A 263026-nucleotide genomic window follows, 5' to 3' on the forward strand; every position below is an offset into this window, starting at 1 on the left:
TTTATTAATTCAGTTGAAATTGATAAAATTGAAAATCCTGGAATAACAACAACAATTAAAGGCTTAGCATCATTTTCTAATGATTTATCATTAAATAATGCTGGTTGGCAAATTGTAAATAAAGGTAGTGTTTGTAATAAGAAAGGTTATTTTTCTGTTAGCATTCCATTATGTATATTAATTGGGTTTTTTGATGATTACAAAAATTTCATTTTTAGAATTAATCAAAAATTAGAATTAATAAGATCAAATGATGATACAAATTGTTTAATTATTGATAATAGTTTAAGTGATCATACTTTTTCTATTGATATTAATCAAATTATATGGAGAATGCCTCATGTTAAATTTTCAGTTGAAGTTGATCATGAAATTAATAAAAAAATTTCAAATAATACAAACTTTCAAATGTATTTTAGAAATTGGAGATACTATTGTACTACTGCAATTCCAGCTGTAAAGACTTATACCTGGAATATAACATCATCTAGTGCTAAACCTAGATATTTTCTTATTGCATTTCAAACATCAAGAAATCAGAATAATTATGAAGACAATAGTAAATTTGACCATTGTAATTTAGAAAATGTTGTAGTTAAATTAAATACAAATAGATATCCAAACTATGATATGCAACTATCTATTAATCAAAATAAATTTGATACATTATATAATATGTTTCTAGATTTTAAAAATTCATATTATGGTTCTAGTATAAATAATTTACCAATAGTTAATTGTGATACATTTTTAAAAGAATATCCAATAATATGCATTGATACATCTAAACAGAATGAGGTAATTAAAGAGGCTGCTATTGATATTAAAATTGAATTTAAATGGACAGAAGATTTTCCATCAAATACAGTCATTCACTGTTTAATTATTAGTGATGATAGTTATTCATATAATCCACTAACAAATCAAGTAATGCATGTTTGACTTGTTTTTTTTTTAATTTTTATAAAATTTAAATTAACTAAAAATTAATTGAAATAAATATGTAATTAATTATATTAATAGATTAAAAAAATTTGTCTAAAATTCTAAATTATGGATGGTCATTTAAAAGTTACTAAATTAGATAATAAAATTAAATTAACTATTCAAAATTTTGATACTCATAAACCAATAAAAAGATTAAATGAAATATTTCCGAATATTATTAGAGCAATTATTTGTGGACCAAGTAATTGCGGAAAAACAAATGTATTATTAAATATATTATCAAAGATTTATTATTCTGATATAATAATTTGTTCAAAAACTTGCTATCAAGAAAAATATAAATTTTTAGAAGATATGATAATTCAATTCAATAAATTGTGTGTTAAAAATGATTTGGAATCTAAAGATATAAAATGTTTATCAATTCAATCTCTACCAACACCTGAAAATATTAAACCATATTCTGTAATAATATTTGACGATATCTCTACAGAACAACAAGATAATATTGCCAATTATTTTGCTTATGGTAGACACAATAACATTTCTTGTTTTTATTTATGTCAAACATATTCAAAAATACCTAAACAATTGATAAGAGATAATGCAAACTATATAATTTTATTTAAACAAGATAAGACTAATCTGAAACACATATTTAATGATCATTGTAATGATATTGATTATGATATTTTAAAAAATATGTGTATTCAATGTTGGAAAGAACAGTTTGGATTTTTAGTAATAGATAAAGAACAAGAAACAAATGATGGTAGATATAAAAAAATGTTTGAATTTTTCTTTACAATATAAAAAAATGTTTGAATTTTTGTTTGAATAAGATTTTTATTTTTTATTATTTCCATTTATTTTGGAAATCTTTATATTTTTCATTTTTTTCATCAAAAACTATATCTAATATTTTTCTATATTTATATAATCCATCAATGATGGGCAGCAGATTTACTAATTATGACAACAGTTAATGTTAGAATTAATAGAGGATACAAATATATGCTTAATGTAATTGATACATTTTCTAAATTTGCTTATATAGAACCATTAAAAAAGAAAGATGGAAAAACAACTTCTGAAGCATTTTTAAATATTATTAAAAAAGCAGGTTGTGCACCAAAATTACTTCATACAGATTCTGGTAAAGAATTTTTAAATAAACATTTCCAAGAAGTTTTAGATAAATACAATATTAACATGTATCAAACATTTAGTGAAAAGAAATCATCAATTGTAGAAAGATTTAATAGAACCATTAATGAAAAACTAAAAATACGATTTGAAATTCAGAAAAATACTAATTGGATTGATGTAATTGATAAAATATTATATGAATATAATTACAAAGATGTACATAGAACTATTGGTATGAAACCATGTGAAGTAAATGAAAAAAATGAACAATTAATTTTTGATAATTGTTTTAAAATTAATAGAAACAATTTAGAAAAACCAGTTTTTAAAATTGGAGAAAAAGTAAGAATTCAATCACATAAAAAACAATTTGAAAACAAATATAAAAATAATTGGACTCGAGAAATATTTTATATTAGTAAAATTTATCCATCTAATCCAATAACATATTTAATAAGAGATTTAAATTATGAACCAATATTGGGTAAATTTTATAAATTTGAACTTCAAAGAGTTCAAATTTGAAGTTTCAATTATTTTGCGTCCACCCTCTTCTAACGCTAAATACATACTGCACTTGTAACCATGTTTGACAAAGTCAAACGGTTTCGACAGAGTCGAAACATGTGTTGATGTATAAAAGCTTATCAAATATTATGCTTATCTTGCAGTTTGTGACTCGTATTCAACAGTATTTCATTTTTTTTTTTGGTTTGTGCTTATGCTTATTCTATTTATAGATTGTGAGCAATGTTGATAAGATCAGCATTGCTTGCTTTGCATACTACTCAGCTGTAATTACATTACTTCAGAATATGATGTTTAGATGAGTTGGTTAAGCAGTTGGAATTATAACAATAATTTTGTTGCAAGTTCAAATCTGACTCAAAGACTCTTGTTTTGAGGAGTTCGTCGTTTTTTTTGAAAGGTACTTTAAAAAATAAATGTATCCTTTTTTGTTTTTTTTTTTTTTGAATAGATTACTTTAAATATTTTGTAATAAATATTTAAAATTATCAATCAATAATAATCGACCCAACTCAAAATTTTTAACTTTTTTTTTTATTTTTTTTTGAATAGATTACTTTAAATATTTTGTAATAAATATTTAAAATTATCAATCAATAATAATCGACCCAACTCAAAATTTTTAACTTTTTTTTTTATTTTTTTTTGAATAGATTACTTTAAATATTTTGTAATAAATATTTAAAATTATCAATCAATAATAATCGACCCAACTCAAAATTTTTAACTTTTTTTTTTATTTTTGTTTGAATAGATTACTTTAAATATTTTGTAATAAATATTTAAAATTATCAATCAATAATAATCGACCCAACTCAAAATTTTTAACTTTTTTTTTTATTTTTGTTTGAATAGATTACTTTAAATATTTTGTAATCAATATTTTAACATTTTTTCACTTAATAGACATCGACCCAACACAAAATTTTAACTGTACCAACCTAAATATTGATTACTAGTACATCAAAAATAGATATCTTTAATATCTTAAAAATATTAACTACGAGTAACTATAATTTAGGGGTGGACTAAATCGACCCAATTCAAAATTTTTAACTTTTTTTTTGAGATAATATAAGCTAAAAAAATGAGTTAAATGTTAAAAAATGTTAAAATTTTGAGTAACTGTAAGTTAAAAAAATGAGTTAAATGGTAAAAATGTTAAATTTTTGAGTTAAAATGATAAAAATATTAAAATTTTAATATTTTTGATATTGCGTTGTAGCCCGGAATATACATACTACTCCCACTACCTCCCCCGGAGGCGCGGCCGCCAACCACCATCAGGCCGCAACAACCACAGTGGATTGCACAGCAGGTCCAACGTAGACAAACCCACGCGTCCCTCACCCCCCGGATTACACTGACCTCACCGAGAAGCTTCAAGCTTCTCCAGTTTAACTGCAACGGACTTACGAGTAAGGTCGACGAGATAGTCGACTTTATGAACCGGCACAGTATCAAGATAGCTGCGGTCCAAGAAACAAAGCTGCACGCTAGGTCATCTCTGATCACCAGGGATGGCTATAACGTGCACAGACACGATCGCGAGCGAGACAACGGTGGTGGCCTAGCGTTTATAGTCCACCACACTGTGCAGTATCGTCTTATCGATGAAGGAATCGACCGGAGGGACAGCACCTTAGAATGTCAAGGCATAGCTGTCCGGTCAGGCGATTCCGAGCTCGAAATTTTTAATATATACATACCCCCTGTCACCTGCTGCCCGGCAGGATATCACCCTGATATAGGTGCGCTCATCAGAGGTGAAAACCGATTGGTTGTAGGTGACTTTAATGCGCATCACGATCTTTGGCATTCAAGCCTGCCAAATGATCGTAGGGGACAGCAATTGGCAGAGCAGATAGACGACTCGACATTCAGCACAGTGAACGACGACGCCCCCACCAGGGTAGTGGGCAATTGTAGCAGCTCGCCTGACCTAACAATAGCTAGCGCGGGTCTGATAAATAGCATAACGTGGCGACCTATGCTATCGCTTGCATCAGACCACTTGCCCATTATCGTCTCGATCGAGAGACCTGCCGATTTCGTTTCCGCGAATCACCGGTCCTATTTTAACTTTATAAAAGCTAATTGGGCTGGCTTCACGGAATTCACCGAGGACACCTTCGCCGCTCTTCCCATCCCCACTGATGTGCGCGTCGGCGAACGCGCATTCCGCAAGGTGCTCACAGCTGCTGCGGCTCGCTTCATCCCAGCTGGATGTTATAAGGACATCCGTCCTCACTTCCCAGCAGAAGCAGCCAGTTTAGCAAACGAGCGTGACCACCTACGCCAGGCCGATCCCGGGGATACCCGAATAAGGGATCTCAATTTGGAGATCCGGCAGCTGGTAAATCAACATAAGCGGACTAAATGGGTTGAGCACCTGAAGACTTGTAACCTCACCTCCGGAGTGAGTAAGCTCTGGTCCACCGTTAGGTCCCTGTCGAGCCCGACGAAACACAACGACAAGGTGGCTATCACCTTCAACGGTTGTACTTCGTCGGACCCGAAGAGATGCGCGAGCTATTTTAGCCGGCTGTTTACACTGCATCCTCCGGGCGACAGAACCAAACGTCGTGTTACCAGAAGGCTGCACAAACTGACGAACGACAGTGCGCCACTTACTTTCTCCGGTGATGAGGTTCAGGGGGCCATCAACAAGTCGAAATCATCGAAAGCCATTGGCCCTGACGGACTTAACGCGCTGATGCTGAAGCATCTGGGACCCCTGGGAGTAGGATACCTCACAAGGGTCTTCAATTTGTCTCTGGCCACTCTCATCATCCCTGACAAGTGGAAAGCAGGGAGAGTGGTCCCACTATTGAAACCTGGGAAACCCGCCAACCAAGGGGAGTCTTATCGGCCGATAACTCTCCTTTCCCCAGTAGTGAAGACACTTGAAGGCCTCCTACTTCCACTCTACACGAAACACCTGGCCCCAGCCCCACATCAGCACGGTTTCCGACGAGTGCACAGCACCACCACTGCACTCACCGCCATAAACGCCCAGATAAATCGCGGGCTTAACCAAAACCGCCCCTGCGAGAGGACTGTCCTAGTAGCGTTGGACCTAAAGAAGGCTTTCGATGCAGTCAGCCATTCCACGCTACTAGATGATATTTATCAGTCGACACTCCCGCCAGGGCTGAAGAGGTGGTCCGCGAACTACCTGAGCGGTCGGCACTCGTCAGTGATTTTTCGAGATCAAATGTCAAAGCAGAGGAAGATTAAGCAAGGCGTACCGCAGGGTGGTGTCCTTTCACCCTTGCTTTTTAACTTCTACATCTCGAAGCTCCCCCAACCACCAGCGGGAGTTTCCCTGATCTCATACGCTGACGATTGCACGATAATGGCGTCGGGCAATGACATCGATGGCCTGTGTTCCAAAGTGAACAACTACCTCACCGACCTTTCTCGCTTTTTCACTGCGAGGAATCTCCAACTTTCCCCCAGCAAGTCCACGGCGACCCTTTTCACCACCTGGACAAAGGAGGTCAAGCTGTCCCTTAAGGTAAAAGTCGACGACACACCAATTCCGACTGTGAATAACCCCAAAATTTTGGGTGTAACCTTTGACAGCTTGCTCTCCTTCTCTGCGCACACAACCGCAATTGCCACTAAAGTCCAAAATCGCAACAAGGTCCTCAAATCGCTGGCCGGCAGCACTTGGGGCAAGGACAAAAAACTGTTGCTTTCGACATTTAAGGCAATTGGCCGGCCGGTTCTAAACTATGCTGCGCCTGTCTCGTCGCCTGGAACTAGTGATTCGCAGTGGACAAAGCTACAGACTTGTCAAAATACCGCCATTCGGACAGCGACCGGGTGCCTCCTGATGTCACCCATACAACACCTGCACAACGAGGCACAAATGCTCCCAGTCGCGGAGCACAACAAATTGCTCAGCAAGCAGTTCCTGCTGGGGTGTTACCGCAGGTTTCACCCCTGCAGACACCTGCTTGAGCCTGAGCCGCCTCCCAGGCACGTCAGGAGACACCTCCTCGACTACGCTGACGAACTCCAGGACAAAACTGACCGAGACCTACTGGACCGGACAGTATTCAGACAGTCAATAAACGACATTCACCGGGAGTCCGTTACCACCTTCATGAACTCCCGTCCGGTGAATGCCGTAATCGGAGTCCAACCACCACCCATTGCAGATGAAGAGCTCCAGCTTCCCCGTGAGACTCGTGTAACATTGGCACAATTACGTTCTGGATATTGTAGCAGGTTAAACTCCTACTTATCCAGAATTGACCCCGACATACCAAACACATGTCCGGCATGTGAAGGTACCCCGCACGACACTAACCACCTCTTCACATGCCCCCTTAATCAGACTCATCTAACCCCCCTCTCCCTCTGGACCCAACCCGTCGAAACAGCATGTTTCCTGGGCCTACCCCTAGATGAGCTAGACGAAGACGACAGATGATATACCTACACTGACAGGGCTAACTATGCTGTTAAAACAACAACAACAACAAAGCAAACCTGGCATCTATCATCCTTGCTTATTAACAGATTGCAATAATAGTGACATAACGGCAAAATTGGAATCAATTGCAGCTTTAAAAAATCTTCTATTCTTTGTTCACATAACAGCGGCTTATTTTCACTTTTTTTTAAATATCTCACATTAAAGTATGTCAAAACTTGTTTCATAAAATTTTGTAATTATATGCATAACAATTCTATTAGCGCTCGTCTAAACAATTAGCAGACGTGCTCTCATTTAAAATCAAAATTACTTGTTGCATACCTGTCATACATAAATTTGTATTTACCATTGGATTTAATAAAATTGTTTGACGCTTAGAAATTGCAAAATATACACTCGCATGTAACGCTCAACACAATAACTATCTGCTTTTACCATTTTTTGCTCGGTTTTGAATACTCTGACAGTTTAAAATTCAAACGATGATTACATCCAGTTTCAAAGGCATGTTATTATTAAATACAGGCATGGGAAAGTTTCGGCGTAGAGATCGCTCGATTTTTTTGACATTATTAAAATATATTTATTTGGCCAAACATCATTTGATTCGTAAATTTGCTGTTTTTATTTACTACTAATGCAATTATTTTTCCTTTTTTTTTACTTATTTATGTATTATGTGTGGAAATTAAATCTATGAATAAATACTATCGCAACTTTATGCCTGAGTGTATGCTCACCACGCCAAAGGTTAGATTCGTATAATATACCATATCAAAGCCGGCCTCTTCGATCAATCGCTTAAACTCCTCTTGCTTCGGAAACTGCCTAATACTCTCCACCAGGTACTGATAGGGTTTCCATTGTCCCGCCAAAATTTGTCCCATTGGCGGTATTACTTGAAAGGAATATAGATCGTACAGCCGCTGCATTACATCATTCGTTAGATGGCTGAATTCCAAGCACATAAAACGGCCACCAGGCTGCAAGACACGATATGCCTCACTCAATACCTACAGGGGGAAAAGAAAGTTAATTACTCAATCTATCACTCTATGCCAGTTCAAATACTGTATTGCAGCTGGCACTGCAAATAGCATTCCTCCCCCTGCCTACCTTGTCAATGTGCGTGCAATTGCGTATGCCAAAGGCGATTGTGTAGGCCGTGTAGCTGTTATCGGCAAATGGTAGCTGCTCTGCATCAGCTTTCTGCCAATCCATCGTAAAGTTTGGCAGATTCTTTATGCTGGGCAAATAAAGTTTGGCCCGCTCCTTACCTACGTCTAACATGTGCTGATTTATGTCCGCGATTGTTATATGGCTTGAGCGATTACCTATATTTTTTAGCTTGAGTAGTTGGTTGACATAACGGAAAGCAATGTCTCCTGTGCCGCCTGCCATGTCCAAAAGGCGTGTGCCGTGCAATGGAAACATATGATGCATAAATGTATCCTTCCAAATGCGATGTATCCCAAAGGACATGGCATCATTCATAATATCATAAGAGCTCGCTACATCTTCGAAAACTTTGTGCACTACAACAAGAATACGATTTTTTCCTGCAGTTTTAACAACTAAATCTTTGTAGAGCTCTTACCTTTTTGTTCCTTCTCACTTTCTTTCACCTTTTGGTATCCGAAATGTGTAGTGCGTTCTTCGTTGCTGGTCTGCGTAGAATCAGGTCGGATATTCTTATCCCCGCTAAAATTTGTCGTTGGGCCATCCGCTGCCTTTGTACTTTTTTGACGCACTTGCGTTAAGAATTTCTGGCAGTTTGCGTTAATTGCTCCATATTTTATGGAATTGCATATAAAATTTAATTGAAAGTTCCGCATAATACTCATATTTGTGTTACGTCCACTTTATATAAAACAAAAACAAAATAATGTTTACTTGAGCCTACGTGCATTGAACAGCTGAGCACAGGCGCACACATACAAAAAAAATGTATGACTTATAAATGCGCACAGGGTGTTTTCTATTATCGGTGTCACAAAATTAAGCTAGTGGTAGGACGGTAGGCACGGAAGCTTTTTGGTAATTTTCCGTTCAATTGCAGGGAAATCTTCAAATTAGACAACTTAGCTTATGGCATTAACAATTATTAAATATTATGAGTTTTAGGTGATTTATAACATTACTGAGAAATAATTGCACTCAGGCTTAGAAAATTAAACAAATTAGGGAATAGCGAAATGTTATGCTTGTTGTTCCAATTGTGAAATGCGAAAAAGGTGTCGTTAAAGGAAAAGCAAAGATGATTGGCCGGCTTCATTTCGGCTGGTGTTTTTGGTTTACTTTTTCAGTATTTTCATTTCCAAAAACTAGGAGTAAGTTAGTTCAGTAGTAGACGCAATGACTCCAACGAACCAACATGCGCGTATTCTGTGTTAATTTTTTTCCTATATCATCAACACAATCTCAGTATTTTCGTTAACAAACCACTGTCCCCAGTTACATCAGCCAATCAGCTGATTCTGAGAGTGGGTTAACGGTCGAATCTTAGCCACACCTTCGAAATTATCTTCACCATGAAGAATTGTCAGGCAAGAGACGCCAAAAATACTCGAAGTGGACGATAATAATGGCAATACCATTCCTCAGATGCTAGTGTGAGTATAAAAAAAAAGTATAAAGATTTTTTCATGCTAGTCCTTGTGGCGAAGCGAGGTAAAACCGAGTTATGCAGAAAACGATTGACACGGCAGGTTTTTTGAGAGGAAGTCTAAGTTGCCGATTCACTGATGGGTGTCAACTTAATATAATATATCACCTCTAACCATGCCGAAAAGATTTTTAGAGGTGTGCTCTTTAACTGTTATTCAGCTCTGAGCGAATTTGACAGAATCAGCTGATGGGCTGACGGAACAGGGAATGTGTTTACAAGAAAAAACTGAGATTGTGTTGGTGATATACTAAAAAGATCAACACAATCTTCACTCATGTTGCTTCGTTGCTATCGATGAACGAGTGTGTGATTACGTGTGAAATGAGCGGGGAGAATTCTGCTGCCGAGTACTCTATGGACGTGGCAGCCGGAGTTACTCTCTCAATTTCGTTTTTCACCAAAGCTGAAGGCCAAATTTGTTAAAAATTAAGAAAAAAAGAAATTGTATGTCGGAAAATTATACCAAATAAATTTTAATTAACAATATATAATATTTTGTTTGAATGCTTCCAGCTTTGATTGTGCCTAAAAGTATTTACTAAAAAAAATTTGTTTAATCTTACACTTCGTCCAACGCTGTTCTAGTTGTTCGATCCCTTCCGAATAATAAGATGTGTTCAAGTTTAAAAAATAGCCATTCGTTTGGAATTCTCAAACGACTCTCATAGCTTAAGAGCCAGCAATTTTATTTATTCCGTTCTGCAAATGCGTTAACGAACTTTTATACAACACTTTCATAATTTACGCATTTAATGCATTGTTTAACTGGAGCTAAGCCTTAGCAGGATTTATGGCTCGATGAAAATAAGTTATAATGAAAACAGGTAGACGGCAACGAGCTTTTGAAAGAGTAGATCATTCTAAAGCAGCCCAACAGCGAAAACTGAAAAGAGTTGGCGTTAATTCCCAAGCATTTAACGAGCTTGTACGCGTTGTTAGGATTTCTATATGAAATTAGAGTTGAACTCATTGGCCCTAAAAACTCTGCTTCAAATACATCACAACTTTGCATTGGTTCTCATATTAATATTTGCATTTATTTGTTTATAGTTTGTTTTATTATTGTTTATAAGCAATAATTTCTGATATATGTAGGTATGTATTATATATTAAATTGTAGTTTGTAATTGTAATGTTTATAGTTTAAAATTAAATACATATTACAACAAAAAAAAGTCCATTGATAAGCGTTTTCATTTGTATGAATGATAGAATCATTTTTCTTTGCAAAAAACTTGGCTTTTGCAAATTCACTGCTTCCACGAAGTGAATTTGCGTTAAACATAAGGAGTTTTTATAATAATAATAGTAATAATAAAAGTTACGTTAGGCATCTATTTAAATACGATACTAAAGGCTAAGTAGATGCGCCTGCATACCCTTCGCAAGGGCCACGGCGCACGCGGAAATACACATTTACATATACTCGCACTATTTTATATATAATAATAAGTATGCATTGCAAACAGGATCGTAGAGACGAACATTTTTGCACGCACATGGCTGGATATGCACTGGATGCAGTAGGTTTTATCCGATTTGCAATTTTTCTTTACTTATTTTTTGTTTGTTTTCTATTTGCTTTGCCTACATTTGTACGTAGGCATGTTTTTCTTTAATTTATAATAACATTTACAATGTAGAAGTAATGCCATGTGACGCCCATCACTAAGTGGTTTTGCTGCAGTTGCGCTGACGCCGCATTATAACTAAAAATTACATTCTATTCACTACGCACTAAATGGCTCAGGAAACATAAATAGAAAACATAAATTGGAAAAAAGCTTATTATTTCCTTTTTTATACTTTGATAAATGACTTAAGCCTTTTGCGCTTCATTGGATTGGCCGTGTTTGTGGGTTTTCTCTTCTTTTCCACTTCTTTTTCTGATATCTTTATGATTTTGCCTCCACGTATATGTCTTTGTTAATATTTCGTTCACTACAACTTAGAATTTGATTTCCTCAATTCGCTCTGCATCGGATTTGAGATCTTGCAGCAGCAGCTCGTGACACGATTTCGGTATAAGTGTACCGACAATTTTCTCACCTTCGGTGGTTTTCATTCGTATTACTTGCATTTTGTTGTTGGCATTGCGCATGGCTAACACCTGCTCGACGCGTGTCCAAACAGAAAGCACCGACCCGGCTAGCACATAATACAGACGCTGACGCAGGCCAACCTGAAAAAAAAAGAAGTTTTGAAATTGATTTTGGCACGATTTGATCTTTTTTATTTGGAAATCTTTTCCTTTTTGCATGTAAATAAACACAATTAAGGGTTGCGATCAAACTCTTCGATTGAGTGGTTGAAAAAAATTGAATATTAACTATTTGTACATTTCCATTGGCGACGAAGACCTTCGGCTGAAAATTTAGCTTAAAATTCCATAATAGAAAAACAAAATTTTTTTAAATTCATAGACGGCAAAAGTAAATTGAAAAGAAATAATAAAAAAATGCAAGCCTATGGCGAAAAAAATTGAGACAGCCAGTTATCTGGCTCTCATCGAATTTGGGGCTACGAACCGGTTTGTTTACGAAAAAACTAAGATTGTGTTAGTGATATAAAAAAAAAACACTCAACTCAATATCACTTCGTGGATGTCTGAACAACGCCTGGTTGGATGAGTGTGTGAAATGATCGTACAGAATTCGCCAGCCGAATCCCTCGTGATGTGGCAGCCGAAGTTACCCTCACAATTTTCTTTTTCACCACAGTTATTGGCCAAACCTTGCCAATCTATCACCCTCGATACAAATCACCGTTAAAAAAATGCTTGAAAACCTAACCGCTTTCCTACGCTTCCGCTAACTATTAGTTGACTGTTTCACCACTCACCTCACACTCATTGCCTAAGTTGACGTTGCGACAATTGCCATTCCAGTAGGCGTGCGAACATGTGTTCACCGATGCATCGTATTGCTGCGTCCAGTGCGGTTCTGCCTCCTCGCTGGGCACCTTCTTGTACTTCTTCTCCAGCTCCGTCAACGATTCGTGGCGCACTTGCAGCCCAGTGTTGGGACGATATATCTGGAACATCATATCTTTCTTGCTCATCCCCTTCTCCTTTTTCTTGCTGTTGGATTGCTGTTGCGTTTGTGGCGCTTCAATTTCAACAGCCAAAACAGCAGTGCGTTTACCGTTGCGCACCTGATGCGACACATAGAAGCCCTCATACTCGCTGATCAAATCAGCATATCTGCAAAATGAAAATAGCAATTAAAAAACGTACAACATTTGAGGTTATAAAAAAATTTCAGTTTTTCGAATTGCATTGTATCCTTTGCAGTGGAGTCCGTGGACGCTGCGTTGGCCGGTATACGTTACTACTACTCACTTGTCAATTGCTTCTTGCCAGATCATGCCGCGTTCAACCCGCACCGTATGCAGCTCGGCTGGTGCTTTGCCGGTGGCGTGTTTACGTATGAAGCGGACAAGTTTAATGCGCGTTACATTCTCACCGGCAGCACCCAAATCTGTGCGATTGTGCAGAAAAATATCAATTAGAAAATATTAACACTACAAAACGAGTTGCACTTCAAATCACCTAAGATGCCCAAATCAAAGCGACCACCGCGTTTCGCCTGATTTATTATGGCCGTGAGCGTGTCGGTGAAGTACTTAAATAATCTGTTCTGCAGCTCCACTGGCATGCCGAGTATGCGATTCAAGAATTTCGAAATATTGTTGTACTCCTTGTCTAAACTCAAAACGCCCGGATTTGTTTCACTATTCACTATAATGCCCACGCCCACTAGCGCGCCAGCGATGTCCTTGAAGAAATCGCCCTTGTAGTCGACGGGTGGTGGCACCAGCGGCGATTCATAACCCATAATCGTTTTCATTACGGTCTCTAGGGCCGTGCGTCCGTATTTGTTATCGATATTGAATTGTGATAAGTCGCGGGTCTCGGTGGCCCTACGATCGCCATGTGTTAGCGCGCCAAGCGATTCCAAACGCTTCGCCACAGTCGAGGCGAAACGACGCTCACCTGCCAAATCGGAAATGAGGAATATGTACTCGGGTGCATTCACTTGATTGGAGCGATGCGTGCGACCGAACTGCTGTATAGCGCGATCGGCGGACCAGGGTAGTTCCAGCGTGATGTGTACGCGTCGTCGTTGATTGCGTACGCGGCGATCGCTCTGCAGAGAAATACCGCTGGACGCCGCTTCCGATATGATGGCGACATCTTTTTCACCGGCCATAAAGCGCTGCTTTTCGGTGATGTTGAGTGTCTCCAGCGGTACATCTTGTTCGGAGCGCGACTCATACTGTATGGAACCATCGTCTGACTGCACTACTCTTCCCTTGCGGCCTGTCATCTCTGCGACATTATCGGGGCCGCCTAGCTCATCGATCAGCTGGTCGAGTGTGTTCGGTGGGAGGCGATCGCCAAGGCGTTCAATTTTACGCAACAACTCCTCCTTCATGCTGCAAGCGCGCTCAATAGCGTCTTTGGGCGGTGGACCATAGTTGAGCTTAATGCCATTGACACCTACTTGCGTAACGGTGCCTTTCAATTCTTGCTTCTTCTGCAGCAAATTTTGAATGCGGTCCTGTGTGCTTACCGGACCTAAAGCAAAGTTATTGTACAAAAAATACGAATTAAATTCACACAAATCTCTGCTAACCGCATTTCAACAAACCTTTGCGTTTAGGCGCTACCACATTGGAAGTCGTAATAGCACCATTGCCTGCTGCATTGACGGCGCCAGCTACACCTGTGTTTACACTGTTGTTGCTGGTAGTTGACTCTTTCGGTTTTACCTTCTTCTTGGCCTTTTTCTTCGATCGCGCCACCCAGGGGTCATTATCACTATCCGAACCGCTAAAGAATGGATTGAAATCGGAGGATTCGCAGCTGTCCGAATGTGCGGCTGCATCTGATTCTTCAGACTCGGAATTGGATCTTTTGTAATCACTGTCTTCTGATTCATTCTGGGAATCATCGTCTGAATCATTCCAGGAATTTTTGCGCGATTTCTTTGTACGTGACTCTTGGCGCGATAGCTTACGCTTACTGCCCGCTGTGCTGGATGATGAGGAGCAGGGTTCGTCTTTGATGCTGGCCTCGCGTTTGGCAGTTACCTCTTCAAGTATGCTTTGCAGTGGTGATTTTTTTCTTTCGGAATAACTACCTAGACCGAGTATGCGATTGATTCGATTACGATCGGGTGCGGGAAAGTGCTTCTCCACCAATGATTGAAAAACGCCCCTGGAGGAAAACAAGAACAGTTGCAATACATACTGAGTTCATTTGTTTTTAATTCTTTTGATTTCTCACTTTGCCGTAGACACGAAATCAGTCAGTTCTCCATCATCTCTCTCCAGTTGCTCGAGCGTGCGCGCTTCGCCCGTCGATTGCAGACCAATGACAACGCATTTGCCATATTTAATGGCTTCGCGCGCCACCTGCACCGCATGATTCACCTTCGCCGCGATGCAGAGATATTTGAAGAAACGTTGATGTGAAGACCAAAACTGGCCCCACATCGTCTTCTTCATGCGGCTCTCAGCGTCAATCAGTTCGGCGGCTTCGGTGAATTTCTGCATGGCTTCGACCCACTGTGAATTGGAATAAAATAAAAAATATATTATTACTGTAAATTTCGCACACAACAAACGCACGCATGCGCACTTACCAACTCAACCGATTGATCGTAGACCTTGCGGAACTCTTTGGACAATGCCACCTCCTCAATTTTGAATGTCACACCGTGGAAACTAAGTTGGCGGGCTATGTACATGCCTCGCAGCTTCATATCCATAGCAACAATTTCCATAGCACCAACGCCCCTGCAAATAAAAAGTAATGTTTCAGCTGTTTGAGGGAAAAAATCATTCACTTACCGCTTCTCAACCGCCATAATGAAATCATTAAAGTTCGGGAATGCCGTGCCCTGACCCCACAAGCCCAAGCGCACCATATACGCCATATTCTTGGGCTCCGAAGCTCCTGTAGCCGAAGCATAGACGACGCGCGCCTTTGGCAATTTATTTTGTAGCTCCAAAACCGTTTGGCCAGTTTTGGTGGGTTTGCCCGAACCAACGGGACACAAATTCTTAGCCTTGTGACACTCATCAAAAATTATGAGGCCATCAAAGTCTTCGCCACACCATTGCAGCAGCTGCTTTAAGCGTGATTTATATTTGCCAGTCTTATTGTTAGATTCGCCAATGAGCGCGGAATAAGTGCTAAAGATAACGCCACGCTTGCAGTTATTATTCACATCCGACGAGATCTTGGCATACTTGAACTGGTTGCGCGAGACAAGAATAGGAGTAAACGATTAATGGTAGGCAGTTGCAATAAAATTTCAAGACTTGCTTACTTTATTCAGCGCGTGCACTTCGATTTTGCTCGCGCCGATATCCGACAAATCCCGTTCGGCATCATATTTTAAGTCATTGGATACGGAAATCCAGAGCGCCTTCTTGCGACCCTTCAAATAGTTCTCGTAAATTATACCAGCAATGGTACGACCTTTGCCAACACCAGCGCCATCGCCTGCAGGCAGAGCCAAAAAAATAAGGTACTATATGTAAGTATTGCCGAGCAAAGTAAATAAGTGCGAGCTCACCAATTAGAAAGCCTGCGCGTGTGCCATCTTGCAACATATGATCGTGCGCCTGCGAAGCGTATGTAATTGATTCCAGTTGCAAGGCGCTCAAATAGCCATTGTTAATGGTCTCTGGTGGAATGGAGAGTTTAAAATAAACATCACAGGGCTCGACGGAAGATAGTGAGGCAGTTTCCACCACTGGATCGGGATGCTTTTTACCAAGTTTCACTAAAATTGGGAATAAAAATATTTAAAATATGAATTCAGTCAATTTTGCCACGCGCAACTCACATTTGGCTGGCCAATATTCGGCATAAGTCTCGGCTACGCCCATTTCCTCATAATCGACTTCCTCTTCCTCAGGTGGCGCGGCGGTGACGGTCGCCGGCGCCATCTGCAAAGCAAGTTAAGGAAAAAATTATAATTTTTAATAGCCTGATTTTTAATTAATTTCATTTCTTAGTATTACCTTCATTGGCTGCATGAAGAGCTGCGATAGCAGATGATTTGGTATGCCGCTGGTGAGAAAGGAAGGATTTGCCGCGACCAAAGCTTGGATCTTTTGCATGATCAGTGCATTCGTTTTTGCTGGTGGCGTCGCCGCTGCGCCAGGTGGGCCAGCAACGGCGCCACTCATAGCGTTGGATGCCATACTGGCTGCGGTGGACGGCGCTGAATCGAAGCCAAGGCCCATGCTCACTAGAGAAAGGTGAAATAATGGAGATACGAAAATGGGTGAAAGATGGTGTGCGGACAGGGTGAATAATTAATTTTAGTAGCTAAATAACAGCTTCCTAAAATGTAGGTACTTATATAAAAATTGTGAGATAGTAAAAAGCAAACTATGTTTAAACTTTCGAAAAAAAAATAGTCTAGGGCTTGTTCGAGGTGCAATCACAAGCGCAAAGTAACCGGTTCAATGTAGAATTCTGGCAACTTTGGCAAAAGTATGGCGTTTTAAACTGCAATTACTGGTGCCGTACCTTAGCCATCAGCTGTTCTGATCAACGATATGGGCCTCTCTGTAAACGATTATGGGTGCCGCACCATAACGCCTTAACCATGACCGTAGCCGTATGTATCTATTGAATTTTGGGGGTTTCCCTCGTAACCAAGCAGCTGTGAAATACTTTACATTTGTTTTGATATTTGCGATAAAAATTTGAATATTAGGAATGAACGACGAAAATTTAATTGACTTAGTGGAAAATTATTCGAATTTTCATGACGAAATGCAAATGTTGTCATAAATTCTACTTCAATATCAGCTGTTTATGGTTACGGCATGACTAATCGACAAATGCTGTAATGTTCCGGCTACTGTTATAGTTACGGTACCACTAATTGCAGTTTAAACTGTCAAAAATTCGGTCATTGTTGAATGAATAAATTGTTTTCAAGACTGATTCATTTTCTGCTTTTTCATTTCCAATAGTAAATTGCCGTCAATATCAAAATTATCAAGAAAAATATTTACAATACATTACTTTTTTTACGTAGTCACCTTACCCCGTATATACAAAGCAAGCGCCGAACATCATGAAGTATCAGGTTAACTTTTGCAACAGGGTTGCCAACTTTTATAAGTGCTGCAATTCTGTCGATTTTATTACGAGCCTCGAACAAGCCCATAATTTGGAAATTAAACCAGAACGGGCTGACGTAGGTTTCAAAAGAATTGATGTTGTTTTTTGTTATTAGTAGTGTTAATGGTGAGTTATATTTACTTGTAAAATGTAATGGTGGGTATATTTGAAAATGTTTCATTGTCATTTATTTTATTTTTTCTTAAATTTGCTAATAATTAAAAGAGCACTTTAGTGTAAAAAATAATTGAAAAATATGGAAATTAACCAGAAAATAGAGTTGGCAGGTTTCAGTGGTATTGTTGTTTTTTATTGTTAGCAGTGTAAGTGGTGAGTAATAGTTGGTAAAGTGTGGTGGGGAGTGGGTTTTAAACATTTTTAATTTTTATTTATATTTGTTTGCTATTCATTAAAAAAAGAGCACCTTGGTATTGTGTTGCTTTTGTCTGCAAATGAAAATATGCAAAATATCTATTGCCAATCCGAGCAAAATTCAATTTTTCCAAACAAATTTTATTTTTCAAAAAGCCCATAAAAATACTTTTACGCTACTCATATGGTTCATATTTTTCAAAAAAATAATTTTATCTTCTTTCTATGCATATCTACATATGTATGTATGTGGTAGTACATCTTAACTAGCAGTTGAGGTAGAAAAACGTTGTTTGTTACCAACATTACTCGACTTACTCTGCGCCAATAAAGACGCTGCCATATTCAGATTCGAATTTGTTTGATAGTAATTGCCTCCACCGCCCAATACACCTGCATCACCGGCTGCAGCTGCCAAGGCAGCTGTTTTGGTGGTGAGCGTGGCGCTGGGCAGAGTGGTGAGGCCACCAGCCCCACCGAGGCCAGCACCAGCCGCCAACAGAGCGCTCAAGCCACCGACGCTCCCAAGACCGCCGGGGCCAACGCCGATGCCACTACCACCTCCACCACCGCCGCCATTGGCGCCAGCGCCGCCGGCCACAGCAAAAGCGGCCATATTCATAAGCTGATTGGCGCTGAATGGCAGTGAGGGTAATCCTGGGTAGCCTGCGGCCGCTGCGGCTGCGGCTGCAGCAGCGGCAGCAGAACTGCTTGGATAGGTGGACATTCCGATAGCTTGATATTAGTGAAAATTCGTTCGACAAGTTGATTGATGGATTATTTGATTGAACGTTTGCAAGTTTAGTTGATGATTAGATTAATTGTGATTATAGTTAATTAGTTTGTTAGTTGTTCGGTCGATTGATTAATTAATTGATTGCAGGCGTGTAAGAGAAACAAAAAAACGAAAAAATCCATTATACACTAGTTACACAGAAGAGGTTAGCATAGTTTGAGGGTGTATATTTACAATAATGTAAATTTACAATTATATTGTGATATTACAATATTGCAAAACTACAATATTTCAAAATTACTAAACGATGAAGAACAAATTGTCAGATTCCTAAATAGTAAAATTGTCGCATTGTAAAATATTTATACTATAAAATCATACGCGATGGAGCCAATCACAACTATTGGTACAATTTTTCTATGGTAAAATTACTACATACTTATATAAGTACAGTACTATCTCGATAATCCGGACACGCGGTAGTCCGGTCACATCTATAATCCGGACAACTGCATAATTCGGACAGTTTAACATTTTTTACTCTATAATCCGGACATTTTTCAAATTTGCTTCGCAATATGTACATACATATGTATTTTAATTTTTAATTTGCTTTGTGAGTTTTTCGTAAAATAGCAGTACTTTAACAACAATATATGTATACGAAATGCAACAGCATAAATCACGCGTTGTGTTTATTCTTTAGTGACAAACTGAATTGAGTGGACATTATTATTAGGGGGCGTCCATAAATTACGTGAGATGTTTTAGGGGGGGAGGGGGTCGAGTCAAATCTCATCTAATATTACGTTGGAGAGAGGGGGGTCTCGGCAAATATCACGCAATTTTTTTTCTGATTGAAACAAAAAAATTGTACATGCTTAAGATTTAATCTCAAGCGTAATCGTAGTATGATTAAGATCATTCACTAATTCGTTCGAAAGAAAATAATTTCATTCATACTTCGACGTTATACATTACTACTGTCAAACCACCATATTTGTTTTATACCAAATAGCTCAATTTAATCTGAATTTGCGGTACAGTGTAGCCCGTCGGTTGTTTTCGCGCCACTATGAGCCGAACGCCCTATCACTCAGGTTGACGTTTGACAATTCCGGACTTTAAAGAACATGACGGAAAATCATTTGCTCCATTTCTAATACGCGCACCGATTCAACCGCTGAATGCCTTCATCAGCACGCCTATTGATCTCTATTGCCCAAGTATACGTGATGATTTAGAGAAAATATGCTGCAGTACATGCGGTATTTACTTCGCATCTATCACAAGAGCTGCAGAGCACAGGAGAGCAGCTCACATTGCACCAGCTAAGCAAGCGCGTATGTTCCGCAAAGTGCGACCCTCACGGATTGTCACAAGACGAGCTAATGAGTTACTGTGCGCAAGCGTCAACGGCTTAGAGTGGCTAGATTAGAACGAAGTTGAAGGAGCACATGATTTTACTGAAAATCATATGGACATGTTGGTCCCAATAGTCTCTCTTGAAACCGCGCATGATTCTCCATGAACTGAATTAGAGTAGATATTCTTTTTTTAATCGCAGTAGTTACGATTTAAGTCTTCTATTGTTAAATTTTTATTACACTTATAACTCTCAGCAATATTGATTACTAGTCTTAACTAGTCGTAAATAAAAGCACGAAGCAAATTTTTTTTCTTTTTACAATAACAATCCAACGCGTTTACATAAGAAACCCACATTTTGAAAAATCTCACGTGAGATTGGGGGATGGGGGAGGGGGTTGAATAAAATCTCACGACATCTCACCAGGGGGGGAGGGAGGGTCAGAAAATTGAAAAAAACACCTCACGTAATTTATGGACGCCCCCTTATGAGCAGTGGAAAATTTAATAAAGGGGCTCATAAAACCCTTACTCTTCAGAAAAAATGTGAAATTTTAGATCTCCATGATAAAGGAAAATCATTAAGATGGTTTGAAACAGAATTTGGTGTCAACAAATCTACTGTTTTTGACATAAAAAAGAAACGTGATGCCATTAAAAAATTCGCGACTAAATGTGAAATGAAATAGTACATACTAAATAAAAAAAATGTTTGATTATGTACAGATGTACATATTATTATGTAAGTATGATTGTACTGTATTTAATAAAACTATTTATGTACATACATATATCTGAATTGCGTTATGTTCATTTCAAAAAAAACAACATTTAGTTGAAAAACAAAAATCATCTATAATCCGGGCACCCCCATAATCCGGACGACCCCTAACATTAAGGGTGTCCGGATTATCGAGATAGTACTGTAATGTAGTAAAATTACTATATAATGCAAATGCAGAATTATAGTGCAAAACTACTATATTGTAAAATTACAATCGTGAAAAAATATGAAAAATTAAATAAAGTGTAGTATTACTAAATATACAGTCAACGCCAAAAGAAAGCGTACACCACATGTTGATAAGTTTTGACTATTTATTTATTTATATTTTAATTTCAAGGTTTTGTTTTGAAATATAGTTCATACTACACCAAAAACCATATAAAGTTCGATACTCGAACTTTGTATAAAATTAAAAAAAAAACGGCATAGTTTCAAACTTTTTACGTAGATTTTTAAGAAAATTTTCTAATAAGCAGTTTTATAGATCATTGAATTTTGGTATAATAAAGTGCAAGTTGCAAGTACATCTAAAAACACACTGATTTTTGAGAATTTTTTGTCGTGGTCTTGTGATTTTCCCCCATTTAACGTCTGATCCACATTTTTTATATGGAAGAAAATACGCAACAATTTTTGAACCACTTGAAACTTGCACTCGCATAATTCAATGGTCTATAAAACTGCATACCCGAAATTTGTCTAAAAATTTTGAATTAAAAGTTGCTTTATATGGATTTTGTTGTAGCATGAACTATACTCTTATAAAAAATAATTTAAATTAAAATATAAATGAATAAATATAAATCTTATCAATATATGGTGTATACTTTCCTTTGCCGTTGACTGTATGTTAAAATTACAAAACAGTAAAATAGTCATTGATGTGGGGCCGTTCAAGTATTACGTAAGCACTATGGGAGGGTGGGGGTCTTTGTTTTGCTTATTTTGGATGACTTGGGGGGTAGGGGAGTCTAGATGATGATTACGTCATCAGTAGTTATTTACTTTTTCACACGAATGGCAACCCTCACATTATCTATGCTTGAAAACGAAACGCATTTTCGGGGATCCCCGCAAATATAGGTACACGCATTCGCGATTCGGGGAATTACCGCGCGCTGTTCACTTGTCTAATTTTCTTCTGTTAGTGTATTGTTTTCTTCTGATACAACGCAACTCAACATTTGCGTTACCGTTGATTCCATTAGCCAAAGTTTAACGTTTAAATAAGATGTCGTTTCAAATAGACAAATCCAAGTTATACCAAAAATTGTTTGAAAGTTTTAAAAAATCTCATACAAGTACGAAAGTACAAAATGTACTAAAGTTAGTTAACGAAGTGTGGCGAAATTATAAATTAAAAGCAAAGTCCGACAAGGAACTAGATATCATTGTATCTAAGAGAATTGAAGAAGAATTGCAAGCGGCGACTAAGAATAAATCCAATCTACTGCATTTTTTTCCAAGGTGAGTGACGAAATCATTTTAGGTACCTATGAGTACTAGAAATATTAGAAATTTATGCGAATTTTGCAATTTCCCTCTGGGGGAAGTTGATACACGTAAATGACGGGCTATGGCTTTAAATAATCTTTAAATGCAGTTTTTATTGCATACTTTGTATTTATGTAGCTTAATAAGAGAATCTTTAGCAGAACCAATAGAAAGTTTGTACTTTTAGGCAACGACTACCTGTAAACCTGCAGAAAAAACACAAATTATACAGCCAGCTTCAAATAATAAAAAACAGGAAGAAGAGAAAATAAAACCCGGTAATGAATCACAACAGCAATGTGAAAATAATGAAAATGCAGATAAACAGAGAACACTTTAAGCGACATGATCTCGATGCATTGTTTTTAGCTACCAATGCTCCTGGAAGAAGTGCGTACAACAGAGTAGAGCGCAGAATGGCTCCTCTTAGTCGGGAACTGGCTGGTTTACTATTGCCTCATGACCATTTGGGGTCTCATTTGGATGAACGTGGCGTTACAATTGATGAACATTTAGAAAGATCTAATTTCTAATTTGCAGGAAATGTATTAGCTGAAGTATGGAGTTCAATGGAAATTGATGGCTATAATGTTACTGCAAACATATGTTGGGGCAGGTCACCAAGATGTTCCTGATTTTCCAGACATTAAATGGTATTCAGAACATGTGCGTGAAAGCCAATACTTGCTTCAAATTGTAAAATGTAGAAATACAGAATGCTGTCGTCCAGGAAGTGGCCTATTCAGATTACTAGATAACAGGTTTCTTCCACCTCCTGTAAAAGTAAAACAAACAGTTGATGACTTGGTTTTGGATGAAAGAGGGCAATTTCTTGATCTTCCAGTCAATTTAGCTCTACGCTTAAGTGCTTCACTCAAAGATTTCCAGCAAATGCCCTACGATTATTTTTGTCCGACGGTAAAATTGAGGCTATCAAGTCGAACATGCAAAACGTTTGGTCTTTATCATGCTTCCCTCAAGTCACTAAATCGTCACATCGAGAAGATCCATAAAAAAGCAAACACGCACACTGATAGGAAAGTTAGACCTGTAAGAGTCGCTGCTCGTCGTGCTAATGAACTGATGTGCATTATTCAAAATTTAGAGCACCATGATGTTGAATGGCTCGATGAGAACGACGTAGACATTCCAAAATCGGATGAAAGTGAGCAGATTCACAACACTGAGCAGCAATCCAAGCTATCCAATGTCATCGAAAACTTAGAATCATGGATTCGGGTTTCATGGACTGAAGACTGTTAATTTGAATTTAATATGTGTACCAAAAATTTAAAATAAGTTTGTTATGTTCGTAAGATTATAATATTTTTGTCCCTTACTCTGTGTTGAATACTGCATCAGTAAAATCTAATCTCTATTCTAAATCTATTTTCTTATTTTTAAAATTATAATTATAACATTATAATTATAATATAAAAAAAATACATTTTTTAATTGAAAAATGTTTACGTAAGCATGGGGGGAGCGGGTAAAAGCTTTGCCTTCTTTTGCTGACAAGGGGGATGGGGGCGTCAATAATTCTAATAAATCTGCTTACGTAATACTTGAACGGCCCCTGTTTTCAAATTCCGATGATGTAAAATTGCGATATTGCAAAATAACTTGATTGTAAAATTACTTTATAGCAAAATTATATTACAATATTGCAAAACTATAATACCATGAAAGTACTAATTGTAGTAAGTTTACAATGAGCAAAAATTGCTATATAGTAAGATAGTAATTATACAATAGCAAAATTTCTGCGCGGTAAAATCGTAGCATTGTAGGATTGTTACATTGTGAAATTACTTCGATTGGAACTGGTGATAAAATTAATGTGTGGCGGAATTACTAGTGTAATTACTATGTGATACAATTATTGTAATCTCGCACACTTATAAAATTTAGTAGTTGTAGTTTACGTTTAATTTTTAATTTCGCATTTTACAATAGTGTAACTTTACTATGGTGTAAAACTACTATGGCGAAATTACTCAAAGGTGGAGTAATTCCACGTTTACATAATTCGAATAGTGTAAAATTATTATGTGGCAAAATTACAATATTGCAAAACTACTATGCGTCGGAAGTACTGCTAGTAAATATACCACCCAAATAGTACAATAATATTACTAAATCAGCAAACTGCGATATTGTAAAATTGTTGTAATGCAAATTTACTCTGTTTTAAAGTAAATACACCACCAAACTGTAACTGTAAACACCCGCAATAAGTGTTAACTGCATTTTTGTTGTTGTTGATTTGCATGATTTTTCTCAAATTACTCTACTAAAAATTCATATTCCTCATAACAGCAACAAATCACTCGCACGATGTCTTACCTGCCGGTGCTGCAGCACTCTTCTTCGGCATATTGTTGTTGTTTAACACTGAAATGCCGCCCGTTGTTGTTTTTGTTGTTGCTGTAGTGGTAATGCGGTTTGTACGCGTTTGATTAGATGTTAATAATGAATTATTATTATTGCTAATATTATTGTTGTTGTTGCTGCCGATACTGTTTCCTTTGTGTACGCTGTTTTTAGCGTAAATAACTGCCGTTTGTAGATCACGACCACCGCCTGAAAAAGAAAACGAAACAATTCAAATGCAAATTATTGAATATGATTTTCTTGGAAGTTTGTGCTACAAATTAACAAATGAATAAATTTTATAAAGAAAGTGTAAAAATGGAGGAGTTACGACATCGAAGGTAGACGCATTTTTTATATATATTTTTAAAGCAATTTGTTGCATAATTCTGTTAACGAGACTCAAATCAAAACTTTAAATTATATAGAAAAAACTTTTGGCCATATAAGCTGAAAACTCATTGATCTAAGCCATGAATAGAAAGAGTTAGCAAAATAAAGACCAAACTAGCATTCGTGAGTATGTGAATGATTCTCCCTGCCAATACTCAACTCAGACTTCTCTGGACCAACACATAAGCTTTTCTGAATACTCAAATACCAAAACAACCGATAAATTCCTGAATCGGTGACCTCTTAGCCTACTTCAAGAGTTTTACTTCTTACTGAGGTATTTATTTAAATACATCAACAGATGTATGAAAACCTTTCGTGTGTACTTGAAACCCCCCACTTATACTCAAGGCATATTTGAAAGACCTGGTCCCAAACTAAAAGAACTCTGGGTGAGAAATTAGTGTACCAATGTTGCATATAAAATAAGGGATGGCAGTGATCGGAAAGTCATTCTGGTGGATGCTCAGAAGAGTAACCAGAATATGGCGAAGAGATTTCAGAGGAATGGGCCGGGGTCATGATAGTGATTTTTTTACGAAAAAACTGAGACTGTGCTGGGGATATACGAAAAAAATTAACACAATCTGCACTCATGTTGCTTCGTAGCCATCTGAACGACTGATTGGACAAGTGAAATGAGCGGGTCCCCAGTAACGTTACTCGCTCAATTGCGTTTTTCACCATAGCTGAAGACCAAACCTGGTAATCTATCATCCTTGATACCAGAATGATTCTTTTTTACTTCTTTGATACCAAGATATTATGTGACCTCCATGAGATGCTATTAAAGGAGCAGTCTTCGAGCGATACTTTCGGTTGATACAGTGAAGGACAGAAGTTTCCAGGAGTGCCTAAAGAATTTTTAGTACAAATAATTGGTATGTCATTGGAAAGAACTCGCTGAGAATTACGAGCGAGCTCGATTACAGAATAGCCTCATAGTTATGGAGAATATTATTGAATGTCTGAATCACTGCATAGCATCATTACAAGTAAGATATCTTCTCCATGCCATTCTGGCGGATTTGCATTATCAAATTTTTGACGGATTGAATTAACCCTCCGTTGGGCACCCAGGTGTGGCCAGACTGGCTTTTTTGACGTTGGACGTAAATCCAACATATTTCTATTATAGCTAACGACTGGAGCTTCCACATAATTTTTTACAAAGGATCCTCTAACAGGACGAAAGAACGGAATGTTAAATGATACGCAGGATGCAGTTTCTCATGAGAATTAATGGAATGTAAAGCTTCTGACAAAGTGAATACAACAAAAATCTTTTTTTACTTAATTTCGTTACTTAAAATTTAATTGTTTTATTTTGTTATTTGCTTTCAAAAGTTTTCTTGATTGCATATTGCATGCGGTTTTATGGATTTTAAATCAGATGAACGCAGCTGCAGGAAATTTTGACAATCAGCTGTTAGATATCTTATAGATTCGTCTTAACTTTTTCTGTACTTCTTAAAAAAACCATTCCACTCTTTGTTTCGCTACTCGTCAAGTAAAAACAAACAAAAAATCAAAACGCCAACAACACTTATTTTTACATTCTCTTTTTTTCTAGTTTACTCGCTCCCATCAAATCATATGATTGCCCCCATGAGCTACTTTGTGGTGGCGCACTTATTTACATTTTCATGCCGTCTATTTAGCTTTTTTCTTTCATTCAGCAAACAAACCAAAACCAACACAATCAAATACCGGCATTTTTAGTTGCGTTGGCTCGCATTTGCGCTCTCATTCGTTTCTTTTTTGTTTGTTTTTCTATTTCAGCTTATTTTTTCTATTCGTTGTTTCGCTACTAATAAGGCAACGTTTTGTTGGCTGGTCAGTGTTGTTGGCAGCCGCGTGCGCGCCATAAACGAAGTAGAAATACAAACAAAACTACAGATAGCAAAAAGAGGCGGCAATAATGAGCGAGAAATAAAACTTTGACCTTTTTTGCGAGTACTTTCCGTGCGTTGACTGCTCTTTTTTAAGTGGGTTGCTTTTCTTTTGTGAGTGCATGGGTGTGTGTGTTGCATATCTAAGCAACAAGTTTCAAATACAAAAATCAAAAGAAAATCAAAAATTAAAAAATTTGCTGTTGATAGTGAGGCAAATGAAAATGTGTAAAATTCTTTGTTATGAGGGTTGGCCGCGTTCTCTTACTTATTTTTTTTTTTTTTTTTTTCGCTCTAAAAGCTTTATAGGAACACGTTGCTTTGGTAGCTGGTAGGAAATTGGTTGTAAATGCATACATACATACATATACATGAAAATGTGAATTTCTTAGTGTTTTAAGTATAGAAATTCTTATCGCCTTTTCTGATAACTTCTTTGTCCACAATTATTTTTTTAATTATATATATATTTTTTTATTTCTTCATTTAAGCTATTGAGTGAAAGAAAATACTTTTGAAGTTTCAAAATCTGCTGGCGTAAAGTAAACAAATTAATTATTGAGCTATTTTAATTTTTTATTTTGTATAACCTAAAATTAAATTTAATAGCATTTGATATTGCATCGACAGATCCCCATCGACCCGGATTTATGTCCGTCCGAGATTGTCATTTCAGCAGCAAACCCCCCAAAAAATGTTGATGCTGTTACAACACCGCTGAAATATTTGATAACATGGAAAACAGAGCACTCAGTCGACGATTGATTTCGTTTTTTAAGTCGCGTTAGCCTAGTGTGAACTGTAAGGTTGGGTGTCAATTTCAAGGCTACTCATAGTGACTTTGCTATCGCAGAAACCATTCTCCAAAAACAAGTTGAAATTTCCTATTTGAATATCATAGGCAACTTAACTTTCCCCTTCTTTCTATTCCTATTCATCATATGAATTCAAGTTTGCATTCTGCTTCGTGTTAACGAGCCCTTTTTTGATTACGCCTTGGACACTAAATTCATCAGAGTTATAGCTGACTGATTGACTTCAGCAATTATTTGCAAGCCATGCACTGGACTTTTCGCACACTTTTTCCAAGTAAACTGGGGTCTAAACTCAACCGTTCCTATTAGACCAGATGGGATAAATGTTTGACTAGCGTAAATGGAAGTATAGATTCTTGAGTAATTAATGGTAATTAATAGTAATTAATAAATTGAGTAATTAATGGACTATTTTGGCTCCTTCTGCAAAGATATTTTCAGCAAAATGTGATATTTAAAAAGTGAGAATTTTGACATACAGATATGCGCGCTTTCCCCAACAAATTTTACAATGAACTGCTTATTAAAAAATATTATATTAATATCACACAGGAGACCCGCGCGTGTTTTTTATTTCCTTTGTAGTGTTACTACAGGGTGGGCCATATAGAGTTTGCTTTTTGAACCACCTATTTTTTTGAGAATGGTAACACAAATGACATGTCAAATGGGTTCATGATTTACTAAAAACCTATTTCCTAAGTGGAGAGTCTTTTTCTTCTTTTCTGATGAAGCTCATTTTCAAATCGGTGGCTACGTCAATAAGCAAAATTGTCGGAAAATCCACACGTTACTGTAGAGAAGCAAATGCATCCACAACGAGTCCCTGGTTGGTGCGGTTTTTGGTCTGGCGGCATCATCGGGCCATTTTTGTTCGAAAATGAGCGAGGAGCCGCGGTTACAGTAAATGGCGAGCGTTACCGTGACATGCTCAACGAGTTGTTTCCAAAAATTTAAGAGGATGACATGGACAACATTTGGTTTCAACAGGACGGTGCAACTTGTCACATTGCCAAAGTTACACTCGAACTTTTGGCTACCGTTTTTGAAAACCAAATAATCATCCGAAATTCCGATATCAATTGGCCGCCTCTAACATAATATCGACTAGGTTATCAGCCGAAATTGGCTTCCCCACCCTAGTGCTTAATTCCTCCCTTTCGAACACAAATCGCGGACAGACAAAGAAAACATGTTCTGCGTCTTCTACAGCTGGTGCACAATGAGAACAGTACGGGTCGTCTTCGTGGTTAAACCTATATAGATAGGATTTAAAACACCCATGTCCCGTCAGTATTTGGGTCAGATGATAGTCTAACTGTACATGCTTACGGGTAACCCATTTGGCTATTAAGGGAATCAGACGGTATGTCCAGCGTCCGTTCAGGGACGAACTCCAACTTCCCTGCCATGAACGCAAGCTACGCTCTCTTGCTTCCGTGCGTATTGTCTGTCGTTCTGAAGTAGCTTTGTTTTGGTAAACTTCAGCGTACTCTTTTGCCATTAAATTTATTGGGAGTAGTCCTGCAATAACCATAATGGTGTCTTCTGATACCGTTCGAAACGCGCAGCACACTCTGAGGGCACTCAGTCGATACACTGATTTCATACAACTCACATATGAGATGCAATTAGTATTAAGTAGTCTCCTACGGTTTTGCCTAGGGCCTCTAGTGTTCATCATTATGCGCGTCAGTGCTGTTACTGCCTCTGCCGCTTTGCTGCTTGCGTATGATAGGTGATCTCTGAAGTTCAGCCTATGGTGGATTAATACGCCCAGGTATTTAATGAACGGTTTCGATCCTATGGTATTTTCGCCCACCATTATATTTGCCGACTCCACCTTCTTCCTGCTGCTAATGAGCACTGCTTCCGTCTTATGATCCGCAAGAGTTAGACCATTCTTGCGCAGCCATTCTTTTACCACGCCGACAGCCTGGTTGCAGGTTGCTTCTGCTTGCTGTAGTACTTTAGCTACGACCACAACAGCGATATCGTCAGCAAACCCTATAATTTTGGACCCTGGGGGTAAACTGAGACGTAAGACTCCGTCATACATAATATTCCACAGCAAGGGGCCTAGGTCTAAGCCCCGGTATTATAGCGAAGGGTTCTGTCAGTGAAATAACTGAGTATAATCTTTCGTATATACCTTGGAACCTGGAAGCAATCAAGCGCCATTAGAATCTGGTTCCAGTTCGCGGTATTGAAGGCATTCTTTACGTCTAGCGTTGCCATTAGGCAGTATTCCTTGCTACCGTATAACCACCGAGTTCCTTCGATTGCCTTCTGCGCAATGCTTTTAACCGCAACTACAGCATCTGTGGTTGAGCGAGCCTTGCGGAATCCGAATTGCGAGGATGATAGACCGCCTGCGTCATCAATGGCAGCCTCCAGACAATTAGCGATCAACCGTTCTAGAATTTTACCTGCGGTGTCGAGCATGCAAAGGGGGCGGTAGCCTGTAGGATCTTCCGCTGGTTTAGATCCTTTTGGAATCAGCACCAGTTTCTGTAACTTCCACTGAGTTGGAAATGTGCCTTCTTTTAGACATGTATTGTAGAGATCTACAAAAATGTCGGTATGGCTTCGAATTGCCACTTTTAGTGCCTCATTGGGGACTCCGTCTGGGCCAGGAGCTTTATTGTTTTTGATCCCTTTAGTGATCATCAGGAGCTCATCTTTGTCTGTCAACTGCATATTTTGGTCCCCCTCACAACATTTTTCCAAATCATAGGCTCGGAGAGCATCTTGTGCTGGGAACAATGTTTCAACTACATTACGCAGTGTGGCCGGGCACGTTGTTGGGAGTGGCTTGAAAACTTTCAGTTTTTTCATGACTAGCCTATACCCGAGTCCCCAAGGGTTACTATCGACTTCGTCACATAGTTGGAGGAAACATTGTCGTTTACTCCCTTTAATTGCCTTTTTCAGGGCCTTCCTTTTTTGCTTCTACTGAAGCTGGTTCCCTTGGAAACTGTGCGTGCCCCTAGAACGTTGATAACCTCGCCTTGCTCTGTTGCACTCGCTACGCAATTCCGCAATCTCCGCTGTCCACCAGTAAACGGGTTCACTATTATGCCTGTTAGGCCTTGTTTTAGACATGGCTGCGTCGCATGCTTTTGTTAGGTGCTTCATAGTTTGTGTAGCCTTCTCAGTTGCATCACCAGTGAGTGTTACATCTGCCATCATGACTTCGATTACTTCAGCCTCCATTGAGTCGACCCTGTATCTCGCGTCGTATGTATATGGCACCTTTGATTCGTCATGTTTCTTTATTTCGCAGATTATCGCGAGATGGTCACTCCGGGTGTAATGCTGGCTAACAAACCATTTCGTCGAGCGAGCAAGGTTGGGGCTCATGAAGGTAAGGTCTATTATCGATCCCGTTCCTGCCTTTTGGAATGTCTGCTGGTTCCCTGTGTTCATAAGGACTATTATTATTTTATTATTATTATTATTATTTATTGTTCGACTTTCTTAAAATAAACATTACATTTCATTTTTAATAATTAACATTAGAACGTACGACAGTGACACTAGGTCGTTTGTCGGAAGAAAAAAGAAAAAAAAAAATCTTCTTTTCCTAAGAAATGTGTGATGTCTTCTAATTCATTTAAGTTACATAAAGTGCAATTTAAATCCCTTTGGCTTCCCAAGTATATTAAATCACATCTGGCTTTCATAATCCACATAATTTTTCAGATTCCAGTATTATCGTTTAAATAGCTTCTGGCGTTGTTATGGTCTAATTCCTTATATAATCGGGTGCTTTGGTGTGCCCTTTCCCATAAAGTTCGAGTATTCGAATCATGAAGATTTTCTATTGTTGAAATTATATTTCTATTCCACTCTCTTTTATTTAAAGTGCCCCAGTTACATGTTATATTTAACTTTTGTGCTAGATTACTAATTTCTTCAACCCAAAATATCTGTTTTTCTAAAATCTTTTTTGATAGTATATGAGGCAATCTATTATCATCATATTCAAATAACGTTTTGAATATATATTTTAAGTGAAGCTGCAGTGTATACAAATGAAAACTTGGAACATTTGTCTCTAAGAGAATGCAATAAGATGGCGTATTACTCGGGAGATGAAGTACCCTTTTTAAAAAATAAAGTTGAATTTTGTCTACTTCTTCAAACAACGAGTTTCCCCATACCTGAGCAGCATAACTCTGGATTGCTCTAGTCACCGCTAAAAACAGTTTCCATTTTGCCGACAACTTAATTTTATTTTTACTAAGAAATGTGCACCAAGTTGCATTTATGCTGTTTTTCGCTAGAACATTTCTATTTTCTATATGTTGCTTGAAACTGAGTTTTGATGTTATCTTTACACCCAAGTAATTATATTCTTTCGTTATTGGTATAACTTCGCCGTGAAAAAACCACTTTTCTTTTTCTGCTATTCTACCGCCTCTCCGAAAAATCATTATAGCTGACTTAGATAAGTTCACTTGCATATTCCACTTATCGCAGTATTTTTCTAAGTTGCTTATCATTTTTTGAAGAGCACTAACCTCATCTGCCAATATGACGATATCGTCAGCATATAATAGCAAACGGATATTTAACTCATCTATAAAGAGTCCACCCTCCAAGCAGTCGTGCAGGTCATTCAAGTAAAGAGCAAAGAGCAAAGGTGAAAGCAGGCACCCTTGCTTTACTCCTGACGATATTTTGAATTTTTCACTCATTTCATCTCCTACTTTTACTATCGAACATGTATTTCTGTAATAACTTTCAATAAAGTTTGCCATTTTGGTGGAGATTCCTATTTCATGAAGCTTGTATAGCAATAGTTGTCTAGGGACAGTATCAAAAGCGGCTTTAAAGTCCACAAAAAACGCGTAAACTTTTTTCTTCTCCCTAAACTTAATATGGACTATTGCTGCTGGGTTATATATGTTATCTACAGTTTAATGTCGCTTTCTGAAACCTGCTTGAAATTCTGTTATAATATTTTTATTTTCTACCCAGCTTGTGAGTTGCTCATTTAAAATGCCCATCATTATCTTTGCAACACAATTCATGAATGAGATACCTCTATAATTGGAGGGAGATTTCCTATCGCCTTTTTTAAAGAGCGGATATATCAGACTTGTTTCGAAACATTCAGATACTTGGCCCATATTATATAGCCTATTAAAATCGTTTGCCAACTCAACAAGAAACCGGTCATCGGCATTTTTAAAAAACTCATATGGAACCTTGTCTGAGCCTGGAGCTTTTCCACATTTCGTTTTTTGTAACATCAATCTGATTTCATCTATTGAGATTGGTCTGTCTAGACAATCATCCCTTGCTAAATTTGCCACATATTGTATACATGGTGCACAGCGAGTTGGATTTAATAATGTTTGAAAATAGTGCATGAATATTGCTGGCGATACCTCTAGACAAGATTCTGTAACTGAACACCGAAGGACGTTGACCATCTTCCACCAATCCTTACTGTTATTAACCTCATTTATTCTGAGTTCAAGATTGTCATAGTAATTCTTCTTGCTCTCTTCACACAGTTTCTTGTGTTTTCTAGGTAAACCATTCCGATTTTTTTCTTAATCTTTCTTTATTGCGCCTCTGTGAAGTTGATATTCTAATTATATCAGTTAAATCTTCAAGATCTAGCTCTTTTTTTACATATTTCTTTTTCTGTAGGTTGCTAATAAGTTTCTTGTTATACAATTCTGCTCGTAATTCATCCCAAACAATTTTTGGTAACAAGTTCGTCTTGCATATTGAAGCTGATTTTCTTGCAGGCAATTGCATTTTTAAAATAATAGGCATGTGATCAGACCATGTTTTATTGTCCACTATAAAATCAGACGCATGTTTCAATATGTCCCGAGATATTGCACATATATCATTTACAGATTCACCTATATTACTAACATAAGTAAATTTTCCCTCAACATCACTACTTAACATGCCATTCAACACTATTAGACCATTATTTATACAGAACTCTATGAACTGCCTCCCACCTCTATTGATTTTTTTGTCTCTTGAATTCCTATCTGCTTTTCCTCCTACAATATCATTTAGTAAGATTTCGTCCATATTTACTTGTAAGTCTCCAATTCGTACATTAAGGTCACCGATTACAACACCATTTACAAAATCATTTTGAACAAAACTTTCTTTTACAATTTCAAAATCATGTATCCAGTTATTGCCCTTCAAATATAATGGAATCAAGTTTACAGTTTTTTCAGCCACACAAAATTCGATTACGTCTAAACAGTCTAAACACTTACACGAATATCTGACATCAACATTTTCTAGGTCTTTTTTAATGCCATAAAGGAGTCCACCACTTGCCCGTCCATAATGACTACGTCGTACTGCTGATCTCCAAAACAGAGTAAACCCCTTGAAGAATTTAAAATATTTTTCAAAATTTTCCGTTTCAACATGCGTTTCTAACAAGATAAAAACATCAAACGAACAAATGTAATCAAGAAAATCTTTATATAACGTTTTGTTTGCTAAGCCGTTAATGTTATACGACACAATATTAATATTAGTTAATTGATTACGATTTTCTAAAAGTTCATCACTGCTGGTTATTACATTTAATTTTGCGGTTACTTTAGTACAATTCTTTAGTTTTCTGAATTTATTTTCTCTAACAAAGAGTGATAGGTAATATCAATTTTTGACACGTTTATACCAAAGTACTGAATAAGAATTTTCTCTGCCGGCTGTCCCTCACACATAAGTAATTTATTATTATTGTATGACATCCATTTGCCGTCAATATTCATGCTATCATTCCTTACGAATATCTTATGTGTTCTACTTAAGGTCAAGAGCTTTTGTTTTAACTGCAATAGCACTTTTCTATTTTGTTGCCTTTCAGAGCTAAGGTCCTTTTCAATATAAAAGGACTATGTCTAACATGGCGAAAGTTTCCAAGAGGGCTTGACCTCTTGGACTTGTTCGCGGGCATCCCCAGTTCACAGCCCAAGCGTTAAAATCACCAGCTACGACCACAGGTCTATGGTCTTTAATATCTTGGGCGAGATTCTCTAGGATGCTGGTAGCTTCAGTCAGAGTTAAGCTGGGTGGTAGGTAGCAGCTATAGACGAATGTTTCCCCAATACGCGCTCGTACAAATCCGCGAGCTGCCTTCACGCTCATAAGTCGGGAGCTATTTGTCCCACAGTTCCAGATTGACGACTTGCCAGTAATATCAGAGGCCCAGCCATTGCCTTCTAGGTGTTTATAGGGTTCACTGAGTACAGCAACGTCTATTTTGTGTTCCCGTGTAGACTGCGTGAGTAGGTCTTGTGCGCTTTCGCAGTGGTTAAGGTTTAGTTGTAAGATCTTCATTTCTGTCGTATTTCTTTCAGAGCTCTCTGGTATTCTGGGCACTTACTGCTGGTCATCGCATGTCCTGTGTCACTTACATTTTCTTCTTGCATATTATGCAGTTTGCTGCTTGTGTGCAATTTTTGGCCTGATGATCTTTGTTGCCGCATTTAAAGCAGACGCTAGTGTAGTCAGCTGGGCTTTTGCAACTTCCTGCCACATGCCCATATTCCATACATTTGAAGCATCTTTTTGGTTCTATTTTCTCTCGTATGCGACAAATTACAAGGCCTATTCGAATTTTGTTTGCTTCAAGCAGCTTGGTAGCAGTCTCCGGCGTTACTCTTAGTGGCGCTGTTTATGTGCCTCCATATGCTTTTCGTAGGCCCAGAATCGCTGAGGCAGGTACGTCAAGTTCCTTAACTGTTTTGTACTCACCTAATGTACTTCTTCTTTTGTGGTGATTTCATCAAGGTCTCGGATTTCAACTTGCCGCAGCTCCGTTAGAGCATTGACTTCTACCGCTTCTCCTAAAGCCGCCTTAACATCTTTATGGATTTTCAGGGTGTTTGGGTCAGATGGTTTTGCCAACACCAAAAGTAACTCCCCTTTGGCAGTTTTTTTGACCCCTAGAATGTCATTATTCAGCTCCTTTAGGTTTGGCTCTGACTTAACCCGCTTCAGGATTTCCGCATATGATATGCTGCCAACGCTTTTTACTACTATGGCATCCTCTCGCGGTGGCCTCTGCCGTTTTCGAATTTTCCTTGCATCGTTTCTTTCTTTTCATCTGATTTGGATGTATTTTGTGTTAAATCCTTCGGGGTTTTCTTGGATTTAACCATCTCCCATTTTTCGGTTGCAACATGCTCTGTTCTCAAAGCTTCAACGCGGTTATTTTGTTTCTTTTAGCAGGACTTTTCCTTGCAGCGGCGTTGTCGATAGCCCTTTTTGGCGTAGAATCTATACGCTTAATAAGAGGTGAAGTTTGGGTACATCCCTCTTTGACAGTAGATGGTTCACTATGCGCCGCTCTTATCGCCAGGTTTTCCGGAGTTAGGATAGATCCCTCCAGTTTCTTGTGTTGGTCCGTTATGTACGTGACCAAATCTCGCATTGCCTGGTTTATGTTCCTCTTTGGAAGCTCCATCATTTCGGCTAGTTCTTTGACCTTATCGCCGATGGCTCGATATATTTCTTCGGCCGTCATCGCTTTCGTGAAGCCAAAGTGCTGCATGCACGGTGATGCCGACCTGGTTCTTTCCGTGCCTGGTGGTGAATATGCCAACCTTGAGCTCCGTTGGAACGGGTTTTTGAGCAATTCACCGCTGCCGTTATTGCCATTTGCAATAGTTGTTGTTCCCTCTGATGCTATTTTTGTTAAAACTTCACTTCCTTCCGTGGTTTGTTTTTTTGATTGGTTTGAAGACATTTCTAGTTTTTTGGGCCCCAACTCTTAAGTCGTTATCCATATCCTGATGCGTAGTCACTTGTAAATGATTCCATGGTTATCTTTGCGAGCAGGCAGGCCATGCGAGGGTTGACAAAAGCTCCTTATGAGAGCTTAAGTTCAGAGCCGAATCAGTGTTAACTAGGAATGTTACATCTAGACCTACGCCGACACTTAATGGCGACAAGATATGGAGCGTTCTTAGAGACTTGCCATCATTTTAACGGGCGGGGGCAACTGGATTATTAGCCTGAATGCCGTTTCAGCTAGATATCACTCCGCTTACTAGGGAAACAGAATAATACAGTCGTCAGCTCGTCGCAGTTACTGTAGCTGTAAGAACGTGTGAGTACACACTGAACGTCCCTGACCCGACCCACGGCACAAATTCTTTGTTTGTTTCGATAATTCTTAAGAAAAACGCTATAAAGAGTTAATAAGCAACTCAAAGAAAAGCAAAATAATATAAATAACTTGAAACAAAAAATAATAACAATAACATGCTTGGACGAAAATCATGTTGTGACATAATTCTCAGCAGCTCTCACTACGCAGACGATACCGCGTGTATCCGCTCTAGTCGATTCCCAAGGAAACCAATTCAATGTTTTTAAGTTGACATAGAAATGGCGCCATCAACATGATTTCTGTTGATGTTATTTCCACACAGAGTTTGTTTGTTAAATGAGTGGTGGGCAGTGTTGCCAGATTTTGAAAAAAAAAGAAAATTAAAAAAAGGAAATTTCAAAAAAAAAAAAATAAAAGGAAATTTCCAAAAAGTAAACAGTATTTTTGACAAAACAAAATTATAAACTCCGAAATACAGAGATTTTTTTAGAAAGCTGGGATATTTTAATCTTGTTAAACATAAAAAAACATAATTTATTTAAAACATTAAATATAACATAAACAGTTTCAATTATACTTAATTTTCTAAAGGGGGATTTATAAATGAGATCAAATTTTGTTTTAATAAAATTCAGTTTAATAAATTTTCGTAAATTTTTGATACATTTGATAACTTTTTAATACTTCAAATTCAGTAGAACGCGAAGCATTTTTTTGAAGAAATCTTTTGTTCTTAAATACCAGAGAATGCTGGAATTTCTAATTTATATTTTATTCCAATTAATAATATATTTTTATTGTAATTAAAAAATAATATTAATAATTTAATTAAATTTATTCTGAAATTCCGAAAAAAACACTGTAATTTGGACTATGAGGTAATTTAACAAACTGCGAGCTCCTCATAGAAAACCATTTGCCTTTCGGAGTCGGCTTAAAACTGTAGGTCCCTCCATTTTTGGAGCTCGGCCAAACATCCAATAAAGGGTGTAAGAGCCCTTAATTAATAATTTAAATATATATAAATAAACTCGTGCAAAAAATATAATTCACAGTTAAAACTATGAATCTGGCAACTTTGGTGGTGAGTCAAGTTATAGCACGTGGTCAACCAACAGGTTTTTTTGCACATTTTTATTTTGATTTCGCTTCCTCTTCTTTGCGCGCTTAAGCTACTCCTTCTATGCCACAAAATTTCATTTTAAGTTGCGAAGACGAAAAACACAAAAACTAATAGCTAACAAAAAAAACAGACTGGCATTCACATGGGCGCCACTTGACTGTTAAGAAAAAGAACAAAAAATCTATAAAATTTTGCAAATCAAAATTCACACAAGTTTCGGCGTCAATGGTTTTTTTTTTTTTTTTTTTTTTTTTTTTTTTTTTTTTTTTTTTTTTTTTTTTTTCATGGGCGTTGTGGTAGCGCGCTATCCTCAAGTGGCCCTTTCGAAACCAGGACAAGCCTGTTGTTTCGTCGAAACTCTGCACCCCACGGGACAACTGCCAGGTATTACATCGTGGGGGGGGAAGGGCGAGTTAGTCGCCGCTCCTTCGTCGCATTCTTTCGAGGGTCCTTAGTTTTTTCATGGTCTCTGCTATGACATCGCATGCTGCCGTCCATTTTTCCTTGCTTTGTAGCAAGGATTGCACGAATGTATCTGGGTCGTAGTTTCCTCCAAATATTCGCCGAAGCTTCGATCTAGATCCATAAAAACGCTTACATTCGAAGAATACGTGATGAACGTCTTCTATCGCGTTTACGCCACAGTGATCGCAAGTGGGATCCGATTCATGTTTGAACCGAAAGAGGTATGCTTTGAAGCATCCATGCCCGGTTAAAAATTGCGTCAGATAGAAATCCACTTCTCCGTGTTTTCTTCCAATCCAGCTTCGCAAGTCTGGAATGCAGCGATGTGTCCAGCGGCCCTTCGTTGTGGTATTCCATTTTTGCTGCCAAGTTTGGGTGCTAGTCCCCCGTGCCACGATGCGTTGCGTTTCACTGTCGGCTAACACTGCAGCTTCGTTTGCCAATATATCTATTGGATACATTCCAGCGATAACCAGCGCTGCCTCTTCTGAAACCGTTTTAAAGGCGGAACAGACTCGAAGCGCACATAAACGATACGCCGCCTTTATACCGCGTAAGTAGGAAGGACGTTGCGTAGCCATGTACCAAACAGGGGCACCGTATAGTATTTGGTTCTTCACCACGCCTGCTAGGAGTTGGCGCCGCCGTTGTTTTGGCCCGCGGGCGTTTAGCATTATTCGCGATAATGCTGCTACCGTTACTGATGCGTTTTTGGCCGCATACTCCAGGTGAGTTTTAAAAGATAACCTCCTGTCTATAACTATTCCCAGATATTTAACTTCTGGTGCTGTCGTGATGCTGTGATTGCCCACTTGTATCGTTGCCACCTCTACTTTTTTCCGGCTCGATATGAGAACGGACTCCGTTTTTTGCTCGGCGAGTTGAAGGCCGTTTTGCACCAACCATGAGTTAACGGTCGCTATGGTCCGATTTACTTTTTCGCAGATGTCGCTCAGTCTCTTCGCCGTAATAACTACTGCGATATCGTCCGCAAAGCCGATAATGTTAGCGCCATTGGGTATGTTGAGACGCAAAACACCATCATACATGATGTTCCAGAGCAGTGGTCCAAGGACTGAACCTTGAGGGACCCCGCCTGAAACCTTATAGCTCTTTCTGCCTGCTGCTGTGTCGTAATCCAGTACGCGGTCTTCGAAGTAGCTTCGTATCATTGCTCGCAGGTAAGAGGACACTCCGATCTCGTCCAGTGCGTCCAGTATTTTGGCCCAGTTTGCGGTGTTGAATGCATTTTTTACATCCAAGGTTACTATTAAGCAGTACTCTTTGGCACCTTCGAGCCATCGGGTACCACTTATTGCCTGTTGTGCAATTTTTTTGGCGGTATTCACAGCGTCAACGGTGGACTTTCCTTTTCTGAAGCCAAACTGATTGTCCGATATTCCCCTGACGGAATCGATCTCGTTCTCGAGGCGGTTGTAAATTATCCTCTCCAGTACTTTATCTGCCGAGTCGAGCAGGCAAATTGGTCTGAAGCTAGATGGTTGCATGGGAGGTTTGCCGGGTTTGGGCAGTAGAACCAGCCTTTGTCGCTTCCATATCGATGGGAACGTTCCCTCCGCGAGGCATGTATTAAATAGGCGTACGAAATTCGATGTGGCCTGGGTAAAGGCCAGCTTAAGTACTTGGTTAGGCACCCCGTCTGGGCCAGAAGACTTATTATTTTCGATCCTATTCACTGCTTGAAGGACCTCGTCTGCTGAGATTCTTGGAAACTGGTGTGCGATTGGCTTCGAGGTTAAAGAAACTAACTTCCTTTGTTTGGGGAAAAGTGTGTTTACCACTTCATTTAAGAAAATCGGGCATGTTGGTATGGATTCCTGAGCAGACTTCAGCTTCTTCGTCACCACCTTGTATGCTGTCCCCCAAGGATTGTTTTCAGTATCATCACAGAGCTCAAGGAAGCTTTTACGCTTGCTTTCCTTTATTGCTGTCTCTGGCTTCTAGGAAGTTAGGTCTACCTCTTGCCCGTTGGAAGCTTCTTCTAGCCTTAATGCATTCTTTCCTTCAGAAAAGAAGGAACGTGTTTATTTGTTGTCGTCTTGCGAGACATTGACGCATCGCAGGCTCTACAAATATCGCCCATAATTTTGGTTGCCATGTCGTTCGCGCATCCTGTATACTCGCTTGTTGGCAACATCTCTTTAAATACTCCAGGATCTAAGGTGCCTGTTTTCCATCCTCGCTGCTTCAAACTTAATTGTTGATTTTTAAGTTTGCACTCGTTTAAATCTATGTCGCATATTATTGCTGAGTGATCACTTTGAGTATAACACTCACTAAGCTTCCATTTAGACCCTCTGCAGATGTTAGCGCTGACGAACGTGATGTCTATTACTGAACCAAAACCATTTCAGAAGAAGGTATGTTCCGCGCCGCTGTTCAGTAAAACAATATCCAGGCATGCAAATGCTTCAAGGAGTGCTCTGCCCTTTGGTGTAGTACGCTGTGAGCCCCACTCCATAGCCCATGCATTGAAGTCGCCTGCAATAATATATCGCTGTCTTACCATTGCATCCATGGCGATTTTCCCTACTATCTCCTCAAACTCGTCTAAAGGGGTGCTTGGAGGTATGTAGCAGCTATATATAAATATATCTGAGACCTTGCCGCAGGACCATATTGCAGCCTTTTTGCATGCGTCTTGCGTCCAGTTGGCTGACCTTTCTCTATACGGTTCGCTTAATATGGCTACATCAACCTTGAGTTCTGCAATTGTTTGCGACAAGAGATCTTGTGCGGCTTCACAGTGGTTGAGATTGAGTTGTAGCAATCTCATAACTGTTTTATTTTTTGAAGCGCTTCTTGAAATACCGGGCATTTATTGCCGCCGGTAGCATGATCAGTGCGGTTGGTATGTCTCCTTTCACATAATAGGCACTTTGGAGTATTAGTACATGTTTTTGCTACGTGCCCTTCTCCTCCGCATTTAAAGCACACTCCTTGGAGATCGGTTCCGCTGGTGCAGTTTCTTGATATATGCCCGAATTCTAGGCATTTAAAGCAGCGTCTAGGTTGGATTTTCTGACGAATACGGCAAACTACCCAGCCAATGCGAATTTTACCCATTTCTAATAACTTTTTGGTGGCCTCAGAAGGTAGTGAAACAACTGCCGTTTGCGTACCGCCATACGCCTTCCGTATCGAGCGAATCTGCGAGGGCTCTACGTTGAGGTTGAGGAGCTGGGAGTTTAGTGCTACGCGAACCTCTTCGGGCGTAGCTACTTCATCAACATCATGAATCTCGAGAAGTGATTCTTCTGTTAAAGATTTAACCTCCGCCTTTCCTGAGAGAGCCAGACCCACCGCTGCTTGCAATTTCGCCGTGTTCACGTCAGAAGGCTTAGTCAACTGGAACAGTAGATCGCCATTCGCAGTTTTTCGGATTTTTTGAACCAGCCCGTTCATCCCTTTTAGAGAATCCTCATTTTTGACTGTCCTCAAAATCTCGGCGTAAGAACATTCGCCCGTGCTTCTGACAATGATGGCATCGGGACGAGTAGGTTTACCCCTTGTGCGCTGTCGTTTGTTAACCGTTATCCACGCGCCCTCCGTTGCTTTTTTCCCCTCCATGTTTGCCATAGCTGTCTTTTGTGAGACATTGACAATGGATTTAGGAACCTCATTCTCCTTCCTAGACGGTCCTTTTATTGGTAATGCCTTCCCCGGTGCTCGTACCTGGGTCCGCTTTGTCTCATGCTGTGCAGTTATTCCAAGAGAAGGAGTCGTCTGCGAATACTTCGTATCTTTTGTACGGCGTCAATGGTATGAATTCGTGTTTGTGTAAGTGTGCGTTTGCGTTTGCGTGCGTAATGTTAAAAGGCACTACAGGAAACAGTTGAACTAGCGAAACAAATTTGAGATTTCTCACTCAGCACAGGTACGATTATGCCGATTGGGTGCAGTGACAGCGTAAGAGATCATGGGAGCTACAAACGTGAAGAAAAAAATAAGGGAACGTGAATAGCAACACACCAGTTCAGTGCGAACACATTTCCCAGCAGGGCTTTTGGCAGCGGAAACAAAAAACAAGAGGGGGAGAAATTGCCCCTTCGCACAGCCACTATTCTCAGTGAGTGATAAAACACACTTCCGAGCGTAATCAAAAAACGAAAAAAAAAACGAAAAAAAAAAACAAAAACAAAAGCAAACAATTACGACAGCATTAGTGAGTTAATGCACGTGGTTCTCAAAAATAAACACTGGCGCTTTGCCACCAAAAAGATACTTCCGGCTACATAGAGCCAGAGTGGGCATATAGCAAATTACTATTGGATGATGATAAGTAAAGTTAATAATAAGTAAAAGACCAAGGGAAAGGAATCGAAATAAGTTTAGTAAATTTTCTACAAAAAATTGATTTTTTATACAAAAACACGTGAAAGCGGAAACTTGATTTCAAAAGTAAAGCACTAAATTTTCTATTCACTCAACGCGGGCGAAGCTAATTTGTTACCAAGTGAAATCCACTTCAAAAGTTGACCAAACAGCGGCAGAGACTATCATTAAGACAAAATGAGGAGCACATAAAAAAAAATAATGTAAAGTATGAATTTTTGGGAGGTAAAAGATTAAAAAATTTAATAAAAAAAAACGCAATTGGCAGAAAAATAGATTATTTTTAATCGGTAGATAGATTAAGTATTAATAATAGAAAATTATATGGTCACGACATAATGGGAGCTTTAATGATTGTAAATATGTCACACTAGAACACCAATTATAGACTACTTTTTCAAGATGTTGAGAGCGCATTTGAAGCGCTTGGTTTTCGTAAAGCAAACTTCAAATTCCACAAAAAATAGGCCATAGACCTAATCAAGTAACCTAGAAACCCGGTCTGCAGATTTTATTTCGTTAGATAACTTTATCACTGAACGTTAACCGCAATAAATAGTCGGTTTCCCAGGTGGCATGGCATTTAGCACCGACCTGCTGAGATTCAATGTTTTCGATGACATTTTCTGGCAATTTTGTGCATACAAAATTATTTTAAATTGTTCCACACCCTTTGCCACACATGGTGACAATTTGATACTGTAGTAATACTGAATAAACAGGGCAAGCCATGCCAGCTCAACTGTCGACACACTAAAATTTCGCTACCTTGAAAATAGCTCTTAAAAAACACACTGGGGAATAAAAGCCTTGAAAAAAGATTAACATCTTAAATGAAACATTTCTTTCCATTATAGCTCTTCTGGCCACATTTATAAACACTTATAAAAAGAAACAGGAAAATTAGTTGAGCAAATACAAATTTTTTTGAAAATTACGTCACAAAGCACTGAGTAACAAAAGTTGAAAGAACTATGCGCGTTAAACGAGTTCAGAGTCGGCGAAAGACTCATTAGATTTGTGGGTTAACGCACCATGACCTTTTTGCTTTTATGAAGCTGAAAATAACAACTGTTAATTGAAAAAAAGAAAACAAAAAAATACAGCTAAACGGCCGTTCAACGCAGTAATTACCTCGCCACAATGCGTGATAGGCAATTAGAAGAACTCGAAACCAGTGCCCAGCTTGCAGCGAATGACCCAAAACAGACATAAATTGTTTTAAACTGTTTGTTTTAGTTTAGATAAGAAATCAAACAGATCCAAGAAAAAAGCTTCATTATTCTGATTTTCGTTGCCGCTCAACTATACCGAACATTTGACCAATACAGCCAATCATTAGGATCCAATGAGGCCTATACTGTTCAGAAAGTTGTGAGTTAGCTACAACAGTACAACAAATACATTCTTAGTTTTCCTGCAAGAGAGCAATGGACAACTCGGTAAAAACTTTCTGTAGCGACGACTCCAAGACTGTAATAAACGCCACTTATACTGGATCAACTTAACTGATTTGGTTTTTATGATAACGATTTCTGAATCGAAAATATTTGTAATACAAAGTTGGCGTGCACACAAAATCAGGGTCTGTACACCTTTTTCAAAAATAGTCCAGTAAAGTAAATTGAAGGTGAATTTCGGTGCAAGGTGGAATGAGCTTGATCTTGTGTAGATGCCGCGACACTGCGTTGCGATTCTTTAAAGCGTCCAATGGAGCCGAAGCCAATTTTAGGGGCAAGCATAGCGGAAATAGGCGGGTAAATCAAATTTATCATTAACAAAGCTCATGAGAGCCATTGGCGCGGTACTGACACCTAGGAAACAACCAAGTGTTTCTCGAAAAAAAAAAATATTAACCTATCTTTACTTTATTTTTTATTATCAGAAGTTACGCAAGTTAGTAAAAACGTAAGTGTAAATATTTGTTTAGAAAGAGCCGTGATGACCGGTTAGCTATCTGAAAATATAACCCAATTCTAGCCTAAGATTACAAGTATCTGGTTTCCCAATTTACTCTTTATGAAGAAGATACTCAAATCAAGAATAGGGATATGTCAGATACATACATGACATTTTTGACCCACCTGCGTACCTTTGCACCAAATTTGATTATTTAAAGCCAAACTGAACGTCTAGAATAATTTCTTGAACCTTTTGGACTTGGATTTGAACCAGGAGCTTTTTAGTAAAGTTGCTTTTTAGTTAAACTAAGTAAATTCTTTCAGGACTTATTCCAGAACGCTGACGTGAAAAATCAATGCTAATGCAGCGCCTTCAGGGATTTTACGTTCATGTGGGTAAAAAAGCTAGTTTATTCAGATATTTCGAAAGGAAATTCGCCGAGCTTTGACACAAACTTTCACACAAGAATTTTGAACTTATTTGAACCCAGTGGTGTTGAGACAAGTATAGAATTTAGGTACTTATTATTTTCCGCAGTAAGTGTAATGCTGAAAACAGTGAAGACCGCACGGAATCCCTTACCGCAGTCCCTTACGGTGCACAAAAACTCACCCCCCCGAGAACAACTGCGTTCTTTTAATTACATATTTACACAATACATCGGTTTGTGTGTGTATGTGTTTGGTTGTATCTACACAATGTTGCCATTGATATTTTTGCTTACACACTTTTTCACACATCCGCGTTATCAGTTACAATTTTTCATTGTTTAATAAACCAAAGCCAAAAACCAACAAATGCAAATAGTTCATTTATCTATAGCTAACTTTATTCAACATTATTTTTAAGCTATTTTAACAAAAATTATCATTTTTCTAAGTTTATTTCGTAAATGATTTCGAAATGTACTGCTTGGCAACACTGTGTGGTGAGAGAGCAATCAGCTGGGTCGGTATTACGGTATTTTTTTAACAATCGTGAAATAAAATCTACGGTACTACGATACGGAAGGAAGGAACTTTTCATTTACATTGGGTTCTAATTAGTTTGATCGAAACAGCTGAGTCGGGATTGTGTTTACGGTGTTCACTGTTTTCAGCATAAGTTGTAAGATTTTAAACTAAAACAGGACGAGAAGACAAAACCATACACACAAAAAAGTAGTGAGCAAATGAACTGAGTCATAAAAAAGAGAACAAAAGGAAAAATTAATGCAACTCAATTATACAAACAAGCATTTCTATTCACTAGTCCGAAACATTTATTGAGAGGAATGATGAAAATGCAATAAGAAACAAACAACAATAGTGAACAGACAATAAACTGAGAAAAATGATAAACAAAGCGTAGCGGAATTGCATTACTTCACGCTAATGGGCATAACTGTGCTGATTGTAGAATATACACATGGGCCTACGTTCAATTAACACCCTTGGAATATTCGGAATTTATAACTTTGACAAGGTTCACTGAATTAAATTCGAGTAAAACTGATACCGAAGGGACTTGGTGTTGTTTTTTTTTTTTGCTGGTGAGGAGAAATGGATTTATGCCTACGACATTTTTTTTGAGTCTTTGGAGCACCGCATTCTCCCTCAAATGGCTCCGCCTCACCTTGTAAACAAAATTGAAATTTCCTCCTTCAAAAATTTAAGTTTCTTAAGTGCTGCAAGGAAGGTTTTTAGAAACCTTTAAGTATCGTATTTTTTCAAGTAGGATTGATTACCTGGTTTAGCCAATATACTATGGGGGGGAAAACAAAATTGACGAGCAACTACTAGGCTACCGAATTCTGGCCGCTCATTTCCAACGTACTCACACACTCGTCTAATCAGTCGCTTTTCAGACGCTAACGAAGCAACATGGGCGAAGGTTGTGTTGATTTTTTGCATATATCACCAGCACAAAGCTCAGTTTTTTCATAAGCAAACCGCTGGCATGACCTCGGTGACATCTGATTTTGGCCACACCTTCTGAATTCTTTTCCTCAAATGTCTTGTGCACTATTGCGTACACCTTTGTCAGGTGCTTGCCGGACTTCCCTTCCAATTTTTGACGGGCATCTTGACGTTCTTCCACGAATGAAAAGACCGACAGCTTTACACCGCCTTCGAATGGCAGATATTTTTACGAGGAGTTTTTTCACGGCAGAAATACATTTAGAGGCTTGCTATAACCTGCAGAGAGGTGTCCGCTATTAGAAAATGCTTTTGTCTCATTTGGTGTTTCATACACATACTCGGTTTAGAACCCAAACCCTACCCAATAGTAGTCACGCTCCAGCTCATTCGGCTACGGCGACCTTTTCTAGTTACCAAAATTCAAATTCCCTCTTTGAAGAAGGCATTTTAAGTATTTTGGGATCTTTATATTATTTAAAATTTGCTAAAGAAATTGATGGGCATACCTCAAGTACCTAATTTCAAATGTATAGAGGATTAAGTGAACTGCAGCCGCTGTTTCATGCATGTACTATATTTGTATGGTACTATTTGAGAAGGTTTACTGTGAGGGCAACAAAATTATATTTTGTTAAATAATTTTCTTCATATTTTATTAATCAATTTCGGAGACCGCCATTTGACAACTTAGAGTAATATTCTTTAGGTGCGTAATCTAGAATTCTCTCGATTGAATGGAACGGCGATTTCAATTAATGTGTTGCAGGCGGCGCACATATACAGACGCACACATGCATAAAAACATACAATACATATGTACATAAGTGTTGCTTGTTAATTATGTACAGTTAAATGTATGTATGCAGCCTAGCCTGCCTATTCATGCGTCATACGTACCATAATTCAACTTTGACCCAAGCAATTGGGGATTAAAGTTGCATATCTTGTAAGGCGCAAATAAGTAGACAAATATTCAGCGAATGTTACTCGCCACACAACTACGTATGTACTCGCATATGTGCATGCACACAAAACTGCATTCTATATAGATACATATGAATGTATGTGTATGTATATGTATATGTTATATTGATATTTGAAATGCATATGCAGCTTGGCCGAAGCGAATGTTAGCGTAGATGGGTTGCCTTTGAAATGTAAATAATTAGCAAATGTTTATCCCGTCACTGTATATCAAAGCAATGCGTATACGAATAACCAGTTATGCATACGCACCTACACACTTGCAATATGTGCAATAATTTCGATAATAATTCAAATACAGCGACTTGTTTATCTTGATTATTAATTAGAAGACGAATAGTCGGTGTGCGGCCGTAGCGCGGCGAGCGTGTGGGTTTGGGCGAAGACAAACTTCATTTGCTTCTAGGATAATTATGTGCACATACATGCACGCACACTAACCCAAGGAAATTCAAGGATAGACAGACAAAGACTGGCCAAGCAAACCGCACGGTTGCCAGGCATAAGCAGCGGATCTCACTAAGAAGGCCATGGAAGGCAGCAGGTGCAGGCAGCATAACACCGCAGTCAGTGTGAAAGCGAGGGGGATATATTATATGTCCGTATTTACATAGTCACAGCTACTTGTTTTCCTACACAACATACACTGCCGCACAACATAAACAAGCGAAAGCCCGGAAACCCGTGAGCTTTACGGGCACCAACCAAGAGGTATTTGTTGTTAGGCGGTTGTAGGGCAGTGGCGGTTGGCCAGCGTCTAATGTAAATATTTTTGCTTGCTAAGATGCATAGAAATACCCTGTAGCGACTACTGCAGTGCACAAAGTGTTTTGAAACGGGCCACTACCGAGCGACTGACTCCAACATTTGATAGATCAATGCGGAAGAAATTGAAAAGTTCAAAAAGCTCAGGATATCCGTTTCGAAAAGTTAGTTTTTTTGTGTACTTGTCAAGAAACCTCGCAAAATAACTTCGGAAGTGCAGTAAAATGTGCTAGGATTTCCTTAAGAACAATTTTAAGAAATAATGATAGTCGACCGAAGATGGGATAACATATTAAAACGAGCGTCAGGTAGTCAAAACTTATGACCAATAAAAAACTCGAAATCGAACACCCACCTTCCCCAACCTTTCCTTATAGCCTAAACGCATGTCGAAAAAAGTTCAATAGCTTGAAAGCTTAGCAGCTTGTTCACAATCCACAAAGTAATACTGATTTAAAGTCAATCCTCTAACTTTTTCTAACAAACTAAGACCATGCACGGGAAATGTCGACAGGTTTCTGTATCAGGTTTTGCAGCTCCTTCAATCTCCTACAAAGGAATACTAATTTGAGGTCAAGCCTCTAAAGTTTCTTTCCAACCTAACCCTATTTAGAGGAAAGTTCAATAGTTTCCGGTATCACGAGGGCAATATTTTCAGGAGGTAAAAGTAGTAGGGCCCCCAGAAGAGCGATGTTTTTGACGGTGAGCTCGAACAGTCACTTGTGCCCGTGTCGACGCATTCTCAAGCTAGCACACCATCAAGCGTCTAAAATTAAAATGGTGTAAGACTTGTCTCCAAAGCTAAACATACTCCGCTAGAGAATATTGACTGCAGCATTTCCCGCATTGGCCACAAAGCTGCTTGCACGGCAGTACTGTCACTCAAATGTCAAACCCATTCCTCCGTCAAGTATGGTCTGTCCAAATTTAAGCGCAAGTTACAAGACACCGTCGAACTCAGAAATGGGCACATACCCAAAACTGCGGCAGGAAGAAGGAAAACGGGTTTGACGCATCTTAGCAATTGCATTTTGCATATTGCCATCTTATTGTGCAAATTTGACGCTTTTAGCCTTGCGATTACAACATATTGATAAACAAGCAAATATCTGGTTATTCTCACAAGCGGGCATTCATGAACAGGAGAAACAAGCCACGCCCATCCATACCACCACCGCCATTTTGCCAATGCAATCACATAAGCAAATAACAGCTGCCTACCACTGCTCGCTCAAGATGTTGCAGCGAATTACAAGCACAAGTGCTACATGAAATTTAAGACACCTCACCACCCACCCTCACTTCTACAAAACTATCAGTGCATCGCCAACGCTCCGCACTCAGCCGCGCTCAGCACCTACAAACCTGCACGCCGGTTGTTTCGTCTTCGAAGTAATTGCATTAGGCTTTTGTTATGCAATTAGCATAAGCAGAAGTATAAGCGTGTGTCGACGTACTTATGTGCGTATGAGTTGTTGTAGTTAAGTACACTTATACGAGCGGAAACTTACCAGCGGCCTGCATGCAAGCCACATTCAACCAAAGCACCCACAAACAGAAACGACAATGTCTGAAATTTCACCATCTCACCCAACTCGCTTGTGCCTCGATTACTGTTCTTGCCCTTTCCCTCTGTCCTTGCCATGGCAATATCTGCGGCTGACGCAAATGCATTTGCTGCTGAAGACATTATAAACATAATTATAATTATTTGATATAGCTCACTCTGCCCCCTGCCGATGCACACAAAACGTTCAGCCATCAGCCGTTGGGGCAAGCAAATGTAAGTGGTTTCTGTGCAATGCTACATTCTGAATTCCATATTTGAATAGTTGGTTGTCATGCTGAAACCATGCAAGCGATGCATTATTGACGATTTTTAGTTACCAATTATTACCAAATAAGGCAATGATTGCAACTGGAGAAGTGGAGAGAGCGAAAGAGAGAGAGTATGAGTTTGCAGTGCTGTTGGCGAACGGCGATAAGCTGTGGTCAGTGGGTGGAAGAGTTAAATGTAATGCACACTAATAAGCATACCTCGTAATCGGAAAGAAAACCAGCTTACAATTCGCAAAGCTTTATAATTATCTTTGAGTACTTTTCAGTTCCTCAGCCGAGGAAGATAGTAACTGCCAAAGAGCTTAAGTTAGAACTCCACATTAAATTTCCGCGGCGTTTTATACAGCAGGCAAATCTTACAGCTGAATAAAGCGCTGAACGTCATAGCGTGTGGCACGCTTGGTATAGAGTGTTAGCTTCAGGAATTTGAGAAAGAAGCAACTTGTTGGGGTGCTACGGACTTCCAAAATTGGTGAAACTCCCAACAAACCGGACAAATCCTCAAGGTCGACTTTACGTCCAGTTAACCAATTGTGGACTAGCGCATAAATGGCCCAGTTCCTTAATATACCTAAGATAGAGCTATATAGGTCTTTCTTCTGACTGTCAACCGAAATGTGTTAACCTTCTCCATATTCAAGAAGGTGTGTGGAAGCATCCGGGGACTGGTCGCAGAAATCCTGTACAGATGACTACGCCATGAACCGTGAGTATTCAGTTTATCGTAAGGGGGGTTATGAGTTGCCTAAACCACCTTTGATTATACCCTCCCACTAAGGACTTCGCCTGGCGTAGCCCCATAATTTGGTAACAAGTAATAGCTCTTCGCGTCTCAATTTTTCGTTGATGGTGTGTTGTACCATAACAGTACTCGGGTCATATTATTAACGAGGCCGAGGCCTATCTAGCCAATGCATCCGCTATTTCGTTCCCAGTTGTACAAGTTTTACCACTTCTAATATATTAGAACATCCAGACTCAGTTCATGGGAACTTTGGACTTTCCCAGTTATACTTTGAAGAGTAACATTAATTAAGTTTAGAGCCTAAGATTGCGGGCATACCCCAGCATGTGAAAAGTGATCGCGTTCGTTACTCATAAGACGGCTCACAGTTAAGAAAAGATTATTATACAACCTGTTTTGAGGGATTCGCGCCTCTACCATAACAACAACAAGAGTTTTTTTTCGTATATTAGAAAGCGAACTTTATAAAATCAGTGCAGACTACAGCTGAAATGACTTACAGACCTCGAAGCACCTCTCCTGTAATACGATATAAGGGTCAGATGTAGGCAATTTTGCTTGCGAGTGAAAGGGGAAAATGTGTTTTTTCGCTTAAAAGAGAACAAACCACATATGTATGCATCTCCAGTTCAACGCAGCTCAATCCCAATGACACAAATGTAAATTTGCTTAACAAATCATTAGAAACATAAATGTTGATCACACATCTTTTCGCAAAGAAAGAGCGTAAGTCAAATTCAAGTCACACAAATAAACTAAAGCCTTAAAAAGATTACAAACCAAAAATTTCCTCAATTCTCACAAGTCGACGCACAGCAATGAATATATATACAAAGATATGTGATGTAAGCTGGGAATGCCTAGCACAAGATATCAACTGTCTTGTCACCTATTCTAAAATAATGAAATACTGAAATACTTAAACGATACGCAAATTGGTAAACAGGATATTACACGCAATACAACAACGATTACCAAAGCAAAACAATGGGCAATCCGGGGGCAAACAAGTGTAGCAAATTAAGATAAATTGGAAAACATTTCAAATAAGTGCTTGTACTGTCCACATAAGTGCAAATGAGTGTGTCCATACATGGATATTAACATACAGGCTGAAGGAGCAGCAAAATACTTACGAAAGGACGAGAGTAATGCAACAAATTGCAAGGATTACAAGTGCAAGTCTATTAAGTAAGCAAGGAGTAGGTCATGCTCGTTGCCCAGCTTGCGGAAGAATGCAAGAATGCAGCCGGCAAGGATATGTCGTAAGGAGATGCAAGCAGGCACAAGACAAGCCGACATAGGCTGCAGCCAGGGTGCATACGAATCGACTGACAGTTTAAGAAATTGGTAAAATTTTCTATTCAGACAGACAGCAGTCACTTAGGTCAGCTTAAGTGCTCCAGTAATGCATGGCGCATACATACGTACATATGTGTGCATGTGTACTATATACAAATATTTTTTGTGGCCTAGAATTTGCATTTAAAACGCCTGCAAGTGTTTTATATTTACATTTCTTACAGTTGAGTGGCTTAAGTACATTTTGTGGCCAATTTGGGTAAGGTGTTGGCAGAGTGTTTATGTGTGTGCGTGTGTGAGAAGAAAAGACAATTAAGGGCTAGCTGGAGTAGGTAGTTAATTGCTTTAGGAAATTCCTTCAATGAAAGCGAAAATGAAAGTGTTTTTTGCTTGAGCGTGTGTTTGTTGTATTTCTACACATTTCGTGATAGAGTGTGTGATGTGGACTGGCATAGTGATTGTGGAATGAAAGGAAAAGTGTCGTTGAGTGCAGTTGATATGGTAATTATTTTCCTTAAAGGTATAAAGGAATTAGTTAGTGGTTGGAGAGATTTTAAATTGATGTTTATTTTAACACTTAATTTACTAAGAATATCTGCCGGAGAGCAATTGAAGGAGAGTTTGAATATGTAACGGATTGTGTTTTTACGAATTACTACAGTAAATTGTGGAATAAATGTTTAAGAACTCAAAGGATATTTAAATAAATCTATGGAAGCTGATCATCAAGCGCCAAATAGCTGAACAAATCACGTTCAGAATTTCTGCTTCTCTCCATCTTATAAAATAAAGTCCTAAATTATGTATGTGTGCTAAAACCTATGCACAGAATGCTACGATTCGCACAGAGGTTTTTGTATTTTGAAGCTAGTCTCTCCTGGAAGGACATAAAACGGATAAATTTACAAAAGAGGAATGTCTTTAAGACAAAATATATTTAAAAGCCACACAACTTATGTGCAAACTGTAACAAATCAAAAGTGGCGCAACCGATTACAGTACTTTTTTTTTTTGCTATAAAGTTTTGAAATGTTTACTATCAAACTGTGTTCATCAAACTTATTTATTATTTCCTAATTTAGACGCAACGCGAATTGTTAGAGCATACCAGCGCTAGTCATGCTAAGCAGCGTGTAATAATTTCCTAAAACTAACATACAGATACTGGTTTACACTCCCTTTATGAACCTTACAGTGTTACTGTGAATCTTGTAACTGTGTATCTTTAAGAACTAATAAGCTTCTGCATGTCCACTCCTCACTTAAGAGGAGTCCATCTAAAAAAGGTGATGTCGCTTATTTTTACACAGAACTGAACAGTTTGGGATAAAGTGAGAGAAACCGTTTATTTCTCCTCAGTGTTTTTATAGCTTTTGCGAGATCTTTGAAAAGAGCTCTGGTCATTCTTTGGATCGTCTGTCATCAAGCTTTGCCGTGTTAGAATTTTGTTGACATTGGAAAATAAACGCAACGGTTACCCTCTTCCAAGGAACGAATCCCGCATGACGCACGTATCAATTTTGTTTTGGCGCAGAGCCGTGAAAAGCAATAGTTTGTTAAGCACCGAGATCTTTAACTGTTCAGCTACAAAAAAAATGTATCAACTGAATCAAAAATTTAGAGATAATATCACCGGCAACCATTTATCGAGAGAATAGCATTGTGTTCTTAACAGAAAAATGTGTCCAATTGAAAGTTCAAATCTTGTTTTTCAGTTATATTTTCTATATTCAGAATATTACTATGAATATTATCGGATATGAGATTTCATTTTGCCCAAATAACACTTAAAATCGGATTATTGTATTGTGATCCCAGCTTATCTAAGTAGTACTTGGCAAGTGGCGGACCTCATAGGCATGTTTTCTCAGCAATAGCCTACTTAGTGTTGAACTCAATTGAGCTGGAATCTGTTCTGTTGAGCCGTCTCCTATAAAGATCGAAAACAGTCCTGCGAAAGTTTAGATGCGCAACTCAAATCAGTCGAGAGTTCTTACTGCAGATTAACATCTCTCGAAGCTCTCCGCAAAGCTTCATCCACTAACTTCCGTGAAAACTAATACTTCAGCTGGAGTGTAATTCTGAAGGGAATGTGAGTTTTGGGAATCCGCGCTCAATGCAATTTTTACTGACATATAGCAAGGCTTTTTGTAAGACTTTTAAAAGCAGAATTTACTATCCGCATATTCGAAAGTGATGCCTAATATATTGCAAAAGACAAAATATTCTAGACGAGTACAACTTTAAAATTGGTTAGCTTTTCCGGTTAAGCGTAGTTTGTGCTAGCGCTAATCTTCAATAATGCATCTCTAGAAGATTTGTGCAGCAGTTGGATTCACTGGCCTAGCCCACAATCTGTCTTACATTTCACCTTGATGCACTTCTCTCAACCTTAAAGCAATTATATTTTGAATTCGACAAATTTATTAATCTCAACTTGCTCAAATCAGCCACAAAATCGGAAACTACTTTTGAGGAGCCACCACCGAGTGCACTACAACTAAGTAGCAACGCCCGCCCTACACTCTTAACACACACACTCACACACCTATGAATTCATACAACGCTACCCCCCTCTCCCAACATACCAACAATCACTGAGCAATCAAGATTAAACGCCAAACAAGTGGGAAGGGGTGTTGAGTGAAGACAAACAAGGACGCTTAAAACGAACTAATATGCTAAACTTCCTGGACAAAGGCTGAAGGTTGGCAAAGCGCGAGTCAATAGGTGAGCTATGCACCTTAATTATAATGCAAACGGGGGAACTGGAGCGGTAGCAATAACAAACTAGCTGCAGGTGTGCAAATGTTCCAAATGACAAGCCTACTCAGGCACTTGCAGCGATGCACTTGTGTGTGTCCTTGCATTACGTAATCACAGGTAGAATGTCGAAATTCCACTAATTTCTAATAGCAAATGCAATCAAACAAATATATGCACGCAAGCACACGCCTATACATCCACACGTATGCATATATGTGTAAATAGGCAACCAACTCCATATGAACAGGCTGCTCGGCAGGCTGTGCGTGCGCGTATTGCGGAATTGTGATGAAGAGGAGCAGCAAGGAAGGCGTTCTCCCATTGGTGGAATGAGCAATGCCTTGACCAATAACGATGGCTATAGCAACACCAACAAAGTTAGTTAGCCCGGGATAGCAGTTCGATGGGCATCTGCGTTAATGCAAAACAATACATGCCCACATACGAGTATGTATGTGTGTGTACGCATGCACACAACCATGTAGACACCACCTACAGAAGTCCACCGAATTTGGGTACGAATTGCAAGTGGAAGGCAAAAATATTGATAGCCGAAAGAGTGAGCGAGAGGTGCTAGTTCAAAGCTGGGAGCGTCAAAGGTAGGCAATTGCAATGAACTGAGTATCAGAAGTGCTCGTAAATGCATTTGCAGACCAAGTAATAAATGGAAACTCAGTGACAAAAAACTATAATCCAGAAAGTTGATGGCTTTGTATATTTTATGAGTGTTACATGCGTCCATCCATCTTGCGAGCAAACTACATTTTAATTAACCTTAGTTGGCTGAAGCTCAAAGACACTTAAGCTTAAGTTCAATAGTAATTGGCAGGTATGTCGATCAGTTTCAAGTGTTGGAATACACAAAAATTTCACAAAAGTGAAGGACTCTCCACATTCTCTTGATTGGATAGTCAAAGTACAGAGCGTTTAAAGCTTCCGGCCTTAACGAGCCTAGTCACAGCTCTCATCCTACAGGACCGCAGTGCCGAGTTAGTTTTCAGGTGGATATAGGACGGGCAAGAGGCTGTAAAGCAGTTTGACTGTTTTTTCTGTTTATTTATCCACAGGAACTCTAAGGCGTAGACTTTGATTTTAAGAAATGCGTATATTTTGACTTGAAAGAGTAAGACAAAATTGTGAAGAGTAAACTAAAGCAAATCACCAGCACCTACGACACAGGTCACGACAGTCGGTTCTACCTTAACAACATTTTTCCGAATATTTTTCTTCTCCATAAATTTTTAGTTGGTCCGATCCATAGAAGCCCTCTAGTATTGCTGTGTATTCGCGTACAGGTATCCCCTTTTTTCTCTCACCCTTTCTTCCTTTTTCCTCACACTCGACCACCTTCTGGGTTAGCCTTACCTCTAAACGTAAAGATCTGTTCGATATTTCACCTCACTATGAGCTTTATATACTATTTTTAAACCTTTCTAGGTACTCCAGAGTTTTACTCAGCTCCACCTCTTATTTTGCCCCCCAATTTTCAGAAAAAGAGAGAGAAGCAAATGATAGACAAAACCCCAGTTCAATATTTTAGAATGGCAGATGGCAGAAGAAAGTGGTAGTAGTCTATGGCGAAAATAATTCTGTAATAAAGTTAACCAATAGCACCACAAAATAAGCCACACATTTTTGAAATAAACACATTTAAAATGAACACCCAGCATCCCCGATTAACAGCCGCGTACAATGCGAACCTATTGTATATGGGTAACCAATCGCTCGGCCAGGAATGCATAATGTCAAACTAACACAAAACCTTACCGAAAGGCTGAGCAACTGATGCAAATAAGAGCTGCAACATCAGGCTAACTAACACCCACTGATAATAGAGTGCATGTGGTTGTGTGGACAGGACACAATGGAGGCAACTATTCCGGGCACACAATTTTGACGACACGAAAATATAATACTTATACCTATACAAACGCAGTCAACAGCACGAGCAAAGAGAAAGAATTTCGAGAACGCCACAGCAAGGCACTATGGCTTAAGTATGGAAGAGACAAGTCCTACAGCGGTGCGTAATGACAACCAAATGTGGAAAGGGGCATACGAAAACTTTCGACTTTGAGAGTTTTTGTATTTGCCAGAAAGTTGAGCGCTGTTGCCCCGAAACTAACCATTAAAGTAACCGTTCAACCAACCAGCTGGCATACACAACTTGCTTCCCAACGAATTGAACCACTACCCACAGAATGGTTATAACCTCCCTTATATCTGCCAACAACAACAGCAACTACAACCATATCCTCATACTACATTCATTGCGTTTTAGTGCCCATCTTCGCTTCAATGAAACTGCTATGTGCTATTCATAGCACACTTTTTTGGGAAATACCCTGGAAGTCGGTGTGGGAAATTCATCCTGCCCTGCATTGTTCTCGTTGTTGTTTTCATAGTGATAGGGTTGTTGATGGTGTTGGTGATTAAATTCGAGAATGTAGTTCGCATGAAAATTTTAAATAAAGCTGCTGTGGCTACTGACTACTGGGGCTGCTTTCAATGGGTGGTTGGCGGTTGGTTGCTTGTTGGCATAAATAAGTTAACTGCTTGGGTTTTACAGATAAATATTTGGGTTGATATGTGTGTAGTTGAATTTCTATGTGTGTATGTGCGAGTGTGAATGGGTATATGTGTGCCTGCCCGTGGCAAATGGGTATCTTTGGCGAATTTAAAGAATTTAATTTGGAAATGAAGTGCAGATGAAGGTGGAGAGTCACTTTGGCAGCAATGAAAAGTAAAGTTCTCGCTCGAAATTGTTTCTAACGAGAAGGCAAAGTGGAGGGAAAAGTAACCGACGGCGAGATTTTGCAACTTTTGAAAAAAGAAGAAAATTCAGGCGAGACACATTTTCTAGTGTTTTATGTGGAAGTTGTTCGACGTATACGACTATGTTGCGGGCAGACAGCAGCTTGATAATAGGAGGTCTCAGGTATTCAACTCAGACTGCGTGCATTGTAGATAACTTTGATAGCAGACGCGATAATAAGACCATGAAAACTAAAAACGATCACAAAGATCATGAAAGCTAGCGAGTTTCCAGGTTTTTTTTTCAGTCAGAAAATTCAAATTATCCGCCAATTTGCTGTCAACAAAGACTCACCAGCTGTTTACTCAGAGTCGTCTTCTTCAGGGAAAGGAAGCAAAGGCATCTTACTTGTATGTGTCTCAATCCAGAAACATACCTCTCTGGCAAGTCGAGCAAATATATTGGAAAGCCCCTGCATATCTGTTCAGTCAAATATTATCGGAGGGAATACTTGTAGAAACGAGCGAAATGTATGTAGAGTCTGAGATGCAAAGTAGCTACCCAGCAGTCTATTGTCAGTAAACCTGAACTATTAGGGACCACATACGCTGGCAAAAGAAGTGGGTGTGCAGAAGCAGATGGTGCTTATCGAATTTTTCATAAATCAGTTGAGAATAGCAGGAGTGCGCTTTAAAAATTGAGGTTAATTGCTTGACCAAATTAAGTTGGGTTCGGTAAAATCTATGTGGATAGAAGATAGAAGACTTATACTCCTCCTTTCAAACATAATTGAACATTATGGATAAGACATGGAAAACTCCAGGAACAGGCATATCACTCTAATTGGGATTCTTCTAAAACCGAAGAAGCCAAACACACCAACTGCCTGACTAGTGAAGAAGCATTTTTAATTCGGAGCGACTGCAGGCTCGTACATCGAATTAGAAAGTAGTAATGTGCTTCCACCATATAAAAAACCTATCTATCTAAGTGTTTGGAGAATACTGCTAAGACTGACAGTCCTTAGCGGGATACAAATCCGGGTCGTTCCAGTGACGTACAACGACTGTCATGGAAGCGCTATTGCTTGTAGCTTCAAGCTCATAATTCCTCCAGCATTATGCCAGAACTAAAACCAAGTATTCAAAACTCTTGCTGATTAACTTTGTAGCTACTCACCTGGTACTTCTATTTTATCTGGATCTTCATCGTCATCAAAATCGGAGCAAGAATCATCATCATCTAGATCGACGTCGTCGTTAAAGTCGATGGACTTTTTCAAAGAAGCCTGTAAGGAAAAATAATAGTAAAACAGTTACTTATAAAATATACAGCATTACTACAACAACAACATGACAAATTTGTCGCATTAACCGGTTATCGCCTTAAGGTCTAATAAAAGAGTTTATAAACTCAAAAGTACTGCTTTGCGCTCGATGAACTGAGGCGGGAGAAACTTTTTGGTTACTTGTTTAGCAGAAAAAGCAGATGATGCAATTAAGGGGGCCTGACAAAGATTATTCACTGGTTACAAGTCGCTCCCACCCTGACTTGATAGATCGCTTTGGCATAGAATGCATTAATTGCTTTGAGAGCTATGAGAGGTTTGAGCACATTTTTTCACTCTTTTTCAGACTGGGAATGAATCAGTTACGAAAAAAATTGCATCCTCGGCCTTCAGGAATTTGGGTAGAAAAGATATCTTAGGATTTAGAAGGTTTATTTAGTATGTGGAATAGTAATACTTAGAAGTACTTCATCAGAACACAAAAGATTTCTGTAGACCCTATTGTTCCACGTTTCCTCTAGACCCATATTGCAACTATTCAACTACATACTGAGGCTACTGGCAGGTAAAATAGAAGCAATAAGTTCAAGAAGAGCTTCTACGAGACTTTTTTTTATTTTGCTTTTTCGCAGGAGGACGGCAGTTGTCTTGTCCTGCTTTGTCTGCTAAAGAACTATGGTTATACGGAGACAATTTCTTCTCAGTTTTTTAATATTCAATTTACAAATTGGGTTGGAAATCGACGAATTTTAGATTGCCAGCCCATATACCATAGATAAACAAACTCAACTAAGCCGGCTTGCGCTGGAAAAGTGGCAATGGTAGTGTAAAATCTTGCTATGTATAGTATTTCTTATCATTCCCAGAAATCTTTGCTTTACGCATTCTGAGCCTTTGTGTTGCCTGATTTCAAACTAAAACCTGCTTTCACTTCATACACAACCATGTCACCCCCAAAGGATACTTCATTCTTTGTATGCATGTAAGTTCGTGTGTGTATTTTCCAGCAAACGTTACCACCTAAAAAATCGATGGTAAAGTGCCACACACGCTAATACGCGCTCGGAGCAAGGCAGCATATTGAGGCGCGGATCGAAATTTTCAAAAATAATTTATAAACTTTCAAGTAGTAGATACACTTCAAATGAAGACACAAAAACTCACAGGATAACTGCTTTTCAGCACACCTCTTATAGACCACAATGAACTGCTTCTACACTGAGTCAAGCTCCAAGGAGTTTAACTGGCACTTCAAATTTTTGGGAGCACAAAAGTAACGTCTACACTGTACCTAACGTACTCATCAACTGGCACTTGGAATATGTACGACCGGGTCACATACTCTCGACAAGTTTAACAAAATTTCATTTCGAAGCGTACAAAACCCATAAACGATATTTGTTGTAATTGCTGTGGCACAGGAACAAAACGCTTGCAACAAAACAACACAGAAAATCGCATACAGTAGCGGCACAGCGCAAAAGCGAGCGAGGAACGAGTCGAACGAGCTTAGCAACCCTTTCGTCATGATATGTATGTATATATATATGTGTATATGTACTCCGACAACAACAAACGTAGCAGGTGGCTAACGCACAAGAAAAAAACAAAACCGATGTTGGAGCTTATATGTAGCACAGCATAATAGAGGATGCCATGAGCCGGCAAGGATACGAGGTAATTGGTATGTATGCATGTGTGCAAGTAAGTACAAGTGTGTGCCCTGGCTTTCAAAGTGGTGGGAAGCGGATGGGTAGAGAGCTTAGGATTTATGGTGGCAAACAGATGAACGGACAGTAGGCATATGAATAGTTGAAAATAGTTGCAAACAGCGAGACAACTGACTTGGGCACATTCTTCAATTAGCGGGCAATATCCGATGGTACATATGTAATGGGTGTTTTTATTGGAGGCATACAACCTTTTATTTTAAACTAACTAGCGAGTGTCTGTGTCTTCGAATGCGCGATATTTTTCTTATGAGAAGAAAATGCGCAACACCTTAGGTCAAAAATCAACGCGAATTTCGAGCTTCCACTTTGTGGCTAAAAAGTTTGAAATTTCAAGGTTTTCTTTAATATTTTTTATAAATTTGATACAAAGTTTAAGGCTTTGAATAAAATGGTTTTTGATATAAAACTAATATATTATAAACTTATAAGCTTCTTAAAAGTCTGACTTATTTGCTTGCAATTTCTATGACATTTAGGCCCCTTTCCCACGCTTCCTACTATATAATATTTCCGGTTTCTTAAACACAATTTCGTTGTTCCGACTGCCCGTGTAACCTTTCACATTTCACACCACAACAGCGCCCGCCCACTGTTTAGTTTGAAGCCTCAAAAAACAGGTAATGGGCAAGTTTAGATTTCTTCATTGCCGACATTTCAGTGTTATTAGTTTAGATGGAACTGCTTTGGAACTCGTCCTAACCTCTTCGGCAATGAAGCTTTGCCTCTCTGCTTTTTTGTGCACCATTTTATTTTCTAATACGAAATCAAACAGAATCGCACATTTTTGGGCAATTTTATAACAGCTAATTTTGCCACATAAACTTATCAATATATCAATGCATCTAAAAAAGGCACCCATTACTTACTTGCTACCATCAACAACGCCAACACAAATACACATGCGAACACCAGCAAACACTAGCAAAACTACACAACTTTAACGAAGAGGGCAATTGCTACTAGCCGCAATGGCAACAATCGTTGGAGTCGTGTAGAATTTGCCGAGCAGAACGCGCTACAGAGAGTTGGAAGCGAAACAGAAGATGTGCATAGCAAGCAGAAACATGCACAGACGAGGAGTCGAGTGTGCTGGGCACCTGTAATCAGAACACTACCAACCTCACTACAGCATTTCGTAGGCACAAAAACTATGACAGCGGACGCAACGCAGTCCACGGTTGAAGCATGAAATATACTGCATACAGCTTATAAATGTGTTTCCACTAGTGTCACTCACACTGGCAAGAGCACACTCTCATACCTTCGAAGCACCCAACCAACTTGCTCACGTTGGTAGACTATTTTTGTTTGTTTGCCTTTTTCGGGAGTACCTACGCATGGTAGCCTTCCTAAATGTTTGATAAATAAACGGATAAATATGTGAATATGTTTGCTTGAATATAAATTTGTATAAAAAGTTGTGTATAAGTCTTTATTGAGTCGAGTAGCCTGAATGTACCGACGTATTTGAAGCGTTTCGAGGCTCATAATCTCATTCGGGACGCACATACAAAAATCTAGTCGAGAACTGAGGCCTTCCGTAACCCATTCCAAGCTTAGTTCCAGTCTCTGATAAGCGGAAGCATATATGGTTGTAACTTCATTTGAATATGGCGTCAAAACCCTGCTGTAGGATTCTTTTCTACTCATTTCAAATAGTCTTGTTTTGAGTGTGTAAAGTTTGACAGAATTGGATTTTATTATAACAGAACACGAACTGAGATTTTGTTGCTTATTGTACTTAAGGGCCAAACGAATGAAGAAAAAATGGACAGCGAAAATAGGATAAATGGTTATTAGTTTGACATACTTTTCGACTGACTTTCCAGACCCCTTACTTATAAATTCGACTTTAGGATCTATTGTGCCCTCCACCCTCCACAAGACCCAGTTCGCTCAATAAACCTAAGATAGTACGAGCTGTGCTGAGCGAATGTTCCTCTTTTCCGGTCGTTTAAGACCCTCTAATACACTCTGAAAATATTTTGAGGGTCATATATCTTTTTCAACTAGCGAAACCCGGATAGGTACTCTCTGTATTTTAAACAACTCTGAAAATTTTCATATTCAATTTACTCTTTCCAGTTAATTGTCCAAGTTTTAAAATTTTTAAATTCGGTTTTTTCGACTTTGTAATTAAGTGAAAATTAATTCGATTTTTACGATTTTTCTAGTTACAGTACAATCGGGGTTGAATGAACTCCGACCTAAATTTCTTCGGTACTGGGTAGAGTGAACGAACATTAAGAACTGAGTGAAATGCATGTAAACGGCGTCAGAAGCTGCTACAGCCTGGCAAAGTTATCTAGTGGAAAAATTGTAAAACTTGTTAATTCAATGTTTTACTCTTTGTCGTTACGTGTTAATTCATTTTTTTTTTAATTTCTAAATTCAATTTTTACACATAACTGCAGTTCATTAAAATTTTGTTCCTCTTTCTAGCTATCAATTGTTGATTAAAAAACTAAAAAAAATTTAAATTCGACAAGCATATCAACTTTTCAAATTCGGGTTTCTAGTCTTTCTAATCATGTAATTGTTAATTTAAAAATTTTAAAGTTTTCAGTTCCAGATGTTATCCGCTCTAAATTTGCTATTAGTTGCGATCAAATTTCTCCTTTCCGTCTTTAAAAATGTATGTCCATTTCACGCCCTTCAAAAAAAATTCGCAAACAAAAGAAATAGAAAAAAGTATCATCTAGCCACAGATGCTCTTCACTCTAAGCAATACGCAATAAAGCCTAACTCCACTAATGCCATAAAAACCACTTTCGGTCATGAAAAAAAGGAAAAAGAGAAAACAACCATCACACACCGCTCCTGCTGTTTAAGGGCCCTAACTAAACAAACCCAAATAAAGCCAAAAACGAACGACCTTGCAATAAGAAGGCAGCAATCAAAACAATATACCAAAAACACAAAAAAAATGGTGCGAAAAAACACGAAAGCATCGCTATTTCTCCACCAAGTATCCTGCGCCCTACATTTAAGTGCTCTATACATGCCTCTGCACTGATGAGTGTGTGTGCAAGGGAAAAATTACCAGGACACGCAGTTATTCCCAATTTTACTTGCTTCTGTATAGATTACGAACAGAAAAATAAAAACAAAAAATGCGTTGAAGAAGAAGACCGAACAAGGAAAAAACAATAAAAAAAAATGTTTTGTAACAAGGCGAAAAATGTAGCACATGCCATGGAAAAAATGCGAGCAAAACAAAAACGGTAAAAATCAACACATGTTCACAGCTACAAATTGTACACTGCAAAAAAATGCGCCAAATAAGAAATGCAAGTGAAAAAAAGTCAAGAAACCTGGGTATACACACGCATTTCGTGCACGAAAAAATTCACTGTACACTTGTATTTTCTGCTCATTTTACATATCCCTTTGTGTATACATTCGCAGGAAACACGGCCGGGTCGTTGGCATGATGAGGGTGGTGCGCATGCGCATGCGCCGCAAAAACCATGTTGTTTCCTTGCGTAAGTATGTACATATGAATGTAGTTATAGCTGTGCGTCGGAGGAAAAGCGGGAACAGGCTAAAAGTTCAGGCAGCAGATATATGGTAGGTAAGCAATTTTAGCAGGGGCACTTATGGCGGGTGGCACTTTCTCACGGTTTCATAATTACCTACATACTTGCATTATGCATGCGTATGTGTATAATAAGAAGCAAATACATATGTCTATGCATGTGTAGCGCGAGCAGTGAAGCTCTCTGAAGCAGGGCATTGGCTATAAATCCCATGCTACTATCACGAATTGGGTTATAAATTAAAATTTAGCAAAAAAAAATTATGAAAATTCTAAACTTTAAATACCCACAGATGCACATATAGGCATGCACAACGAAGAAGACGATAATAATAACATTCTAAGAAATAATAAATAAAAATATTATGGAAATTAAATGCGCATTAGGTAAAGGCCCAGTTTCAATATTGTCACAGGTACAAATACAACTCCTATCTAAACCAAGCCTGAAACCGTTCAATGTTTTCGCATGAGAAACAAATTTTTAAAGCAGGTATACATTTCTGGATTTAAACTGATGGAGACATATAAAATTTAGCTTCAACAGCCACGTGTTATTTTTCGTCACTTTACGTAAGTAAAAAGTGGTCTTTCTTTTATATGTACCTGTCACATCTTATTTTTTACATGTAAATTTAATTAAAATTAAAATGTTGGGTCCTGCTTTAAAATTTGTAATTTAAATTGTAAAAACGCGAATGATAATAAACCTTCAAATGTAGAAAGAGGGTAGCGTTCTGCCATCAAAATAAGCCAAGCGTAATTTACGTGAAGCCGTTTACGGACATCGGTTAACATAAGTGCCTATTGTGTGTGACAGTTTACAATTGCTTTCGCTTACACTTCTTCGTATTTTTGTTTATATATTTTCTGACGTCACGACCCCTTGGGAAAGAACCATTTCTTATTGTAGAATTCTTAATGTTGTTGTTGTTGTTGCTGCAGCATAAACATTTCCCATACATGGACCGAGAATGCCCCTGGAGTGAATGTCCTTAGTCAGATATACCGGTAACGTAGAACCGACTGTCATGGGAACTTGCGCTTTGGCTATCGTTATTTTTCCAACTACCCTTTCTGCAGCATTCTCCGATAATGTATTGTTGCAAGAACAGCAAAGACAACATAATACTGTAAATTCTCATCAATTTTGTACTACGGGTTTCCAAACACAATATAATAAGCGAGAAATTTTAACAAAGATTCGCCGATTCTTTGTTGTGGAAAAGTCAATTCACTGTTGAAAAGTCAAAACCTACTCTGATAACTAATTTTTCTAAATAATAGTAGAACAGATTGTTTTACCCGCACACATGAAAAATATTATTAAAAACTTTCTAATGACAGAATATAATAACTCATTCTCGAAGATTTTTCAAAAGCAATGACACTAAACTATCTTTTAAACTTCTTAGTCTATTTACCTTTCTTAGTCTATTTACCTTTCTTAGTCTATTTACCTTTCTTAGTCTATTTACCTTTCCAAAGTGTCAAAATAAAATACCATTAAAGATATTTAAAGCACCCTTTATAAAATAGGAATGTATATTTATAATCAATTGTTGTTTTCTGTACAAAGAATTTTTTAGGGACTTCCCAAAATAAAATACTGAGACACGAGATACTACAATTAAAAGATAATCCTCTATTCGACTCCACTAAGAAAAAGTTCGGCACTTTGCGCTTCTGGGCAACGCTCTGGCAAATAATAATATAAGAAAATTTTGTAGCAAATACTAATAACAGATATTTTTTAAAATAATCTACACAAAATGTAGTTGTGCCGTAATTAACTCAATTCCCACAAAATTTCAATTCAAACAAACACAACCCTGTGTTACGACACTGGCCACCATACTAATCAGCTGGCCAGCATTTTGCGTGCAGACACGTGCCAAAAAGAGATGACTACACCAACAATGAGAAGCACGAGATGAATCGTGCAAAGAATTACAAGTAGAACACAGTAGATGAAAACAACGAAGAGAAGCGATTTGATGAAACGACGACATGACAACGTGCAAAGGGAAAAAACAAAAACGAATATCTTCACAACGAAAATGCAAATAATCATTGTAAGTAATAGTTGATTTTCAGCTTACAGATTTCATGCAATCGCACACTATGACCACGCTAAAAGCATATTAGAACATTTTGGTTATGCACACAATACAACAATACGAAATTATGCAAAAACGCGCACGCATAAAATACTTGAACGCGTTCTCAACATTTCACATAATTACGACATAAGTTAGCAGGCGCAGTGACAACAGGCAGTCAAATCTGCCAAGCAATAAGTTCCATGATGTGCCAAAATCTTTTCCAGCATATACGAACCAACACAATATACAAAATACGCTATAAGTTTAGAGGCGCTCGACACAAAACTAAAACTACATAAACCACATTGAGACGTAATAACACGATTACTTGGAGTGCCTGGGTAGTGCAGCACCCGCTATATAATAGAACAGCGTGTGCTTTGTGATAAATATTTTTCATACACGTCAACCAAACAACACTTCTTTTCTTTTTACTCACCATTTCTGTTAATAAGCGACTTTAACGAACACGAAATTGCACTCAGCTTTTATAATTATTTTATTTTTTTCACAACACTACCCGGAAATTATACTCGTAAGCGAGGTATCGCGCTATTCACACAGATCACACAATTTTATCCGTACTTCACGAGATTCCGAATTCAACTGAATTGCAGAGTTGCCGTGCACAGCACGTTGCGCTTCTATTTGCAGTCGTGTTGCCACTTCTAAGAATAAATTATTATTATGTTCCACAAAGTGGTTATTGGTGTGCGACTTCGGAATCAAATGCAAATACAATCTAATTTTGTGGAATCCTATTTTATTTACTTTTCACTTACATCTCGCACACGTTTGCAAACGGAAAAGGAAATGTCGAGTTGCAATTTATTGAAGAGCTTCAGGATAATTAAATTGCATGTTTTAAAGAAATGAGTTAATGCAGGCAAGCTTCGATAAATTTTGAAGGCAAATAAAGCTCAAATAAAGAAGCTACAATCCGGAGGACTTGATTTCCTTCCGCACAGACGAGGATGTACTGGAATAGAAGTATTCGCGTTGAAAGCTTAGCAGTTGGCAAAGTGGTTAATGAATTTTCAATAGTCCTTCCTATTGAGAGAATGAGTGGAGGCCTATTTACGATCTCAATATGAACTGGCTATCTTTGGTTGGCTTCAACTAAACCTTGTCAAGGGTGCCGGGGTACAAGAAGTCGGTTTTGGATTAAACAGAAAACTGTAAAAGAACTTTTTTAAAGCCAACGTTACCGGAACGACACGGATACAAAATGTCAGAATTCAAAAATGCATTCCTAGGACAGAAATATTAAGTGATATGGCTCACTGAAAACATCACCTAATGGTTTTAATTTAGTTAATATGTCCGTTACAATTTATGGATTGTAATTACAGCGATATAAAGAACTGATTTTCTTACCTGGTACCAAGGCGCATTCATTAAAGGTGTGGCACTAGACCAACAACATTGTTCTGTACGTTTGATTGTCAAACCAAAGTATTGAGAAACTAAAAAACAAATAATGAATTCGCCTTGTTTTATTCTGAGCTGAGAACCACATGGGCACGGCGAAAGAAAAAAAAACAACTCAGCTGGTTTGCCAACACCAGTTTTAATAGATTCGCCTTGCCTGGTACTACTTAACTTAAATGGTTTTTCAAGAAGTGCATTTTCACTTACCTTACCTTAGTTTCGGAACTAACAAATTCATCTCTGTCAAGCAGTTGAGAAAATAAAAGAGTTAAAGGGCACCTTAAAGATAGGCATAGTCGATGAGGTGAAGTGCCTTTATTGGTTAGGTGAGAAAACGGCCGCACTAAGTTTATAATTTCATTTATTTTTATTTTTTACTTTAATTTTACTATTTGCCAAACATATAAATACGTGTTAAACATATGTTGAATTTTACTGTTGCGTTTTTGTTTTCGAACATCTTATCACAACTTTGGGGCCCGATTTCATACCTAACCACCAGAGGCCGTTCCATATGGGATAAATTGAATACAAAAGAATTGTGACTTGATGTCGGATGGCGCGCATCTACAGCTTTTATAACCATTTTATAGTAAGTATCAGCAAATGTGGCAATCACTCCAGGGATCTCGAATTTGTTATAAAAATGTAAATAAGATTGCCGATATTCACATTGCGTCCTTCCAAACAGGATCCACTTTGGACATTGTGCCTTTGAGATAATTAGCATTTCTTTTAAAATTTAAGATACCGTTTTATTCTTTTAATTCTGACTTTGTATATGCAAAGAATTGGTGTGGTCTCATGGAAGACGTTGCTCTACTTTCTCATGACTTTTCAAGTTGTTTTTAAAATGTAAAACGCTCATTTAACTCAAATCTTCAATACAAATTTAATTGGAAATTTCTGTTTTATGACAATCTGCTGTTTCGAATTAAACTTCGAACCTCATTGAAATCGCACAAGCCAAATCTATTAAAGATGTTATTGGTAAATCAGCTGATTTGTTTTTTTTTTCTTTCGCCGTATCCATGGGGCTGTCGGTTCAGAATGAAACAAGGCGAATTCATTATTTGTGTTCTAGTTTCCCAATGCTTTGCCAATCAAACGTACAGAACATTGTTGTTGGTCTACTGCAACCACCTTTAATGAATGCGCCTTGAAATCGCTTAAAGTTTATCACATCTCAAACTAATCTGTGCGATTTGCAATTTCGATTTCGGCATAAAATTACGAGATTTTTTCGCACATGCCCGATGGATAGATGTTGATATGGAAAATTTGATTTGATTGGCTACAATTTTTTGGTTTCTATTTCATTTGTAACAAAACTTGGTGTTATACCTAGAAACCAACCTTTCATTCCTCCTATACTGGCAATGTATAAACAAAATACTCGAAATAGCCGCACAGTATATTATTTTATTTTCCTCTGCATTTCTGCACAAAAACGTAAAACACATTTAATTGTGTATCTGCTTTCTGGCTGGCGTACACTTATGTTTATTTGTATATTTTTCACAACACTAAAACATTTTATACAGCTAAAATGCATCACTATAAAGTACAGCAAAATGCGAGACATTGAATGTTTTACCTCATATCAATTATTTTCGTTTAGCCTTTTGTGTTTTTCTACATGTTTTGCTCAAGCTCATTAAATGCTAATAAACTGCACTTGTTTTTTTGTTTTTGTTTCTGTTTTTTAATACACATCTATTATACATACATATGTTTTCTATGTGGGCAAGTCATACATACAAATTTAATTAGATATAATCAATACTTATAATTTCTAATTTTTTTATAAGTAAAGGAACTCAAGAAGAAAATTATTTAGAAAAATTAGTTGTACTGCATTCACTGAAATTTTACAAGTTAGCTGACTTAATGAAAGTATTATTAATAATAGCTATTTGTTCGTTTTTTATACATTTATAAATATATATGTATGCTGCACTGCAGTAGCTATTCCTTGGATAACATTTATCCATTTAAAGTAACATTTATATTAAAAAATTATTATGTATGTAATGCTAAAATAATTAGCTTTTGTATATGCACAGCTACACAAATACACCTATACATATACCTACAGCAATAAGTAAATAGAAATGCGTCAAGAAGACAATCAACACAAATTAAATATTAAATATTCAATGTTGAAAAGTCACAGTTCATACATAGTTCATTAATTTAACGGTGTTTAAATCAATTAATATAACATATTAACCTCACTTATAATGTTAGTTTGTGGCTTTTAGAGCAGAGTTAGAAGACCATTGAAATGCATAAGTTAATTCAAAGTAATTTGTTACTTACAACTCAGTTTTATCAAAAAATTGTGCCGTACATTGTATGTATGTTAAGTATAAGTATAAGTTAATTAATCACAAATTAAAATTGTACAAACTTAATTCTATAACAACAAAGCAGCTTATTGGTAAACATACAGACGAATAAGGAATCTTCTTCGCCAATTTACTGCAGTAGCCTCGGGAGGACTAACTGCCGTTTGCTGCCAAAAAAATTTTGCCGTTTGCATATCTATCTAATTTTTATCATTTCTATGAAATGTCAGTAATTAGTCTCGGGTTAACGGCATGTTGGCTGCGCTGTGGACCTCGGCATTGCAAATTTGGCTAAAATCGTGTTCAGCGTTTGGTGTTACTGGTGACAAATTGTTGTTTTTCGACTGCCTGAGTTTTTTAGTGGCTGGGGCCTTTTGTTTAGGCGGTAATAAAACCTGAAATGTTAAATATATACGAATATATGAATATACAAAGAATAAGAAAAAAATAAAATTTTAATATAGGCCTCTTCTATTCGCCATTTCCCCGCTCGCTATCTCTATGCTCGATTAACTTGACGAAAAAATTGCATGCGAAAGCAACAACAAAGTTATCGAGTAAGATTCGCCGCTAGCGAATATGGCTATAGCTCACTTCGCCGCACTGCCTTACCAACACATGTAATTTAAGGCAGCTCTCTTCTTGGCTTGCCGACATATTTATGCGCCACTTGCTAAGTCTAGGCCTCTTGCCTTATATAAATATGGGTCATACCGTTATCGCAAACTTATTTGACTACTTATAGATGGTTGGTAATTATAATTTTTTTCCCCCATTTGGTACAATAATTACCACAAAGAAGGAAATATGTCCGTTCAAAATTTTGGAAAAACGAGAATTTCTTTCCTAAGACGTCTGTGAGGATCATTTTATGCAGTTACAACAATTACAAGGACACGCATTTTGATTTTCGTCCTTGCCTCCCGCAACATATGGGTTAACCCGAGCAAAAACACAAACAAACATGAATTTCTTAATCAATTTGGGATCGAGGTAATTTTCAATAGATTTTTACTCATAAAAGAAAATTGCAGACTTTTACTAATTCAAATATTTTAAAGAAACCGGCTACTACATTTTAGCCTTGGTATGAGGTCCCTATTACTATTTTATTTATTTAGAGCAAGGCGAATTCATTCAGGAGGGTGGCACTAGAGCTGATTTTTAAATTTTGTGTCTTGATTGTCAGACTTGCCACTTTGACCTAACTGTACGAAACTGAGTGGAATGTGTGTTTTTGCATCCTCTGTTAAAAAACGGCCCTTCCGCCCATTATCTCAAAGATTTAAGACAAATACACATTTTCACATTTAGACTATTTTTATAATTATAATTTTTTTTTCTACTTTTTTCTATATAAGCAGGGCATTAAAAATCATGTCGCCATAGGTTAAAAATACGATTGCCAGCGGCCGCTCTTAGCATTCTGTACAACTAAAACCTTAAGTGTGGCAACCACACACTATAATTACGAAATCGCTGCGTTGCTTCCGAAGCGAATTCATAGCAGGTGACTTCGGTAGAGCAGCAACACCATTTACATGTAGCTTATTGGTTTGAATAGAAAAAATGTCAATGATATTGATAATAAACAATGCTCGCAAGCAACGCCCGGCTCATTTATAATTAAAAGCACCGACTTTCCCTTACCTTCAATGCACCTTTGACCATCAAGAAAAACCAATAAAGCTGTGGCAGGAAGAGTATCATAATACTGATAATACAGCCGGTTGGCAAAGTGGTCAGCGCCTGCGAAAAGCAAAGGAAAATTTTATATACTCAAGTACATTTCGAGATATGGTACTGAGCTTCTGCGTCTTTTTTGAGCGCGCAATAATTACATTTGACTCAAAAAGAAATCAATTAGCTCAAGTCTTATAAGTGCTTTAAAGGCACTTTGTTGTTAAACATATATGGTACAAAATTTTTACCTGCCACAAGCTCGCATTTATAGCCACGCTGTAACGGTACATAACATATGGCCACATAAAGACACGAAACACGAAAAATGTGCCCAACATTAACAGTCCGTTGATGATGTAAGCGCGCGAATCTTTCAAGCGCATGGTGCTCAATATGCTGCGCATGGAAACAAATGGCGTAGAAAATTCCATCATGAACATGTAACTATAGATGCAGTGGCCACCACCGCGTATGTACTGTGCCAAAAATAAATAAAAATCCAAAAATGTTGAATTAACATACTGTATAAGTGCAAATACTTCACATCACACACTCACCGTCACAACCAGCAAACCAAAGGTGCCAATGAAAACATGATGGATCATCATGACCGGATGCGTTATCACATATTTGACGAAATCCCATTTGCCATCCTTTGGTATTTGCACACATTCGCCATCATAGTCATAGATATCATCATTTTCGCGTTGCTGAGGAGCCACACGTACCGGTGAATCATCACCACTGTCACCACAGCCACCAGATGCAATGCCATTGCCAACATTGACGCCATTCGATGAAGTCGCACCTGTGGTGGCGGCATTCAACCGCATCAGTTTCAATTTATCTGCGATTTTCTGTGTATGCACCTTGTACATGGACCAAATGTCGTACATAAAGTAAGCGGTACCAAACCAGCCATATGCTTCCATCAAGAAATGTGAGGCATACACGAACGACTTGCTGCACGTCGATTTGCATACAATGAAGCCGACCAGAAATGAAAATGTTGCCTGTACGGCGGAAACGATTCTGCAATGGGAGAGCAAAATAACAACAAATTTGGAAAGTCATTTATACAAATTACAGTTACATAGAAAAATTGTATTTTTTATTGTTATTGTTGTAGCGCAGAGGCACAATAAGAAAAATTATTGAATAATTAGGGCATAATTAAACGAATTATAATATTTAATCAAAGAGTTACAAGGTATGCACCTATACACACATTTTCCTGTTTTTTAATCTTTTTAGTTTTGATTTTAGCACTGAAGGCCTTAGTAACCAGTGTACTAATTAACGCTAATTAAGTTAGGGTTATATTGTATGTATCCCCTATAAATAATAATAATAATTTTTGATTTTCCTACTTTTATATTCATGAGGAACCTTTAAAAAACGTAAAACATCGCAGTTTGTCTTATATTTTGAACAATTAAATAAGTAAAGGCTATGACAGTACGGCAACCCTTGATTCAGTGATCAATCTTGTAGTGTGGAGACTTTAAATCTTCCATCAATTTTCAAACAGTTCATTTTCAGACATTTTTGGCCTTTGCTCATTTCGAGCTTCTCACATGTTCACCTCAAAATTTGTCACTTTCATATGAAAATTTGTGTAAATTACACGTTTCCCATTGCGTTTTAATTCGGAAAACTATTAAAAAATTTAAAAAAATTGAGAAAATCGCCACCACTAAGTGTACCAAAATTAAATGTTTCGGTCTTCAATGTGCGAATATTAATTGATTATTATGAGTTTCGGCAATTTCGGTAATACAAACTGCTATCGTTATTTGACGTCGCAAATTTTAGCAGCTTCACGTTGTGGCAACTACTATGGCCCTGATCTATTCACGAACAAAAACCAGCCCACTTACAATAAATACCAAGCTCAACAGCAGCGTTTACAACTGCAACAACAACAAGCCGAACAAGATTATTTATGTCCCTCAAGCTATGCCGCCTTTCTGAACAGTATCAGCGCCAATGGCTTACCAGATGCTGTCAACCAGTCCATGCGTTTGAACCAACAAATGGGACTGCAACAGCAGCTGGGCCCCAACAACACGCGCTGTCGCACCGATTGTAATAAGATCACTGACCGTATCTGGACCGCCGCGAAGAAGTCAAGTATCTATGTGCCGGATACTGCTACTTCGTGGTATGAGTGCCAGCGTGAACAGAATAGTAATGGTGCGAATTTAGCGGAGAAATGTAAAATGTTTGGCATCTCGTCGCGGGAACCGTCCGACCCAAATCAATTTTTGCGGTTGGCGCGGCCCATACGAGAATCTCAGCAACGACGCTTGAATCCTAAACGCTTTAAACGAATCTCGCCTGAATTCCTGAGCTTGCTGGAAGACCACGAGAATGCCATATTGGCGCGCAATCGTTTGTACGGGGTGGATTTGAAGGCACACCGGCAATCATTTCATCCGGTTCAACAGAATGATAAAATATACTCTAATATGACGGCAGTGGATAAAAAGACACCGAGGACAAAAAAAAACAGGCCGACGAAAACAACTGCGACGGAACGACGAGGACTTATTCAAACAATAAGTGACTCATGCTTTGCAAGCCCCTCGAAAGATAAGGACAACCACAATAGGAAATTTGATGATGAGTATGAAGACGGTGAGGTCTATCGACCAGCCGGTGGGCAAGACTTGGCGCCAGACAAAAAAAAAACTCCAGTGAAACGTCACGCATAATAATTCGGACAAGGCATAAAGCCGATGCAAGAGTTGCTGAAATATTTGTACCGAAAAAAGACTATCAATGGGCAGGTGTTCAAGGAATAAATAGCAGGGCGGAAGCCAAACATCAAAACAAAGCTCAAGAAAAAGAAAGTACTAAAACGAAGTTGAAAATTCATCACACAAGTCGATCAGTTTTTAAAGAACTCTTCGGTGAAAATAGCGACCAGAAAGAGCTGACATCCATTTGGGAAAAGAAGGACAAAACACGCATGGCAGATTCAGAAGTTTTTCAACAAACGGAAAACATGAAGGCATATGCCGAAATCGAGCCTCGCCTTGAAAAGCACAAGAAGGAGCAGCTAGATTATGATGGAACTTCGCAGCCCCAAAAAATCGCTAACCAACGAAACCAAACTCAATTTTCGGACGCACATCCGCGTGTACAAGCAAATAAAGCCATTTTTGAGCGCACATCAGTTGATATACCAAAAATGCAAGAAGAAAAAGCACCATCATTGGTATCATTAAAAAAACTCTATAAGAACTATCGAAAGACACAACGAAGAATATATGCCGTAAACCGACGAAGCTCAAAAGTAACTTCGAAGAAAGAGGTAACAGAATGGTTTCCAATAATGGCGCCATGCAGCATAGCATTTCGAGGTTGTGACAAAGAAAAAGCTATAGAAGAGAGGAAAAAGAAACAGCAGGAAGAAGAGGAACAGAACGTATTAGCTGAGGCAATACAAAAACGCAAATATGATGAGGAAGAACTCAGAGCAGTCGGAAAGCTAACGCGCGAAGAACAGAAGCTGCGTAAACGAGGACAGGAAAAGAATAAAAAAATGCAGAATCAACTGAAAAAGAAACGCGAAAGATCCGTTAAGCAGCGCGAAAAAGAAGGATTAAAGCGAGTAATATTGGTGAAAAAGGGGCAAAAGCATACACAAAAAGCGATTAAAAAATGCCAAGAACTGGAGCATAAAGAGCAGCTGAAACATGCACGAGATGTCTATATAAAAGAACAAGAGGAAGAAGAGGGACAAGAGGAAAGTAAATCTCTTCGGCGACACATTTGTAAACCACTTTTCAACTTTATCGACACAGAAACAACAAACGCAAAAGAAAACAATAGCTTCATATCCTATAGCAGCTCGTTCGCACGTATCATTAAAGCGTCAATTAAGCACGGTAAACTCGAAAATGTGCCACCATGTCATAAGTTATGCTGCGAAGATTCCACCACTTGGCTGGGCGTAAACGGTTCTTATCCACCAGAAGGGACTAAAACAAATAGTGAACTATTGAAGCCGCATGGACATTATGATAAAAACTTAATTTCAAAACGAATACCAACGCTCCATCTCCACCATTTCAAAAAATTTTATGAAGAATCATCAAAACCAAACAAACCCACAAAACCCGAATCGACAACGAGTAAAGTCTCGCTACGAAATAAAGAACAGTTCGCTTCAGCAACTGAGCCAACTGGAAATCAAACACCAAAAACAAACCAAAGTTTAATAGCGAGCAACGGTAGATCCATCGCAACTGCAGCTCAGAAGCGGTCTGATAAGCAAAACAAGCTTGTTTTGGGATTGGCTTACCACCTGCGTAAGCAAAAGAAACAACTCAAGTCGGTCAACAAACACGCACAACTAACAGCTGAAGGGCGGAGAAAGCAAAATTATATAAATTGTGAGCATGACACACTCACAATTCTAAGATGCTTTGGATCACCCGGACAAGAACGGCTGTCTGATATTCCTGAAGAGGAGCGAGTCGACTTAATAACCTCGAAGGCTACAAGCATGAGGTCAGAATCCGCGAAGCAACTAACACCTTCCCCAATACGCCGTCACTCGGCCTATGAATTGTCAAAAGAGCCGAGCACATCTGCACTGGAGGAAATGTTAGTTCACATCAAAAAAGAATTGAAGCGGCGCAGGTCAAGCAAATACGAATTTCCCGACATTACCAATAGCCAAGAGAAGATTACAAAAAGCACAAAGCACAAAAAAGTACAAAGAGCTACAACTAAAACTAAAACAAAAGTTACAGATAAACGTGGAAATTTTGGTAAAGTAAGCACTAAGCGTTTGAGTCCCACAAGGCAAGTGCCACGAAATGCGCCTAAGATACCGAAAAGTTGCATAGAAATGATTAGAAAGCCCGAATTTATACTTGGCCAACAGAATCGTAGGATCACCTCTGTATATACCACGAGCGCCAGCAAGCGTGAACTATATGAAAAATCGACAGATAAGACATCGCCACCTAGGACATATTTTCCTGGCTATACAAAATGCAAGAAACAGAGAAACGCCACCTAGGACACATTTTCCTGGCTATACAAAATGCAAGAAACAGAGAAACGCCGCACAAAAGCTTTGCCGTAGTCGATGAGCCAAGGTTGAATTTTTTAACTAAATAATTTTCTGCAGACATACAACTTGTATAGTAGTAATGCAAGTGTGTGTGTGCAGAAATATTTTTATGTTAAGCAAACGCGTGTGAGTGGAGTCTTGCGAGAATTTGCCATCTACGTGAGCATATAATTGATTTAGCTCATTTCAATGTGTCCGCCAATGTGTAGTTATTTTGTACCAATAAATAATCACTGAAACTGAAAAATGTAGTGTAATTCCAAGTAATTTTAGCCAAGCGAACTGACTTTTTGCATATTAAAGGATTGCTCAAAAGGTTTGGGATTTAGTATCTACGAATTGATATTGAGCCAGTGCCAGATCCCTCTGACGATGAGACCAGTGCCAGATCCCTCTGATCAGGAGGGCAAGTCAACTGTCCAGCTGAACTAGGCATAAATGGAAATCCGCTGCAAAGCGACGGAAAGGGTGAGGCTGACATATCAGTTGCTGGATTTTAGTTAATAGACACCAATAAACATTGAATTGCCCTGCCCAAATCAGAAACGCCACTATAGGATACTCAGATCAACTTATGCGCTCAGTCGCAAAACGACGAAGAAGGCTATCATCACCTCCGTAGCGTGTCGCGATGTTGATCAAATTCAAAGCAATGATGTTGAGCTGCTTTACTGGATTCCGGAAAGCCAAACTATTAAGCGGAAATTGAGCGTTCTTACGGAGCTCCGTGAAAGAATAAGGAAAAACGACCCGAATTAAGAAAGGACAAGTAATAGGTTCTCCACCAACACATTCTGCTTTGTCATTCAGGAGTGTTAGATCTCCCACTATATAACCTGGATCTGGCGCTGTACGATATTATATTCCATGTTTTCTAAGCTGAACGAATCTCAATTTTAAGGGATAGAATTGAGCCCATTGAAGCTGTTAAAAAGAAAGTGGCACGAGTCTTGAAGGAACCTGAACATTGTCATATTGAGAAAGTCTTCTATTTTTTTCCAATCAGCTGGGAAACAGTGACTGGATTAAAAAAAAATTACTTTTTATGCCTAGGTACCAGAATATCTCCAACTAACAGCAATTTTATTGAGGCGTAAGAAGATCTGTTTATCGGTTTCAACCTGAACCTACATTACAGCCAGACGCAGACACTAATGATGGTCCATTCGCATGACCTTCACCCGCAAATGTGTAAAACATGTTAAGTGCCTGTACAATCTTTTGGAGAGGCTAAGAGATCTTCTGTGAAGAATTCCAAAGTATTGCCGAGATTGTTCTCAAAATCCTTTCTCTCGGGTTCCTCTAATTTCATAGGTTTTCTGCATTTGCAAAATGGATGGTGGACTATAACTGGAAGGGACACACTTGTCCTGCTTCTTGAGCTCCACAGAATTCACAAACATTTTCAAATCTCTCTAATTTAGCTGGAGCCGAAGCGATATGACCCTCTAAACCTGTAACATCTGGCTGGTGCGCTTATCAGTTGCTTTTCACCGAGTTTCCAAAAGTGTTACGAAGTAAGGAATACTGTCTGATACACATTTCGCTAGATAGTCTTTATTACTCTCAGGCGACGGTTCAGTCCAGTCGTACTATTCACTACCAAAATCCACAAAACATTGAGGGAGTCATCAAGGAGCTTTCGTCATCATGTAAATAGTTTTGAAAGTTTTCTACCACAAATGCTGTGAACAAATATTTTTAAGTATACTTCTCCGGAATAGCTTAGCTATATTGTGATCCGAGCCTAATAGTACACCAAAAATTTATTCAAGTCGATACTAGATTCATAACTCATTGAACGCACGCAATCTAGAACGTGATATATTTTTATCACATGATTTTTGGTAAATCTATTACATTGTCAAAAATTTTGAAATTGAGATTTTTTTACTAATTAAATCGGAAAAAAACTAATAAATGATATTAGAAGAAAAATTTCGCTAAGACCAATATACCACACAACAATGGAAGATGGTGTTATTCCGGACGTGCAACCGCAACCAGAACAAGCAGGTAACGCTCCAATTCCGCTTAGAATATGCAACAAACAGGTTTGCAAACGTCAATTTGCACCTGCTTCGAAGGCATACAGAAAGAAACCTATAAATAGGCCAAGCCAAGAAAGAATATTATCGGCACTAAACAGGAAGAGCCGAAATAAAACACAAATCAGAGATGTGCCATCTTACATACGAACAGAAATGGAGATTTTGAAACATCTGAGACATGTAAACTACAACTTGAAGGTACTACTCAAACCAAAAAGCCACTGTAACCAAATCCCACGAGATCCCACGAGAATTGTGGCTAAACCCAACTATGAGACGAAGCGACTAAGCAGGAACAGAATGCTGGTTAAGCAACAAAAGAATGGCGCAGCATCGAAGAGCGACACAGCCTCCAAGCGCAATGCATTCAATACTGACATCACGAATAGTGGCTCAGCAAATAAGGAACAACACCCTCAACCTAATGCAAAATTTAAGAATAGTCATAAATGTAGTTGTAATAAAAAGTGTGACGTATCCGCGCCGCAAACACCAACCAATGCACCAACAAAGTGTCAGCGCACGCTTCATCGTTTCATATTGCATTTTAAGCCCAAACGTGAATGTGACAAGTGCAAGGCTGCAGATGGCATCAGCAAAGCACACAACGAGAGCAAACTAAGTAAAGAAGGCGATGCAAAAACTGAACATCAAAAATGTGGGCCTCATATATGTAAAAAACATTTGCCAACGCTAATGAGACGAGATACAACGAGCAGAGTTGGACAGCAAAAACAAGACAAGAAGCCGGTGCAAAATGAACAAACGCTAAAACAAAAGATGCTAGGACCCTGCTTGAAATGCGCTGGAAAAGAGAGCGAGCCAATGCGAAAGGTAGAAGAGAAAAACATGCCGAAGAAAGAAGCAAAAACGACTGAAAATCACGCGAAAGCAGAGAAGTCAAACAAAGAAACCGTCGACGTTTCAACCATTGAAAGAACTCAGGAAGTAGAATTGACAAAAACGCAACAGCCAACGAAGGCGAGTGAAAGAAAGGTACCTGTGGCTGAGAAATGGCAAAAATATTTGAATTTGTTTAATCCGCGTAAGAAACAACCACAACAAGATGAAGAAGTGGAGCGGAAAAGAGATCAAAGTGAGGAATTTTGGTTGAAAAGAGCTAAGGAGGAAAAAAGCAAATATGAAGCACGGCACGGTATACTTAGCACCTTGAACTTGTTTCCAAAACCTACTCATAGAGACATAAAGTACCTAGAAAACCTCAAGGCATATAAGAAAAACGAACCGAAACCGGAGCGCAGAACAGTGTACGCTGAGACTAAACCGTGCAATATAAAAAACCCAACCGATACACCAAGCACATCCTCACTTGAAGAGTTTTTTCGGAGGGTTTCAGAACGGATGGTGCGCGAACAAAAAGAAGCCGACACCCGCAGACCACCGCGTAGAAAAAAACACATTACAAGTAATACTTTGTATCGTAGAAGAGGACAACAGGTTCAGTACCACCCACGGGGTATAGGCGGCAAAAGTTGAGATTGGGAGATGGCACATTTTAAAGTTAATACTTTACTATAGAATAATCTACCTATACTAATATACTGGTGATCTACTACTAAACTCAATTTAATGATTATGATTAAAAATTGCTTAATGCTTAGAGACTCGATCTGAATCGAAAAGTGGAGAGTTCGACCAATGAAAAACAAATTGAATTCCACACTATGGCATTTATTTATCGAAATTTTATTTATCAAGCAATATCTTGTCACTTTTTCAAATTCTCTTCACTTTTCAACACATCAAAAATGTTTATTTAATAATTTTCATTCATATACATATATTCCAAATTTCAAAGTTTTGGTGATTGTAAGCACATTGCAAAAACAGAAGCAGCAATCGCTACCCAAAATTAGAATGGCCAGCAATGTCTATGTAATTGAAAAATAAAACAACAAAAAAAGCGGAATAAAAATTTAACTGATTTGTGGGAAACCAGTGGCCAAGCACTTTGAGGAATTCCTCAAGCCAATTTCTTATATGCGTGTTCACATAAAATGGCCGCAAAGTCAAAGCCAGAGCCAAATCGCAAGCCGAATCTGAAGCGCGATGGTACGCATGGCAAGCGAAAGGAAAAGGAGGTGCGCGAACTATGGATCAATCCGAATGCGATCGAAATGGGTGAATCGCAGATGGACATGTGCGCTTTTGACTGTGAATGCCAGTTGCCGCGTAATCAAAATGTGCAACAGGAGCTCCAGCGACTAGCGAGAGTTTACTCCCAAATAGAAACAGCAGTGGAAGACGAAGATGAAGACAGTGACGAGGAGCCAAAAAGTCAGGGCTTTTTGTGTTTTAAGCCAAAAAAATCTCAATCTAAACTATCAAAAAGTCAGCAAAAAGAGAAGGCGGAAAAAGAACAACACAAACGTGAAAAGTCGAGCTATGACAGATCAAAAGAGAAAGAAGAGGCAGCGAAGAAAGATAGTGAAAGGAAAAACCGCAGTCGACAGCCCGTACAAATTTGCAAATTCCAAACGCGTGAAGAAGTCAAGCGTTTTAAAGAGCTTAAATCAATTTATTCCACAAAACCAAAGCGTAGGTCCTCAACTACTGGCAACCAGCAAAAGAAACTGAAAAAACCGGACAAACGCCTGGACCATGAACCAAGCAAACGCCCCCGCAGCTCTAGTGATGATTCCGTACATAACCCTAAGCATAAGCAACACACTTCACGCAAGGAAAGAGCTCGGAGGGTCCAACAAACGCAATCATGCGCCAGCAATAACAGTGACTATCCGCAGAGGCGTTCTTATTCCCGTCTGAGTGAGGAAGAAAAGCAAAGACACAAGAAAAAATCGGAAAAATCTGGTGTGGGGTGTTGCGGTTCACGCAAAAAATCCCACGTTGACAAACAACGTCGGGAATATGAAGCTTACAAGCCCACCAACCAGCAGACCTCCAACCACCAGGCTGCCAGTGCGAGAACGTCTACGTTGTCTATTTGTCCACTTACACGCGATGAAATTGAACTGCTTGAAACATTGAAAGCAACATATGCTCGTGAGGTAAATAAACGCGAAACAGAAAACAGAGCAGATCCACTAACAACGGAGGATACCGGTTGTTGTTCAAAATCTAAAAAAAAACGTCAATCAGACGATGACTCATATTATTCATTACATAGCCAATATGCTATAGATCCAAACGAGCCATATGGCTGCAGATGTCCAAAAAACTATTCCCTAACCTTTGAGCAAAAGTATCCAACTAGAGAGTATCCGTCTACAATTTTTTCACATGATCAGGCAAGTAGTGAAAGAGAAGAGAAATACAGAATGTATACACCCAGGAAAATGAAATCAGCTGAAGAAAATGTAATACGCAAAACGGAGCCGAAAAATGGAAAAGGTAAATCGGACAGTTCTATATGCACATGTGACAGAAATAGAAAATATAGTAAGGAACCAAAACATGAAACCTTGCCAGAAGATTCTGATTCAGAAAAACCCGCGATATGCTCATGCTTTAATACCCCAAAGAGCAAATCTAAGAGAGATAAAAGACCTAGCCAAGTAGAAGAGAAAAGCCAAACGAGAAAACCTACACCTTTAATGGGAGATGCTGAAACAAGTAAAAGGAAAAACTCTGATAAGTCAAAGAAAGGTGATGAGTCTAAGAAACCAGATAAGAAAGCCCATAAGCAATCTTCCACTACTTCATGTTGTCCGATAAGCAAACAGAATAAATCGAAGAAGGAAGGTGATACTAAAGAGAAGCCCACAAAGACCGAAAAAGAGGAAGTAGTGCGTAAGAAATCATCCGATACGTCATATTGCGCGGTAGGTAAAAAGGATAAACCAAAGAAGGAAGCCGATAATAAAGAGAAACCCACAAAGACCGAAAGAGATGAAAAAACTCATAAGAAATCATCCGATACGTCTTGTTGCCCGAGAAGTAAAAAGGATAAACCAAAGAAGCAAGCTGATATGAAAGAGAAATCCACAAAGACCGAAAAAGATGAAAAAATGCATAAGAAATCATCCGATACGTCTTGTTGCCCGAGAAGTAAAACGGAGAAACCAAAGAAAGAAGCTGATACGAAAGAGAAGCCCAGAAAGAGCAAAAGTGAAGAAAAAGTGCATAAGAAATCATCCGATACGTCATGTTGCCCGAGAAGTAAAAAGGATAAGCCAAAGAAAGAAGATGGTATGGAAGAGAAGCCCAGAAAGAGCATAAGTGAAGAAAAAGTGCAAAAGAAATCATCCGATACGTCTTGTTGCTCGAGAAGTAAAAAGGAGAAACCAAGGAAAGAAGCTGATACGAAAGAGAAGCCCAGAAAGAGCAAAAGTGAAGAAAAAGTGCATAAGAAATCATCCGATACGTCTTGTTGCTCGAGAAGTAAAAAGGATAAACCAAAGAAAGAAGCTGATATCAAAGCGAAACCCACAAAGACCGAAAAAAGGGAAAAAATCAATAAGAAATCATCCGATACGTCTTGTTGCCCGAGAAATAAAAACGATAAGCCAAAGAAAGAAGATGGTATGAAAGAGAAGCCCAGAAAGAGCAAAAGTGAAGAAAAAGTACATAAAAAATCATCCGATACGTCATGTTGCCCGAGAAGTAAAAAGGATAAGCCAAAGAAAGAAGATGGTATGAAAGAGAAGCCCAGAAAGAGCATAAGTGAAGAAAAAGTGCAAAAGAAATTATCTGATACGTCATGTTGCCCAAGAAGTAAAAAGGAGAAACCAAGGAAAGAAGCTGATATTAAAGAGAAACCCACAAAGACCGAAAAAGAGGAAAAAATTCATAAGAAATCATCCGATACGTCTTGTTGCCCGAGAAGTAAAAAGGATAAGCCAAAGAAAGAAGATGGTATGAAAGAGAAGCCCAGAAAGAGCATAAGTGAAGAAAAAGTGCATAAGAAATCATCCGATACGTCATGTTGCCCGAGAAGTAAAAAGGAGAAACCAAGGAAAGAAGCTGATATTAAAGAGAAACCCACAAAGACCGAAAAAGAGGAAAAAATTCATAACAAATCATCCGATACGTCTTGTTGCCCGAGAAGTAAAAAGGATAAGCCAAAGAAAGAAGATGGTATGAAAGAGAAGCCCAGAAAGAGCAAAAGTGAAGAAAAAGTACATAAAAAATCATCCGATACGTCATGTTGCCCGAGAAGTAAAACGGATAAACCAAAGAAAGAAGCTGATATTAAAGATAAACCCACAAAGACCGAAAAAGAGGAAAAAATTCATAAGAAATCATCCGATACGTCTTGTTGCCCGAGAAGTAAAAAGGATAAGCCAAAGAAAGAAGATGGTATGAAAGAGAAGCCCAGAAAGAGCATATGTAAAGAAAAAGTGCATAAGAAATCATCCGATACGTCATGTTGCCCGAGAAGTAAAACGGAGAAACCAAGGAAAGAAGCTGATACGAAAGAGAAGCCCAGAAAGAGCAAAAGTGAAGAAAAAGTGCAAAAGAAATCATCCGATACGTCTTGTTGCCCGAGAAGTAAAAAGGATAAGCCAAAGAAAGAAGATGGCATGAAAGGGAAGCCCAGAAAGAGCAAAAGTGAAGAAAAAGTGCATAAGAAATCATCCGATACGTCTTGTTTCCCGAGAAGTAAAAAGGATAAACCAAAGAAGGAAGCTGATATAAAAGAGAAATCCACAAAGACCGAAAAAGATGAAAAAATTCATAAGAAATCATCCGATACGTCTTGCTGCCCGAGAAGTAAAACGGAGGAACCAAAGAAAGAAGCTGATATTAAAAAGAAACCCACAAAGACCGATAGAGATGAAAAATTGCATAAGAAATCATCCGACATGTCATGTTGCCCGAGAAGTAAAAAGTATAAACCAAAAAAAGAAGATGGTATGAAAGAGAAGCCCCCAATGAACAGAAGTCAAGAAAAGGTGAAACCACAGGAAAAAGATGATTCTAAAAGGAAACGCTCGAAGATTAAAAGGGAAGATCCACAAAAGAAGTCATCTCAGACAACTTATTTTGGAAGTAGTAAAAAGGACCAATCAAAAAAATTGGATGGTTCTGAAAGAAAAATATCTAAATCTAAAAGCAGAGAAAAGGCTGAAAAGATCTCACCCAAAACAACTTGCACGTGTTGCGGAGGAGGAGAAAAAGAGAAACCAAACATTAATACCAGTGACAAGAAGACACCAAAATCAACCACCCCAACTAAGGGACGACTAATAAATCGTGAGCAAAAGATGCAAACGAACCCGAAACCGACACGAGTTGCTTCAAAAAAAAGCTCTCAAACGTATTTTTGTCCATGTTGTGAATTATCTGACGAAAGAGTTAAATCGCCAACCAGAGCTCATGACAAGAGGGCAAAACCAAATATGCCAGCTTCTAAAAAGAAACATTCTGACTCATCTTTTTGTTCGTGTTGTACGAGCGCTGATACACGACAAAAATCTAAAGATAAGCAAATTGAACTATCGCAACAAAAAGGGAAGGATAATACGAAGGAAAAAGAATGGCAGCAAGCAGAGTATGCTCAAGAAATGAAACCGCCCAATTTTTCATACTGCGACGCGCTCTATAATGAACTGGAAAATTTAGTCATGCAAAAAGAACAATGCCCGAAACAAAAGCCACCAAGTAGCACGAGCAAGGAATCGGAAAAAAGGGATAACGGCTATTGTCGTGATTACTGTGGAGGAAACAGTTCGAAAAACAAAGAGACAAAATCCAAGTCAAGTGCAAAATCGAAGAGTAAAGAGAAGCATCAAACCCACAGCAATATTAAGGAAGCTGAACCAAGGTTCAGCGAAGCAAAAAACAAATACCAGAATTGGCAAAGGAAAGCGCAGGAGGTCTACAGGTATATGTCTAAAGACAATGCACACCACAAAGGCAAGACGAAAACACAAAATGGCACAACTATTCTTAGTGAACCTCCACCCCTTGCACCATGCTATGCCACCAGTGACTCAAAAATCCAAAAATCATATGTGGCTGAATATGTCCTGGGCAAGAAATACCAACGAAGCCGGTCCCTAGCGCAAGTCAGAAGAGTAAAGTACGATGTCATCTTGGGAAGCAGCGCAAAGAAGAAATGTTACAAAAATCCTGACCAAGCGCCAAATTCGAGTTATTTTTATGGGTATGGTGTAGATTGCAAAAATTAACAAATTTAAATGCATTTTATATGTGACTACAATGGCATGCAAATGCGGGCAGTTGCACGTAAAATGTGGTTTTATTGTTAAATTTGCCAATTATTACTAGTAATCCATGCAAGTAACATATAAGTGTAAGTAGGAAGTTCACATAGAAAACAAATTCGTTTGTGCAATTTTTTAATATGGCTGCAGTTTTTAATATATTGAACACATTTTCTTATAAATCAGTTTTTTTTTACTGTTATGTAATATATAATGCAAAATAAAGATATAAACACAACACTCCGAGGTGGTGCTCATACTTATTGTTGAAAACGAGGGCTCTACCAGCGGGTTAAAGGGATTGTCTAAAAAATTAAAAAAAAAAAAATGCGCTGCGTGTGGGTTAAAAGTCTACAATTCTGTTTATTTGGCACACAATTCTAAAAAAAATGTATAAAAAGTGATTTCCAAAGTAAACAGGACTTTGTAAAAATAGAAAGAGTTACTGCCGTACAAAACGTAATTGTGGAAATATCATTTGAAATGAAATTTGATCATAAGTTTGTAATGAAAGCGAAATAAAGCCCGCACGAGGCCCGAAAGTAGCTCGGGAAAATCTACTTCTAAACAAGATACTGATTTTGTGGCCATATCATAGCGCAAAAGAAGCATTTTAGAACTATTTCTAGGGAAAGTCATGTGGAAAACAGGCATGATTTCATGCTGCCAAGTGCAACTGGATTATTATTCAAGTGCTTTGTGACAAAAACATGAATTCGCCTTGACACCAGATGGCGAGATAGAAGTCGCTAGAAGCAGAGGTGCACGCGCAATAAAGTGATTCAATAAAGCTGCCATTAAATTGTTGCCAATTATTAGCAATCTAAACTTTTATTCAGCAATCCAGTGATCGAACTCAGAGGTATTATTGTGACACATTTTGTTTGGATGAGGGACCTTCAATTTTAAGCGGACTCCAAACGCAAACGGATTTTTATGGGGAGCTTTTTCATGGCAGAAATAAAATCGGAGGTTTGCCTTTGCCTGCCTAAGGGCGTCCACCATTAGAAAAAACTGTTTCTATTATTTGGTGTCGCATGCACGGATTGTGGTAGACAATACTTTTTGTTTCCGTCTTCAGCAAAAGCAAATAATTGTTTGGTTGCCCGATTCCTGAGCATGTAATGTATTGAATGCTGCGTGGATTAATGCTCCGCTAGAGTTCAATTGATACACCGACTTTGAGAGGCAATATCTGCCGTGGCACACCAGCAAGATTATGAATCGTTAGTTCAAGTACAGAGCCAACTATCCCCCCAAAGTGCAAATAAAAAACTTAGCAAATTTCATCGTAATCAGATGGACGCTATGGCAGCGTATAAGGTATGAACAAAGAAGAAAACATTAATTTTCATATATTAGAAAGACTTCCTTCGACTTAAAACAACAGCAATTTGCACGACTTAAGAGCTTGTCGGAAAATATTTAAGAACTTCGCTCGGAATATCTACATCGATGTCGGGCCAAGCCCATAGAAAAAACCTACAATTTTTTTATTTCCCGAAAAGAGCATTAGCCCAGCCATCCACAGAAACACGCCGCATAGCCCAACAATGAGAGTCTGTAATGAATGACGGTCTTTTACTCTTACTTTGGAATGTACCTTGTAAAACGACTGTCGTACATTAAAAGAATTGATGAAAAAAGCAAACAAAAATACACATATTTAAACGCAAAATTACAAATGTGAATTATGGAAAGAAAGCTCTCGTCTGAGTCTCATAATAAAGGACAGCTACAAGCCGATGTGGAGGGCAAGCGAAAGCGCCATAAGGGTGGCACGCAACCGACATCAGATCATTCCAATAAAGATGCAGATATTAGCATGGAAACAGCCATTTATAAATTAGATAGTAAAAATAAGATCATTTTGGAACCAGCCGATAATAAGAATACGGATGCAGAGTTCCTCAAGTACGTCCGAAATCGTGTTGAACAAAATGCAGAAAGCATTAATGCAAATAAAGGCGATCGAACGAAATACGACGCGCCCATTCAATATAGCAGCGATGCAAAATATGACCTTAAAAAAAATACGCAAAATGAAACTTTGGCTGCGAAGGGACAAATTATGCCAAATGAGGGCGTCGCCGTCGCATATGATGAAGATCAAATGTTGAAAAGTCTACAAACCATTTTCCAAAAGCTATGTGCGTTGAGTAACAACGGTGAGGCTAGAGTGGAAATCGCTGTGCAACAAATGGACAGTAAGCGAAATTCAGTATACAGTAATGCCACTGCACCAATTTCGTATCAATACCCAATGAGCGCAGCACCGCAAGGCAACTACAACTACATGCAGCGCACTGTACCAGAAACAGCGACACCTAGAATTTCCTATCAATATGCAGCACAACAACAAAGCACAACACCCCGTGCTTCTATACCAGTTGCTTCTACATCACGTGCTTCTGCGCAGATCTACCACAGATTTACCGATCCTAAAGCTCAGCTTTACCAAGCTATGCCAAATGAGCAAGTTATATTCGGCGATGAAGAGCAAATGTTGAAAAGTCTACAAATCATTTTCCAAAAGCTATACGAGATGAGTAACAACGGTGAGGCCAGAGTGGAAATCGCTGTGCAACAAAGTGACGGTTATCGAAATTCAACATACAGCAATGCATCTACACCTAAAACTTCCTATCGATATTCAGCACAGTCATCTGCCTCACAACAACAAAGTACAACACTACAGGATTCTACACCACGTGCTTCTTTGCAGATCTACTACAGAATTACCGATTCTAGACGTCCCACGTTAGATTTCTCGGGACCGTTTGAAACACGTGTACTGGGAAAACAATTTGGTGTCGCTACGGAAGAGCGACCACCAAGCGCCAATGAAGACCTTATAAGACAGTGGGTTGGCGCCGAACAGAACTTTGAAGCCATGGAACAGCGACCATCAAGCGCCAATGAAGACATTATAAGGCAGTCAGTTGGCGCCGAACAGAACTTTGAAGCTATGGAACAACGACCATCAAGCGCCAATGAAGACATTATAAGGCAGTCAGTTGACGCCGAACAGAACTTTGAATCTATGGAACAGCGACCATCAAGCGCCAATGAAGACATTATAAGGCAGTCAGTTGGCGCCGAACAGAACTTTGAAGCTATGGAACAACGACCATCAAGCGCCAATGAAGACATTATAAGGCAGTCAGTTGACGCCGAACAGAACTTTGAAGCTATGGAACAACGACCATCAAACTTCAATGAAGACATTGTAAGAGAGTCGGTTGGCGCCGAACACGAATTTGAAGCTTTAGAAATGCAACAGAGTCAGCAATATGAGTACACTAATCAGGTAACTCAAGAACAAGCACAGGAGCAGTGCTATTACGATGACCAACAACATTTGCATGCAAATGAACTCAATAATTTAGCGTATCAAGAGCATTACCCCACAGGATTCAACAGACAGCGTCCACTACTCCTTCCACCATCACAAGCGCCAGGTTATGTGCAGTGTGTCGCAGTACAGCCAAATGCCATGGCACAGCACGAAGATGCAAAGTTATGCGAGCAGCAATGCAATCAAAGCCATCAAACATATCAATTACCACCAATGACGTTTAGAGTAGTGCCATGTGCAGGTAGAGGCGCGCCAGAACCTAAACCGAGTCCGTCATATCCCTTATATCCATATGGGGCTAAGAATGGTCTACAAGACATATCACCTGAAAACGTTCGGAATGAAAATGGCCGTTGTTGTTGTAGGACGCCGGCAGCCACGCTATCGAACAACGAAAGCTATGAGTATATCTTGATGTGCGTCAAAAAGAATAACCAACATTGTCCAACTTGAGCCGTAAGCGGAATTACTAGAAAACTATTTCAGCGAGAATAATTTAAAACTACCTTCCGGCACATAAAATATCGTCACCTTGTCCGTTGAAAATTGCTTCCGTTCCGCCCAGCATAGTCAAAAGTCAGAAAATTATTTTGAAATAAAGTAAAAATAAAATGAAATAAAGAGAAAATTACATATTTCAAACGTAAAATTATAAAAGTGACCAATGGCGACCAGACGCGTGCCGGCGGACGAGAGTAGAGGCAATCAAAATATGCGCGCACGCACATCGCTTTATACTGACGGTTTTGTTGAAGCCAACGAGCAGAGTTATGAAAGCGCCGATTCGGCACGTGGTGAGCAAACGCAACGTGCGGCGGAAAGATATAAAAATAATAAGAGTAAAACAAGAGGAAAATATTATGAGGATGATGCTGGTGCAAGTGAAGGGGAGGATTTTTCAAGAGTACAAAGCAAGAAGCAAGCAAGCAGAAGCCACGAAAAGGGCAAGCATTCTGTTAGGACTGAACGAAGCTGTGAACCGGGATATGCCAAAGGTAGTAACAGTGCTACAGAAACTGAAATGGAAACCGATGCAGCAGCTATTACGACGTGCAGCTATAAAAGTAGGCAACGAAGAAAATTTAACCTAGAGAGATTCCTTGATGATGTAGTGTGCAATTCAGACTACGTAAGCGATCCGAAATACAACCGCAATGCGGTGGGCGGAAACAGATATGTGACCGTCTCAGATGACTACAAGCCACTACTTCTCACCGATTCAGAAGAATGTAAACATAAACGAAGTACCGCAAGACGAACGCGATCAGCGTCGCCACCGCCAACCCCTCAAACGCTAGAGAAAGCGCGGCCTATGCATACACGGCTACCCCTTGCCTCAGCGACTCAAGAATATGTACCGAAGCAAGTCGTGCAAATTGGCGTATATGCGCCACTTCCAACACTACTGGCGCCGACCACATATTCCACGTTAAATTCATTCGTGCCGTACAATAGGCAAGGACCATATGCAGCCCAACCAGCACGTCAAATCATATTACCTACTATACAAGCGTTGGGATACGTGGAACAAAATAATGTACAGGATTATGCGCTTCCCGAACCACCACCACCACAAGTGGATAACGTCATAACAAACGAAAACCTCGTTAGTGTAACTTATACAGCTCCACAGCCAACCCATTTTAACCAGGAAAACGGCGAGCTAAAAAGCTCTCAAAACTCGAACGAACGGCCAATGCTGAATACGAACGTATTAACGGATTCCAGTACGAGACCCATTGTGAATAATCGGGCTGTCGATCTAGAGGAAGATATTAGTATACGAGCACATATACAAAATTTTAATTATACAATCAACAGTGGGCGAGCCAACGAGAGGACTACGAACGGGAGAGATAAAACGGACGACGAAGATAAAGCAAATGGGTATGAAAACACAAACGATAAAGACAAAAAGTATGGAGAGGCTGAAATTAATTGGGAAAATAAACCGCGGAAAGTTGAAAGACCGAGCATGAGAATAGTGCACGGGGAAGAAGAAAGGAATAGGCATGAAAAGACGTACGAAACCAAAGAGCTACATAGGGAAAATGAGAGCAATAGAAAGAAGTTTGCTTCAAGAAAAGACGACAGCCAGCCAGATACGTTAGATGAGAGCCAAAGTGGAGGAGAGACGAGTAGATGCTCTATACGCGAATGTAAACGAAAAAAACGACAAAGGAAAAATAATAAATGTTCTGAAAAACATCGCTCCCTTAGCAAAAAAAGAAGGCATTATCGAAAGGAGTCCAAAAGCGAGAGCGAGAGCTCACAATCTTCGAATCAACCCAGATATAGTGAAAGGGGCAAGCGATGCAAATATTATGAACACCACACAACTACGGGGAGCGAGAGTGACGACGAATTGGATTGCAGTTTTAGTATAACATCATGTAAAGCGATCAAGAAGTGTTGTAGTCGTAGGCTGGCGATTTGTCGAACAGCAAAGGCTGCAGCAGGCACACAAAGGGACCAGTGTTGCGATTACGAGCAGCGAATGCAAAAGACACCCGTTGCAAAAGTCAACCAATTGGATAATGATATTCAAAAAAGTATAATTGAGTGTTTAGCAAATGCCGACCAAAAGGCTGTACGTAAAATTATAGAATTTAATAGGGATAAGAAGCGGTGCAAAGTTTGTACCTGCGGCATAGTTGGAGATAACGGCACACCGGTAATGAAAAACGATATGATAATACTTAAATTTGAAGAAGACGATTCATTGGCAGCACAGCAGAGGCTGTACACCCGACCTAGAAGTTTAGACAAGCCGACGAATTGCAAATGCGAGGTTACAGATGCCGAGTCAGAAATCGCTAGAGAGCTGATCACAAAGAAACAGCTGCATGAGAAAACACGGAGGTACATGGCGCAGTACACCAATAGCTCACGTGATTGTTTAACGAACTACGCATGGGAGGATGAGCAAGAAGTTGAGCCCGAATTTATGCAGGATTTACTAAGAAAACAGCGCAGAGAAAGAAATGCACAAAACAATACTGAAGATTACGTACGTGAACACCTAGCAAATGTGAAATGCCTAAAAGATACTTTCCCAGCTACGCAAGAACCAGAAATAGTTCACATGGATTCAATCGAAACAGTAGCCAACTTAAGAAATAAAAGTTATGTAGAGAGTGAGAGCAGGTGTGCCTGCACGCCAAAGAAAGATTTGGAAATAACTCAAATGAGACTGCTACCAATAAAAAGAAACACCGGAATAAGCGAGAAATCTGAGACGCGCTCGGGCCATTACACCTGCACGAGCTCTGAGAGAATGTTTAGCTGTAAGCCGAGCAAAGAGGAGTTGGAGGCACAAGGAGCTACGTATGTGAATAGTAAGAGAATTAAGGATCGAGAAATGAGAGCAAGCTACGAGGAGAGTATTGTAAATTACACTTGTCAGCCCAGCAAAAATGCATTCGGTGTACGAAAAACAAAACCAGTGACGAGCAAGAGAGCTGCTCTGTCGCCTAGAGACAGTTCCGATGATATTATTTCCAGCGGATCACGAGTAGACAAACAAAATGAAGTGGCAGCACGAAATAACTCTAACAGAAAAGAGATCGAAGCACCAAAAGCGAAGTCCGCAAAGAGCAAGTGGGCTATGGATAGAGAAGTAAACGACAGCTACGTGGAGGAACTTAGCAGAAACGTACGTGGAGATAAAACACACGAACGTCAAAAAATTACATCCAAATCCTATCTAGGCAGTGCGCCACAACAGCCTGTTTTCACCGACTTTAAACCCAGAGCTTGTAGGGCAAACTGCGCTTGTATCGAAACGAGTAGATCCACATCCGAATTTTGCATGGAGAATGTAGCGAATTACAAAACGAAAGCAACAAGAATTATTCCAAAGAAAGCAAATACCGAAAGGATACCACACACAACCCGCCATACTAATGAAAGAATCCAAAGATGTAATACTGATTGCGCATGTAAGGAAATAGCTGAATCGGACTCGGATGAAAATCTAGTCAGATATGCTAGTGATTGCGACGAAAACATTATGGAGCGGCGAACGTCGACTGGCGACAATACAAAAGCTAGTAAGAAATCACACGCTAACTGCACACTAAGCACTAATCCCGAATCAAATAAAAACTCAGAAAGGAAAATGCATAATAGCATAGCCAAAGCAAAATTAAGTTCAAATTCAAGCGTGGAGCAACGAAGAGCCGCACTGTGTGCTGAACTCACACTGAACGAGCTACTACCAGAGCACTCATTGAGAACACTACTCACCAAACTCTCCAGCCCAAATGGCAAACTTTTCTACATAGACGATCGACATTCAGTACCTGCAGAGAACATGCGAATATTTGCGCTGGATGAGAGTAAGTTGTTGAATTTAAAAGGAGTTGGCAATGGAAAAGTGAGTCCCACAATGTTTATGTCGCAATCAATAAGAATGGCTGGCAAAGAAGTAGACGGGACACCGAATATCGGCTTTCAACCGCTGTTGGTTCACAAAAAGAGGCGGCTAAAGGTATGGAATAGCGCACCGTCCTTGACCGCAAGCCAAGTGCAAATAGCCACAGGAAACAGTAAAATCAATTTTCAACGCCCGCACAACACTGAGCATCTAACAAATATAAATGACAGCGCTTTACACACCATCACAAGACCTACCATGCGAGTAGCTAAGGGAGCACGTCTGCCACTCCCCGAAACAAGTCACTCTTCGGGTTGTTCGGACCAACCGAAACCAATGTCAAAGAGTGAAAGTTCTGAGGTGCGCTCAAATACACGACCTATCATAAGTCAAGTGAGTGACTCGAACCACCGAATCACGCGACTTTGGCCCGAACAGTCTGCTGTGCAACAAACAAATCGCGAGAAGGAGCTTGCCGAAAACAGACCAACGTATGGCGACATTGATAGGCGACAGTTAAAGAAAGCGAAACATGTAAGGCAACAGCTACCAATGGAAACGAATGTGAAATCACAATCCCATGTTGAATTTGGCATAGCAAATAGCGACAAATTTGCTCACAAAACTGCGCGTCCTCCGCCGGAAAGCAGCACATACATGGCGTTTAAAGACGACGCGAGCGTGGCAAACACTGGGCACAAGAAGAAACGCAGCAGTTTGCCCATACAGAATGCGCCTTTAGATAAAGTCAATATACTTGCACCAGCAAATCGTCGTCGCCGCGCAAAAGAGTCGAGTGCGTCAAACGAAAGCGATGCCTCTCAGCAACAAAGTAAACAGAGAAATTCGCTAAGAAGAGTGAAAACTAGAAAGACCAGCACCGAAAAAAGTTTAAAAACGCCCTCAGAGCACAGCATAAAGTACGTCAAACGTCTACATAGTCCAACAACGAGTCCAACAGAAATATTCAATAAGAATAAGCAACGCGTTACGCGTTCTAGCATTTCGGATGATGAACAGATGGATTCAGATATGGATTATATATCTGTGCAATATGAGAGCAGTGACAGCGATCTTCAATATCGGGTTGATTTGGAAAGAAAGAAGAAATTATGGAGAAAAGGCACAGTACGAGAAGCGATTGAGGTTGAAGAGGAGACTGAACGCGCAAGAAACCTGCAACGCACAACGCTTACAGGCGAATGCTTGGAACGCGCTATTCACTATCCGACAGGCGTGTGGAATGAAGAGCGCAGGCAGCTTAATTTGAAGCGAAATAGTGCTGGAATATTTGGGCCTTTTTGATGTATATCTATTTTTTCTTTTCGAATAATCTTGTCGTTCTGCATAAGCTAGATGATTGTTATTGTTATGTGAGAAATGTAGTACGAGGAAGTTCAAATTTGGAAGTAGAACCAAACCAAAATTAATTTGTGTGAAGAAAATTGAAATTTGTTGTACTTGCCCACATAACAATAAAAATGGCTAGCCGATTAACCATTCCACATATTTGTAATTATGCGTTTGAAAATGTACAATAAAATTTTTTTTACTCGTACCCAGTGTGCTTTACATCACCTGGCCGATTGCATTCTTAAATTGCGCGGTCCATATTAGGTGACGCTGATGCTTCCACCTTTCCAGCTACTAGCCACGGAGAGGAACCTTCCCCATTAAGGAACCGGACATTCTTGGTACATTTCCACAAATCTTAGGTCTAGTAACGATTGTCCTGCGTGCTATTAAAAGTGGGTACCTCACCCAAGGTTCTGCGTTATTTTCCTTTGGTATGTAGTTGTTTTTGTTTTTTGGGCGAAACCCTTCTGCTTGGTGTGGACATGCTCAAAAGGGTGTGTTACTTTTTATGGAAGTTTTTTAGGGATCGCATAACCAGATCCTGAGGAAAGGTCGTGTTTTCATCAGTAGAACTGTAAAACAAAGGAAAACGTTAGTTCACAGAATTTAAAACTGATAATGCAACCGAACGACCTGGGTTTCTACACAGCGAATTCACTTAAGGCGAGGTGTATGCGACCGCCAGATACAGCGCTTGCTTTTTGGATGTTTTTCACACATAGAAAACTAGTCAAGCTGTGCTATTTGCCTATAAAATAATTTTTTGAAATCGTATACTGCTTGTACTTTATGACTAGGCTCTTGCACAGCAGCTATCAGCAGCAAAGTCTGCCCTATATCGGTCATTCCCATAAAAGTTATGCAACTCAGAGTTGACTTGGTATGTGCCAACAAGCCATTTGGGTTCATCTCTGACCTCTGCCTGGCAGTCCATTTGACTTACAGCCTCCCTATCAACAAAAATTTACCCGAGCTTCTTCTTCTTAATTGGCGCAATAACCGCTTACGCGAATTTGGCCGAGTTCAACAAAGCGCGCCAGTCGTTTCTTTCTAACCGCCGCCAATTGGACACACCAAGTGCAGCCAAGTCCTTCTCCACCTGATCTTTCCAACGCAGAGGAGGCCTTCCTCTTCCTCTACTGCCACCAGCTGGTACCGTATCGAATGTATCCATTCGGACGACATAAGCCAGCCAACGTAGCCGCTGGATCTTTCTTTATTCGCTGCGCTATGTCTATGTCGTCGTAAAGCTCATATAGCTCATCGTTCTATCGCCTGCGATATTCGCCGTTGCCAACGTACAAAGGTCCAAAAATCTTACGCAGAATCTTTCTCTCAAACATTCCAAGCGTCGCTTTGTATCCATTCGGATGACATAAGCCAGCCAACGTAGCCGCTGGATCTTTCTTTATTCGCTGCGCTATTTCTATGTCGTCGTAAAGCTCATATAGCTCATCGTTCTATCGCCTGCGATATTCGCCGTTGCCAACGTACAAAGGTCCAAAAATCTTACGCAGAATCTTTCTCTCAAACATTCCAAGCGTCGCTTCATCGGATGTTGCCATCGTCCACGCTTCTGCGCCATACGTTGGGACGGGCATGATGAGAGTCTTGTAGAATGTTAGTTTTGTTAGTCGAGAGAGGATTTTACTACTCAATTGCCTACTTAGTCCAAAGTAGCACTTGTTGACAAGAGAGATTCTACGTTGGATTTCAAGGCTGACATTGTTATCGGTGTTAATTCTGGTTCCTAAGTATTAGAAGTCCATTACAACCTCGAAATCATAACTATCAACAGTGACGTGGGTGCCGATACGCGAGTGCGCCGACTGTTTGTTTGATGACAGGAGGTACTTCGTTTTGTCCTCGTTCACCACCATTCGCTTTACCTCTTTATCCAGTTTGGAGAAGGCAGAACTAACAGTGCGGTTGTTAAGGCCGATGATGTCGATATCATCGGCATACGCAAACAATTGTACGCTCTTATAAAAAATTATGCCTGAGCGATTAAGTTCTGCGGCTCGTACGATCCTCTCCAATATCAGGTTAAAAAAGTCACACGACAGCGAGACACCCTGTTTGAAACCTCGTTTGGTATCAAACGGCTCGGAGAGCTCCTTCCCAATTCTGACGGCGGTGCTGGTGTTGAGCAACGTCATCTTGCATAGCCGTATTAGTTTTGTGGGGATACCAAATTCAGACATCGCGGCATACAGGAAATCTCTTTTCGTGTGTCGATTCTTTTCCAAGATTTCGCGTATTGCGAATGTCGATGGTAGACTTTCCAGGTCCAAAGCCACACTGATAAGGGCCAATCAGTTGGTTGACGGTGAGCTTCAGTTTTTAACACAATACGCTCGCTAGAACCTTATAGGCGATATTTAGAAGACTAATGCCGCGGTAATTGGCACAGCCGGCAGTCCGTCGGCGCCCGCGGCTTTGTTGTTCTTTAGACGCGTTATCGCTATTCTCACCTCGTCATGGTCGGGTAACGGAACGACAATTCCGTCGTCAACGATTGGGGTATCGGGATCTTCACATTCTCTGTGACATGCGCAGTTGTCACTATTTAATAGGTTCGAGAAGTGTTCCCTCCATAATCTAATAATGCTCTGGATGTCAGTCACCAGATCGCCGTCTTTGTTCTTACAGGAAAACGCCCCGGTCTTAAAACCTTCTGTAAGACGCCGAACTTTCTGGTAGAATTTTCGGGCGTTGTTCCTATTGGCCAGTATCTCAAGCTCCCACACTCACATATTTCGGCCTCTCGTTTTTTCTGTCGGATAATACGTCTGTCTTCCTTTCTTAGCTCTCTGTAGCGATCCCACATGGCTCACGTTGCGCTCGATCGCAGCGTGGCTCTATAGGCGGCATCCTTTCTTTCTGACATTCCTCGTCGTACCAACTGTTTTTTCGGGCTCGCCGGAATCCGATTTCTTCTTCGACAGCGGTACGTAGAGAACGAGAAATGTTGCTGCATTGTTCGTGCATGCCGGTTTGTTGGGCCGTACTCTCTGAGAGCAGGAGTGAGAGTCGAGTGGCGAATCTTCTGGCTGTCTGTTGTGATTGCAGCTTTTCGATGTCGAACATTCTTTGTGTAGTTAGATGTACGCTTTTCTCTGCACAGAGGCGTGTGCGTAGTTTGGCTGCAAGAAGGTAATGATCCGAGTCGATGTTGGGTGCTCGGATCGTACATACATCTAAAACACTAGAAGCGTGTCTTCCATCTATCACAACATGATCGATTTGGTTTCGCGTTTTCCGATCAGGAAAAACTGCAGACTACCATGTTAGGGGCCCCGGCGAAGTCGACCAGCTTCTGTCCGTTACCGGATGTTTCGTTGTGCAGGCTGAATTTTCCAACTGTGGGACCAAAAATTCCCTACTTGCCCACCCTGGCGTTGAAGTCGCCAAGCAAGATTTTTATGTCGTGGCGAGGGCAGCGCTCATAGGAACATTCCAAGAGCTTATAGAAGGAATCTTTGTTCGCATCGTCCTTCTCTTCCGTTGGGGCGTGGGCGCAAATTAGCGAGATGTTAAAAAAACGGGCTTTGATGCGGATTGTTGCGAGACGCTCGTCCACCGGAGTGAACGACAGTACTTGGCGACGAAGTCTCTCTTCCACAACAAATCCAAAACCGAATTTGCGCTCGTTTACATGGCAGCTGTAGTAGACGTCGCAAGGTCCTATGGTTTTCTTGCCTTGCCCCGTCCATCGCATCTCTTACAGATAACTACCTTCTCAGACATCAGCGCTCATGCATTTGATATAAACTTGACGTTGTCCTCTCTCAGGACAATGATAAAAACGAACGTTAAGTAGATAAACTGGTGAAAAATCACTTTGTTGGAAATATGCGGAATTTCAATGGAAATATGAATAAGGAACACTAAGATATTCTTTGTTGAAATCTAGGATTGAACAATCTTAAAAATAAAAGTGCATATCTTGGTCCCATAATCTGCATGGGCGCACACAAAGGACGAAATTGATTATGGCACAAGGTAAATTCTTGCCGAATTTTTTGCTGAGACAATCTCAATTTATTTATACAACAAAGAAATACGCTGAATAAAGTGCTATCTCTTCAAATTGCCAAGCGGCCGTCAGAGCTCATCCTTCTGGTTTGTGTCGTAATTTTTCCCGCTGAGCAGTTCGAACATCGAAGTCGAAGTCACCCACGAACTTTCTCAAGAGGGTTCATGTAGTGCACCACAGCAATCGAAAACAATTCAAGATTTCAGGGAGCTCATCTGACCTTTTTTAAATCAACATATTCATGAAGTTAGACAGAAGTAAATATTGAGGGCTCAAGCAAGCGAACCTTTTTTATTGTACTTTCAGCAGAAATGCCATCCCATAGCTGAGTAGAAGTGAGAAGTTTCCGGCAAGCAGGCTCATTGAGAAAAAATATCAGCCCTGCATGGGCGATGCAGCATTCTGTGTACCGGACTTGAAGAAAATGTGATTAAAATATTTAAAAGAAGGTATAGTTGATTAGTAGCCTGGATTTTGATTACTTAGGAAGTCCAAGTTCGATTACTTACACTCAAACTTAACCCTTACGCATACACTGTTAAAACTGCTTTAACGGCACTAACTTTTGACAAAACTTACAAAATTATCATTATTTATTTGCTTTTTTCATTTTATTAACGCATTTTGTTCTAAAAAAATTTTTCATCGAAATCGTTGAGGGCAATTCCTTTCCGAAAATGGAGTACATGCCTGTTTTCGGTGGAGCTTATCGCAACCGGTGCAATCAAAAAGGATCTGAACTCAATCCTATTAATGGGAGTGCGTCTTGGCGTGACAGAAATAAGTTGCAGAAGGCGCCGTCCATACTCGAACTGGAATCATACCGTAACGCCAGCACTGCCATTTATTTGCCACAAAATCTGAGCTCTGGAAATATGTTTATACGTGAACAAACAACCAAGGTCTTGCCAGTATTCATGCTACCACACTCGAGTCTAGAGAAGAAGAAAACTCAACCCCGCCGAAAAACGAGACTTTTCGTTTAAACAGTTGAAAATTGGAAAACCAACGGATGGTAGCCAAACAGTAAAGCGGTCAAATTAGCAATATAACTTTGAGGCCTCCCTTAACTTTTTGGTTTATTGAAAATTAATATAAATTTGCCAAAACCGCTTTGAAAAACAAGCACTGGTGAGAAGACTGTGTTATGAGAGCCTAATAAAAAGCAAATACATAATGTAACTTAGTTCTTAGTTCTTCCTTAAATCTTAAAATACTGAAAGAGCAATACCTAACACAAAAATGGTTTGCAGGATAATCTGCAGCCCTTCGAATAGCATAGCGTTTAGCCTGTGAACAAAAAAGATCTCGCGCCGGGGATGTCACCTCCAACTCTGCGGCTTCTATAAAAGGATCAAATTTGCAAACACTATTAAAATACTAAATTACAGTTTTGAATTTCTTTGTCGAAGAAACCTTAATCGTCTAGCTGCCGAACCCGGACATTTACAGAGAAAGTACTCAACAGTCTCCTTCTCTGAAAAGTTCCCATAGCTTCAGTAATGGGGATTAAATGGTAAACCTGGCTTTCCTGCGTGTGTGCTGATGTTCCAACGATCGGTAAACACAACTACGAGTTTGGAAATTGGATGGCCAGGAGGCCCAAGAACTATTTGCGTCCTGCGTCTATTGTATTGGGACCAAAGGCTTTTCGAAACAGCACACGAAAAAATTGATCTCCATCTATCCTGCGCTTTTCTGAGAAATAAGTTGTGCAATTCCTCTTTAACAACAGTCAAGGGGATGCCAATGCCTGTGTAGGATATCTCTAGGACTAAGCCCATCAGCAATTTATTTCCCTCTATGTTCATATGTCCTGGAACCTAGATCAAAGAAATGTTACCTGCACACCCAAAAGATTTGATATCCTCCTTAAAGGTGTTGACCAGTTTGGATCTGCACAATGGCGTCGTCAGTGCCTTGATCGCAGCTTGACTATCAGAAAAGATATTAATATCTCTCTCGTTCCCACGTTCCCTAAGCCTTCTTCATGCCTGCAGGATCACAAAGACTGGTGGCTGAAAGTAATAGCAGTATGCAGAGTATAAAATGTCCCACAAATTTTTGACGAAAGCTGCTGGACAGCGTAAAATCAACTACCCTGGAACGGCGGATCATTGCATGTGATTTAGTATCAGCAGATAGTGATCGCGATTCCTTTTTCGTAGCATTTTTCGAAAATATGGCAAAGATCGGCACAGAAACCCAGTTTTTTCTCTCTCTCCCAGAGTCTCGCATAGAAATATTAGGAAACTAATAGAGCATTTTTCGCAGGTCAGAAGAATTTGTATGCGTTCGCGATTTGTATTTTAAACAAGAAATACATATTTATAAATTCATAAAAAATTATATTCTCGCGAGTTTTATTTGAGTGGCATCAGAATTTTCCATCTAATTTATAAATTTTGGATTCAAAGCTGTTGAAATAAAAGAGGCTCATAATTATATATATGTATATATAATTGGCGCGTACACCCTTTCTGGGTGTTTGGCCAAGCTCCTCCTCCTATTTGTGGCGTGCGTTTTGATGTTGTTCCACAAATGGAGGGACCTACAGTTTCAAGCCGACTCCGAACGGCAGATATTTTTTATGAGGAGCTTTTTCATGGCAGAAATACACTCGGAGCTTTGCCATTGTCTGCCGAGGGGCGACCGCTATTAGAAAAATGTTTTTCTTAATTTGGTATTTCACCGAGATTCGAACCAACGTTCTCTTTGTGAATTCCGAATGGTAATCACGCACCAACCCATTCGGCTACGGTGGCCGCATAATTAGCATTGCCACAAATAGCGATCGAAGGACCAAAACCCCAGAATCTGGATCAATGCTTTCCTACATTTTTTGCTACCAAAAAAAATTATTACGAGTAGCCAAATATTTTTTTCTTTGAGTCAATCGGTTTCAACGTTTACAGAATAATGACTTCTCTATTCCGGCACATAATTTACAAAATTTTACAATAAAAATAAATAAAATGCCAAATTCGCCTATTTATAGGGGCATACTACACGATAAAGATGAAATTTTCCCCCCACAATAAAATTGCAACACCTATCGAGCATGTTTGCAATGATAGCGAACCGGTAAGGCTCAAAGATGTTTGTCAAGTTCGTAAGCTCGGCGATCAGCAGCAACGTCCCGGTAGCGAATATGACAGCCACAATTACCTATGGTCGGTAAAGGTACAGAGCGACACCAACCCCTATGCGCGCTCCCAAGCTAAGAAGGAGCAAGCAGCCAACACATTACTAGGCTTACAAAAGACGGTATTCGAAAAGATGCGCAATGACTACCAAAAATATCGCTGCCAAGTGAACATGCCGACGAAGCGACCAAACAGCGGCTATATGCGTATGAAGTGGATACTGAAACCTCGGAAACTCGTAAATAATTCTTCACAAGAGAGTAATTTGGACAATTTGAAAGTTAGCAGCGGAAAGAAAATTAAAAAAAGACGCAATTCCTGCTCAGCGACGCCATCTGGCATACAAAAATCAGACCTACAGGATGGAACAACGACGCGCAGACGCAGGCCCTCGATGCCATCCCAATTACAAGAAACGTTGAAGAAAAACAAAAAGAATTTATTGAAAGTAAAACGACGCAAAGCTGCCGGTCGTACAAAAAACGGTGCAGGGCAACCGAAAGTGAAAGCGAAGGCATTGCCTAAGGCGGTTGTCGTTAAACAACAACTTACCGATACTTCAACAAAAGCTAAATATTTTCAAGGGTTACCAATGGAGCAGGACGAATTGAGGGTGGCGAAGAAGCATACGCTGCAGGCTACAAAGCTCGTAGCTAGTTCGAGAGAACCTAACCACGTTCTGCAACCCATATACCTGCCAACGGGGCTGGAGCCCTTGCAACTTGTTTTGCCAATATCGCCACAGCGAGTCCCTCCAGCAGTCGCTACGTCAACCTGTTCTATGACAAATAAGAACAGCAGCAGCAGTCTTGCCAGCACGTCGCTCAGCACAGAATTTGGTAATGGTTTTAGTGGAGGTAGAGAAAAGGAAACATATAATCGACTTAAGCAATCATTCGCTAAACAAGCACGTCCGCTCACCTACCGCCATCAGCAAATTGCGAATCAAGCAAATACTTCGGTTGTGCTTGCGATTATGCCATTGGAAAAAATACCCACGGGTACTCCGAGAAAACCAGACAGATCCATCAGTGTACGAGTACAGCATGGAGGCAGGATTGGCAAAAGCAAATTGTATCGGCTCTACCGAATTTTGCGCGCTCGCGGCAAACGTAAGCGATTTCGAGATAAACCGTTGGTGAAAAAACGCAAGGGCTCCAAAATGATGAGCATACATAGCGCCGACAGCTCTTTACTACTCGAACCCAGCAAAGAAATAGAGACAACAACGATAAGTAACAAAAATGATAAAGACAGGATGAAGAAATTTCTAAAAGAATATGAAATGACAAAATCAATGAATTTCGTAAAGAACAAATCAATACAAAAACCGCAAATACTGAAGCAAACAAAGAGCGAGAAATCATACGCGAATAATATGGGGAGTGAAATACCGGATTTCGTTGTATCTTTTCACACGCCAATTACGCTGCGTACACTAATACAGAGACGCCCACGCACAAAGCGTCACGCCACACCGAAGTTAATCCATACCGGTCACTAAAGCAGAAGGAATTAGTTTGCAAAAGATCAACGACGCGTCTTAAGTGCTTGAACGACAGCAGGCAGGTCTGTAGGAAAAAATTATGTACACCCCCTTTAGAAACTAAGTCGATTTTTTAGCTATTTATGATTTTAAAAAATTGTTGGTAAAGGATTTTAGGCTTATAATAAATAAAGTTCAATTGGCTATAAAACTTGCGGGTCTCATATGCTGCTAATTGCTCGCTTTCGTAGTTCAGCAGTGATACCGAAAACCAGTGTTTGAACAGTCGATTCTAGGTTACTGGAACACCTCAGATTTATATCTGGTCAAGGACTGTCACTCCGTAGCAATCCCTGTAGATGGGGTTGTTTATGCCGCAATAACAACAACAACATTAACTAGTGTTCTAAAGTTTCCCATGTTTGCAATGCAAGGAACTTTAAGACGCACAGTTCCACCCGCGCACCGATAATTTTGCTCGCGACATTGACCAAGGAGCTTGAGCTGAAGCTTGGTATTAGTGCTGTTGATAGATACATGGACAATTTAATCCACAAGTCATTAATGCGAAAATAATTTATTTTCTTATTTTTTATAACTATTTTTATTTTATTCTTTCTATTATGTTTTTTATTTTGCTTTTATTTAATTTTATGTAAATTTTTTTCATTTTCTAATTTTGGTTGGAAAATACATTTTTTTTATTTATTGTAATTTTATTTTATATAATTTTTATTATTAAATTAATCATTAATTTTATTTTATTTTATTTTTATTTTTTAAAAATATTGTTTTCTTTAATTCCCTTTTATTTACTTTGATTTTTTTTTTTAATTTTGTAAATTTTACTATATTTTATTAAATTTTTGAATTCCTTTTTATTTACTTTAAATTTTTTATTATATTTTTTTTTTACAATTTGTTATTTTTTATTAATTTTATAATTTTTTTCGTTATTTATTTATCTCTTTATTTAATTTTTTTCATTTTGAGCTTCCTTGAACATTCATATTTTTCTAAGTTTTTAGATTTCATTTAATTTTATTTACAATCTTGAATTTTATTTATTTTTTATATGTTCTTTTTATATATATTCTTTTATTTAATTAATTTTTCATTTCTCTTTTTCTTTTCTCTTTTTCTTTTATGTTGTTCCATTTGATAGTTTTAATTTTATTATTCACTGTAGGTATGCAAACAGATTTTCTAAATTTAAAACCGAAATAATTTCCAACTCTCATTCTTTCTTTCTAAATTACTACAGGCATACAGTGGTTCGCTGGCTGCCGCTTGTTGGTCGAACACTTTACAGCGTTGAATTTGCAAGTCCCTTTTCACATTTGTAGTCTTTGGAAATACAGTGCACTCGCGGTAACTCGAATAGCCGCTAAGTCGAACGACGTGCTAACTCGAACACATTTTTTCCCCTATTGACTTCTTTGTAACTCGAACAATAAAAAAGCGCTATAACTCGAACAAAAAAACAAATTTATTTGTACACACATTCTTTTCAAACATGTACATTTTGTACATAGATACATATGTAATAGTATATGTATATAAATTATATGTATACTAGTGTATTGTCCATATGAATATTTCGGCGTTAATATCCCGTTAGTTTTCTGGGAACATCTTGCATTGACCAAATTGCTTTAAATTTGTCATTTGTAGTGTATCAGTGCATGTGAGTAATGGATCGTAAAAGGTTGAAGTGTTTAACATTAAAAGAGAGGGCTGAAGTCCTTAACAAAATTAAACGTGGATGTAGTGTTACTTCTCTAGCGAAGGAATATGGGGTAGCCAGGTCCACCATAAGTCTTATAAAAAAGAAAGACAAGGCAATTTTAAAAGCAGTAAACAACACGTTTTTGGATCCTGGGAAGAGGAGAACTTTAAAAGCTTCTGAGTTTCCTAAAATGAAAGCCGCTTTATACAAATGGTTTCTGTCCCAAAGAAAAAAGAATTACCCAATAAGTGGACTCATCTTAAAAGAACATAACATGAAAAACATAATTTACAGGTCGAATTTACGCTTTATGATGTTAACAAATGGAATGATGGTGCCGAATTTACCGACACAGAAGTAATAATTGAAACTAGTGATTCTGAGTCTGAGTTTAACAACACAACTGAGACATGTGAGCGGATATCATCTGAGGAGGCAGTTAGCTCTATCAATAAGGTAATTCAGTGGGCCACAACTGAACAAGTAAGCCCCGCAAAGGTTAACACTCTTCAATTGCTGCGTGAAAAAGTCATATTCAACATTGCTGCAGGCAAGAAAAGACAAACACACATTACAACTTTCTTTTCGGCCTAACTTTTCTGTTAAAGCTGACGTTTTTTGTGTAACTGACACAAAGACTGCCAAATATTTGATGAAAAATATTGAAACGAATTAATTATTTTAAACATATTCATGTTCATATCCATATGTAAATAAATAAATAAATTTAATTGAAAAAATCGATATCGATGACTGTTTTTTTAACATATCACACTCAATTGATAAGTCGAACAAATTCGATAAATCGAACAGCGCCTGTTTTAATTAGTTCGAGTTATCGCGAGTGCACTGTATTTGCATTGATTAAAAGTGCACTTTTATTAAGTAGCGAAAACGCTAAAATCTGAAATACCCCAATAACTGCAGCTAAACAAATATGTAAGTAAATGCGCTTGGAATAAAACTATGGAAGATTGAGAAAACCAAATAACAAAAACACGACCGAACAATTAAACGAAGCGCATAAAACTCGTACAGCAAATAAAATAAAAATAAAAGCAAAAACAAAAAAAATTATTGTAGGTATAACAAACAGATGATCAGAAAAAAAGGTAAAGCAAAATATTGACCTCTCATGTAAATGAATTTCATTTGAACATATGCACACACATATGAACGTAAATAAATACACAGACATACATACATATTATATATGGCTAGTATGCACGCATATTCGTGCTTAGAAATAACGTTTCCACATTTAATGCGCAAATTTAAAACATAGTTTGCTATTCCTTCAACACTCATTTAAATGAAAATCGATTTTCCTTATCGGGTGTGAATTTGACCCTCACAAGTCAAACGCAATGGGATTTCCACTCTCAGAAACGCGACCATAGTATTTCACAAAAACTGTCAGTGACTATTAACTGTAAAATATTGGAGAGCACGTACATGCATACATATATAATATATATCAGTATACAGATGTATGTACATATGTAGTACAGGGTGAAAAAGAATACAATCGTTAACTATTCCTGCCTCCGAATTCGCTAGAAGTGCATTAGCAAAAAACTATACCATTTGATTTTCGAAAAGTATATTTATAACTAAAAAGATAATAACTTCTATAACGCCTATTCCATCTATCTTTTGGAAAAATTCAATTATATTATCCATTTGTAAGTATCGGTTATTTTACAGCCACTCGCACTATCTATTACTAACAAGTTTGCTTGAGTATGTGCACACACATATGTACATATTTGTATATCTACGTATTTAATTATTATTTTGTTGTCTGATAATGAAATGAGTTATAAAAAAACCAAATAAATAATTATTCAATGAATGCGCCAACAACTTTAATAGCAACCAAACTAGCGGACACCTAGTAAACACATCGTATCTTTAAACTTTTAACGGCTGTCTGTTGGTGACTCGATTTATATTAATATTAATAATAAATATATTGATAGCTCACAGTTAGTCGCGTTGGCGATCAACACATTTCACAGCAATTAAATTGTTAATCTTCTATATGTCAGAAATTTAGCTGCATAGCTTATGGTGAACAAACTAAAATTAAACAGTATTGGAGCAAATAATAATAGCACCTACATTATAATATTTATTTTTATTTTTTATTTATTTAATTTAATTAAAGATTTTAACTTAAGATTTGATTTAATTTCAGACCACAAATAATGTGAGATATTTGCCCTCGCCTATTAATAATTCTTGATTCTGACTATGTAAAACATTTATTGAGAAGTTGAAATTCGAAATAGCCAATAAGGATCGGTTTTCCAGTGCTAGTTGAGCGCCAACAAAAAATATACAAAAATTCACCACAGCCAAAATTGCACTGCAAAACTCCTAAGAGAGAACTACTCCCTTTAGTATGTAGAAAAAAAAAATAAAAATCAAAGACAAGCAATGAGAAAAGCATAGGCCATGGAGAAAAGATTTTTAGAGGTTATTTGGCTCCCAGAGATTTTTAAGGAATCAACTGATTGGCTAACGTCACTTGAGGTGTATTTACAAAAAAAACTTAGATTGTGTTGGTGGTATAGGGAAAACATTAACCAATGACACTTCGTTGCTCATTGAACAACGACTGATTGGATGATGTGAGGAGATCATGCAGAATTCGGCTGCCCATTTCCCAAGTGACGTGGCAGCCAAAGTTCCCCTCGCAGTTTTCTTTTTCACCATAGTTAAAGAGCAAACCTGGTAAATCTATCATCCTTGAGTATAGGCATGACTTTTTTTTAAGTTTGCCAGCATTATAAGGTCTTTCACATAAAATCGCTAGTGGGCTCCAGTTGGCCTTTGTTCTTTTATCAATTTCTTAAGATGTGTTTTTTCTAACCGCTTCAAACTTTCCAAAAATTTTACCCCGCAAAATAAGTTTATACTTTTTTTATATTCATGGGCAACCGTTATATTCACAAACGACGACGAAAGGAATAGATTAGTAATAGAAAACAGCAGTCGCGTCTATGCTAGTGGAACATCGATAGATTTCAATTCGCCCAAGAATTACAACTCCGGCAAATTTTCCAAAAGCTGGACCCACCTTAAGACCTTATTTAGATCTCGGCATCCATTTACGAACATCCTAAGCAACCAAGTGCTCAACACAGCCGTTCCACCGACAGTCAGTTAACGTTACCGGGGCGACACGGATTTATATGCAGCCAAGGATTGTCACTTTAGCAGCATTCACTAAAATAAAAAGTTTTATACAGCTACAACAGCAAAAACACAAGCAACACAAACAATTCTTCGTCTTTTTTAAGGTTTCTATTATTACAGTTATGCAATACTCCGCCGTAGCCGAATGGGTTGGTGCGTGATTACCATTCGGAATTCACAGAGAGGTCGTTGGTTCGAATCTCGGTGAAGGCAAAATTAATAAAAACATTTTTCTAATAGCGGTCGCCCCTCGGCAGGCAATGGCAAACCTCCGAGTGTATTTCTGCCATGAAAAAGCTCCTCATAAAAATATCTGCCGTTCGGAGTCGGCTTGAAACTGTAGGTCCCTCCATTTGTGGAACAACATCAAGACGCACACCACAAATAGGAGGAGGAGCTCGGCCAAACACCTAACAGAAGTGTACACGCCAATTATTTATTTTTTTAATACTTCAAATATTTTTATTAAAATTTCTAGCGCATTGTTTGACTTGAGAAGTTCTGAAAGAGTCAATGGCCACTTATAAGTAATAAAATTACTTTTTAATACGGCAATATGACCGCGTCGAGTTCATCTGATTTGCTTTAGTATTAGCAAAAGATTGCAATAGGTAGATAGGGACCCCTAATCAGCCCATATCTGGTGCGAAAATCAAAAGTAGAAATTTACTTATTGCCGAACCATCTCGATTTGGAAAAAGTCTGGGTGCCACGAAACTATAGTATTTACCTCTTCTTAAAATCTAACTGTTATGTTATAACTGAAAATGGTAGGCCACTTTAGTTGTACAATTTTTTATCGAAGAAGGATTATATATATATATAATTGTCGCGTACACCCAGTTTGGCTGTTTGGCCGAGCTCCTCCTCCTATTTGTGGCGTGCGTGTTGTTCCACAAATGGAGGGACCTACAGTCTCAAGCCGACTCCGAACGGCAGATATTTTTATGAGGAGCTTTTTCATGGCAGAAATACACTCGGAGCTTTGCCATTGCCTGCCGAGGGGCGACCGCTATTAGAAAAATGTTTGTCTTAATTTGGTGTTTCACCGAGATTCGAACCTCCGTTTTTCTATCCGTGATAACGTCTTATAATTCGATTTAACCGGCTGCACGCACGAAAAAATGTGTCGTTATCTTGCTCAATCGTCGTTACCTTGCTTGAACTACAAGCGAGAGCGCGGAACGAACGACAAAGAGCACAATCGGCCTCGCGTTCGGCAACGTTCGATATCTGGCTCTCTCCTACTTGAGTGAGCATATATGTATATATGTATGCATATGTATGTATATGCGCATTTGTATATAAATTCACATATATGTATTTGCATATGCCTTCTTCCTGTGTGCATGGTAATGAACCATTTCTCTGTTGAGAATAGGACGATGATAGAAAAAGTAGGAAATGAAAGGGAGTGTTTCGAGTGTAAAGTGTCTTGAAAAAGGCAAATCGATGATGTTGCCTCTTAGTGTTGTTGACTTATTAACATCTGATGCACAATCGAAATTGAAGATATCTTTCATGAATTTGATAAATGTTTCGTCATTTTTCACGTTTGTATAAATGTAACTTAACCTATTCCATTGCGATTCCATTTACCTACTCCTCTATATCCATACAAAATATCTATCAAACAAATAAAATTAAAATTTTGTTTTGAAAATTGCAACCATTACATCAGTATTTTCTTATGACGTTGTCACGTTAAACTATCGTCAGTAAACCGACTTTACAGACAACCTCTTTTTCAAAAATACTTGCACCAGTTAAGAAAATACGAAATTGGCTCCATTATTTTTCCCATTACTGTAACAACAAGCACTACACATGTTAATACATCTATATATATATGTGGCAGAAATTTGCTGGTAATTATCGATTTGTAATCAAGATAACAAATTAGATTTGTACAAATCGAAATATCAATAAGTGAGGTTGTGCGGATTTATAGTTCGTTTTATTTTCATAATAAAAAGCCACTTTGAAAGCCATAAAAATTGGTAAATGAATATAATAGACATGGATACGTAGATACATGGATGATAAATAATGGTATCTCAGGTATTAAATAAGGCTTGTCAAGCAGTAAATTGAGTAAATATTATTGGAAAATTAAAAGAGATAAATAAAACCTAAAAATCATTTTAGTGATTACTTAGGATTACAGCCTAGGACTCAGCCCAGCCAGCTCACCACAACAAAAGTGAAAAGGCGGGAATACAAATTAATTGACTTTCTCCACTTTTATTACTTTAAATACAACTCATTTAATTTTGAGGTTATTGCTGAGAAATGTGAGAAGAATGCACCCGTTCAACGGAATAAAATTTAAAAATTCAAAAGGCATGCAAAAAAACTGGATTTTAGTATTTCCCCCTTTAACATTTAATTAGAATTCTATTGCGTCGAATTCTTAACTATTCATATAATGAATAAAATTATTAATTTATACATTTCGGTAACATGGAATTCAGCAGCTCTGATAGTCGGATGCAATACTTATTGAATGGTGTATAATAATTATCAAGATTATTTTATAAAAACGCAGCACACTTAATTCAAATGTCATTTATATACAAAAAACACTCACTTGTTGGTAATTTCCATAACATCTGACATCATGAGGCGATATTTTTTACGAAACTGCAGGCCATGTTTCGTATTCAGCAGGTACTTGTGGCAGAAATCTGTCAACGACACGAAGTAGATGAAACCCAACGAGGTAAGGAAGAGGCCACGTTGCAGCGAAATTCGATCTGTAATGTTCGGTATCTGCAGCAGGCTGCCACATGCCAAACTGATCGAGCCAATGGAGCAGGCCAAGGACATGTAACAACGGCTGGAACGCAGGCGCTGTTGCAGGACGGTACTAGCGCCCATATTTTGTGCTTGTTTTTGCTTTTATGTTTGCTATGAAGTCTCGCTTCTGCGTTGTCGTCAAAGTTGGAAGTCCAGAGTGTTTTTTCTGAAGTGCTTTGGCTGTTTAACGACTAATACTGGGGTGGCGTAACTGCAAAGATAGAGGAAAATTATACATTTTGCAGCTATAACGGTAGTTTTATATAGCAGTTGTTAAAGTTCATAATAGGTTTCTTTGATTTAAACCTGAAACAAGTTTTCGCAAAAAAAATTTTTTTCCCCAAAAAAATTTTTTTGCCCAAAAAAAATAAAAAATACTAGCGTAGTTTGAGTTCTGCAGGACAGCTTCAAAACCCCACTTTTCATATTATTTGTTGCACGCTTTCACTGCTGAGGCTATAGAAATCTACTCTTTTTTCTCCACACTTTTGCCTGTTGTTGTTGTTAACAGCATAGGTAGCCCTGTCAGTGTAGGCATATCATCGTTCGTCTTCGTCTAGCTCATCTAGGGTAGGCCCAGGAAACATGCTGTTTCGACGGGTTGGGTCCAGAGGGAGAGGGGGGTTAGATGAGTCGGTTTAAGGGGGCATGTGAAGAGGTGGTTAGTGTCGTGCGGGGTACCTTCACATGCCGGACATGTGTTTGGTATGTCGGGGTCGATTCTGGATATGTAGGAGTTTAACCTGCTACAGTATCCAGAACGTAGTTGTGCCAGTGTTACACGAGTCTCACGGGGAAGCTGGAGCTCTTCGTCTGCAATAGGTGGTGGTTGGACTCCAATTACGGCATTCACAGGACGGGAGTTTAAGAAGGTGGCAACGGTCTCCCGGTGAATGTCGTTTATTGACTGTCTAAATACTGTCCGGTCCAGTAGGTTACGGTCAGTTTTGTCCTGGATTTCGTCAGCGTAGTCTAGGAGGTGTCTCCTGACGTGCCTGGGAGGCGGCTCGGGCTCAAGCAGGTGTCTGCAGGGATGAGACTTGCGGTAACATCCAAGCGGGAACTGCTTGCTGAGCAATTTATTGTGCTCCACAACTGGGAGCATTTGTGCCTCGTTATGAAGGTGTTGGATGGGTGACATCAGGAGGCACCCGGTCGCTGTCCGAATGGCGGTATTTTGACAAGTCTGTAGCTTTGTCCACTGCGAATCACTAGTTCCAGGCGACGAGACAGGCGCAGCATAGTTAAGAACCGGCCGGCCAATTGCCTTAAATGTCGAAAGCAACAGTTCCTTGTCTTTGCCCCAAGTGCTGCCGGCCAGCAATTTGAGGGCCTTGTTGCGATTTTGGACTTTTGTGGCAATTGCGGTTGTATGCGCAGAGAAGGAGAGCAAGCTGTCAAAGGTTACACCCAAAATTTTGGGGTTATTTACCGTCGGAATTGGTGTATCATCGACTTTTACCTTAAGGAACAGCTTGACCTCCTTTGTCCAGGTGGTAAAGAGGGTCGCCGTGGACTTGGTGGGGGAAAGTTGGAGATTCCTCGCAGTGAAAAAGCGAGAAAGGTCGGTGAGGTAGTTGTTCACTTTGGAACACAGGCCATCGATGTCATTGTCCGACGCCATTATCGTGCAGTCGTCAGCGTATGAGATCAGGGAAACTCCCGCTGGTGGTTGGGGGAGCTTCGAGATGTAGAAGTTGAACAGCAAGGGAGAAAGGACACCACCCTGCGGTACGCCTTGCTTAATCTTTCTCTGCTTTGAAGTTTGATCTCGAAATATAACTAACGAATGCCGACCGCTCAGATAGTTCGCGGACCACCTCTTCAGCCCTGGCGGGAGTGTCGACTGATAAATGTCATCTAGTAGCGTGGAATGGCTGACTGTATCGAAAGCCTGTTTCAAGTCCAACGCTACTAGGACAGTCCTCTCGCAGGGGCGGTTTTGGTTAAGCCCGCGATTTATCTGGGCGTTTATGGCGGTGAGTGCAGTGGTGGTGCTGTGCACTCGTCGGAAACCGTGCTGATGTGGGGCTGGGGCCAGGTGTTTCGTGTAGAGTGGAAGTAGGAGGCCTTCAAGTGTCTTCACTACTGGGGAAAGGAGAGTTATCGGCCGATAAGACTCCCCTTGGTTGGCGGGTTTCCCAGGTTTCAGTAGTGGGACCACTCTCCCTGTTTTCCACTTGTCAGGGATGATGAGAGTGGCCAGGGACAGATTGAAAACCCTTGTGAGGAATCCTACTCCCAGGGGTCCCAGATGCTTCAGCATTAGCGCGTTTAAACCGTCAGGGCCAATGGCTTTCGATGATTTCGACTTGTTGATGGCCCCCTGAACCTCATCACCGGAGAAAGTAAGTGGCGCACTGTCGTTCGTCAGTTTGTGCAGCCTTCTCGTAGCACGACGTTTGGTTCTGTCGCCCGGAGGATGCAATATGAAAAGCCGGCTAAAATAGCTCGCGCATCTCTTCGGGTCCGACGAAGTGCAACCGTTGAAGGTGATAGCCACCTTGTCGTTGTGCTTCGTCGGGTTTGACAAGGACCTAACGGTGGACCAGAGCTTCGGCCGGGAAATGAGGACGAATGTCCTTATAACTTCCAGCTGGGATGAAGCGAGCCGCAGCAGCTGTGAGCACCTTGCGGAATGCGCGTTCGCCTACGCGCACATCAGTGGGGATGGGAAAAGCGGCGAAGGTGTCCTCGATGAATTCCGTGAAGCCGGCCCAATTAGCTTTTTTAAAGTTAAAATAGGACCGGTGGTTCGCGGAAACGAAGTCGGCAGGTCTCTCAATCGAGACGATAATGGGCAAATGGTCTGATGCAAGCGATAGCATAGGTCGCCACGTTATGCTATTTATCAGACCCGCGCTAGCAATTGTTAGGTCAGGCGAGCTGCTGCAATTGCCCACTACCCTGGTGGGGGCGTCGTCGTTCACTGTGCTGAATGTCGAGTCGTCTATCTGCTCTGCCAATTGCTGTCCCCTACGATCATTTGGCAGGCTTGAATGCCAAAGATCGTGATGCGCATTAAAGTCACCTACAACCAATCGGTTTTCACCTCTGATGAGCGCACCTATATCAGGGTGATTTCCTGCCGGGCAGCAGGTGACAGGGGGTATATATATGTTAAATATTTCGAGCTCGGAATCGCCTGACCGGACAGCTATGCCTTGACATTCTAAGGTGCTGTCCCTCCGGTCGATTCCTTCATCGATAAGACGATACTGCACAGTGTGGTGGACTATAAACGCTAGGCCACCACCATTGTCTCGCTCGCGATCGTGTCTGTGCACGTTATAGCCATCCCTGGTGATCAGAGATGACCTAGCGTGCAGCTTTGTTTCTTGGACCGCAGCTATCTTGATACTGTGCCGGCTCATAAAGTCGACTATCTCGTCGACCTTACTCGTAAGTCCGTTGCAATTGAATTGGAGAAGCTTGAAGCTTCTCGGTGAGGTCAGTGTAATTCGGGGGGGAGGGACGCGTGGGGTTGTCTACGTTGGACCTGATGCGCACTCCACTGTGGTTGTTACGGCCTGATGGTGGTGGGCGGCCGCGCCTCCGGGGGCGGTAGTGGGTGCAGAGCTCTGCAGCAGGGGGCAACGTAGGCAGTTGTCCACTCACGGGTGGTGCGCAGGCCGGAACATAGAAATGCAAGAATTGCACTGGACTGATACCAGATTCCGAGGTATTACGGCCTGACACACGGAACAGACTGTGCGGGGGACCAGGAGCTGCTGGTTAGTCCCCGCACTGGGGTTGGAGCAGGAAGGATGGGGAGGGGTTGAAGGAGAGTTGTGTTGCTCCGATAGGTTCCTCACCGTGGAGGTGTGGGTAGTGGTGGCGGTTGGTAGTGCCGGCCTATCAGGGGGTGTATTAGCCGTGGAGGCATCAGACGCCTGCTGGCGGGAGCAACACGTGGCCACATACCGTGTGGACCACTCCCTATGTGACTTAAGACCCGAGCAGGTCTTAAGGTGGCTCCACCCGTTGCACTTGTTACACCTAACCGAGGTGGAGTTCGGGTGAAGCCGTTTGTGGCAGACGCAGCAGTAGAATACTTCTGGCCCAGGGTTGGATTCGATTCCAGCTCTGAGGAGAAGTATTTGGAGCAGGATTGCTGCGAGAGTTTGCTCCTGTGACGTCAGGGGTGGGATGATATGGGTTTCACTAGACAGGGCTAGTATACTGGGGCGGCAGCCCTTGGTCGGGAAAACCCCGAGTCATTCCGGTACGTAGAACCGACTGCCTCTTCTACTTTGCTATTATTTTGTTTATTTTATTTTAAGCTTTCGAACTTCTTGCGTATCAGTTTATAAAGACAATTAAGCTAACAACAGTGAAATAATAATAAAAATAAAAGAAGAAGTCGTTTCAATGATAGAGCAACTGATAAGGCTTTTAAAATGCGCTGACGACGTGGAGCATTCCACTTCGTGAACGTGATTTCTTTCTTTCTAAAATATTCAATAAAAGAATACAATTAACAAAGGGCAAAGGTCGAAACTAAAAAAATCTTGATATATGCACATATTTACAGCTGTACAAAAAATATGACATCACATTAACATTTCAAATGTGCTGGTAACTCATACAAGTGTATACATACAAACGAATTGTAATTTGATGAGTTCAATAGTAATATGAAAAATAAAAAGTGGTGATGCTACAGTCAAAAAACATTTACATACATCTGATGCTGTTTTATTGCCCATAAAAATCTCGGTTGAAAGGCTTTTAAAGCTAATAAGTTAAAAAACTATATATTCGCGTTTTCAGCAACTAAGTAGACTAGTGCGCCCTTGGCTTAGTTACGCCATGTCGCCTTCAAACCCTCAGGCGCCACTTGCATATTCGCACACGCACACACACGCACACGCATACACTTAATCGCCTATTTGCACTTGCATTTAGCAAAGAAATCTTCAAAATGACGAAAGCATTTGAAATGTGCAGCAGAATGACGCCGTAGAGTAGAAATCGTAGACATGCTGACACCAAGCGACTACACGCAGCCACACATATGTACATACGTTTGTGGCTTTAGCAAAAAGAGAGGCCAAAAATAAGTCAAACTAAAAACGGCACAGGCACGAGCGACTCGAAGTGGCAATGCCCTCCAACTATGTGGAATTGGGTCAGAAAATGGCAGTGTGCATTAATGATTTACAATAAATGAGGAAGTAAAGAGTCCTAATGGCATTTCTCCTAAATTCGTTTGATATTCCAGAGGCATACATATCCACAAATCATGATCTTTTAGTATGCGAGTATAGTTTGCCAGAGCAGTGAACACTTTCTCAACTTCATAGTTTTACATTTAAAAAACTGCGTTAGCGGAGCCACTTATGACACAATTTTTGTGCTCAAATTAAAATCAGTCTACAAACCAATTTTTGGTACACGCTTTATGGCGATGATGAAATGGCGATGACTGCTCATGTGTGAGACATCACATACAACATACACACGCTACTTTACATAAACATACAAACATATTTCTATTTCCAACAACATGCATTTCATGATGTAAGAATCGCTTTATTTGTTTAAATTGCTTTCAATCGCTATTCCAGCCTCAAGCCGAAAGTGGTTTAGAACTGTTTGTGGAGCAGCGCATAAGCAGGCACTGGTCAGCACTATAATTGGGTATTTTGCTATGGTAATTTACAATTGACAATTGAAATGACTACCTTTTTTATTGCGCTTTTCTTCCACCTACGTGGGAGTGCCGCAGAGCTCTAATCAACGTGCACTCAATCCGAATCGCACATGAACTGCCTGAATTGTGTTACATTGCACTTTTTAACACCGCACTAGTGCAACTGATTGCGAACCAAACGGGCATGCCTATTTGATAGCTGTTTACATTTGGTCATATGATTGGTGAAGCAGATAATAGCTCGCAACGCGTATAAACAAAAAGCTGTTATTGGCGATTTTAACTTGTTTGCTTGTCTCGGATTTGATAAACTGCCGTGGCTAAGCAAACTCGCGCTGAGACATTTGCACTTTTACTCACTTTGTTTTTGTAAGAAATAGCACACAAAAGCGTGGGTGTTAAAACCCAAGTTGTTGGTTTTCCAATCAATGCGCGTGTGTCACATGTTATGCAAGAGCATCTGTTGTCTGTTGTACATTTTGGAGATATACATATACATATATATGGCGCAGTCACTCAAAAGGAACACTACTTCATTTGCTGTGCAACGTTTACGTTTGTTTTCGGTATGTACATGTGATGATTGGATGTTAATTGTATGGTGTTGATAATGATAATGAACTTGATGACGCTGGCCAGCCTAGAAAAAGAAACAGCGTTATTCACACTCTGCTATACATTTTTGTAATATAAAGAGACAAATAAATACAAATGCCTTGTTGGTCAGTTGTAACGCCAAACACACATTATTTTTTTGTCTCTTAAGCACTTGAGTCTTTGCATCTGTGCGCTAGTCACCACTCCAGTTTATTGTAGTTTACACTTGTAAATTCTATTACGTTACACCGGTGCCGCCTACTCTCCTCCCCGCTTGCTATTTGCTTATTACCAGAGCTGTAATGCATCATTGCACTCCAATATGCAGCAACAAATTTAATTTCCCATATGTTGGCGTGTTTTAATTATTTATTATGCTTTTTTTGCGCAATTTACTTAATCCATATAAAAGGTGGCCTATTTTTCCAATTTAGGCTATTTATACTCGTTTAGTAAACCCAGCAGTTTCATGCAAATATTTGCAATCACCTCTATTATAGTTTCTCGTTCGTCTTGCTTCAGTGCCTCTTGCACCAGGTGGGAAAATTAATTTTCTATTAGTTATTATTTATTGAAAACCGCAAGAAATTTTCTATAAAACACCACCAGCCGAGAAATGTTGTAACTAATCGCATGTTAAAAACCAATCGCACTGAGTTAAAATAAATAATCAGCGGGCGAGCAAGTAGTGCGTTTAAGTATTGCCCATTTGCCAAATTGCGCTAATGAAATTAAAGATTAGATTTTTAATGTTCTGTAATGGCCATAGGGTGGGGCACAATTTTAAGCAATAGTATCTGGTTACTAGGAATCATTTAAATATATTTTCTTATATAATAAATTTAGTAAAGATAATAACGCAGTAAATAAATATCTTATTTGTTCCCCCCGTTACAAAGGAGAGTAGGCAGCATTGTTTCGCCAACAGCTGATTGCAATTTTGGAATCAACAGTATTACCACTTTAAGGTTATTTTAGTAGACTTTACTAATGGGCAGTGTTCATGGTCCATACCACTGTGCTTTGAATAAATTAAAAATTTTTTAATGTATGTAAATTCATGTATGCTTAAGACATTTTTTCTGCTTTCTTAGAAGTTACACTTGTAAATGTAGATATCTCCAATTTTAGAACCTAAAACACCCGCATGGGTCATATATTATCATAGATAATAGTTTAAACGTAATACAATGCGTTTGTGCGTGACACATCGGCAATTGGTTCTGGATTTAATCATGACCGACCATTGAAAAGAATTGATTTAATCAAAAGAAGCTATTACGACATGCAAGGCCTTTCTAAGCCGTAATCGGATTCACTAGGAACAATAGGCTCATACAATTGTTGCTGCAGCAGCTTGAGCATTCTGCTTACAGGTTTTGGAAGTGCTAGAGGAGTGACAGCCCTTGGCCGGATATAAATGCAGTTCGTTGCGGTAACTTAGAACCGGCTGTCATAGGAAAAAAAGTTAGCTTACAGAGCTCAGCTAGATTAGAGATATTATAGACCAAGCACTTGGGAACAAAGGAACCCTACACCTCTTCGGTTATTCTACCTATTTTACTATACCCATCTGATACCTAAATCTCTTTGGCCCAGCAAAAGCAGATCTTGGATTTTCTCGGACGTAAAGAGAACTCAGAACTTCTTGAAGAACTCAGCTTGTGATGATGTACACACATAAAGCGAATTTAAGGGGGTAAGTACTATTTAAATAATAGACCATTTTGTTTATTCTTTGAACGAAACTTCCAAACCTAAACCAGAAGGGTCAAGAAGTTCTTTTAGTTTAAATTTCTTGTCAACACTCCACTCAGTAAGTTGTCTCGAGATGAAGTTGGAACCAAATAGCTTTAACTTTCTTGACCCTAATCGAGCCCACCATGCTGAACGAAAGACTCAGTAATCTAATACTGCTATCTTCTCTTCGAAACTCTTCTTAAAACAAAATTTTACTTCAGAAAAAGAGCAACTACGTTTTTACATTTTTATTTTACCTTTCTAGGTATTTTTCTTTTTGTAAATTGTAATACTATTAATTTAACATAAAAATAAAAGTGGCATATCACAATAAATAAATAACGCATTATTAAACTAATTTATAAATCTACATACATATCTATATATTCATATATTCTCGCACACTTAGAGTAATTACTATTCAATTTGCGTTTAAAAATGTTAGTTACTCCGTGTCTAATCAATTACTAAAAATTTAAGTAGAATTACGGTTATACGAGTACGCATCGTTTATTTAAATTCATTAGCATTCGCTCGTTCGCATGTCCTTATCAGCTCGTATATGAGCATCAACCCAACAATTAAGCTAATTTTATCTTATACTATAACGGCATCAGATCCGCCAATGACTCAGCAATTGTGCTATCGCGGAAGCGCCCGATACGGAGGGCATACGAAATGACGTGCGCCACATAGCTGTTTTCGTGCACGCCGTGGAACAAATACGCCATGGCGCCTGAAAGAAAAACAACAAGATTTTCAAAATTTGGCGCTTTAACTTGGATTTTTGAATGCAATCCTACCCATGGCATGTATGGTGACATCGGAGCCGCCATGCAAATTTTCGTCGGTGTTTATGGCCGCCTGTTGCGTGTATTCCCACGCCGTAGTATCCTTGGCGGATGGATCTTCGCGCCGGCCATTCGCATCAGGTTGGAAACCCTTGTAGCTGGTGCCATAGGTCAGTGTTGTATAAGGTGTGCCCTCGGTCTTTGAGTTCGAGGCAATGCCCAATATGTCAGCACCCCTTTCCGGATGTCCATTTATAGTCAAACTATGAGAATGATCAGCGGTTACGATGATTAGGGTTTCGTCCATTTGGTGACTGTAAATGGAGAAAGGAATTTGGTTTAATGAGTGATCCAGAAATAAAAACGCTTGAGGTACTGAACGGGCATATGCTCCTTATTTCTTATGCTTTCGCGGGCTTTACTACCTTCAAGCGTAACGCCAAAACTTGTACCTATCTGCGTTCTAACGCTTATACCTACCCCATCTCTTGCACCGCCGCCTCGACGGCCTCATTCAATGCCAACGTCTCTGATAGCGCACGCCTGGCGGTGCCGCGATGATGCGCCTGATCAATCATGCCACCCTCAACGACTAGCAGAAAGCCCTTATCTTTGCTCTTAAGTACTTCGAGCGCCTTTACGGTCATGTTGCGCAACGATGGCATGCCCGCGACGCTGCGATCGCGCTCGTGATCATATTTTAAGTGACCGTTTGCGAAGACGCCCAGCACATAGTCGACCGAGTCACCGTTCAGCGAGTTGAGTTCGCCATTGTTTTGCACCACTGCATAGCGTTCGCCGGCTTGTTGTTTGTGCGTTTTCCAGTCCCTGATTAAATTGCGTCCGTCTTTTGAAATACACGCCCAAGTGTCTATTGGATCTGCAGCATTTTCCGTCACATTGGAGACCAGCATTTGGCGGCCGCCACCCATGATCACATTTATTTTTCGACCCGTTTCGTCCTCCACCAATTGTCTCGCTATATCCCTGCAGCCCTCTTGCTGCGCTTCCGCTGACATTGTCGCCTCGCATTCCCAACGCCGATCTGGGATATGCGCATACAAAGCGGCCGGTGTCGCGTGCGTTATGCGTGTCGTCGTCACTAAACCTGTTTTTATGCCATCCACCTGCGCCCATTTCAATATGGTCTGCACATGGTGTGTGGGGTCCAATGAAGCGCTGCAATTTTTTAGCGGGACGCTGGAGTCGACACCACCAGTTTCATAGTTGACCTTGACGCCACCAAAAAGAGCCGTCGCGGTTGAAAATGAATCCGGCACCTGTTTGTCGGCACAATACGTCTGTAAGGAGCATAAAAATGGTAGTGAAAATGTAAAACAGACTCCAAAACTGCCAGCATTGTCTCACCTTTAATAAGCCCATGTGGGGAAAGCGTTCCCAACTCAATAGGCCTTCCTCTTTGAAACCGTAAATACGCGTCGCTGTCACCGTATTCGGGCCCATGCCATCGCCCACAAAGAGTATAACATTTTTGGCACGTCGCCGATTAATCTCGCGACTCAACGCAATCTTCAACTCTTCAATGCCCTTCTCGTACCACACTTGCTGTTCTTGTGGCAGTTTTACATTCCAGAAGGGTATATCCTCGCCATCAGATACGTCGCTAGCCATTTCGTAATGCACCAAAAAGCCGATGCACATAATCGTGAAAAGTACGCTGGAAAAGGTTACGGTAACGATGAAAATTTTCGACTTGAACACATTGGGTTTGGGCGGATTGGGCTCCTCGAGCGAATTCGTGAAAGCATGACTCGAGTCTAGGCTGTCCATTTGTACCTCGATACCATCGTGTGAGTTGGGTAACTTAGTCACATCCATGTCGATGGCAGTTACTCTGTGGCGGAGATGGAAGACGAAGCTTTAGTTGACGTCTGCAAACCAAAAGAAGAAATGAAAAATTAGTTGAATAAATCTATAATCTGTAATGATTGTTGCGCAGTTTATTCAAACGCTAAGACTGTGGGCATTCAAAAGTCTGCTAAAATCCCTTAGCTAAATTTTTCTTCCCTACAAACTTAATCAGCCACTACGATAGCTTCAAGTGTTTTTGCTTTGTGAAGCTGTAAATTTCTTATCAGTAAATACGTTTAAAATATTTACTTATTTATATATTACCTTTGCAGTTTTTAATCTTTATGATGCCGCGAGCTTAATTTTAGTACGGAAATTGAGACACAAAGATAATTTATTGATAACAAGTTTCGGACCATAAAAGCCAGGTGAGCAATGCATAAGCCAGTTGTCTTTAACTCAGTTTGTTCTCAGATAATCTGTCTTCGGAAAAGATATTTATCGTCGGGACTTTTTCAAATCTACAACACTTAGATATGAACCACTTACTACATTAATTGGCTGAGCTGATGAACGTTCTTTACTCTTGCTAAAACGAATGGAATTTTCATCGGAATGGCTTTTACAATTGTCGTCCTTTTATAAATATAGTTATAGCTATCGACTCTCAGATGGAGCTTTAGAAACAGTCAGGAAACATTGTTGTTGTTTTAGTAATTTTAGTAGTTCAGTAAACCCTGCCAGTGCAGCGTACTCACTGATCGTCTTCGTCTAACTAATCCAATAGGAAACTTGTGGTTTCGATGGGATGTGTCTCACGGGAGAGGTGTGTTATGCAAGTGATTTCAAAGAGGCATGTGAATAGATGGTTATTGTCGCATGGGACACCTCCAATTATCGGGTATATGTTGAGTGTGTCACGGTCAATTCTGGATAGGTAGGAGTTTAACCTACTGCAATATCCTGAACGCAATTGTACCAAGATAACACGGGTCTCACGAGGCAGCTGAAGCTCTTCGTCTGCAATGGGTGGTGGTTGGACTCCGATAATGGCATTCGGGGGTCGGGAGTTTAAAAAGGTGGTGAGAGTCTGCCGCTGAATGTCGTTTAATTTCTGTCTATATACTGTCGGATCCGGATAGTAGTATTGTGACAGGTCTGGAGCTTTGTCCACTGCGAATTACTAGTACCGGGCGGCCAGACGGGCGCAGCGTAATTTAGTACCGACCGACCAATTCCTTTAAATGTCGCCAGCAATATTTCTTTGTCTTTGTCCCAAGTTCTGACTCGAGTTTTTCCCGGCCAAGGGCTGCCGCCCCAGTAAACCAGCACTACCAAGTACGCCGAACCTCACCCCTCGTTTATTGTCACTCGAGTTACTCCTTGCAGCAAGACTGATCCCATTACTTCTCCTTAGCGCTGAGATTGAGCCTAACCTAAGAGCTAAAGTGTATTTCCGCTGCGTTTGGCAAAGACGGCCCTACCCAAGCTGCCACCTTAAAACCTGCTCAGCCTTGAGACATACTGTGGCCAAACTGGCCCTCTCAGCCTCTACCTCGCGTAATGCGCTGGTGCAATCTTCTAGCACCACCACTACAGTTTCTCGGAGCCCACACGAGGCACATTACTCCCTCCCATCTACACCCCCCACTGCACACAGGTGCAATGAATGACTTTTAAATAAGCAATCAGGCAAAACTCGAAAAGCGGCACATTTATCGATAGCGAATATTAGATAACCAACAGCAGCTGATCGAGATTTGTTAATTAATAAAAACCGGCAATTAGTTATCTGATTAAAATAATGTGTGTTATATACATACATACATCTATATGTGCATACTTATTGGTTGATAAATAAATAAATTTGCGATTGTAATAGCCGCATGTCGACAATCAACTGCTCTTAATTACTCACAACTACCCAATTGCCTTTAATAGGCTTTACTGTTTTTCAAGTTATCTGCTCATCTACTAGAATTTATAAATTATCAATTGGTGTTTGGAACTTGTCTCACTATTGACTATAGAAACCTACTCGCCAAACAATAAAGAACCATTCAGCCATATTTTTATAGAGGAGCCTATTGTATATTTACGCACGCTGCATACCGTCACCGTCGCCACCTCGACCATAACAGTGCGTTGACATTGTGAAGTGGGGCATATCGTTTTTTGCATAGCACGTGATTCTTTCCTGAAAAATGGCTGATGAAAAGTCAAAAATGCAGAAAAATTGTAAAAAACAAAATAAAACATAATAAACAAAATTTTGAGTTATGAAACTTATACAAATTATGATGAGTCAATCTCAATTTTCCATCGAAGTAATAAAATTTGCTATATTTTAAGACTTCCGTCAAAATATTTCCGAAAAATTTTAAGATTTACGTGAGCTGAGCCACTTTGAAAGTACCTCTAAAAATCTCATTATTTATTCCATTGATTTTAGACATTTTTATGCAAGCCTTTTAAGCTCAAGCTCTTCTATCATCTGAGGTTATTTGCTTGGAAAAAATATTAAAAAAAAATTAGTTTTCCTCATAAAATGCTCGATTTTTTAAGGTGCTGTCAAATCGCTCCAGCTCACGCAAATCTTAATATTCTTTCGATATACATATTAAAAAATCACCCTCTCTATTATGCATTTGTATGAGTGACAGAGAATGTTAATGTATAGAGAAGTCTTACGAGCTACGAATAGTGTGAATTGTCAAAAATGAAGTCTGACCGCGAAAACTTTTTCACCTCGCTCAACTCGACAGCGGGGAACTTCTTAAAAAAAGATCAAATTGATCTGTAGAGAGGGTAGCTAGGGGATTAAAATGATCCACAAAAATTATCTTCGTGAAATTCTACTCAAGATCATACTTTAAAAAACTAATTATAACATTATTATACTTAATAGATGAATAAATATTTCCATGACCCAAAAGCGAACAAAAACTCTCTTTTCACCAAGAGCGGAATAGTCCGCGCGAACGAAAACTCTATCTTATTACCGAAAACGAAATAAGCCGCAATAAATTATTTTTTTGTTAAAGTTTTAGGAAATAAATCGATTTGGTAATCCTGTAGCACTCTTTTTCATTAGAACAAACATTAAAAATGTTGCCGACGCAAGGTATTTTGAGTACGTCGCGCATTTCGCATTTTCCTCTTTTGCGAATTTGTGTAATATTTTCATTCCAAATATGAATTGCATAAATCTACTTTGTGACTCTGTGATAAGTCGGATATTGCTTTTGTACGAGTAATAGCATGACAAATTCCCCATAAAATTTTGAAATGCTGCTAAAGTGACCGAAATCGGCAGGATATAAATCTGGGTCTTTCTGGTAACGTTCCTAAGGATTGAAGGTCGGTTGAATGTAGCAAAATGACTCGGGTTTTTCCCGACCCAATAGCACTGTCTAATGCGCTACACCTCACTCTTCGCCCATCGTCAATGGAACACCTCCATGGGTCGGTCGTTTATTTCTATCAAACCGGAATTCACATTGAGATGGCGCCAGCTGCGTTTATTTTTAAGAATCAGTATATTGGAGTTTTTCAATTTAAGTTAAATAACCATAAACTAACCTAAACACATTTTTAAAGGAATATTCATTTTTATAATTTATTTTAAAATACACAACCAATCAAGGTTTTTATAACTTAATTTGAATAAGCACAAAATAGTCTAAAAAAACTCTTAATGGCAGATTTCATTTCTTTTTAAAAATAATTAATTTAACTAATCTAAAAATATTTGTAGGAGTTTTTCATTTCCTTTAAAGTAAGCGCAACCTAACCTGACATTTTTTTTTTACTACAACCAATTGTTGAGGCGGCCGCCGTAGCCGAATAGATTGGTGCGTGATTACCATTCGGAATTCACAGAGAGAACGTTAATTCGAATCTCGGTGAAGCCAAAAATTAATAAAAACGTTTTTCTAATAGCGGTCGCCCCTCGGCAGGCAATAGCAAACCTCCGAGTGTATTTCTGCCATGAAAAAGCTCCTTATAAAATATCTGCCGTTCGGAGTCGGCTTGAAACTGTAGGTCCCTCTATTTGTGGAACAACATCAAGACGCACACCACAAATAGGAGGAGGAGCTCGGTCAAACACCCAAAAAGGGTGTACGCGCCAATTATAGTATATATATATATATATATATATATTTATAAAATACACAACCAATCAAGGTATATATAATATATATATATATAATTGTTGAGGCTATTAAGCGGCTAGTGTTATTATCTCATTAGCAGTAATATATATAAACACATACATTTAAACAAAAAATTTCTTCACAAATTTGTTTGTATGCTTATTTTAGTTCAAATCTGTTTAACCCGCACAAATGTTAGCCGAGTTTTGATATTAAAAAAAATAATAAATAACGAGCAATGTGTGAAGTTGACAAAATAACAACGCACTTTGCTAAAAATTATAAAAAAATTGTTACATTTGGCTACCAATAATAACGAAAATAAAAATAATAATAAAGTTGGGCGTGCAATTTTGAGCAAAATTTGTCGAATTTTTATAAATTTTGTACAAAGAAACTTTCATTTATAAGACATATGTTCCAAAAGGATCTATAAAGAAAAGTTGAGAAAAAAAAATTGAGAAAAAATTAAAAACAGAATATAAAAACAAATTTTGAAAAAATTCAAAAAAAAAAATTTAATTTAAAAAACTTAGAAAAAAAATTTTAAAAGAATTCAAATTAAAAAAAAAATTAAATAAATTTTAAAAGAAAGTTTTTTTATGTAAATTTGAAATAAATTTTAAAAGAATTACATTGTTTTTTATTATCTATATTATACTATAAAAGTGAATGTCTGTACGTTGTCCGCGCATCACTACGAAACGACAACACCAAATGACGTAAAAATTTTTATACACTTATATTTTTTAACGAATATGACCTTGAAAATGCTCCAGCACGTCAGCAATTTGAGGTTAAATAGTCAAAAAATGCAGATTTTGGCCATTTTTTTAATTTTTTTTTTGAGCAAGGTAACGTTTTTTTTAATTTTCCACAACGGCATCGCGAAGTACTACTCTTTAGCTTTAAGGTCCTTTTTTAAAAATATTTTTACGATTAATGTAAAAAAAGTTATTCTATTTTGAATTAGAGACTTTTAGATATGCAAATTCAACCTTTCCTACTCTCTAACGCCCCTGTAAAGGGCGAATTCAAAATAGTATAATTTTTTTCATATTAATCGCAAAAATATTTTTAAAAATGGATTTTAAAGCTGAAGACTAGTACTTTGCGATGCCGTTGTGGAAAATTAAAAAAAAACTTTACCTTGTTAAAAAAAAAAAATTAAAAAAATGGCCAAAATCTGAATTTTTTGACTATTTAACCTCAAATTGCCAAAAATCCTGACGTGCTGGAGCATTTTCAAGGTCATATTCGTTTTCAGCATAAAAAACCTTCAAGAAACACCCATAGCCGTTTTAGAAACTGTACCTCGCAGGACTGTGAAATATATCCGATACATTTTGGTACATAAACTTTATTTTTACTTAATTGTAAAATGTGAAAAATTGATGGGTGATACAACTTCTTAATAATTTTTTTCGTAATCAGGACACCAAATTACAAAGTAATTAGTTAAAATTATCGAAAAAGGTTTTTGGTTGTTCGCCTGTGTAATCGAATATTTGCTTAAATTTAATCTAAAAAATCTTAGTTTTTCCTATTTCCCACTATTTATAGCACACTCTAGACTTCATAATCCGCATAAGCTGTCCAACTATGACCCAAATGCTAAGTTCAAAAACGGTTTGAGATAGAAAATTAATAAAAATAATTTTGCTTGATATTTTTCTGATTGGTTGTTTTCAAGGCACAGCAACGGATGCCGGGTATTGTAATATTATATTATGGTTATTAATAAAAAATTATTTTCTATGAAACTAGTGTTTGTAATTCTTTTATATACATATCCTAACTCCCTCAAAACTACTCCTACGCGAGCGGGGCCGCGGGTTCAAGCTAGTATTTTAATAAAATATATAATAAATAAACACAATAATTGGTCTATTGAGAGGGAAATCACTTTGGAATTTACAGCGCGAATAATCTGAAACTCACTCACAGAGAACGTTAATATATAGAGAAGTATCAATCACACTGAGCAGAACCAATGCACTATACTTGTACATAATTCACTGTAATCAGCTCTATTAAGAAAGACCCAAAAAGTCCTTCGAAATGGGTAAATTTAGGACCAGATGTTCTACGAAAATATTTATTAAAAAATTTCAGGTGAGCTACCGAGATACAAAAGCCGCCAATCGAAACATTTGCTCGTAATGTTTTTAATGGATAGTTTTATTACTTGAAAATGTAAGCAAAGTTGAATTCTTTACTATCTGATAATATTTATATGATTTATAAACAATAATATAATAAAAAAGTGGAACATTTTCAGAAATTAATCCAAGCCTGTAAATAGTCAATCAGGTACATACTTATTTAGAACAATTAAGAAAGCAATTAAACAGCAAACACACATTATAGCAAGGAAGGGAAAATAAGAAATATGTAAGTAAAAATATACCTACGCGCATATGTATGTGTGTGTATGTATGTAATTGGAGATAACTGAGCAGATTTAATGATAAAAATGTATTTGCAATAAATATTTATATTATGGAAGAAAAAGCAAAAACAAAACACTAAAACGTTAAAGTATGAAATTCGTGAAAGGCCTTTGGATGGCAGTGGATTTTATGCGGCGCTTTACAAATCCGGTGCGCTACCCACTTGTGGTTTTTTGCTGGGAACACATTTCTTGTTGCTGTTGTCCTGCATAAATATTCCCAATGCATGTGCGGGCATTGTTGCTGGAGCGGCAGTTCTTGGCCCGATATAAATCCGGATCGTGCCGGTAACGTAGAACCGACTGACGTGGACAGACTTTGAAAGGTTGCAAAAAATCGTCACTGTACGATTTCGAGTGACACTGTAGATATATAATATATACAAAAAGGTTGCTGTTCCACGCGAATCATAACCGTACGAAGGGTGAGGTCCCTTAATATACATGCACGTACGTACATATGTATGTGGAAAGCTTAAAGCATTTGCTTTCAACTTTGACACACATATGAAAATTTACAGAAATAAAGAATAACCAAAGTAGTGAAGAAAGATGCACATTTTTACTTTGAATTACTTCCGTGTTTTAGCTCTTCTATGCCAGCAAAATTTTGGTTAATTTTTCTTACTTGATTATTGACTTGACTATTCCTCCACCGGCAAATGCAGTATTTTTTAGATCTTACCCTGCTGCTGCTGCTATCGCCTGCCAGCTTGCTGAGTTGTTGGCAGCACGTTTTCAGCTAATTTACTTAAAAATTCTAGTTTTTTCTTCTGTATTTGGTACAAGTTTAAGATTTTGATTGCACTTCAACTAATTATTTCACTTCCTTTCGTCTGTACGTTTTTTTGTTTTCTGTTAAAACATTTTAATTTATTCCATACTTTCTGGTTCTTGTACACTCAGCACGACTCACAAATCAAACACCTTCTTGTTCACATGTGTTGGTATTTCGAATAATTTTGTTCTTTTCAATTTATTGAGTATTCTGCTCCACCAAATAACGAAGATAATAAAACACACAAGCATACCGTCGCATCGCCGCGCTCCAACTGAGCCGCTTAAATTCTCAGCATCTCATATAAAACAGCAAATGATTCTAATTAAAGCATAAAATCGAAACAATAAGCAAACTAGCTGGCACAACAACAACAAAGCAAAAGAAAACTTTACTGCTTCTCCACGTTTTGTTTTGTTGTATATGGTTTGATTGTTCTCTACACGCGCTCGTTCAGCATTTTAGAGCAGCTGGTGCAGGTCGTGATGGAGCTCATATAAAAATTGTTCTATCTTCTGCATAGTATTCGTGAGCGAACTAAAGCTTTCTCTCGCAAGAGCACAGCAGAGTTGGTGAGGCAGAAAAAACTGAGCGGTGGCGACGTGGTATTTCAAATTACTCACAATTAGTGGAGGATAAATTTTGTGGAGGTGTAGGTTGAGAGCGAGTATTAAATGTTACTGCCTATCCCAAGGCGCAATTTCTATTGAAATCAGTGGAGCTCAGCTAGTTTTGTGAATTTCACAATGCAAAGGTTAAAATTTATAGGTTGGCACGCACGACTGTGTGTATATACATACATAGTTTTAATTGCAGATTTTTAAATAGTAAAAATGAAATAGCAGCAGCTGCTTTCTCCAGCATTTTCCGACAGCATAGCGCTTCAATAAAGCATTTGCACCTGGTCCTGTTTTTGGCTAGCAATTTTAATTCGATAAGATCCATTGAATTGCGAGCGATAAGTGTTAATTAGCAGTGGTCGATGTGAGATTAATATTTCGTTCAAGTTGAAACACATTCGGCAAAGTAGTTTTTAAGCCACTGAGAAGACCTGCTCTACCTGGACGAGTTAAATAATTTTTTGTTAAATATTTCAACCTGGCTGGCAGCCTAGATCAGTCTCTGAGAGCCCCCGCTCTACCTGAATGAGTTAAATTCCATTTTTTTTTAATATTTCGCTTTCAGCTTCACCTAGCAATCATCCTTGATTGCCACCTAAAATCGAAATCCCCTTCAAGTAAAGGGACGTGGACAGATATAACTCTGTTTTAAGTCCCCAAAAAAAGTGTTTTTCTGAAACTTGCTATTTTGGAAGTGCGAACTGCGTTTTTTTTGAAGATATACGCAGTACTTTTTCAGATAATTCACCAGGTAGCCGTGGAACCTTTTGTTTTTTTAATAATTATTAATATTACAATAAAAGTTAGCAAACCCCGGTTACTACAAAAAATTGTATTACTTCCCAGGAATACCTCGAGAAACATCTACTTTAACGAACGCGTATTAATTTTTTTGTTTCAGCTAATTCTGTTGTGAGTTACGATGCGCTTCGCAAAACAACTTTTTTTCAACGCGCCACTGGAGATCCACTATAACTCGTCCAATTTTTAATACTACTTAGTAAATTATTGTTCAAATGTTGCACTATTCTATGAAGATTTACTGAATAAACTAACCAAAAAAATTCTTTCAACTGCTTAAGTTTAAGTTTTCAAGTTTCCAATTGCTTTTCATAGTAAGGTCTCCGAAAGATTTGACTTTGTCCGAGTTATAGTCGCAGTTTTAGCTACATAAGAGACTGTTGTTGTTGGTGTAACAGCAGTTCTGGAGATAACTGCTGAGCTAACAGTCCTGGGCCGGAGATATACATAACTGAGCGTCGTTTCGACCTACGTACGGCACTGAAGGTTCTGCTAATTTCTATTCGTAACTGCAAAAAAGTTTCTTTTTATATTTTTGGAACAGCAGCTGACTATTTTCTTACTTTACTTTCGAACTATGATCTTCTCAACGATGAAACTATTTGATTAAACAAATTTCTTACTAAAATAAGAATTAAATTTTACATTTTTAAATATTCTTTTTATTAGGATTCGTTGACATTTTGCATGTTGCTTGGGATCAGTTTTTAAAAAATATTTTATTTGGATACGAATGCTTATATATATGTACATACATGCACACAATTGCAGTATAGCTACATATAACATACATAATAGTAGTACAAGAATTTTTACATTTAATTCTTAATTTTTAGATGGTTCTTTTTCTTTGTTTGCATTAAGTGGCTTTTCTGTGTGTACTAGAAAAGTAGGAAATAATAAAATTTAGCAAAAAAAAAAATGTAATTATGCGAGTTTGCCATTTGTTTTTTTTTATGTTTTCGTTATAAAAGACAGACAAGTTATTGGAAACGCTAAACGAAAAAATGCAGAAACGATCTAAAATGCTGAAAAAGAGAACAACAAATAAGGAAAATGTAAAAAAAAATGTACAGTAAGTAAATTACTGTTGAAAAATATAGTGGAAATTCGAAAACCACACCCACATATCGAAATATGCCAGTCTAATAAATAAATGCGAGCAAACAGTAAACAGTACTAGTAGAGAATACAAATAATCGAGCACTGCTTGGAAAAACCATATTCCACGCAGCACGTGGGCCACAAAAAATGCTTCTTTCGGTCAGTTTGCCCTCCGCCTATTTTAGCCTATGGCTACTATAGCCTTTTCTTGTGTTCGAGTGAATACCATTCATTTATTTATTCATAGAATTTTTTTTGTATTTTTATTTTCATAATTTTTTTTTACATTTTTACTTGCATAATAAATTTTAAAATTTACGACAGTTCTTTGAAAAACGCAAAAGCCCTGCTACTGCACTCTTATCCTTGTTAGGTTGAACAGTTTCGATTCCAAGTTGTTGTTGTTCTGCTGTTGTAGCAGTTCATCCAGCCCTGCTGGTACGGTTTAATCACCGGCCGTCAACGTATTCTAAGTATTCTTGTATGCTTTAACTACCTGCAACAGTTTGTTTATCTATTTCTGTCCGGATATTTTTCGGAAAAGTGAGCACTAAGCGTTCCTATCGCGTGGAAAGCATAGAGACAGAACAATATTGGAAATTTGTGTGTTTAGAGTTGACATATTAACCTACTATTCAAAAATATTTTGGTTTACAGTTATTTATATAAATTTTCTGAGCTTGTGAATGATTTTGTTTTTAATTTTTTTTTTTCGTTTTGTTGGTTTGATTGTGTGTGTGCAAAATCGAAGCTATGTCGTTTTTCTGCCGTTACAAATAAGTATAAATGTTATAAACGCAAAAAACGCTTAAATTCAAAAAAAAAAAAAAGAAAAAAACAAATTCATAAATCAAAAAATAATAATCCAAGATCAATTAGAAAAATAAGCAAACGAAAATGTTTGCAGCAGTTAAGTGTTGTATTGTAATGAAAAGCAAGCTCCGCTTGAGCCACTTTCTAAACCTTGACTCCGCGAAAAAGCATTACGCCTGGTAATGGAATAAATAAGAGCAATTAAAAATGCAAGGTGGCGTATGAGTAGCAACGTGATAAGAACACACAAGACATACGCACGCACATACACTACACAAAACTTAGTAGCGGGAGCGCATGAAAGCTAAAAAATCTGAATTTCAAAAAGCAAAAAAAATGCATGAAAAGATATTTTAAAAACTGCATTTGCGTTAGCGAAAAACGAAGAAAGTTTTTTTTTCTGCTGCTGCGCCGCTACACTTCGAACTGCGCACAAATGTTGTTGTTGTTATTATTTTCTTGTTTGCTATTTCTTTCTTAACGCCCTTTTTAGATGTCATCAATGTCGATTTCTTCACCCTCATCATCGTCGTCGACAATCTTCTTGGCCGCAGTAGCTACAGCGGCAGCCTTCAAAGGCTCTACACGTGCACGATCATTATACTCAATCTCTACATCGGAATCATTCTCATCCTCCTCAGAGGATTCCTCTTCCTCGGCCTCCTTGAGCCATTGTATGAAGGGTTTGGCTTTTTCGTGTATCTCCGTGGCTACATCCTTCGAAACGTATTTCTTGCTAACCTTCTGCGACCACTCCAATATGGACTTCTCCTCAAGTATGTCCGAATCGTAAAATAGCTTGAAGATACCAGCTACCTTGGGCATCAATTTGGCCGAATGCAAAGCGATTATCTGTTCCAAACCGCCGATAAGATAACGTTGAGCTTTGGGGTTATTGTGTGTGAAGCGCAGCAGAAGAATACGATTTTTGCGCACCTCTTGCGTTATGTTGTCGGAGAAGAGCAGTTCGGCTAGAACAAGCGTAGCCTTGTGCACTATATCCAAACGTTCCGCTTCGATCATCAACTCCTTGTGTACGGCTACCGAGTCGAGTTCACCAGCATCACGCTTCTTTTTCACCAGCTCATAAAAGATGTCAATGCGCTCCTTTTCAGTCTTGTCGTAATCATCAGAAATGGTCATACCCTTGGCTCCGTCGGTAAGGTCTTGCAAGCGAGCGCGAATGGCTTCCTGTGTAATAGACGAGAATGAAAAGTTATAAGCAAAAATAAAAGCATGAGTATTCCACATGAGCGACTTTCATGCTTTGCACAACCCCACTCACCTTCGACACATCAACACTCCAGTTAGCATCGTCATCATCATCATCACCATTTTTCTCCGGTATAGCAGCACTTATTTCGGCCTCAGTTTGACTGGCCTGGTTGCCGCTACCGCCATCCGATTCACCACCCGAATTGCTAGCACCCTTTTCACCACCTTCTACACCATTCTCGCCATTCTTCTTTTGGCCACGTTTCGAGCGCTTGCCCTCGGTCAGTGAAGAGCCTTGTGCGGCCGGATTCACTGTCGGCGGATTCTTCAAAATGAAAGTGTTCACCTTGTGGTTGACTTTTAAGAGTCCATGGAAGCCGCAAGCTTTGCATGCTTGCGAAATGGTTTGATTCTTAGCTGAAACGGTTAAATCGGTCTCAGGATTATCGCATTCTGGACACAAGACGAATTTGCGTATGAAGCCATCGAGTAAATCCTGCAATTTGCAGGCATCGTGCGATCCATTCACAATAAAACGTTCATTCTGCAAAATTATGGATGATTAGTGTTTGTAAGGATATAAAAAAAGTGACAAGAAATAAGATTAAAAATTTAGCCATATTTATTTGAATCTATTTTGATTGACCTCATCTAATTGAACCAAAAACGTATATTTTTATAGGTTATCTAAACTAAGCGAATCTAACCTAGTATAATATTTTCTGATATAGTTTAATCTATTACAATCTGGCATAATCTAATATCATCAGTTCTCATCTTATAATACGTTCACATATGCATTAATCTCCTATAAATCTACCCGTTCACATATGGTAGATTACCTGCAAAATTGACAATCAGCTGTCAATACTGCTTTGAGAGGTTATTCTTCATAGAAATTATTTTGGTGGAATATTTCGGTGTTTTTGGTTTCTTTAATTATTATTAACGATATGAAGAAAATATTATACAAGCAGAAGGAATAGCTAATTTAATTGCGCAATTGGCTGCTAATATTGTAATAAACAGTTGGAGGAAATCCGTATGCGAAGTTTACTGAGATTGCAAAAAATTATGGCAGCAATGCACATGGGATATTCTATATTGTAAAGGAACAAATTTTTATGTAAACGTAGCTTAAGCTTGTATTATTAGAATAACGTATTTCTACATGCATCATTTTATTGTGAACGTAGGTTAAGCTTGTATTATCTGTTTTGGAAAAATGCAACTCTGAATAAAATGGGAATTCTTGAACTTCCGCTTGAATTGCGAGGACGCGTGTTTATTTCTAAAGAAGAGCTCTCTCTTTAACCGATACAATCGGCGTAAATAGAGTAAAATCAGGCTTTGTTATAATATTACATTTTATAATAAGTAATAAGAGTACAAAACGTTTATGGACACACGCTTTTTTCTGTAAAATGAATCCATAATTAATAATATTTAACACAAATTTTATTATAATTATGTTTACAGACCTGTTTTCTTTGCCGGCATCCATTTCATTTACTTTTTATTTTGATATTTCTCCTTACATTCGTAATAATAATTATCGATAACACAGAAAACACAGGGTTGTATGTCCAAAAGTATGATTATTATCTACGATTATTTTATAATCTCAGATTTTGGGAGAGAAATTTTGTATGGGAAATCGCGCTTTTTAATTACGGATTTTGAGTTAAGCGCGAAAAAGTAGATCATCTACTCATATGTGAACGTATTATTATATAGTTTTCTTTTCACTTCCATCTATACCAAATTCAACTAGTTGGCCAAATATTTTAGTCTAAATATAACTATCATCTATTCTAAAAAGTGTAACCCAGTTTCTACGTATATTTCCCAAAGCTCTCACCTTATAGTCGAATTGGGTTTGAGCGCCCAATTCGCAGCCAAAATACTTGGTCGGATAGGTGGCCGGGCGTCCAATGGCGCGTGCCACTTCAGCCATATTGACAATTACGGTCTTAATACCGTTACCTTTGCCCTCGACCTTAGCCTGCAAACGTGGCATTTTGTAGCGATAGAAAATGTCGGTGACATTACGATTCACATTGACGGAACCCATTTTTGCCTTTTTCTTTTACTATCCGTCTCCTTAAGTGTCAAAATGAGCTGATTGTGGTTTTTATTATTAATGGTTTTTATGATTTCAAATTGATGATTGTTGTTGGTGGCCTTTGATTTGAGTTTTCTTGTTTTTGCGTATAGAAGAATTGTAAATGTTCAGAGTTGGTAATAATAAATCGCGCCACGTGTTGTGCGTAGATTTGGCAATATTCTTTTAAACTGGAACGTCGGCGAAAACGCTTAGCTTTTGCTTTCGACGCAGTGTTTTTGTTTTATTTTATTTTTATGGGATCTTTAATTTGCGGCTCACACTTTGCTGTCTAGTGTGACTTTTGTTTTTATTGCTGTTGCTGCTGCTGCTACCGATCTAGTTGTAGCTTTCATATAAAAATCAGAATGGATGAATCGACGCTACAGATTCAGCTGAGAAATTTTGCTTTTGATTTCTGCTTTAGCGATATTTCCGACAACACTCGCATACGATACGGCGGCACTTCGTTTAGCTGCTTTCGTTTTGGAGCCAACGTTGCTTGCTTTTACATTCAGCTTCAACCTCAACAAGGTGACCAATTGATAGCACTGAACATCAGTAAATTAGCTGCTGATCCTACGGCAGCTGTACCGACTCCTGCTACTCCAATTATGGTAGTGGCTGCGGCGTACACTTGATGTTCGTTGTATGCAGTCGCTTCGACGTCGTAGAACCGAAACGCCCTCCAAGACGATGCCGAAGACGTTAGGGGACTTAAATTTTTATTTTTTGATTTATTGTACTTCTTTATTGATAAATTCATGAAGTTCGTTTTTCTTATTACTTTAATTGGCGCTTTGTATTTGTTATTAATTATAACAGTAGCTTTGGTGCTTCCTCTTGGTGCTATTTTGCTGCTGCTACGGCGATTTTTACGATATCCGCTGCGGGTGCTTTGTTCCACTATTTATAGGTTTTTTATTATTGCTGTGATTTGTTTTTTAACGGCTGTTGTTTTTGTTGTTGTTTGTGTATGGGCTCTACTTCAATTTTCAATCAAAACTCAATTCGCTATTACAAATAGCCCGATTATTTTACAGTACTTGACTGTTGATATTGATTTTTGATGTGGTTGTTTTTGTTGTTCTGCTTAACGGTTCTCCAGCTTTTTTTTTAATTCATGCAATTTTCACCCCACTTTTATGATTGAAAGTGAATTTTTGGGCTTTTTTTAATATATTTGTGGATTTTTTTGGGTATCTTATGAAAGATGTTTTTTTAAGTTTTTTTTTTACATTTATCAGTTTTAGTGCTATATGTTTGTTGCTGCTAGATATCTGGATTACAATTATAGTTTATAAATATTTGGAAAAATTGGAAAACGTGGTGCCTAATGATGTGCGATTGGCTCACGTTTCTCTAAAAGGTTGCAGTTTCCGATGTCTATTACTGGAAAATTTTGAAGTCCTGCAAAAGGGAGAAAGAAGAAGAGTGAGTGAAGGGTAAATGAGTGAGAAGTTTTATAAAATGTAGCTTTGAAATTATAAATATGCATAATAAGAGGCCGAAATACGTGAGTGCGAAGAGCTTGAGATGCTGGCCAACAGGAACAACGCCCGAAAATTCTACCAGAAAGTTCGGCGGCTTACAGAAGGTTTTAAGACCGGGGCATTTTCCTGTAAGAACAAAGACGGTGAACTGGTGACTGACGTACAGAGCAATCTTAAATTATGGAGGGAACACTTCTCGAACCTGTTAAACAGTGACAGTTGCGCATGTCACAGAGAATGTGAAGATCCCGATACCCCAATCGTTGACGACGGAATTGTCGTTCCGCTACCCGACCATGACGAGGTGAGAATAGCAATATCACGGATAAAGAACAACAAAGCCGCGGGCGCCGACAGACTGCCGGCTGAGCTATTCAAACATAGCGGCGAGGAGCTGGTAAGGTGCATGCATCAGCTTCTATGCAAAATATGGTCGGATGAAAGCATGCCTGCCGATAGGAATTTAAGTGTGCTCTGCCCAATCCATAAGGGTGCGACCAGAGTGAGCGCTGAAAGCCGAGCCGAGATTGTCAGTGCGATAAAACTGATTACATACAAGTCAATACAAATAAGCTTGTGTATAACACAGTGAGCGTCGACAAGAGCAGAGAGCAAAGCCGATGAGTGCGAGAAAACAGTTTCAAAGCGTTTTGCTCGCTTTTTTGGATTGTTGATGTTTACTTTTTAGAGTGCAGTTGTGTTTTTAACACACTTTTATTAGGTCGGGTTGTATGTATGTATGTATGTATGTAAGGGAATCTTTGAGCTTAATTTTCACTGGCTTCTAAAAATCTGATCGACTTGAAATTTTGCACACCTAATTTTGCATATCCTAATTTAGCTGGATATTTTCTTAAATCATTATATAAATGATGAAATTCACCAAATTCATTCCTTTTTAGTGTAATTGGATGTTTTGCAAACTCTTTTGTGTTAATAATTGCATTAATCACACTAGGAGAAGCAAAATACTCTTCATCAGATGAATCCATTACCGTGTAAAGCAATTTTATAAACACAAATGAACAACAAAATTAAATGACATAAGAGCAAAACACATGGAATAAAGAGAATTTCAGCGCTGATTCTCGCATTCACTGTGTTATATACAAATTTTCTTCTCGCATGAAAATAAGCGTCAATAAGCTCGGCTCGGCTCCGCTCGGCATCAGCGTTCACTCTGGTCGCACCCTAAGAAGGGTGATCCTGCAATCTGTGCCAATTACCGCGGTATTAGTCTTCTAAATATCGCCTATAAGGTTCTAGCGAGCGTATTGTGTGAAAGGCTGAAGCCCACCGTCAACCAACTGATTGGACTTTATCAGTGTGGCTTTAGACGTGGAAAGTCTACCATCGACATTCACAATACGCCAAATCTTGGAAAAGACCCACGAAAGGAGAATCGACACACACCATCTTTTCGTCGATTTCAAAGCTGCATTCGACAGTACGGAAAGGAGTTACTTGTATGCCGCGATGTCTGAATTTGGTATCCCCGCAAAACTAATACGGCTATGCAAGATGACGTTGCTCAACACCAGCAGCGCCGTCAGAATTGGGAAGAACCTGTCCGAGCCGTTTGATACCAAACGAGGTTTCAGACAGGGCGACTCGCTGTCGTGTGACTTCTTTAACCTGATGTTGAAGAGGATCGTACGAGCCGCAGAACTTAATCACTCAGGCATAATTTTTTATAAGAGCGTACAATTGTTTGCGTATGCCGATGATATTGACATCATCAGCCTTAACAACCGCACTGTTAGTTCTGCCTTCTCCAAACTGGATAAAGAGGTAAAGCGAATGGGTTTGGTGGTGAACAAGGACAAAACGAAGTACCTCCTGTCTTCAAACGCACTCGCGTATCGGCACCCACGTCACTGTAGACAGTTATAATTTCGAGTTTGTAAAAGACTTCGTTTATTTAGGAACCAGCATTAACACCGATAACAATGTCAGCCTTCAAATCCAACGTAGAATCTCTCTTGCCAACAAGTGCTACTTTGGACTCAGTAGGCAACTGAGTAGTAAAGTCCTCTCTAGACGAACAAAACTAACACTCTACAAGACTCTCATCATGACCGTCCTAACGTATGGCGTAGAAGCTTGGACGATGACAACATCCGATGAAGCGACGCTTGGAGTGTTCGAGAGAAAGATTCTGCGTAAGATTTTTGGACCTTTGCACGTTGGCAACGGCGAATATCGCAGACGATGGAACGATGAGCTGTATGAGCTTTACGACGACATAGACATAGCGCAGCGAATAAAGATCCAGCGGCTACGTTGGCTGGGTCATGTCGACGGAACGGATACAAATGCTCCGGCTTTGAAAGTATTCGATGCGGTACCAGCTGGTGTAGCAGAGGAAGAGGAAGGCCTCCTCTGCGTTGGAAAGATCAGGTGGAGAAGGACTTGGCTTCACTTGGTCTGTCTCATTGGCGCCGGTTAGCACGAGAAAGAAACGACTGGCGCGCTTTGTTGAACTCGGCCAAAAACGCGTAAGCGGTTATCGCGCCAAATAGGAAGAAGATAATAATTTAATAGTTCAACCTAACCTAACCGATATTAAGTTAAATAACATAAAATAAAATTAAAATGATTAGCTTCAGTTTAATAACATGGAAAATAAATAAAATAAAATATCAAAATATTCAAATCAAATTAGTAAAACAAAATAAAATATTTAAATAGCATAAGAAAATGAAATAAAAATTAAGACTTAATTTTTTCCCATCTTGTACCCAAAATTATAAAAATAATTACTAAAAAAAATTTGGTAAACAATTTAAAACAAATAAAGCCTAGTTTACAGAGAGACAAGAATTGCGGACCCTTTTAATGCGAAGTGGAGAGGTTGAGGGTAAGAGAAACAGCAATATTCTAGTAGAGTTGCCAAGAAATTAAAAAAAGTGTATGTAGCAGTTTACTGGAGTTAGGCGCTGCACGATTTACAAATTTTTTTTTGCTTTCAACTCAAAGTGGAAAATCCAGAGTGGCAGAGATGGTAAAACCAGCTAAACGAAACCAAGTTTCAATAAACGATTCACTTTCAATAGGAAATCAAAAGAAATCTGTAGTGGATTATTTAGTCTTCTCTGATGCACAGCTAAGGTCAAAAGGTGGATGTCCACGGAAAAAATTAGTACAAAATAACTTTTACCAGCAGTCAGAGGATGGGTATCTAGTAAATTTACCTCAAGCGATATCGTGGCGAAAGAAATCATAAATCAACTCTTTATGTTGACTCTTTTAACCGTTTACACGACAGTCGATTCTACGTTACCGGAAAGAAACGGATTTATATCCGGCCAATAAATGCCACTCCCGCATCATTCCTGTAACATTTATGGAGGTTGTTTATGCTGTCACAACAACAACAGCCATGAGTTTAGTGAAAAGAGCAAGCAGTGGTAGAAAACAACTCCCTTTTCAGTCTCAGCAAGCAAATAAGCGATGTAAAAAATTACATAAAGGGCTAGAAGCACTATAACTTCAGAAGTATTCCACAAAATATGCCTTATGATATTACAACACCATGTAATTTTAAACCTTCACATGAAATGTACTCGTATCTTTTAATTTATTCTCATCTAAACCACAAGCAGTTGAGGAATTAAAATGAAATACTGCACAACATTTCCCAGTAGTGTGGGCTTGATGCATCTACATATTATCCGCAATATATTCAAGGCATGCAGGCCAATAGCGCAAACATCAAAGTGGAATACCTATATATTTACCAACATGTAGCTGAAATGCATGCTACAACACAGAAAACAGGCAGTTGATGTGGCGCACACCTAACGTGGAGGTCACCCACAGCTGGGGGCAAGAACACGCTCGACAAACGCGCAAGGAGACCTGCTGTTTTCGCACCAGCACCATGGCGCTGAGGATAATGGCTCGTTGTGCTATTGATGACAGCAACCAACGAGTAAAGCATGCGCTCACACATAAAATGTGTTCAAAAACAATATATAGTATATAGTATGCCGATTAAACAGAAAATTTTTCGCATTTCATATTGATTTTTTTCGCTTGCTTGATTTAGAATGGATGTTGTCATACGAATTTCTGCGCGTGATAGAGCCGGTTGAAAGAGCAAAATGTGAGTATGGCGTATTGTGCGCGATTTCTATTTATATGACGCTAGTAGGGCTGGGTCATATGAAAATGACACAGAAAGGGGTGTAACTTTTGTGACCATTAAATTGCGCGGCGGCGTGTATAAAAGAGAAAAGTATGTAAATTTATGAATTACGGCTGGTGAAAAGCGTTCAAAAAACTTACCTATGACTTAAGTATCGCCTATGTGAATTCATGCACGAACTAACCGACTTGCTCCGTTGAGGTGGAGTTGGCGGCGCTCCTTTGAATACTGGTGTTTCTGTAAATAAGGGTTGAAATATATAAATCTCTTGCAAAATAGGTGAAATGCATGGAAAATTATTAGCTATGCATAATTTATTTAATAAACTCGTGTACTGCATTCATAGTCAACTAAAGCTGCTACTTTTGACACCCAAATTCAGTCAAATGGCAGGCAGTCCGCTGTCATTTACATAGGTAATTCTTTATTAGTAGGCTTTTCATTTAACTGTCGGTAGATCTTGTCAACTTTTCACGTCAGTAGGCAAAGCGAACAAGCTAATAGTATTTTTCTAGCACACATACACATATGTACATACATACACACATGCATGTGTATTTATTAAATTCTAAACTTTTAAAATTTTATCCAGCCACGCCAAAACCTTGACCGCCTTCAAATACACGTGCATAATTCAAAAGTAAAAGTAAATACCGTTGAGCAACTTCTATTGACTTTTTTCACCTGTTACTAAAATTAAGCACAAAGAAAAAACTGTAGAAGTCAAGCACAACGCTCGCTCATTGCTTATTCATCGTCTGGTAAGCGCGCTGTTAATGGTATATACGTATGTGCCCGAATAAAATGCCCTCAACGCCTAAAAGCAGGCTGTAATGTCGGCACCTTAGTCACAGTTAGCTAGAAACGTATATGAAAGCTATCAACAGCATTTCCACTCAATGGCTGTCACAGCTCCCTGGCGATTTGTGCGCCAACTGTTTGACTTTGCACTCACACCAAGCACACGCTTCAATGCTTAAATTATTCACAAAATTCAAAGTCTACTGTTAGGCGCATAAGAAATAGTGTATATTTGCATAGCAGTAGACACTATTTTTTCTTTTTTTGTAATTAAAAAGGACGCGTAAAACAGGACATCAAATTCTCTGCAAATGGAATTTGTAGAAATAAAATAGTGTGGAAAATAGTTGTAAAAAAGGTGTAGTTCTACACAGAAGTTTGTCTTGCGTCGAGACAAGGTAAATAAGTTCGTGCATAGAGTTAAAAAGGGGTAAAGAGACGCCATAACTTGTGTACAACAAGTGTTTAGGGGAGCGTTCTTGGCATGTTTTGCTTTGCCACGTGGCAGAATAGTGGATGGTTGGTGGGAAGCCCGGCAGATTGGGCGATGGGTTTGGTTGGTAGCTGCGGTCAAGGCCATTGCGGCAAACAGCAGCTCTAAAAAGAGAAGTATAAATACGAAATGGAAATAGAAAGCTAATTAAAATAAAAGAAATGCAAAGTATTCGAAGAAGGTGAGCGCAGGAAGCGACAAGTCGGGTGGAGGGACTGAAAGAAAGTTTTCGCTTCGTGGAAAAATTGCAAATACAAAAATTTCATGCATAATATAAATATATCTTAGTTTGAAAGAACAAGAATTCGTAATTGAAAATATGCATACATGCAGGCTGGCGAAAAATTAATCACACTATCGAAAGATTTATAATTTTTGCAATGGCGTCGTGGTAAACAAACAGACAAACAATGGAGCTGTTTGTGCAAAATCAAAATATTTTTTTTTGTTAGTAAAACATAATTGGATGATTAATTCTGCGCCATCTTGCATGTGGTTTGTGTAGGGTTAATTCCGCCAAAAACACCGTAAGTTAAGATATAAAAATTAAATCCATAAACGAATTTTGTGTAGAAATTCTCGAAATATTAAGCCTAAGAAGTACAGGGTGAACGATATGAAGTGTTACCAATTCAAAACACCATAGCTTTTTTGTGTGAAATTAGTTTTTATTGATTTCAAAGACACAATTGTTCAAAAATGATTACAATTTTAACATATATTTACTTTATTCACCACCTTTTGTCTTGACTAATTTTTTTCATCAGAAAACACAATGTTTGGAAATTCGCCACGTTCGTGCAAGCGCAACAACTCCTTTGCTCTTTCGCACCGAACTTTTTTTTGCTGGGGTGAAAGATCGTGTGCTTTTTGGACCATGAGCTCATTTTTCAATATGCGTCGAAGCTGTCTTGCGATATTTTCAGTTCTTTGGCCATTTTTCTTCCACTTCGACGTGAATTTCGTTCAAGTTGAGCCTTCACTTTCCGAACCATTTCTGGCGTTGTTGCGGTTTTTTTTGGTCCACCTCCATAGCGTTTTGCAATGCTACCAGTATCATTGTAACGTTTTATAGTGCGATACACAAACATTTTATTCACTTTGAGGTGACTGAGCTCACGAACAATGGCTGGTTGTGATTTTCCAGCCAAATATAACGCAATCACACTATTACGTTTGAATTCCATCACAGAAAAAAAATTTCAACAAAACTGAACGCAAATGCTTTTGATGGCTTATAAACAATGTATTGAACTGTCATTAGAACAATTTTGACGTTGATGTCATAAGCTGTTTTACAGATACAAGCAGTGTGAAGTTGGTAACACTTCATATCGTTCACCCTGTATATTTCGAATAATTTAATTCATATATTAGGTGCGCAACTAAGTTCTCGCTGTTTTTTTTTATGAAAATTCAACTTTATTCTGAAAAAATGGTTACAAGTGAATCATTGTAGTCAGCCCATCGCTGGCTACTACTTCTTCCCATCTTTCTGGTAGATCTCATATACCGTCACGGATCAAGCCGTGGTCAGCTAGACCATGTGCCATCGATAGGAACAGGAGATGATCGGACGGCGCAATATCTGGAGAATATGTGGAGTGGGATTTCCCATTTCAGGTAGGTTTTAACGGGTTTGGCAACGTGAGGCCGAGCGCCCTACGCATGACCGGGCAGTCCACATGATTTGCTTTTCTTTGGATTGCTGTAATGAATCCATTCTTCATGGGTTGGTGTCGAAATTCTGTATGTACAATACAAAATTCTGCTTTTTTAAAATTCTGCTTTCTAAAATTCTGCTTTCAAAATTCTGTATTAAAATATAATGTTAACAATGTTAAAGAGGTAATGTAATTATTTAATTTATTACTATTATTATTTTTTATTATTATTCGAGATATTAAATAAATAATAATAATAATAATGCCCAATGCTCGCTGGGACAAAATACACACAAAGACACAATACAGTAGCCAAAGTCATCCAAAAGGAAATAGCCACATTTCTCAACTTAACCAATGACACAGCACCATATTATGAATATACACCTGAAACCATACTAGAAAACGAAGACTTTAAACTATATACACTGTCCCAGAACCATATACACTGATAAGACAATAATATGCAATATACCAGATATAACAATAATAGATAAGAAAGAAAAAACCACACAGTTCATTGAAATAAGTGTCCCTAATGACGTTAATATACACAGCAAATATACAGAAAAAATTGAAAAATACATAGAGCTTGCGCAAGAAATCAAAAACATATGGAAACAAAATGAAGTGAAAATAGTACCAATCATTATTTCAGCAACAGGAATATTACACAACACTTTCATACAAAACCTAAAATCAATAAATATAAACGAAAAAACACACGCACAAATACAAAAAGCTGTTATACTGAAAACTTGTAATATAGTAAGGTCCTTTCTAAACCAGATCTATTAAAATTTTACACTCTTGCAACATTACTACATCGTAACACAAAACAACAGAGCATTGTCCCTTGATACCGATATCCGGGACACATGTTATCTCCGATAGTTGCGAACCCTACCGAGATGGAGTAACTCTATAATAATAATAATAATAAATTTTTCTTCAGTTTCGATAGAATCCACAGTATTTTTGCGTAGAACTTCTTTTCGCGTGGGCGGTCTTCGGCCGCGCTTCAAAAAAATACCCCTCATCAGTCCAACTCCGGCTACGCAATCCACCGTATTTTTGCGTAGAACCCCTTTTCGCGTGGGCGGCCTTCGGCCGCGCTTCAAAAAAATAACCCTCATCAGTCCAACTCCGGCTACGCAATCCACAGTATTTTTGGGTAGAACTCTTCTAAAAAAACGAACAGCTGTGAAGAAATGAATTAAGTCACACTACATATTTAAAAAGAATTCCAAAAAATATTGTAATTGGCTAAACTAATCACTTAAACATATACATATGTTAATTTTTGGAATAAATATATTATTTATTTTGTTACTTCTTGTATGACGAAAATCACAAAACTTGAATAAAGCAGAATTTTTCGCATTAAACATGCAGAATTTTGAAAAGGCAGAATTTTAGAAAGCAGAATTTTTTTGCAATTTACAGAATTTTGTCACCCAGAATTTTATAATACAGAATAATGACACGCTCCCATTCTTCATCACCCGTCACGATGCGATGACCCTACTTTTTTGCCACTCGAGCAGTTGTTCACAGGCGAAAAAACGACGTTCAACATCCCTTGGTTTTAACTTATAAGGAACCCAAGTCTCCTGTTTCTGAATCATTCCCAAAGCATGCAATCACTTGAAAATGGATTGGCGGGTAACTCCTAATACTGAAGCAAGCTCTTCTTGCGTTTGACACGGATCCTCATTGAGCAATGCCTCCAATTCAGCGTCTTCGAAGGTTTTTGGCCTTCCTTCACGCGGACGGTCGTCAACATTAAAATCACCGTCTTTGAAGCGACGGAATCAATCTCGGCTCGTTGTTTAACTTAAAGCAGCATCTCCATAAATTATTTTAGCTCTCGATGCGCTTCAGTCGCCGTATTTTTTCGAATGAAAGAGGAAAATAAACACTTCCCGCAAATGACGATTACTCGGCACAAAATCAGACATTTTCACAAAACCAAAAGTATATAATACCAAAGTAAAATCACTAAAGTGTCGAAGCAGTTTGTTTACCATATAAATAAGCTTGGTTTATGATGTTTAGGTTATGTTAGAAACGACTAGCACACACAGCTGGCGGCATCTATTGACAAACAGCGGCAACTTAGTTGCGCACCTAATATTTCTAACTAGTTCTCGCATATTTTCTACGCTTTTTGGTGGCGTTTTACAATGTTTCCAATTTTCAAATATAAATTTTGAAATCAGAATCGTTTAAGCATCAATTGCGTATTTGTAAGTGTTAGAATAATAATTTCTCAACCTACTGAGAATTTTCACGCACCTACAAAGCGAGTCTACGCAAGATGATATCAATAGGAACAGCTGATTTATACGCCTTGGTACACAAATGTCAAAAATGTGTTTTGTTCACATATCGTTCGCCTTATGAAATTTTCAAGTTTATTTCTCTCGTAAAATTAGAAGATGCAAGAAAGCCATGGTATTCTGAACTTTAGTTAGTAAGGTCAAAATTAGCTGAAATTCGGATAATTTGCGCATTCATGCTTCTGCCATGTAAATGTTTGAATAATAATTTTAAAACCGGCTATTTTCAACCACCTGCTGCTATATTTCTAATTCTAACTATATTTTGATAAATATATGTACATTTCAAGAGCGCAGAATTTCACCAATATATTTCAAAATTTGAAAAATTGTTCCGAATTGCGATATATAAATTCCAAAATACACAATTTTCAACCATTTACATATTTTTAAACTTTCAAATCATATTCTAAATTTCCTAACTTCGAAAATCTATTTCGAAATTTTCGAACATTTTTAACGAGATTTAAATAACGTTTTCGATATATAAATTTTGAAATATTTTTATTAGCGATATTAAAATTAATACATGAAAGATATTGTACTAAAAATTTATATTTTTGGCTCAAATATTCGTAACTGATTATGAAATATGTCGTTAGAGTACCGTTATTTAAATTTCTCATAATTTTTAATAAAAATTTAAATTTACTACATATACATACATATGTGAATGTGTACCTGAACATTATATTACTTAGGAAACGTTAAATTCTATCTCAATTATCGGAAAAACAAATAATCCAGCGCAGACCAATACCAACCCCGAATTCGCAGGACTGAGCGAGCAAAACCAACTGGAATAATCTCGAATGTGCAATTCAATGCGAAAGTACTTATTAAAAGCATATGCACGTACAGACATACCTCCACACGCACATGGATTAGTAGGCGTGTAATGGCGCTGATGCCGGACGAGTGCCAAGCGAGGAGGCGAACGAGAAAACGCTCGGATACGACTCATGAAATGGAAACCCTGAGAATGCGAATGCAGCAAAGATAATGAAGCGATTCAAATGCAAGTTCCACAAAAACCAAAAACAAATGAAAAAATAAAAGGTAAAATTGCCAACTTTGCATGAAAATTTTAACAGCTAACAATAACAACAAAGCAAAATTAAGCAGCTGAGTCACGAAGAAGTCGACAATGCGGGTGAGGAATCCTTTCAAGTGAAGATAAGCTAGTAAATTGATTGCAAATTAAAATTCGAGACGAACAAAAAAAATTGCAAACAAATAAAGGAAAACAAAGCGCAGATGATTTAAAGATGTTTTCGAAACAAAACGAAGAGTAAAACCCATGAAGGGAGACAGTGCATACGAGGTGGATGCAGCAGTCGCGTTGAAAGGTGTACAGGAGTGGCGCTTGAACCAAACACCAGCTACAACAAACAACAACAACGACATAGACAATGGCAGCAGCCAAGTACCAACGAAAAGTGCCAGCAAAGCAGAAAATTGTCAAGGGGTAAAGTGACTAAGGTGTGAATATGGCTGACGTGTTTAAGGCGGCAGGAGGGACGTTGAGTGCGCTTGAACGAAAAATTATATAGCATTCGATAATCTACAATGCACTCAACGCATCGAACATCGTTTTGCACAATTGGATGGAAGCCATGCTGGAAATTCAATGGTTTACTTGTCCTGTTGGAAAAATTTAAGCTGGAGAGAGAGATTTCTAATTCACAACTAAACTTAGCTTCAAGTATTTTCAATTTCGAATAATAATGTGGATATCCGAAATTTCGAATTCTTCAATTTTCGAATATTAATTTCGAAATCTCGAAATTTCATATAAAACCTTTGATTTCTAAAACATAAATTTCAAATTTCTGGCAGCGAATCTAAATTGTACAAATGTTGTGCTAAAATTTTCGAACATGAATTTCCAGTTTTTATCATCTTAAAAATTTCTGAATTTCAAATTTCTAGCAATTTTTCTCATCCGCAGGTTAACTTTAAATTGCATTTTATTTCGATAAATTTCGATATATATTTCGAAATTTGGAACACTTAATATTCGGAATTCGAAATCGTACGATTTTAATCGGGAGATTCGCAAAATATTTTTTAATATTTAATTTTTTTAAGTTTTTGAACTAAAAAACTCTTACAGACTACTATTTGTAATGAAAGTAATACATTTTTTAATTGGAAACTGCTAGAAATACATCATTTACGTCAAAGCAATTAAGTGCCAAAGTTTAGTCTTTTTTTTAAATATCCGAAATAAATTTTCTTAAATCGCACTGAATTCAAATCGTACGATTTGCGTATTCTAGACCTTCCGAGTACGAAAGTGAGACTGCTCAAGCTAGGACCATTAAAAATAGTTCTTATGGTTTTTCCGGATACCTCTAATATTAGGGTAAGTGGTATTTTGTGTGTCAGATTCGCGAATTGGATTACTTAAGCTTGAAATTTTGCCTTTTGTCAAATTAAGTTACAATCGAGATATATGTAGTATATCTTGAATCAATCACTAGAAATCCCAAAACTCTTTCTAAATATTCCTTTAATTGATGAATTTATTGAAGAGCAAGGTGGATATATTTTTTTAGCTTGTTTTCTACATTTTTTCGACTACTAAACTCTGAAATAAGTAGATATGTACTTTTAAAATTTAGACTCTTTACTGCTTTACTTACTGCTTTTATATGTGCAGAGGGCGTTAAAGGCCACTGATGACACCCACAAACCGCACACCATATGACGATGTTGCTCGCTGAACGGCTGACGCAGCGCACACGCAAACAACAACAATATATGTACAAGAATATACTACAATAAAAAATCACACGAAAATTCTGCTGCCAATGGAGAAAATCGTAAAAATTGTATTTGTCACTTTTAATTACTTTAATGTTTCAAAATTTCAACGCTCTATTTTTCTTGCATTAAGGTCTGCTTTTAGGCGTACGAGTAGCCAGCAACTGTTTTCGGCTGTAGCACGCTTCTAGGCGAGTGTGGAACGAAAATGAATGTATGCAGATCTTTTCGGGCGTGCAATAAAACAAGAAAACCCAAATCGTTCTGCCGCACGCGCAGTAATAAACTCACACACACACACGCGCGACCACGAGATTTTTATATTTGCTTTTTGTTTTTTTTTTTAATTTTTTATATTTTGCTACTTATAGTATAATCCATATAAATGTAGTTTGTTTGCTTGGCTTGGCTGCTGTTTGCACACACACACATACACGCACACAACAACCACAAACTGAATGCTGGCCTGGCAGCGTAGCAAAAGTTGATGCTTCCAATTCGATTTCGTCTTTCCGGTTGCACTATTGACCTGCGTCCTTTTGCTGCCACCGCTACTGCTATTTTCCAAATACTACAATTTACTATGTGTATATCACGTTTTGTAGTTGTTTAACGATACAAACCGACGACATTTACTTATGCATTAATTTTAAAATTTTTTTTTTTTTTTCAAAAAAAATTATATTCCAATTTCAATGAATATTTGATTTTGCATGAAATTTTCTTGTCGCTCTAGTGGCAAATCGAACTGGAGGAAAATTTTTTGGAATTTTTTGCTAGTGAGTAAATTAAGCGATTTTGTTGTAATTTAATTCTATTTAATTAGAGAAATTTCTTTCTATTAATTATTTTTAAGCTTTACGCTGATTCGCTTTTAGCTATTTAGTGGAAAATTTACATCCAGACAGCAAGACAATTAAAAAACGACTGAACACGAAGTTACAACTCGAAAGCGTCGACTCTTCGAGAGCCATAGTTGGTTAAATGGGAGAATTGGCTATGTATGAGTGTGAAATGTATGTGTGTTTAGTGTGTGTTTAGCTGGTCTAGTCGTTCGGCATATCTACCTCAAGTGCAATAATCCTGTACGTATGAGTGTCCTCAAATTACCGTAATATGGCTGGGCTCTAGTGAACGAACAGCGGCTGGCAGCAATTTGTGTACACGCACATAGATCAATGCATCTGTGAGCGTGTGCAAGAGTGAAGTACAGAAACAAAAATTATACCGGACTGAAGCAAAATAACTTTCTAAATGTTAAAAAAAAAACCAAGGAGAACACTTCAAAGTTCGGTGGACTAAACAATACAGCGTCTCGCAAAACGTAGCAGAATTTAGAAACAAACTTGGGAAAAAATTTTATTAAAGAAACACTCTTTATAAAATTTTTGAGAATATATGTACATACATACATAATTCATATTCATATACCATTTTTGCTAGTTAAAATAATTAAAATTAAAAAATTTGATAGAAGAAAAGATATTGAGATTTAGTTTGCAGTGTTGCTCAAACTGTCGAGTGCTAACAACACTCTTTTAAACAGCTTATTGTGAAATCTGAGCGCAGCGCAGACGCAATTCGCGGTTAGTAGGAAAAACAGCTGCAAGCATCGAGAAAATCCCTAAATATGCACACACACATGCAAGCCATAGCACCCAGATACCCACAAAGCCATTGTATGGACCAATGTGAAAATGAATATAAAATCCAAGTTTAATAAGTAAAAAAAACCAATTTCATTCAATTAAATAAATTGAATCGAATGGACTAGAACAAAAACTAAAAATACATACAATATATTATAATAAAAAATATTTATTCAATGAAAAATAAAAGCAAACGTACCATTTAATTTTTTTTTTTTTTTTCAAAATATACTACAATAAAGCTAACAGCCGCATGGACACGGCGAAAGAAAAAAAAACAAATCAGCTGATTTGCCGATTCCATTTTTAATAGACTCGCCTTGAAAAGTAGAAAACAAAAAATTAATTCGCCTTGATTTATTCTGGGCTGACAGCCACATGGACACGACAAAAGAACAAAAAAAACAAATCAATTGATTTGCCGAAATATGTCGCTATTATTGCTAAACAAAAAAAAACATATTTATGTTTTTATTGAGTGCGGAGTGAAAAATTACCACAAGATTTAAGGGTTAAAAATAAAGGAAACACAATGTACCAGGCCAAGATGCTTACGTCTTCTACCCAAAGAGGCATCGCATTTATTCGAGAAGCAACTGCGACGATGTCTCTCACAAGACAGTGGGTTCTACCGGAACGACACGGATTTATATCCGGCCAAGAAGAACTAAGGACATAACTCTAACTAAGGTCACTGTGGATTGCGCAGCCATCTGCGTCCAGTGACACCTGTTGTTTCTTCGATCAATCTTCGGTAACTCCAACGAATGTGACGTCATAGCAATAAACATCTCAATCAATTACGGCCAGAAGAAAGCCACATACGCTCAGCCCAAACCATCTCCTTATTAGGTTGAGAAAGAGAGAGTTGGATTTGAATGAAGAACTGTCCTCTTTGCATTTCTGATTACGTCCTTTTGCCTTTTCGAGATTTTTTTATGAATTTTTTATTCGTTTTCACAGCTTTTTTGCACACAAATGAACAAATTAATCTCCCGTGGTGGCAGATGTGTCGTGAGCAAACCCACTAAAACAACAAAGTAAAGCAAATAAGAAAAAATTATCTAATAAAAAAGGCATAATTGAAGGCGCATAATTTAATTTGCCTTACATTAGGTTGAGGTTAATAAAGTTTCGTAAAATAAATGCAAAACAAAAACAAAAAAAAAAGAATTAAAAAGTGCCTCAGTATATAAAAAAGGGAAAGCAAACGACACAACAGAAGGACAACTCAGGCACTTCAAAGCAGCCTGAAACGGTGTTAAAGGAGTGTTGAGGACACTAACGCGACGCCTTATTGATTTAACAAGTGTGCGAAGCGCAATTATGACTTAACAAAACTTAATTAGGTACGTGGAAAAACAACGAAAGACTACAAGGAAGCGCGAAAAGCAAATAAGTGTGGCAAGACAAATAAAACACCAAAGATAATAAAAGGATGAAGGGGCAGAAGTTCAAGTAATTAGTTTTACAAGTATACGCGGTCTTCATCAGATCCGATTGTGGCTTGGAAAACAAAGAATGTGGAAAATTAGAAAAATAGAAAAAATATCAAAGTAAAATTAAGTTGTAATTAAGGCTATTTAGCAGGAAATTAGCAACCGAGGTCGACTAGAAGGCAAATTGATGAAGTTTGTCAAGAACAAATACTGTAAAATGAAAAATTAGAAAAGTACCAATTAACGTAAACGGCTACCGGAAAATGGTAGACTAAGTGACTAGGTAGATTTTCTAGACCATAGTGCTCCCGAGATGTCTCATTTTATCGAAAGTTATACTTAAAAATGTGTATTAAGCTTTCTCTGGTTTTGGTGCGAGAAATCCCGAAGACGTTCTGTCACATTTATTTATTAATGTTCATATTTGAGGTCCATGGTAGTACCGAACCACACTTCCATAAGGAAATGACATACAGAGAGTACCCCTGCTGCTTAATTCTCATTGTGCAAATAACCTTGAATAGATTGTGAAAGTTAATTCGGCAAAAAAAAAAATGTCATGGCAAAACAATAAAAATTCCCAAGTAATGTCGACGGACACTCGATGCTTTCATCAAAATATATCATTGTTTGGAGTGTGCATACAAATTCTAAAAATAAAATAGACATGTTGCGGAATTATTTGGTTTTTAGCAACCTTGAACTAGCAAAGACAGTGCGATCAACTAAAAATTTTAAAAACTTCATACAATATAAAATAGAAAGATTAAAAATATGAACATACGTACTATAGCGTGTATGAACGTATCTATAGGTATACATATAAATAAAAGGCCTTTCAATAGTGACGTCTAGATGACAGTAAAGATTAATCCCTAGGCGTCACCTTTTTGTGTCATCTTTAACATTTGCCAGGTAGACAGATCGACAATTTTACACAATAGAACCACATGTTAAAGATATTGAAACTTATTATGAAAATTCTCGATCTTTGGGAACAACATATCCCAAAATTTATGGAAAATTTTTGGTGAAAATAATCGTTCGAACGAGTCGGGGCAATTCAAAGGTTGGTGAAAAAATTCCACGAAACTAGTTCTGTTGAGTATAGAAAAAGGCAGGTAGACTGGCAGACCAAAAACTGGGCGTTCTGCTGAGAATTTTGCTGCTGTGACGCAATGTGTTACTGAACAAACTTCAACATTTTTCACATATAATTGCTAAGAACCGTATTTTGAATAAAAATAGTGAGACCTGAAAGGCGCGTCTTTTAAAACAAAGAAAGAAAGTAAACAGCAAAAAGATGATGTTTTTAGTAAACGAAATTTGCACATTAAAATGTATTACAGCGGTGGTGAAATAAATTTCTAATTTCCAAAAAATTAAACTAGTAAGGCAGTTAAAGAACGGTTTACAATTATTCATTTAACTTTGTGGAGAAGGAGAAAGGAAGCAATACTGTTCTGCAGCTTTTTTAGATGTTCAACAGGCATTCGACAGAGTATGGCATGTGGGACTTCTATACAAAATTAAAAAACTCCTGCCAGCACATTTCTATTTGATCCTTAAATCCTATCTGAGTGAAAGGCACTTTTATGTTAGACACCGAGATGCGTCTTCAGAAATATATAATATTAGCGCTGGTGTGCCCCAGGGTAGTGTGTTGGGCCCCGTCCTATTCACAATATTTACTTCCGACATGCCAATAACAGAAGAAGTGGAAGTGGCTACTTACGCTGACGATACAGCCTTCATAGCTTCTAGCGATTCACCTGCAACAGCATCCTCTTTGCTGCAAAACCAATTAAATATATTAGAAATTTGGCTTGATAAATGGAGGATCAAAGTTAACTCCGACAAGTCTACCCATGTCACCTTTACGTTAAGAAAAGATAACTGCCCTAGAATATTTTTAAATAATGCTGTAATACCAATGAATACCAAGGTAACATATTTAGGAATGCATTTAGATCGACGCCTTACTTGGAAATCCCATATTAAGGGGTTAGGGGTAGTCAGAATTTTCAAAAAATCGATTTTTTTTTTTTTGCATTTTCTTAAAGTATAATGTTTTAAAAATATTGTGTAAAAATTTGAAGTGAATCCGACAAATACTTTTCAAGTTATTCAACAATTAACAAAGGGCGCTCGGCCGCTCCGGAGCCGATAGCAAAACTTTAAATGCGTTTTTCTCAAAACTATGTTTCTCAAACTGGTGAACACTGTAACTTAAAAACCGCTACGTAGATTTCAATAAAATTTATACAGCTTTTGAAAAACATAAAAAACTTGTGCCTGATCGAAGGATTTTTTGTTTTTTCAAAAATTTCGATTTTTTTTTAACAATTAACTGTTGGTTTTTTCCCGAAAATCTAAAAAATATTTCCTGAGGCCGCCATTTTGTTCATTTTGAAAAAAAAAAAAAAAAGCTTCGATCCGGCTCGAGATTATCTATCAATAAAAATAAATTTTCTCATCCGATTGGTTTTAGATGAATCTGCAAGGACTTGTGATGTTCACCGCAAGGGACTTCTGGAGAAACGGGCTTCACACAAACAGCGATAACTTTTGCAATTATTAATTTTTTTTTTTTGAAATTTTGGTGAAGTCAAGTTAAAACATGATGTTTTTATGCTATGTTTTTATTTTTGTTAAATAAATTAATTAAGTAGCAAAAAAAAATTCGTGAAAATCATCATTTTTTCGGGCCTCTGACTACCCCTAACCCCTTAAGGCCAAACAAGAGCAGCTTAAAAATAAAACCAAGCGAATGCACTGGCTGCTTGGTCGTAAATCTCAGCTTAGTTTTGAAAACAAAATAAGACTATATAAAGCTATTTTAAAGCCTGTATGGACCTACGGTATACAGCTTTGGGGAACTGCTAGCAAATCGAATATAGAAATCCTGCAACGCTACCAATCAAAAACTTTGCGTGCACTTGTTAACGCCCCTTGGTTTGTCACAAATGAAGCAATACACAAGGACTTAGATATCCCATTTGTAAAGAGTGAAATTCCAAACTTTTCTAACAGATATCTTGCACGGCTGTCAAACCATGTAAATACGAATGCTATATGCTTATTAGACTCAAGTAATGAAACAATACGACTGAAGCGTAATCATATCTTAGACTTGCCATTTCTCTAATTTTGCTGAATTAAATTATTTATTCAACACTAAATAAAAAACAAAATACATAAGTTCCTATATGAAGATAAGCAACTCATTAGTACAATTGAAATTTAATACATTTAAGATCAAATATTAGAACAAATATCGTAATCTTATAAGTAGTATTGCATTTGTGCAAATACTACCGCTGCTATTAGATTATAAGACCTAATTTGCTGAATATCATTATATTAAGATAGATTGCAAATAAAATACAGTGCACTCGCGATAACTCGAACTAATTAAAACAGGCGCTGTTCGATTTATCGAATTTGTTCGACTTATCAATTGAGTGTGCTATGTTAAAAAAACAGTCATCGATATCGATTTTTCGATCGATTGTTGAAAATGGAAGCCAGTAGAAAATTTCTGTAGTATAGTTTCGTTATACGAATTACATTTTGGTCCATTGGCTGGATCAATGGTGTCACATTCGGCGCCATAAACATGGTTAAAATTAAACCATCCTCGGACTTTAATTCGATTTCGTTGGGATGTGATGGGGCATTATCAATTAGAAGAAGAGCCTTCTCAGGTAGTCCCCCATCTTTCAAATATTTTCTTACCTAAATATTAAAGTCATTTAACTTGGTTAAAAAAATTGTTTTAATGAATCTGGATTTTACCTGCGGCACGAACGAGTTATGAAACCAGTCTTTGAAAATCGCCGAAGTCATCCAGGCTGATTTGGAATTTTCGTACTCCACCGGACAGTTAAAATTTTTGAAAATACGAGGATTTCTTGCTTTGTCAATAACGAGAAGTTTAAGCTTATGGTTGCCGGTAGCGTTAGTGCAAGCCATAAATTGCCTTATCTTTCTTTTTTATAAGACTTATGGTGGACTTGGCTACCCCATATTCCTTCGCTAGAGAAGTAACACTACATCCACGTTTAATTTTGTTAAGGACTTCAGCCCTCTCTTTTAATGTTAAACACTTCAACCTTTTACGATCCATTACTCACATGCACTGATACACTACAAATGACAAATTTAAAGCAATTTGGTCAATGCAAGATGTTGTTCCCAGAAAACTAACGGGATATTAACGTCGACATATTCATATGGACAATAAACTAGTATACATATAATTTATATACATATACTATTACATATGTATGTATGTACAAAATGTACATGTTTGAAAAGAATGTGTGTACAAATAAATTTGTTTTTTTGTTCGAGTTATAGCGCTTTAATATTGTTCGAGTTACAAAGAAGTCAATAGGGAAAAAAATGTGTTCGAGTTAGCACGTCGTTCGACTTAGCGGCTATTCGAGTTACCGCGAGTGCACTGTACTTACAAAAAAACAAAAAAAAAAAAAACTTTGTGGAGTATTTTTTGGGAAGGGTGTTATCTGAAACTTAAATAGCAGAAATATTGAATATTAAAATACAAATAGAAATATCGATGAATTCTCTCTGGAAATATCCTTCTTAAGTCCGCGTTCACTTCATTTACATTCATATGTACATCGCTACACGTACATACATACATCCCAGTACTATGTAGAACACGTGCCAATTACCTACTGAGTAATTTGACTTATATAAACAATAATTATTTTTGATTTGAACAAGCGCACATACAAATGCACACCACTATTATACATATATCGCGAATTTATACCACTCTATTTAGTCATTAATTGCATTTACTCATGAGCGATTATGCAGTGCAAAAGAAAAGTGAGAGTGTAATTACAATAAAATATTGGGAGTAATAGAACAAAATATTACAAAGCGTATGCAAACATTTTACTAATAGGAATAGGAAAAAATAGGAATTATTTGTGATTTTTGTTTTTTTAAGGAAATAATAAAAAAAATTAAACATGAGAAAAAGAAGTTCGAACAACATTCTTTGGCGTACGGTACCCTAGACAGGGCAAGTTTACTGGGGCGGCAGTCCTTGGTCGGAAAAAAACCCGAGCCATTCCGGTAACGTAGAACCGGCTACCATGGGAATGACATTGTCATGAAACTTGCTTGCATTTAAAAAAAAATCAGCACAAAAGCGTATCTGTGTAAAGTGAAACACAATTTTTGTTTGCCTAGTTTTTGCCAAATTTTATTTTAGCTTACATTAGCAACTTGTTTCTGAAACATTCTTTGCGGATTATTTCAACGAAAGCACACGCATTTTAAAATTTTTTGCTTATCAGCTCTTATGTATTTATTCAGCAATATTTTTTTGTCTTTGCTCGCATTTTCCCTACCTAAGCTAATCGATCGAATTCCATTTTATTTTTATTTTTTGTTTTGCGATACTAAGAGCAAATAAATAATAAATGAAAGTGCTCAAGAAAAAGGTGCATAAGTTTGCGTAATACAAACTTTGCTAAAGCATAAAAGAGTTTATAAGCACATCGCGCAGTCAAAAGCAGGCTGTCGGAGCTTTAAAGCAATACATATGTATATTTACTTTTACTTGCACCATCTCAAATGAATTTATGCGATTTTATTTTATAATTACCAGCTGATTGAATAAGCGATATCGAATAGCACTAGAATGCATATACTCTCAGCCGCATACATATGTACATACAATGTGTATACAAAAATTTGTTGTGTATGAAAAATGTGAAAAATTTCCATAAATAATTGAAGCAAGAAGAGTGTAAGGAGCAAAAATTTTAGTTTCGTTTCATATAAGGAAGTTGAATTGAACGACTTTAAATAAAAAGTCCTTAATTATTTACAATATATAAATAACATTGACTGTTGAATTCTAAAGACACGCAACCACAAACAAAATCCCAACTATGTATTCGTGCAAATTGCATTTAAAATACTTTACATAGCCTTTTACGCATAATTACAATTTCGACAAGACACTCAGCTTTGCAGCCCTGAGCCCAAATGCAATGGCATAAAACTAATTCACTTTTTTAACGGCACGAACTGAATTTAAATTGTCTTAATTAGGCGTTTAAAGTGGACTAAAAGTGCAAAGATATCAACAACACAAAAAAATATGATAAAAAAAATAAAAAACCAAAAGGGAAAAAGTCTTTCGTAGCGTTCGAAGGCAGCCAAGCCAGTATTCACCAAAACCAACAAAAAAAAAACAACAATCTAATGGTTAAAGGCATAGCCAAAAATACAGATAAACTGCAAAACAGTGAATATCTGCCGGCACTTTGCTGCCGAAGGTTAAGTTGTAGATGAAAAAAGTAACAAAAAATTAATAAATGTACGTTTCGAATTCACAAATAGTATAGCAAATTGTAATGCAACTGACTCGGCGATAGTGGAAACAAATACCTAATAATGTGTGTAGACAAAGGTAACATTAGAGCAAGGAACCCAAATAGATAAAAAATTGGAACAAGTAGTAAACAGTGTTACTTGCTTTTTGTGACTTTCGAAAAAGATGCAATGTTACCTCATTTTCGCAAAAAATTATTGAGTAGCTTTGCAGACAGGCGTTAAAATTAGCAAGTATTAAAATTTAAATGAGGTTTGGGTTGGTGGCGTACATGTGAAAAAAACACCAAACTGAAACTTTCAATCGCATACATCTTAAATATTCTTTACAAATAAAATAAGCACAAAGTAAAATGCAAAATTGTATTCTAAAATAATGAAAATGAAATACGTAGAAAAAAATAACAAATATGAACCAAAAACTTTTTTAATAATAAAAAACGCACTGCATGAACGCGCAGTTAACTGAACTGAACTGGTTTTCAATTCCTGCTCACATTATTTTTTGATTTCATTTCTTTATTTCTGCCGTCCAACTGCTCAATTTATCATAGCTTTTGTTGGTTTCCCCATTGTCGTTGGCATTATTTTTTCATTTACTCGTTGCAGAAAAAAATTAACGTAAGTTGCTTAAAAATGTCTACTCATAAAGAAGTAAAGTTTTTTTTTTTTAATTCTGACAAATCGCAACCAGAAAATAAAATGAAGATTAATGAATTTTTAACAATAATTTTAAGTTTGCCGAAAATTACGATGAAATTATATATATATTATATATATAATTGGCGCGTACACCCTTTTTGGGTGTTTGACCGAGCTCCTCCTCCTATTTGTGGCGTGCGTCTTGAAGTTGTTCCACAAATGGAAAGACCTACAGTTTCAAGCTGACTCCGAACGGCAGATATTTTTATGAGGAGCTTTTTCATGGCAGAAGTACACTCGGAGGTTTGCCATTGCCTGCCGAGGGGCGACCGCTTTTAGAAAAATCTTTTTCTTAATTTTGGTGTTTCACCGAGATTTGAACCGACGTTCTCTCTGTGAATTCCGAATGGTAGCCGAATGAAATTATAGCCAAGAGTAATATCTGGAAACGGTGTCTGTTTCAGATGAATGCGCTGTTTTGACAGCCTGCTAGCTAATTGTGCCGTGTTTCTAGAGGATCACGTTGTTGTTGAAAGGACAACTATTTAACAATGCACAACATAACAGGATTCGATTCATTGACAAACTGTCTGAAAAGCACTTGCATGGATCAGAAAAGAAAATCAGCTAACCACACACCGTAAACAATCACCGTTTCGTGATATACCGAAATTTAGTGTACTTATACAGTCGAACTTCCATATAGTGAATTCGCACGGGACCTGAAAATCACTTCACTATATAGAAACTTCATTATAAAGAAACATTGATTTTTTATGTAATTTTATTTAAAATAATCAGTGAGTTTGGTTTGAATTACAGTCTTCCATTTTTCATTTTCAATAAAAGCTTCCAAATCATGTAGAGAGTTGAAAACATTAATCGGCACGTCATTCCCCATTTCCACAAAGGCTCTAATTACGCTAATGGATGAAGCAGCTTGTATCAACGTAGGTAATGCCTCCTCAGTTTCTGCCAATTCTTCAACGGTCAAATCGTGTTCATCGTTATCTGAAATAATATTTACATATTAAATTTTTGTTTGATTATAAAAAGATAAATGCTTACCAGGTTCAGCTGGAACTCCGCGACTTTCAAAAATGCTGTTGAGAATATCTTCTTCGGATGGTTTGTCCCAAGTCTGCACACCATTATCAACATTTACGTAGTCATCAAACGATGCTTCGATATTTGCTACTTTTTTAAATGAAGACTGTAAAGCGGCCTAATCCGATATTAAAAGAAGGTCCTCTTCATCCCAATGCTCAAATGGAATCTGCATAACATCTTTTGAAAATCCAGCCTTTTTAAAACAGTTGGCAACTGTTTCCGGTTTAACATAGACATTCCATATATTGCTAAGATTTCGAACTGCTTGCAGCAAGTCTATGGCCATAACAGAATTTCCCTCATCCACTTGAGTCAATATATTCGTTAAAATTCGTTTTCTGTAATGTTGTTTCATGTTGTAGATAATGCCTTGGTCCATTGGTTGCAGTAACGAAGTCATGTTGGGAGGAAAATAAGCGAGATGAATGTTTCTCAACTTGTCTCTTACATCTTTAGGGTGGGCAGTGCAGTTATCAACAAAAAACAACACCTTTCTGTTTTGATCACAAAATTTTTTGTCGAGTTTTACAATCCATTTCGTAAAAATCTCACTGGTCATCCATGCTTTTTTGTTAAACTCATAATCGACACCTAAAGATTTTATTCCCTTGAAGTACCTCGGATTTTTGGTCTTTCCGATTACCAGCAATTTTAGCTTTTCTGATCCAGTCATATTGCTTCCCACCAGGACAGTTATTCTCTCCTTGCTTTGCTTCCCACCAAAGCATTTTTCATTTTTGAATGCCAGTGTTTTAGTTGGCAAGCATTTGAAAAACAAAGCAGTCTCGTCGGCATTAAAAATGTCGTTAATGTTGTAATTTTCAATTAATTTCGGTAAGACGTTCGTCACCCATTCATCACGGTTTTCTATGTTGGTGTCAGCACTTTCCCCACATAATGTCTTTTGAACTTGTCTAACCAACCTGTACTTGCCTCAAATTCGTGGTGTCCTAGTGCTTCCGCAAAATCTTTGGCCTTTTGCTTCAATAATGGTCCAGATAAAGGGAGATTCTTACCACGTGCAACGAGTAACCATTTCAGCATTGCTTCGTCAATATCCTCAAAATGACAAGGTCGAAGTCTTTGGCGTTTGGTATTTACTGCCACATCCTCCGCATTTTTTAAAATCACTTCCTTATTTTTTAAAATATTTGATAAAGTGCTGGGAAGAACTCCGAACTCATTGACAATATCTTTTTTTTTCTTTCCTTCATTAACTTTGTTAATCATTAATAACTTTTTTTCAAGCAAAATGCTGCTTCGATGCGTCATTTTAACTTCAATCACTGAATAAAACTGTAATAGCTCAGCTCTTTCTGTTTTAATTTTGGGATTCCCCTCATTACAGTTTGTCCACATCAAACTGTAATTTTTTGCAACAGAAAACTTTTGAAAAAATTCACTATATGGAGACAAAAACTTAGGACGCTTGAATTTCCAGCTGTAAAATTTGTTCATTATATAGAAAACTTCACTATATAGAAATTCATTATAAGGAGACAAAAATACACCGAAAGTAGAACGAAAAAGCAGTGTCTTCGAAACCAGTTCATTATAAGGAGAGCTTCATTATATGGAAGTTCACTGTAGAGAAGTTCGACTGTATATGTATACTAAAGCAGTTTTAAACGATCTACGAAACAAATAGATGATGGTGAGGTCTGCCGATCATTTTGATAGCCACGGCAGAATTGCAATTTTTTTGCGCCCACCCTTTAATGAATTTCCTTGTAAAAAATTTAATATTTACCGACAGAGTACATACATGGATGTATGTGTATATGTATGTATATATATAAATATGTATGATAAGCAATTTGTAAAAGTAGAATTGAGATAGTGAGCAGTTTATTTAGACTTTATAAAGTGAAATTTCAGAATGTTTGCATGAATGCGATTTTGATCGTTTGTCATTAAGACTTATTAATTTCATTTTTTCATAATGAACTCTATATACATATATAGGTTCGGTATAAACGCGTTAAATAAGTATAATCTATATAGTTAATATACTTTGAAATAATTAAATGACTTGAAAATTTAATTTTATTGAAAGATATACAAATATAAACTTATATTAATATACATTGTTTTTAAATACATATTCTAATACTCACCACTTAATCTTTCAAAAGTCATATAAAACAAGTAACTCCCCTCCGTGGGGTGCGCACCACAATTCACACGAAAATCAAAGAGTAACTCCCGATAAATTATTATCCAATGTAAATTTAAAACTCAGCTTAAAATTGATTTTTCTTATGTAGCTGGCTTCTTGTCGTTCTATACGATTACAATATGCTTTAAATTGTTATTTTTTCACCGCTTCAATACTTATATCAGTTTGAATCTGACGGTTGAATCCAAAACGAAAAGCAAGCAAACCAAAATAAAAGAAAATTTCAAAAAAGAATTTCACAAATTCGTACGAAATTTGATTGCTCTGTCACTTTGCTGCTGTTTAGTAGAATAAGCTGAGTTGATATGCAAAATGTGGGTTGGTGTATTGGTGTAAATCTCTATATTCACTCTTTGCCACGTGCAGAGTTGCAAGCGCACTGGGAACAGGCTTTGATTGCCAATGAATTGGTACGGCGAACAATGTATGCTTGAAAATAAAATCCGAATAAACTGTAAATAGAAAATAAAATGAATAAGTAAAAATGTATAATAAATATACATTTAACTACAAGTAGTGCTCTGTTTGTATAAGTAGCAATATTAGGAGTAGAGTAATACGCTCCGAGATAAGTATCTACAAGGTCTTAGGAGGCACTATCAGCAGGTCCCAAGTTATGCGGCGGTACACACTTACTCTGCGCTGGTGTATTACTCGAACGCCGACCAAGTTTAATTTCCCAATTTTCATGTTGTCTTGCTGTTCACAATTACTACTCTCCGACCAACACTATAACAATGCAATTGCAATTCTCACATTAACGCCGTATTTAACACATATCAATTTTTTGCAAACAAGTTATTTAAAATACAACGAATACGTGGTCTTTGTGACGTCACTTGCTAATTTTTCTTATTTAATATTGGATTTCATAGCAATAATTTGCCGTCAATTATTGCTAATATACACACTTATATACAGAAATATGTATGCGCATAAGCTCACATGGCCACATCCGCCACGGGGCAAAAAGATGGACGACGTATGGCCGATTAGCAGCGAAGGCTGTGGTGGTGCTGGCGTATTTGGTGCACATTTCACAAGTCAAGCTAATCTTTTTAAAAACACCTAAACAAAGAAATTATGATATCTCGAAGTATTCCCATTTACCTGGCAATTTTTTTTCCAACAAATTTAATATTCCGTTGCGTTTAATACACTGATAAATTTGATTCCCCTAGTTTTTAATATGCGACTTTTGTTGCTGCTATTGCTGCTGATATAATTTTCTGTGCTACAATTTCAATCGACAGTTACAATCATCAATCTGATTGGTGTGAAAGCAGTGTTGCATGTAAGGTACGTTCCATAGACCTTCGTTGTTATCGAAAAAAGGATCGATTGTTTTAAGATTGAAATAATTTTCCTTTATTTATTATTTTTATAGGTTACCGTGGAATACCTAACTACTTGTGGATTCAGAAAATATTACTATCTAGACAATTAACTAAATTTAATTTCTTTAAGCCTAGCGCTTATTTTTGCAATACCGCAGGATACTACAAAATGTATCTACTCGTTCACATATGGCAGATTACCATTGGTTGGCAATGCTGTTGTTTTGAATGGTTTTGCTTCATAGGAATTGCTTTCGTGGAACATTTTGGAGTTTTTGGTTTGTTTATTTATTAATAAAGGTATGAAGAAAAGACAAAAAGAAGAAACAGCTAATTTAATTACGCAATTGGCTGCTAGTAATAAGCAGTTGGACGAAATCCGTAAAGGACATTTACTGAGGTTTAAAAAAATTATGGCAGCAATACGCATGCGAAGTTCGATATTACATTTTATAATAAGTAGTAAGAGGGCAAAGTGTTTAAGAACATACGCTTTTCTCTGTTATATGAATACATAATTAATAATACCTAACAAAAATGTTATTAGAATTACGTTTTCAAACCTGTTTTCTTTGCCGGCATCCATTATTTAGTTTTTACCTGGTCGTTTCTCTTTACATTCATAAAAATAATGACCTATAATAATTACAGAAAACACAGGGTTGAACATAAAAAAAGTATGGTTCTAGGATTGTTTTATAATCTCAGATTTTGGGAGAGAAATTTTGTATGCGAAATCTCGCTTTTTAATTACGAATTTTCAGTTAAGCACGAAAAAGTATATCATCTACTTATATGTGAACGTATTATAACTTTGCTCCCATGATGCAGTATTTGCATGAGGGGATTTTCTGAGTGATTCAAAATCGCTTTCCACAAAGTCAGGTGCGCAAATTGTGTTCCAATTTTCTAGAAAGCAATGAAATCCATTGAACACAGGTAAATAGGTGATTTATTGCGTACTTAACTTTGTACATTTTTGTTGCAAAGTTTGAAATGATTTTATAATTTTTCATACAAATAAATAAATATTGTTGATAATCTAGAAGCTACGCGGCTGGCGAAAATCCTCCACTGAACCCTCCACGAGGGTGCCAGCTGGTAATAAGTACCACAGTTTTCCTATTTTTTCAGGAGGTACTTAGCTAAGTTAAGGGTACTATGGGTAGGGTTCGATACTCCTCAATAGTACAGCACTACTCAAAGTACTTTTAACGTGCGTCCCGTGCCGAGAATCTGTCAGGCTTGGGGCCCTTCTAATAAATAACCAAGTCTCGAACGGAGCTTACGGATAACTGGCGCCCTCCGTAATAGGTAAATAGCCTTACCCGTGTAGTTCGGAGCTATGCACGGGCGGACATCCTTTCTCCGACACTCGTGGGCCCGAAAATGCAAAGAGACTATCATAAAACAAATAAAAAAAAAGGAGATCGGTCCTCCTTCTAATAGACCGACAGGAACAAACAGTTCCGCAACAAGAGCAACGGTCGCACCGAGCTCAAAGAAAACGCCATCCATCGGCTTAATAAGTCGATCAAAACTGGAGACAGGTCCAAGTACAAGTAGGGGGCCACTAGCCCGGCAGTCAACTGCGATTCAGCCCTCAAAAACGGTCCCGACCGGAAGCACTGCTACTGCTAGCTCCGGCATCGAAGGATGGCCGCTTGTGAGGGTGGTAGACCCAGCGAAAGCGAGCTACCAGGATCGCAGAAACGCAGCTAGGCTCCTAAGGAGGGGGCACGAAACTCACCCAAAGGAAGGTGAAATGTCACAGGAGTTGAAAGAGGCGATTGAAAGAGCGAAACGATCATTCCTGATTTCAACCCCGACTTCAAACCAATACAATCGGCTCCAAAACGACAGCGGTCCTTGGAGGATAATAAGCCAAGCGCAAAAAGGCACAAATCAATGGGCGTGACGCCCAGAAGATCATTTGCGGAGGTTGCAAAAGACCGCTTTATCATAGGAGTCCTGGACGAGAACCATCCTGAAGGTATGATCCCCAAGGCCCAATGAAAATGGATCGAGGCCGAGCTAACGAAAGTGGCACTGAAGGTTATTCTGGAGAACCCCGGCCCCCCGCCTGCGTGCGAAGACTTAGGCTGGCACCAAGGCCAGATAAAAATAATAGCGTGCGACGATGAGAGATCGATTCAGCTGTATAAAGAGGCCATCTCCAAAGTCGGCGAAGTGTACCCAAATGCCAAGCTAGTGGTCGTAGACAGGAAGGATATTCCGTCTAGGCCGCGAGCAAGGGTTTGGTTACCTTCAACCGTCGAAGACCCGGAAGAGATTATGAAGCTCATTCGGGTCTGCAATCCGGATATCCCAACGCAGGAGTGGAGGTATGTCAAAACACTCACCAACAAAAACAGGGTGGAAGAATCGAAAGAACAGAAGCGCGCCATTATTATACATATGTAGTAAGCTTTTAGTGTGTAACAAAGGCAACGAACCCACATTTATTACGCGCAATAGACAAGAAATTCTTGATATTACGCTAGCTTGTCACACCCTATACGGAAAGATGACGCAGTGGTTCTGAATGAACACTCTTACTCCGATCATCGCTACATAGAAATAAAATTTGGGGGAAACAACTCACGGGCCCCGCCCGCCAGCAGGAACTTAAAAAAGACCAACTGGCATATATATAAACGGGAACTTAAGGAAAGACTTCCAAATTCCCAAAATATTACTATTGAAGACAGAGAATCACTGAACGAACACGTACAAATCCTTACGGAGGTCTGTAGGACTGCGCTAAACAAGGCTTGCCCTTTAATTAAGTATAAGGGGAAGAAAAAGCCGCCCTGGTGGTCAGAAGACCTGACTACATTAAGTCGAAGAGACATTTTTGTTTTAATTTCAACATACATATGTACGTATTTATTTACAATGTGTTGCATTTTATTGTTGTTTAATATTTACTGATTAAGCAAATATGATATTGTGATTTATTTGAATATTACACTTTATTGTTTCCCCTACTGCGCGTGATTATTCATATTAATTTTAATACTAAAGTTAACACCAGTAATACTAGTCTTTGATTTTCATTTTGTTTAGAAAAAACAAAAAAAAAAAATGCAGTAATATATTTCTTAAAAAGCACAAAAAACAAATTAATTAAACAAAACTAAATTTAAGTTTGCGACATATTTACATGTACGTATAATGCACAACTCTTTATTAATAATTAAAAGCAAAACTTACAGATTACAGGGGCGACAAATACTTTCAGGTGTAATTTGTAAGTATGTTTTAATAATTACTTTAATTATAACAAATTAACATATTGTAAACTTATATATTTAATCCATAAAACGGATTATGCACATTTCATTCAAGCGGCGATTTTTTTGTGGAGCAACTTTCGCTCGAACAACCTTTGACTTACGAGTGCAAAATTGTGTGCAAAATTTCAGGGAGGTCGGTCAATAACTTTTCGAGTTATCGTGTACGCCAATTTGCCAAAATTTAGTTTTGAGAAAAACGCGTCTAAAGTTTGAATACATGAAAATTCAATGATTTTTGTGACTTACCGATTAATCAGCAATTGCAGTGCCATATAATTGTCCTTTTGAAGCCTCGCAGAACTCATTCTGTTCAATTAGTTGCTGTTGACGTGCTTTACGAGCTTCTTTAGTGGCTAAAGAGCTGAGCTCTCTTTTCATCCAGATTTTCGGCGTAAGATTTACATTGTCGACCAATTATTAATATATATTTGAGGAGTTAATTGTTTCTAAAATCATTGTATATCCCTCATTGAATAATCCAGCAGCAAGGTATGAGACCATTTCAATAATTTTTGACCCCGAATGTAGGTGTTTTGCGTTTTGCGTGTGACCACCCAAACATCTTTCGAGCAATTCATCTGGTGATAAATCTAAAAATATTGGCTCTACGTACTGCTGGATATCTGTATGTAGTGGTGCAGGGCCTGTTCAGGTCTTAAGACTCCCAGGGTGTGATCCACAAGGTATGTGGCCAAGTCTTGCTCCCACCATCAGACGGTCCCTGCCTCAACGGCGATACTGTCATCAGTGCGTGCACGTCAAACTGCCGCCACCAACCATACCCTAACGGTAAGGAGCCCTCTGGCGCAACACAACTCGCCCACTGACCCACAACCGTCCTGCTCCTATCCCAGTGCGGGGACAAACCAGCAGCTCTTGGTACCCTGCATAGTTTGTTCCGTGTGTCAGACCAGAGATCTTCGGAACCTGGGGTGGCTTTCTGTAATTCGATATCGAGCAAAAACGATAGTCAAAGTATCGTTTTTACTTTCTTTAACAAAAAATGTCGTAGCGTTATATCGAACGTTCGATAAATACAGCTCGACACCACTTTTGCTCTCTTTTTCATTTTCTCAGCTGTTTATTTCTTCAAAATGTAAGTTAGAAATTAAATTTTTTTTTTTTAACTTTAAGTTTTATATAGTTGTTTACATAGGACTCAACAAACAAACGCTGCTCAACTAAAGATAATAACGATTCATTAGCTATAAATAGCTTACAGAGTGCAGCTAATGGCCGTTCGAAAAAGAAAGAGTTATGGGATAAGCTAACGGAATTGTTAAACAGTAACGGACCTCCCATGAAGCCAACAAAAGCATGGCAGAAAGTTTGTATTAACACTTACCATTACTTTTAAACATTTTCATTTGAGGTAATAAATTGTTGTAATACCCCTAGGTATGGACTGACTACAAATACAATGCAAAACGCAAGCTTACCCAGCGCATGAAAAGCATGACGAAAACGGGTGGTGGTCCATATGATGCAGTTTCATTGAACCATATGGAGGAACGGATAGTTACCGCAGCCAAAATAAGCGAGCATATATCGGAAGTACCAGGCACAACTTCATATGGTTGGCATACAGACGGACCCAGCTGTTCTACTGTGGCTCCTCAGGCAGACGATACTTTCGTTTGCGAATATTTGAGCCAAATCTCGAGCGCCGATAATTCTTCGAGTGACGACGAAGGCAAAACATCAAGTAAGTCTGAACCTCCAAAAATTAATATATTAATTAATTAATATTAACCTACTAAAACAAAAAGATATTCAGACCCCAAAATCAATATAATTGAAAAAGAGATTGAAAAGCAAGAAAAATTTCAAAGTGAAGTGCTGAGGCTTTTCGAAGAGAGCAATGAAATCGCAAAGAGGAAACTGCAATTAAAGGAGACACAAATTGCAACTGAAGTGCAAGATAAAAAAATGAAGATTCAAGTCTTAGAGCTAGACTTGGAAAAACTGAAATGTGAAGTCGCATTGCTAAAACGAAAAATGAATTAATAATGAGTTACTTTATGTATGTGATAACTTTAAGCTTAGTTTTCTACCTTTTATAAAAAGAAAGACTTATACCTGATGTACATTAGGTGAAGTACAATTTTTTGTTATACTTAAGAAATTGTATTTAATTTACTAGCAATAAAATGAAATCTTTACATTGCTGATTGGGAAAGATGGTCTTTTATTCTATTTCTTATCCTCTCTGATAATCGATTGTTTATGTCCAATAGTGTACATTCTAACAGTCCTTCTTATCTTTGAGTTAGAGTTTCGTTGCTGAATTGATATGGAATATTTCTATTGATGCATACATTGTGAAGAGCGGCGCACACGTTTGCAATTTTCGCAACCAATGTTGGGTTGTACCTTGGCTTTCTATCGTCCGATAATATTCTCCAGTGGCCTAAAGTGAACAATGCAATTAATGTAAGTATATTTACCTTTGATTCAATAAATACAGGAACCTTTGTACACGCCAATGCTTCTTTCGACAATGCTTCTAGCCTTACTGTGAATGTCGTTGGAAATACATTTGCCTACGTCGGTCTCATTTTCGCGTAATCGATACGGGGTCATAAGCCATGGCTCAAGAGGTATCCAGAATCCCCTAAAAATATACATATTTATTCCCGTCACTTAATTTTTTCCTATTTAATTACTTACCTAATAGCCACGAACTTGTATCTCCATTATTATAGCGCCGCTCCATTACCTTCCTCTCATTTGAGGCTTTCCAAACAAAGGAATCGTACGCGTCCGTACTGTGGGCATATAGCTTTTATTCTTAATTTATGGTCACATATCTGCAATAAAAAATGTAGAGTACGATAACTCCAAGAAAAAAGGATTAAGTGCTAGTGTAAGTATATATTTACAATCATCGCGTTTAAACTACGTTTTCCTTTCCTGTTGAAGTATAAATGCTCGTTCTCAATAGGTCTCAACAGCATTAAATGAGTGCCATCTACGACACCAACAACTGCAATAAATGAAAATAGTAAAAAATTTAAATTTCACTAAAAATTTCAATTGCACTACTTACTTCCCAGAAAGTTATATTTTTCATGGAACCACTCTTTTCACGGCTGGAAGTTTTTTTCGAAAGATATCCATTGGTTGCATAGAGTTTCTTCCATCGACGATAATGTACTGCGAAATATCTTCGACAGAGTACTGCCCATTGCTGCTGTGTGTGCGCGCCACCAGTTTACCACTGGTAACCGCCACCTGCTAATATCTCCAGCGTTGCAGCTAGCCTCAAAATTGGAGGTATATATGTACTCCAAAGTCCTTCTCTAAGGTTTATTTCACAAAGAACGTACATAAAAACCTCCTTGGTCAGTCGGTATTTTGTTTGGAAGCTGTGAAAAAGAAATACTTTGATATTTACCTAATGAAATTTGTATTAATCTTACTATAAATCGGGCAATTCCATTAGATTCGACGCATCGCGTATTCTCCTTCTATTTATTGAAGAGTTTTCTTCATTGAAATCTTCCAAAATTAAAAAATAACGCCAATTGTACATATTTACTTATTTTAAATTTTTATTGCTTTCACGCACTTTTTGACAGCTATAAAACACTTTTCAAACACTTCTGAAAATATGAAAGCGATAGTACAAATATCGAAATACGGGAAACAAAATGGGATCGTCGCGCATTCGATATCGAATTAAAGTGTCGAGCAATCGAGTGTCGACTATCGAATTACAGAAAGTCACCCATGACAACAGTCCAGTCCAATTCTTGCAATGGCTGGTTGTCACTTTCGAAGGTGCTCTGGCCTGCGCACCACCCGTGAGTGGACACGCGACTACGTTGTCCCCTGCTGCAGAGCTCTGCACCCGCAACCGCCCCCTGTGGTGCGGCCACCCGTTAACGTCAGGCCACAACTTTCTTGGAACGCACAGCAGGAGCAACGCAGACAATACCACGCGTCCCTCACCCCCGAGTTACGACCACACTGCCGAGGAGTTTCAGACTCTTACAATTGAACTGCAACGGACTTACGAGTAAGATTGACGAGATAGTGGACTTCATGATCCGACATGGTATCAAGATAGCTGCGGTCCAAGAGACAAAACTGCACGCTAGCTCCTCCCTGATCATCAGGGACGGCTGTTGTGCACAGAAAGGATTGCGAGCGAGACAACGGTGGTGACCTAGCGTTCATAGTCCACCATACAGTGCAGTATTATCTCATTGATGAAGGCATCGACCGCAGGGACAGCTCCTTAGAATGTCAAGGGATAGCTGTCCGGTCAGGCGATGCCGAGCTCGAAATTTATAACATCTATATCTATATCTATCCAAAGCCATTAACCCAGACGGACTAAACATGCTGATGCTGAAAAATTTCATTTATTCAAATCATTCCTAATAAGTGGAAATTAGTCAGAGTGGTCCCACTACTGAAGCCTGGCGGACGCGCCAACCAAGGGGAGTCTTATCGCTCAATAACTCTCATTTCTCCTGTAGTGAAAATTCTTGAGGCTCTTCTATTCGCACTCTTTACGAAACACCTGACCCCAGCCTCACACCAGCATGGTTTCTGAAGAGTACATAGCACGACAACGGCACTAACCGACATCAACACCCAGGTGAACCGCGGTTTTAACTAAAACCGCCACTACGAGAGGACTGTCCTAGTAGCGTTGGATCTAATAAAGGCTTTCGACACAGTCAGCCACGCCACGCTACTAGATGACATTTTACGGTCGACACTCCCGCCCGTTTGAAGAGGTGGACCGCGAACTACCTGAGTGGTCGTCATTCGTCGGTGATATTTCGAGACCAAACAGCCAAACAGAGGAGTTCCGCAGGGTGGTGTCCTTTCACCCTGGCTTTTCAATTTCTATATCTCGAAACTTCCCTAGCCACCAGAGTGAATCTCCCTGGTCTCCTACGCCGACGACTGCACGATAATGGCGTCGAGCAATGACATTGATGGCCTATGCTCTAAGGTAAACGACTACCTCGCCTGCCTTTCTCGCTTCTTCACTGCGAGGAACTTAAAACTTTCCCCCACTGAATCCCCGGCGACCCTCTTTACCACCTGGACAAAGGAGGTCAAGCTGCAACTTAAGGTAAAAGTCGACGACACACCAATTACGACTGTTAACAACCCCAAAATATTGAAATATCGGGAGTTACCTTTGATAGCTTGCTCTTCTTCTCAGCGCATACAACCGCTATTGCAACTAAAGTACAGAATCGCAAGAAGGTCCTCAAGTTGCTGTCGACTTTCAAGGCAATAGGCCGACCGGTTCTAAGCTATGCTGCGCCTGGCTGGCCGCCTGGAACTTGTGATTCGCAGTGGATGAAGCTTCCGACCTGCCGAAACACACAATGAGGACCGCGACAGGATGTCTCATGATGTCCCCGATACAACACCTACACGACGAGACCCACATGCTGCCTGTGAAGGAGCATAACAAACTGCTCAGCAAGCAGTTTTCGCTAGGGTGTTACCGCAGGCCTCACCCATGCAGACACCTGACTGAGCCTGAGCCACCGCCTAGGCATGTCAGGAGGCATTTCCTCAATTACGCCGACAAGATCCAAGACAAAACAGACAGACAACTACTGGATCGGACAGTGTACAGACAGACCATAAACGACATTCATCGAGAGACCATTACCACCTTATTAAGCTCCTGACGCCCCAGCCGATATCCAACATCCTCTAGAATTCCGCGTAACATTGGCACAATCACGTTCTGGATACTGTTGCAGGTTAAACTCCTACTTATCCAGAATTGACCCCGACATACTAAACATATGTCCGGTACATGAAGGCACCCCGCACGACACTAACCACCTTTTCACATGCCCCATCAAACCCACTCATTTAACCCCTCCCTATGAACCCAACCTGTCGAAACAGCTAGTTTCCTGGGCCTACCGTTAGATGAGCTAGACGAAGACGACCGGTGATTACACTACACTGGCAGGGCAAAGTTATTGCTGCAACAACAACCAGGTGGACAGTACTCATGGCTTGGCTTGTCATCCGTGAAGCACAAATGATAATAGGTGGCCATTATAGCTTTTTTCATATTTTCGACGCTGTCAACATTTCTACGAATAGCTAACCCGTAATATACTGATAATTTGTTGATGAGAGCTTGAGTGAGTTTGCTTCTTCCTCCGAGTTTTTTATCTTTTGTGACTGTTCGAAGGCGGGTACCTATTTTCTTTTGTACGTGGCCAATATACTCACTTTTCACTATACCGGAAAATTGTCTCCATACGGATTTACATCGAGAATACCTTTAAGTGTTTTTGAATCTCCATTTCCTATATAATTACCGTATTTCACGCCATACAATTCTCTGATCTCAAAAACATTTCTTTGATTGATTTAACTTCCATTCTACAGACAGATTCGCTTGGCACTCATGATTATTAAATGGCCCTGAGTTGATATCTCTACGACCGCAACGACACAATAAAACTATTTTGAAACCCAATCCACGATTGCCGGCCTCTTCGAATTTCACTGCTTGTTTACTCTCGCTACACACAACAAGTTCTGACAACGCAATAAACACCGTAAAAAACTCAATAAAGGGTGTATTCAGAAACGCATTTTAATGCGCAACATACGTTTGCAGTATGAGCATAGCGTTTAAAAACGCAAATATGGCAGCACTGCAAATGCAACACGTTCTTAAATGTCATTTCTGCATAAAAAGTCGCGCAATATTTGCAGGAAAAATTTCAAGACTGCCATTTAACGATGTCTAACGAAGTAAGTATAATAGTAGTTCTTTTAGCTTTTTCTGAAAAAAATATATTGAAAACTCGATAGTTAAACTATATTTCATTATATTTTTCTTTGTTTTAGCGATTATTTTAGTACTTCCGAAGTGAAATTGCTGCTCAGAGTAAGACTGAGCATGGTAAGCGAGTTCTCCTCGGGAAGGAGGAAGAAGAGCGTCCTCTGGAATAAGGTTGTGGAAGAAACACAAAAAAGTTAATAAAGACATGAAGATCGACACGAACATCGCCCAGCGAAATATAACAATGCATTTTATTATGATGAATGTCGTCACTAATAGAACTGGATAATTTTCTCGCTCTTGCACTCGACTGTTCAGCTTCATCATTTTCAGAACGTTTATGCGGGTGTGATGCCCGAGTTGATGTATTTTTATCTCCTTTAGGATAAGAACTCATTTTCATATTTTATATTTTGAAGTAGTGGTGTACTAAATGAGCTCCAAAACTAAACTGATGAAAACTAACAGCAACACCGGATCTTGCCGGCACAAACAAACTCTCTAGCAACTGTAATGCTGTATATTTACTTAAAATTTGTCAATAAAAATATTTTAAAACATCTGCTCATACAAATTTTCAATAATGAACAAGTAGAAAGGTGAAGAGATTCAAGAGACAGGTAAAAAGTCGGCAACATAACTATACCTCTCCCAGCGCTCGAACGCAAAGAATAGAGTCGTCACGGTTGACGATCTATAATATAAGAAATACTTAAATTTACGTTCTAAAGGAAGGATTTATTAACATTTTATGAAAAAAAAAATTGTTTTCGCCATATTGTCCTAGATTTTCATTCAAATTACACTAGTTTACACAAAAAAAGGTCCTCGACCAAAAAGCGTTTTTAAACTAATTTGAGGTCGCTGAAACCAAAAATGAATTTTATTTATTGTTTTTCAAAGAACGGTTTCCGACATATTTCCAAAAAACCTGTTTTTTGTGCAATAGTGCAGTTATTACCTGCAATCTCGAAAAGAGTGCGTGCCATTTCTTTGAAGTGCATAAATTTCGAAAGGCACACATATAACCTACATGACAATATATAATTCGCGTCAATGGATGTCGTAGTTTTCGCAAAACAGCTGTTGAAAGTTAAAAAAAGGCATTTTTGACGTTTTTTACTAAATTATCAAAGTTTATTAACTTTTTTCTGGAACAAACAATTTTTTTATATCGACATAAGATAGGTTTTCTGAAAGACAATTTTGTCACCTACATTTTAAGCCTAAGTTTGTCTGAATCGACGAAAAATTGTAGAAGTTATGACCCATAAAGTCAACACGTGTGATTTTGCAGCTTTTGACATGGCCATGTTTGAGGTCGAAAATACGCTTTTACTCTCAAACTTCTTATTTTATGTTGCACGGAATCTTCACAAAGTTGCATCCAGCAGTAGTCGCTCATCATTCCTTGATCCCAAAAGCCCTCATAACGCTTTTCAATCGTAGCAATATCTTGATGAAATCGCTCGCCTTGTTCATCACTTTCAGCCCCCAAATTCGGAGGAAATAAATCCAAATGACTGTGAAGTAGGTGCATTTTTAACGACATGCGAGCACCTGTTAACAAAAACAAAGTTAATTGTAAATTTTCCAATAATTTTCCAATCAATTTATATGATAAATATGTTTTGGAGTATGTACGTTTTACAATACTAACCAATAGTTTTAAAGTATTTCATCATTGTATGAATCAATTGACGGTCGTTGTTGCTCCTGTTGTTTCCCAAGAATCCATGAACAACTTTTTGGAAAGCTTTCCAAGCCTTAGCTTCGGAACTGTCAAGGCATTGTTGAAATTCTGTGTCCGTAAACAATTTCTTTATCTGTGGACCGACGAATATACCCGCTTTGATTTTCTCTGTTGACAATCTTGGGAACTTGGTTTTCAAGTATTTAAGGGCTGTGTTGTCCGGTTTTTTTGCCAAAGCTTTCACAAAATTCTTCATTAGCCCAAATTCTTCATTCCCCATGCAAAGAGGGGAAAATAACTTTTTTTCTCAACAAGTGCTTTTTTGATAACGTAGTTTTTTCCCACGACATGCTTCGGCCAAACTTGTTGAGTGAAATGTTTGTCATCCGCTCTGCTATCCCAAAGACACAAAAAACAACTGTATTTGGTATAGCCACCCTGCAGACCAGTCAGTAGAGCGACAACTTTCAAGTCACAGCATATTTTCCAGTTATACGAACTGTAGTCAATTAATTGAAGCAGCTCTTTCATTCGTAAAATGAGCTCGTAAGCTGCTGATATATGCGTGGTCAGCTTTTTTCGAGCACTTTCTTTGATGATATATAAACCACAAATAAAACAGAATTTATCTGGTGCGTGCTTGCACATTTCAGTGTATTTTCTTATAACACAGATATAAACAAAGAAAAACAAACGCAATTACTAAAGTGACAGTTGACAATCATTGAAGTACGAACTACGCAAACAGTACGAACCAAACAAACCAAAAAACATTGGCACACTCCATGATTCTATAATTGAATCATGGGCACACTCTACAGATAATCGTCGCTCTGGCAGTGTTGCATTTTACCGACATACGGTATAAGAATTCCTCGTGTACAATGTTTGAAATAGTAAAAAGTCAGTACAGATATACTATATATGTCGGAACGTTGTTTTCACTCATTATTCCTTTTTTTAGGCAAATTTCACGCTTTATGCGAGTAAATTTTGCTCTAGTGCAAGGCGCAATCTCAACTGCCCGACCGCCAGACGGACTTACGAAAGGGAGCCAGTATAATTTCTTCATCTCATTATTCTATTGCTCTCTTTGTTTCACTTATTTATTCCGCGCCTTACGACCAGACCTTACTCGACAACAGAGTCCGTCTCTTTTCCTCTGTCATCGTGCACAAAATTTATACTTGCAGAAATATGGTGCCACCGAAAAATCTACACAGACGTACAATGGTCATACCTCGCTTTTATTTAGCTGGAATTGGTATAATGGGCAAATAAGCCATATATATATATATATACTAGCGAAAACCCGCCGTGTTCCGCTGGTCGTCTTTAAAAAAATCTAGATTAATTAATAAAATTAAGCCGAAAAATACTGTGTGTTTTTTATAAAAACTCTCGCGCATGAAAAATAATGAAAGAAGTTTTGAATAGTAGTAGCAATTAAAAAACGGTTGATGTGATTTACTTTATTACTTTTTTTATTGTAATGCTCTTTGGTATACAATATTCTTCGTTTTTCCATGCGTTGTTGAATAAATGAACACTACCGATGGCTTACCAACTCTTGAGCATGAAACGTAAAGTTGACCATGAGAAAAACATGGGTATTCTAAATCAATACCACAAATTGATAAAGTTTGGCCTTGTGACTTATTAATAGTAATCGCGAATGCAAGGCGAACAGGAAATTGAAGACATTTGAATTCAAACGGCTTATCCGATGGTATCATTGGTATTCGCGGTATTAAAACGTCTTCACCAGAGTATTTTCCATTCAAATTTGTTGCTTCAATGACGTTATTCATCAATCTCTTAACTGTTAATCGAGTGCCATTACATAGTCGTGGTTGATTTATGTTTCTCAACATAATAATCGGTGCTCCTATTTTCAAGTTTAGCATGTGCATAGATGCGCTCCGCTTTACACATAAACAACAACATCATTCGTATGATACATACACTTCATCGTGTACAAAAAAGCGGAGAAGGAGAGGAGAACTGTTCTATTCCCCCCCGCTTTAAACCAGCTATGTGTTCAGGTGCAAATGACTTTTTTGCGTGAAGTCTGATATAAAATAAGTTCTATTTACTCTTCTTAAATTTATATAAACTTTTCCAGGCGAAGTAAAAAAACTGACATATATTTGCTTCAACCGTATATCACGCCGGCAATGATACAATGAATTTTTCACTATAACTGACTTCAGATTAACGTTTATTTAATAAGCGTATATGTAACATTTTAAATTTTTTTAGAATTTTTTTTTTAATTTTTAATAATAAGTGGTCTTTCTCTTCCTCTTCCTGTAGCTATTCCTTTTCCTCTTCCATCTCCAGCTCCATCTCCTTTCTTTATCCCGGAAACGGGCAGTAAAAATTACTTCACTTAAACGCTTTCATCAACAGCTTCCATTTGATACCCATATTGTACAAACACATCTAAGGGTACCTTGGTCCACCTTTTCGGCTATATTTCGAGACCCTGGTCACTCAGAGATCTAAAAAATACTCTGTATTAAAGCACTCATCAGTAGCTTTGATTTGATATCCACAATGTAAAAACACATCCTTGGGTTACCCGGGTCCTCGTTGTGGCCTTCGGCAGCGCCACCTGGTGGCGAGTGAAATCAATATTTTTCACCGTGGAAAAATATATATATATACCAAATTTCATAATAATCGGCCCAGACACACACGACCAAAATGTATTCAATTCTAATGAATGCTATGTGCGGTACAAAAAATACGTGCGGCAAATAGCAAAAACACACTTACTTAACCGACGCACCGCACACACACGCGTTATCGGATGTCAACCAAACTTCACAGAAACCTTTGCCAAAGCAGCACCAATAATGTGTGAAACTTTCATTGTTTTCCTTACACGCGTTGCTGAGATTACCCCGGACAAATGCACACTTTTTTCGGCTTAATTTTTATATATATAGATATACCAGCGTACCCTCGCCCGCTTCGCTAGAAGATAAATTCAATGATTTGCTGAAAGAGAATAAAATTAATACGAAACAAAGCAAATTCTTTGATACAATTTCATTCGAACTTTATTGTAACACTTTTTGGTAGACAACGTTTTTGGTTTTTTCATCTTTCGCGTGAATAATGACGATGGTTTGCCAACTCGTGAGCAAGCTACATACAATTGTCCATGAGAAAAAATTGGGTATTCTAAATTAATACCGCACATTTGTAGAGACTGTCCTTGCGCCTTATTAATTCTCATAGCGAAGGCAAGGCGAATAGGGAACTGCAAACGTTTGAAATCGAATGGTAAATCCGCCGGAATCAGTGGAATTCAGGGTATCAAAATGTCTTTTCCTTTGTACTTCCCTTTCAAAATTGTTGCTTCGATAACGTTACCCATTAGCTTCTTCACAGCGAGTCTGGTACCGTTGCAAAGTCGGGGCACATTACTATTGCGCAGCATAATAATCGGTGCTCCAATTTTTAATCGTAAATTATGAGGTGGTAAGCCTGGCAAATCGAGTGAGTTTAAGAATTCAGTTGGATAATTTACGACCTCATCTTGATCAGTAATAGTGTCCATTGACTTATACGCAACTATGTCACCAGGTATTTGATCTAAAATAGCTGAATTTATATCATTGACGTCCTTATTTTTCCCAGCTAAAATTGCTCTTTCGCTGAGTCAATCATGGTTTTTGTAATGTTGAACTATGTTTGGAAATACACTCTGTATCAATGCCTCTTTAGACTGTGCAAAAGTGCAGAAATTGTTAGGCAATGTTATCATTCCTGTTGTTTTTGAAAAAAGGTTTATTTTTTTTGGTTAAAAAGTGTTTTTTGAAGTTTTGAAAAACACTTCGCTCTAACAAATTTCTTCTCAGTTAATTGCTGAAAATTAAATATTTTGAAAAAACTATTTTTTTTAATTTAACGTTTTTGAGAAAATTTTGTTCTTGAAAAAATTTCATACTTTTGTAAAAGTTTAAATTGATTTGTTAAAAAAGATTTTTTTCCGCTTTGAAAAACACCCCCTCGAAAAAATGTATTCTCTATTAATAGTGGAATATGAAATGCTTTGAAAACACCTTTTTTTTTAATTTTGTTTGGTTTTCAGAAAATTTTGTTTTGAAAAAATTTCATACCCTTGAAAAAGTTTTATTTTAATATATTTTATTTTATTTGTTTAAAATTTTTGAAATTTTTTTTTTTTTGTAATTTTAGAAAAACACCTCTTCGAAGAAATTTCTTTTATCTTTTTGAGGAAAATTTGGTTTTGAAAAAATTTCATGCTTTCGAATTTTTTTATTTTACTTTATTTCTTCAAAATTTTTGAAAACAATTTTTTTTATAATTTTCGAAAAACACCCCTTTGAAAAAATGTTTTCTATGTGTCATAGTGGTATTCCATTAACTTTTAGGATTATAGTCAAATACTTACAAATATCTACGTTTTCACAAATAGCAACAATAAACAAATTTCCTCAAAACCAAAAAATTTACTTTTTTTCTAAAAAAATTCTAAACAAACAACGTAATAGATTTAGAATTTTGTGTTCACGAAAAAACAGTATTGTTTTTTTTGTATTAACTGAAAACCAAAATGTTGCAAAAAATCAAAACAAAACTAAATTATTTTTTTGTGTTCATTTGGTCCATATGTTCCATAAAAAGTTGATATGGTAAATAATATGCAGGGTCTGATACACGCAAATTTCCATTGACCATTATAGTGACAAAATTATCGATCACCAATTCCAACAGGATTTCAAAATCAGAGTTGGAATGAGTTGTTGTGTGGTGTACTTCTGAAAAAATGAGAAATAAACAAAATAAATCTAAAAATTCGAATTCTAACTTTATCTTGTGTATGTTCTTATTACCATTGAATTTTTCCAATGAAGCACCATTCATTTTAAATTTTCCAAGAATTTTTTTTATCATTTCGCGTTTCTTTCCTTTTTCATTCGATTCCAACATTTGTTCATAGCCGAAAACATCGTTTGCAAACGCATTCATTTCCATATAGAATTGGTCAAAGAAAGCATTGCTCAATTGAATTGAAACATTATTTTCATAAATACTTAGGACCTTAACTAATGCACCTTGGTGCATACCTAACGCAGATATTCATCGCGACCTTGACATCGATACTATTGATGAAACAATACAAAGCGCTAGCAGAAGACACATAAATAGACTATTAACGCATACAAATCCTATGATGAGAAGACTACCAAATAAAGAAAAATCTACCCAAAGTCGGCTTAACCGTCAAACACCAACAGATCTTGCAAAATCCTTGTAATCAATTGTCAACTAATCGTATATGTCATTGTTTGTTAACCACTTGTTTTTAAATAATATGTATGTATATATTTCTTCTAAATGAGCTTGGGGGCATTGGCCCTTCAATATCACTCTCATTCCATCTTTTTGTAAATCAAATTACTTATTGTCTAACGACAGGTGTAATATTTTATGGAAGAAATAAAAAAAAAAAAAAAAATTTCATTCGAATCATTTGAAATTTCTGTATACAATAACGAAAAATTCAAAAAAAGTTGTACACATAAAATGAATGTCGATTCGAAACTTACTTTAATCTAAGAATTGAGCAAGTTTTGTTTTGTACAATATTTTGATTTTTTCTTTTTTTTATATGAAGAAAATATTTAAAAGAAAATTTTTTTTGCTAAAAACCTTCCCCTAGTGCATCCCTATAATATGAAAAAAGAACGAATAAAATTGGCCTCGTATCGGCCCAAAAAAATGCGTACAAACGAACATCATTTCATTTTTATATATATAGATGAAATAAATATTGTTTTAAATTATAGTGAGCCTAAGAACAGTTATTTTGCGTGACTCAATACGCAGGCTGGCATGATTTACTTTTGTTCGAAACCGTATTGTATACATCAAAAGTATATACGACAGACGATGAAATTGTCTTCATTCACATAATATGTTATAACTTCTACAATTTTTCGTCGATTCAGACAAACTTAGGCTTAAAATGTAGGTGACAAAATTGTCTTTCAGAAAACCTATCTTATGTCGATATAAAAAATTTTTTTGTTCCAGAAAAAAGTTAATAAACTTGGATAATTTAGTAAAAAACGTTAAAAATGCCTTTTTTTAACTTTCAACAGCTGTTTTGCGAAAACTACGACATCCATTGACACGAATTATATATTGGCACGCACTCTTTTCGAGATTGCAGGTAATAACTGCACTATTGCACAAAAAACAGGTTTTTTGGGAATATCTCGGAAACCGTTCTTTAAAAGAAAATAAAAGTTATTTTTGGTTTCAGCGACCTCAAATTAGTCTAAAAAACGCTTTTTGGTCGAGGACCATTTTTGAAAGTGAAAAATCGTAAACTAGTTATTTAAAATGAAGAAGTCTATGTATATATTTTTCAAAATTATACAGTTATACATACAGTTTATACATTAAAATAATATAAACTGTTTTTTTTTTATTTTAATCATTTAAAATGGCGGATGTACACTCAATTCTTTTTCTTTGGAAATTTTACATTTGCTTTCGTTTTGGAGCCAACGGTAGGTAGATTTTGAAGATTTAGGCGGCCAAAAATATTTGACTGCATATAAATTTATAATAATTTGTTTTGCTAATAGGTTAAATTAAAAAAGTATATGTATTATACTGTGTAACACTGAAAAATACCTTAGCAGTAAAGCTCCTTTTCTTGTAGTATGACAAGAAATGTCATCACTTGTTTGTATCTTATTGTGGGCTACACATTAACTTTATACAACAAATCTTGACCTTTCCCAAAGTAAAAATAGAGCCCATATTTCACTAGTATTTGCATAAAAGTTACCTTAATCGATTTTGAAAAAATTGTTTTATATATTATATAATAGAAAAATATTTACAGATAGATATATTTGTTAAAAATACACCAAAAGCACAATAGATATGTATATACAGAAATTGACTAATTTAATAGTTTTGGCCTTCTGAATTAAGGTGTTCTGTCACATCTTTGTCCACATATTTAAAGGGTACGATCAGCTTAATTGTGTCTGGGCTAAACGACTTTGATGCTTTTTTCTTTCTTCTGCGATGATCTGAAATACTGCTGAAAAAGGGGTCCGAGCTTAACAACAATCGGTGGTATATGTCGCGATTGCACTCTTCTCGAGAAAACTTCCGTGCATAATTTTCTCGATACATCCGGAAGTGCTTGTTGCACGCCTCTTAAGCCTCCTCTGACAGTTGTCCTATTGGTAATAATGAGTTTTCAATTATAGCAGCGCCATGGACTAGTATCTTGTGCATTGTGGGTGTCATCGGATGTCACGCGTAAAGCTTTATATATAATATAGCGGTATCCAATGCATATTCATCATATTTAGCAGAATCAATTTCATAGCCACTAGATATGGCTTCCAGTATTATTTTAAGCCTGTAAATGAAATTATAATCAACACCTGTGATATCTGCAGCCAATTTTGGGTTTTCGAAAAATCGCCGGCTTGTATTGCCATCATTGGTGTTACCATACTTTGCTTTGGGCATGTCTATAAGTAAGCCTAACTCATCCCGAAATCTCTTTTGAATGGTTTCTTTTGCGGTTTTTTCCAACAGTTCTTCCTCAGCTGTTCTCTTTGCTCTATACTTTTTCACTGGCAATTTGAAAGCCAAATGCAAAATACTTTCGAATAATCTTATTCCAGCGTGCAGAACGGATAATCCAAAATCAAGGGAATCTAGGCTAACTTCATTCATTTTGTCTAGATTGTTAAAGTCTTTCGATGTTGCTTTACACAAATAACATTGGCTAGTGGATCTGGTATCGGTGGCAGCATTGCAAACCTTACCATTAATCATCGTCATCTTAAGAATATGCCGGAAAACAAATGTATTTCCTTGCAGCTCTATTTCAGAAGCAACTAAGTTGTTTACTGAGGATTTCTTCTTTCGTGACGTCTATACTTTCTTTGATAAACCTAAATCTTATCGGTCTACAGAATCTAGGAGATGACGGAGAAGGGTTTTGCCAAACAATTTTTCTGTTTTCGTTCCACCTAAGAAAAATGTTGGCTTCCGAACCAGAAGTATCCTCAATTTTTTGTTTATATTTAGCTTGCTGGGAACCATCGCATCCCCACTTGCATATTATTGTAAGAGAATTTCTTTCGTCCTCGCTTAGAGCGCATAATTGTCTTATCGATGAGGCCTTGCAAGTCAGTTTCTGCGTAAGAACTAGTTACCCGTATTTGCGTTTGGTAACATTCTTCAAACATAGCTAAGGCTGCATGTGGGGTCAATATATCTGTGGTCATAAGCAATAATCGCCTAAGTCGTTAACTTTGCTTCCGAGATAATAGCTTTTTATATTCAGAAGCGTTTCTGAGAAATGTAGAAAGGAGCTTTAAAAAACTGTAAATACATAATTATTGATCATTTCAAGCACAATGCTCTGTTAAACAATTATAATGAAACTTACCTTTGTTTAGGAGATATTTAATAAAAAGAAATAAAAATGTTTATTGCAAACATAACATATGTATGATATATGTTGACTAAGGCTTTTATTGTAAAAGAATTGGTTGCTGTTTGTGTGGCACATTTTGAGTTAAGGAACTATTGCATATATAAATTTACCAAGATAAAGAGTTAGTCCATTTCACTAATACGAGTTTATTTAAAAAAAAAGGAATTTTACAAATTCATTATTTTAAACTAAATGACATTTTACGAAAACTTATTTTTGTATTGTAATATTTATATGTAATATTTATTTAAAAGTATAAGTATAATATATCAGTCGAAGTTATTCGGTTTCTGATTCACCTTCTACTAAATCTGGATGTACATCAGTTGAGTTATCTGTTAACAAACTTTTATAAAAATGATGAAAGCATGGATTTACAAATGGTAGTAAATCAAGGAGATCCTTTTTCTTTTTTGAGCTGATCTTAATGTCTTGTGTTAGCATTGATATGTCGCTTATTGCTATTGAATTTACACCACGTTTTAACAAGTTTAATGTTTTAAAAGGAGCATGTTCGTCTAAAGTGATTTTATAAAGAATTTTTGCAAAATTGCTCTTTGTAAATCTTAGCCATCTAATATTATATCTTTCCAAACGAATTTTTCCCCATCTAGATTATTGCTTCTCCACATTAGCTTTGTTTTTAAGAAAAGCTGGAAATCAAAAAAAATTTTCTAAGTTCATTCCAATTACGTTGAACGGATTTCTGGAACGTACACTTCTTATAAAATTGTACCAGTCACGTGGATGATGTATTTGTGCCTCAGTTCTTTTCTTTTTTCTTTCTATCACAGCGTGATCCACATCGCATTCCATGTGCGTGTGCCCAGGTTCTAAAAATGTGTGATCAATAATTTCTAAAGTGGGGTTAATTTCAAGAGCCAATGTGAGCATTTCACACACGAATGAATTCTTATTTTGTCCCATACAGGAATCACTGTAAAAGATTGCATGATTAACTTGTGGAAGATTATTTATATGTTTGAATAAGCATGATGCGATTTGATTGCCGCCACGGGCAGGAAGTGCCTCATGCCACATAAAGCAATGTGGGGTGCCAGTTGTACAGTCGTGTACGGTTAAATTATGGGTCCAAAGCTGCTTTTTGTAGAAACTTTATGAGTTTCTTAAGTATGGGGTAGGCAAGCACTGCTGCAAATCAAACGTATACACTTTAACTTTGGGGTCATCGGAAGCGTCATTTCTTTTTGATTCATATGCAAAATCTGCTTTTCTCTGATGGGCTAAGAGTTCCCTTTCTAAATCACGTAGTAGAATATCATCGGATTCCTGTTTAGCAATAGCAATTTTAACTCTAAACTTTTCACACGTGTAACAGGTATCAAGCATTGGCTTCTTAAATTTTATATTCATGGCTGTAAAGCATTTTTTAATTAAATAATTATAAGAAGCGTAAAAGGCTTCTTACACTATATGTTTGTCATATGTATATGTCTATTTAGAAAACTGCAGATACAAAATAGAAACGATTCTATTTTCGCCTGACACATAACTACATTAACCTATTTCTTAATTTGTTGACAACATTTTTCGGAGTTATTTATATATTGTAAGAAAAAAGCAAATAAATTGAACTACTTGAAGCATTGAAAGTCATACGACAATACGTGAGTGTAGAAAGAATGACAAGTCATATGTACAAACCATATCGTGTAGAAAGGCCTTAAAGATGCAACTTACTTTTAAAAATACCACTGTATGAGAAGACACTAACTACGTCGTCTTTGCATTTATCGCAAAACAAAGTATACATTTGGGCCAGGGATAATTCCGCATGTAAGTATTGGCAACTTGTATCTCTCCTGGTATAGTGACTTTTTTATATTTTGGAAAGCTGTTTATGTGGTCCCTTACAAGTTGAACTTTATCATCCGTAAGTCTATTTTTTCCTCCACCTGATCCACGCTTATCAACTGTTAGGATAGTGTAATTTCTTCTTCAAAACAGTTTTGACGAAACTGGCACTCTCATCAAAACACTGCAGGAAGCATTTTTGGCATACCTGCACTCTTTGGCCTTCAAACTCAACATAATAAGCAGCCTGAAATTTTCGCTCACGTGGACTTTCAGGGTGTTTTTGCATATATTGAGTTTTTTGCCGCTGATTTCAATTAAGGCACCAATGAACAAAATTCTCTGATTGTACGTACCCAACGACCAATATTTATTAAAAATGCTTTTCTGAAATGCAAGCGGAACCTTTTATTTGCACTTCATGCGTCAATCAATAATAAGTGGTCTCAATTTTCTTTCCGACACAACAACACTCTTTACATTAACGTATGCCTTTCCCAAGTTCCGTCTTGTGCATGATTCTTTCCTCGAATAAGCTCTTTGGGATGTAGTCGGCGCCTCGTTGAGCAGTTCATCATCATTTAAATTGCTACTATTTCCATTATTAGCAGAAGTTGAGTCCTCATAGTCGGAATCTAGGACTGAGTCATCACTGTCAAAACGGAGATTTTCTTGTAAATTTGATTTATCTGCCTCATTCTCACTGCATAGTGGAGTATTAGAAACATTTGTTAGTAAATCAGCCCCACTGCCCTCTAAAAACGACATGTGACTGCTTTCATCATAACCTATTAATTGCAAAAATTTAAGCAACTTAGCAAAGCTATTTGTTTGTTCAATCTTACCTGTTACATTTACTTCGTTTTCCATTTCATTAATTTTAAATATTTTTATTAATTGCTTTATTATATTTTTTTAGTTCAGAAAATATTCAATTTAATCGAAACTTTTTTTCTGACCTCTTATAACCTCTGCATTAATCACAGGAAATTGCTTAACTCAAATGATTTTAAAATGGCGCTTTAGGCATACCAATCTAACTGCAATTTGAAAAAAGGAATAAGAGCATATGTCATTCGCATTTGTCGTGTATGAAGATATAGCTCTCTTAAAAACTCACAACAAAAATGCATTAACAACTTTTGAAGAGATAGTGCATGCTTATATATATTTTCAATTTGTAATAAACACTCACCTTCACGTTGGCTCTTATGTCAGCTCTCTTGTGTATGACAAACTTAAAAAAAATTTAGGTGCAAAAACAACTTAAGTTATTATACGCCATTTAAATATAACAGTATTGTAATTGACCATCTTCTTAAGTATACTTAGACTCATATAGTAAATGCAATAGCGCTTCGTTGCGAGTTAGGCTAATATGTTTTTATTAATATTTACACTAAAAAAATAGTTAGAGTGATAGGAACTTCGCGTAAATATACAGTCTTATTAGTTGAATATGCTAGTATACATAATTCATTTCTTTCTTAAGTCGACTTAGGCGATTACCTCTCCCCGGGCTTGTTGATTTTTTGTATGCACTTTTGTATTTTGCTGCACGTGATGGTGATTCTGCGATTTCTTTCAGAATTCGCGAGGCGTCCCTCTGCCCTTTTGCTATTAGAGTGGATTGCGCAGCATGTATAATAACTGTATCTTCTACCATGGAACGGACTTCTTCCGTTTTCCTACGTTTACTTCGCTCACTACACTTTTCGAATGATTTCAATGGACGGCCAGGGCGAAAATGTGACTTATTTGGAATTTCGATTGTTCCATTTAACCAAGACTGGTTAGCTTTTAGAAAAGCGTCCTCCTTTCTTCTGGCTTTAGTCCACTTTTCCTTAAGCTGTGCTTTAAAATAAGAAAAGCTTTTCTTAAATGTTTGCACATATTCAGCTGAATATGCATGGCAAGACAGCAGGTTATCTTCTAAGAAATCTAATTTTTCCTCCAAAGATGTCAAATTCTGCCCTTGCATTTGATTGTAGAGATATTGACGAGTTACTTGTCTAGTGCCTGATGAGCTGGCAATACCTAAGATAAGCAAAATTGGCTTAGAAATCAAAACAAATGCAATAATTTTTATATTGACTTTAGACAAGCGTGTATCAAACCCTTTATATGACCCTCTATCTGCAAGTATCTGCAGCTAACTTTTATGCACGTGGCGAGCTAATTGCACCAGGTATCATATTCAACACTAATTTTCACTTGGACTTGGAAATATACCAAACCGGGTTTTCAAAACCAAAAAACACAAAAAAACAAAAATAAATTATACCCTAAATGAAATAGGCACCACTTATCCATTTATAACTATTAAAATCACAAACACCATTAACAAATGATAATATTCACCTAAAATATCATAATCCATCACGATTACTCAGCTCGGTAACTAAAATCCGTAAATATTCACGTTAAAACATACGATTTTACAGCGGTTAAACAAAAACGATAACGTGCGTTTCAGAAATAGCTATGTTTTGATTAACTGACAGCTAATGCAAAGTATGGGATTGACCGTAGGAGGTTGAATTATTGTTCTTCGGTCTATTTTCAAGTTGTGGGAGTGCTTTTTTTTGTAGTTGTGACAACTTTCTGAAATCCAATTATGGCCGCCTAAATAGCTTAAATCTACCTACCACTGAACATCAGTAAATTAGTTGCTGATTCTACGGCAGCTGTATCGACTTCTGCTGCTCCATATAATTTAATGTTTGAAGATTATTTCATGCAAATGTTGACCGCGACTGCACTTCAAATGGTCCATCCGCTTAGTCCAATTTTGGCATACCCTTTCCAATGCTTCGGCCGGTATCTCACATATAAATGCTTTAATGTTGTCTTCCAATGCGTTAATTGAAGCAGGCTTGTCTGAATAGACATGAGCTTTAACATAGCCCCACAAAAATAATCTAAAGGCGTTATATCGCACGATCTGGGTGGCCAATTGACAGGTCCCGAACGTGAAATAATATTTTCACCGAACTCGCCTCTCAACAAGTCCATTGTTACGCGTGCTGTCTGGCATGTGGTACCGTCTTGCTGAAACCACATGTCAGGCAAGTCAAGCTCTTGCATTTTGGGCAAAAAAAAAGTTGGATATCATTTTACGGTAGCGCTCACCATCCACAGTTACGTTACGATTCGCAGCATATTTGAAGAAGTACGGTCCAACGATACCTCCAGCCCATAAACCGCACCAAACTGTGACCTTTTCTGGATACATTGGTAGCTCTTGCAATTCTTCTGGCTGATCTTCACTCCAAAATCGACAATTCTGCGTATTTACGTACGCATTGATCCAAAAATCAGCTTCGCCGCTGAACACAATTTTTCGATAAAAAAATGGATCTTCGGCCAACTTTCCAAGAGCCCATTCAACAAAAATTCTGCGTTGCGGTAGGTCGTTCGGCTTCAAATCTTGCACCAGCTGTATTTTGAAAGGATTCACACCTAAATCCCTTCGCAAAATTTTGCACGTTGTGCGTAATAGAGGTCCAATTGCTGCGAACGGCGACGAATCGATATTGGTGTTCATCATTAACACTGGCCGATACAGCTGCGATATTTTCTTCAGTTCGCACTCTACGTAAACTAAACGTGTTGATGGTTTGATGTCCAATAATGTAAATTTGGTTCTAAATTTAGTCACAATAGCTCGAATAGCCACTTCAGTGGGTCGATTAAACTGACCATAAAATGGAAGAAGCGCGCGATAAACTTTCTTAACAGAACACGAATTTTTATAATAAAATTCAACGATTTGCAAGCGTTGTTCCTTTGTAAGACGATTCACGGTTAAATTATAGACCAAACTGAAGATGTTGACAGTGAAACAAAACACGAAACGTGCGTCAGCTGTTTAAACCAACTGCTTAAAAAGATAATAGCTAAAAAATTACCCGTTAGTTTATAAATATTTGGAAAAATGGAAAACGTGGTGCCTAATGATGCGCGATTGGCTCACGTTTCTCTAAAAGGTTGCAGTTTCCTATGTCTAAAGGGGTAGATGTTGGGCGGGTAGATGTTGAAATGGAATAAAACAAGTTGTGTGTGAGTTATTGACAAAATTTTTTTTTTATTTGAAAGGCGCATATATGCCATTAAGTATGGAATATGACATCAGTATGGAAATGCCCGCCTCGGCTTCTTACGGTGGAACGGATCCGAGTGGTCCAATTTTCAATGACTCTTCCGCATAGATCCGGCTGAATTTGAGCGATGGGCTGTGTTATGTTCACCTTTAGAGCATCGGTCGATTGTGGTTTATTTGCATAGACCTGAGACTTCAAGAAACCCCACAGGAAAAAGTCTAGCGGGGTCAAATCGCATGACCTTGGTGGCCAATTCACATCACCCCTGCGAGAGATAACCTTACCCTCAAATCGTTCATGCAGAATGTCAATCGTGGCGTTTGCTGTGTGGCACGTAGCGTCGTCCTGCTGGAACCACATGTCGTCTAGGTCCATATGGTTCAATATGGGTCCGAAGAAATTGGTTATCATCGTTGTGTAGCGCTCGCTGTTGACGGTGACCGCCTCACCAACGTCGTTTTCAAAAAAGTACGGACCAATGACGCCGCCGGCCCAAAATCCACACCAAACGGTAACTTTTTGAGGATGCATTATCACCTGGTGAACCTCGTGTGGATTGGTGTCGTCCCATATACGGCAATTTTGTTTGTTAACACAGCCATTCATCCAAAAATGTGCCTCGTCACTTAAGATGATTTTTCGCCCAAAACTGGGGCTCTCTTCCAAACGATTCGAAGCCCAGTCAGCGAACAAACGGCGTTGTCTACGGTCATCAACTTTGAGCTCCTGGGTCAGTTGGATCTGGTACGGGTGTAGGCCCAAGTCCCGACGCAAAATTCGCCAAGTTGAAGTCTGCGAAAGGGCAAGTTCTTGTGCACGACGAGGAATAGACTGCCTCGGGTTCTGCTGTACACTTTCACGGACCGCGGCAATGTTCTCGGCGGATCTTGCGGTCCTTGAACGTACGGGTGTTGGCTGATTGTTTACTGACCTGGTCGTCTCAAATTTGGCCACCAAACGTTGAAGAATCGACTTTGAAGGGCCACCACGTCTACCGACAAATGGGCGCAATGCGCGCAACGTCTGCGTTAATGAACACTCATTTTGATAATAAAGTTTTATCATTTGAACGTGCTGTTCAATCGTGTAACTTGCCATGATGATTTGTCATAAACAACTGAATAATAAACAAAAGATTTGACAGATGTCACCAAAACAAAATGGCTACCACAGGGCGCCAAAATCGACCCGCGCCAATTGAAAAACCCTTTATTACTGGAAAATTTTGAAGTCCTGCAAAAGGGAGAAAGAAGAAGAGTGAGTGAAAAGTAAATGAGTGAGATGTAAATTTTGGAATTATAAATATCGCACCCTAAATACAAAAGCGTCACAACTCAAAAATTTCCAAAAGTGAGTTTTTTGCATAAATTAATTCAGAGTACACATTTCTAACTGCTGCAAATATTTCGTTCACATAACTACCTTCTTTAACTGGAAAATACAGTTATGTCTATTTTTATGTCAAGTGTGTTGCTTTTGCACGATCAACTAAAGATAATTATTTTGAGTTGCGTTAATGGGCTCAAGAACAGCTGATTACTTTTATTATACATAAAGAGTTTTATTTTGAGTTCTGCCTCTATAACTGTAAAAAGTGATAAATTTCGTGGTATATTATTTTGCATTGTGCCTCTTTAGTTGTGAAAAGTGAGTTCAATTAGGTTAGGAAACTTATAAAATTAAAACATTTTATCAGTTTAAAAGGCACAACTTAAGACAATATCACTAGTTAATGGAAAAAATTTCAGTTAAAGAGTCATAAATAAAAATTTCGTTTTATTTTCGCAAACATAATATAAAATTGAAAAAAATATAGTAGAACCTTCTTCAATCTATATATATATCTATATATATAAAAATGAAATGATGTTCGTTTGTACGCATTTTTTTGGGCCGATACGAGGCCAATTTTATTCGTTCTTTTTTCATATTATAGGGATCCACTAGGGGAAGGTTTTTAGCAAAAAAATTTTCTTTTAAATATTTTCTTCATATAAAAAAAAGAAAAAATCAAAATATTGTACAAAACAAAACTTGCTCGATTCTTAGATTAAAGTAAGTTTCGAATCGACATTCATTTTATGTGTACAACTTTTTTTGAATTTTTCGTTATTGTATACAGAAATTTAAAATGATTCGAATGAAATTTTTTTTTTTTTTTTTATTTCTTCCATAAAATATTACACCTGTCGTTAGACAATAAGTAATTTGATTTACAAAAAGATGGAATGAGAGTGATATTGAAGGGCCAATGCCCCCAAGCTCATTTAGAAGAAATATATACATCTATATATATAAAAATGAAATGATGTTCGTTTGTACGCATTTTTTTGGGCCGATACGAGGCCAATTTTATTCGTTCTTTTTTCATATTATAGGGATCCAGTAGGGGAAGGTTTTTAGCAAAAAAAATTTTCTTTTAAATATTTTCTTCATATAAAAAAAAGAAAAAATCAAAATATTGTACAAAACAAAACTTGCTCGATTCTTAGATTAAAGTAAGTTTCGAATCGACATTCATTTTATGTGTACAACTTTTTTTGAATTTTTCGTTATTGTATACAGAAATTTCAAATGATTCGAATGAAATTTTTTTTTTTTTTTATTTCTTCCATAAAATATTACACCTGTCGTTAGACAATAAGTAATTTGATTTACAAAAAGATGGAATGAGAGTGATATTGAAGGGCCAATGCCCCCAAGCTCATTTAGAAGAAATATATACATACATATTATTTAAAAACAAGTGGTTAACAAACAATGACATATACGATTAGTTGACAATTGATTACAAGGATTTTGCAAGATCTGTTGGTGTTTGACGGTTAAGCCGACTTTGGGTAGATTTTTCTTTATTTGGTAGTCTTCTCATCATAGGATTTGTATGCGTTAATAGTCTATTTATGTGTCTTCTGCTAGCGCTTTGTATTGTTTCATCAATAGTATCGATGTCAAGGTCGCGATGAATATCTGGGTTAGGTATGTACCAAGGTGCATTAGTTAAGGTCCTAAGTATTTATGAAAATAATGTTTCAATTCAATTGAGCAATGCTTTCTTTGACCAATTCTATATGGAAATGAATGCGTTTGCAAACGATGTTTTCGGCTATGAACAAATGTTGGAATCGAATGAAAAAGGAAAGAAACGCGAAATGATAAAAAAAATTCTTGGAAAATTTAAAATGAATGGTGCTTCATTGGAAAAATTCAATGGTAATAAGAACATACACAAGATAAAGTTAGAATTCGAATTTTTAGATTTATTTTGTTTATTTCTCATTTTTTCAGAAGTACACCACACAACAACTCATTCCAACTCTGATTTTGAAATCCTGTTGGAATTGGTGATCGATAATTTTGTCACTATAATGGTCAATGGAAATTTGCGTGTATCAGACCCTGCATATTATTTACCATATCAACTTTTTATGGAACATATGGACCAAATGAACACAAAAAAATAATTTAGTTTTGTTTTGATTTTTTGCAACATTTTGGTTTTCAGTTAATACAATAAAAACAATACTGTTTTTTCGTGAACACAAAATTCTAAATCTATTACGTTGTTTGTTTAGAATTTTTTTAGAAAAAAAGTAAATTTTTTGGTTTTGAGGAAATTTGTTTATTGTTGCTATTTGTGAAAACGTAGATATTTGTAAGTATTTGACTATAATCCTAAAAGTTAATGGAATACCACTATGACACATAGAAAACATTTTTTCAAAGGGGTGTTTTTCGAAAATTATAAAAAAAATTGTTTTCAAAAATGTTGAAGAAATAAAGTAAAATAAAAAAATTCGAAAGCATGAAATTTTTTCAAAACCAAATTTTCCTCAAAAAGATAAAAGAAATTTCTTCGAAGAGGTGTTTTTCTAAAATTACAAAAAAAAAAAAATTTCAAAAATTTTAAACAAATAAAATAAAATAAAATAAAACTTTTTCAAGGGTATGAAATTTTTTCAAAACAAAATTTTCTGAAAACCAAACAAAATTAAAAAAAAAGGTGTTTTCAAAGCATTTCATATTCCACTATTAATAGAGAATACATTTTTTCGAGGGGGTGTTTTTCAAAGCGGAAAAAAATCTTTTTTAACAAATCAATTTAAACTTTTACAAAAGTATGAAATTTTTTCAAGAACAAAATTTTCTCAAAAACGTTAAATTAAAAAAAATAGTTTTTTCAAAATATTTAATTTTCAGCAATTAACTGAGAAGAAATTTGTTAGAGCGAAGTGTTTTTCAAAACTTCAAAAAACACTTTTTAACCAAAAAAAATAAACCTTTTTTCAAAAACAACAGGAATGATAACATTGCCTAACAATTTCTGCACTTTTGCACAGTCTAAAGAGGCATTGATACAGAGTGTATTTCCAAACATAGTTCAACATTACAAAAACCATGATTGACTCAGCGAAAGAGCAATTTTAGCTGGGAAAAATAAGGACGTCAATGATATAAATTCAGCTATTTTAGATCAAATACCTGGTGACATAGTTGCGTATAAGTCAATGGACACTATTACTGATCAAGATGAGGTCGTAAATTATCCAACTGAATTCTTAAACTCACTCGATTTGCCAGGCTTACCACCTCATAATTTACGATTAAAAATTGGAGCACCGATTATTATGCTGCGCAATAGTAATGTGCCCCGACTTTGCAACGGTACCAGACTCGCTGTGAAGAAGCTAATGGGTAACGTTATCGAAGCAACAATTTTGAAAGGGAAGTACAAAGGAGAAGACATTTTGATACCCTGAATTCCACTGATTCCGGCGGATTTACCATTCGATTTCAAACGTTTGCAGTTCCCTATTCGCCTTGCCTTCGCTATGAGAATTAATAAGGCGCAAGGACAGTCTCTACAAATGTGCGGTATTAATTTAGAATACCCAATTTTTTCTCATGGACAATTGTATGTAGCTTGCTCACGAGTTGGCAAACCATCGTCATTATTCACGCGAAAGATGAAAAAACCAAAAACGTTGTCTACCAAAAAGTGTTACAATAAAGTTCGAATGAAATTGTATCAAATAATTTGCTTTGTTTCGTATTAATTTTATTCTCTTTCAGCAAATCATTGAATTTATCTTCTAGCGAAGCGGGCGAGGGTACGCTAGTGTTGTATATTTTCATGATGGAACAATATTTTCTTTAAATATTACAATAACACTGTGCGACAGTGATTTTATACTTTTATGGAGACCTAGTACAACTTGTAGGTATGGTAAAACTAAGAAAAATGGTATAGGAGAAATTTCCAATACACCCCCAAAATCTCGTTTTATGGCCATAAAACCGTTTTTCAGTAGGTTGATGTGAAGAATCACACCTAACTTCGCCAATTTCCATCCGATTTCGAATTTGTTTTTTTAGTTCGAAAGAACAAAAACAAGCCTTTTTAACAGTGTGTTGACAATTTTTCTGAAATGACAACTGACGAGACTGTAGGCGGAAGTATTTGAATTTTTTTTTATTTTTTCACTATTTTTTCAACTTTGACATAATTTTTACGATATTATCCGATATTGAGGATTTCTTTTAGTACACTACTGTTATAGTAAATTTAATTTTGCGTCGAATGAGCTATATTTGACTGTAATTGAATTAAAATTAATAGAGTTGTGTGAGTTTTAAGATTTTTTTTTTTTTTTTACTAATTTGGTATGTAGGTATAACTTACGCTAAATGGGAATAAGGACGTGTTTTGATGCGTTATTATAGATACGTAATATTTATTGGAGTATATATGTATACATAAGGGTACACAGTACTGCATACAACAGAACTGGTTAGATCTTACGAAAATATCTGACATATTATAGCACTTTTTTTTTTCAATGGAAATATGAAAAAGCTCCCAAGTGTACCAAAGTTCACACTGTACATTGATTAACATAAGAAGTTTGTTATTATAATTTAACCTTATTAAAACGTGAAAGTTTTATTGTTTGTTTCATTTAAATTCAAGAGATATAAATCAAAACGTTGCCAGAAAAGTCGAATTTCTCAATATTCTCCGATGATGTGGCATCATCAGCCTTATCATAAACCAGATGATTGTTATTTTTATAAAACGGACGTAAACGGTCATCATTATAAAGCTCGAAAGCACATAAAGTATGCTGATGTTGAAACTGCTAAGAACCCCGTAGTCTTGGACGATATGATTGACTCAACTGCAGGAACTGAAGGAAGTTCAACTCATTGCTGATGTTGATCAAACTGATAACAATAAACCTGATGATGAACAGTACTTTCTGTCTGGTTCTAAGTCTTCAGAACGACACATTGTATCAAATTCAGATTTTCAGGATCTTTCTCGTGATTTATTTCTATCGGGAAGACAATCTGAAACGCTCGCTTCTCGATTTAAACAATGGAATTTAGTTGATGACGACTTCAGATGAATGATGATGATCGAATTTCTTACAGAGAAGTATTCAAAACTGATGAAGAGAATGACAAGTGTACCGTACCATACTAAACTCCAAAGGGCCGTTTCCACTGCATTTTTAAGTTTGGAACCAGTTCCGTTGTGTACTGCACGGTACAGTGCTGCACTGCACAATACTCCAATAACTATTATGTGTTTATAATGACACTTGTTATCATTTTCATGCTTCGAAACGCATACCAAATCTCGTAGTAAAAAAAAAGAAAAAATCTTAAAACTCACACAACTCTATTAATTTTAATTCAATTACAGTCAAATATAGCTCATTCGACGCAAAATTAAATTTACTATAACAGTAGTGTACTAAAAGAAATCCTCAATATCGGATAATATCGTAAAAATTATGTCAAAGTTGAAAAAATAGTGAAAAAATAAAAAAAATTCAAATACTTCCGCCTACAGTCTCGTCAGTTGTCATTTCAGAAAAATTGTCAACACACTGTCAAAAAGGCTTGTTTTTGTTCTTTCGAACTTAAAAAACAAATTCGAAATCGGATGGTAATTGGCGAAGTTAGGAGTGATTCTTCACATCAACCTACTGAAAAACGGTTTTATGGTCATAAAATGAGATTTTGGGGGTGTATTGGAAATTTCTCCTATACCATTTTGTTTAGTTTTTCTATAGGCATAAGTTGTGCTAGGTCTCCATAAAAGTATATTTAATTTATTTATTTTTTGTCACACAGTGTAATTTTTACATAAAACGTTTTTCGTCTGTCCTGAAAATCTTAGTATTTTGAGTTGTGACTTTGTATTTAGGGTGCGATATGCATAATAATTTCATAGTTCAACCAAACCTAACCGATATTAAGTTAAATAAAATAAAATGATTAGTTTCAGTTGAATAACATGGAAAATAAATTAAATAAAATATCAAAACAAACTGCAAAACAGTGAATATCTGCCGGCACTTTGCTCCCGAAGTTTGAATTGTAGACGAAAAGAAAGAACCAAAAATAAATAAATGTACGTTTCAAATTCACAAACAGTATAGCAAATTGTAATGCAACTGACTCGGCGATAGTGGAATCAAATACCTAATAATGTGCAGAGAACGTTAAATATAGAGAATTCTCACGAGCTACGAATAGTGTGAATTGTCAAAAATGAAGTGAAACCGCGAACACTATTTCACCTCGCTTAACTCGAAGGCGGGGAAGTTCTTAACAGACCTGATTACAGTGAATTATGTACAAGTACATTGGCTCTGCTCAGTTTTTGGTTTCTGTATGAAATCAAATTGACAAATGCCGACGGCATTTTGCAAGGCATTTGCTTGTGCATTTTTATGTTCCCTTGGTAAACGAAAATTTATTCAATTTGTATTTTCAAACAAATACAACCAAATAAAGATTTAAAATCCAAGTAACTTTAATGCACACATTTTGTTGTGTGCGTTTTAGTAAATTTGATGAAAATTTTTACTAATTTTTCGAGTCGAAATTAATTTTAGACAAAAATTCAAAGAGCATTGAATATATGTATGTATATCAATATATGTATATATACATACATATATTTTGTTAGTTATATTTGTGCAAAAGTTCAATTGCATCTTCAATTCTTATAGTGTTAGAAATGTATGTATGTGCACATGCACTGCAGCAACAATGACCTACCTCACGACGCATTGCCTTATCATATTTATGTGCATTTGAATATGCATTTTTTGGTCCTGTGCCAAACGAAAATTTTTTAAATTTACCTATGTATATTACAGGGAATAATTCATATATGTATGCATTTTATAGACAGTACAAAACTTTAAAATTTAAAATAAATAAAAGAAAACTTCAAAGAAACGTATTTGCATACATATATGGGACAACTAAGTTCTATTGCATCTTTAATATAGTGTTGCACGCATATGTATGCACTGAAGCAACATGACCTACCTCACGAGCATCGCCTTATCATATTTCATGCAATAATTAGGATGTAAATATTCGAATGATCGAATTCCTGCAAATGCTAAAACAACTTCTTCTGCATATGCATCGACGCATGTGCATGTGCGTATGTATATGCACACCTGATCCCTAACTATATCTATATATCAATCAATCGATCAAATCAAAAAATTCTGTATACAAAACGCTTCATTACATTTTCATTACCAGGCACACAGGAAGATGGCATATGCAAATATAAATATTGAATTCAAGCAAAACAATGCTTATTAATATACACATATGCATGTACATACAACCGCACACACAGGGCATTCGCTTTATTCCTCAAAATGCGTATGTCGTTCAAAGCTAAAATTCTATGCCTAGCGACTACAAGAACAAAATGCAGTCATAGACGCAGGCGTAGCGGCCATCATTCTAGTTGCCATAGCGCTGAACAGTCGCGGCGGCGCCGAACAGTTTCAACTATTGTACTGTGCAACAAAAACTCATCTTCAAAAAATTCATTGATAAATTCGAGCTCATAGTTCTAAGAGCAAGAACTTTCATTCATAAACGAGCCGCCCATATGCCAATTTTCTCGACAATTCGAAAATAGTCAATATTTGAATATTTCGCGTAGAATTATTTGCCAATATTTGATAAATCTTCAATTTTTGTCAAGTCGAGTGCCCGCGGCATCGTACATATGTATGCAAAAATATATGTATGTAAATATGTCTTTCTAAATGCTCGACAGCCGCAGCTGCTGTGCGTCAAGTGCGCGCATGAGCATACAGTAAGTTGCAGAAGAAAACAAGTAGCTTAAAAAAAAAGGTCTGATTCGGACATTTTAATACTAAGATAAAATTTGGAAACAATTATTTTATGTTAACTGATAGTAGGCAAATAGTTAATTAGTAGATTACTTTACGTATGTAGTTTTTCAATTGATAAAAAGTGCACAAAACATATGCATATATCTGCAGTTAGAAACTTACTCTGAAATCAGAGCATTTGTAGGTGCCTGTAAACATGTCAAGGTTACTGTACATACAATGCTGTGCCTATGAATGTGCGCTGCGCCTTTGAATGCGCGCTGGATTTCTTGCAAAGTTTTACCGTTTTATCTTGAGCTGTGGCTGGTGAGCACACATACACACAGCATATACATATGCGCAAATGTATATAAATTCACAAATGTATATAAATTCACAAATTTACATTTGCATATGCCATCTTCCTGTGCGCCTGGTAATGAAGCGTTTGCTATAGAGGATTTTGATTCAGTTGAAGGGAATTCAACAAAGTTTTACAGACACCAGACAGACAGACATAACATATGTACATAATTTGGATGATTTGGAGAAATTCAAATATATAGGTCATATTAAAAAGCTACCTAGCATTCTTTGCTTCTAATCACCAACAAATTCTTATCGACTGCTGCTAAATTTACATAATTCAGCCCCTTCCTGTTAATTTTTGTTGAAAAATCTGTCAGTGGTGAAATTGTCTTCGCGAGACGAGTACCCCTCGAAAATGAACACTTTCCAGTCATTAAGACTTCTCTATTCATTAACGTTCTCTGTAATGTGTGTAGACATAGGTAACATTAGAGCAAGGAACCCAAATAGATAAAAAAAATTGGAACAAGTAGTAAACCGTTTTACTTGCTTTTTGTGACTTTCGAAAAAGATGCAATGTTACCTCATTTTCGCAAAAAAATATTGAGTTGCTTTGCAGGCAGCCGTTAAAATTAGCAAGTATTAAAATTTAAATGAGTTTTGGGTTGGTGGCGTATATGTGAAAAAAGTCAGTATATCTATATTAACTATACATTGTAATAATTAAATGACTTGAAAATAGAATTTTATTGAAAGACATACAAATATAAGCTTATATTAATATACATTGTTTCTTAAATACATATTCTAGTACTCACCACTTAATCTTTCAAAACTAATACAAGGTGGCGCAAAAGTAAGCTTGCGATGTTTTTTTTGGCTGTAATCTCAAAAAACAATGAAAAACTTTGATTCTTCTTGTGGATTATTTTTATTTGGTCTTTTAATTTTTTTTACATCAAGTCGAGAATATGATGTCATGTAAATGGCCGCCGCCACAGTCGATTGCCATTTGAGCCCTTTTTATGGCATTTTCCATCACTTTGGCCAAAACTTCCGGCGATGGGTCCTCACATTCTTGACAGATATTGTCTTTGAGGGCTGCAAGAGTCTGAGGTTTGTTGACATAAACCCGCGACTTCAAAAAGCCCCACAAAAAGAAGTCTGGAGCGGTCAAATCAGGCGATCTTGCTGGCCAGTGCAAATCGCCAAACGGGATCCTTCAGCATATCGGTTGTGGCACGTGCAGTGTGTGCCGTTGCATCGTCGTGTTGGAACCACATGTTTTCCAACCCCAATTATTCAAGTTGCGGCAAAAAGAACTCGTTGATCATTGCTCTATAGCGCTCACCATTCACAGTAACTGTTTGCCCGCGACGTCTTCGAAGAAAAAAGATCCGATGACTCCTTCAGCGAAAACAGCACACCATACAGTGACTTTGAGCGGGTGTAATGGCTCTTCGTGGGTTACACGCGGATTTTCAGCGCCCCAGAAGCGTAAATTTTGCTTATTTACGTACCCGCTAAGATGGAAATGTGCCTCACCACTCATGATTAATTTTGATGAAAAATCATCTTCCTTTTAGTGGTGATTAAGGATGTCTTGAGCGTATGTTAGACGCGATTGGCGGTCAGCAGCTAACAGCTGATGCACCGTCTGGACTTTGTAGGGAAACATCTTCAAATGTTGTACCAAAATTCGCTGTAAAGACCGTCGACTGATACCCATTTGCGTGGCATATCGTCTGGTCGATGTCGACGGCGCTTCCATGACATCCTTGGCTACAGCAGCAATATTCTCTGCAGAACGGCTAGGCAGCATCTCGTGTTGTGCCAGTCTCTTCGAGGCGAGCGGCTAAACGTCGCAGTGTTTCACCAGTAGGCGTTGGACGGCGAGGAAATCTGCGACGAAATTCACGTTGTGCCAAAGTCACCGACCGATCATTGGTCAAATAAATAGTCAGCAATATTCCGCGTTCTGTAGCAGTGTAGCGTAACATTGTTTATTAACGTGTATTTCGCATGTGTATACTACACAAATGTCAAAACAGAACTGACATTAGGTGCCAATCGCAAAATGTATAGCATTTTCTGATAGGATGATTACTTTAGCGCCACCTGTTATAAAAAAAGTAACTCCCCTCCCTTTTTGTCGATCTACACGATTACAATATGCAGAGAACGTTAATGAATAGAGAAGTCTTAATGACTGGAAAGTGTTCATTTTCGAGGGGTACTCGTCTCGCGAAGACAATTTCACCACTGACAGATTTTTCAACAAAAATTAACAGGAAGGGGCTGAATTATGTAAATTTAGCAGCAGTCGATAAGAATTTGTTGGTGATTAGAAGCAAAGAATGCTAGGTAGCTTTTTAATATGACCTATATATTTGAATTTCTCCAAATCATCCAAATTATGTACATATGTTATGTCTGTCTGTCTGGTGTCTGTAAAACTTTGTTGAATTCCCTTCAACTGAATCAAAATCCTCTATAGCAAACGCTTCATTACCAGGCGCACAGGAAGATGGCATATGCAAATGTAAATTTGTGAATTTATATACATTTGTGAATTTATATACATTTGCGCATATGTATATGCTGTGTGTATGTGTGCTCACCAGCCACAGCTCAAGATAAAACGGTAAAACTTTGCAAGAAATCCAGCGCGCATTCAAAGGCGCAGCGCACATTCATAGGCACAGCATTGTATGTACAGTAACCTTGACATGTTTACAGGCACCTACAAATGCTCTGATTTCAGAGTAAGTTTCTAACTGCAGATATATGCATATGTTTTGTGCACTTTTTATCAATTGAAAAACTACATACGTAAAGTAATCTACTAATTAACTATTTGCCTACTATCAGTTAACATAAAATAATTGTTTCCAAATTTTATCTTAGTATTAAAATGTCCGAATCAGACCTTTTTTTTTAAGCTACTTGTTTTCTTCTGCAACTTACTGTATGCTCATGCGCGCACTTGACGCACAGCAGCTGCGGCTGTCGAGCATTTAGAAAGACATATTTACATACATATATTTTTGCATACATATGTACGATGCCGCGGGCACTCGACTTGACAAAAATTGAAGATTTATCAAATATTGGCAAATAATTCTACGCGAAATATTCAAATATTGACTATTTTCGAATTGTCGAGAAAATTGGCATATGGGCGGCTCGTTTATGAATGAAAGTTCTTGCTCTTAGAACTATGAGCTCGAATTTATCAATGAATTTTTTGAAGATGAGTTTTTGTTGCACAGTACAATAGTTGAAACTGTTCGGCGCCGCCGCGACTGTTCAGCGCTATGGCAACTAGAATGATGGCCGCTACGCCTGCGTCTATGACTGCATTTTGTTCTTGTAGTCGCTAGGCATAGAATTTTAGCTTTGAACGACATACGCATTTTGAGGAATAAAGCGAATGCCCTGTGTGTGCGGTTGTATGTACATGCATATGTGTATATTAATAAGCATTGTTTTGCTTGAATTCAATATTTATATTTGCATATGCCATCTTCCTGTGTGCCTGGTAATGAAAATGTAATGAAGCGTTTTGTATACAGAATTTTTTGATTTGATCGATTGATTGATATATAGATATAGTTAGGGATCAGGTGTGCATATACATACGCACATGCACATGCGTCGATGCATATGCAGAAGAAGTTGTTTTAGCATTTGCAGGAATTCGATCATTCGAATATTTACATCCTAATTATTGCATGAAATATGATAAGGCGATGCTCGTGAGGTAGGTCATGTTGCTTCAGTGCATACATATGCGTGCAACACTATATTAAAGATGCAATAGAACTTAGTTGTCCCATATATGTATGCAAATACGTTTCTTTGAAGTTTTCTTTTATTTATTTTAAATTTTAAAGTTTTGTACTGTCTATAAAATGCATACATATATGAATTATTCCCTGTAATATACATAGGTAAATTTAAAAAATTTTCGTTTGGCACAGGACCAAAAAATGCATATTCAAATGCACATAAATATGATAAGGCAATGCGTCGTGAGGTAGGTCATTGTTGCTGCAGTGCATGTGCACATACATACATTTCTAACACTATAAGAATTGAAGATGCAATTGAACTTTTGCACAAATATAACTAACAAAATATATGTATGTATATATACATATATTGATATACATACATATATTCAATGCTCTTTGAATTTTTGTCTAAAATTAATTTCGACTCGAAAAATTAGTAAAAATTTTCATCAAATTTACTAAAACGCACACAACAAAATGTGTGCATTAAAGTTACTTGGATTTTAAATCTTTATTTGGTTGTATTTGTTTGAAAATACAAATTGAATAAATTTTCGTTTACCAAGGGAACATAAAAATGCACAAGCAAATGCCTTGCAAAATGCCGTCGGCATTTGTCAATTTGATTTCATACAGAAACCAAAAACTGAGCAGAGCCAATGTACTTGTACATAATTCACTGTAATCAGGTCTGTTAAGAACTTCCCCGCCTTCGAGTTAAGCGAGGTGAAATAGTGTTCGCGGTTTCACTTCATTTTTGACAATTCACACTATTCGTAGCTCGTGAGAATTCTCTATATTTAACGTTCTCTGCAATATGCTTTAAATTGTTATTTTTTCACCGCTTCAATACTTATATCAGTTTGAATCTGACGGTTGAATTCAAAACGAAAAGCAAGCAAACCAAAATAAAAGAAAATTTCAAAAAAGAATTTCACAAATTCGTACGAAATTTGATTGCTCTGTCATTTTGCTGCTGTTTAGTAGAATAAGCTGAGTTGATATGCAAAATGTGGGTTGGTGTATTGGTGTAAATCTCTATATTCACTCTTTGCCGCGTGCAGAGTTGCAAGCGCACTGGGAACAGGCTTTGATTGCCAATGAATTGGTACGGCGAACAATTTATGCTTGAAAATAAAATCCGAATAAACTGTAAATAGAAAATAAAATGAATAAGTAAAAACGTATAATAAATATACATTTAACTACAAGTAGTGCTCTGTTTGTATAAGTAGCAATATTAGGAGTAGAGTAATACGCTCCGAGATAAGTATCTACAAGGTCTTAGGAGGCACTATCAGCAGGTCCCAAGTTATGCGGCGGTACACACTTACTCTGCGCTGGTGTATTACTCGAACGCCGACCAAGTTTAATTTCCCAATTTTCATGCTGTCTTGCTGTTCACAATTACTACTCTCCGACCAACACTATAACAATGCAATTGCAATTCTCACATTAACGCCGTATTTCACATATATCAACTTGTTTGCAAACAAGTTATTTCAAATGCAACGAATACAAATACAATATCTTGAAGTATTCCCATTTACCTGGCAATTTTTTTTCAACAAATTTAATATTCCGTTGCGTTTAATACACTGATAAATTTGATTCCCCTAGTTTTTAATATGCGAGTTTTGTTGCTACTATTGCTGCATTATCTATGATTGCTGCTGATCAGTGTTCGGACTTCTACCACTAAAGTGGTAGACATACCACTTTGTTCCGAAAATTTTAATTTCTACCACTTCTACCACGCAAGCTTAAAAATCTACCACTTTTTTCAACTTTTGAAGAAGTCAATCTTTTTCACACACTATTTTCCAAAATATTATTATATGTTATGAATTACAATATTATATTAGAACTTTTATTCTACTAAAAAAAGAAACAGGCTGGCAGCACTTTAATATATCGTCAAATACTTTGCGCAATGAATGATGTTGGCAACAGTGACGTTTGACACATAATTTTGCGCCACTCATTTAATACTGTTGCGTTTTCGTATTTGTTGAAGATGGAGAAATTCCTAAAAGGGTAAACTTTTTTAATATTGAGATTTGTGTACAGAAATATAAAATACAAACTTCTTTTGAATATATACTGCAGAAAACGTGCCGGCAACGACTGAGTCGTCAAATAATAATAAGCCGACAAAAAAGAAATCTAAGTACAATCAAAAATACAAGCAGGAATGGGAAAATGGTCGGGAATGGCTAGAAAATGCAGACTTTAAAGCATTCTGTAAATATTGCAAAACGTTTCTTGCAAATGATGTAACATTATTAGACCGGCATGCTAATACTAAAAAGCATATGAACGCAGTGAACACAAAAGACCAGGCCCGGCTGAAGCAAATCACCATTTCGGAAAGTGTTGAAAAAAATTCAGAAACTACACACCAATCTAAGGAACTTGCGATGGTTATGTACTATGTGCAACATTCTCTGCCATTTACGTTGATGAAATCTTATGTGAAATATTATATTTATGTTTGTTATTAAATAAATAAAGCATATTTAAGTTTTACCCTAAATCTACCACTTTTTTCATAAATCTACCACTATTTTTTTTAAATTCTACCACTAAACGAAAAAAAAGTCCGAACACTGCTGCTGATATAATTTCTGTGCCAGTTTCAATCATAGATAATGTTTCAATCGCCAGTTACTAGCATCAATCTGATTGGTGTAAAAGCAGTGTTGCATGTAAGGTACGTTCCATAGACCTTCGTTGTTATCGAAAAAAGAATTGATTGTTTTAAGATTGAAATAATTTTCTTTTATTTATTATTTTTATAGATTACCGTGGAATACCTAACTACTTGTGGATTCAAAAAATATTACTATCTAAACAATTAACACAATTTAATTTCTTTAAGCCTAGCGCTTTTTTTTTTTATTTGAAAATTGGAAAAGTAATGAATTACAATCACAATGAATTAAAAAGCATTAGCGACTAGGCCATCAGCTTTACGTAACATAAGTATTTATATAATAATATTCGTGTATAATTTAGATTTCAAAATACAAATTAATTTTGTAAATAAAGTGGATAAAACTTTTAATGTTTTCTGCGTTAACTTCGGACAGAAGTTCTTCTATTGTGTGGCTTGATATTGATTGTTTTATGGAATGTAATGCTTCACAATTTGTAACGATGTGTTGGATAGAAAGTGTCTCTTCGTTGCAGAATTGACAAACGTGGTTTTGTAGGTTGTTGTTTTGAAAGCGCTTATTTTTGCAATACTGCAGGATACTACAAAATGTATCTACTCGTTCACATATGGCAGATTACCTGCAAAATTAACCATTAGTTGGCAATGCTGTTGTTTTGAAAGGTGAAGAAACAGCTAATTTAATTACGCAATTGGCTGCTAGTAATAAACAGTTAGACGAAATCCGTAAAGGACATTTACTGAGGTTTAAAAAAATTATGGCAGCAATACGCATGCGAAATTCGATATTACATTTTATAATAAGTAGTAAGAGGGCAAAGTGGTTAAGAACATACGCTTTTCTCTGTTATATGAATACATAATTAATAATACCTAACAAAAATTTTATTAGAATTACGTTTTCAAACCTGTTTTCTTTGCCGGCATCCATTATTTAGTTTTTACCTGGTCGTTTCTCTTTACATTCATAAAAATAATGACCTATAATAATTACAGAAAACACAGGGTTGAACATAAAAAAAGTATGGTTCTAGGATTGTTTTATAATCTCAGATTTTGGGAGAGAAATTTTGTATGCGAAATCTCGCTTTTTAATTACGAATTGGCAATTAAGCACGAAAAAGTATATCATCTACTTATATGTGAACGTATTATAACTTTGCTCCCATGATGCAGTATTTGCATGAGGGGATTTTCTGAGTGATTCAAAATCGCTTTCCACAAAGTCAGGTGCGCAAATTGTGTTCCAATTTTCTAGAAAGCAATGAAATCCATTGAACACAGGTAAATAGGTGATTTATTGCGTACTTAACTTTGTACATTTTTGTTGCAAAGTTTGAAATGATTTTATAATTTTTCATACAAATAAATAAATATTGTTGATAATCTAGAAGCTACGCGAACCTACTGGCAGCAATAGCAATCAAATGACATACTAAAAACAAAAAAAATATGAATTAGCTCAAGGCGAATCTATTAAAGGTGGTGTTGGTAAATCAGCTGATTTGATTTTTTTCTTTCGCCGTGTCCATGTGGCTGTCAGCTCAGAATGAAACAAGGCGAATCATTAATTGTTTTCTACTTTCCCAATACTTTGCTTTGACAATCAAACGTACAGAACATTGTTGTTGGTCTAGTGCCACCACCTTTAATGAATGCGCCTTGAATTAGCCTTGATGGCGACAGTAGATAGCGAAACAGAGCACGCTTTCTGGGTTTACCGTTAGATGAGTTACTCGAAGACGACAGGTGACTACATCGCACAAGTGGCAGGTGCTACAGGAGTAATTAGAGCGTTGTTAACAATTCAAAAATATACCATTTTAAAATTCCGTGATGTTGGAATGTATTTCCTTTGTTAAATACAGTAAGAATTTAAAAAATTTTCATTTAGAGAAAATAACGGCACATTCATAGTTCCATTCTGTGCTGGCAGCCACATGGACACAGCAAAAGAAAAGCAACAAATGAGCTGATTTACCGATACCACCTTTAATAGATTCGCCTTGGAAAAAATTGTCTGGTCACATTATAAAATTTTCCTGTACGAACTTTCATACAATAAACATCTTTCAAGTCTCATCAAAACTCTTGTTTTACGTTGCTGGACCTTACTGGACCTCTAATAGAGACATTAAATGGATTCTTGAGTCATCGCGCTGAATTTATTTTGGTTTATCGAAATTGTTTAACACGACATAATAAACACTCGACTTCTTAAGAAACTGAGGACCATTTAGCCATTTAGCTCTGCAAAATTGGTCGTTTCAACGCAGTTAAACTGGGGAAAAAGAATTTTGGTTGGAATGAAAAACTGCCCTTTTCGCAACTTACCCTTTATCCAAATAATAGTTTTGGATATTATAACTCCATTAAGTCAAAGAGATATTTTTGTTTTAATTTCAACATATGTATGTATTTATTTACAATGTGTTGCATTTTATTGTTGTTTAATATTTACTGATTAAGCAAATATGATATTGTGATTTATTTGTATGTTACACTTTATTGTTTCCCCTACTGCGCGTGATTATTCATATTAATTTTAATACTAAGGTTAACACCAGTAATGCTAGTCTTTGATTTTCATTTTGCTATGTGTTTAGAAAAAAAAAGGAAGTAATTTATTCCTTAAAAAACACAAAAAATAAATTAAACAAAACTAAATTTAAGTTTACGATATATTTACATGTACGTATAATGCACAACTTTTTATTAATAATTAAAAGCAAAACTTACAGATTATAGGGGCGACAAATACTTTCAGGTGTAATTTGTAAGTATGTTTTAATAATTACTTTAATTATAACAAATTAACATATTGTAAACTTATATATTTAATCCATAAAACGGATTATGCACATTTCATTCAAGCGGCGATTTTTTTGTGGAGTAACTTTCGCTCGAAGAACGTTTGACTTACGAGTATTTGGTAAAAATCTCTTTCTGTAGCCTTTCGGTCAAATCAACATTTTCGAATATTAGGCAGACTTCAAGTTAAGCTAGTCCAAGAACTAAATATAATCATTTCGGAAAGTATGTTTTAAATTTTCTGCGATCTTCAGTCAATACGTACAAAGCCACTTAAAATTCCATACTAGTTTTAAGTAACATTTTTAAGATTTTTTTGTGTGTATTTAGTTTCAAGTTTCGATTAAAAAGTAGTTTCAGTAGAGCAAAAGTGTACCTGACATGGCTAATATTTCCTCGTTTTCCTATGAATCTAACGAAATTTTATTTCTCACTTGATTTGGTGTAATATTCTAGTATTTTTCTTATAATGCTTAAATACTAAAGAAACTTGACATCTAAGGTTGTAGCCTATATTTTTTATTTTATTGCTATACTCTACTTATACAGTCAAACTTACGCAGCTATTAGTATAACTTTAAGGATTTAAACAAATGTTGGAGTTTTCAACGCTTTTCTCAAAACCGTTAAGTGATTAATTTTCCAATTATCCATAAACACGTTTACAGTAGAGAAATAATTCGTAAGTACCTTTTGGATTATAAATACGTGAAATGTTTTTGTTTTTTTTTACTAAATTTACATTCAGTTCTTTTGTTAATTTGTTCTTGACATTTTTTTCTTCCATTTTTATTTAAGGTTTCTGGGGAGATGTACACTCATTTTTTCTTTCCTAACTCAAACTTAAAGAAAAATAACTTAACTCAAAAGTATAATTTTTTCATGCAGTCCAATTTAAATATCAAATAAAGAATTTTATAAAAAAATAAACAAAATTCTGGAATATCACTTTCAATATGAAGCGAATATATTCGATTGTTCTGCAATTAAAAATGTACAATACACAACATGATATACAACTTATGAAACAGCAATTAACATCAATTCTGAACAAGAAGAAATAAATTTAGCAGACCACAACGCTTGCACTTATAGTTTCTGCAATTTTACCTCGCTATTTCTTTTACCCCACACCTGCGTCACTATTTGTTGTGATTTATATCGCGCGCCCGCGTCAACTTCAAAAAGTCTCACCACCCGCGTACCACGGATGTATCCAGGGCGTCGACGGTGGCGGCGTAGGCGGGTATATAGTCGGCGAGGGCAGTCCATGTGTGCCTGCCGCTGCAGCGGCTGCAGCAGCCGCCGCTACTGCAGCGCTGGGCGGTTGCAAGTGATATGCATTGGCTGATGCGGCTGATGGTGGCGAGAATAATGATGAGGCATGTGCTACAGCCAAAGCAGCCGATGAGGCCGCTGCCGCTGTTGATGAAGTTGAACTTGCAACCGAACCTGCCGAAGTATTCGAGGAGCTGCGATGCGTGGTCGCATGTTCACCAGCTGCAGCCGCTGCTGCCGCGGCACTGAAGAGCGACATGAAATCATTAGCAGCTGCTGCAGCCGCTGCTGCTGCCGAAGAAGATGATGGCGTTGCAGCTGACGCACTGTTGTGTTGATGCTGCTGCTGATGTTGTTGTTGAGCCGCACGATTAAAACGACTAGCGTCAGCCGCGCGCAATTGCTTCTCTGCTGCAGCCGCTCGAGCTTGCTTATCCGCATGTGCAGTGACCGCTGTAGCACTGCCTGCGCCTAACCAATCAAAAGGGTTTGCGAATGGATTCACCGCGGTTAGTGTAGTGTTTGCACTCAGCGGTGGGCTAAGCATAGTGGCGGCGGCTGCGGCAGCCGCTGCTGCGGAGCCACACAAAAAGTTATAAGCGGCTGCGCTTTCGGCTGCAGCGGCAGCGACTAACTGTTGTGCAGCAGTGGTGGTAGAGGTCGCAATATGACGTGACGCGCTGTTGCTAGTGTTGCCATTTGAAGCACTGCCGGTGCTGCTTTTGGATGACGTCGAGCTGCTGCCAATGCTTTTTGAACTGAGACCGTGTCCGTGACTGCCAGTGCTGCTGTTGCTACTACTCGGAATGCCGGAGCTACTTTGTTGGTAATGCTGCTGCTGCTGCTGAGCGTGTTGGTGATAGTGGTGTATTTGTTGTTGTTGCTGTTGTTGGCGGTTCTGGGAGTACAACATATCAAGCGCATGCGGGTGTGTATGAGGGTGTGGTGGCGGTGGTGCTAAAGGTGCTGCATGCGTACCGAGAGGAGCATGCATAGCTGCCGCTGCTACTGCTGCGACCGCAGCTGCGTTTTGGTGATGATGTTGTTGTTTTTGCGGAAACTGTGCTGAAGAAGTGTTGGTGGACGACGAAGACGACTTCTGTTTCATTTGCTGCTGATGTTGATGAAGCTGTTGCTGAGCCTGCTGTTGATGTTGCTGCTGCTTTTGTTGTTGTTGTTGTGTTTGTTGTTGTTGTACATGTTGTGCTCCCCAACCCATTTCCTAGCTTATACGTGTTCGCTTTGAAGGCGGCTGTTCCTGGTTTCGAGTCATAAACAACAGCTGCTTCATGTACTTCATGACATCGCGAACCTGCACCAACGGTATATTCTCATTGTGAGAGCGATCATTTTCCATAAGTACCTGGAGTTGTCGCCTGAGTAATAAAAGAGCAAAACAAAAAAAAAGAAAAACTCCCGTTAGTTATATTCCGGATTCCCTCCACATACACATACACACAGGTATGTCTGTACATACGTATTTGGATGTCTGTACTTTTATGTTTCGAAGTACTCACCTATTGCCCTTGTACAGCTCTACGCCTAGCGTCTCGATCAGCACCTTGCAGTTTTCCAGCGACTCATGGGGGAAGAAATTCTTCTGGAAATCGGTGAGCGTCATAAGCTGATCGGAGTCATTGTACGCCTTCATATTAATGCACGGCACCAGGCGGTTGTCGACATACACTTTCTGCACCTTGTACGGCTGGTTGCCCATGTTGTTGGCCGCACGCTCGTACTGCTGCATCTCCGGTATGATCGATAGCCGTTGCGCGTTATTCGCGGCAGCAGCTGCGGCCATTGCCGCATGCCGTTGTAAATGCATGCTTGCAGAGTTAGCGTTCGCTGAGGAGCCACCCGCAGTGCGACCATTTTGTTGCGCATGGTGCTGAGCAGCGGCGGCTAAGCGTTGCTGTTGCTGTACAGCTGCGACTGCGGCTTGATGCGCTTCCTGCTGCTGTTGTAGATAGGCGGAGGCAGCTTGCACCGACCTTCGAGGGGAAGACAAATCGATTACTTCCATTGGTGGTGTATTCTGATGATGGGTTTGTTGGTGGTGGCTATGGTTTTGACTGTGGTGGTGGTGGGAAGAGTGGTGGTGTTGGTGACTAGTATAATGTTGGGAGGAATAATGGCTGCCACTGTTGGCCGCACCAGAACCCGAGCCGCCGGATGAGCCGTGCGATCGTGTGGGCGATGGGGAAGGTGTTGACGTAGAATTTGAGGTTGAAGGTGAGGGAGGCACGTTCATCGCTGCACTGGTGGAGCAAATTACACTTTTCTGACGCCCACTACCGCTACCACCCGTAGATGTGTGCGACGAGTGGGAATATTGAGAGGGTATGTGTGGAGTTATAGTTACATTCGGATTCGGTACAATGGAGAGGGAGGGCGCCGGCGAAATTGGTGGCGACATGAAAGGAACAAAATTTTGTGACGAATTCGTCTGAATGAACGTAGATAAGTCGGGATTGGAAAGTACTTTCTGAACCACCGCCTTCATTTCATCTGTCATTTTGAACTTCTTTTCAAAATCTTCCAGTGATGCTGTTGAATTCAGCGGTACTGTAGCACACGTTGATGAAGCCAAAGAGGAGGTGGATGACGAGGAGGTACTCGCATGACGCTCGGTGCTAGCCCTTGTGCTAGCGATGTTGCGCTTGCTAGAAACATCCGCAGAGTTATTCACTGGAATTAATGGTGGCACTGATGGTTTCGTAAACTGTCCATTAGCCGAGCTAGCCGCGGACGCATTATTCTTGCTGCCATGCTTATGTGGATTATAGTCCAGCATAGTTTTTAAATCAGTGTCCAATGGTAGCGAGGGAAATATAGGAAACCCTGGCGCTTTACTCGCGCCAATGCTGGCACTGCTATTCGAACGCTCTGCGCTTGAAGCAGCGGCAGTACCTACGACAGTACCATTACTTTTTATTTGTTGTGTAAGCAAAAGGCGTTGGGAGGGCGTTAAACGATTCCAAAAGGCCAAATCAGCGGCAGAGGAAGGAAAATTAAAATTGTATGGATTGGCAGCACTAGACGCGTCAGATGCAGCGTGAACATGAGAAAGAGGGTGGGACTGACTTTGGGAATGGTTTGCTGACGCGTGAGGAGAGGCGGAGGAGGTGGAGGTGTGTCGTTGTTGCTGTTGTGTTTGTTGTTGCAGCATAGTTTGCTCGACATTTGACCTAGAAACATTATATATAGAATATTTTTGTAAGTTTCACGTTCGTTGAACGGTGCGCAATTTTTTTATTATTATTGTTATTTTTTTTCTTTTTTTTTTTTTCTTAATTTTATTTACAAAATTGTATGTTTTCAAATTTAATTGCAAAAATTTTAATTAATGTCGTACTAACGCGTTCCGCAATTTTTCAATATTTCAGTTAATATTAAGCTTAATTTTCATCTTTATATTTCTGTATACATTTTTAAGATTCAGAAAAAGGTCTTAAAAGTTCTTCAATAATCGCATTTAAATGAAATTTTAAATCGCAACAATCTTCAAATTTACGTTTGTTCATTGCAGAGTATTTATTTTTTTAAATATTTTTTATCAAGAAATCGGTCATTTTTTATTGACGCTACTTTCGTTGTTTTTGTACACGCATTATATATAATGTATCTAGGGTAAAAAATATCTTTGAACATTATTGGTATGTTGTTAGATTCAATACAAAGAGCCAGAGGTAAAAGAGCGAGAGCGAGCTATTGTATGTCAGTGAATCAGAAAAATTGGGAAGGATGCAAAGTGGGTTGATTGTTTACAATTACAATGTTAAGATACAGGGACTTGTTTAATTAAATATTTGTTTTTAAAATTTATGTTTTTCAAATGTTGTAGTTCCTTTTTTGTTTTGAATTACTTCTTTTTATTTATTGCGTATAACGATAATTATTTAAGGCAAAGCCAATGATAATTTTAAAATTATTTATCAACAAATGCTACAAACAAATCAAATTTACTACTACAGTACAAATACGTATTATGCCATTAAAAATAATTTTCATAAAAGTTGAAAATTCAAAAACTGAGCGTAAGAGGAATGCATAGCAAAAAAATCAAGCATGCAAAGAATATCTATGAAAAACGGATAAGCATTAAAAACATCTCATTGTTATCAAGCATAACGACTTATGTGTTTGTGTGTGTGTTGCAGACACAAGGAAAAGAGAACAAAGCTCTACACTGCAAAAATATTAGCTATTTAAAAGCATACAAAATATTCATCACCATCCGGCCATTTACATTACAAATTCTAATTGGCACTTATTGTAGCTCAAACTAATCGAACGAAAAAGAGGCTGATTTAAAATAACCACTTAAATATTAATCAATATCCGCATATTGCAGCACTGTGTACACAAACTTGGCATCACTTATTACTTGTAATTTGCTTCTCTCAAGCATGCAGCCGATGGTTACTCACCAACGCTACAACAATAAAGCTTAAAGTGTCAATGCCATTGACACTACAAGCAGTGGACTTTGCAAAAATTTATGAAATTTTAAGCGAAAATACTTTTTGTAATCTGACAGTTATTAAATATTTCTTTACCAGTGGCTTCGGTGCATCGAGTTTCAAGCATCTTAGTGTGAGAAATTTTAACCAATTAGTGATTAAAATTGAATGTAAACGTCTTTTGGATGCACTTTCAAGTTAATTCAAAGTCAACTACAATAAATCTTTCCAAGTGGTACAATAACCTAAATCGTATCCAAAATGTGTAAAATGTCTGCAGTCACTCAAGTCTCAAAGCACTTTTTTTTATCAATAAAAGAATTATTCCGAAATATAGAATGGCACTCAAAACAATAAAAATGAAAGCTCAGAACCATAATTGCAAAACTAAAAATTATGCGAACGAAAAATGTACTACTAAAAGTGTACTACTTTAAATCTTTCAAACTGATTGACTGCCTTTCAAGATTTGATTATTAGCGCAAGTCCTTTAAACTTAAAAAAAATGTATTTTCCTTGTCAAAAAGCTACAACAATAAGAAATCCAATATTCAAAAGAGGGAGGGAGGAGAAAATGAATTTCGATTTGTGAAAAAGTATTAAATTAAATGCGTGCACAACCACCGATTTTTGCAATAAAACAACTTCAAATATTTAAATTTAAAAGAATCTTTTAAAAGGAAACTTGTTTATGTGGAAAAAAGCAAAAACATATACAATTTTGTTTGGTGCATACTTTTGTAAAAAAAAAACATAATTGACAACAGACAGCATATGCACCAATAGAAATAAAATTATCTCTCGTTTTTATCATTTTAATTATAAAGTAATCGATAAACGAATTACAACTAAATTTGAAAAACACATTTTTTGTAAACAAATTCTTTTAAAACAGATAAACTTTTAGTCAAAATTCATGTTTGAATTTTTAATGAATGTTTTTATTTGGAAATAAGTTTGAAATAAATTTTCGAATTCAGTAAAAAGTTTAAGAGTTTGTATATTATGATTTGTATTTAAAAAAAATATCTATTCATACTCACATATGGTTGGCGCCTTGGCCCGCGCCAGAACGCACCAAAGGTGGCGGTGCATTCGCTTGATTGTGACTATTCACGGGCTGCATTGAAATCGCTGGATTATTATAGGCCGCATACGTCGGCCGACTGCCAAGCAGGATATTCTCCATTGGACTGCGTTGATATTGCGGGGCACGATTGGGATGAGATTGTTGCGCCTGAAAGTACACAAAGAAGAATCGTTTTTGATATAAGACAGCGAAAAACAAAAGTGGGACAAAATGTTTGCAACGGATGAGACTAGTTAAAAAAGTATAATTTTACAAATGGCCCCTTCTCTGATCGCTATCGTTCTGCGCGACTAACTTGACGAAAATTTGCATGTGAAAGCAACAACAAATCTATCGCCGCTAGCGGTTGTACTTCATTAACGTGACATAACTCACTATCTTACAAACACATGTAATTCAAGCAGCTCTATTCCTGCGTTGGCAATACTTGTTCATTTATGCCAGTTTACCATTTCGCTTAAAATTTTGGTGCCTGTTGAGTGTAACATAAGGCCTTTTCTATTCGTCATTTCCCCGCTTACTATCTTTATGCTCGATACCCTTGACGAAAAATCTGCATGCGAAGGGAACAACAAACATTAGGCGGCATTGCCTTACCAACACATGTAATTTAAGGCAGCTCTCTTCCCGCCTTGCCGACTAATGTTCAATTGCTTCACCTATTCGTCACTTGCGAAAACCATAGTAAATAGTTTATACCACATGTCAAATGCTTTGTGTTAACTAAAGTACACATTTATTGACGTGATAACGTCTTATAATTCGATTTAGTCGGCTGCACGCACGAAAAAATGTGTCGTTACCTTGCCCATTAGTGTTACCTTGCTCATTTGTCGTTACCTTGCTCATTGCCGTTACCTTGAATGAACTGCAAGCGAAAGCGCGGAACGAACAAAGCAAACGAACGGCAACGTTCGACATCTTGCTCTCTCCTACTTAAGTGAGCGTGTATATGTATGTATATGCGCATATGTACATATATAAATTCACGTATTTGTATTTGCATATGCCTTCTTATTGATTATTACTAATTTGATTTACTTGAAGAATTTAACAAAAGAGGTTGTCTGCAAAGTCGGTTTACTGACGATAGTTTAACGTGACAACGTCATAAGAAAATATTGATGGAATGGTTGCAAGTTTTAAAACAAAATTTTAATTTTATTTGTTTGATAGATATTTTGTATGGATATAGAGGAGGAGGTAAATGGAATTGCAATAGAATAGGTCAAGTTACATTTACACAAACGTGAAAAATTACGAAACATTTATCAAATTCATGAAAGATATCTTCAATTTCGATTGTGCATCAGACGTTAATAAGTCAACAACACTAAGAGGCACCATCATCGATTTGCCTTTTTCAAGACACTTTGAACTCGAAACACTCCCTTTCATTTCCTACTTTTTCTATCATCGTCCTATTCACAACAGAGAAATGGTTCATTACCATGCACACAGCAAGAAGGCATATGCAAATACAAGTATGTGAATTTATGTATATACAAATGCGCATATACATACATATATGCTCACTCAAGTAGGACAGAGCCAGATGTCGAACGTTGCCGAACGCGGGGGCCGATTGTGCTCTTTGTCGTTCGTTCCGCGCTCTCGCTTGCAGTTCAAGCACATTAGCTTACATTTGCTTGCGTACGGAATATATTCGTATATTTGATATGTCCATATGACTTGTATGCATCTTTACATATAGATTGTTCTTGTATGCATCTTTACATATAGATTTGTTCTTTTGAAAATTGAAATTGTATATGTATATGTATGTTTATATACATATCGCACTTGTTACGTTAAAGCGTAACAACTCAAAATCTGAACATTTTTAGTAGAGACGAAAAACTGTTTCCGTAAATATTTATAATACAGGTATTACAAGGGAAAAAATATGTAATTGCACGAAAATATCATTAAAAACAATATAACGGTTGTTTCATTCTTATTTGTTTAGTAGTTGCGCTAAAATAAAAAATTTTTGAGTTGTTACTCTTTTCCTTTTCTTTTTGAGTTCTTACGCTTTAACGTAACAAGAGCGATATATTAGTATACAACATATCTTATAAGGTATATGGTAAATATTACCATACATTTTTTTCTTCATACATAATAAAAAAATTAATAATAATAACATTAAAACAACAGGTATTTTTAACAAACTTGGTTTTATTTTAAATTCTTCAAGTAAATAAAATTAATAATAATCAATAAGAAGGCATATGCAAATACAAATACGTGAATTTATATATGTACATATGCGCATATACATACATATATACGCTCACTTAAGTAGGAGAGAGCAAGATGTCGAACGTTACCGTTCGTTTGCTTTGTTTGCTTTGTCGTTCGTTCCGCGCTTTCGCTAGCAGTTCATTCAAGGTAACGGCAATGAGCAAGGTAACGACAAATGAGCAAGGTAACGACAAATGAGCAAGGTAACGATAAATGAGCAAGGTAACGACACATTTTTTCGTGCGTGCAGCCCGCTAAATCGAATTATAAGACGTTATCACGTCAATAAAACCAAGTTTGTTAATAATACCTGTTGTTTCAATGTTATTATTATTAATTTTTTTATTATGTATGAAGAAAAAATGTATGGTAATATTTACCATATACCTTATAAGATATGTTGTATACTAATATATGTATATAAACATGCATATACATATACAATTTCGCGCAATTTTCAAAAAGAACAAATCTATATGTAAAGATGCATACAAGTCATATGGACATTTCAAATGTACGAATCTATTCTGTACGCAAGCAAATGTAAGCTATTGTGCTTGAACTGCAAGCGAGAGCGCGGAACGAACGACAAAGAGCACAATCGGCCCCCGCGTTCGGCAACGTTCGACATCTGGCTCTGTCCTACTTGAGTGAGCATATATATGTATGTATATGCGCATTTGTATATAAATTCACATATTTGCATATGCCTTCTTGCTGTGTGCATGGTAATGAACCATTTCTCTGTTGAGAATAGGACGATGATAGAAAAAGTAGGAAATGAAAGGGAGTGTAGTGTTTCGAGTGTAAAGTGTCTTGAGAAAGTCAAATCGATGATGGTGCCTCTTAGTGTTGTTGACTTATTAACGTCTGATGCACAATCGAAATTGAAGATATCTTTCATGAATTTGATAAATGTTTCGTCATTTTTCACGTTTGTGTAAATGTAACTTGACCTATTCCATTGCAATTCCATTTACCTCCTCCTCTATATCCATACAAAATATCTATCAAACAAATAAAATTAAAATTTTGTTTTGAAAATTGCAACCATTCCATCAATATTTTCTTATGACGTTGTCACGTTAAACTATCGGCAGTAAACCGACTTTACAGACAACCTCTTTTTTGACGTGATAACGTCTTATAATTCGATTTAACAGGCTGCACGCACGAAAAAATGTGTCGTTACCTTGCTCATGTGTAGTTACCTTGCTCTTTAGTGTTACCTTGCTCATGAGTAGTTACCTTGTTCATTAGTGTTACCTTGCTCTTTAGTGTTACCTTGCTCTTTAGTGTTACCTTGCTCATTAGTGTTACCTTGCTCATATGTAGTTACCTTGCTCATTGCATTGAATGAACTGCAAGCGAAAGCGCGGAACGAACGACAAAGCAAACAAAGCAAACGAACGGCAACGTTCGACATCTTGCTCTCTCCTACTTAAGTGAGCGTATATATGTATGTATATGCGCATATGTATATATAAAAATTCATGTATTTGTATGTGCATATGCCTTCTTATTGATTATTATTAATTTGATTCACTTGAAGAATTTAAAATAAAACCAAGTTTGTTAATAATACCTGTTGTTTTAATGTTATTATTATTAATTTTTTTATTATATATGAAGGAAAAAATGTATGGTAATATTTACCATATATATAAGATATGTTGTCTATACTAATATTATAAAGAGGAAAACTTTGTTTGTTTGTAATGAATAGGCTCAAACACTACTGGACCGATTTTAAAAATTCTTTCACCATTCGAAACTACATCATCCACGAGTAACATGGATTATATTTTATTTTGGAAATAGGGCTCGAGATATAGGTCAAAACGTGGACCCGGGTAACCTTCGGATGTGTATATACAATATGGGTATCAAATGAAAGCTGTTGGTGAATGCTTTAGTACAGAGTATTTTTCATGCCGCTCCGTGACTGGGGTCTCGAGATATAGGTCAAAACGTGGACCCGGGTAACCTTTGGTTGTGTATGTACAATATGGGTATCAAATGAAAGATGTTGATAAGTGCTTTAATACGGGGTAATTTGTTATGTTATGTTATGTTATGTTATGTTATGTTATGTTATGTTATATTATGTTATGTTGTGTTATGTTGTGTTGTGTTATGTTATGTTATGTTAAAGTATATTATGTTATGTTAATGTTAACTCATTCTCTATATCCATACAAAATATCTATCAAACAAATAAAATTAAAATTTTCTTTTGAAAAATGCAACCATTCAATCAGTATTTTCTTATGACGTTATCACGTTAAACTATCGTCAGTAAACCGACTTTACAGACAACCTCTTTTTTTTTATATTAGAGAGTTGTATTTTAGTTCTAGATCGTTTTTCTATTAATATATTGTTTATATTAGCACGAAGTCAATAGTCAGTAAGAACCTTTGTGTTTTTTGACTAAGTTTAATTAAATAAATAAATGTGTTTTTGTTTAGTATGTATGTATGTATGTACATAAATAAATGGAAAATTTTGATGATCGGAAAAGAAGTAGGAGCTTAGGAGATCCTTGCCAAATTAATTAAGTAGGCATGCGCAAGTATTTATTTTATTTTTTTTTACTAATTTGGTTGTATCTTTGGTTTTTGTGAATAAGTTGTTATCAAAAAGAAATTTTAATTGTGGTTTGGCGCACTGATAACTTTCCTCGACCAATTTGTATATATGTATATATGTATGTATGTAAGCTGTATACACGTAAGAAGGCAAAAATATATGAATAAATATAAAAACAAAAACGATAAGCAAAAGAGAGCTGAAAAAATCTCTATGCGAATTCTATTAGTGGTTTGGCACTGATGATTTCCAGCAAGCGAAAAATACTAATGCATATACAGACATATATACAGGGTGGGCCATATAGCGTTTGCTTTTTGAACCACCTATTTTTTTGAGAATGGTAACACAAATGACATGTCAAATGTGTTCATAATTTACTTAAAGGTTTGGCATTTGCGAAATGGGACGCTATACGCTTGAGCAAAATTGGGAAATATTGAAAACCTATTTGCAAAGTGGTGAGACTTCTTCTTCTTCCGCGGTTACAGTAAATGGCGAGCGTTACCGTGACATGCTCAACGAGTTGTTTCCAAAAATTGAAGAGGATGACATGGACGACATTTGGTTTCAACAGGACGGTGCAACTTGTCACACTGCGAAAGTTACACTCGAACTGTTGGCTACCGTTTTTGAAAACCGAATAATCAGCCGAAATTCCGATATCAATTGGCCGCCTCGGAGCTGTGATTTAAGCCCGTGGGACTATTTTTTGTGGGGAGCCGTTAAGGGCAAATGCTATGCGAACCATCCAGAGACGATTGATGCTTTAAAACACGAAATCGAAGTTGCCATTTATGAAATTGGAGCCCAAACAATCGAAAATGTGCTTAAAAATTGGGTTGACCGAATGGCCTACTGTAAAGCCATTTTAACCATATTTTTTTTCATTCATAAATGACAATGTTCAATCTTCAAAATAAAAAAAAAAGTTTGAAAAAATATTGATTAGTTTTTTTTTTAAAGCCGACTCAAAAAGCAGATTTTACATGGCCCACCCTATACATAAGTAAACACTAATTGTAAGTTCAGAGCCCGAGCACGCAAACACAGCCCAACCAAATACCTACTATGTTCTAACAAGTAGTATATATGTACATACATACAGACATAGGTATGTATGTATATACAAGAGCCGCGTGGCAAGCAGCATTTTCTATAGTTTGGCTACTTATGCCAGCGGAAAAGACAAAAATTAAATTAAATAACAAAATAAAAACCGAAGCAGTATAAAACCAAATGTAGGCCAACCATTGGCAAGCAGTCAGGCATCAGATTAAAGCGAGTTTAATGTACTTTTCCCACTGACTTCATTTTTCGCTGAACTGTACGACCAACTAAATTTGTAGGTGGCGGGAATAGAGTGGGTACGGTTATTTTGCCCATTCAACAACTACCTTCTATTGTGACGACTATGTTCGACTTTAATGGGAATATAGAATTGACGAGGTGTTGGCAGGAGAGAAAATTAATAGTGGGGCTTAAAAAGCAACACTCAGGCTTAGTTATCGGATCGCCCCAGTTTTATAACCAGAATGCGTTTAATGTACCTGCCCTCGTCTCTGTCTTGATCTTTGCGAATTTTTTTCTTTGCCTAATCTCATTCTGAAACAGCTGCAGATAATATTTTTTTAACTAGGTTTCAATATTAAAGCATACATTTAGGAGCCATATATACATACATGCTTCGAAATGTGCATTGTATTTTTGATTTGAAATATGATACGTTGCCTTCGCTTCATCTTCAAAATACCGTTCGAATGACATTTAATTCCTTTTACCTCAGATACATATGTATGTATATAATATAACTACCGAAGGGTAGTAAAGAAAACATGTTTGCCTATTTATGTATTTAAAATAAGCATAAAACCTTCAGAATACATGTTTGGCGTCTTATAATTCGATTTAGCCGGCTGCACGCACGAAAACATGTGTCGTTACTTTACTCATTTGTCGTTACCTTGCTCATTGCCGTTACCTTGAATGAACTGCAAGCGAAAGCGCGGAACGAACGACAAAGCAAACAAAGCAAACGAACGGCAACGTTCGACATCTTGCTCTCCCCTACTTAAGAATATAAAATAAAACCAAGTTTGTTAAAAATACCTGTTGTTTTAATGTTATTATTATTAATTTTTCTATTATATATGAAGGAAAAAATGTATGGTAATGTTTACCACATACCTTATAAGATATGTTTTATACTAATATATGTATATAAACATGCATATACATATACAATTTCGCGCAATTTTCAAAAAGAATAAATCTATATGTAAAGATGCATAAAAATCATATGGACATATCAAATATACGAATATATTCCGTACGCAAGCAAATGTAAGCTAATGTGCTTGAACTGCAATCGAGAGCGCGGAACGAACGACAAAGAGCACAATCGGCCCCCGCGTTCGGCAACGTTCGACATCTGGCTCTGTCCTACTTAAGTGAGCATATAGGTATGTGTGTATATGCGCATTTGTATATAAATTCACATACTTGTATTTGCATATGCCTTCTTCCTGTGTGCATGGTAATGAACCATTTCTCTGTTGTGAATAGGACGATGATAGAAAAAGTAGGAAATGAAAGGGAGTGTAGTGTTTCGAGTGTAAAGTGTCTTGAGAAAGTCAAATCGATGATGATGCCTCTAAGTGTTGTTGACTTATTAACGTCTGATGCACAATCGAAATTGAAGATATCTTTCATGAATTTGATAAATTGAAGATATCTTTCATGTTTGTGTAAATGTAACTTGACCTATTCCATTGCAATTCCATTTACCTCCTCCTATATCCATACAAAATATCTATCAAACAAATAAAATTAAAATTTTGTTTTGAAAATTGCAACCATTCCATCAATATAATATTTTCTTATGACGTTGTCACGTTAAACTATCCTCAGTAAACCGACTTTACAGACAACCTCTTTTTTTTATAAATAGTGAAAATTTTGACCAAAAAATAGCCTGCGGCGCTTAAAAATTTCACGATAAAACAACATTTCATTAATAGTTTGAATTATAAAACCTTAGTTAAATGCTTGCAGGGTTAACAATTGCGTCATACATACATATGTGCATACTTTTCCCTTCAGTGATATGGCTCCGACCCCATGTGTTCTCCCATCACTTCTTTTGAGAGAAATATTACGAATTTTTCAATGAAATTCACAGGAGATGTTCATTTCGTGCTTATTTTGCTAAAACTAGCACCAACACTATTCTGTTAATAATAGTTTTTAAGTTATTTGTTGTTAAAATTTGTCTTTTACCTTCACCAAATTTTGATAGAATAAGTGCATTTATCACATTTATTTTAATAAATATTGAAACTATATTAACATACACACACGTTTTTAACTCTTTTTATTTATTTATACCACAAATTAACCATTTATATTGCATTTTTAAATTGCTAACTCCAAATATGCCAGCTAAATTTACAATAACTGAAAAGCATGGCTGAATGGAGTGCTGCCAGAAGCAAAAATAAAAAAAAATAATAGAATGCGATTGAAAACGAAGCAACATAGGAACATAATTTCCACACACTCTTTTCTGTTAGAATAATGAAGGAATGGGGGTTTACAACCTCTAAGGTGTATATATTGAGTTCATAAATATATATAAATACAATATCGATATGATTTTCGAAATACAGTTCCGCTTCACGTAAAACTCCTATGTGCAGCGGAGACGGTGTTGCACTATTAAGGGTTATTTTTTTGAAGTGCGGCCGTAGGCCGCCTACGCAGAAAAAAGTTTTACGCAAAATGTTTTAATTATTCTTTTTTATATATAGATATTTAATATATAAAAAAGAATATATACAATATATTCATAATATAGGGAAAATTTGGAATTAAAAATCGCGCGATTTTTTATTCCAAATTTTCGCCTGCGGCGCTTTTTTTTCTTTTTTTTTAAATATATATATGTATATATATATATCATATATTCATAATATAGGGAAAATTTGGAATTAAAAATATATATATCATATATATATGTATATCATATTTTCAAAATGCATACAATCAAACATACTTTACTGAAAATCAAGCATTAATATATATATGTATATAAATATATACATATATCCAAAAATATACCTATATATATATATATATATATATATATGAATAGACGTATATAATATAGAAATAATTTGTAAAATTTTGTATTTCTAGTCATTTATTATCTTCTAAAATTGTTTATTTATACGATGTCTGGCAGCACTTCGGCTGGTTGTAGTAACCAAAATAGGAGGATTCTTGGTCAATTTTACAATTTTTAAACTCAAATAACTTAAAAACTATGAGCCTCCGGTAGGTTCTGTTTTCAGTTTTAAGATGGGGATACACCCCTCTACCCCCCCCCCCCCCCCCCTTATACCCCTTTTTTTAAAAGGGGCGGGAGAACAAATGGGGATTTCCCCGGCCCCAGGAGGTTTGCACTCTCATGTTTACAATGATGGGAACTTGCTCTTTCTAATGGCAGTAAAAAAAAATCCATTATTTTTGCACAAATGGTTTTACATTGTTTTATAGTCGATTTATAACTCTTGGGCGATGCTACGACGACTAACATGCCGGTGAACTTCGATTATTTATGTGATTTTACCGACAATTTCTTTAACATTAAAAACTCCTGAACGAAATCGACGAAACTATTTCAACGACCTGGCATTCATTTTCGCCTTTATCCATGAAAAACTGTAAAATGACCGAATTTTTTCTTTGCTGACTTTCATTGTTTACACCCTGTAACTCACAACTGAACAGAACAAACAAAAAACACCAAAATAATTTGTTTAATTTTCGAATTGTTTGATCGTTACTTTATGAGATATAGATCACTACAGCCATTGCCTAAGAAAATAATGGATTTTTTCCCCCCAAACAGGTTATTGAACGTCTTACATGCAAAACATAAATTTTCTCAAAAATTCTCACCTGAGTTGCCAGCATTTGTGCATGTATTAACGGCTGCTGCATCCAAGTATTTGTCAATGCCTAAGTTGTTGCCACGAAAGTTCACAAAACGAGGAGTTTTACATATATAGAGAATTTCATTTTTGTTAGTCGTTCCAAGAACAAGGTTATATGAAAGAGAAAATATACGAAGATTTCAATTGATTAGTTAGTTTGTAAAATGTCAGTTGTACGCAGTGTTTGTTTTCAAAGCGCACCTGCACTGTCGCTAACGCGGCATTTGATGGGTGTATCCGTGGATTGGGTTGCTGCTGTTGCATGGGTTGCAAAGCTGCTGCTGCAGCTGCAGCCGCCGCCGCCGCCGCTGCCGTGGAAGATTGTGTTGTGTAGGCGTTGGCGCCACGTTTCATCATATGTTGTTGTTGTGCCGCAACCGCTGCCGCGGCTGTTTGCTTTTGCAACATACTCGATTGTGACATCACTTTTGGCGGCGGTTGCGTTGGTTGTCGAGTCCAATTTACTGAATTATTTGAATTTGTACGATTGCCAATGAGCAAATTTGAATCAACCACTTTGCTGGGCCAATAGTCCTCAAACTCGGTGCCATTGGGGAAATAACTTTTGATATCTGTTAGTGAGATGACTGCAACATTCTCGCTGGAGAACAATTCGTTGCGTATACCCTGAACTTTGCAACAGAACTTCAAATAAGCCAAATCCCAACCGGAGAGATAGTCCGCTTTCTGTTTGAGATTCTCCGTTTCTCCTTCGAAATAGAAGAGCGGCACCACTTGCTCATTGTTGCGCACCGTATACGGCACTACCGATTCCTTGTTAATACGTATAAAACCGCACTTCTCCGAAGGTGACTTGCTGCCCGAGATGAGTTTTCGGTAGCAAATGTCTAGGAACTGATAGAATTTGGTTGCGTCCGATAGGCGAACCACCAAATCTTTTTGTGTGAAGATGTCGCGTCCAAACTCACCATCACAGTGTTTTATATTAATTTCAATTAGAAGTCGAGCCTCCGCTTCCGTTATATAGTAACTCCGTACGCAAGTGCAGCTTGAATATATGTCCGGATGCAAGCAGTTGAGATATTTGCCCAATAGCTTCATTTCAATCATGCGTACCGAACAATATTTCTCCTGCTGTCGATAGATGTATGGAATGTAAGTTTTGCCAAATGTGGTCCAACCAAAGTGCCCCTTCTGCGATTCTTCATCGCATGGGGATTTCTTCTCACTCGTGGCGTCACCATTACTGCCATTGCCATTTTGTTGTGCCCCTGGTGCACAATTGCGTCCATTGCCATTGGTGGCTGTTGCATTAGTACCATTCGGCAGCTTCTGTTGGCGTGTTAAGTAGTTCAGTATGTTTGCCTGACCGTTGTTGTTGTTCGAAATTTGCATAACTCCAACCTGCTGCTGCTGCCGTGTAGCTAGCTGTGCAGCCTGTTGCTGTTGCTTAGCCAAAGCAGCTTTCTGTGTTTCCATCATCTTGGCCGCCAACTCCTGAATCTCAGCCTCATCGGCGCGCTCCTGCTTCACGGGCGCACTCCAATTCGAGCCGATGCTGTTCCCATGTATGGGAAGCGGTTGGCCGTTGGCGCCAATCACGCTGACTATCTGTATATCAGCAGACATGCTGGCAGCACTTTAGTTGATTGATGTAATTTTGGCAGACAACAAAAATTCAACTGCGGCTTAAATTAACTGCCAACTATAAGCGTTTGAATATTTGAATTAATTTTTCCACACTTAAGGGATTTCAAAGAGGTGAAGCCGTGCCCAACCGGCTGGCGCGCGCGCTCTCAAGTCAATCACGTTATAATAAAATCGCTCAAATGTCAAACATTGAAGTAGGATATTTTCCAATAGGAATCGGAAAAACAATTATGTTTTGTTATTGTAAGAATGCACGCTTGCTTTCTACTTTATTTAAATTATTGATAGTAGCACTGCTACTTTATTTTTATGCACTAGAATACGAGTTTCACAGTTGTTGTTGAATGCGGCTTACAGGGTGCCACATTTGAATGCGGGTATTCACAAATTTTGTATACACACATGTGTAAATATGAACTAATCGGTTATTTTTTTCGTATTCCTCTCGCGTGAGCAACTGCCGCGTTGACAACTTTCTCCCTGATTTTGTGTTGTGATTCTTTCACTTTTTTGTTATTGTATTGGCTTTCTTTTTATTTTGCGCAAGACGGTTACACGCTACTGTTTTTTATTGTGGTGTAAACACGGCACAGATAACACTACACACATACATACGACCGCTCTGCGTTGGTAGCATTGAAACATTAGCGGCAGAGCGAACGTATATCCGACTGCTTACACGGCAGCAGCGGACCGCATATTGTAACGGAAGTTATACACATATATTTTATTAATTTCAGTTTAATTTTTCAAAACTTTTGCACACGATCGATTGTTTTGTGTACAATAATTATATGCAGCTGCTGCCTTGAGACCTTTTCGAGTTCCACACCACATTCAGCCACACATTTATTTATTCCACCCTCTTTCCATATTTTCTTTATATGTTTTCATTCCCAGACTTTTTCGGCGAATTATTTTCGCTTTGCGCGACATAATTTTTTTTATTTTAGCTACACAAATTTTATCATCTCAACGCATCATTTGAAATAATTTTCTAATAGTATTTTTCTATGTGTGTATACTTTTCTCCCAAGTGTTTATTGTACGCGAAAATTCAAGCGCCGCGGCCTTCACTATGTCTTCACGTCTTCGCAATACATAAACGAGTGGAACTGTCGTTACGAAAATTATTTCCACGAACTGAAGTTGAAACCCCCACTATACACAGAACGCACACAAACAAACGCTTGTGCATAATATATACGCCATCACCACACTACCCACCGCCGCCGTTGTCAGCGCCGTCGACAGCGTCGTCGTCATCATCACAGCCAGGCAGGCCAGACAACGAAAGCAATAACAACAACATCACAGCTGACAATAGTACTGATGACGATGCAGCAGCAGCGAGACGACTGCGCGACAACCGAAGGCGAACGGGCAATACAAATATGACAAGCAAAGAAAAGGCAAAGCGAACAGTCCGGCAGGCCCTGCTTCAGCAATTCGGATGAATTTCGTTTACTGTCTCTGACTATATCGCTCGTTTGCACAATACGGCTACACTAAATGCGGCGCTAGCGTATACACACACATACTTATGTTTGCGATTGGGACGAAGCGCAGCTAACGAACGAGAGTAGACAGCAAACTGCGGGCAGCTCGAATTTCGTATGAAAACATATTCACATAAACACAAGAATACACTCGTTTGCAAGCTCACTCACTCATTCGTTCATTTGCTCGCTCGCAGATTTCAGACGCCAAAAATAATAAAACAACAAAAATATGAGTGCTCGATTGCAAAAACAATAACTGTGCAAGTAGCGAACAACTGCAGAAACAACAGCAACCAGAAGCAAAAAATTAATTGACGGATTATTTCTTTTTTCTTGGTTTTCTTAATGTTAGCAGTGCAGTGTTGTGGTGTGCGTGTGTGCGCGCCTGTTCGCTTTGTAGTTGTGTCGTAGTCGCTTTTGTCTACTTCTGCGTACTTTTTGTTGGTTTTTTCTATCTTCTATTTATTTGCGCTGCCGAAGTCGACGTCGCCGCTAGCTTCTTTGTATTTGTTGTTACCAGTATGTACTCTATTGGGTGTAGCTTTGTTGTATATGTTCTGTTACTCGTTGAAAAACCGACGTTATACGATAAACAAATACGAGCTGCGCGGGGGATTTATATAGTACATACATACTTACATACATGTGCATTTCATTTAAATTTCTTATTGGGCTAATTTTTTTCTTCGTTTTATGAAATTTTATATGAATTTTTTCCACGCTTTGCACATTATTGTAAATTTTGATTAGCTTCGTATATAAATATGTACATATATATGTACATAGCGCGAACGGTGGATAAATGAGTGAGATGCGTGTACCTGGTTTTATTCGAAAGCCACCATTTTGTAAGCATTTTCTTTGCTGGCAAGGGCTTGGGTTTGAGAAAATGTATTCATACATCTATGTACATAAATTGCGACGGCCGGTGGAATAAAGTATATACATACATATGTACATACTGGTTGGAGGGCCTGGTTTAAACCTCTATTACCGGCGTAAAAAATTAAATTAATAAAAACTTTCGGCTATGAAAAAACTACTCATAAAAACCAGCTGCCGTTTGGAGTCGCTAGGGAAATGTACTCGTACATCGATCGCTCTCTCTGTGGAACAACATCAATATATGTATGTAGATACCACAAATTGGAGAAGGAGCCCGCTCAAGCACTAAACAGGGATAAATGCATCAATTATATATGTATGTACATACATATATCTATGCATATACAATACATATGTGCATATATGAGTTCGAGAGAGAGCTGAGAGGAAAGTACCAGACTAGCGAAAATCTGTAAACAAATATTAAGGGCTAAATTACTTTAACTTTCCTATATCCGCGCAACTGTGAGACCAATTATTAACATTCCCGTTTGTTTTTTGTGATTCGAATAAGTCAGTTTATTGGCATCACTGCCAGTTCTCTATACTTGGTAAATTTGAACTTAGTGCGGAGGCAAACTTCGTTCATACATACATACCTTCTGCTCAAATATGAACGAGACGTTATCAATAAAACGGTCCGCGGATGACATATGACAAAAATAATTTTTTTGTTTTTTGGTAGGACTGTTATAAGCTTACATGGCAAATTTCAGCGTGATATGTCACATAGTTTGTTTTCTGTGCTACTGTAAACAAGTCAAGCTCGAGTGTGTTCTTCGAATTCTCTTTTATGACTTCAATTGTCTCAAAATGTTTTCCACGGAGTGGCAACTTGAGCTTGGGAAACAGGAAAAAGTCACATGGAGCCATATCAGGCGAATACCGTGCTTGCGGAACGATATTAACATTATTTTAGTTCAAATAATCGCGAACAAGACGTGATGTGTGAGCTGGTGCATTATCGTGATGCAAGAACCATGACTTGTTGTTCCACAATTCCTTCCTTTTAAGACGAATGTTCTCGCGCAAACGCTTTAAAACGTCTAAATAATATTCAGCGTTAACCGATTTTGCGATTTGTGCGATTTTCAATTTCCTTTACTTTTCCGATGTTTTCGTCGTTTACTGATGTTGCTGGACGACGTTCATGAGGCAAGTTTTCAACCGATGTACGGCCCTCTTTGAACGACTTGTACCACTGGAAAACACGTGCACGCGAGAGAGCAGAGTCCCCATAGGTTGTCTATAACATTTTTAAGGCCTCTGAAGCCGAAATTTTGTTGGAATAACAAAATTTCAAACAAATTCTTTGTTCAACTTTAATTTCCGTCGTTAAATTCGAAAAACACACTCGAGCTTGACTTGTTTACAGTAGCACAGAAAACAAACTATGTGACATATCACGCTGAAATTTGCCATGTAAGCTTATAACAGTCCTACCATCCAACCAAAAATGTATTTTTGCCATATGTCATCCGCGGACCGTTTTATTGATAACGTCTCGTTCATATTTGAGCAGAAGGTATGTATATATATAAAGACTTAACACCCACAACATATGTACATAAGTTGATCTGTCAGATCGATGCGGCTTAAGATCTTATATTTTTGTGGAAGTGATACTTTCGAACTATTTTGTATTATTAGTTATTTTTATTGCGTAAATCCTTTCTGACTGAAAGGTATCTGAAAATTATTTGTATGCTATATTTTTACTTCAAAATGGATGACGAACGATAAAATTGATTTTGGAGGGGAATGAGCGTATTTTCAATTATGAAGATGTCATTGGGGTAGAGGAAGTACGTAAACAGCGATACAGAACAATAATATGAGTTTGACAGTGAAGCGGAGTTTCAAATCACGTTTAGTAGCTATTATATAGACAAAGATAACTCAACAAAATGTAATGGAATTATAGAAAATTCTTCTGATCAGAACACATTGTTCTTATATGCTCCGACTGTTATTGTAAGCAATCTGCGACAGGTTACTCTGAATTTAAAAATTCAAAATATTGCCCGAATTCTGTAGTTTAATGAAAAGTCAACTGTCATAAAAGTTATGAGATGAGATACATATATGTACATATTTTGTCTGTCGTGAAGATTTGTTGTCTGTTGTTCCAAGACTTATTTTTGCAATGCCTGATAACTAATATGTGCATACACACATACATTCATTTATAGGTCTGTAAGAATACATGTACACACATATGTACATATGTATGTACGTACATAATCTTATATTTTTCTTCCAGTCCTCGTATGTAGATCATAAGAGTATTTTTCTTTTATCCTTTGAAGTAATAAAAGACTGTTAGACATATGTACATATGTGTGTACATAAAATCAAATATATCTTATGAATCATTGGTTTGCTCAGTTTAATATATTAATTTCTGATAATAAATTATGTTTTAATGATATTTTATTAAATAATATTCATCAAGAAGGCTCCGCAAGCTTTGGTTCTACTGTGTTGTTTCTATTGTCCTTAGAGCCTGTATGGGAATGTTAAAAGCGCATCGATAAGGCAAGAGCAGTAGAGCAAAAACAACAACGGGATGCATTTATTTGGTACTTGCGGAACACTCAAGACAACAACAAAGTAAAAGGCCTACAAAGTTCGATAAGTGCATGCATACATACACACATCATACACACATACATACAAAAGTATTTATGAGAAATTTTATGATAGTCCAGCATCTAGCAATTATCTATAGCTCTAAATTAACGAATAAACAAATAAATTTATGTACATACATATGTATATACGTACGAGTATATGCTCGTGCAAGTAAAGTACATACATACATATATATGTATGTACATACATACATCGTGCGCGCATCAGTTCAAATGATCATCACGTAGTATTTCGTGGAACGTGCAAAATACCAACTTACGGTTTAATTTAAGCTTTAAAGCGAAAAAATTCAATGTGGCCGAGCCCAATCAGCCCACAACTACAGCGATAGAAGAATCTGAAACATTCCGATGTTTTAACGTGTACATACATATATGTATGTATAGTATAAGTATATACATGTATGACTGTATATGTGTAAATATAGATATTCAGAGTTCCTACAAATACATACATGCATATATACTTGCAAATGCAGGTAGGCACGTGATAATGAGCTATATACATACATATGTATGTGCACATGTCCATAAATATGCACTTGTATAGCTCAAGGTGCCAGCCCAACCCACTTTCTCTATTATTAAAACAGCAGAAAAAACCGAAAATAGATAAAACAAAATGGCCAAAAAGTGTATGCGAAATATTTGAGAACCAGTTAAACAGGTCGAGCATTGTAGATATTTACATATGGACATACATACCTACATATGTATGTACATGTGTATTGTATGCTGCTAAATACATTTGTTACACATAATTGTTTATAAATTTGTTCGTTATCTTTTCGCCAAGTAAAAACAGAAAATAATTAAGCAGGTTTATATAGGTAGGCATCTATGCACATACTTATGTATGTATGTATGTATGTATGCACGGACTTATTATTTACATCCATGGATTTTTCTCAAAGCTTCAACGATTTTCCCTTTCTTGGAAATAAACTGCATAAGCAGATAAAAAGTGTCTTTTAAAAGACGTGGAAGTCGTAAAACGCAGTTGGGAAGTCATAGCAGGTAATAACCAGTAGGAAAATGATAGTACCAGGGGCGACCCTCGTCTTAATTTTTTTCCTAACTTCCCTTTACTTTCTCTCTCTTGTCTCTAGGTTACTATCAAATAATTCAGCTCGTGGTTAGAAAATATATTGTCTGTACAGTGAATCCAGTTAAGGAATTATTTCATTCACAAATAATAAAGAAAAATAGTTAAGTAAATTCTAAATATAATCATGCAGGGCTGAACAAATCCAAACATATTTTAAGAATACCAAAAGATAAACATATTTTAAGAAAAACAAAAGATAAACTTGTTTTTCTTTTTACTTAACTATGTTTATTTATTACTAGCGGACCCGACAGACTTCGTTCTGTCAAATAGATTTTGAATGTGGCAGTTTATACATATTTCGACCTTAAGACGTTTTTACTCTGCTGACCCTCACACACCGCCCTATCATCATGGTGACGGTTCTGTTCAGGAGAATTAAAGAAAAGGGTCAACTCGGGTGACCTAAGTATCTTCGCTAAAAACCCCGACTGGGATGTCTGCCAGAGGGCTTCAAACCAAGAGGGGAACTTAAGATTGAAACCTGATTGAAAAATAATATACTATAAAGGGATAATGGGAACCTAAAGGTGACAAATATTTAGTAATCAGTAATCGCTTTATTGTAAATCAAGTGAATCATAATTATTAACAAAAATCTGTTTTATTTTTATTGTAGTGCTTTATGATATACAATGTTTTTTGTTTGATTACCTGGTGAATATACAAACAAATCTGATGGTTTTCCAACACGGTAACAGGCAACATACAATTGACCATGTGAGAAACATGGGTTTTCTAGATTAATTAATAATGTTTATCTTCTGTTCTTCTTAAAATATGTTTATCTTTTGGTATTCTTAAAATATGTTTGGATTTGTTCAGCCCTTCATGATTATCCTTAGAATTTAATAGGAATATGAATAAGTTCGTGCGGTTTTACAACAGATGGCGTAACTTGATTATTATTCCATCGATCCACATTTCCAAACATTCATTGGAGAGCTACTGTCGTAAGGCACAAACGTCAGTATAAGTTTTTTATTTGAAGCGTAAACAACAATATTTTTACCACACTTGAAAATGTCGAATTTCGTGCCAAATAATGTGTTTTTGCGGGGAATTCTTCTTCATTATTTTAATATGAAGAAAAAAGCAGCCGAAAGTCATCGTATCTTGGTGGAAGTTTATGGTGAGCATGCTCTATCTGAGCGAACGTGCCAGAAGTGGTTTGCACGCTTTAAAAGTGGTGATTTTGGCTTGGAAGACGAAGAACGCGAGGGTGCGCCGCCAAAGTTCATGGATACCGAATTGGAGGAATTGCTCGATCAAGATCCGGCTCAAACGCAAGAAGAGGTTGCAAAAACTTTGGGAGTTGATCAATCAACCATTTCCAAACGTTTAAAAGCCATGGGAATGATCCGAAAGGTAGGCCATTGGGTGCCGTATGAATTGAAGCTAAGAGACGTTGAACGCCGTTTTATGGCATGCGAACAACTGCTTCAACGGCACAAAAGAAAGGGTTTTTTGCATCGAATTGTGACTGGCGATGAAAAGTGGGTCCATTACGACAATCCAAAACGTCGGGCAACGTATGGATACCCTGGCCATGCTTCAACATCGACGTCGGCGCAGAATATTCATGGCCTGAAGATTATGCTGTGTATCTGGTGGGACCAGCTGGGTGTTGTGTATTATGAGCTACTGAAACCGAATGAAACGATTACGGGGGATGTCTACCGACGACAATTGATGCGTTTGAGCCGAGCACTGCGAGAAAAACGGCCGCAATACGCCGATAGACACGACAAAGTTATTTTGCAACATGACAATGCTCGGCCACATGTTGCACAAGTGGTCAAAACATACTTAGAAACGCTCAAATGGGATGTCCTACCCCACCCGCCGTATAGTCCAGACCTTGCGCCATCCGATTACTATCTCTTCCGATCGATGCAACATGGCCTGGCTGACCAGCACATCCGTAATTACGATGAAGTCAAAAAATGGATCGATTCGTGGATTGCGGCAAAACCGACCGAATTTTTCACAAAGGGAATCCGTGAATTGCCAGAAAGATGGGAAAAAGTAGTAGTAAGCGATGGACAATATTTTGAATATTAAATTTGTAACCATTTTACGTCAATAAAGTTTCAAATTTCGAAAAAAACCGCACGAACTTATTCATAGTCCTATTACTTACCTATTTTTATTTATTATTTGTGAATGAAATCATTATTTAACTCGTTCTGAAACTAAAACAAAAGAAACAATATTGCGAGACCAATCAAAGCTACAGCCCTTACATTTTTTGACTTTTCAATTTGGTCGGGTTCATGATATTATCACCTTTGTGTGAACGCATTAGATCGTCCAACGCGAACACGCACACAGTCACGAACGCACAATATTTGTATTGGGAAAAAGAAAAGGGCTATTTTAGGGGTTTCCTGCAAATTATTCGAATTTTTCTCGCCGTACAAACCATCCTTGGACTTCAAGGAACATTTAAAAAAAATAATTGTTAAGATTGATCCATGCGTTGTTGAGTTATGCGCTTACCAGCACATTTTGCGATTCATTTTTATATTATAGAAGATTTGTGAATGAAATCATTCCTTAAATATCCTCGACTGAGGTGGACTAAAGCATACTCCGTTATATCGATAGTATATGTAAGTATGTATTCATGCATCGTCAAATTTTTGATATACGAAATGGACAAACTGCAATTTCTAGTTTATTTAATTTTTATTTCTTGCGCTAAAATTACAAACTTACTAAACTTATAAATTCATTCAGGAGATAACGATTTCTTCGATATATCTGTGGAGCATTTTCGGTATGAAAAACTTCACGAAAAAAGGTCTCTAAACCCGATAGGCCAAGCATTTTTTGCTATAGCGAGGTTCATTATATCGCGGGCTTACTGTAAGATTGTGTGACTTTTCTTATTGGGAATTTCAAAAGCTGTTACTTTGCACTTGTAAGGAAAAGTAATAACTACATTTTTGTTAGGGTTTTGACCGAGTTTCTGAAAAAAAATTGTTGTTCTACAAGTGAAGATACTTTGAAAACGGCAGATGGTGTTTTATGAGAAGCTTCTTCAGAAATACATTCGGAGGCTTGCCATTACCTGCTAAGGTGAATTTCGTGGTTCATACGAAATGAGTGCAAAATTAATTATTAAATTTTGTTTTTGAATAAGTTTTTACTAAAGAAAATAATAATTTTGAGTGATGGACAGGTGTCTAGTTCTCAAGTGTCAAATATTGTTGATGTACGACGCCCTTTGCAAAATTATAAATCTTCCGATAGAGCGATTAATTTTGCGCCAACTTATAAATGGACCAAATAAAGCGTTAAGTGGGAAGACGCAAGCAGGGCACATTAGCACAAAATATATTTGTATAGGTTTTATTATATGTTTGTACATATATAAAAAAAAGGTTCTAAGATTTAAAGTACATAGTTAAATATGTATGCTTGTTTACTTTTAAAAACTCATTAAAAATCCTCTATTTTTAAGAAAGACGGAAACTGAGTACACCTGCTTAATAATATAACAGGTATGTATTTCTTTTTTTTTATCCGAAGGGGGAATCTTTCATAGATACCGTCAGCATAGACGGCATGCACGATTCATACTGATCGCTAAAGGTGCACCTAATTCGGGACCACGCACAGTGAGTATTGCTACTAAACTGGACTTGCGAAACAGCACACCTACGTACTAAACCTTAACTCCGACCTCTGTAGCTTTAGTTTGCCCTGCGGTACGGCCGCAGGTATGTATGTATGTACGTGCATAGATGTTTGCAATCGGGCTTAGTAGCCTCTTGGTTAATTTTCGCGAGCTAACACATGCGCACCTACATATGCACTCATATATGTAATCTTAAGCGAGTTGTTAGTGTTATCGTTGCTTATCTGTATCTTAACTGTTAATTTTTATCATCATGCACATAATGATGTATGTATGTATGCGTGTGCATAGGCAAACATTCACAAAACGCATTAAGTAAACATGTTTTTTACTTAATTATGCTTAAGGGCATGTACACACAAACACACACAAGCATTTTTTTCGTTGTACACACAAATCACAACACCGCCCGCATTGCATCCCAACATATCCACAACATCAATGTAGCAGCACCTACTGCGCCTGCAACCGTACACTGTTGCTCTCGTGCGCAGCCGAAGTTACTCCAATGCGCTCGTTTAGCCCGCTAACTGACCATCAACCGAGTCAGCTGCCTGCCCACCCACCCACTCGCCCATTAACTTGCTCACCTTAGCACAAGCAATGTCGATTTTCCAACAAAGCCAATATACTTCGCCAGCTGGTCGCACTGCATCCTGGTTAAGCACAACATCGGTACCGGCATCGGCTGCCGAGACTGGGCTGCAGTCTCGTGAGATTTTATAGGCAGACAGTCTCGTCTCTCCCATCAGTCAGTTAACAGATGTACATATGTATGTACATATGTTCACATGTATAGCAGTATAATTTTATAAGTACAAACATTATATGTACCTGGAGAAGTGTATGTGTGCACATTTGCTCGCTTGTTTTGCTTTCTTCTGCTGGGCCACCTCCACATTTCCTGTTATTTTAGCAGCCGTTTTTGTTGTTCTTCAACTTCCTCCCGATCTGGCGGCGCTTTCCTGTTGCTCTTTGTAGTCCGTTCCCTGCATTGCCGATGGTGCTAACTATTTTTTTTTTTAATTCAGGTTTAGTTTTACAATTTCTTTTCTTTTGTATTTTACCAAGCCACTAACTGCTTTTTGCCTTTCCGGCGTGCCAAACAATCCAGTTGCACGAAAAGAATACGCAGAATACTCATTTCAATTCACCAACGCTCTCTGAACTTAAGCATCGGTGTGTCCAACCTTTGCTCTGCTGCTTCTCATTAATGTTTTTGTCGCATTCATATCAACGCTCTATAATTCCTTGCTGTGTTGCTCTAGCTCGTCTTCGCATACGCTTCAAAATTGGCCCTCTCCCAATGTTGGTGTGTTCAGCGTCATGTACCTCTAGCACCAACAGCACTCCACTCGTTTACCTTGATTAGCATTGTAGCTGTTGTTTTTGCAGTCACTAGAGCGCCGCTGCTGAATCTTATTTGTTTGTTGTTATGATAGTTTTGCAGTGTTTGTTGTTCTTTTTGCTTTTTCACACTTTTCGCACTCGCGCTCGTTGTTGCTGTTGTATTCGCATCTCCCCACTTAATACCCTTCTGTACGTCATTCACCACCTAAAAATGTTATGTGCGATTTCATTCATTTTTGCAGTTGTTTTTTCAACAGTGAAAAGCAGCTCTTGAGACTCAATGATGGGGAACCCCGATTTTGGGGAGTGGTGTGGTGGGGACGCACGTGTGAATTGTATTAAGTAATATGGGACCTTTTGTGGCTAATATGATACTATGCGTTGTTATCGGTGGCGGATGTGGCTTTGCTTGCTAGGAATGTTGATTCTGGTGGGAATAAAATAAATATGCATGTATGTACATACATACATATTACACATTTGGATGTACATATATATGGGTGCATGTAAATTATATTTTTTACGAGCCTTAAAAAACCTTACTAGTAACTAGTATGAGCTGGTATATTTTTTGTGGTCGCTGATGAGATTCGAACACGATTCACAGCCCAACGGCATGAAGAGGGGTTGTGACGTAGATCATTTTAGCAGTACTAATTACTAAACCACGTTCCTGCAAGCTGGAAGAAAACCAAGGTGGTCTTCATTCCTAAGGTAGGAAGGAGGACTTCAGAGCCATAAGTCGTATCTCCTTTATTCTCAAGGTGTTCGAAAGAGTGATTGACTTGGAAACCAAACTTTATCCAGCCCAACACGCTTACCTGAAAGGTACGTACAGTACGTGCACTTTATTTGTATTCCCGTTTCAGTTTTATCTTCTTACCTTTCCCCTTTTCTTAATTTTCTGCCTAAAAATTCTTCGTAATTTCAAGTCAGCTGTACTCTTGTATTGCTAATTTATTCGTTTTCTTGTATTTTACTTTTTTTCTTTATTGTTGACCCCCATTTGAAATGCTTTCGTAATCAGCTAGCGATTCAACGATGACTGTACTTGTCTGGCAACTTGAGACCCAATAATGCCCGAGCGCCGATTCCACTCTACCCAGCTGAAACCCGATGATGAAACGGATGCGAGCGACCGAATGTACCGAGCACTGATATATACAAAGTCATATATAAATACATGTATTTGTAACAAGTAAGGACGTCCTATATTCGGTCGGCACCTAATTTTATATAGCCACGCACATTTAAGAAAATTTTATTTTGGCTGGCTGTTAATTTTTGGAATCGAGTTGTAGCTTCATCGGACATCGGAACATCAGACGGACATACGGAAATTTGTTCTTAACATATGTATGTAAAGTGGGTGTGGTTTTATCCGATCTCATGCCGCATCGAAATGAGGGCGGGAGCAATGCTAGCCCATGTTTGGGTGAGCTCTACACCCATTAATCAACAAATAGGTGTGGCTCCATCTATTCTACAAAATTGTTTTTTCATCGTTCTTTGCTTTATTTTTAACAGAGATATCACGTTTTTTCTCTTTTTTAAGAATTATGGTTATATGGCAGGTGGTCGTGGTTATTGACCGATTTTGGGCTTTTTGAACACAGACTCTCCTTGGACAAGTCTTACTGAAATATAATAATTTTTGCTCGAGTTATTGTGCGCACGGACAGACATTACTAAATCGGATCCGCTCATCGATCTCAACATTTTAGTGTACATTCGTACATACATACATATGGAGACATGCAACCATTAAGCGCACAAAATTAGAATACCCCTGTGCACAAGTGCGTGCGGGTATAAAAACAATTTACAATCGAATATCTAAGCACATATTTTTGTACGTACGTACACCCGTATGTATATGCGAATATGTAAGTATGCTAGCGTGCATGAATGCTACGTAGCAAAGTTCGAGTGAATGACGCTCGCTTTGCCCACGTAACCCCGTGCGACCCGAGTGCCGAGTGCCGCATCGACGACGACTATGGTATATTGCCTTGGCTGATTGTTGGTTGTTGGCTACGTTTGCCGATTCATTTATTTGTACTCGCGTTCGCTCGTTCATTTCTTTTTTGTACTTTGCGTTTTTGTGTATTTTATTTTTATTTTTTGATTTGCTTTTTGCTTGTGAATATTTCAGTTCGCGTTGCTGTTGCTGTTGCTGCTTCTGTTATCTCGAGATAGTCTCGTGCATGTTAGGCCCTGCTCGGCATATGCCGTTGTTGCTGAGGCTCACAAGCCAGTCAATCAGCCAGCCAGCCAGCGAGCCAAGTGGTAGGAATAATGGGCCAACAACAACAGCAAGTAAAACAATGTTGCTACGATAATGATGATGGTGACGGTTGATGGTCGTTGTACAAATCATATATGTATGGATGTATATAGACACATACATCCATATATACATAAATATACATATGTACATATGTTTACATGTGTGTACATACATATGTATGTATTTTCAAATCGATGTTCGTACATACCCTAATTGTATAATATATGCGTCTATTTTTTTTGTTTAGTTTTTTCCTCCATCTAATTCTCGAGTGTTTAACGAACGAGACAACTTGATGTGATATGATGAATAACAACAATAACAAAAACGAAATACCAAAGGAAATTGCAATGAAGCTTGTTGCTTGTAGCTGGCTTTTTTCTATGCGAGAATGTACGGAAATATGCATGCAGGCGGCGTTCCGTGGGTTGCGGCTCATCGCCAACGGTGCATATCAGTGAAGTTGGAAAATTGTAAAAACACAAAAAAAAAAAAAACAAAAAATACGAAGGTATACTTTCCTTATACATAAAGGATAAGGTATCGAATTTTAAATTGAAATAAAACCACGAAAATTTAAATTGATTGGCAAATCTTTAATATTTTTGTGTAGAACCATTCATAATATTTCTTTTTTAAAGAAAATTCCTTTCCAATGTTGGCCGCAACTGCCCTTGATCCGTAAACAATTTGAATGATTCGCCGCTGGAGGACTTCGGCCGGTATCTCGTGAATAACTTCAGGAACTCCCTTCTGCAGCCATCAAAGCCACGGTTAGGAAACTGGTTACTCTAACCCACAAGCGAGCTTGACAAGCTGAGAGAGGTAGCAGATGGACAAAACTAATGTTATCTCTCATGTCTGACCGACTGTCGCAGTTCCTCCTTTCACTAAGCAGAGGGGTCTGTAGGAGGCTGTTTGGACTGATGACGGGCCGCTTTCCATGGGCAAAGCATATGGAAAAGGTGGGCATTTCAGACAGTGTACTATGCCCAGCATGTGGAGATGCGAGTGAGACGGCAGACGACTTTTCGCACGTCTGCTCGGCCTTCGATCGAATCAGGTTTGAGGTCTTTGGTAGTGATGTGTTGAGAAGCGACCACCTTGGCTCCTTGGCACCACAATATCTACTCAAATTTCTTCGGATTAAACAAAATTCTAATTTAAAGAAATTAAAAAGGGAATCCGAGCGCAGTACAATGGACTTAATTGTGTCTGAGTGCTGTACTTGCTAGTCTGTCCCGACAAAAAACAAAAAATAGGTATTGTATAAAAAAACATATAATACATATGTATGGGCGTTAGTACGTTTTATAAGCTAATATTAGCTAAATATATGTATGGAAATTTGTATGCAAATTTTACGAACGTTTGTGTGCATGCAATTTTTTTGTTATTTTTTATTTTTGGCTCTTGGCAGCTAAATCGTTTTCTTTTTTTTTGTACTATTTTTTAACTCTTAATTCTTAATATGCATGTAAATATGTGTGTGCGCATTTAGTTATCATAAACATAACTTAGTTTTTTTTTTCTCTTTTTCTTTTATTTCAAAGTACCAATTGATCAACGTATGGTATGAACCTTTTCAAATTATTTCTTCCATCACTGATTGGGGTCAGTGCACTAATTTTCTGTGCGACAACTCATTTGGCTTCCTCACAGGCTGATTTCAGTAAAAACCGGTCGAATTTGCATTTACAATAAACCGATTATTCCGAAGTGAGAACATTAATTGCTTGCTTTCTTTTGAGTGCAAAAAATACTAAATTTAAAGGCATCGCTTAATTTTATTTTGTACAATTACTCATATCATTTAACCGTCCGTTGTGTGAAAGTTTTATATTCTTTCGTTGTTTAAAATGGTCTGGCCAGGCCACCTATGAGAACACGTGCTTTATTTATAGGCTGGTACGAAAATTATGTCTGTAATCAATTTAAGTGTAATACCGATTAATAAAAAAACAGATTGATTAGTGTTAAAAGAAATTTATTTATCAAGGTTCATCCTTCTTACTGTTTTTTAAAAATTATTTGAAAAATTCAATTTATAAATAAATAAATAAAAATATAGAATTTTAAAAGTTGCTTATGAAGTTGACGTAGTTACTGCAGCTAGACATATGCTGCAAGTGTAGGTTTTGGTTTCTAAACCGTTAGTTAAGCACATTGCATCATTGTAAATGTGGCAAGTAAATCGGGTTTTTCTTTTAAACTTATCCAGTTTGGTACATAGCTTGCACAATGGCCGGTGCTGTGAGCTTACGGGCTTTGATGCAGTTTTTTGTGTTGGGGCCGTCGAAGTTGATGGTGGATCCTGTGAGAGATACATTATTTAAATTAATTATATGTTTCAGTACGAATTTGGATGTTTGTATAAATACTTGAACTTTTGCATTGCTATTTTAATTCCTGGTCTACCATATACCCTGGGATTTGCTGCACGTGTTTCCATAAGGGGGATTGTCAGTTGTTCAGCCAATTCTAATATAAAATCCCTTCGTTGGTCTGACTTCTTGCTTGGTCGCAAATGCTTGTATATAATATAAGAAGCCAAGCCAGTAATATCAAGCCTATTAAAAAAAATGGCCAATGGCCACCGGTTTGTTGCGCGTTTGCAACTGTAGCCAGAAAGCATTTTGTCCATTGTATCAACCCCAGACTTATTTTCATTGTAGTCTAAGACAGCTGCAGGTTTATATTTGTTTGAAGTTTCTGTGGCTTGCGTGTAATGTTGTGTCGACAATACTAGCACATATTTGTCTACTTTGGCAACGCATGATAACATAGATACATTTTCATCCAGGAAAGCAAACAAAGTCTGATATACCTATAGGTCGAAACTTTTTATACGGCCTTGTCTTTTTGTTCAGCGGAAAGCATAGAGGAACAAATTTTCTATTTGGGCGCACTGTGCCTACGACAGCGAATCCCTTCTGCATAAGAGACTTGGCCAACTCGAGTGATGTGAAAAAGTTATCGCAATACACCGTGCGGCTGGAATTACGATACCTCTCTACCAAATCCAGTACCACTCTTTCACCTTAGTTAATTTCTCGTTCTTCATTTGGTCGTTTTCCTGTGTAAATCTGTCCCTTGAGAGGGTAGTTTGTTGAAGAATCGCAGACCCACCAAATTTTTATGAGTGAGGGAGAACCGTATTCACTCTTTCTTGTACTTTAATTAGTCAGAAGACCAAGTACGGTGCATGACTATACTAAAATTGCAGTGGTGGCCTGTGCAGGCCATTTACCCTAACATATGAAGTTTTTGTGTAAAATGTATTTTTTTTCATAATCACTTCGCTGGAAACGGTTATAAAATTTTCAGAAGATTCATCTAACAGACCTGTATGGTATATTTTCGCCGTTTTTTGAAAACTTAACGAAACAAAAAGATATACCCCTTTAAAATTCGGAATGGCCTGAGTAGGCCACATCACACAACGGACGGTTAAGCTTAAAATTTGTTTTTGTATTCGAGTAAGCAGTTCACACGCACTAATACATCCACTTTTCTTAGTAAAGTCGGCTTAAACGTCTATTTTACAAATTTCGGCAATCCGAGGCACTTAAGCGGATTGCACATTTAACCGAATTCCTTTGAAGCCCTCCACGTTTTTATGTATGTACTTATGGTCTTTCAAGGAATACGTTTGTAGATTTCATAGAAAGATCTAGAGATTGAAATTGCTCCGCTATTTCCGCGTTTTCATTTTTGCTCTCGCCACTGCTCTGAACTTAAGGGGTTATATACAGTTAGAATTTTCAAAAAAACGATTTTTTTGAAGTGAAACTTCTTATGCTGGAAACAGTCACCGACGTACGTAGTCCCTAGAGAGCACGAAATTGAGCAAAACTCATCCCGTAGAGAACAACTGCGTTCATTCAGTTACATATTTACACAAAACATCGGTTTGTGTGCGTATGTGTTTAGTTGTATCTACACAATGTTGCCATTGATATTAACTATAATTATTAACATTATTCAGCAATGTTTTCAAGTTATTTTAACAAAAATTAAAGTTTTTCTAAGTTTATTTTGTAAATGATTTCGAAGTGTACTGTTTGGCAACCCTGTGTGGTGAGAGAGGAATTTTCAAAAATCCTACGACAAAATCTACGATACTATGATACGGAAGGCTAGTAATTTTTCATTTACATGGGGCTCTCATTAGTTTGATCGTAACAGCTGACAGGGGTCTGCGTTTACGTCGGTGACTGTTTCCAGCATTGGGCGTCGATGAACGAGCAAGAATGGAAAGTAACATTTCAAGGCCATGCAATGTTTTGAGTATTTTCATTCCGCGAGAGATAAAAAAGATATAACGTAGAGGAAAAGGAGAGAGAGAACTATACCTTATACATATATAATATACATATTTTATGATGAGTTCTTGTTGTACAGTACAATAGTTGAAACTGGCGCCGCCGCGACTAATTCAGACAGTTCAGCACTATGGCAACTAGAATGATGGCCGCTCGGCTGCGCCTATTAATGCATTTTGTTCTTATAGTCGCTGGCACAGAAATTTAGCTTTGGACGTCAGTGCCCTGTGTGTGCGGTTATATGTACGTGCATATGTGTATATTAATAAGCATTGATTTGCTGGAAGTTCAGATTACAAATCTATACGTACATAGGCTAGGGCATCAAGTGTGCATACGCACATATTGTACAAATATGTACATGCATATGCGAAATATAGTTATTTTAGAATTTGTTAGGCAGGAATTTGATCATTAGGATATTTACTCCTTAATTATTGCATGAAATATGATAAGGCGATGCTCTTGAGGTAGGCCATGGTTGCTTCAGTGCATACATATGCGTGCAACACTATATTTAATAAAGATGCAAGTGAACTTAGTTGTCCCATATATGCAAATACGTTTCTTTGGAGTTCTCTTTTATTTATTTTAAATTTCAAAGTTTTATACTATCTAGAAAATGCATACATGCATACATATATTATTCCCTGTAGTAAAATGTAAATTGAAAAAGATTTAGGTCATGGTTGCTGCAATGCGTATGCACAGACTATGTACACTATAAGAATTGAAGATGCCATTGAACTTTTGCACAAACATAACTAACATAATATACATATGTATGTACATATATATTGAGCAACACTTACTGGTATACTCTATGAATTCTCGTCTAAAATTATTTTTGTAAATTTTGTCTATTTGTATTCTGCAAATGTTGTGAATTTATTTAGATATATATTCTTTCTCTCTCTCTCTCATTCTCTCTCGGGTCTCTCCCTCTTTCTTTGTCTGCCTTGAAAGTTTCACTTCTGTTATGTGTACTACGCTACACGCACTTTTTTATTTTATTTTCTTAATGTACATATGTATATTTAAGAATACACACAGAAAATTTAATATCGTTCCGGTGAATATTTTCGAAGTTACATGCAAATTTAAAAAGGCGTTTCAGAGTGCTTGTAAAGTGATTTTCAAACTTTAAATGCGTTTTTCTCAAAATGTTGTTTTCAAAGTCGGTGACCAACATTACTCAAAAACGGCTTCACAAATATATTTTTTAGTAATTAATCGAAGATTTTTTCTCACCCAAGAATATTTTTTATAAACAATTTCAGGCCGAAATTCAGGTTAAAAATCGATTTTGTTGTTTTGAGAAACCGCCATTTTGTCAAAAAAATGTATTTTGCTTATTCATTCGATTAATTACTATTTTAACATTAACGAAATCTGTTTGTTATTTTAATTTCAGAGGATCCAGTTCAGAGATATAGTGATCACCGCAAAACGTCTTTTTTGAGAGGAGCTCCCGGAGATTATCTGTAGCTTTTTCCAAGAAAATAGTTTTACTAATACTTAGACTTAAAATACAGTTAAAAGATAACATAATATGTTTATGGTTTGGTGCGTGTCTAACATTCGAAATTCAGAGACAGAACGTCGGTTCGAATCTCGGTAAAACACCAAAATTAAGAAACAGTTTTTTCTAATAGCGGTCTCCCCTCGGCAGGCAATGGCAAACCTCCGAGTGTATTTTTGCCATGAAAAAGCTTCTCATAAAAATATCTGCCGTTCGAAGTCGGCTTGAAACTGTAGGTCCCTCTATTTGTGGAACAATATCAAGACGCCCGCCACAAATAGGAGGAGGAGCTCGTCCAAACTCCCAAAAAGGGTGTACGAGACAATTATATATAAAGTTTTCACAAAAAAGATTCTGGAAAATTCGCTTTTTTCTGCCTTCTAACTGTATATCTGCTTATAACCCCTTAACGGATGAGTAGCAGGTAGCGCAAAACGCGGTTGCTTTACCCTAAGGTAAAGCATTTCTTAAGGTTTTTCCAGTGTGTCGCTAGCCTGTATTTCCAAGAGCTGCAATCCTTTGTTGTTGTCGCCTTATCACTTGCCCACCTGCTGAGATTTGTGAAAATGAAAAATGTAGCGCCGGTTCTTTGCTACCACTTCAACTACAGAGAGCATTAAAATATTTTTTGACTGCTGGGACCTACTACCAGCAGTAGCGAAATGTAGCTTGGAGCGAAGCAAACCTGTTGATCCCGCGTTTTGTGTTCCCACGACAGTCGGTTCTATGTAACCGGAACGACCCGGATTTATATCCGGCCAAGGACTGTCACTTCAGCAGCATTCCTCGTATGTGCACGGGGAATGTTTATGCTGCTTCAACAACGACATCCCGCGTTTTGTGCTACCTGCTTCAGTACTCATCTGTTCAAGTTCAAGGCAGTAGCGAGAACTGAGTAAGGGTTTCGTTGATTTTGCAGCGGCGAAGTAGTTAATGCAAACAAACAAAAGAATTATGGTTGGTTAGGTTAGGATGCGTTAATGTTTGAGCTGCGATGAGAGCGAAGAGAGCAACGACTAGTGCATAGCGACGACCCTACACTTTGATGTCAGGGATAACTCGAAAACACAAAAGCAAGTACTAGCACTGGGCAGATGAACAGTTGCTCTACAAAGTTTTAAGTTTTGAAGAAAATTGTCTTTTATAAAACTGCAGCGTTCGTGTTGACCACAGCGAGAAGAGTGCATGATGTACAGATTGCAGAGGTGTGGCCAACATCTGAACGTTAAGCGTCTCTCAGCGATTTTGAAAGAATCAGCTGATTTGCTGACGTAATCAGGGTTATGACAGCAGTTGGTTTACAAGAGTAAAAGTGATTGTGGACACAGTTTCTGCGCATCTTGCCTCGTTACCATTTAAAAAACGACTAGTCGGACGATTGAATTCTGCTGCCGATTCCCCGATGACTTGGCAGCCTAAATTACTCTCTCAATTCTGCTTCAGATGATCGAATCATGTAATCTATCAACCTTAACTAGAGTGTAGAAAATTTGTTTCCAGCGCTGCTCCAACTGAACATATATACGGGATACCCATTTAAGATATTCCTTGCTATTATCGCACCGCCACGCGCATGTCCTCAAACCATCCAAAATGCAGTCAATCAAAAAATTGTTGGCGCTTTCTTCGAGGTGTGTGAGAGATTAGAGATTACACCACCACGATGAACAAAGATTAGTTCACCACGCTGAACGATGAGCTGTATGAGCTTTACGATGACATAGACATAGCGCAGCGAATAAAGATCCGACGGCTACGTTGGCTGGGTCATGTCGACGGAATGGATACAAACGCTCGGACTTTGCAAGTATTCGATGCGGTACCAGCTGGTGGTAGCAGAGGAAGAGGAAGGCCTCCTCTGCGTTGGAAAGATAGATCAGGTGGCGAAGGACTTGGCTTCGCTAGGTGTGTGGAACTGGCGCCGTGAAACTCGGCCAAAATCGCGTAAGCGATTATCGCGCCAATTAAGAAGAAGAAGAAATCCACCTGCTGCAAGTAGCTGCTCTAAGAACCGCAAGTCAAATACAAGCGCGTTCCTTCGGGCAATCGTCTTTTTCGATCTCACTAGTGATTATATTTACATATGTATATATTCTCAGAAAAAAATTAAACGACAGTTTTTTAAATTTAAAGAAATCAATATTGAAGTTTTCATAGCAGTTATTTTAAGTCCAGTTTCACATGTTCATACACATATAAAGGGTGGCGCAAAACTAACCATTCAACTTTTTACTAAAAAAAAATTATTTTGAATGACGGAATTCTTTATTTTGACCCTTACGTGCTCCATTGCTTGTCTGTTTGTATGCTGCAGCTGTCTAGCTCACAAGTGTCAAATATGATTGCCGTAGGACGATATTTGCAAATATTATAAATCTTTCCATAATTGATTAATTTTGCGCCTCCTGTTACATGTACATACATATGTGTGTATATGAGTTCAAAATAAATAAACCACACACACACACATATATATGTACATATGCATGTATGTACATACATATATGATATCTTCGCCGCAGTGGAAGGCCTGCATAGCTTTTCTTTCTATACTCGTATATAATAAAAGTAAAATTTTATACACACGCGCATACAAACATATGTACCTAGTGTGCTTGCATGTACATACATATGTGTAATGAACTTAAATGTGATTACTGCGCGCATTGAGCCACCAAACAAAACATAAAACAGCATTGCAACCCTGCCTGCATAGAATAGAAAGTATGCGCCGTCAGCGTTGCTCAACTCAGAGGGGTGGGCTTTAAAATGAACTCTTATACGTACACACATCCATACACAGCGCATACGTAGGGCGACGAAAGTCAGAAATATTTGAATGAAATTAATTTTCATTACAATTCGCAGTAGCGTTGGCTTTAAGGCCATTTTCTCAGCCACCTGTGTGCGTCCATGGCTGCTACGTAATCCTAGAGGGCAGAAGCGGCGGCAAAAATTGCAGTAAATGCAAGCACTTGGCTGCGCCTTCTGCCAAACAACCCATTTTCATAAGAGCTACAAGCCACCATCAACGCCCGCATTAAGCTGCGAAAGTTGATGTAACAGCAGCAGCAGCAGTAGCAACAACCAGAGTAGAAGTATGGCTAGCTGTAGTGCCACGCCCTACTATATCCGCCCACCCACATTACGCAGCAGCATTTTCCATAAATCCATAAAAGAAAATTGGTTTTTCTTGCTTTATTGTTGTATTCAGCTCTGAGTTGTGTTGGAATGAGTGGAATTGAGCTGAGATCGGAGGCGCTCACAGTGCAGTTTATAAATCCATACATATGCATGTGCGTGTATACCCACACACATACTACATATGTATGTATATAATTGTATAAAGATAGACATTTATGTGCCTCATAAATAAAAGTAATGTGTCTGTATTTACCAACGAAGTGCTTCACATATGCACACGTGCATATGTACATGTATGTATGTATGTATGGACTCAACTATGCAGTTAGTTATTTATATGCGCATATTTAACCAAGTGCATTCATGTATATAAACGCTTGCGTATAAGCAGAATTGAGTATATATATATTTTCACATACACACATACATTTGTATATATATATGTATGAAAATGTGTGCACATGTGTATGTATGCATGTGTGTATGGTATGTAGTAAAAGCGTGTAATATCGGTAAGAAAAGTATAGATTTATGCCGCTTCGAAGTAGCTGCGTGCTTGGCAGAATCGGAAACCTCCCCCTCAGCCGTGTTTATACGCACACATACATACATATTTACACTTACATACATACCATTTACACATGCAAGTAACTGAAAAATGTTTAAAAGTCATTCAACTTGGTTTTTTGTTTTCCATTTAATACATACACGCACACAACTGTACGTGATACATGTACAATACATAAATACATACATATGTATATACTTATAAGCAGAGTACGAAAAGAAAAATACATGCTTTTTGAATTGGAAAAACTAATCGACATACATAGATATAAAATATTATTTGATTTGGGAAAAAGTCAACGCTATATTTAGACCCCGCAACAAAATTATAGTACATCAAGTTTAAGACCAATTTCGACACTTTTTCTTCTTTTTTTTTTTGAATGTTCATTATTTTTGTATAAAAGTATAGCTCAGTGTCTAACAAAATGTTATTTTGTATGCGAAAATTAGCAAAATTCCTATGTTTCTAATTCGAATTTCTAAAAAGATTGTTAGTGTGCGGTTTAGTTTTACAAGGAGTTTGCTTCTGATAACTTGGAGTTTATTTATTCAAAATAGTTCACTCTGGCCTCGATACACTGTTTTGTGTGATCTAAAGGCTTTTCGACAGAGTGTTTCAGGTCATTGACCGGTATGTTCTTAAGGATGTCGGTACAAACCTTTTGGATGGCCTCTACGGATGCAAAATGTTTTATTTTCATGACCAAATGCAACTTTTCGAATAGGTAGAAGTCACAGGGAGCCATATCAGGCGAATGCGGTGAGTGATTGATGGTTAAAATGCGATTTATAGTCAAAAAATCAGTCATAAGAGTGGATCGATGAGATGGTGCATTATCATGCAATAAGCGCCAGCTTCCCCTTTCGCGGTTTGGCCCGTTGGCACGACTTCCTTGTGGACAATTCACTTGGAGTCGTTAAAACAAATGAGCATCGACTTGACTTTGACTTTTCCGAGCGCGATTTTTTGGGTGGTGGCTCGTCTGTGGCCTTTCATTCGGCCCTTTGACGCTTAGTTTCAGGTTAATATTGGAAACATCACGTTTTATCACCAGTTACAGTGTCGTAAAGGAAGTTCTCTTCTTTTCTCGCCTCTTTAATGAGGTCTTTCGAATGTTGAATTCTGGGGCCGAATCGTAACAGTCGTGAACGAGCAATTCGTCACGTAAAAGAACGCAAATCGGATTATAACTATCGTGAACGTGTTATCGCTATCGTAATTCGGTATGATGACAAACGTCATCGAGTAATCGAACAACTCGTTCGTTCGAATTGTCATTCGATCGGTTATTTATAAACGTAATTGCGCAGAATTTCAAAGTATTAACGAAAAATGTAAGAATAACTAAAATATATGTAAATTGTGTAACTTTAAATGAAGTTTTATAATTTCAGGACAAACTGTAATAAATTAAACAACAAGCAGAAGGATATAATGGCACATTTCATGAGTGAGCACACAGATTTGGCCAAAAATTCCTTGCCGAATTGTGCACAAGGAAGGTCGACTGCCAACCGACTTTGGGAAGAGCTCAGCAAGCAGTTAAATGCGGAAGGACCGCCAATAAAAAATGCGAAGTTATGGAAAAAAGTTAGTACATATATTATAATCATGTTATCAAAATGAAACTTATTAGTTTCTTTCTTTCAGATCAGAAGTACAATGCGAAAAGAAAGTTGTCCTTCAACAAAATTCTAGTATACTGGCCTTCTCCAGACACTATGTCAGATGCGGTTTGACTCTCTGAATTTGTTGCTGTAAAGCTCACATTAAATTGTATACAAATATTGTGAAGCGCTGCACACACATTCGCAAACCTAGCCACTTTTATAGGATCATATCTTCCTCTTTTGTTGTATTCTAGGATTCTCCACCGACCTTTCAGTACACCATTAGTTCGTTCAATGATGCACCGTACCTTGGAATGAATTTCATTGAACCTTGCTTCACCTGATCCGTCCGATGGATTTCTGTACGGTGTTATGCACCACGGCTCAAGTGGATATCCAGAGTCCCCTATTAAAAACAAACAACACGTAATTTAGCACAATCTAAATCAATTGTAATTATATATGTATAACACATACCTAGCAGCCAGGCATTGTCACTCCTATTGTGCAAAAAACGATGTTCCATTACCATTCGTTCGTTTGAATGCTTCCATATGAATGAGTCGTGGGCTGCACCCCCATATTGGCAGTTTATTGCTAGAATTTTCGTAGTGTGGTCGCAAATCTAACAGAAACAACCTTAAAGTAACATTCCATCTCTTTATTAAAAAACTCACCCACATCGCATTTATGCTATGAAAACCCTTCCTGTTGAAATACATGTGCTCGTTGACCGTGGGCTTTTGTAGTCCAATGTGGGTGCCATAAATGCATCCAACCACTATTATTAAAAAACGAACATTAAATAAATTTTTCACAGCTAAAACAACCTGGAATTTGATAGTTCTCAACAAACCACTCTTTGCACCTTCTCGAATCATCTGGCTCAAATTTAATATGTTTAGGACACAATTTGGCTTCAATTTCTTCCAAAACATTGCCCGTTAATTTCGAGACAGTGCTCTGGCACATTCCTATCAAATAGTCATTGCCTATTGCATGCTGATAGCCACCACTTGCGAGTAGGCTGAGACACGCAGCCAGTTGGAGCACCGCCGGAACAGCTTTTGTGTCTTGGCAATTTATATTTATGTTATTTAAAACATAATTAAATGCTTCTTTGCTTAAGCGAAACCTTTTGATAAACCTGTAAGCGAAGGATATTTTATTACCTATTTTTCGTCATATATAAAGTACTTACGCATTGTTTGATAATGCTAGCGGATTGCTTTTGTCTCGAAGTTGTTTTCGCACACCTCTTTCATTATTTTCTTCATCGCTGGAACTTAAATAAAAGAAAATACTCGGATCCATTTAAACTTTTTATATTTTCGTTACTTTCTGCGGTTTATTTTGACACTTCAAATTCTATTGTGACTTAAAAAAACGAAGAAGATGAGAAAAATAAATGATAAACAAAATTACAATTACGATACGTCTTCTTTCGACTGTTATGATCCCAACTCGTTCATTCGATTATCGACTCACGTAATTTGTGTTCGAACGATTGTCGTTTCGTTAACGACTGTCACGATTCGACCCCTGAGCAATTTTTGCTCCTCAGTTAACTGGAGTGGAATGAGACGTGCGCAGACCTTTCGTAAGCCAAAATGATCAGTTAAAATGCGATAAATCGATGTTTTGGAGATATTCACACTAAACCGAATGTCACTGGAAGTCAGCTAGGGATGTAACTTCCAACGGACCAACTCATTAAAAAGATGGCGCCATTAAAAACATTTTGGTAGTAAAACCCTATCACGCAGCGATGCGGCTTTACAGAAACAGCTGTTCCTTGAAAGAGAGTTATGCGAAAAAGCTTTGGCTTTATACATATGTGATAAAGGCGAATGGCGGAAGCATAACAATCAAGAATCTGAGTCTGTAATAACCACAGTAATGATCAACAGACTGAGATGGGCTGGTCTCGTATTACGGGCTAAGACTGATTACCCACCTAAACACTCTTTGAAAAGTGCCACAGACCTAGAAGAAGGGGCCGCCCGAGTTACACAATCAAATATACTTGTGCATGGGAATGCTGATAATGACGATATCAGCATAATCTTGCAGAAGTATTTAAAAAGGGATCAGGTTGCAAAAGCTTGAGCAACGTAAGCGTCGCCGTCGCTTCCGTTGCAAAATGCTTAGCTGGCAACATTAAGCGTAAACAAGAGGGCATTTGCATATGCCAAATAAAATTATACATTGAGTCTTATGCTTAGCTGGCAACATTAAGCGTAAACAAGAGGGCATTTGCATATGCCAAATAAAATTATACATTTAGTCTTAAGACCGAATTCAAGCTATAATGAGTTAATAAACGTTTGAGTCGAAAACCAAAAGCTCTCAAGAATTTTTATTTTCGCCATAACATAATTCGCTCACTTACAGTTCTCTGTGGTTATTTGTCTCTCAAGAGATATAACCTTTTAATACATAATTGGCGCAGTCGAACTCGAACAAAAACGTTCCGAATTAACCGAAGTTAATTAACATAAAAACGTTAAAATATTACTTAGTGCGAGTAAACAAAAGACAAATACAAACAATTAAAAACACAAACAACAAATCAGTGCGTTACAATCTTATGTACCCAAGAAAAAATAGTGCTCACAAATTCGATGAAAACCGTAAAATCGAAGATACAACGATGGAAGAGGAGCTTCAAAACTTGAGGGAGGTCGTACTCCAACAGGAAGCAGCCCTAAACCTACTCAGGCAACAACAACAACAACAGCAACAATCAACCCAATGGATGTCCAACAAAGACGTAATTCAGCAGTTCCGTCAACTAAGACAGTTGGACGACCAACATGACGTGTTGGCTTTCATAAAATCTGTCGAATTTCTTATGGCGCTATGCCAGGGAAACGAGCTATTGATTCAATTCGGCACAAACATTGTTGCCAATGAAAAAGTCTCAGGAGCAGCAGCGAACTTTGTCAGACAATTGGGGATGGAGCCGAGCTGGGAACAGATGAAAGCCAAGCTGATGCAACAAATGCGGCCCAAGACGACTTACGAAGATGTGTTCGACAGATGCAGATTCATTAAGGTAAGTAATTTAAGAGAGTTATTTAATGAATTTGAAAAGGCAAAATGTGAAATAAATAAAATATATATGTTTGATGAGCTTAAACCAGCAATATACGAGAACGACAAAGTAGATCGAGATTTATTAAATATGTTAATAAATAAAATAGACACTCCATTCAGAATTCATGTCGATCAGGGTATATCTATGCATGCCTTAGAAACAAAGTATTCAAACATCAAAGCACTGGATGACCCCAGAGCTATATCACAAAGGTACAGGAAAATATCTAACAACACATTCAATAAACAAAATAACACTAATAATAACAATAATAATAACAACAATTATAATAATAACAATGCCAGACAAAGTCTGAATGGACGGTCGAATCCCAATCATAACGCCGGCCCACCTCAGAGCGATCAGGCAATTCAACAATCATATAACAGGCCACAACCCGGTCAAAATCAAAATTCTAAACCCAACTATAATAACAATTATAACAATAGGAACAACGGTTCAAGACAGACAAGAATGTCTCATATGAGCGTTGACACCCAAAGGAACGATTCCATGGCTATGGAGATCGGAACTTTGGAAGAAAATCGGGCAGAAGAAGAGGAAGAGATACATTTTTTGATACCTTGCCTAGAGCAACCGGAGTACAACTTCCACATAGAATACATAAAAGGGAAAAATAACAATATCGCTGATTTCCTGAGTAGGATCAGAGAGGACGAGATAAACATAATGGAGGTCGAATCAACCGACGAGGAAGACAATAGGTCCTTAGCCGTTCAAACGGTTCACTCTAAAGAAGAAGATCAGGGTTTCGACATGCCTATCCTAGAAACAGCCGTTAACAGATTCAAAGTACAGCTAATTTTTGCGGAGAGAAAACCTGAGGCCATCGTACAGGTGTTCGGAAAAAAAAAGAATTTACATTAGCAAAAAAGACTTGGAAGATAACCAAGCAGTAAACACCCTCCGACGAGAAATAACAACAGGAAAAATAGGAGTTTTCTCACACCTTAGCGTCCATGAGTTTTACCAATTCCAGAAAATACTAGAAAAAGAATATACTTCCAACCCGAAGGTAAAGTTCGTAAAATGCACCAGGTTCGCTAGGGATATCGAATCCGAAGATGAATTACACACCCAAATAGCTTTATTTCATAAAAATGAAAGTGGCCATTGCGGGATAGATGCCACTTATCAGAGGCTTAAACTCGAAATTTACCACCCCAACCTTAAGACCCACATCCACAGAATAATAAATAATTGTGACATTTGCAGTGGTGGCAAATACGATAGAAAACCCATTAGGAACAATTTCCACATAACAGAAACACCAAAAACATGCAACGAGATAGTACATATAGACACATACGTAAACTCGAAGCAATCTTTTATAATATTTATCGATAAATTTTCAAAACACGCCACTTGTTTGCCATTCACCGATAGGAACAGCACTACAATAGTAGAACATATCCAACAATTCCTATCAATAAAAGGGAAAATCCAAAAGTTTGTCTTCGACAACGAATTCAATAGTTTAAACGTCAAAGAATTTTTAGAAAAGGAAGGTATAGAATACCACTCAACCAAACCAAATAGTCACACCGGGAATAGTGACGTCGAAAGGCTTAACAATACATTGACGGAGAAAATCCGCACCCTAAACATAGAAGAGAAAAGACCCATAATTGAACAAATGGCAAAAGCTGTATACTTCTACAATAACACTTACCACACCACCACAAAATCCACACCGTTTGAAATACAAAATCATAAAGTAGATCATCAGAAATTGTACGACAGAATGTCAGCACAAAAAAACCGAGAAAATAAAGAAACTAAATGAAAATAGGGAAACTTACATAGAAAATAGAACAGAAGGATTTATAAAAAATTATAAAAACCTAAGACACAAAGAAGAACCGAAATTCAGGAAAGCAAATTTACAGAATATCCATACAACAAACATTAAAAGACCTACAAAATTTTCAGATAACAATTACAATTCTCATCATGTGCCTGTTGCCAACGCTGTCGACAGCAATGATCAATATAACACCAATCCGGGCTGAAGCCGGATTCAAATCTTTGGGGGAGAGTACAGCGGAACTGGTCAGCGAGTCGAAAATGGTTTTGCACATTATCAACCCAATGGAAATATTAGAATTAACTAATATAATCCAAAACAACACGAAAATTCTTGTTAAACAAAATAGGCATAGGCTAGATATCGAAATAGAAACCATAAAAATTAAAATAAGATCAATAACCCCGAACCCATTAACAAGACAGAAACGCGGTCTAATTAACGCAATAGGAAAAGCTCAGAAATGGCTCACTGGTCTCATGGATGATGACGACAGGGAGACCATTATGAACCACCTTCTTAATAATCAAGAAAACGAACATAACATAATAAAAAAAACATTAACGAACAAGTAAAAATTAACAATGATTTACAAAAATCCATTAACACCTTAAAAGAAGCAATACTAGATGACAGGGAAAAAATAACCAATACCCTTAACAATATAGAAACATTCAATAACATGATCAAAGCAAACATAATGTACCACGATCAGTTATTGAAATTGAAATTTTTACATGATAAGGTAGACACCATTTTGGACACAATAGCGTCAGCCAAATATAACCTTTTTCATCCTTCAATACTAACAAAAGAAGAGTTTACACTCTATAACATAGATTTCTACAAAATTAAACTAATCCGCATGGGAGTCATGACTCACGAAAATAACATAATCATTGCAATCAAAATACCAACTAACATCATAACAACCACAATAACTATAATAACCCCAATAACAAACCGAAGATATAAAAGAATCGACATGAGTCCCGAAAGGATAGTAAAAATTGAGAACAAAACTTACACATATGAAGAAAATAAGACAATAAAAGAGCTGAAACTCAGTTCAAACTGTATTACTAAGAAAAATTGTAAAATGGTAGAAGACTTAGAGTTTAAGACAAAACTAATAAATGAAGGCACATTATTGATAAGTAATGCAGACAATAACATAATCCAATATAACTGTAACGAAACCACCAACAGCGAAATATTAAAAGGAAACTTCCTAATAGAATTTTCAAATTGTACAATTTTAATAGACCAAACCTATTATAAGAATAACCAAGAAATATATATACAATCATTTGCTGGTGAAGAAGAAGAAGAAAATTCATTTAATTTTACTGAAAAACAGACATTCAAAGAAATCATATTAGAAGAAATTAAAAACACTAAAGCTATAAAAGAAATCAGAACACAAACCGTAATCTCCAACAGCTTCGGTATAATGTCAATAGCTCTTGTACTCCTCTTCATAGGAATATATACCTATAAAAAATGTAAAAGAGGAATCCAGGAGAATCCCTCATCAAAAGGGGGAGGAGTTACACAATCAAATATACTTGTGCATGGGAATGCTGATAATGACGATATCAGCATAATCTTGCAGAAGTATTTAAAAAGGGATCAGGTTGCAAAAGCTTGAGCAACGTAAGCGTCGCCGTCGCTTCCGTTGCAAAATGCTTAGCTGGCAACATTAAGCGTAAACAAGAGGGCATTTGCATATGCCAAATAAAATTATACATTGAGTCTTATGCTTAGCTGGCAACATTAAGCGTAAACAAGAGGGCATTTGCATATGCCAAATAAAATTATACATTTAGTCTTAAGACCGAATTCAAGCTATAATGAGTTAATAAACGTTTGAGTCGAAAACCAAAAGCTCTCAAGAATTTTTATTTTCGCCATAACATAATTCGCTCACTACAGTTCTCTGTGGTTATTTGTCTCTCAAGAGATATAACCTTTTAATACATAATTCCCGCGGCTCAGATGGATTGACGGTGTAAATGAAGACGCAGGTTTCTTGGTTTTTCGGGCATGGAGGACACAGGCACGAACCCGCTACAATTGGAGGCATATGCTGCTGCAAGCGGAACCCCGACCAGGGTTGTCCAGCCAACAATGAATATGATGCGGTTTTATGGCTGAATCAATTTTATTGTTGTAATAAAGTGCAAGTTTGAAGTTCCTAAAAAATCCCTTTACTTTTTTATAAATTTTTTTTCCTCCGCATTTTCTCCATATATAATTTCCGGACAATTTCACGCAATCGTTGGATGGAAAAAATTATAAGGCACTACCTCGATGTAGTAAAAGGCAGTGTGCTAAATCTGTGAATATTTTGGCTCAGCGGAGATTCTGTGCGTTTAGCATTGCGAGTCGGCCACATTTGTCAGGCGGTTCTGCAGCATTCGGACTGCTTAAATCGGAAAGTTCATATTATATAATACAAGGATGAGCTAAATTAATCATCCTTCGAAGACTTTTTAAGTTTTGCAAATTGTGTAGTACGTTAATCACATTTTACACTTCTGAATTACACAATGTGAAGCAAAATTCAATCAAATTATTGCCTCAGTTGATTTTGGGGTATACCCAAATTTTGCAGTACGGGCCCCACAATTTTGGTCCCTATGTAAAGGTTTCTGGGTTGTCGACATTTGGTGTTTTTTGGCATATTTAAAAGGCTCAACGCTTAAGTAATGCGGCAGTTATAGAACTTTCACTGAAAGAATTTAGGCAGGGCAACATGGTACCAGCGAGGTTACAACTGGTTGCAGACATATGGCTGCGCATCAAAATTAGAGGATGGGTGCTCTTGCACTCATGGCGCGGTGGACTCTACATATGTACTTGCAAAATCGCGTCAAACGTATCGGCCACAGGCGAATCGAAGACATTCGAGGGCACGTCTAAGACCAAGTAAGTAGCAATTCTCGCATTTCTTTCCGGATACGGCACATTACGTGGCGTGACGTGGTCTTGCTTCGAGTCCTTTTTGTAGCGAGATGGAATTTTTTCAGCACATTTTCTCAGCAGATGTGTTCTCACTGGGCTGAGAGTCAGGCATTTCAGCTCTCACTTTCTTGCTGCATTTGCCATTAGTCATCGTTCGGTCTTCTTGAAACCTTCCTGCACTATCGTATTTTTCCCTTTTTGAATATTGCAATGGTGTCACGAGGGACGAGTTTGGATTTTTGGCGCAAGAGGGCCCTCTCTTGGGGCCACGGAAAAAATAATAAATTAAATTCATGTAAACGAGCTTTAACTTAAAATGACGTACATACATACATACATACATATGCGCGTACATATTTTTTTATGTGCATTGGTTACTTGAAGCACGATTTATTCAGAGCTCAGAAACTTCTATACTTTACAATTTTTTGTTTCTTTCTTACGGTACTTTCGAAAACTACTATAACCAATCTTCGTTGGAAAAAAATCAAGTTTGCCGCACCCAACGCTTTCGCTTTAAAAGCAGAAGCACGGCCGATGTACGTGGGTATGTATGTATGTATACCTGTATGTATGTATGTATTTATATATGTATATTCATTGGTAATAGGTAATACCTTATTCAGAAAGGGACTTTTTCAGCCCGTGATGAGTAATCAATTTTATAAATATAATATCAATGCATGTACATATATATGTAAGTATGTATGTTTGTATGTTTGTTAGTGCGTGGCCTAGGCTAAAACGATGATGCAATCTGTATTTCTATAGAAGCTTGCAAAAGCGGTGATGAACTCGGTGGAAATATTTATGAATATGTATGAAAACGTGATCATATATCATTTAGGTTCATTCAACGTACATAAATACACACATAGAAGAATATATGTATGTATGTACATCATCTGCATATGTATGTGTAATATGTGAGCATGTAAGTACAATTCCGAATAGAATTCGAATAAATCTTCAAGGTCTGCTGATAAACTGACTGCCCGTAGTTGATAGCAAGTGAATGAATATTTATACGAACTTTCATGCAAACATACATATGTATATGTAAGTACACACATACACACATATGCACAACCAAATGTAAACATGCATACATACATATGCATATAGCCGTGTAGCGGTATAAGCTTGGTAGCAGCTTTGCAATTTTTAACTAAACGCATTTTCATTGTAATTCTCCGGTCCTTTGATAAAACAACTTATCTGACCTTAGCTAGTTCTGCTTTTAGCTCGAAAAATGCTGATATTTTGCAATAAAATCTAACTTTTTTTAACTTCCATTAAAATGTATTGCTTAACTAAAGCTGTGAATATTTTTTGGTTTTAAAATGCCAGCAAAATTCAGCGTTTCACTGCTGCACAGTTAGAAAGTGCTAAATCGACTTAGGTCGTTTTGCCAAAAGTGCGAATATTTTTTTATTTTAGCAAATTATCTCATGCCAAACGTTATTTATTTGCATTATTTATTTTTTACTTTTATTTTTACTTACTTTTTGTCAGTGTACTTACATATGTATCTACTTATGCACGTACATACATACATACATACATATACATATACATATGTACTGTATTATGAGTGCTTTGAACTGCTCTCTGAGTGATTCATTTCATTTGACAATGTTTCGGCGAACGATCAGATGATTAACGATCCCACTTGTATTATTTCACTTTTCTTAGTTGTTTTTTTAATTTTTCGAAAACATGAATCACACAGTGCACAAAAAGGAGAGCGATGCAGAACGGAATCTGCATTGTTTATAGACAGGTATAGAGTGGAACATTGCTTCTGACGATTTTTGTTTTGGTTTTATTTTAAACCTGTCCCAGAAACAAAAAAAACACTATTTTAAATAATAAAATAAATAAAAATAAGTTGAGTAGGTAGAGGTAATCAACTTGGGACTTTCAAAAGGGACGACTGAGTAATTCTTAGACAGTACCTTTTTTTATCTCATCTTTGACTTTTGTCAATTCGCGATAGAATAGCGCGTTAAAATTATTGAATCTTAACATGAAAATGGGCGATATTTAAGAACAACATATCGCAAAATTCTTGACTTTTTTGGCGTAAACAATCGTCAGAA

The 263026-nt window shown here is 37.5% G+C and overlaps 10 protein-coding genes across 20 annotated transcripts; all 10 read right to left on the reverse strand.

Annotated features, from left to right (window-relative positions):
• Positions 1-7566: 7566 nt before the first annotated feature.
• Positions 7567-8989, reverse strand: LOC128856760 (2-methoxy-6-polyprenyl-1,4-benzoquinol methylase, mitochondrial). Its single transcript, XM_054092076.1, has 3 exons — positions 8673-8989; positions 8192-8610; positions 7567-8088 (listed from the first exon to the last, which is right to left on the reverse strand). The coding sequence occupies exons 1-3, from the start codon at positions 8917-8919 to the stop codon at positions 7783-7785; spliced, it is 972 nt and encodes a 323-aa protein (XP_053948051.1). The 5' UTR covers positions 8920-8989; the 3' UTR covers positions 7567-7782.
• Positions 8990-10754: 1765 nt separating this feature from the next.
• On the reverse strand, positions 10755-67427 carry LOC128859218 (protein strawberry notch). The gene is made up of 15 exons (XM_054096025.1): positions 67256-67427; positions 59332-59440; positions 25002-25238; positions 16782-17011; positions 16604-16706; positions 16331-16540; positions 16082-16257; positions 15600-16006; positions 15392-15545; positions 15034-15314; positions 14396-14964; positions 13294-14322; positions 13084-13222; positions 12585-12945; positions 10755-11925 (listed from the first exon to the last, which is right to left on the reverse strand). Exons 1-15 carry the CDS (start codon positions 67256-67258, stop codon positions 11692-11694), a joined length of 4242 nt encoding a protein of 1413 aa, XP_053952000.1. The 5' UTR covers positions 67259-67427; the 3' UTR covers positions 10755-11691.
• Positions 67428-69709: 2282 nt separating this feature from the next.
• On the reverse strand, positions 69710-119007 carry LOC128859220 (ceramide synthase). 4 transcript variants are annotated; one of them, XM_054096026.1, is made up of 7 exons: positions 118813-119007; positions 118087-118366; positions 111862-112281; positions 72839-73313; positions 72530-72757; positions 72249-72347; positions 69710-70993 (listed from the first exon to the last, which is right to left on the reverse strand). In XM_054096026.1, exons 3-7 carry the CDS (start codon positions 112149-112151, stop codon positions 70832-70834), a joined length of 1254 nt encoding a protein of 417 aa, XP_053952001.1. In that variant the 5' UTR covers positions 112152-112281; positions 118087-118366; positions 118813-119007; the 3' UTR covers positions 69710-70831. The 4 variants fall into 4 exon arrangements, with proteins under 4 accessions (XP_053952001.1, XP_053952002.1, XP_053952003.1 ...); XM_054096027.1 differs by lacking the exon at positions 118813-119007 and adding an exon at positions 118436-118513; XM_054096028.1 differs by lacking the exon at positions 118087-118366.
• A 1293-nt stretch (positions 119008-120300) lies between these two features.
• LOC128859221 (alkaline phosphatase) lies at positions 120301-130347 on the reverse strand. Of its 2 annotated transcripts, none has more exons than XM_054096031.1 (5): positions 129961-130347; positions 122223-122746; positions 121335-122155; positions 120867-121168; positions 120301-120799 (listed from the first exon to the last, which is right to left on the reverse strand). In XM_054096031.1, exons 2-5 carry the CDS (start codon positions 122691-122693, stop codon positions 120666-120668), a joined length of 1728 nt encoding a protein of 575 aa, XP_053952006.1. In that variant the 5' UTR covers positions 122694-122746; positions 129961-130347; the 3' UTR covers positions 120301-120665. The 2 variants fall into 2 exon arrangements, with proteins under 2 accessions (XP_053952006.1, XP_053952005.1); XM_054096030.1 differs by having other exon boundaries at positions 129904-130347.
• A 1766-nt stretch (positions 130348-132113) lies between these two features.
• Positions 132114-136847, reverse strand: LOC128859222 (eukaryotic translation initiation factor 5). The gene is made up of 3 exons (XM_054096032.1): positions 136468-136847; positions 134677-135150; positions 132114-134582 (listed from the first exon to the last, which is right to left on the reverse strand). The coding sequence occupies exons 1-3, from the start codon at positions 136678-136680 to the stop codon at positions 133881-133883; spliced, it is 1389 nt and encodes a 462-aa protein (XP_053952007.1). The 5' UTR covers positions 136681-136847; the 3' UTR covers positions 132114-133880.
• A 99-nt stretch (positions 136848-136946) lies between these two features.
• Positions 136947-165041, reverse strand: LOC128859225 (uncharacterized). 3 transcript variants are annotated; one of them, XM_054096039.1, is made up of 4 exons: positions 164933-165041; positions 163761-164274; positions 142494-142590; positions 136947-138120 (listed from the first exon to the last, which is right to left on the reverse strand). In XM_054096039.1, the coding sequence occupies exons 2-4, from the start codon at positions 163780-163782 to the stop codon at positions 138063-138065; spliced, it is 177 nt and encodes a 58-aa protein (XP_053952014.1). In that variant the 5' UTR covers positions 163783-164274; positions 164933-165041; the 3' UTR covers positions 136947-138062. The 3 variants fall into 3 exon arrangements, with proteins under 3 accessions (XP_053952014.1, XP_053952013.1, XP_053952012.1); XM_054096038.1 differs by lacking the exons at positions 163761-164274; positions 164933-165041 and adding an exon at positions 150302-151310; XM_054096037.1 differs by lacking the exons at positions 136947-138120; positions 142494-142590; positions 164933-165041 and adding an exon at positions 164459-164846.
• A 22622-nt stretch (positions 165042-187663) lies between these two features.
• LOC128859224 (uncharacterized) lies at positions 187664-188293 on the reverse strand. The gene is made up of 2 exons (XM_054096036.1): positions 188126-188293; positions 187664-188068 (listed from the first exon to the last, which is right to left on the reverse strand). Exons 1-2 carry the CDS (start codon positions 188148-188150, stop codon positions 187707-187709), a joined length of 387 nt encoding a protein of 128 aa, XP_053952011.1. The 5' UTR covers positions 188151-188293; the 3' UTR covers positions 187664-187706.
• A 3065-nt stretch (positions 188294-191358) lies between these two features.
• LOC128859223 (uncharacterized) lies at positions 191359-207334 on the reverse strand. Of its 5 annotated transcripts, none has more exons than XM_054096035.1 (4): positions 207187-207332; positions 206207-206317; positions 205991-206083; positions 191359-192616 (listed from the first exon to the last, which is right to left on the reverse strand). In XM_054096035.1, exon 4 carries the CDS (start codon positions 192479-192481, stop codon positions 191393-191395), a length of 1089 nt encoding a protein of 362 aa, XP_053952010.1. In that variant the 5' UTR covers positions 192482-192616; positions 205991-206083; positions 206207-206317; positions 207187-207332; the 3' UTR covers positions 191359-191392. The 5 variants fall into 5 exon arrangements, 3 of the variants coding, with proteins under 3 accessions (XP_053952010.1, XP_053952009.1, XP_053952008.1); XM_054096034.1 differs by having other exon boundaries at positions 206207-206472; XM_054096033.1 differs by having other exon boundaries at positions 206207-206685.
• A 2695-nt stretch (positions 207335-210029) lies between these two features.
• LOC128859227 (ecdysone-induced protein 74EF-like) lies at positions 210030-212641 on the reverse strand. Its single transcript, XM_054096041.1, has one exon. The coding sequence runs from the start codon at positions 212639-212641 to the stop codon at positions 211325-211327; it is 1317 nt and encodes a 438-aa protein (XP_053952016.1). The 3' UTR covers positions 210030-211324.
• Positions 212642-212644: 3 nt separating this feature from the next.
• Positions 212645-229960, reverse strand: LOC128859226 (uncharacterized). Its single transcript, XM_054096040.1, has 5 exons — positions 227013-229960; positions 226777-226836; positions 216929-217122; positions 212940-214610; positions 212645-212798 (listed from the first exon to the last, which is right to left on the reverse strand). The coding sequence occupies exons 1-5, from the start codon at positions 228399-228401 to the stop codon at positions 212645-212647; spliced, it is 3468 nt and encodes a 1155-aa protein (XP_053952015.1). The 5' UTR covers positions 228402-229960.
• Positions 229961-263026: the final 33066 nt, after the last annotated feature.

The sequence above is a fragment of the Anastrepha ludens genome, chromosome 3, assembly GCF_028408465.1.
Source record: "Anastrepha ludens isolate Willacy chromosome 3, idAnaLude1.1, whole genome shotgun sequence".
Lineage (NCBI taxonomy): Eukaryota > Metazoa > Arthropoda > Insecta > Diptera > Tephritidae > Anastrepha > Anastrepha ludens.

Bases quoted from the DNA above. Each gene is read 5' to 3' on its own strand.
- LOC128859222 (XM_054096032.1), bottom strand. From the start codon at position 136,680: ATGGGTTCCGTCAATGTGAATCGTAATGTCACCGACATTTTCTATCGC. The intron at 135,151-136,467 runs GTGAGAGCTTTG...ATAATTTTGCAG, and splicing joins AAACCCAATTCGACTATAAG to AATGAACGTTTTATTGTGAA. The intron at 134,583-134,676 runs GTGAGTGGGGTT...TCTATTACACAG, and splicing joins GGAGTGTTGATGTGTCGAAG to GAAGCCATTCGCGCTCGCTT.
- LOC128859223 (XM_054096035.1), bottom strand. From the start codon at position 192,481: ATGGCAAGTTACACGATTGAACAGCACGTTCAAATGATAAAACTTTAT.
- LOC128859227 (XM_054096041.1), bottom strand. From the start codon at position 212,641: ATGGGTTGGGGAGCACAACATGTACAACAACAACAAACACAACAACAA.
- LOC128859224 (XM_054096036.1), bottom strand. From the start codon at position 188,150: ATGGAAAACGAAGTAAATGTAACAG. The intron at 188,069-188,125 runs GTAAGATTGAAC...TGCAATTAATAG, and splicing joins AAACGAAGTAAATGTAACAG to GTTATGATGAAAGCAGTCAC.
- LOC128859225 (XM_054096037.1), bottom strand. From the start codon at position 164,512: ATGAAAATTGGGAAATTAAACTTGGTCGGCGTTCGAGTAATACACCAG. The intron at 164,275-164,458 runs GTAAGTGTGTAC...TTCTATTTACAG, and splicing joins GAGTAATACACCAGCGCAGA to TTTATTCGGATTTTATTTTC.
- LOC128859221 (XM_054096031.1), bottom strand. From the start codon at position 122,693: ATGGATGTGACTAAGTTACCCAACTCACACGATGGTATCGAGGTACAA. The intron at 122,156-122,222 runs GTGAGACAATGC...TGCTCCTTACAG, and splicing joins CCCACATGGGCTTATTAAAG to ACGTATTGTGCCGACAAACA. The intron at 121,169-121,334 runs GTAGGTATAAGC...CTCCATTTACAG, and splicing joins GCGGCGGTGCAAGAGATGGG to TCACCAAATGGACGAAACCC.
- LOC128859218 (XM_054096025.1), bottom strand. The intron at 15,546-15,599 runs GTAAGTGAATGA...TTTTATTTGCAG, and splicing joins ATTATGGCGGTTGAGAAGCG to GGGCGTTGGTGCTATGGAAA. The intron at 14,965-15,033 runs GTGAGAAATCAA...GTTTTCCTCCAG, and splicing joins GATTTCGTGTCTACGGCAAA to GGGCGTTTTTCAATCATTGG.
- LOC128859220 (XM_054096028.1), bottom strand. From the start codon at position 112,151: ATGGGCGCTAGTACCGTCCTGCAACAGCGCCTGCGTTCCAGCCGTTGT. The intron at 73,314-111,861 runs GTGAGTGTTTTT...CTCCCATTGCAG, and splicing joins GTTATGGAAATTACCAACAA to AATCGTTTCCGCCGTACAGG. The intron at 72,758-72,838 runs GTGAGTGTGTGA...TTTTTGGCACAG, and splicing joins TTGGTTTGCTGGTTGTGACG to TACATACGCGGTGGTGGCCA.
- LOC128856760 (XM_054092076.1), bottom strand. From the start codon at position 8,919: ATGAGTATTATGCGGAACTTTCAATTAAATTTTATATGCAATTCCATA. The intron at 8,611-8,672 runs GTAAGAGCTCTA...TTCTTGTTGTAG, and splicing joins AAGTGAGAAGGAACAAAAAG to TGCACAAAGTTTTCGAAGAT. The intron at 8,089-8,191 runs GTAGGCAGGGGG...TTCCCCCTGTAG, and splicing joins ATTGCACGCACATTGACAAG to GTATTGAGTGAGGCATATCG.
- LOC128859226 (XM_054096040.1), bottom strand. From the start codon at position 228,401: ATGTCTGCTGATATACAGATAGTCAGCGTGATTGGCGCCAACGGCCAA. The intron at 217,123-226,776 runs GTGAGAATTTTT...GTGTACTTTCAG, and splicing joins CACAAATGCTGGCAACTCAG to GCGCAACAATCTCATCCCAA. The intron at 212,799-212,939 runs GTGAGTACTTCG...TTTATTACTCAG, and splicing joins GAGCTGTACAAGGGCAATAG to GCGACAACTCCAGGTACTTA.